Source organism: Mangifera indica, chromosome 5, assembly GCF_011075055.1.
Source record: "Mangifera indica cultivar Alphonso chromosome 5, CATAS_Mindica_2.1, whole genome shotgun sequence".
In the NCBI taxonomy this organism is placed as follows: domain Eukaryota; kingdom Viridiplantae; phylum Streptophyta; class Magnoliopsida; order Sapindales; family Anacardiaceae; genus Mangifera; species Mangifera indica.
The window spans coordinates 375,228-585,391 of NC_058141.1; the positions used below are offsets into that span (position 1 = coordinate 375,228).

The following is a 210,164-nucleotide window of genomic DNA, read 5'->3' on the forward strand; positions in this document are numbered from 1 at the left end:
ACTAAGTTTTCAAATTATACAAGGGATCAAAAGGAAGACAACAATAAAGAAGCATCCAAGTTTTACTAACATGAAGAATGAAGAAATGACATCCCCTTATATCAGGAAAACTAAGCTACTTGTCATAAAGCATAACACAATGCTCACCTGAACTTCCTCATTGTGGAAGTGCTTCTGTATGCTGGCCATTATCAGATCAGCCTGTGAGCACAATTTTGCATAGAATTCAGCAGAAGATGAGTTGGATCCAGTACTCTGAATACTTTCTATCAGGCACCTCAGATTGTCAAAGTGAATTTCTTCTTCTGCATGCTCATGAGCAAACGAGAGTTCTGCATCTACAGCAGGGAATATAACTTTGTCCTCAGCAATACTGCAGTCGGAGAACAAAAAAGTTCAATTCATAAAATCTAAGCGGTTAAAAGGTAGCAACAAGGAATTATTACATATGCTCTCTTATACTAAAATGCAATCTTAATTATCCTTTTCATTCTAATTAATAAGTTATTTAAAGCCATTATAAGAGGGAGAAGTAAAATAGAGGACAAATCCAACAAAGTTTGAAAGGTTTAAGAAACTGGAGGAACATTTACTCAAGCCTTCCATACTGCAGAGTTTTAAATGACTAATTTCCATTCCTAGCTTGAAGAGTCATTCCACAGTTGGTAGACCTTGTTTGTGAGAAAATTAATTTGATATGCCACTTCTGAACATTAAACTCAATGCAATTGACAATGTGAGCACAATCATAGAGGAGCCAAAAACAAACCTATGAAATATACAGACTTCTGCAATAAACTGCAGCCTCTTGTTGACGGCAGACAAGTCAGAAAAATCTCCAGAAAGTTGAATATTCCTAGCGGCCTTAGCAATATCCTTTAACTCACTTTTTATAGCATTATGCCAAAGCAAAATTTCATCTATAGGACAGGACAAAGAAGAATTGGTAACATCACAACTCAGCTCCACATATTTCCTTTTACCACTTTTGGTAGATTCACAAGTACAAGGTCCCCTGTCAGTTTCACAGACCAATGCACCAGACCCAGTAGTTTGACTTCCAGCTTGCAAATTATCTTCACAATGACTATGAGATACTTTTCCTCTCATCCAGGCAAATATAACCTGCTGAAGAAGTTTCTCTTTTGGGATTATCTTGCGCAAGCACTTGTCCATATCCTGATGTTCATCGGATGATATAGAGGAGGAAAGCCACGGAAGAAACTCAGCCATCATATTAACAGGAATACTGCATAGAAACTGCCAAACTAATGATGCCTGCTCTTCAAATGAAAATTTCTCGATAAGCAAGGGAAAGACCTGCAAAATTCAATAAAGCACTTCAAGAGGTTGAGTACAAAACCAAACAGAAGAATTTTACGCATATAAATTCCTCAATGTTGCAATTAGGATAATAGACAGAATGTTCTGCAAAATTATTGGCAAAAGGCACAGAGTCAAAGAGAGAGAGAGAGAGATAACAAAGCAAAGTTAACCCTGCATAAAATAAATAGATACCTGTTCCTCTTCCTTGGACATATGCTGGCTAATGGATGTCTGAAGGGCGCCCGTACAAGAGGCTAACTCCCTCCGATAACCTTCCTCGTTTTGCATACTAGAATTCAGCAACTGAAATAATTGATCAAAAAGAACACTCTCCCCCTCATGTTCAAGGGAATATGTCCGTGCCACATTCTTCACCCGTATATCAAGAGCTGGAAAGATAACCTACAATTTTAAAGTAGCACGTAGTGATGACTTTTATTATTTTAAGAAAAGAATAAGGAGAATAAAATTTCTAATGTCAAATTTTAAGGATGTAATATGATAGATATACATCTTGCTTTTCATATTCCATCTACATATTGCTGCTAGCCAAACCTTTAATGTTCCATAGAATGATCATTTCGATTTTGTTATCCTTTTATGAACCACACCAGAATAACCTAACATATCCTGAATAGGAAAAACTGCCAGCAGAGCAAGAGCATAACAACAGTACATCCTTGTTTTGAAAATTATTTAATACATTTCTCAAAATTTATCCATTCAAATAGGTACAAAAAGCACTCAAAAATGAAAATATCTGTCCCATGATTTGTTGGTCCAACACAGAAGGTACAAAAGTGAACCAGCACACACTTTTAAGGCACTTTATTTGAGCATAGGGAATGAAGAGTCAAAATGTGAAATAATCAATAATTCCACCAATTGTTTAAATGAATCGAAAAGAACCATCTAAAATGCATTACTGCTAGAGTAAAGTGGAAACTTTAGAAGGCATTGCTATTCTATTTAATCTAATCCATCTGAATTTGACCGAGGCCATGGCATTAATTGTTTTCCCAAAAGAAAAAAACTTTACAATGGAAGAAGACTCTACAAAGCAATGAAAAGCTGTCCACAATACCTATAATACGTGTATGGATTAGAACATAAGGAGAAACAAAAAGAGTTCATACTTTTCAAAGTTTATTTAACCAAAAAAACAAAACAAAACCATGGTTTGGCATCAGTAGGGGAGTGTTCCGCCACAGGGGGAAGCACACACACAAGCGGCGGTGGACGGAGCCGAAGTAAGAATGTCGGCTTGAGTAATGCAATCATTGGTGAGAATCCAATGCCTTGAAATCTCAAAGGTGGAAATTCACCATATTAAATGGATGGTGTACTTTCTAACAAAAAAAAGTATTTATCTTTTTTTTTTATTTTGAATTAATCATAGATTGCCTTGAACTATAATGAAATAATCATACACAATCATGGTGCTGCTAACAGCCCTAGGGATCAGTGATTCCATTTATATACCCTTTCTGTTCATCATTACAAATTTCATAACGTCCAATATTTTTCCTACTTATCTGCTAACTTTCTTTATCAATAACCTAATTTGAAACATAGATTGATACCAATTATAAAGCAAAATATAGTGTTATATGGCAATTGAAATGAAATCATTGAAAAAGAAACCATTTTAGTCAGACAATTTATCTAGATGCCAGATTGTATACCACGTATGCCAATTCCGTTAACTATCCAACAAACCATAATTTTTGAGATTCATATTTATGGCCACTTAAAGATGTTCAAAATGACATGCAGTAAAAAATCCAAAAACCATAAATTACAGCACCCAGTAGCTCACGTCCGTCCAAACTGCTCGAGACACACTAAGTTAAGGTTTTGCCTATCCAAAAGCACCATCAATCAAAAGAAAACACAAATGCAAATCCAAGACAAAGCATAATGGTATAAGACCATCTCCACCAAGTTCAAAGGAACAATGTACTGCCACTTCAGAGTTTGTAAGTTCAAATAATTATCAAAAGCCATCCAATCCAATACATGGTTTCTAATTCTAGCTTTGTATCCTCCATTATTCTCCAACTTCTTATTCAGCAACTGGAGATTTTTACTCGGTTTTAGAAAATTAACAAGCAGATACAATTAATCAACTAATCAATTCAAATTAGCAACCTTAAACAGGAGAAAAAAAATGAATTTTTACAATTAGAAATGAAAATTTCAAAGCTATAACACAAAAACAAAAACCTACGACGCATTACCTCGTCCTCTGCATTGCAGTGGTGCTTATAAATAGCCCGAAGGAAGTGATAACGGTCCAACAAGCTACTAATATCACCACCGGCGTCTAAATTCGTGGCGAAGGCCATGGCGGCTCGGTGAAGTCCATCGAGCTCGGACTTAATCGCCTTGTGGAAAAACAAGAAGATAAGAATCGGCGATTTCAACGCCGAGTTCTTTAAACACGTTTTGGATTGAGTAGAAGCGTCGATTGGATTCACCGTACCTGCCATTACAGCCACCCCTCCTTCTCCTCTGCCACCTCCGTCCACAAAAGGCGTCGCCATTTGAGGAAGTCAGTTGAATTGAAGATCTGTTGATTCCGGACCTCCGGTTCACAAGTTCAGGTCCTCCTAGTCCCTCGAAGCTCTGATTTTCATTACCTTCTGGACTATAATTTTTCCTTTTTTAAAAATTGTTTTCGTTTTTTGTGTTTCTTGTTGAATCGAATTCAGTTTGTTCTTCCTATTTGTCTCGCTAGAAAAGGAGACCGCCGAAGTAGGATTAAGAAGAAAGAGCGCAGGCAAAAGTACAAACTTAAAAAAGAGGGATCAATATGGGCAGATAAGTATATAAATACATGTCGTTGTCTAGTGGTCCACGTGGCAGAAACCATAGTTGTACAAGTAGGAAAATTTTTTGTCTATTCAAAGGAATTCATATTTTACGCTCCATAGATAATATATATATTTTTTAGTCCATACAAATAAACTCATATTCTACTGGCTTCCTCAAATATATATATATATATATATATATATATATATATATATATATATATATATATATATATATATATATATATATATATATATATATATATATATATATATATATATATATATATAATATATTATATTTATATATTTTAAATATATAAATAATATATATGATTAAATATTATTTTATTTTTAATTAAAAATTATTTAATTATATAATGATATATTATTTATATATAAAATATATAAGCATAAATTTATTATTTTTTATCTGATAAATAAAATTTTTAATTTTTTTATTAAGTATTAAACATAATTATTTTTTTGTTTTATTTTATTTTAAAAGCAAATAATTAATTAATTTGATATATTTAATATAAAATAATAAAAATTTAGTTTATTTAATAAAAAATTTTAAAAGTTCAATTATTTTAATAAAAGAAATAAAATTTATTTTTCTTAATAAGCAAGTATGGAACATTGAGGAGGCTGTACAATTGGGAAGAGAAGCTATCGTATAGACAAATGAGCTAGCGATGAAGCCTCCAACACGTGTTGCGAAGGCCGTAAAGCATCCATCGATTGTGAATAGGTTAGATTCAGGGTGGTAATGTGTGTAGGAACAAAACAAATTTAAATAAAACTATAATGAGCAACATGAATATGAGGTCATTTTTGTCATTTCAAATGGTTAAATCTAGACAAAATACAAAAAAATGTTTTCATTCAAATAAAAAAGGAAGAATAATAAATGAATTGGATTTTACTAATTTCTATAAAAAGCAACATATCATCCTACTAGTTTAATTTAACTAGAGTTAATTTTATAATTATTTTTATTTAGACAAATGGTCAAGGATAAATAGACTTCATTCAGATCTAACAAAAAAAAATTTATATTTAAGATCAATAAAATAATATTTAAATTTGAATTGAAAAAAATTTATTTTAAAATTAAAATCAAGTTGAATTTGATTTATTTATAAAATCAAATTTAATATTTTAGTCAAATCTATACAACCAAAAAAGAAAGCACGTGAGAGGAACATCGAAGGTGCGCAAATCGTTAGGTGGCATGTGGCATGCACGTGGCGTCACAAGTTCAATTTCTCTCCGTGAGCTTTGGAGATCTCGTTAGTCATTACAAGTGATGGGACCAAAGGAACCGTGTGATCTTGACATTGACATTGTTGTTATGGCTGTTTCAGTGGAGAAAGAATCCGCTTCCGCTTTATTAGATGCAACATGAAAACGGTGAGTTTTTTTGTCATAATTCTAACAAATCCCGTGCCGCCGCCCGCTTCCCACAAACTTAGCAGGAGATTGTAAATGCCTTATTCATGATGCTCATAAATTAAATAATTTTCCATTTTTTTTATTTCATCTCATTTGGTCTGATGTTTAAGTGTTGAACTTTCGGATAAATTCAATTAAATAGTTTGAGTCCCTACCAATTGCAAGGGTTGATCAAGTTGGAGGGCAAATTTTAAAAAATTTCTTACAATATAACGATCCATTCAAGAAACCTCTCATCAAAGAAATTTGTCTGAGCACATATGACCGGGGGTGTTCAAAACAGAAGTAAATTTTTGGTTTGCAAAAAATCATAAACTGAAACTGAATCGATTTAAAGATTAACTAATTTTTAGTCAAGTCAAATTTTTAATTAATCAGTTTTTGAACCAAATTTTAAAAAATTATTATATTTTATTATTTTTAAAATATATTCAATATTTTATTAATTTTTTATTTAACTTTTTAAAATCTGATTTGATCTAGTTAATTAATTTTGAAAATTAGACAAATCGATAATTAAATTAAAAAATCAATTTTTTTATATTTGTGAATTGATATTTGAATCTACTTTTCAAATAATCTATTGTTTAATTTAGTTTTTGATTTAAAAATTAGTTTAATTTGGTTATTAAAGAATTTTGAACACCCATAGGAACCAATTGTAAAACCAATAATTGAAGGAATAGTAGGAACAAGGATAGACTTTCCGATCCAAGGCAACAAGAAGATTCCACTTGGCAAAATCTACCAATAAGATTTTTCTGTTCTCACAATAAGAAAAAGCGGTCTCTTTTTTCCAATTGGATTTTTCTACCATTGTAAATATTTCTTTTCAGTTCAACTATAACAAGAATAAACTGTAGACATGAGCTTCTTCCCTGATTAAAGCCTGAATTTATTGTTAGTTTAAATGCTAATGTTGAACAAATGAGTAAACGAAAATAATATAGAAATATTTATGAAATTCGTATATCTATCAACAATTGATTACATGTAGACTTAATTATTTTTTTAATCACTCTAAGGCAGGCAGGTGTTTGAAATCGAAAATATGAGAAATTAAAATCATTTATATAGAATAAGACAAATTTACGTCAACTAATCATATCAATAGGACTCCCGCAAGAGGCTTTGCCCTCAATTGTGGAACTATGTTCTGCAATGGCTTCGGAGCAATCCTGTAAATATAACTTTTTACAAATTAAGATATGATTAAGAAACTAATCCACGAGTAAAAGAGTCTACTTTAAGTGGGTGAACGTGCAATTAAGATTAAACTAGTGGGTGAGTGTGTTATCCATACGATTGTCACACATTCTTTAATAAAAGAAAAAACTTAAAAATAAGCTAGTGGAGCATCCACCATGGATTACAAGTTAATTGCCACTAACTTTGTTCATGTGTCACTTTCTTTGTTTTTTGTTTGACCACACATTATCCTATAATAATTATTGTTTTGAAATTCGGACTAATTGGTTAAATCAATTTGCTCAAGACTTAGTGTTTAATCTGATTTGGATAGTTTTACAAAAATTTGTAATTATTATATAGAGATGGTTAAACTACTATTCTATTTGATTGAATATTATTTAAACTATTTATCAATCCAATTATCAATGACAGTTGTCACGATCTCTTAATTATATCAATATTTGGTTTGGGTGTAAAAACAATATTGATAATTGTATATGAAGTATTAATCATCATTGGTTTTGATTTAAACATCCCTTGATTTTATTACAATTTATAGTTATTTTGTCTTTATATAATTTTAAATTTATAAAACAAAAAACAAAGGTTAAGTGTGATTATTATTATACAGTGAAAAACTTTATTTTATATGTCATCAAAAGAGGAGATTAGTGATTAGGGCTTCATACTGGCCCACAGGTGAAGACAAGACCAACCAAATGGACGGTCGAATTCTTTGTCCAGTTGGAGGTTGAAGTAATTCAGGTACAGGTGGCATTCACAATGGATCATGCCCATCAGCTGACACGACACATCTCGTGCAAATAAAAAAAGAATTAAAAACTTAAAAATTTAAAAAATTACACTTTTAACAAACCGACCAACCAGAAAAAACATTGACGCACGGCCCACAATGTTGTTGGCTGTGCTTTGACCTTTGAAAGTTTGCAGTCCATAGCCCAGCGGACCATTAACAATTTGGACACGGCTCGTCCGCAGTTCTAAATTCACTAATTCTGGTCCAGGTCGCGTTAGTTTCAATGCTTCTGTTGTCCAGCTCGATTTCTGTTCACTCGGAGGCCAAACCTTGTGTTCGCATTTCTTGGTCGCTCGCTGGTCCTCATGTCGCCGATCGCAGCTCCACATTCCAGTTGGCAGCCGCTAATTCTCATCCAGTTTTTCCCAACAAGCACTGACTACGGTGTACTCTTACAAAATTTAAGTTACAATGTATGTATATGATCGAAAATCAATGAAATTCCAAATTTTAAAAAATTGTATAATTCAGATCGAAATTTTGAAGGAAAATGGGGAATACTACTCATCACAAAGGTTTAAAGTTACACGATTATCATCTCCCCTTTTGCAAATATTTTCTGAAGAAACTTTTCTAAAGTCAAACTTATGGATATAACGTCATAAAAGCTATCAACAGCATGATCACTGTCCAACCATGTCAATACGTAATTTACTGGACGGTCGAATAGAAGACCTTAAATGTGAAAAGAGTGAAACTCGAAATCCGATCCACGCATGGTTATTTATTTATATAAATCCTAATTATAACAACTCTATCTAATAGTTTACGAGAGATATACTGGTTGGCTGATGAGTGTTGGGATTGCTCTGAATGAGCCAAGAACAACTCAAATTTGAGCTAAAAATTTATAAAGAAACCCTAGATCTATCTATGTACACTATAAGAAGAAAGAGAGAGATGAAGAAAAAAAAATTTGTTGATATGGAGTGATTTTGTTACAAAGTTGGATTTAAGCCAAGAAACTGCTGAGTGGGTCGAAAACATGGACTACATCAAAGTAAGGAGTGAGACAAACACAAATGAAGCAGACCCATCCAAAAACTACCCAATGAAAGCAGATATCCAACCCAAAAGGGGGAGTTAGAAGAATATAAAATGTAGCAGCAGTTGAACACAACAAAAAACTAGGGAAGCAGTTGAACTAGCACCAAAATTGAAGTGAATTTCATGAAGCCATTTTGAGAGTTGATAGGAAGCTTGTACTGTTTCTAATTTTTGTTGATTTATTCAAATGACAGGTGTTGGATTAAGTATAAACATAGCAGAATATGTAATTTTATGAGCATGAAATTAAAAAAAAATCTCTTTTGTCTTTGTCTTTCTCTCTTCTCCTCTCAATCTCTTCTTCAAGAGCAAATGCTGGCTCGAACAACTCCCTCGATAGAACAAGTTGAATGCAGCTTTGTTGTATCATATTTCATTACTTTCTATAAAAATGAATTACATGATTTTCGTCTGTATTTATACATAATAGACATAAACAGAAAACGTTAGTTTGAACGATTCTGAAGGTTTCCCATCACTTGTTTAGGGAAATGACACTTTAACAACTCACTTTTAAATTCTTTACAAACACAGCCTTATGAAATTGCAAATCACTCCTATATACTCTAATGCCAGTTGATGTACGATGGGGAGATTGTAGAGTTATCTCACATTGAAAGTGGAAGGAGTTGGGTATTAATTTTTAAGTGTTAGAGAATGAGAATGTCTCATTTTTTCAGTTAGCTTTCAGATAAGATAGACCTAATAACATTATCTTTCCGCTAAAATGGGCCTAAGATCATTTCCCAACTTGGGCCTAACAAAAAAAATATAGTTACTAATTTATCTAAATGTTTGACCTAGAAATAAAACTTAGGAATTAAGAAACATAAAAATAAAATATGAGTAGTTATCCTAATATTTTACATACAGAAAAACTAAGAAATTTTTAATATAATGCAATTTCCAATTGAATCGCATTGAATTACTATGATTTTGGCAAGGACTGCATCATTCTAGTGCGATCAAAGGATTGTTAGAGGTGGATATTTGCTGACGAAATTTTATAAATTGGGGTATAGAAAGTGTTTAATAAAGTTTTTTTAAGGGGAAAGAACTACTTAATTTTAATAAATATTTAAAGTAATAAAGAGTAGTTTTAGTGGATGCTATCACACATATAGTCATATTCAATTTGATGGAATTGTTTGATTTTAAAAGAGATCTTTTATAATTTAACAGGTGAGGGGTTATTCTTGGTTTCGTCCCATCATTAATAACTTGATTATTTTTAGATAATAGTAGATCAAAACAACGTTTGTAAAGAGTCCTATTGAAACCAATAAATATAGGCTTGCTTGCTATCCATATTTAAGTACAATAATATCTTTTATTTTTTAATTATATTTAACCAAATACGATAATTATTTATTCATATTAATTTTTATCACATATAATAATAATAATAATTTATATTTAAAAATCTTCTAGGTAATATGTCTTTGTAGTAATATTTTATTTTTGTCAATAAAAAATTACCCATATCAAACACATAATAAAGTGTATGATATGATGAATGTATTGTATGGTATGATACATATTATCAATAAGGACCGACACATATTTTTAAGAGAAGTGATGATGTGGTAAGATGTATTTGGTAAACTTTAGAATTTCAAGAATATTTATGATGATTTTCAAAATGATAATGTGATAATCATTATTTTAATATTATTTATAAAATGAAATATACAATATAAAAAATAAAGTTTTTGACAACGATACGATAGATGATTTAATTACTATAGTTGTAGATTCTTGGGTATACATATTTGTTGTCAATTGATATCTTTTATCACCAAAGAAAAGAAGTCTTCATCCTCCCCCCTTTTTCATGTATAGAATCATTGTTCCATTTTTTTAAAAAGCTTTCCGAATTGAAATACGAAATGAAAATTATATTTCTATGTATTTTAAATGTGTAAGAGGTAGCATACATTTGATAACATATAATACAAAAAAAAAAAGAAAAAAGAAAAAACAACTATGAAGGCAGAACAACCATACAATAATCATACAAATAATGTTTACACCGCCACAAAGTCGAAGTGGTAACATTAAACTGGCTTGGGCAATTATGTCCGATGCATATTTTGACATTCTAAAAGGTAAACCTTAACCAACTTTCACTAAGAATCTTTACTCGAAAAACTTCCTGAAATGGACATAAAAGTCTTACTTTGAAGCTTTTGAGAAGAATGCACCATCCAAAGAAAGTATTGGAGGTGTTGAAGACTTTCTTGTGCATATTAGAATTTATCAAAACGCATGGTTTGAACAATTTTTTTATAAACATTTTGAGAAAAAGCGAAAAGTGATCTAAACTATTTAAAACAATACTACGAAACGTGTTAACTATCCAACTATAAACACAAGACATAACCTACTTAATATCACAAGATTCTAAATTGACTCAATAAGTACATAATTCATACATGCAACACAATAAATGTTTGGTACCTATGACTATATTTGCTGTTGTAGAATCATGATTATTTATATGGTGTTCATTTGTGTATAAGAGGCGAAAAGTTTTTGTAGCACCAATCGCACTCTAGAAAACAAGGGCATTGTTACATGGTTGAAATTTTTCTCAATTAAACTCATGGGTGTGACTTCCTAGTGGTGATTAGTAACTAATAGACAATCATCACTCTAGCCCATTAAGAGAAGCCTCTAGTAGGACATAATTTCCTCCAGAAGCCATTAAACATGAAATAAGAACCAAATCCACCATAACTTTCGTAATCCATCAAACATTAAATAATTATTTCCTATGGTAAGAGAGTCACCACCTATTGTTTGTATGGTGTTTTTTCATATTTTTCTATCAGAGTTCACTTGGATTTAGCATATTTCAAGTCGGTGCAAATTTTGACTCCAATGGAAAAAAATTCATAATAGAGAGGAGTCCAATAACATACCACATTAGACTAACCATCTAAGGTAAGATGTTCTAGGATGGTAACTTACCATAATCTAACAAATAATGGTAACAATTTTAGTGCAGAAGAAAAAAATACTATACTCCTGAATCAAATATAAAGGCTTAAACTAAAAGTCCAAAACTTTGTCTCCAATATGATGAAGAACCAACAGAGCAAATCCCAAAAGGCCATGTTTGGCTCATTCACAAATCTCTTCAATGCAGAGTTTCAAATTCTCCATCTCCTTTCTCTTTTTCTCTTCTTTGGGTGCGGCGTCATTTTTGGAATCATTCTTGGTTTTTCTCTTAAAGACTTTTCTTTTAATCTTAAAATCACACAACTCTCTCAGCCTCCTTCTTCTTCTTCTTCTCCTTCTCCATCTTTGCCGCCTGGTTTTAGTCGCGTGTGGCTGAGAGAGTACTTAAAGGTTCCGAATATAAAGCATGACATGGAAGAAGAGGAGCTTTTATGGAGAGCTTCACTGAGTCCAAAGATTCACGAGTATCCATTTGAGAGAGTTCCCAGGGTTGCATTTTTGTTCTTGGTGAAAGGTCCTGTGTTATTGGCTCCGTTATGGGAAAAATTCTTCGAAGGGTATGAAGATCTGTATTCAATTTACGTGCATTCAAGTCCATCTTTCAATGAAGCACAAGGAGAGCCTCCAGGTTCCGTGTTTTACGGCAGAAGAATTCCCCGCAAGGTCAGTTCATTTGTTGATTTGATTAATTTGTAATATATATGAAAAAAAATTATTGATAATAGATTCCATCCAAACTGACTCTAAAAAATACAGTTCGACACCAGGACCCCTCTTAGCTTTAAAAAATAAAATTATTTTAATATATATAAAATATCAATATAATCCTTCAAACTAATAATTTTTTATAAATTTCTTATTAAGCAAGATTCTCTTTTTGATTTGGGATTTAACTTTAACAAAATTGTGAAAGAATTTTAACTGACATTGATATATAACAGTCGGGTCAGATTTATCTCAGTATGTTTTTACTTAATTGATAGTGAAGGCAAACTATTGCAGTTGTTTCAACACCAAAACTTAATTGATGCACTTGTTTCTGGATTCAAAAGAGTCACATATATCAGATTAATTGTATGCAGAGAAGAGAACTAGGTTATTGTTGTTACGATTAAGCCTTTTTTAAGTTTTACGTATTTCTATTTCATCTTGTCTGATTTAAGAATTGTTAATTCCAGAACTTTATTTTATTAGAAATGTTAAGTTCTTCTCCCTCAGCTTTTAGCCATGGAATCAAGTTAGAGTTTGTGAAGCTCATAATATATTAGCTGTTATACTACCTAAATTATAGTTCAAGAACATGATAATCTTTAAGCATGAGAATTTTTCCCTGACTCATTAAATGTAAATAGGATATTCAAAGGATTTAGCAACGGTGTTTGACTTATTTTCTTTTTAATTTTAATTTTTTGTGGGTGGACCTACGGGTTTTGTTTTAGCAATGTAAAACTTTATGTGTGATTGTTTCTTTTTAATTTTGATTTTTTGCACGGGAGCACTCAACCCTCCTGTGAAAATTGCATTTACTAATGTAGGAAGTTCAATGGGGAGACGTGAACATGATTGAAGCTGAGCGTCGCCTCTTAGCCAATGCACTTTTGGATTTCTCAAATAAGCGTTTTGTTCTCCTCTCAGAATCCTGTATTCCACTCTTCAACTTCACCACCATATACTCTTACCTCATGAACTCGGCTCAAAACTTCGTGGAGGTCAAGGACGTTGAAGGTTCAGTTGGCCGTGGCCGATACATTCGTAAAATGGGTTCAAAAATCACCCTCAATCAATGGAGAAAAGGCTCACAATGGTTCCAGACTGACAGGGAACTTGCCTTTGAAATGGTCTCGGACAAAACTTACTTTCCACTGTTTCAGAAGTATTGTAAGGGAAGATGCTATTCGGATGAACATTACTTGCCAACATTTGTGCACATTAAATTTCCGGAGAAGAGTGCCAACAGGACGTTAACTTGGGTTGACTGGTCTTATGGCGGCGCTCACCCTAGAAAATTTATCAGAACGGGCGTCACAGTTGAGCTTCTGCGGGATTTGAGAGGTGGATACACTTGTCAATACAATGGAAATTCAACCAACGTTTGTTACTTGTTTGCAAGAAAGTTCATGCCTAACACTGTGGACAGACTGTTGAGATATGCAGCAAAAGAATTGCACATCAGATAACACTGAATAAAGTTTTCACCAAGAGGGGAAAAGATCATCATTCTTTATTTACTTGAAAATTTTTTCGGATAGAATTCTATATATTTTTTCATTGTAATGGTTTGAAGAATGGAAGGAGGAGGTTCGGGGCAATGGCTGCCACTCTGTTGTTTCATGTATGCCCGCACGGCCACCCCAACATGTACCTAAGATCAGCTTTGCTTTGATAAGAGTTGTCTTAATGCAAATCAGACTGTAAGTGGCTCTGCGAGGAAGGGTTTCAGAATTTAGAGCTGGAAAGTGGAAACTCACGTCACATGGGTTAACTAAAGTCAGAATTCAATACTTTGGCAAAAACCAATAAATTATGGTCAAAAGCCTGTCACATATGAAACCTTTTCCGGCTGTCCTGATTGTTCAAAACTTTAGCTAAAAAGTTTAGATCTAAAACGCAATCTTTAATCTCGAATTGCTAAATTCCAAGCAAAACAGACAGAAAAAACAGATTAATTTGATTTTATCAAACATTCTATAATGAGTTTGCTTTGCTTTCCGAGGAATGATTGATGAAATCAAGTTTAAGTTAATTATCGTATTTGTTTTCATAAAGTAAACCAAAAGAATCATCTCCAGTTCTCTGTAAAAACTGTTTCCGGTACTAACACATTACTTCCACTAACCATCCATTTCCATATCCATAGACTGTTTAAAAGTAAACAAAATACAAGGAAGGAAACCCCATTAATTACAATAATAACAACTGTTCTATTCTATTCTATTCAACCAAACTCAACTCCCTCACTGACTCACTCCCCCCATCGTCTCCTCAGACAAACAAGGTGAGTCAGATACCGACTCAAAGTTCTCATGACACGGCGACACCTCCACTCCGCGTATCTCCTCTATCATCTTCGCCACCTGTCCCATGATCGGCCGTTGATCAGGGGACGCCGCCGTACAAGACATTGCAACTTGCAGCAATCCCACCATCTCCTCCTCTATGTCCTTGTATCTCATCAACTCCAAATCGAATACCTCCGCTGTCCATTCCTCCCTCACCACCGACTGCACCCACCGTGGCAGGTCCACCACGCCTCCGTACCCCACCCCGGCTCCGCTGCCTCCGTCAATCGCAGACGGGCACTTGCCCGTCAGTATCTCCAGCAAGAGTACTCCAAACGAGTAGACATCCGATTTCTGGGACTGTCTCCGACCGTCCGATGATGTAAGTTCAGGCGCACGGTAGCCGTTGGATCTTTGGACAGTGTTCGGAGAAGCAAAGATTGAGAGACCAAAGTCACAGACACGTGCGTTGCCTGTCCTGTCCAGGAGGACGTTCGTAGACTTGATGTTACCGTGGATAATTTTAAGTGATTTGCATGTGTTGTGAATGAATGCCAGTCCACGCGCCGCCCCCGCCGCAATTTTCAGTCTGGTTGTCCAGTCCAGCGGCATGCGCCCTGGTCCTCGATTACCTGTCGGAAATTAAGTGCAGTAAATTACTGTATGACCCTTTTGATTAATACAGAATAATACTATGTGAAGGACTGGATACCACAGGGCTCAAATCTGAAGGGGGTTCAAACTCGAATTTAAATTTATTTGATATAGTTAAAGATATTATTAAAAATTTGTAATAAAATAAATAATATCATAAAAAATAAATTTAAATCATATTATTAAATTATAATTATAATCCAAATTCATCTTAAATTGAATTAAAATAGTTTGATTCCACCCAACCTTAGTTTTGTCTGAATCAAAGACAAGGGATGGCAATGACTTTAACTTTAGATGGTGGTCTCAACTCAAATCAAAACAATAAAATAAAATAATGAGACGAATATTGCGTAGACCCCATGAAGTTTGATGAAGTATCAATGTCACCCCAGAAAAAGCCAAAAATAAAAATGCACGAAAAAGAACAAAAAGGAAAAGCTGATAAAGATTAAAGAAGACAATTATCTGCTGAACATAGCAGAGCTGCAAACAGCACAACAGTAACCCCTGTTCCGCCACTGTGTTGTAGCCTTTTTCAGTAAATTGATTAATAGATGGATAAAAGATACCCCATAGGCCGAGGATTGGTGTAGCCATGCCATGCCATGCCATGCATGTTACACAACAAAACACAACTCAGGTGAATAGAGGGCTTACCGATTTCAGTTTGACTTTGACCTAAAACTCGAGTTCATCACCTCTCCTTTAATCAGTTTAAATTCAGCTTAGACAGAAGATTTAAATTTTTAGTCCTATTAGGATTGAAATTTTTTAAATTCATAAGTTCAACAAATCAAATCAAACCCTTTTAATCAATCTCGAATTTAAGCTTAAACTTAATAATATAAAACTTTTAATCTCAAAGTTGTTTGAATTAAAGTTGTTTTAGATTTGTTAGAATTGAATTGACAAACAAATTCAAACAAACTCAATTCGAACTCAATCTTATTAAGATGTGATGACAATTCTAAGCTACAATCGAGATACAACTCACAAATTACTTGTAGCTTGGTGCACCCAATTTGATAAATTCTATAAATACCTAATGTTATATGTACTCGGTTTTCATAATATAATTTTTACTGAAACCTTCAAATATTATTATCTTTTATATTAATAAACTCTTAGATCTTTGAAATCTTGGACTTACATCCCCTAAAACTTATTTAACCTACAAAATTTTTATATGTTAACTATAACAAATTTCATCTGACTCTCTCATCTTTTAAAATTTACATGTACAACCTCCTGTCAAACTTTAATCTTTAAATATAAGTTAAGGCTGGCTTAACTATAATTTCTAGCAATTGTTATTTCAGCTTGCAACCCCAAAGTCCTACGTCTATCCTATAAACCTAATTGAATCCAACAGAACCTGGCTAGGGTCATTGCAGCCTGGTGCGGCGACCAGCTTTCCAATGCAAACACTTTATTTCATGCAAAACATTTTGACAAAAAATATAGAAAAACAAAAACACATTTTTCAACACAAAAACGAAGCCAAGCAAAAAAATATGATAATGGATCATCATTCATCAACCGCCTCCCTGAACCCGATGGGCCGCCACGGCACCGTCGCATCTCCCCCGCAAACAACCGCAAAGCCATTGCCATTATACTTCTACTAATCGTAATTAAAACAAGAAATTAAAGTAAAGCTTATTGTAAATAAATGACTTGTAAACTTACCATGGAGCAGCCAAAACAAGCTTCCGTTGGGCATGAAATCAGAAACAAGCAATTTCTCTTCTCTGGCAAAATAATAAGCCTTCAAACCAACCAAATTGGGATGCCTTAATCTCCCCAGAACCTCCATGTGTTGTTCAAACTCTTTCTTCCCACCAACACTCGCGTCTTTTAGCCTTTTTACAGCCACCACACTTCCGTCATCGAGCACGGCCTTGTACGCCGTCCCAAACCCGCCTTTACCAAGCATTTCCGCCGAGGCTCTAAGCAAGTCTTCCAGCTCAAACCTTTTCACTCCCTCGAAAAACACCATGCTCCCCCGCTCGTTATACGCCGACTGAGCCGGATACGGGCTGGAAGAGTAAACGATTTTTTCACCCTCCATCAGCTTTGACCTCTTTCTGTCACGCACGTAATTTCTCCAGAAGTAATAGTAGAGTAAGAGAGAAATGATTGCAAGAACTACGAAGTCTCCGACGATTATGGCTATTACGGCGATAGAGCTTACTTTGGCATGTGTTTTGTGAGGGTTTTGTGGTGTGTTTGGGTTCGTGGTCGTGGGAATGGAGCTTGGTGACGAAGTTACTACACTTGATGGCTTGTTTCCTGGGTTGAGTGGCGAAGCAATGGCGCCATCGGATCCGGGTTTTTTGGGGTCAGATACGTCTGCTTTGCAATCTTGCAATGGGGATCCACAAAGCGCTGCGTTTTGAGAGAATGAAGACAAAGGGAAGCTTGACAAAGAGTCTGGGATTTTACCCGAAAGCTTGTTACCCGAAACGTTGAAGTCTTGCAGATTCTGCAGATTCAGGTCCGTGATTTGACCGGAGAACCCGTTCTCTTCAAGTCGAAGAGTCAAAAGATGTGTCAAATGGTTGACCGTCGCCGGAATCCACCCAGTGAAATTGTTATACGACAGATCAAGACGGTAGAGTCTAGACAGCGACTGAACCGACGCCGGAAAGTCGCCGGAAAATTCATTGTGGGAGAGAAACAGAAGCTTCAACGCTGTGAAGTTAGAAAGGTCCGGGACGGAACCTGTGAAGCGGTTGTTTTTAAGGCTCAAAACACGGAGCTGAGTCAAAAAAGTGAGTGACTGAAACGAACCGCTGAGTTCGAGGTTCTCCAGGACGAGTCGTGAAACCCTGTTTTGAAGACAAGAGACTCCAGTCCAACCGCTACATGGGTCCGACGTGTCGTTCCAAGTGGTGAGCCTGTCAGCTTCGTCGGAAGAAGCTTTGAAGTCTAGAAGCGGTTTCAAATCTGGGTTTGTTGCGGCTTCAAGGAGAAAGTAATGGAGGGCTAAGAGACAGACAGTGAAACGCAGCGTTTTGTGTACCGACATTGTTGCGAAGAGAGAGAAGTGAAGAATATGTCTGTGTAAGGGAGAATGGAAGAGGAGTGAGACAGTGTGGGCTAGTATAGGAGACAAGTGAGGAAGAGGATATCAATGTAATTAATGAGAAGGTGGAGGGGCTTTGGGGAATAAATGAGAGATGATGGAAATGGTCAAAATACTCTCAACCTGTAGATTTTGATAGTGTATAGAAACATTCATTTGACATGGATCCCCTCTGCTAGGTCTAATTGAAAGTTAATTTTTTATCCAAATAAAGTTAAATCGATGATACTAAATATAAACAAAATTTAAATTTAATGATTAATTTTATAAATAAATTAAAAGTTTAATAATGATATATCATCATCAAATTTTAAACTCGTATTCTTTTTTTTAAGTATCTCTATTTTTATCATTTAAATTATTATTTAAAGATTAAATATATATTTTATGTATTATTGCTTTAAATCAAATGAATTTAAACTCAAATATTCAAATTGATTCGAATTTGATTTTGTATGAAAATGAATTTAATTTATCTCAAATGCTACCCGTCTAATCTTAATTGCGATTTAAGTTCAAATAGCTTTAATCAAATAAGACTCCTAAAGCATGGAATAATGAATATTTATGAATAATCAACTTTTGCTTTTGGCTTTTGCTTTTTCATCCTTTTGAATGGAAACCCATCAATTGTTTGCTTTATAAGAGGAAGAATTAGTATTGTAATTGCTGTCCTACATAGTAAGTTATCAATCTAGGAGATGTTCATTCATCCAATTATTTTGGCTTGTGTGAATGAGGCATCTTCATATGTTAACAAAACTTATAATTAGTATTAAAGTTTGCTCGTAATTATTACAATATAACCAGTGATGGAAGTAAGATTTTTGTCAAGATTTAGGGCTCAAATAAATAATATATACATTATTTTAAATATCTAAATTACAATTATATCTTTTAAGTTTTAGGGGCTATATGCCCTTTGCCCAATAATGGCACCGTTGTGTGACAATCTTATGAAAATTTGAAATTTATGACATCATTTAGAATTCAAGTTTCTTATTGAATTTATTACATTCACCTGAATAATAATATCAATAACTCTTTTAAGTTAGAGCAAATATGCACGGTATGATGTATGAAATCAATAAAATAAACCATTATACTCATACCAATATAAATAGTAAAAAGAAAAAAGATACAAACTTATCATTCAAAATAAGATTACGTTTAATAAATAATATTATTTTAATATCTCATAATCTTTTTGTGTTGCAATGATTATAATTGCTAATGAATTATTCTATACTTATATAAAAAAATAATCTGTTTATATATTAAGATTGTTATCTCAAAATTAATAAGATTGTTATTATTAAGAGAAATTCCATTGTTAAACCTAAACAACTTATAGGGTTAGGGCACTATCCTTTGTCCCTCTTATACCCACATATCAAGCAACAAGACCGAATATGCATTGCCCATTATCAGCTAAGGGGTTATCAATTCTACCAATATAAATGTGATATAAATTGGGTATCTTTTCAAGATGATATGAAGCTATAAAAAGGCCAAAGGAATTTTTCTCGACTCAGGATTGCTGATTCCCCAAATTCTCACCCCTTAACTTTGAAAATTCTATTTATCCACCTATGAATTATTAAGTTTATTAATTTTAAGAGTAAAATCATCATTTTATATGTAATATTAAAAATAAACTAAAATTTTATCCTTTTCCCCCTCTAAATATTAAAAACTAACAATTTTCCTCCCTAAGCATAGTTTTAAAAAAAAAATCAAATTCTCCCCTAACGGTTCCTCTTCCTCTGATGGTTTGCCTCAATGAAACCCTACCCTTCTGGTGCTTTGCGATGCTCGTTTGGGAAGATAAATCATCTTTTCAAAAGACAAGATCTCATCTTCATCTGGGAAGACAAGATCTCATCTTCATCTGGCAAGACAATCATCTTCCTAGAGGAAGGTGAATCATCTTCTTCTTCCCAAATGAGTATCATCGAACACCAGAGGGGTTAGAATTTCGTTGTGGTAGACTGTCGGAGGAACAGAAACTGTCAGGAGAGACAACCGGTAATGGTGCTAGAGAGAGTAGTTGGATATTGATGATAAACCCTGAAGGAGAAATATGATTTTTGGCTTAGAAAAAAATAGTTAGTTTTTAGGGTTTATGGGAGGAGAAATGAGATAAAATTTTAAAGAGTTATAGTTTCGTTAAATTTAACTATCTATGAGTAGATAAATGAGATTTTCAAAAATTAAAATGTGAGAATTTGAAAAATTAGCAATCTTTGGGTGAGAATAAGTCCTTTGACCTTATAAAAAAGCCAAAAGACTCAAATAGACATTTGACTACGTATTTTAGGCTTATATCGACAACCTTTTTATTTTCTCCGGGAAATTGGATGTGAAGTTGGATCGAATACATATAAAAAACGAGTAAGAAAATAACATGGTGCAGTTGGGAAATGACTTTATTTTTAGTGTCTTCAACGTGGGGGTAATAACGAAAGACAAAGAGGATTCTTGAACGGGTTTCATTAAACAATAAATCATGGGAGACATCATGATAGGAGCCTTCCAAATTTATTAAGATTTAAAGCCCCAAAAGCTCTCAAATTTCATCCCGAGGACTAATAAAAAGTTTCAGTTTTTGTTTTTTTTTTTTGTAGAATTGACAAGTTGGTCCCCTCCTCCCTAAATGAGGAAGAATTTTTTCTGATAAAACCAAATTACGATGAGGGCGAAGATAACTAAAATTCTTGTAGTTAGAAACGTGAATAGATATGTTCTCGATCTATCCCCTTTTTGGTGTTTCTCCTTCTTGATGTATCCCATTTCATACATATATTCTAAATTTTTAAATATTACATTATTCTAAAAAAATTTAAATTATTATAAATATGTCTAATACATATTAAATATATGAAAATTTTTCTTTATAGAAATGAAGAGAGAAGGTAAGAGAAATTTTCTCTGTGAGAACTCATCTCGATTTTTCAGGGACAAGACAAGAATGGAAAAGGTTTCCCTTATAGGACGGGGATGAGATTAGGGTATTTGAGCCCTTCCTATCTTGTTGCCATCCCTACATGTTTGAGTTATATTTTGGACAAGAAACGCATTATTGCTATTCAACCAACCTCACTATATTTAGCACCCCTTATTTATTGATAGAGTATTTTATCCCAAACCAGTCCAGTAGGTATTATTCATTTTAATCTTAATATATTCCTTTCTATCTAGAATTTGTCAGGGTTGTAAATACCCTGGTGTTGGTCGGGCTTGCCCAAGTTAGCCTGGATTGCCTTTGAAATATACAAGCCCGTGTCAGGAGGAAAATTGGGTTTTTAATACAGAGACTGGTCCTAAACTACCCCTTTCATTGAAATTAGGTGTGGGTTCAAATCAAATTAAACTTAAAAAAAGGGCAAACTTGAGCTTGAATCCAGAATGGTCAAGTCGAATAAGGATGCACATTACCCAAGCATGTTCTTGCCTAATGAAAGAGAGCAGTGAAGATGCAGAGGCTTGTTAATAGAGATATTAAATTTTGATCCATTTGTGACAGTTAAGACCGAAGGATCAAACTGGTGATTATTGCATAGTCTTTGCACAGTAGGAGAGAAGATTGTTTATGAAGAAGATCCCCAAATGGGCCCTGCAAATCTATCATAAAGTTATTAAAGCTGCTCAACTATTTAAGATATTTAAGAGTAATAGAATATTTTAGGGTTTAAAAGATATATAATAGAAAATACTAATAATATATTATTAGTGAGGATGTTAGGCTTGGAGGGTGAATGGGACACCCTCACATAAATCTTCGTGTATTCTCCTAAAAGTATGTATTGAAGGGGTGAACATAACACTTTAAATAAATCTCACATTAATCTCTACACCTTAAGCAAATCTCATGCATGTTGATTACCATGACGGGTTGAAATCTTAAAAACAATACTTGGTATTTAATATTAACAATAGAACTATACATCTCCAATTAATTATAGAATAATTTTAGATTTTGATAAAATAATCCAATTATGGGATACTCAAAATTGAACTGAGGAATTGAGCTTAAATGGGGACTTTATTATGGGTGAGGATCCTATCCGGTCTTACATAAAATAAGGCTACGTGTAAACTGTTGGCAAGTAAATTGATTCTTTTAATTTGATTCAGTTTTTATCTCTTCTAACAAAATTTCCCCAAAATCCCTATAATTCTGTGACGTGCACATCAAGTCACCGAATTTTGGTGATCCAGGGTTTGTGCAATCTTTAGTTCAAAGAGCTCTCTCCTTCACCTTGTGATCTTCTCTTTATCTACTGCCAGTGGTTTTTTCCGTATTGGGTTTTCGTGTTCTTGTTGTTTGATATCCGGGTTTCATAACAGTTTCCACTAAACTTTGTCATATCAACAGAAGAGGAGAGGACGAGCTCGCTACCGCCGTGAGTTTTTCCCTGGACATGTTAACTTTTATTGAGAAAGTGAAAAGGGAGTTGGATCCTTACGATTATAAGTACAATTTTCTGCAACATCTGGATGATTTTTGCATTGGAAAGATTGATAGAACTACAATGGAGGAAGAGGTTTTTCACACGATTGGTCAATATCCTCATCGTCTGAACATGTTTGGGGACATCCTGAAGCTGTATGAAGAGGAAGGTCCTGGATTCTTGTCCACGAAGGAACAAGACAATTCTTCGGAAGAATATATGTAAGTGGTGGTGTGTGAGTGGCAGCTCCTTGTCGTTCTTTTTTTATTCCAGTTGTTTCTTTTGTTGTCAATTTGATGGATGATATATTGGCTTGTAGTTTGTAGACTTGAAATCTTGATGACGTTTTATGTGTTGAAATTTAATTCCAAAGCATTAAAATTTTTTAGCTAATTTCTTTTGGTCTTATGTGATTTCTGTTATGAATGTAATGCTTTGGTTAAGTTTCTTAGGCATTGATCTAAATTGGGTTGATCTCGGTTGATGTTGCCTTGATATGAACATCACACTTAAAGCCATGTGATATTGTCCGCTTAGGACTTTGTTAGCCTCATTGTTTTGCTCTTAAACTGCCTCTTGAAAGAGGGAGTCAATGAGTTTACATTGACCAAAGCCCTCTGCTCCAATTAGATATGAGAATTTTGACATTAATTATCTCTTTAATTTATATTAAAAAGGGACATTTCAACAAGCCTCTCAGGTAAGTAGAGGCAATGCATCAAGTCTCTCATGTGTAATCCCCCTTACATTATTTATTTAGAGCCCGAAGAAGCTGCTCAAATTAGCCATAGCTTACTTAGCTCCAATCTCAAATTTCATATCCAGATGGCATATCCACTAAAGATCCCGGGCGCACACCTTTATATATGTTCTTTTTCAAAATTTTAACATTGTGAGCTGTATGTTCTTTTCTTGCTGTGATTCCTGAAACTTACATTGTGGCCCTGCTGAGACTATCCGGGAGTTAAGATTCCTTGCCATAAAAAAACTGATTTCTTCGCAGAGTGTAGTTTCTATCAGTCTGTCATATTCTAAAACCTGGAGAAAGTTCAACTGAAACAACAATTAGCATGTCAAGGGGCTCATTCAAAAGTTCTCATCGAGAATGTCACAAGACTTTATGTCAATGTAAAAACCATGTGGTTTGAAAAAGATTTGAATAGATTAGCTTCAGATTGACTGCTTTTTGCTTTCCGTCCGAGTGTAAATCTAAGCACTGTTTATTATTATTTTTTTTGTGAGAGATGGATCATATAGGCTTGTTCATGTAAACTTCATCGACAAATTATGTTAAATGTTGATTTACATTTGGTTTGTTTGATGGTTTGTGAAAATTTGAAATTCTGAGTTGTTTTGTTGCTATCACTACTGATGCAGCAGACAATTCTGCGGAAAGGTTAGTTTGAAACTTCCTTTTCAGAAGATATTAATTCCACTGCATAATCAATATCTAAAAAAACAAGAACTTTGTTACATAGTCGTGATCCGAATTCTTTCATGAGTTATCCAAATTCAGGAATTTTTAGTTCGAAATGTGGTTTTTCAAAGAAATCTGTGATGGTAGTAGACACCGGTCAACTAATATTCACTTCATTACCGTGGATCACTGTTTGTGCAGCCTACTTACTGTTTGTCGCTATGCATTAATATAAATTTGTGATGAGTAAAGTAAGTCGTTGAATTTGTTTTTGGATTTGGGGCTTCCCACAATTTCTTTATCTATTGTCTGTGGGTTTTTCCTGTTTTGTATTTTTTTTTTTTATAACTAGGATTTTGTCTGTATTTATTAAACTAGTAAACTCGAGGCATAAGTGATTAAACTCATAATTACTATATCAGATAAATTAAAGTTTTATAAGTATGACGGACGTTTAAACTCAAACTTTTATCTTGAAAGTTTTAATACTCCACCAGTTTTATTAACTTTTGAGATTTACTGTTTTGTATTTCATTGTAGTTCGATTAACATAATTCATGTTTAGCCAATAGGCTGATGACTTTTCTCATAATTTTTCTATATTTCTTCCAAAATTCCTAAACATTTTAACGGCAACTTCAAGAGGCACTACAAGTATCTTTCAATAGGCAATTCAATTTGCACAAAGAGGTAAGTGATTTGGGAAATCAAGAGTACTGTATTTGTGGATCAAGAAATTTCCTCTTTTATGCAACGGATAAAGTCTTATCTGCAATGGATGTATACTAGAACCTATTAACAGAAATAATATAATTGACCCTAAATTTCTCTATTTCAAACTTGTAACATTCCAATCCCGTAGTGTCAAAAAAATTGTTCAATTTGAATTCTATCACTGTTTTGTTATTGGGCTTGGAAACCCAAAATGCATCTAATGTAATACTATTAATCCAATCTTGTGTTTAATGTAATATTTTTAGTCCAATCTTACATTAAAAAAATACTAGAGAAATGTTAAATATGGATGAACTTTTTTTATTGAAAGTCCAAAAGCAACCTTTACATTTTACTAGACTATCAAAGCTTTTCATAACTAAATTTGCTCCTTGTCAAGCATTGATTGTCATCCTTAACTTCAGACGGCAATATTATTAAACCAAGCAAATTACATCACTTCTGAAATAAAAAATAAAATAAATAAATAAAAACAAACAGATTGACGAAATTTACAGGTGCCAGGCCTCGTCATTTGGTTCTTATTAATATTTTAAGCACGCGAGTTTCTTGTGTTAGCTGATGGATATGTAAACAAATCTTTGTCGTAACTGATAATTTCAACTGCAACATAATAAATTAGATTTAATCGAATTGTACAACCCAACAAATCAAAGTCTTTGTTGTTTTTCGGTTGGAATATGCACATGGTGTCTTATAGGCTCTGGAGACGTTGGCAGGAGTCTTGTGAAGAGTTATCTTTTTGTTTAATGGCTGTCCATCATCGAAAGGGCTTAGCCGGAGGTAGTGTTCAACGGTTGAAAGAGTACTGCATGTTATGTGGTGTTCATTGCACTCCCGCGGCCTTTGAAAATCCGGAGGACTGAGTGCTTTCAATGCCCAATTATAAATAAACTCTAGTTAGTGGATTAATGTAGCCAAGAGCACTAGGCAAAATGGTTTGTAACTTTGGAAGAGGGATTGGCTCTAGCGGTTGTTCATGTCATGGGGTTCTAATCCTGAATCCATCAGTTGTCAGTGGACTTGACAAGAGAGATAAGGAGACAATAAAATAATATTAACTCTGTTGTATGCAGTATTATTTTGAGTAAATCAAAATAAATCAGGTATTCTTTTTCTTTACTGTTGATATTGATTTGTGTGTAATGGTATGATTTATTGATTTCATATACTGTCTGGTTCATTCATTCTCCTCTTTCAGTTTTCCTTTAAGGAAATTGTTCTAATTCAAGGAGGGTCTATCTGCTATTACTAAACCTGGCGTCAGATTACAACCCCTCTACAATTAATCTCTGCTAATTTTTTTTAATCATTTTCCATAGAGATAACAATATTTTGAGATACGAAACTATTATATTTTTTTCATTGAAAAAACTAAACTCTTAGATTTTTCTAGTAAAAATATTTACTTTTAAATATTTCTATTAAAACGGGTAAATTTTCAGTATTTTTATTAAAGATATTAAATAAACATAATTAATATTATTTATTTTGTTTTATTTTGAAATCAAAGTGATTAGGTTGGTACTTGCAATAGTAAATAGTGAAAATTTTCAGTACTAGTTTTTTTGATTAGAAAAAAATTTATAATTTGATATATATAAATATTGTTTTTTAAAGCTCGCTCCAGAAAACATGCCTATAATTCTCCATCCCATAGATCTTCGACTGACTTAAAAGGACCATTTTCCGATACAAGTGCTTCAATAACGTTCACTCTTTGCTGAGGAATTTGCTCAATCTTGTGAAGCTCTTCTGGACAAAGCTTCCAGTCAAATATCTCCAGATTTTGTTTCATTCTTTCTTTGTTAAAGCTCTTCACAACTAAACTCACCCCTTGCTCGTAAACCCATCTGAGGCAAATCTGAGCAACTGTCTTCCCTTGGCTGCTTGCAATCTCTTTCAGCACTTCATTTTCCAGGACTTGGTTACTTCCCCAAAGTGTTCCATGGCCTCCTAATGGCGAGTAAGCTGTTATGTGGATGCTCTTCTCATCACAGAACTGTCTCAGCTTCTTCTGCTGCCAAATTGGGTGCATTTCCACCTTACCCGGAAAAAAAAGTAAAACATAAATATATCTGAAGTAGCAGTTTTCAGATTAATTTCAGTAAGAATGAAATGATATTATACAATTCAAATTCAATAGTACATATAATATGCATCATTTATATCCGGACGTCTAATTAGAAAATTACTTGGAGTGGTAGATTCGAATTGAGCCAAACCCAAAGGGCTAGCTTGAAACCAAAACGACCCATTGGGATTGAGCTCAACTCGATCTGTTGGTGAATAGTAACACCAAGAAAGAATATGATGAGTTGACAAAAATGAAGAAGAATCACCGAACAAGAAAAAGAGTCATCAAAGAAGTAAAAAAAAAAATTACTGGACAAAAAAAAGAGTTATCAAAAAAGAAAAAAATTATCGATGAGATGAGCTATGGTGCAGTGATGTAGGCAAGCCCTCGAACTCAAGTTGAACTTATGGGTCAACTAGAACTAAGCTAGGTTGGATTGAAATTGGCGTCTCAATTTGATTCAAAGTTTCAGTTTGATAACTCAACTCAAATTCGGCTTGCATTCTCCTCCAATAATATTGTTTATCCTACCTTTGACGCTATTTATCCCCACCAAAAACATTATTTATCTCATTAACAATACTGTTTATCTTATTGATAACCTTCTGATGATGTATTCAACTAGCTTGAATTTAGATCAAGTTTACCATAATGGATTTAAGTTAAACTTAAGTTTAGTCCAAATCAAATCCACCCTAGCGAAGCTAGACTTTCAGCCCAAGTTCAATACATTTGAGCCCAACATGGATTTAAATGCAAGCTGAATCGATTCGACTTCACCCTAAGATTTAGCAAAATTTTTCAACATATCTATTGTTAAGAAGATGGGAAACTAACTTGGTTAACAGCAGGAGGGATTTTTGCAATGGAGAGTAACTTCTCAAGCTTCTTGGAGGAAAAGTTGCTGACACCTATGGATTTTGTGAAACCAAGCTTTTGACAATCCTCCATGGCCTCCCAAACGGATTCCAAGTCCATCGGCACGATATCTTCTGTTTTACATGGAAACGCTGTTCCTGGTTTCAAGCTTGCAGGAAAATGAATCAGATAGAGATCAAGATACTCCAACCCAAGATTCCTGCATTGAAGCAAAATATTAATAAAAAAATAACATAAAAGTACAGTCTCTTAATCAACGTTTAACCTGACAACGTACTTCAGAGTTTTTTTTATTGCAGGGAGGACAAGTTCATGGTGTGCATCGCTGATCCAAAGTTTTGAGGTGACGAAAAGCTCACGGCGTGATTTTATGAAGCCAAGTTTTAAAGCTTCGGCTATGGCTTCCCCAAGAGATTGCTCGCTCTGGTACAGTGCAGCCGTGTCAAAATGTCTGTAGCCGAGTTGAATTGCGTGGAGGGCAGCTTCTTTTACAGACTCAGTTGAGTTGAAAGGAAATTCAGCGGTGCCAAAGCCTACCAGAGGAATGGTTTTGCCTGTTAAGGCTAAGGGTGCCTCTGGAATCGTCGCCATTCTCTCGGGAGACTCTGATCAATTAAGCAAGTTCTTGGTTATTATATATATGCATGCGTCGGCCGGGGTGAAGATGTGTACAAAACAATTAGTGCTCTATGTAGCTTCAAATAAGGGTGGATTGCAGTCTCAATTTGCCAATTTGACTCAAATTTGGTTTATTTTTCTTTATAATGATATTATTTATTTTATTAATAATATTATTTATTTAATTAATAATTTTTAAAGAAATTATATATTAGCTTGAGCTTGAATTTAAATTTAAGTTAAATGTTAAAGATTTGAACTGAGATTGAATTGACTCTTGTTTGGATTCGATTTAGCTCAAATATATCATAGGAGTGGAAATAATTTAGAAAGATAATTAGAAGATCAGCCGGCTTATTAATCAAAGAACAAAATATCAAACCGGCTAAAATTATTCAATAGAACTAAACAATAGCTAAAACACAAATGCAAGAGCCTTATTGGTTGCAAGCTGAGACAATAAAAATCAAAATTAAAGAAGATAGAACCTCTTGTACATTTTATTTATGACTAATGCTTCATCTACACTTAACTGATATTAATGGTTACACATAAATTAAATGATTTAGTTGTTTAATTTTTCCCTAATTTAAAATTATTAATTATTTAATGATATATTTATCTATTATTACCCACTTTATATATGTAAAATATTATTTATTATTAATTTTTAAAATATATGCAATGTAGAGACCTAAAATTAGACTTATAATTCTGATCCATTTGAGCTAGACTGGGATTAGAGTTGTGGGCTTGTATGAGCTGAGTTCAAATTGAAAAAATTTTAGCTCATTGATCTCATGATCGATGTGTCACTAGCATTGTTGCATTGGAACTTGCTCTGTCGATTATTCATTTTTTTAGTCCATTCTTCTTCTTCTTACTCTTTGATGACTTTTCTTTTCTATCATGATTGATCACCAATTGAGCGAACTGAACTCAACCTCAAGTTGGCCATTCTAGATTTGAGTCAAAGCTGAGTTAAACCTTATTCAGATTTAGTTCGGTTGGAATCCACTTTTGATTAATCCATTTCTTATAAAAATTTGAACATGGAAGGGTAAAATAATTTTCCATATGTCATGCTGTGTCATGTAAAATTAATTTATATGACCATATCTGATACTAGAATGTAGTTTATGATTGTAAAATCAAACAAAATCTTTGTCGCCATGGCCATCAAGTTTATGATTTATTAAGTGTATTAGTTGAAGACGGTCCAACAACACAATATTTTAAGTAAAAAGGGCCAAAAAAGGGCGGCACAGAGACGGCTGGCCATTTTCTAGAGAATTTGTCGTATTTTAAAGGTGCTACTTGGTTTTTTTGATATAGTTCTGATAAGAAATAATCATTTTTCCACAAAAATAATTATATTTAATTCTTTAATGTTTTTAGTTTGCTCTATTTTTTGCACCTGTTGTGCATGCAAGTCGACAGATCCCATGTGAGGTGTGAGTAGAATATTTCTCAGCTACAACCACATACTTCCTTGAAAAACCACATCTCGAAACTGCACTTTTTATCCAGCTAAATTCCAACATCACCATTTTCACAAAAGAATTCTGAGAATCAATTAAGCATATTCTTAATTTGTTCGTATAAATATTTAGGGGGTGTTTTATTTGGATAATATTTTATTATCAAAATAAAAAGATTATCTTGAAGATAGATTACTTAGAAAATTATTGGGTATAAATGATTACTATATTTGATAAAATTTGATAGGTATAAATAATTATTGTGTTTGATTAAAGGTAATAAAAGATTACAAATAAATTATTTTACTTAAATGTCCTTGAATATAATTATTTTTAAATATTTTTTATATTATTTATCATATTAATTAAAAATAAATTTATTTTTATCTTAAAAAATTAATAAATAATAATATAATTATAATAAAATTAAGATTACCTTGGTAATCTTTAAATACCTATGAGAAAGGTGATAATCAGATTACCATCTATATTACTTGTCACATCAGTATTGGTAATAGAAGATTACTATAATATTTTATTACTGATAAATCAAGTAAGAAAATAAAAGATAGATTACTAAGATAATCTTTAAAAACTTGAACCAAACGTTCCTTTATATGTGTGCACAGAGGGCGAAAATTCCGGCAGAAATTAATTAACATTGAGCTGTAACTTCCTAGATAGCTCCAATAAGAGAAGAGTAAAATAATTAACAAGAGGAATTTAAAAGAGCAGCCAGCAACCTGCAGCCGGCAGATATAATTGCTTAAGGAACAATATTAAATATACATATGTTAATTATATAAAATAGCTATATAAATAATATGTTAATCATATAAAAATAAAATAATATCAATTATATAATGATATATCATATTTATATCTATTTTATATATTTAAAAAATATATATAATTTATTATTACTTAAAACGACAATAAATAACAGTAGTATGTGCGCATTAGGCTAGACCTTTGCTTTCTTCTTGATAATTTTTAACCACAATTAGCCACAAGCACATTAGGTACCTGCACTTGTCTGTCCTTAATTTGAATTTAATGTTTTTATCAAAGTGTTGGTCCACAGGTTTACTGTTCCAACCGGTGGGGTGGACCAATGACTTTAGCATGACATAATTAAAATTTTAAAATATTAAATATATTTATTGGATAATATTGAACATAAATGTTTTCAGCCTAGCAGTGCATGTGCCCAATGGATAACTACCAGTAGTTTTCAAGCCCTTTCTTTCACCATCCATCCTTTTATGGGCAGGGGTAAATGATTTGATCGGGTACCAAGCTAAATTGGTTTAACAAAGATATTTAAAATAAATCAACGTCTAACAAGTTTATTCAAATAATTAAATATTAATAATGCTCAACAATTTATTAAAAACATGTAACATAAATATCATACATAAAGTAAATAAAGTAAGGAAAGAAAATGTTCAATAATTTATAGTAGTTTGTAGCTTTATATTTTAAGCCTCTTATATTCACTTTTTCAAGCAACTTGTTTAAAGTTTCGTTTGTAAATATAGTGTATCTTTAAAATAGTTTTTTGGAATATTGTCCATATACATTAGTTCTCTAGGATTGTATTTACCATAATAGTTTATTTGAGATTCCACCCATGATTATTTGAATACAAAACAATGAATGTAAAATGCCTTAACAAGGCTTATACAAAGAGTTTTGCACAAAAGGTATCTCTCAAGAATATGAATTTGAGCTAGTGAGAGAAATTAAAGAAGATAATGAGTATACGATTTTACATATATATGATCTCTAACCTATTTTCCATCAAATAGTTTTTAATTTATAGTCTTGGATGGTTAGAATGACTCGTGTAACCATTGGTTGGGATAATATATCCGTTGAGCTTCGAAATCAACACTTTCTTCATGAATAGTAAGACACATAGTTGTGTGTCAGTTAAAATTTCACTTTGTTTCGCTTGGTCAATCTTTGGTTAGAGCTTCCAATGGTTGGATTTTCTTCTCTAAAAATGCATGCATAGGCTTTTTATGATGAAGCATGGTTGTTCCATCCTTTTCTCCCAAAATTCCATAAACTTGAACGGGGAATCGAATGAAAATGCAAATGACAAAATTTTTCCTATACATGGCCATGTATCTAGTTTGGCTTCTTTGACTTTGCTCAAAATAGCACACGGAGGCTATACGGTCACTTCTCTTTGTGTTTGGCTTAACACATGAGTGTGTAGGCATGATGCACGGGCATGCATGCTTTGTTTCTATATTTTTTAAATTTTTGTCCATTTGGTAATATTTTTCACACATTCCTTAGATAATGTTAAACATTCAACTTTGTGTTTTTAACATCATCAAAATACCTAAGGATATAATAGTAGTTATAGTACATGAGACCTAGAGACCTAATCATGTGATAATCATTGACACTATTTGAGCCTTTTGTTACACCGTCCACCCCTCTTGGATAAAGGTATCTTATGTGATTGGGTATCAATGAAATCTATGCCTAAATGGTACCAAACTAGAGAAATCATGAAAACCCTAGTTTTTGGGGATTTATTTATGGGCTATAGCACACAATTTTTTATGGGATAACCATCAATAGTTTTTGAGTCGTTTTTTGCATTATCCCTTTTTGGCTAGAGGTAGACTATGTAATCGGTCACTTGTAGAATTTGTACCTAAATCGATCCTAAAATAAAGATATCCTTCAAACCAACTTTTGTGATTTTTTGTGTGCTATAGCACACAATATTTTTATAAGATAACCACTGGTAGCTTTCAAGTCATTTTTTCACCATCCAATCCCTTTTATCAAAATTTGGATGACATGGCTGGTCATTTACAAAATTTGTGCCTAAATTGGTCTCAAAAGAAGAGAAATCACAAAAACTCCAATTTTAGTGGTTTTTTGCAAGCTATAACATGTGGTTTTTTGTAGGATACTCAATAGTAGTATTTGAGTTGTTTTTTTTTGGACCGCCTATACCCTCATAAATAGAGGTAGATGACATGATTAGTTACCAACTACATTTATGCCTTAATTAGTCCCCAAACAGAGAAATCCCCAAAACCCTAATTTTTGCAATTTTTTGTGGGCTATAGCACATGACCCTATTGTGGGATAACCACGATAGTTTTTTATCCTTTTTTTTAGCACTGTCTATCCCTTTTTAGCTAGAGTTAGATGATGTGATCAATTACCTACTAAATGTGTGCTCAAAATCCTAGTTTGGATTTTTTATGGGCGTACGATTTTTTTATGAGATAACCATTGGTTGTTTTAAAGAAGTTTTTTACACCGTCCAACCACTCTTGGCCAAAGTTTGATATTGTGATCAGTCATCTATGAAATCTATACTTATATCAGTCCCAAAATGATTATGGGTTATCACATGGTTTTTTTTGTGGGATAACCACTGGTAATTTTTGAGCCATTTTTTGCACCATCCATCCTCTCTTAACAAGAGGAGGATCATATGATTAGTCATGTGTGAAATATGTGCCTAAATTGTTAAAACAAAGAAATCCCAAGAACCCCAATTTTGTGATCCTTGCAATAGGACTAGATTTGAATCAAGCTTGTTTAAACTCGAGCTCGATTTGAATGAGCACAAAACGAGCTAGGTTTTAAGGAAGCTTGAGCTTAAGCCTGATAATTTAATATTTTCAAGCTTGAGCTTTAAAAGTATTTGACTTGTAAAGCTCGTGAGCTTGAAAAATTCGATATAAATGGATTAAAACAATGTTATTTTGACCAATACGCATTAAAACAATGTTATTTTAATATCAAATTGAGCTAAAAACCCAAACTTGAGTCGAACTCAAGGTTGACTCCTGTCAAATGAATTAAACTCAAGCTCAATTCAACTCAAATCATACCTTATTTTGTAAGCTATAGTTCGTAATTTTTTTAGTAAAATAACCATCAATAGTTTTCATGCCATTTTTTGTACCATCCATCCTCACAGAGCCAAAGGTATATAAAATGATTGGTCACTTATGATATTTGTACCTAAATTAGTCTCAAAATGGAAAAATTCGAAAAACCTCAGTTTTGGTATTTTTTTTTATGGCTATAGCACACATTTTTTGGAATAATCGGCTATGGTTGTTGAGTTTTTTTTTTTTTGCACCTTCCATCCTCTCTTGGCCAAAGGTAGAAGACATGATGCTTAAATAGGTCCAAAAATGGAGAAATCCCCAAAAACCTAATTTTTGAGGTTCTTTTATGGGTTATTGCACATGGGTTATGATTGTGGGATAACCACAGGTAGTTTTTTAACCATTTTTTGCACCATCCATCTCTTCTTGGTAAGGGGTAGATGATGTGATCGGTCACTTACAAAGTTTGTGCCTAAATTGGTCCCAAAATGGTGAAATCCCAAAAATTCTAGTTTATGTTGTTTTTTGGGCTATGGCACATGGTTTTTTTTATGGGAGCCATTTTGTACACATTCATCTCCTCTTTGTCACAGTAGATAACGTGATCATATTGGAATTTCTTATGTGGGCACACATTGATTATGCTTTTATTTGATTATAACACAACCAAGTAAATGTATAGTTCATAATAAGCTTATTGAACATTATGTGGTTATATTGTAAAAGCTGAGTATACTTTATATTGAGCCTTTTGATTTGAGTGATAAGTATGAATTGTTGTGATTTATTGGGCTTTTGATGGGAAAACCCAACAACATATTATATAAAAAGCTAGGTCTCCTTCCCAAAACATACATAAGCAATATACATACATATCCAAGTTATCACATTTTGGTTTTGAGTGTTATTGGGTAAGAAGGCTAGCTTCACATATTGATAATCGATCAAATTTAGAGTTAGATCGATATCAACTATGACATATCAGATTTGTCTGTATTCTCAAATCTTTTAATTATTGTATTCTATAGCCTATATATATATGGAGTTGGATAACTGTGTTGATATTTGATTGATTAATTGCATGGATATAAAGTTAAAATTTGTGTAATTAATCCTATTAATTGGTCACCTACAAAATATATGTCTAAATCGTTCCCAAAATAAAAAACTCCTAAAAACCTTATTTTTGCGATTTGAGTGTTAATACACATTTTTTAAGCAAGATAACCATCGGTATTTATTTTTGTGTCTTTTTTAGCTCCATCCATCCCTTTTTGGCTAAAGGTAACTAATATAATCAGTCACTCACATAATATGTGCCTAAGTCAAACCTAAAATGGAAAAATCTCAAAACCCTAATCATTACGAATTTTTTTATAGGCCATCCATGAATTTTTTGTGGGATAACCATCAATTATTTTTAAGGTGCTTTTTGCACCATCCATCTCCTCTTGGTAGAAGGTGGATGACATGATCTCTTAGTAAGATAACCATCAATAGTTTACAAGCCTTTTTTTGAACAATCCATGTCATCATAGCAAAAGGTAGATGATGTGATTGGTCATCTACAATAATTGTGCTTTAATCGGTCCCAAAACAGAGAAATCCTAAAAACTTTAGTTTTTTGGTGTTTTTTTTTTTTTTTTTGTGGGTTATAGCACATGAACCTTGATTGTGGGATAACCATTGGTATTTTTTTATCCTTTTTTTGCACTATTCATCCTCTCTTGGCCAAAGGTAGATGATGTGATAAATCACCTGCAAAATTTGTCCCTAATTCATTTCCAAAATAGGGAAATCCCAAAAATCCTAGTTTTTGTGGTTTTTTATGGGATAGAGCACATGATTTTTCTTGTAAAATAACCATCAATAATTCTTGAGTTGTATTTTGCATCATCCATCGACTCTTGGCTAGAGATAGATATTGTGATTAGTCACCTATGATATTTGTGCTTATATTAGTCTTGAAATAAACAAATACAAAAACCCCAATTTTCACAATTTTTTTTTGTAAACTATAACACACATTGTTTTTGTGGGATAACCATAGGTAGTTTTTGAGCCATTTATTGCACCATCCATCCTCTCTTTGCCAGAGTTAGATGATGTGATCAGTCAACTATACCTAAATTGGTCCCAAAATAGAGAAATCCCAAAAACTCTAAGCAATGTGAGATGCCTATATATACCAAATATCTTTCATGTTTTACTAATGTAAGATTTGCTCAAAAGTGTTATATATGTTGAGGTTTGCACCGTTGCTTAAAAGGACACATGAGTGGCTTGGACATCATTTGTAATATTCTAGTCCAATAGTCAAAACTACTATAAAGATATTATTCATTTTGTATGCATAATTTATCACAGTTTTGTTTTTAAATTTTATAACCCAAAATGTATCTTGACAACTTAAGAGCTTACAGACTATTTAAATAGTCTTATCCCATAGTGTTTTAAAGACACAAGATTTGTCTAAGGGTGTTACATGAAAAGTACCGGTAAATTGTGATTTCTCAAAGATCTTTTGTATAACCATTCATCCCATTTCAATTGATCACAAAGCACAATGAATAATTTTGAATGACCATGAAAGGAAATTAATTTGAATTGCTTATTCGATGTTTATTTCTTAAACGACTATTAGCTGGAGGGAGCTTTCATGACATTAATAGTAGGATAATGAGCTTAAATTTCTCCATCCCAGAACGCCTGGATTGATTTATATGGGCCTTGCTCTGATACTGTAAACTCAGCAGGATTTCCTCGGCTTTGTGGAATTTGTTCTATCTTGTCCAGCTCTTCTTGATTTAATTTCCAATCAAATATATCTAGATTCTCTTTCATTCTCTCTTGGTTAAAGCTCTTCACAAGAACACTTACTCCCTGCTCGTAAACCCATCGAAGACAAACCTTCACATGCACCAAATTAAAATAGTTAATTAATAAGCTACTGTAAATGTTCTCACACACACACACGCAGATATATATATATGTGTGTGTGTGTGTGTGTATAATCCCATTGACAATCCCTAAAACTTTCGGGTAAAGCTGGCTAAAACCCCAATTTTTGCAAATTTTATAGGTTATGACACATGGACCTTGAGTTTCGGGATAAAGCTAGGCCAATATTATGCTGTTTTTCACCCTATCTACCCTCTCATAAGTAAATATAGATAACTTAATTGAGAATTCCCAAAACCTGTGAACACAATTGGCCAAAATCTACGATTTTGCAAAACCCCCTATTTTTGTGGTTTTTATGGGTTTTAACACATGGACCCCAGGGTGGGATAGCTTTAAACTGTTTTTTAGGCCCTTTTTGCCCTACCTATCCTCTCAAGGGACGATTTTATCCACATTGATTGAAAATTAAGTTGAATGTAGGTATATAAGTGTGAGGAATAATATCACCCTTTGAGTTAGTTTTTTGGGTAGGAGACCTAACACTTTAGCGGAGTCAACAAGGTATTGCCTTCTCTACTCTCGATTGGTTAGGGAGTTACCAGTTTGGAGGCCTAATTAGGGGAAGGTTTCGCCTTCTTTCCTGCTGATTAGCTGGGGAAATACTGGTCTGGAGGCCCATTTGAGGGAATGTTTCGTCTTCTTTAATTCGGTTGCTTGGTTAAGGGGAGGTTTTGTTATAAGTGGTGATCACTCAAGTCACCCGTTGAACTAGCTTTTTGGGTGGGAAAGACACTTATGAAGGCCTTAAAAAATATATACCCATACGAAGGACTCATGGAGGCCATAACAATATATATGCAACCCATGTGAAGAACTCATGGATAAGGTGTCAGTTTGAATTGGCAGAGACTTCGAGACATGGGATCAAGATTCTCCGGACTAAATTACAAATATTCAGGAACAAGTTGTCATTTTTTAATTATTTCATAAAGACTTGGAGATTCGTGATCAATTTTCCTTGCTCTATTTTACAACTTTTTAGTGGACTGCTTTCATGAGGCTTTCACGTGCATGGAGTCTTGTGCACAATTTAAGTCATCTACGTTTATAAGTAGGAGAGAAATTTTCACCCTTTGAGTTAGTCTTTGGGTTGGGAGAGACCAATAACACCTAACTCTATTATCAAACCATGATTGTAACAATTTTATCCAAAAGTCGTTATAAGTGACTGATTTATGTGGAACTTCAACCAGTAACTAGTTATCCCTGATATAGTTAGTTATGAGGAGTATTGAATCGATAATCTAATGTGTGCGTAAAAGAGGTTGTTGGGTTATCCCAACTTGGGCGAGACTTAAAATAAATTCAATCATGTACCTGAGCGACTGACTTCCCTTTGGCACTTGCAATCTCTTTGAGCACTTCAGATTCCATGACTCGGTTAGTTCCCCAAAGTGCTCCTTTGGCTCCTAATGGCGAGTAAGCCGTTATATGAATGCCCTTTTCCTCACAAAACTTCCTAAGCTTTTTCTGTTGCCAAACTGGGTTCAACTCCACCTTTCATAGAAACAAAAACATACAGGGATAAACAACTCAACTTTGAGGGTTTTTTTTTTTTTTTTAAAACCAAAATTATTATTATTATTATTTTTTGTTTTAGAAGTAAGCGGAGGGAAAGTGAAAGTTTAATCCTCTCTGCAGGAAATCTGAAAGTTTGGTAGCTCCAAGTGTTAACATCCCAATATTAAAATCTGTTAAAGAATTGACAAACTTGATTGACAGCAGGAGGGATCTTCGCAATTGCAAGCAACTCCTCGAGCTTCTTGCAGGAAAAGTTGCTGACTCCTATGGATTTTGTAAGACCAAGCTTTTGGCATTCCTCCATGGCTCCCCAAACAGACTCAAAGTCCATTTTGATGATATCCTCTTTCTTCATTGAAAGGCTTGAATCTGAACCAGGCCTCAAGCTTAAGGGATAATGAATAAGATAGAGATCAAGGTACTCCAATCCGAGATTCCTGTATTCAACAAAATATTGATTACAAATCGGGTTTTCTATCGAAGGGATAGAAATTTAAGAAATGATCACCAAATGAATCAAACTTTCAGATTTTCGAACAAAACTTTCACTATTGAAAGTTAGATGCTTTTTATAGAAAAGAAATAAAGTTGGGTCGTTTAATGGCTACGTTACTTGAGAGTGGTTTGCAGTGCGGGGACGACAAGGTGACCATGGGCATTGTTCAGCCACAGCTTGGAAGTGATGAAAAGCTCATCGCGAGACTTTATAAGGCCAAGGCGTAAAGCTTCGGCTATGGCTTCACCAAGAGGCTGCTCGCAGAGGTAAAGTGCAGCTGTATCAAAATGTCTGTAGCCGAGTTTAATAGCATAGAGAGTTGATTCTTTTACCGAGTTGGTTGAGTTGAATGGATATTCAGCTGTGCCGAAGCCTAAAAGAGGAAGGGCTTTGCCATTGGAGGGCAAGGTTATGACTGGAACGCTCACCATTTTCTCAGGCTATTTCAGTCACTAATATTATTACTTTTATGGTGTAGTGTGGCTTCTACTCGGGAGTGTGATGGTTTTATAAGTGAAGGGTAGGGCCAAGGAAAAGTCTATCCTCTATTAAAAGTAGATACGATCTGAACTAATTTAACTCAAATTATTGAATCTATCAATCGATTTAAATGAGTTGAACTCGAATTAGTGCTTTAAATTAATAACTTGGTATCTTATTGACAACTTTTTGATGATATTATAAAGTAGTTTAAACGAGCTTAAACTGACCTTTAGTTTAGCTCGACTCGGCTTGGATCTTAATCCACCTCAACCCATCACTTTTCCGTTATATGATTTATTTATTTTTTAGTAATGTGAATCTCTTACTTGAGTTGGATTACTCATTTTAGGTCTAATCAAGTTTCACATTTTGTTGAGAGTGACATTTTCAACCTAGTCAACTTGAGCTGACCACGACGAGTAGGGGAGAGTCTCAGATCTAATGAACATTTATACACCTACTTTAATAAATAAATTAAAAGTTTAATCTTAATATACCTCATTTTAATAATTAGGTCAAAAGTTTGTTTTTGTAGGTCTTTTCCTAATTTCAAATTCATGTGCTCTTGTTGCTTGAGTCCCACCTATGCTTACTCAAACTACCCTGGGGGTAAACAAAAATCTTTTGCATGAGTTGTTCCTGATTCTAAGTTATTAAATTATCGATCTACTCATGGTATTCAATATACATGTGGAAATCATAATCTAAGGACTTCCCACATGGAATATCTATTATTCAAAGATTTTTGGTGGATACAAGAATATCAAATGATCTTTGGTATTAGTTGTTCCTGAATTTAAGTTGATAAATTAAGTTTTGATTTTAAAAAAGGCCAAATGATATTTTCCATCAAAGGTTCGATGAAATAACATATTCTCATCTTTTATTTGAAAAAAAAAATGTTTTATCCGTTTGTTAAAATCAATTGCTAGTTTTAACGCTCAAAGTATATTTATATTATTTTATCCAAATATCATTATATTGGGTGTAAATGTCATTTTTCAAAACTTATTAGGGTCAAATGGACATTACCTCCTATTTTGTTTAATAAATTATTATATTCACTTTATATATTTTCATAAGATATTTATAGTTTTAATATGTCATTTGCACCCGTACTTTATTACATTTCATTCATTTCTTTTGGATTGTAATTATAATTTTTGAAACTACTAAAGAATATATTAAAAATTTAAAAATTTTGAAGACACTCCAAACTTTTTATAATTTTAAAACATCTCTAAAATTTTAGTAAATTACAATTTAGCATAAATATATAATTATATATTATTGACACCTCAATTTATATTTGTATTAGAAATTTTTTATTTTTAATTAAAATTAATATAAATTATGGACATAAAAGTTATTTAATAAACTTTTGGGGTATAATGTTATTTAGCTAGCCCTTTTTTTTCAATATTTTTATTAAAAAAAATTTAAAGTCATTTCGCCTTTAAACAAGTCTCAATATTGATGTGAAAAAGGAATGCTTTTGGAGATGGGAAATTGAAATTTTTACCCTCTTTTTTAAATGTGTATACAAATATATCACACATCTCAAACCTTAAACAAAAATATCACAACAGTAATTTATTTCCTTAAATTACAGACTATAAAATTATTCGGTTAAATTATGTAAAATCAAATATTTAATAATTATTAATAAAATAAATTATAGATTATAATTATAAATTTTTTTCATAAATAACTTACATGTGTGTGTATATATATATATATATATTGCAATCAAATTGCATTAATATAAATATATATACATATATATTATTTTGTTTTGAGGGGAATAAAGCATATATAATAATTTAATATTTTAATATATATTTTACAATAAATTAAAATCTTGGATGAGAGTATATATATAATAATTTAATATATATTTTATAATAAATTAGAATTCAAATGTAAACACATCTGGAAGAAAGGATGCATTGACAGAACGATTTAATGATTTAATATATATTTTATAATAAATTAAATTTTTTGAGAATAAAATAGGCACATGGGAGTATATATATAATAATTTAATATATATTTTATAATAAAAAAAATCTTGGAAAATCTTGAAAAACTGGCACACCTTGGAAGAAGCATGCATTGACAGAATGATTTAATGTATATTTTATAATAAATTAAAATATTTGAGAATAAAATAGGCATACGGGAGTATATATATAATAATTTAATATATATTTTATAATAAAATAAAAATCTTGGAAAACTGACACCCTTGGAAGAATCATGCATTGACAGAATGATTTAATGTATATTTTATAATAAATTAAAATTTTTGAGAATAAAATAGGCATATGGGAGTATATATATAATAATTTAATATACATTTTATAATAAAATAAAAATCTTGGCAAAATCCTGAAAACTGACACACCAAGCAGAAACATGCATTGACAGAGAATTATTCATTAATTAAAGTCTTGAGAATTGAGTATATATAATAAATTAATATATATTTTCCAAAAAAAAAATTAACCTTGGAAGTAGAGATGCGTTAGAACCGTATAAAATAATTTGTATCATAAAAGACAAAAAAAACGCACACTTGTTTGTATAGTTTATATGAGTTTTCTTTCTTTCAATTTATGTGAATTAATAAGAGGGAGAAAGAAAAGTTAATACAAACCCAATTAGCCATTGTTGGGAGAAGAAGAAGATGTCTAGTAGATTGACAACAAAAAAGAGAAGATAATAGGTTAGAGTCATTCACTTTCAGAATAAAAAGGAGCGGATTTGTTCCTCTTTTATGTATAGGAAACTGTTTATGTTAAAGAAACGTGTTTCCCTTTTATTTAAAATTACCAAAATGACCCCAAAAAGTTTTATACCAGTTTCACGTCTTTCCAAAAATCAAAACGTTTCAAATTCATGGAAACGCACACTCCTGTGTGTTTCCATGCTTCTTAGGCAACAGGGGGCACAAGGCCAAGAGAAGAGGGGGCAGCATCAAAAGTGGAGGGTAGGAAAGCATATCAGAACCAACCCAAAACTCGTCTTGAGAGTTTAAGTAGCTTAACGATCAAATCCTCCTAAGGGGGTATTTGGTTTAGGTAATATTTTATTACTAAAACAAGAAGATTACTTTGGAGATAAATTACTGATAAAATTATTAGGTATAAATGATTATTACGTTTGATAAAATTTGATAAAAATAAATGGTATAAATAATTAATATGTTTGGTTAACAGTAATAAAAGAATACTAATAAATTATTTTACTTAAATACCCTTGAATATAATTATTTTTAAATATTTTAAAATTATTTGTTATATTAATTAAAAATAAATTTATTTTTTTAAATTAATAAATAATAATATAATTATAACAAATCAAGATTACCTTAGTAATCTTTTACTACTTAAGATGAATGTGGTAATCAAATTACTATATATATTATTTGTCACATCAGCATTGGTAATAAAAGATTACTGTAATATTTTATTATTAACAAACCAAACAAGGTAATATAAATAATAAAATATAGATTACCAAGGTAATCTTTAAAATATCTCAACCAAACGCCCCATAAGGGTATTACATATATCCTTTTTATGGGATTCGGACTTAGCGTTTTCGCTGAAGTTTGTCCCATCATTGTTTAAGAGGATATGTAGACCCACTTTGATACCATTTTTTTAACATCCCTCGTCCATCAAATCCTCCTAAGTACACCCCTTTATGGAACTCAGACTCAATGTCTTCGCTTAAGTTTGCCTCATCATCGTTTAAGAGAACACACAGACCCATTCTGATACTATTTTTGTAATATCTTGGTCCAATAACCTCAGTCATTATTAAAATATTATTTACTTTGGATACATAATTTATCATGGTTTAACTTTTTAACTTTATAACCAAAAACATATTTTGACAGTTTTAAGAGTTCATAAATTATTTATTTAGTCAAATTCTTCCACTTTTAATTGATGTGAAATACATAGGCAAAATATAGATATACTCAATATCTCTATCTTGATTTGTTGACGTAGGATTAGACTAAAGTTAGAAAGAAGAACAGAATGCAACATAGGGAGAGGACAGTGCCACATTACATGTAGGGCTGGATTCGAGCCGAGCCGAGCCGAGTTTGGCTCGACTCGAGTTCAGCTCGACTCATTTTTCATATCAAAACGACATCGTTTTGTATATATATATAGAGATCAAAACGACGTCGTTTTGTATAAAAAATTTTTAAAAAAAATATACCGAGCCAATCTGAGCCAGCTTGAGCTCGATCGAACCGAGCAGAGCCCGGCTCGTTTCGGTTTGAACCGAGTCGAGTCGAGCTTGAGCTCGAGTTAACTTGGCTCGAGTCCAACCCTAACTACATGCGCCACGCGGAGGAACGAGACCAGTAGTACAGGAGAGAAGCTCAGAAAAAAATTAAAAAGAAGCCCAAACAACAACACACCAGCCCGGCCCATAACCACACACCCACTGCTCAGGAGAGAACACACCACACACGCCAAGAAAGACCGAAGGGAAAGGGACCTCGGCCCTCCAACCACCCGAAATACAAGCCCACTGGCACAAGGACCAGCTCGGCAGAGAAAGACTAATGAGGGTACGCCAGCACAACACCTTTAAAACACAGAAGAAACCCGCGCAAAGCAGAGAGGAAGCGCCAGGCACAGACACCTAGTCCCGACACACGCTGCCTAGCAGATCGGAAAAGGCTGCCCGAACCTGCAGCCGAGGAAGAAGGAAAGGACCAACCCAGCAGAACAGACCAGCAACACAGGCCCAACCACCGAGAAAGACCAAAGCTCCACCAAAAGTAGCCCCCAACGAGCAACTAAAGAACCAACACACAGTCAAGGGAGGCCCCAACGGTGCCACGAGACAAACACCAGACAACCAAGCAGAGAGAACACACAGATCAGGACCAAACGGGAGGAGGCACAGCGAAGCATCAGGGACACAACCAAGCAGAGAAGAGGACAAAAGCAAAAGTTAACAAAACAAGCAAGCCGAAGCCTAACTGAAACGCCTTACCCGACTGACGAGACGACAACCCATACAGTTACATTGCGCCAAAAGTAGTCAGCAGAAACTTTGGAAAAGTTCTTCTAAATCAGCCCCCCAAGAGATTTTTCATCTGCACTTCCAAGCGAAATAGGTCAGCACGTATTAATCAATGTTCTTAAATAGTTTGACGGGCTAGCTTGATGGTTAACGGTTTGACCAAGTTAATCAGTTTAATTGATTAATTTTAATTTAAACTATTATAATTGAATAAACTAATATTTTTACAACATTATATAATTATTTTATTAATTAATAAGAATATTATTTATTAAACATTTTCAAATTTATCATATATTTAAATATGATTATTTATAATGATAATATAATATATAATATTAAAATACAAATAATTTATATAAATTTCATTTGGTCCATAATAAATTTTTAACTCCAAATTTTAATAATATAAATTCTTCTATATTTAGAATCAAGTATGAATAAAAATTCTTATATACTGAAATTTTATATTATTCATATAACAAATTTATATAAATTATACCAAGCTTGTTTTTACCAAATTATTTAACTAAATTAATTCAAAATTATACCTAATACCAAGCCTACCTTCTGCCAGTGTAAAACATTAATAAAGTTGTTACGTTTGAAACTTGAGATTTGAAGTTTGATGGAGCCATCCATGTGAGAGGTTTTCTGGTTTTGACTTTTATAATGATACCTAATACATAGCATACCTTTTGCATCATACCTAGCTTCACTTCTACATATATATGGTTAATAAAGAAGATGTTGGGGAGTGCCCCTGCAAGGTTTAAATCATTTAAAAATGTATTAATATTTTATTTAAACTAAAACATGAGTTTGTGAATTCACCGAATCAATCAACATCAATTTTGGGTTTGAATCAAGAGCTGAATTCAACAACTCAAACTTGAAAATCTAGTTGAGCCACAAGTTAATCACAAATGACTCAACTATCATAGTGATACTTTAACCTCAACTTGTTTGTAACCCTAAGTTGGCTTCATACAAAAAAAACATTCAAGTGAAATTGGACATCTAAGAAGCATAGAAACAGAGAAAGAAACACGAATACATGGAAACAAGCCTATTAAAATGATTTTTTTTAAATATTAAAAATATAAGAATTTGATGTGACCAGATTTATTTAGAACTAAGAAATGAAAAGGAAGAGAAGTTGATGTCTAATATATAAAGGTTTGATTTGATATAAGGAAGAGATGAAGCTTGATTTGAAAAGTTAGACCTAAGGTGTCAATTAGGGCGAGTTAGCCCACAACTCTGTCCAAAGCCTCGAAAAATAGCTTAGTTTGAAAGGGTCAACTCATTATTGTAGTATATTGAGCCCAACCCATGAGCCTACGCATTAAGCCTATGAGTCGGTCTAACTTAGCTTGTTATTGTTGCAGCATTTGAAAAAAAAATTAAATGAAAACGGTTGGCTTTTGCTTGTGTAGAAGTGGTTCAAATAGCTATTGGCTTCTCTCTCCCTCTAGTCTTTCTTGTCCTAGTTCCCTATCTCCCCTGCCATTGGGAATTGGTTGTTTCACTAAACCTTGGGTGAGAAATAGTCTTTTGGCCTTTCTTTGCAGGTAGACTTTGTCTAGTTGTGTCAAGTAAGTCTAAGTAGACATGCTGTAGCTGTCATCATACATCAAAAGTCGTTGTTGTATAAGAGTCTATGAGTAAGTTTTTCCAATCAGAAGAATGTGGAAATGTTTTATGAATCGTTGGTAGCACATAGTTGTTATTTACTACACATGTTATACTTACGCATAGTTTTTATTTTCTGAACTAACTCTTTTCCTTATTGCAACTTTTGTCGGAGGACGTGGAACATTAAGATTGAAGCAAGGCATAAGGAATACACCTTCTTTAACCAAAGTTCTCGGTTGCATATGCTTCTTTGCAACCTTAACTGAAAAATATTTCTGGTTTTCCACCCCTCCTTGAAATCGATGCTGGAAGTGGATGGTGTAATGTAAAACTTCACAATCTCATATTATTGACTGAAAATAGAAAAATCATTGAATCTTTCTATTTGAATTGAATCTCTCCGTGTTCAATAATAAGAAAAGAAATAACAAGTTAGTTGTGTTTAAAATCACCTGGTTATATATAACCTTACAAATATTCAAACTTGAAATAACCAAAGCCAAAGTTCAAGCAATTGATCTAGGTAGGAGTAATCAAACCATAATTAAGAAGTAACTGCAATTAAATGAAAAGTAACAGTAATTACATATCAGCAGCAACAATAGCAAAATATCAGCAGTAAACAGCAGCAAGATATTCTTCATACAGCCACAGATATAAAACCCACGAATTCAATGAATTTATTCAATGAAACACCCGTCCTAAGATTTTAAACCGCGGTTGTTCAAACTGGATCGAAACCACTCCTCAATTTGTTCAACATTCTGCCATAATTTGGAGATTCATTCTTCTACACTTCTACTATTGGAACGCGTAATCTGCACTTGGAATGTCTGCTCCAGAATTCGAGTCCCTATCCGATACTCAACAGGCATTATGAATTTCCAATTAAGGAGGCAAGATATTTCACTTTTCTTTGTCATTAATCTAAACAATTTTAGCAAGCAGCAGGCAAGACAACTTGAAAGCCATCAGAAATATCTTTTTCAGGATAGTCAATCAGTCAAGTCTTTTGACACTACTAATTAATAATAGAGAAGAAAATGAGAAGTTCACGTTTGACTTTGGATAACCTAGATTCCAGCCACACTGAGTACCAAGATGAGTTGGCTTTCGTTCAGCTTAAATTTATTATAGTAAATTTGAGTTTAATTCAAATTGATTGGAGTTATCATTAAAAGTTATCGTAAGATAAATAGTATTATTAATAAGATAAATAATACTATTGAAAAGATAAATAACGTCGTTGCTGAGACTATGTTAGGATCTCAAGTGTAAAATATGAAATTTGAATCTCACATTGAAAAGTATGAGATTCTAATATAAGGTTTATATAACCTTAGGCTTTTCAATCTTAATAACTAATTTTTGAATTGTGATTTTTTTAAGATTCATATCATTTGATAAAACCTAAGACCCTTAGGTTTTATCAAAGAAAATTGAAAAGAAAAATAGAAATTTGATCACTTTGAGGGGATCAACCTCCCTATTTTTCTTTTTAATTCTTTTTCAATTTTCTTTGATAAAACCCTAGGGTTTTATCAGTTGGTATTAAAGATGTTCTCTTAGGGTTTCTCAATCTTACTCAATGGCTATTGATAACTCCATGAAATCACAACAAGAAGCTGTTAAGGCAGAAGTTGATAGTATATTTAATTATTTAAGGAAGAGTTTGCACAACGAGATTAGTGATTTCAAGAAAAATTTGCTTGAAAATAGATGGAATTTTGATTTTGCTAGCAAACAACCAAAGCAATATGAAGTTGCAGGTAAAGGCTACCAAGAGTATGATAATAGCTACACCTGCATGAAAGAAGAGTTCATTGAAGGAGAAAATGAAACAAGTGAAAAACGTTATCAAGATGCCAAATCCAATCCAAAACATAACCCAACCCAATTCACTTCTTCAAATTACATCATTTGTCCAAACTTAATCTATAACTCAAACACTTATAATCCAATTCCAGGCCTAACTTATCATATCAACTCAAACCAATACCAACCTAGTGTAATCTCTTTACTACTAAAACCAAGCCCAATCATTAGACTTGACCCAAATCCAATCCCTTTAAAACTAAAACCAAGTCCAATCATTTGACTTGACCCAAAACCTAATTGATTGCACCTAAATACAGCTCTCCAAAATTTATTACTAGTCAACCTTGAGGACAAGGTTGTATTGAAGAGGCGCAGACTATTAAGATACCTTCTTTTTAGGGATTTGAATCCTAATTGTCTAATTTGGTTTTTCCTAATTATAGTAGTACTAATATATTATCCTAATTATAATATAAATATTATATTATATTTGATTTCCTTATTAGAATTTCCTAGTTGACTAAGAATTAGAAATACTATATATATGTAATGCCTTTTGGCTATTTTAAATCAATCAATAAGCAATAACAATATTATTCAAGCCTTTGGCTATTTGGAGGTTGATTCCCACCCAAGGTTTGGTGTAAACCCAAACTCACACTCACTAATTTTTGAAAACCTAAATATTCATCTATCTGTTACATTTTACTATTACTATCAGAGGAAAAAATGTCATTTAAAAATTTTATTTAAAGAAAGAATATTTTATACCCATTTCCCACCTTATTTTTTAAAATTAACAATTTTCCTCAACTTAAGTTAAAAAATTACTTTTTCACCCCATCATCTAGGTTTTCTAGGATTTGCATATTTTAAGGTTTTCAATTGCCTCCCTCAAATTTCAAAACATTACACTTATACCCCCAAAAAATCATTTCCTCTTTCCAGTGGTTCACTCTGACATAGAAACCACCAAAAATTTTCATGTATAGGTTTTTACAAGTTTGCATAGATTTGTGTGATGTCGTTTGACTAATCTAAGTGTTAGCCAATGCATAGATTATGACATCAATTTTTGATGATTTTCGTATCGAAAAACCATCGGGGATGGAGGGGAGATGTCATTGGAGTAAATCATCAAGAAGAACGGTCACTAGAAAGATAGAATGAAGTTTTAGGGGTGTAAGTATAATGATTCAAACTTTGAGGGGGTGGTGTTAATTCTAAAATATAAAACCCTAGAAACCCCAAATGATGGGGGTGAAAATGTAACTTTTTAAAATTAAGTTTAGGGGAAAATAGTTAATTTTCAAAACTAATGTGGGAAAAAGAAATAAAGTTTTCTTTGTTTAAATAAAATTTCTAAATGACAATTTTACCCCTAACTATAACAACCAAAATTAACAGATAAATGAGTATTTAAATTTTCAAAAATTAGTGAGTGTGAGTTTAGGTTTACACCAAATCTTGGGTGGGAATAAGTCTTTTGGCCAAATAATAATGGCATTGTTCCTAAGAATTCTAATTTTTTGCAATATATATATATATATGTATGTATGTATGTATGTATGTATGTATGTATATGGATTTTAAATTAATTGCCCAAAATTATAGGGACTTAAGAAAAATGTCCCAATTTCAAGGATTTTAGTTTTTAAATACCAAGAATAACTTTCATCACTTTTATAAAAACTCTCACCCTCTTCCATTCTTCACACCATTCATATTTTAAATTTCACTCAATATCTCACATTGCGGGCTTATTTGGAAGGAAGAAAATTTATGTTTCTAAGTTCAAATCGAAAAAAATTGATTCATGATAATAGTGTATTTATATGAATCTTAACCAAAAACCTAATTTATTTGTTAAATTATACTTACATAGAATTGTGCTATGAAATGATTCTTAGAAAAATATATGAGACATTTTGATATTAAACAATGTATAAAGGTGTTAAATAAAATGTTAAAAAAAAAATAGAGACATCTTGATATTAGACAATATATAAGAATGTTAAATGAAATGTTAAAAAATAGGGGCATGTAATATTAGAATAATATAAGGGGAATTTTGATATAAGACAATATTTGAGGCTGTTAAATGAACTGTTAAGAAAATATAAAAGACATTTTGACATTAGACAATGTATGAGGGTGTTATATGAAATGTTAAAAAAATATAGAGAACATTTTAATATTAGAAAATGTATCAAAATGTTAAATAAAAATTGTCAAAATAAGTAACAATGTGGGGTTAAATGAAATTTGCCAATATATATGGTGTATATGGAACTTTTTTTTGAATTTTGGAAACTAAATTGATATTTGGCCAAGTTACGCATAAATTGATATTGATATTTAAATATGGAGTTATTATAAAACGCTTTTGGGGTAAATTAATAACATAATTCTTGTCAAATTGATCATGAAAATCAAGTTGATTATATTGGAAAAGTTTAATGTGAATTTTTGTAATAAATATTATTTTTACCAATATTGGATTAAGTATTGAAATGATAGGTTATGTTGTTGTTCATTATGAAGGAGAATGGATTTAAAGTAATCAGAACATAATGAAATACGTTACAAGTCATCAAAAAGTGGTTAAAATTCGATTTGAAATAACACTTGAAGGATTTATCTAGTTATTGAGTGAAAAAAGTGGTATTGATTCGATCGGAAACAAGATTTAGCTATGCCAAATGTCTCGACCTAGACTACCCTATAAAAATAAAAAATGATGAAGATGTTAAAGGTCTAATTGATATGTCTAAATACTTTGAAGGATGTATTCCAATTTTTGTTGCATGTACCCTCATTGAAGTACAAGAAAAAAAAAGAAAGCAGTGGAAATGATGATAGTGAATTGAAACAAGAATCTGATAGGGAAAACTTTATAGATTTTTGTAATGATGCATTGTATACTATTGAAGAACGGGTTCATGGAGACAAAGAGAGCATTCTAAATGAGGGTGACTTTGATGTGAATGAGATGATTTATGTTTCTCTTGATGAGTCAAACTTTAAGGAGACATCACATGTTAACTATGATATTAGTAGTCTCTAACTTGCAAATCCTTTTCGAGGTGGCAGAAATTATGCTAGACCATTTTTTGATAATATCTCCACTAATCCATTTAAATGGCTACTTAATTTTTCTCTGCAATTTTCAACATCAAGTGATGCAAGATCGGTGCAAGAGGGGAACGTTGTAAAAATTAGTGACCTATTTGATAATAAAAAACACTTGATAGATGCAATAGCTCAATTTGTATTGGAGAAAGGATTCCATTATAGAGTGGTCAAGTTAGACATGGGGAGATGGATAATTAAGTGCAATAATCAGCAATGCGAATGGTATGCAATCAGAAGAAGATTAAAACCCAGTAACTTATTCCAAATCCGTTTTATGAATCCTATGCACATATGTTCAAGTGATCAGATAAAGCCATATCATAGGCAAACCGGGGCTTGAGCTTTAAACCAATTAATGAAATCAAAGTTTGTGTTGGTTAATCATATTTATCGGCATAAGGAGATCATTATCGATATCATTAACAGGTATAAAGTTGATATATCATATTCATAGGCTTGGTGGGCAAAAATTGGGCATTACAATAATTGATAGGCTTACCCAAAGAGTTATTTATGTTCTTACTAGATTATTGTTACAATTTAAAACCTGCTAATCTAGGTACCATGACACATATACAAATAGACAATGAGCATCTCTTTTAGTACTTTTTCATGGCATTAGATTGTTGAATTTGTGCATTTCAATAACAAATTTGATCGATTATTTACATTAATGCTACTTTCTTAAAAGGTCGATATTTGAGATATTTATTTGTTGTCGAGGCCATGGATGTTAATAATTAGATCTACCTAATAGTTTTTGGTGAGGGAAAAAAGGAAGATCATCCAATGTGATCTTGGTTTTTGACAAAGCTTAAAGATTACATCAGTGAAGTAATAGAGTTGGTAATAATCTCATATCGACATCACACCATCTACTCTATTATGCTTGAGGTCTTTTCAAATATATACCATGGATGTTATTATTATCACCTTTTTTGTAACATGAAATCGAAGTAGAAGCGTAACTCAAAAGTCGATTGTTTATAATGGAAAACAGCTAAGGCCTATATATAGAGGTCTATTTTGAGGTCTTAATAAAAGCAATTGATGAGATACAACTTGAAATGAGCATTTATCTACGTGAGGTAAGGTATCATCGATGCAACAAAGCACGTTTTCAAGTCGTAGGTATAACATAATGACAACCACATCGTAGAGTTATTCAATGCACTTGTCAAATATGTGCAGGGTTTGCTCATCATGATATTAGTCAAGTTAATTCAGGACACCTTACAACAATAGTTTTACAAGAAGAGAAACCATGCAAGTATATATAGTTTTAATACTAAATATTTAATTGACCATGTTTTTCCACGCTTATGCTTATTTACTAATAGATATGTTGATGTTTTTAATATTGCAGCTGAATACACACACAAGGTTACACCATAGATAAAGGAGAAGCTTGGATGTCATGTGTTAAAGTCTATGAACTTAGAGGTGTGTCTAATTACAAATGTTTGGTATTAGGCTATAGGTTATGGATACATCTAGGGATGACAATTTGGACTCGACTTTAGAGGCCCCGACCCTAACGGGGAGGAGATTCCCCAATAAAAATAGGAAAAAATGTGAGGATGGGGACGAAAAAATCCCCGTAATCGGGGACGGGTCGGGGATGGGTCGGGGACGGGGATACATATGTCCCCGCCCCGCCCCATCCCTACCCCGTCTCGCCCCATCCCCTCCCCACCCCCTAAATCTAATATATTAATATAATAATTTCTAAAATATTAAGTTCTAGAAATTTTTTTATTATAATTTATTAAAACTATAACTTTAATTTTACTAATTTTTGAATTTTCAATTATCAGCTTTTACTAATTTTTAAACTATTAATCTAATATATTAAAAAAACCCTATAATCTCATTATCATAAAATGCAAATGTACTAAATTAATTCTATTTCAACTTCAAAACTTAATTAGAATTAAAATTTTGGGAGAATATGATTTATTTTATTTATTAAAATACATAAAGGAATTAAAATTTATATTTACGAGTATGGGGAGGGGATTTTTCCCCGCGGGGATGGGGAGGGGATTTTTTCCCACGAGGACGGGATGGGGATGGGGAGAAGATTTTTCCCTGCAGGGACGGGGAGGGGATAGGGAGGGGATTTTCCTTCACGAGGAAGGGACGGGGATTATTTTTTATCCCCGTAACGGGGACGGGACGGGGATGGGACAGGGACGGGGATTGATATCCCCTCCCCGCCCCTCCCCATTGCCATCCCTAGATACATCAACCTCGTGGGCTATTAGACCTCTAGATATTTTGATTATGCCAAAACTAAGTTTAAAGTTGTTAGTTAATATTTAATAAGCTAATTAAGTTTGGGATAAAATTCTTATGACTAAAATATGAGTGAAATTTATGTTTTCAATTTTTCATATATGAAACACCCGTCCTCAAATATGGGATGTTTGTCCCTTATGGGATACTGGTTACTCTGATCTTCTCATGCCCATCCTTGCAAGTTTGGAGCTCTCGAGAATTTTCTTTAAATAGATAAAGACGTTTGTCCAAGCTTAGAAGATGACCATGTGATGTTTGCCCTTCTCGAATGCATTTGAAAACTAATTTGGGATGGTCAAGAAAGTTAACATGGTAAGATGCTCGTTCTGGAAAAAGGGACATTGGTCCCTTGAGTGATGCATTTCAAAAAATTCAACCATTGGATGTCTAATTCAAAGCCATCAAAGTCAAAATATGTAAAAGGATGCCCATCCTTCAATAGAGGATGCCCATCCCATAATGTTTTCAAGGCCAAAACATTATTGTTGAAGCTTAGCAGATGCAGTATCTCAACCAATGATCATTTGAGACATTTTAGCCATCAAAGACTATAAATTGAAGGCCCTTTGATAGGGAATAGGTTAGAGATTACTAAAGTAAAATCTTATACTCTTCTCTTCTCCAAAAGCTTATAACTCATCATTGAGAGACACCTTGCACTTGTTCTTTATATCAACCTTATAGAGGTATTTTACGGTCAATCTTTTTATATTTGAACAAACTTGAGCAAAATCTTGAATAACTATTGTGGTGGGTGAAATCCTAAATAACTATTGAGTTAGATGCAATCTCACATCAACTAGTGAACGTGGGCAAAATCCTAAAGAACTATTTTAAAGAGATGTTATTTTCACGAGTGAAACTTCAAGCGGGTTATTCGAAGAAATAGATGTAAGAGACTTAGAAGAGAAAACTCTAAACCACTATAAATTATTAAGCATTTCATTTCCCTACTCTCTTTACTTTATACATTATATTTATGTTAGATTTTTTGATAAATTGTTGAATATTATCTATGTTTGATTGCTTGAGTTAACTTGTTGAACATTGATTTAGTTTGAATATCTTTGTTGAAATTGTTTGTGAAGTTGTGATTGATTAGAAAGTTGTTCAAGATTGTTATTTGATTAAAAATTTTTAAATAATCCTATTCACCCCCCTTAAAGATTATTAGCATTTGGGGTTTTTCATGGACTTTCATGAGCAAGTATGTGTGTGCATAAAGTTTTAACTTTCATATATTCCATACAAGCAAATTGTTGTTGCTACAAGACATATAAGGCTCACCAATGTCTATCTATGGGTTCATCCTTCTACAACACCAAATTGTACCATACAGTGTATGTAGAAGTTGCCAATCCACTTACGGATCAATCAGAATGGCTATCTGCCAAGGAGTAGAGTTATCTGGCTACTCTTTATCGATTATCGCTGATCAAATCATCCTTCAAATGGAAACTAATGTCCTTTGCAATGTGAGGTCATTATACTAAAGGTTTGCAATTGATGTAATCAACCTAGACATGTACAAACAAACTACAAGAACCTAACACCAATGCCAAGCTCTATTCCATTAGGTTTACTTAGAAGAGATAAAGGCAAGAGATTTTCACAATCTCGACCTTTTGTTTAGTGTTATTTATGTTTAACTTGTTGATATGCTTGTTTAAATTAGATATAATCCCTGAAATATTATGTTAGTATTATTTATGTTTCAAGCATTCCTTGATTTCTATTTATCAATTATTATATTTCATGCATTGCTTCAGTTTTGGTTCATACTTATTGAGTAAATTGTTATTACTAACATCAATCGTAATTTTGTTATAAAACATATATAACATGAAATCTTATGCATAACCAATAAATATTGTAAATAAAACATATACAAAATAAATAAAATCATAAATAAACATACATGTAACCAATATACAAAGTCATGGCCACATCTATAATGTATGATCTACTTAATGCAATAGAAATATAACTCTATAGCCAAACGTCTACGCATCGATTTAGAGAACTCACGGGGGAAATTTAAACTCTGCCCAACTATTATACACTCTATGAAGCGTAACATAAATATATCGTAATTGTTAGAGCCAAAGTCTTGTTGGGGGACATCTTTCTCTCGGCATGCTACTAAGTCATCATATTGTGGTATCCTCTATGCGGTGGTCCAAAAACTTATAGCCTATAGTAATGTTGATATGTAGCTAGTATATGGTCTCATCTGACGTACAAGCTCATTGAGGTTGTCTGTAAAACTCGTATACGAATCATATATCATGATCGTCCATAATTAAAAATCAAGGACCCTAACAACCTAGTGAGCGTAGTCAAAGTTTACACGTATGAAGATCCACAAACATAGGAAAATTATAATGGAGACATGTTAATTATATAAATAACTAATGATAACCCATATGCATATACAATAGCTGATCGACCGTCCCCTATGGTCTATAAAATAATCTCGATATGTAATTTGTCTCTACCATCTTCATAAACAACTCAAGCCACATGTACTCACCTATTAGGGTGGCATGCCACTTATTGTTCTCATTGTCAATGAGCCCAACGAAGAATGTGTGGGTTGTCATCCAATTCAATCAGACAATAGCCTACTACTTATGCTAGTGTTAACATAGAAGTGTCATCAACAAATCTACATATTGGTAATTGACATGAAAGCAACAATTGTTATGTATACATGAAACATTTATATAAAGTCACTGGATAAAAGCCACTTATATCAATGGTTAACCACTAGCCCAACTCGTCAACCGTGTGCCAAAAGGTTGTTTTGGTCTTTGTTTCGATGATGTATACCTCTTGCTCATCAGATAATTTTGCTCCCTCGTACTACTTCGTGAATGCTTCTTTACGCTTAGTGATCGTAGTTAGAACCATGCGAATCACTTATCCAACCTTCGATTTCAGTGGATTTGTGTACGAAGTGCAAACAAACGAACCTTTCTTGACAACTGGACCATGAGCAGTCCTCACCACCTTCACAAATAAAGAAATTTGTTAAATATATAATAAATCTTAATTTACACACCTGCTGGAATGAGTAATGTTACTTTATGTAGGTAAGTATAAGGTTTAGCTAGAAATCCTCTTATGCTGTTAAATCAACCATTTGTACCTTCGTGATTACCTAGAGAAGGAACATAATGTTTATAAATAACCTTCAATTTTTTTGTTTGGCAAACATATATAAATAAATCTACATCTTATTTATGTGTGTACCTCATAAGGATCACCTTATGATGAGAGATCAACCAACTCATCCCCCTATAAGACAATGTCATTCACTCTTTTCCTAGCATTGGGGGGTAGCTCTACAAGGAAGAACAAACATTTATCCTAAAAAGATAGAATAAAAAATTATTAATCACCCTTTTAAACTGAATTGCATTCAGTTGACTTAAGAATAATATTGTACTTACCTCTATGATTAGGGATAGTGTACGTAGAGAACTCTTAACCGATGATCTCTCATGTCTAATATCTTGTTCAAAATTAATAATAAATGGTTAATTATTACAATCCAATATACATAGGTTGTAACAAATTATTATGAACCTCGACTAAGGAGAGGAGATGTTATAACATGACCCACGGGCAAAGACCTATCATCACCTTCATGAGAAGGTTATACCAAGATATACGGTCTGAAGGATTTTGGCAAGAAAATTAAAATTTTTAATTTATGTTCACATCATATGTAACAATGGTAATATAAAATTTACATATTGTTTCAAGAAATAAAACATAGAAACATGTAAACTACCTTGTACCTTGTAATTTGATTTGAAGTTTCGAAGCTTGAATCACTAAAATAAGTGATCTCTTGACTTGCACCCTTCAAGGAAGAAAAAATGAAGAAAGGAGAAGCTTTTCCCAGCAAAGAAGAAGAAGAAAAGAAAAATGTATATATTTTTTCATTTTTGCCTCACATTTATTACATTAAAACTTGATATTTATCAAGTTACAATATGTGCTTAATTCTTATTAGTTGATAATTAAGAGAAATTGGAATTTGACACATGTTAAATAATTTGTACCCAAAATTATTCATTTTAACTTTCTAAACAATTTAAAAGGTGTAAAATGATAATTTTGCCCCTTTTTCAAATCTTATTCGAAAAGCATAATTTTTATCCTCGGAAAGTGCTAGCCAACCATGGATAAATATTTTCAACTTTATAACACCATTTTCTTCTTTGAAATATAGGTGTGTCTTCAAGGTTTATAGTGACGTAGCCGTGGGCCCCATATCAGACGATATGTTTCATTATATCACTATATAACCTAAAACTGTTGTTAATCGATATACTTCATTTTCCACTACAAAACGAAGCTCCCACTGATTATGTGGTATCATCTAACAATGTCCCATAACCCCTACATCACAATGAAGTACAAGCTTCACATAATGTCAAATAAACCTTTCTTACTCACACTTACCATATAGTTCAATCCCTCCGTCATTACATCCCAATTAAACTTGGATTCATAAAATGTCAAAATCCAATATTTAATCTTTTTTAATATCAAGTAATACATCATAACGTGCCACATCAAAACTCTTTTCATGTGGTCTTTTATCTACACTGTCCAGTGTCTTAGATTTTCATGTTTCTCAATATTCGTATGGGAACTCGAGAGCAGTCGAGCTGACGGATCCCTATTGATCATCACTTATCCTCTCACTCAAGCAACATATGATCAAAATGGCTTCTGAATGAGACATGATTAGCCTCGTGGTATACACCGTATGAACCGTACGTTCCGAAACGAAGCACAACTATGATATCTCAAGTCAAAGGACCTATACACTAGTATGATTCATGATGTATCATTGACTACATATTAATGCCTATGTGATTATCGTTCAACGGTCACGTTTGATAAACAATATAATAGAATAACCTTTGATTAGTTCTCTGACTATCAAATGGTTCCATTGTTTACCCATGTGTATATCCATCATGTCTAATATCATCCATTGATATACTGTGGTGATATAGCACACACCCACTATGCAATACTATTGCCCAAACAGATTGCTTATATAGGAAACAATTTGATGACGTTTATTAAAACTCATCGAGACCTTTCACATATTGTGCGCATGTAGCTAATATGGATGTAATATACAACTACAACATAGATATAAAAGTAACGTAGAAAACATTTGAAGTATGACATAACTCTTCTTTTATTAATAATGTATATGCAAGATATACAACCCTTAAAACCAATTAAAGCGATTGGTTTTTAGGGCATATTCTAACAAGAACTCCCACTTGCACTAAAGCCAATCGCTGTAATACCTAATGCCCATCCTTTCTAGATGCTGGTCCAATAGTCTTTGCGTCAGTGCTTTAGTTAGTGGATTTGCAAGATTGTCTATCGAAGCAATCTTTTGAATGATAATATCTCCAACTCCAACAAATTCTCTTAAGATGTGATATTTTTATTGAACATGTTTTGACTTTTGATACGCTCTTGGTTTATTTGTCTGTGCAATGGCACCAATATTGTCACAGAATAGAATTACTGGTTGACTCATCTAAGGAACCACACCCAACTCTGTGGCAAATTTACGTATCCAAACAGCCTCTTTTACAGCTTCTAAAGCAGTAATATACTTAGCTTCTGTAATAGAGTCTGTAGTAGTCGATTGTTTGGCACTTTTCCAACTGACTACACCTCCATTACAAACAAAAATAAATGCAGACGTAGACTCTCTATCGTCTACATCTGACTGAAAATCAGAATCTGAGTATCTTTTGAGCGTCAACTCTAAACCCCTATAACCTAGTATCAACTCTTTGGTCCTTCTTAAATACTTTAGGATGGCTTTTACTGTTGTCTAGTGTCTTTCTCCAGGATTTGACTGATATTTGGTTACTGTACTAACTACAAAAATAATGTCTAGTCGTATACATAACATGACATACATGAGACTACCTACTGTCGAAGCATATGACACCTCACACATTCGTTGTCATTTCTCATCAGTCTTTGGACACATATCTTTTGATAGATGTGTTCCATGAGGAAACGGTAGTAGACCTCTCTTAGAGTCTTACATGTGAAAGCATTTCAACACTTTCTCTATGTACAACTTTTAAGATAAACCTATTAATCCTTTCGCTCTATCTCTATAGATGCGAATACCTCGAATACAGATTGCTTCTCCAAGATCCTTCATGGAAAAAGATTTCGTTAGTCATAGCTTAATGTCAATCATAGTGCCAATATCGTTTCCAATTAATAATATGTCATCTACATACAAGACTAGGAAAACGATAATTTTATCCCTATCCAATTTGTAAACACATAGCTCATCCGAATTTTTAATAAAACCGAATACTCGAATTGTTTCATCAAATCGGATATTCCAATTTCTTGAAGCTTGTTTCAATCTATATATAGATCGATATAGTTTGCACATTTTATGCCTTTCGGTAACGGATATAAAATCGATTAGCTGTTTCATATAGATATTTTCCTCAATATACCCATTGAGAAAAGCAGTTTTAACATCCATCTGACATATCTCATAATTATAGTATGCTAGATGGCTAGTAGGATTCTGATGGATTTAAGCATGGCGACTGGTGAAAAGGTCTCCTCATAATCCAACCCTTGTTTTTGAGTATAACCTTTAGCTACCAATCAAGCTTTATAAGTTTCAACTTTTTCATCCTTGCCAATTTTCCACTTGAAGATCCATTTACATCTTATTGGAACTATTCTATCAAGTGGATCAATGAGTGTCTATACTTGATTGGCATTCATAGATTCAATTTTCGAATTCATTGCCTCTAGTCATCTGCTGGAGTCAATATCCAATATTACCTCTTGGTAAGTTTTTGGATCCTCAAGATGCTCAGTTTCTCCCATTAGAGGAGATTCAAAATCTCCTTCTGTCAGAAATCCATATCTCTTAGGAGGTCGAGACACTGTAATGGACTTCCTTATTTGAGCCATTGTAGTTGGTATAGGTGATTATATCCCTAGAGGATTTACCTGAACAGGCTCGGTTATAGGCTCTCTAGACTCCTCTTCGAGCACAATTTTTCTTCCTGCACCACCTTCCTCTAAGAACTCTTTCTCAAGAAAATGTGCATTTCTACTGACCATAATTCTTTGATCAGAGTGAAAGTAGAAATAATATCTTAAACTTTCTTTTGGATACCCGATAAATCGACCTTTTTCTGCTCGGGACTCCAATTTATCAGTTCTAACCACTTTGACAAATACAGGATATCCCCAGATTTTCAGGTAGTTTATACTTGGAAGTCTGTCATACCATAATTCGTATGATGTCTTTCGAATGGACTTTAATGGTGCTTTATTCAACACATGTAATGCTGTCTGAAGAACATATCCCCATAAATAAACTGATAAATCAGTAAAACTCATCATAGATCGTACCATATCTAATAAAGTATGATTTCTCCATTCAGACACACCATTATGCTGTGGTGTGAATGACGGAGTCAACTGAGATAGTACTCCTTTGTCTCTTAGGAACTCCTAGAATTCTGTACTTAAGTATTCATCTTCACGATCTGAATGTAAAGCTTTAATATTCTTTCCAGTCTGATTTTCTACTTCCTTTTGAAACTCTCTGAACTTTTCAAAAGCTTCAGATTTGTATTTCATTAAATACAAATACTCATATCGAGAATAATCATCGATAAAAGTAATGAAGTATGAAAAATCTCCTGGGGGCATTTCATTAAAGGGGCCACACACATCAGTGTGTATCAACTCTAATATATTTTTGGCTCGCTTATCTTTATTCTTAAACGGAAGCTTGATCATTTTTCCTCGAAGACAAGATTCACAAGTAGGATAGGGTTCTGAACCCAATGAACCTAAAAGTCCACTTTCTCTTAATTGTCAAATCTGATCCTCTCCAATATGACCAAATCTGTGATGCTATAGAACTATTGGATTTATATGTTCCCTAGTTCTTTTAGATGATTTTAAATACATAGTGTTATGTAAATCAAGCTCTACCATATACAAACCATTTGTATTGATAGCATTTCCTATTAATCTATTCCCAAAATAAATTAGACATTCATTCCTATTAAAGGTAAATTGATAACCATTTTTACACAAAACTGGAATAAAGATGATATTCCTGGTGGCATTAGCAAAATATAAAGTTTTATACAAAGTTATTACATGCCCAATAGGTAACTGTACACTACATACACCTACAGCCTCTACAGAAACTCGTGTCCCATCGGCCAATCTCAGTGTGATCTCATCACGTCTCAAGGCAGAATTATTCTGCAGATGCTGTAAACAAGCACAAACATGTGAAGTTGCAGCAGAATCTAATATCCAAGAATCAATGTTTGAATTAACATTTAATTCAAATTCAATTACATAACATTGATATGTACCTACTTTGCTTTTTCTCAAATCATCAAGGTATATAGGGCAATTCCTCTTCCAATGCCAATCTTGGTTGCAATAAAAACAATTGCTCTTCTCCTGCTTCTTTTCTTTCTGTGAAACAGATGGTCGTGGAGGCTGAGAACGTGATGCCCCGATGCCAAAACCTTTCATCCTAGAAGGTCTGGTAGTAGTTTTCTTAAAACCTTTTCTTTGTACTTTTGGTCCACCAGATCCCATCTGTGAACCTCTCCACTAAGGCTTTTGAGCTTGCCTCTTTTTGCCTCTCGTGGCAAAGGTAGCTAGCAACTCAACTGGTGTTTTCCCTTTCTTCTCATTATTGTAAAATTCTTGAATATCATTGAGAAGATCAGGGAGAGTGCGTTTAATCCTATTGAGATTATAATTTGTAATAAACGGCTTAAAAGTTGGAGGGAGTGAATGGAGAATCAAATTCACCCAAACATTATGCGGCAAATTTGTGCCCATAATTTGTAACTCCCCACTCTTGTTAATCATTTTAATAACATGATCATCTGGGGAAATACCCTCCTTAAGTCGCATGTTGAATAGTGAAGTCATCAAATTATATTCCTTCACTCGAGCATTTTCACTATATAATTGTCTTAAAGTAGTGATAATTTCATACGCACTCTTCACGTTCTCAAACCGAGTTTGAAGTTCAGAGTTCATTGATGCCAGCATATAACTACGAACTCGTAAGTCAGCATCTACCCATTCAGCATAAGCCCTTTGCTCTGCCTTAGGGGCATTAGGGTCCACTGTTGTTAGTAAAGGTGCCTCCAAGACATAAGCTGACTTTTCAAGATTGAGAATAATGGTTAGATTTCTCAGCCAATCTTTAAAATTTAGACCAATAAGCACATGCGAGTCCATCAATTTCAGGAGTATATTGTTTGTCGTTGACATTTTAAGATTCTAGATCACAAAAAAGAATATTGCAAGAAATAACAAATTCATTAGAAATTACCAATAAACCTAATCTTATTAGCTCCCACTATTTTATTCAAATCTTATACTTCCCCGATTGAAGATTCGGAAAGTTCATTGGATCACTTTCTAGTGGGGAATCAAGTTCTTATCAAACTTGACAAACCGCACATAATAGATCTAAGTCCGTCAAGCTCAATAAGTAGGAATTGATTTCCTTTTACATTCTAAATGCAAGCTATGATTCATGTGAGCCTCTAGCTTTGAGCACCACATATAATAGATCTAAGCACTTTAAACTAGTCAAATTCAACCCATCGTGCTTTCCAGATATAATACCCCATCACTCCCGCACACAATAGAATTTAGGGAATGACAGAAATAGTACTCTAGACACCAATCGACTAATTTTACGTCATATGACATAGTATTCGTCACATAATAGAAATCTAAGATTTCTAGCCTTATGACGTAACTCTAATCAACCCACAATGGAAGGCTCGAATTTGATATTGAAAATTTAGGGAAGATTTTATTATTATTATTAATAAGAGTCATTTTATATCTTGGTAGTCTAGTATATATCTTTGGATACGTATTTGTCACCTAAGACATATTACTAAACCATATTCTTACAATTTATGCTATTGAAAACTTTTGTAATATCCTAAATGGTATTGTAAGAATATTTCATGCCTAAAAGTTTTAATTCTCTAAAACACAAAACTATGTGTTATATGCCATAAATAAATTACATGATAACATAAAACATAAAACTTAGGCATGCTATTGAACACATATCAACTATATTATTCAATAATCAAAAGAAATCATATTTTCATACAACTTAGCATATCACATATCTAAAATGTACATTAGGTTGATCTTGCATATAAGACATCTAATATCTTATAATTTAATCCTAGATTAGCAAACTTGAGTTTTTATTTATGTATCTAAGACAACAAACACATCCAATATGTTAAGTCCATTTTAATCTAGCATACATAATATTAAGCATTTAGAAGCATAATGTTTACCATGTCACAATGTGTGATACCCTCAGGTATGTTCCAGGGGTATTTATGTCTTTTGATTCTATTTAGAGATATTTCCTATTTTAAGTATATATATTTGTTTTACATGTATATGTGTGTTTATATATATATATATATATATATATATATATATATATATATATATATATATATATATATATATACCTAAAGAAAAAGAAAAAAAAAAAAAAAGAAAAGGAAAAAGACAAAGAGAAAAAGAGAAAGAGATAAGGCTTAGATATAAAGAGAAAGAGAAGACTTTTCCATCATTTTTACATCTTCTCCCGTAAAGCTCCAGCAGCCAGCCTCCCTTCATGTTCTTTTCTTTTGTTTTGTGAAGCCAAAGGAAGAAATTGAAGAGATATTGGAAGATAAAATAAAAAGAAAAAAAGAGAAGCACCTTGGAAGCTTTGGTAACCAAAGATCTCCTTCCTTCTCCTTTCATCTATGTTTATATGCATGTTATGTGAATATGTTAGTGTGTTTTGGTATTGATTTAAAGTGATCTTGATGATAAAGGAAGCAAAACAAAGTGGAGGAAGCCAACTTACAAAGATTTGGCTTGAAACAAGGTAAGGGGTATCCTCCTTGATATGTGACATGTTTTAGGCTTTTGGTTCCTTAGATCTATGTTATAAATGTTGATTTTGATGTTGAGGAATGTTGTTTTGCCATTTGGGATGTCTATGTATGTGATTTTGTTCATGGCAGAAAGTTGCAGAATATTTACAGTTTTTGCCACTGAGTTCGTCCCATGTTTTGGCTGCCTTATTTGATGAATTATGAGTGCTATTATATCTTGTTGGAAATCTCTTTGAATCCTATTTCCAATGATATATAGCTTGTATGAATTAGAGATCATTTGGGCTGTTAAAGATTGTATAAACCGAAAGGACTGCTTTATCAAATAAACAGGGGAGGCAGTTTTTGCTAGTGACTTTATCTGCTGTTTTGACTGCCTGATTGAACGAATTATGAGTTCTATTATAGCTTGTTGGAAAGATCTTTGAATCCTCTTTTCAACGATATATAGCTTGTATGAATTAGAAACCGTTTTGGATGTTAAATTGTATGAAAAAGAAGGCTGCCCTGTTAAATGACTGTTCTGTGAACAGTGTTTCATAATTCTGGGCAAGGAAAAAAGAAGGAAAGAAAGAAAGAAAGAAAGAAAGAAAAGGAAGAAGAAAGGAAAGAAAGGAAGGGAAAGGAAAGGAAAGAAAATAAAAAAAGAAAAGAAAAAGAAAGAAAAACAAGAAAAAGAATTTGGGGCTCAAGATTTAGGGGTTGTCCCAAGAGTAATGTCTGGTGTGTTATGAATAAATTTAAATGGAAGCAAAATTAGTAAGATATAAGCCCCGCATGTATGCTATAAACTATGAGGGGGCACTTTACACTACACCGCCCGCAGTAGGGCACGTCCACAGTAGGACACGTCCGTAGTAGGACATAGACCTCTAGTAGGGTTCGCTCGCAGTAGAGCATGCTCGTAGTAGAGCTCCATTCAGATTCAGAAATAGTGTAGTGAAAGAAAAAGAGCTTGAGCTTAGAAAAGTGTCAAATCCCTATAGTTAGCTTCCAGAAAGTATTAAATAGACACCAGATGGGACAAAATATGACCCAAATAGTAAAGAGTGAACTAAATTATCCCCTCAATCTCTTATAGAGGTTAGGATGTGAGGTTGAGTCCCAAAAGTGAGTTAGAACAAAAAAAAAAAAGAAGGGATAGTTTACTTGATTCTTTCCCCTTACTGAGTGTTCTTATCACTCACTCCCTTTTCTTTTCTGATTGCAGGTACAGGTGATCGAGGTAGCTGCGAGGCAGGGTCGGGTCAGCGTAGGTAGATCCGGCTGGAGTAGGTTATCTCTGGTTCCTATTACATGCATACAGTGGCATGTTCTTATCGACTTTTGACGTTTTGATATTATGGTACAGTTACATATGATTACTCCCTGTTTTCAGATACTTTCATATGAGTATATACATCTTTTGTTCGTTCCAGATTTTCAGTTTTCTTGGAATACTTCCTAAACACTTTTAATGAGACGTTTATTTTAAAGTATTTTTAAAAAAGAAAAAAATAGACGCTATGAATATTAATTCGTAACATTTCTCCTTCGATGGGTAGTACTTCTAGGGAGGGATGTTACACAATGTCTCATATATATAGCATACACATGTCACACATTAATACTATCATATATACCTTTAATGATATGACATTTTGGGCATCATATTAATATTTGTAACACTATAGTCAAATATTCAAATATAGAAATTAAATTTATAATTTGGTAAACTTAACAAATAATTTACCATATTTCATGCTTTTTATTCAAGTTTGCTAAAATACAAACACATTCAATGTTTGGTGTCTACAAGATCAAACTATAACAAGTAAACAAAGTAATTTAAACCAAAATTCTATATTACATTTTTCTTGAAACCAACCATGAAACCCTAACTCTTGATGTTTCCAAAACACATACCAAGATCACCAAAATCTCACTAACCATGTTTCAATTCATACTTAAATATAAATAGATTTTAGAATGATAAATTGTAATATAAATACATAACACATGTCTAATATGAGCCAAATTCACAAGTGTCATGCATTTCACCAAATCATGACATATATGAATCATTCATCACTCAAACATAATCCATCTCACCATATAATAATTATTCAAGCATGAATATGGGTACTCATAAAGTAATTTATCTAATCCAAGCTATTAAGAATTCAATTCTCAATCAAACCAAGTCAAGCACTAGTTTAAGGAATTAATAACAATTCAATCGACATTGAATGTTATTTTCATCAACCAAACACATAGAAATCATGTCAACTTGTTCATGCCCTTCACCAAGTCTCACAAACTAAGTTTCTTAAAAAACACATTCCCATGTAAATTCAAAATTAAAATTCATATGTATATCATGACAATCATGTATAAATCATGATTAAACCATTAATTTAAAAATCACCCAAATTTCTAAAATTAGGGTTTTTTGTTTTTTTTATTTTTTTATTTTAATTATTTCAAAAGTTATCCAACACAATTTCAACAATTTAAAGTTTCTCCAATGCTATTAAGACATTCCTAATAACATATGTACACTTGGTTTGAACCATTCACACATAACAAAAATTATAGCTTAGGTTTTGATCACTAACACTTCCAAACACCTAAAATTATGGCATGTTCTTGTCATTCAAGGATCAAACTCTTGCTCTGATACCATTTGAAGGATTTTGACAAGAAAATTAAAATTTTTAATTTATGTTCACATCATATATAACAATGGTAATATAAAATTTACATATTGTTTCAAGAAATAAAATATAGAAACATGTAAACTACCTTGTACCTTGTAATTTGATTTGAAGTATGGAAGCTTGAATCACTAAAATAAGTGATCTCTTAACTTGCACCCTTCAAGGAAGAAAAATGAAAGAAATGAGAAGCTTTTCCCGGCAAAGAAGAAGAAGAAAAGAAAAATGTATATATTTCTTCATTTTTGCCTCACATTTATTACATTAAAACTTGATATTTATCAAGTTACAACATGTGTTTAATTCTCATTGGTTGATAATTAAGAGAAATTGGAATTTAACACATGTTAAATAATTTGTGCCCAAAATTATTCATTTTAACTTTCTAAACAATTTAAAAGGTGTAAAATGATAATTTTGCCCCTTTTCAAATCTTATTCGAAAAGCATAATTTTTATCCTCGGAAAGTGCTAGCCAACCATGGATAAATATTTTCATCTTCATAACACCATTTTCTTCCTTGAAATATGGGTGTGCTTCAAGGTTCATAGTGACGTAGTCGTGGGTCTCATATCAGACGATACGTTTCATTATATCACTATATAACCTAAAACTGTCGTTAACCGATATACTTCATTTTCCGCTACAAAACGAAGCTCCCACTGATCATGTGGTGTCATCTAGCAATGTCTCATGACCCCTATATCACAATGAAGTACAAGCTTCACATAATGTCAAATAAACCTTTTTTACTCACACTTACCATGTAATTCAATCCCTCTGTCATTACATCCCAATTAAACTTGGATTCATGAAATGTCAAAATCCAATATTTAATCTTTTCGAATATCAAGTAATACATCATAACGTGCCACATCGAAACTATTTTCATGTGGTCTTTTATCTACACTGGTCAGTGTCTTAGATTTTCATGTTTCTCGATATTCGTATGAGAACTCGAGAGCAGTCGAGCTAACGGATCCCTGTATGATCATCACTTGTCCTCTCGCTCAAGCAACATATGATCAAAACGGCTTCTGAACGAGACATGATTAGTCTTGTGGTATACACCGTATGAACCATACGATCCGGAATGAAGCACAACTGTGATATCTCAAGTCAAAGGATCTATACACTAGTATGATTCACGATGTATCATTGACTACATATTAATGTCCATGTGATCATCGTTCAGCGGTCACGTTCGATAAACAATATAATAGAATAACCTTTGATCAGTTCTCTAACCATCAAATGGTTTCATTGTTTACCCATGTGTATATCTACCATGTCTAATATCATCCATTGATATACTGTGGTGATATAACACACACCCACTATACAATACTATTGCCCAAACATATTGTCTATGTAAGGAACGATTTGATGACGTTTATTAAAACTCATCGAGACCTTTCACATGTCGTATGCATATAGCTAATATGGATGCAATATATAACTACAACATAAATATGAAAGTAACGTAGAAAACATGTGAAATATGACAGAACTCTTCTTTTATTAATAATGTATATGCAAGATATACAACCCTTAAAACCAATTAAAACGATTGATTTTTAGAACATATTCTAACACGGTCAGTATACAGAGCCACATTCCTTGAGCTGCCCCATGATTGAATAGCTAGAGATTAGTTAGAAATGAAATTAATATAAAGTAATACTGCATTTACAAACAGTGAATATCAAAAGCGCACAACGAACTCATTTCCCTTGAGAAATCCGAAAATTCAATTAGTGTTATCCTCAATTAACTCTTCTTTAACCAGTAAAACTTATTTTACATTATTTTGTATATTACATATAGAACTGATGTAGTAAGATTCAATAAATTGACTATCCTAGAGGGATTTGGGTACAAAAAATTAGAATGCAGGGAGAAAGAATAAGGGAGTTAAAAAAAAAATAAAAAAGGAAATTATGACACTTTAATTCCGCTAGGACGTTTTCCTTCCATGGCATCCTTCTTATTACGACAATCAGCACAAAGAAAAGGTCCTTGCCAGGGTTTTGAGCTGGTGGAGAAAATGGAACCAGCATGAACTGAGATGCCTTCACTTGGTGCAAGGTCAACTTGGCATACGGCACACATGAAAAGACCGGACGTTGATTGTGTGGTAGGTTCATCGTTTCCCAGTCTACAAGATATTGAAAAGCAATGAGTTCAATGTTGATAAACATACAGATCACAAGCTTATCACAAAATAAATATTCAGTTGACAAGAATCGAAGTATTGGAAAATTTTTAGATTAGGCAACAAAAGATGCATGATAGTTACAAAGCGCAAATACTTTCTGAAGTTTCAGCAGAGGCATTTGACGCATGCACAACTTTTTCAGAATGGCTATCATATAAAGCAAAACCAGTCTTGTTCTCTCAAATTAATTCCATGATTCCACTTCAAAAACTATGCACTTAGGAACTAACTTGTGCATCCATATTGTAATACCTTTAGGCAAATTCCATATGACAAAACATGGAAGAAATCTTAGGTATATATAGACATCCCAAGTCGCTTGAGGATGATTACAGAATATTGGTTAAACAATTTGTGAACTCCCAAACTGTTAAGACACTTTCTAAGTTGTAATGTTCAAAAACAAAACCGTTATAGAATGTGTCAAAAACGAACAATGTTTTGATAGTTTGTTGGACCAAAATTTACACAAACCCCTCATTGACTAAGAAGTCCTATGATATATATACCGGTAAGATTCAAATTTAAGGCTAATGTCCTTTACAGTGGTTGGGAGAACCTATTATCAATCCTGGAAATGACAAAATTTTGCACATTCAAAAAGATGTCGCAAACATGACTTTTAGTAGGACATTGGCCTTATCTACTGCTTTTCTTTTCATGTCTCTCATCAATTCCAATTGAAATCCTAAACTAAAGAGTAATACAATAGGTGCAAACAGTGGATATTAATGGATACAAACAAACCAATATGTCGTCATATAATTAGATAATTTGATTATTTACTTTATATCACATGATAACACGACAATTTGTTTATATCCGTTAGTACCCAACCGTTTATACATGTATTATTGTAGACTAGATAACCCTAATTTAAATTTAGAACAAGCAAGAACCACAGATGGAAAACCAGATTAGAAATCAATGCACAGTCATAAGCCTCTACAATCAATCACAAAACAAAAATTCAGAAAAGCAGAGGAACTACCAACCTTTCATCTAGCATTGCTGACCCTTCTTCAAACAGTTCTTCAACTATTCCTACAGCTGAAAGTTTCTTAGAGAGTTTATTTGCAGAATCATTGGACTTCTTTCTAAAAAGAAGTGCCCTAAACTTGTTCTGCTTTTTGGGTGGAGTCAAAGGCGGTACTGAATTGTCTGGAGGAATTATGTCAACAACTATGCAAGTCGTGTCATCTTTTAGGCCCCTTGTCCGTAAGGCTTCCTGAACAAATAATTGATCAAATGGAATAAGAAACTGGGTTGAAAATCAGTTAAAACAAAAGTTAAGCACCTAACTATATACAGAGCTAGCACTGCAAAATTTTAAAGCATCAAATTCTTAATTCACCTTCACAACTTGTCTAGCAGCAAGTTCAGCTGGCAATCCGCGGCAAGATTGTGCAGCCATTTCTGAGGATAGGGCATCCCAGATTCCATCAGAAGCAATAATGAGCCTCCCCCCCGCATTAGATAGCTTTTATAAAAATGAACAATGTTAGAATTCATTCTAAAGACTGGTGTAGTATTTTCAATCTCAAACGCAGAGGATTCATAGACAAAGAAAAGAAATCAATGCTTCACAAGTTTACAACATAAAATTAAATGGATACCTTCACTTGTTTGACATATGGTATCGGTACTATAAACTCTCCAACATCCATATCTCCAATTGACCTCGAAAGGCATAAACCACCAGGCCAACAACGTAGTGGACCAATCTGTACAGGTTAAGCAAATATTATAACACCGCAAAGGATAATAATATGAAAAGGGAAGAAAGAAATCATGTTGTTTAACATTAATGAAAGAAACTTTGGTAAATGAGGAATATGTGAAAGCATCTCACCTCAGCACCACCAACAATGCTAAGCCTCCCAACTTCACCCCCGCTTGCAGTTACGTGTTCTCTCCTGCAGTCACAGAATAACCAATTATTATTTCCATCCAGATTACAGGAAGAAACTAAGCTTTGAGGTAGATACACACTCTTCCACATTCTCTTCAAGTCTATGGTCAACCGTTAAGGTGGTAATGACACCACCTTGGGCATCTAATATGCAACGAGAGTCTCCTACAGATGCAACCGTCACAGTCCATCTGTCAACTATGACAAATGTAGCTGTGGTTCCAGACGTTTCTCCTGAAGATCATTAAGCAATTATAGATAGTATTAGTTAGTTTTCCTTAAACTCATGACAAGGAAGTTCAAATATAAATAATAAAAAATAGGCCAATTCCATGCCTCTGCTCTGAAATTCCTTGTCTGCCTTCACAAATCCCGCAACTAAAGCCCGAGGTAAAGCCTGAAGCCACTCATCCCACCCAAGCCCATGAGGAATGGCGCCCAACACATGATTCAACAAATGTTCTCTTGTATAAATTGCTGCAGCATTCCCATTGTGCCCATCAAAGATCTGAAATTAGCAGTAAACAGTAAATCATACCGGACAATAAAGATTAATACAGCTGAAGAAGGATGAAATCTAAAACTCTACATCCCGGAAAAATGAAGCACATCTATCGGATCCATAAATCTAAATAAGGTTTACTGTAATTCAATCAACAAGTTAGATAATTGGCTAGAATATTTAAATTAAGTGAAGGTAAGCTAGAAAGATAACATAAAATTTATGACTCTAGGCATCAACAAAACAAGATAACATGGCAGTCAATACATAAAAACTAAGATCTCCACGAGAAAAGGGCCAAGAGTTACCGCAAAGACAGAGAAAGTAGATGACGAATTCCCAGGTACTCTTTGACAATCTGTCTTAATCAAGAAATAATCCTCTCCTTTCCTAGATTGAGCTGCATGCCCATATCTAATAGTCGGCTTCTCCATCTTCTCACTCATCATCTCTCTGCTGATCAAAGCAGCAAGAGGCACAAGATCATGATGATGATGATGATGATGACGCTTCCCTTCTCTAGATGCCATATTTACCACTTCAATGTCTTTGGTTGCAGCACAATACCTCAAATTCACCAAACCCTTACCCTCACAAGCGTATTATGTCTCAACAACTTGAGATCAAACTCGCTCCTACTCAATCAAAATCCAAATTCTTTCTACTAAAAAATTCACTATCTTGACCCAAAACTTCAAACTATAACAAAATCACTTCTTGAAATTCAACACTAATTAAATTCCCCACTTGATCTGCATCATCAGCCACAAAACCAGAAACAAATATAAGCTTACCCAGATAACAAAACAAATCATACCATCAAAACAAAGAAAAATCACAAAAACTTCACTCAGAACAATAAATCAGTGAACCTAAAACCACCACATTGCTCTAATATATTTATTAAATTAAAATCAGTCAAACAAAAAACTTAAAACTATACCATAAATAACAACTAAAGATGCCAACTTGAAACAAAAGATTTATAAAGTCTCAAAACTTTTTGCCTCATTTTTCTCAACAAGCAAACAAAGAACAAACTTCCAAAGGCATTACCAACGAGAATGTCAAAGTGGCCTTTGGACCAAAGCCAAAATGCAGATCTGCTAACAACAACAAAAGCAGCAGTATCCACGTTGCAGCCAAACAAAAGAAAGAAGAAGAGGAAGATATCAACACGGAAACGCAACGCGTTTTGGTGACAAGATATGAACTGTAAAGCCCACTAACTTAAAAAATGTTTATATTCAAAATGAAAAAAAAAAAATCAGTTCACAGAACGAACAAAGATTGAATCTTTGCATACAAGAACGAGGATCCCCTAAAGAAATGCTTGGTTGCTTCAAAAGACAGCTCCTTTTATTATTATTATTATTATTATTATTATTTGGCTCTGAGTCATGGCTTACAGTGAAAGGGGGTCCGAAAGTAAGGCTTTGCTGAAATTATAAAGTTGATCTGGCAACAAATCCACATTCAATTTCTGTCGAAGTTGTTTTTATTTTTTGTTTTTTATGTTTTCACAAATTATTTAAAAAACTACCCTTTTTTCATTTTTTTTGTAAAAATATTTTAAATAATAAAAAAATGTATAAAATGATGTGCCATAGGTAAAATCAAGTGCATGTGATAAAAACTTTGCACTTCAGTATTCCACAAAAATATTACCAAAATAATATTATTATCGTTTCAAACAATTTAAGGGGGGGGTTTTGTTTACTGTATATAAAGAGTATTTTGATAATTTATATTTTATTATAAAGATTATTTTATTTAATTTATCAATAATAAAAAATTTTAATAATTTTTTATTAAAAATAGTAACGTGACAGGTAATCTTGAAGTTACTCTTATTATCATCTCTATTTTAGGTATTTAAAGATTACTTTGATAATTTTAATTTTGTTATTACTTATTAAATTTTTAGGATAAAAATACCTTTATTTTTAATTAATATAATAAATAATATGAAGTATATTTTATAATAATTATAAGTATTTAATTAAAATAATATATCAGTATTCTTTTATTATTTTTAATTAAAGATAATAATTATATATATTTATTAATTTTTATCAAAATTTATAAAATATAATAATAATTTATACTTAGTAATCTTTTAAATAATCCATCTTCAAAATAGTTACCAAAAATATATATATCATCAAAATAATTTTTCAATTTTAGTAATAAAACATTATTTAAACTAGATGCACCATCAGAGGTCAAGTATGATTAATTAAAGTTAAAATTTATTTTAAATAGACTGAATTGACTGTGAATCAACGGTCAGTATGATTGATCAAAGTTAAAACTTATTTTAATTAGAGCAATGTTATGTGTTTATATTTTGGGTATATAATTTAGGTACACAGATGATGTGTTATTATATGTTAAATGTTATTTTATCTTTAATTTAAAATCATCTAATTATGTAATAATATATTATTTATATACTCAAATTTTGTACTAAAAGTATATAAGTATAATTTTATTATTTTAACTATCATATCGGATTATTTGATTCAATTATAAGGTTCAAATCTGGTGAGATTGTCTTTTTTTTTTTTTTCAATTGAGGATGAAAACAGTCAAACTTGCGCTTGAGGTAAGATAGTTCAAGATATGGTTTAGGCCGAAGGACTATTTCCTATTTAAGTTTTAATGTACTGTCAAAATCATATATATAAAGTTTGAAAAACTCAAAATTCTACTCATTGGTCAATTGTAATAGAAATTTTCTGTTAGAGACATGGGTGAAATTGTTATTTTATTAATAATATTAAAAAATAATAAAATTATTACACTTTCCTCTTTAAGTTTTAAAAACTAACAACTTCACCTTTACGTAAAATTTTTTAACTTTGAAAAATCACATTCCCACCCCTCCCTTCCCCCCCCCCCCCCCCAAAACCTAAGATTTTATTCTTTACCCTTCCGGCTACCATCTTCAACGTTAACGACCTCCTCTCTCAACTCTAAACTGTTGTCGGCTCTATCTTTTCATATCTTCGGTAGGATCCACTCGTCGATGACACCAAATTTCATAAAGTCTAGATGCGTCAATGGCACCAGATTTCATCAAATCTGGATGAGTCAACGATGCCAAATTTTGTCAAATCTAGATGCGTCGATGGCTCCAAACAAATCATTTAGTGTCATCGACATATCCAGACGAATCATCATCTAGACGATGATTCGTTTGAATTTGACAAAATCTTGCACCATTAAGGAGTGGATCTGATTGGAGAAGAGACAAAGCTAGAAACAATTTAAGGTGGAGAGGGGAGGTCATCGACCTTAGATATGGTGGTTGGAGGGTTGAAGAAACAAACCTTAGGTTTTGGGGGAGGGGAGGGGGGATGTTACTTTTCAAAATAAGAAAACTTTAGATAAGAGTGAAATTGCTGGTTTTTAAAACTTAGAGGAGAAAATATAATATATTTTATAATTTTTAATATTATTAGTAAAATAACGATTTAACCTTACTTCTAATAGAAAATTCTAATGACAGTTGACCAACAGATGAGATTTTAGATTTTTCAAACCCCATAAATGTGTATTTGTCTTGGCATTAAAATTTGGGTGGGAAATAGTCCTCTGGCGTATGGTTTAAGTCTAAAGTTTTAGGGATGTAATTTTGTCAATTAACTTCATCTTCTGGTCTCATGAATGAAGGATTATGGAGAGGTAGTGAAGTTGTAAAACCTAGGGGTATATATAATTCAACTCAAAGTATATAATCAAACTAAACCACTTAAATATTATGGTTTGGATTGGTTTGGGTTTAAATTTTCCAAACCTTTTTTTTTTTTAGTTGGGATTACGATTTGTATGATTTTCAAACCAAACCAAACCGTAAACCGTATTTTTTAAATATATATATAATTATATTTGACAGAATTTTCTAATAAGCAATTAGGTGTACAATTTATTTTTATATTTATTTTGTCATTTTCTTTATATGTATATTGTATATATATTTTATTTTTATTTTATATGTATATATTATGTTTTAGAAAATTATAATTTTATTAATTGATATATATATTTAAAAATGAATGATTTCAAAATATTATACCAAAAATTTAAATTATCATATTGTGTATCATATCATATGATATGCCTTTTAAAAATTAAAATAATAAAAACTAATAAAATATTAAATTGACACGTCATCCATTAAAAAATATTATAAACATCCTTAATATTTAAAAATTTTTCATGTACACTCCTCATGCACCTTATAATAAGTATTACTTTTCATCTGTATTGTATCGTATCATATGATATAATATGTATCGTGCATCATAAAATACAATAATTATGATTCAAATCGTAATCTAAACTAAATCAAACTATATTTTTTAATTTAGTTTGATTTAGTTTAAAATTTAAAATATTTTAGTTTGGTTTAATAATTTTTTAAACTATTTATTTAATTTGGGTTAAAAAACTTTTAAACCATATTAAACCGACCATATACACACCTAAAAAAAACCCTGATGAGGGCTCTTTCATATGATTTACAATTTGTCTACTACATTTTGGGCAAAAGAGTAAATTACATAATAGTGGACCCATGCTACCGAGCAATGAGTCAGGTTACTTTAAAAAACACTACTTTATTTCTTCTGTTGATTGCATACAATTACACATTTATTTCCACACACTTATTATCCTGTAGTAACATCACGCCTCTGTCTTCTATACTCATCATTTGTACAAAATTTCACATCAACAGTCACATATTTTGTATAATAAAGATAATAACATTTCAAAATGTCAAATTGCCACATTATTTTTTTGAATTGTTATAATTTCTTTTTTTTTTTTTTGAACTTTTAAAATTTTCTATTAAATAAACTAATTTTCTAATTTTTTATTAAATAATTAAACTTTCACAATATCTAATTTAAATTATCAAATTAATCATTTGACTTTAAAAAAAATTCTAATTATGTTTATTTAGTATTTTTTAATAAGAAAATTAAAAGTTTGGTTATTTGTATAGAAAATATGAAAGTTCATAAAAGTTTAATTTTTTAATAAGAAAATCTAATCAATAAAATTATATATATTTATTTTAAATATATAAATAATTATATATTTGATATATGTCATTATATGAGTGAATCATTTTAAATTAAAGATAAAATAATAATCATATATTTAATAATATATATAAGTATATATTTTTTAATATACTTAAAATAAATATATATAATATTATTTAACTTTAATTATCTAATTTTTTAATTAAAAAATTTAATCTATTTAGTAAAAAATTAAATTACTTTTTAATTTAAAAAAAAAAAAAAACAGAAAAGGAGAGTGGAAGAGTAGTGACCGCTTCTGCTGTGGACGTGTAAAAAAGGTGACACGCGAGTAAAGGGTCTGCATGTGGTGGCAAATGATGTGTACTTTACTCTGACTTGCATAATCATTTTTGTACGGTGATTACTTTATTTTTGTTGGTCTTCACCTACACCTTACCACACTAGATTGTATTTTAAGATTCCGATTCCACGGGAAGATTATTTTACGGTCAAAATCACAAATTTGACACGAGGAGGTGGGGTGGCTAGTCTTGCCAACTTGTGGGATGATTTAACGGTGCTTACAAGAAATTTGTACTTTGTAATCTCTTCCACCAGTGTTTTTAAAATTAAATTGATAATCAAAATAAGTGATTGCACTTCCTTGCAATTTAACCAATTCAGTCCAATAATCAACCAGTTTAATCTATTATTAAATTATTATATTTTTATATAATAATATTAAATATTTATTATATTTTTAAAACATATAAAATATATAAAAGATAACTTTAAATATATTAATTAAATAGTTAACATTTCATTATACCGATAAATAAAAAATTAATTATAAATTCGGTTTAAGTTTGGAGGCATTGATGATTCTTTAACATATCTATTCTTTTTCAACGATTCTTCTCTTTTTTCGACTTTTTCTCCGATAATGATTTTTCTTCTTTTTTTTTTTTTAACAATTTGTCATCTTCTCTAATGTTAGTATTCATCATTTGAATCGATTCAAATTTATCGTTTTAGATTTAAGTCAAACTCAAGCACGACTTAGTTTAAATCCACCCCTACTTATCTACTTAGAGTAATAGAGATCAAACATTTGCATCATAGAAATGATACCATATCTCCTGTTTTGTGATGAATTTAATATTTATGGGGCCACTAAAAACCTGAGGGTTAGGTTAGTTTCACAAATTTTGTTCCTCGGAAAAGCGTCATTTTTCATCATTAAATATATGTAACCACGTTTAGATTCTGTGGTTTCAGTCCGGCAAGTGCATGAATGTCCACAGCAAGAAAAGTCACGAACCCTGACAATAATGCTAAAAATATATCACAAAAATCTCTCACAAGATTATGCCAATAAATTTGGTATCCAATTATTCTCCTTGATATCAAGTTCATTTATTTTGTTTAGGGTGATCTTCTAGAGTTGCAATCAACGGATTTGGATTGTTTATGTAGAAAGAAAGCAGAGAGAAAACAATAGAAGTTGTTTTTTTTTGGGATTAATAGTACATGTTCTAACCATTAATATTAACAAGTATTTAAAACTAACTTGTTATCTTATAATTCAGATATTTAATTATTTAATTTATTTTTAATTCAAAATCATTCATCATAAAATAAAACATCAACCAGTTAGTACTTATTAATACTCATCATTAATATATTAATTATTACTCATTTTTTATAGTTGAAGGGAAACTTTTGAAAATCCAAAAAACAAGTGCTAATTTTACCTGTCTGTTTGATATGTATTGATAAGATTTTTTACAAACAATTAACGTAGACAATTTACAATCTTTCACAAGATAAATTACAATACCAATGGTAAAGATCAATGAATCAATCATGCCATTCACTACAATCATATAAACAACCGGTTGTGCGAAATTATGCTAATGTATTTGCGGGCTTCATTAAGCTAGCAAATTGGGAATAATTTTTGAAGAAGCATTCAATCAGTATAAGCTTGGGGCAGTTAGATAATAAATTGCAGAAAGTAATGTTGGTTGGGAGATAAAAATCACTTCAGCTTTTTAATGAAAATAACTTGAGATTGTTCTCCAAAAACAACTCAACATTTGTGCTATTCTATCTTGCAACAATTTGCCTATTCCTGTGGCTCAGATTACTTAAAACATCACAACTCTTAATTAATTTCGTACCAACTATAGGATTTAAAACAGGAAGGATGTCTTGTCCTCGAAATTCATTTCTTTGGTTTAATATGGGTTTTAAAACCTAGACCAGATTGACTAGTTGAGCTGGTTTGATTGTATACTTGATTCATGATGTTATGTTGACACGTGTAGTCTTTTTAATTTTGCATCAGAACAATTACGTGTCTCAACAATTATAAGTAAAGTTGGATTCAAACTGAATTAATTCGAGTTCATATTTAATTTGATTTGAATTAAATTTAAGTTAGAGTTTCAATTTGATAACTCAGTTCGAATTCTCCTCCAACAACACTATTTGTTAGATTGGTTATACTATTCATCCCGCCTGCCCATTGACAACCATTAGTCAACTTCTCCGACCAACTTGAGCTTAAGCTGGCCATTAGAAACTTGAGTCAACCTGTGTTCAAGCTCCTTTTGTCTCAAATCCATCTCTAATTACACAAAATATGCACTGTATCATTATATCATAATTCTATTTGGTTATACATTGTTTTAATTTTTGTCGGACCAATATCATTTGACCAGGTCTATGCCCAGTCTAGAAATGAAGACATTGTTTTGAATTGTTGAACTTTTTTCTATTCCATAGTGTCAAGAGATAAGTGAAAAAAAAATTGACAAGTATCGTGATTCTGTGAACCTATGTTCAACAATTTTTCTTTTTTTCTTTTTACCATGAAAAAACAAGTTTTGTATATAAATTTCCGGAAACCATTTATTAAAAGAAAGCCAAGGCAGAGTTGTACTGGATAATCTAACTTAAAAATGTCTCAATCAAACTTTTTCCTGCTGGATTCTTATTTGGATCAACAAGAATTCTCAGATTTGCAATGGGTAATGTGAATATTCTTTTATTTTTTTCCTATTTACATAACCTCATCTCTACGCTATTATGCGATATAATTCCAAACAATGTGAAAAAAAAAAAAAAAGCAATTCAATTTGGGGGTGGTCCTAAACGAAGCTCAACTTGAATAGACTCAAAGAAAAGAAAAAGAAACTAACTCAAGATAGACTCTGTAATTGATATGATTCGATTTAAACTTAAATATTTAACTGATTTGGACTTGACTTATTTTGTGAAAATAAAACTAATTCTTGGCTAGAACTCAACTCATTCATTTTAAGCCGAGCTCAAGCTCAAATAGTTCAGATCAAATATAATCCTATTAAAATTGAAATCATCTATTTTCTGGGAGATTGCAAGTGGAAATCAATATGATAAAAAGGCAGCATGGATCCCAATTTTCACTGATTAAGAAACCTTCACCAACCTGAGTTTTTTTGCCCCCCTTAGAATCTCAAAGTGAGCAGGTACCTTGGATCTTTCAATTTCGAAACCTTTCTCCTCTTTCCATGCTTTGAACTCAAGTGAGATGTATTGGCAACTAGAATATGTGAAAACTGACCTTTCAGGGCCCTACTTGCCTGCCCATTTTGCTACAGAAAAAAATTAATGAAAATCAACTTGGGGTTGAGGTTATCAATCAGATATTAACCTTATGAGTGAATTTGTAGTTGGAATTGAAACTTTGTGCACACTGCACTTTGTATGGACATTTCTCATCTTGTTGCACTTTCCAAATCTTGTAAAAAACTGACAGTGGTTCCGCCTTCTAGCTAACTGCAATCTGGCAGTGTGCAAACTCCAACGTACTTCCTCACTTGCCAGAACAAGAGTTCATTTCGTTAGATCACTAATAAGCTGGTTGCCATTGCAATTCAAACGTATCTACAAAAATGGGACACCCTGGTCACCTCCCTCATCACATAAGCTAATCGAAAGGTTTAGTCCCTTTCCTTATTACATAAGCTAATTGAAACTTTTGTCAAAACCATCATAGCATGGCCTCTACCATGGGTACATATATGATGCATTCTGCTGACCACATGAGAAAATATCTGAAAAACCACAATTTCTTACCATACACACCTAAATTAAACTAAGTGGCTATGTGCCTTGATGTCATGTACAAAATACATCATATCTAATCCTATTGCTTTCACGTATCTTGTCAGTACTTCATATAGTTGGTGGCTATCTAGATGTGAACCACTTTCCTCAACTTTTTGGATTTTTGACCTGGATTTGACTCAATCAGGGTCTTGTGTTGTCTTCTACATAGTCGGATATTTTTTCTAGTTCTATCTGGCTTGTCTTACTTATTAAAGTCTTTTATTCTTTCCTTTTTCTTCTTCTTCCCCTTAATTATGCTCGAACTAGGGGTAAAACAGTCTTTTAACTTACTACACGAATGTGTGCCTAAAGTACACCCTTGTGTGCCTCTTCTTAAGTGTGGCATCCACTTTTGGAAAGTCACACCGGCGTGTGTCCCATACACATGGTCGTATATGACTTTCCTCAAAACGAGTGCATGAAATTGTGAAACTACTTAATTTAAACTAAGGATATACGGGCGTGTGAGAGGTCATATATGGTCATGTGTCGTGATTTGGAGATAGCAACGTCTACAGTTTCTGCATTGTCTAGCTAATTTTTCTGGCAACCCAACATGTGTACAAGCATACAACATATTTCTAAGCACCCTAGATCAATTTCCTGCATCCAAAATTACATAAACGCAATCAAACATTAACCAATAATCATTAACATCCACATTAGCATTATATGTATATATATATGTATGTATATATATATATATATATGTATGTATATATATGTATGTATATATGTACATGTATATGTATAGGCGAGTTCATCAATTTACATGAATCCTAAATGAAATCAACATCTCAACACATATAATCATCAAAATGACTAGTATAACATCACTACTAAATGGAAACATCATACTTCATGATTAGAATTCGCAAAACTATCAAAAATCATGCTCAACTTAACCAAAGGGTGCCAACTTACTTGTCTTTTTAGGTACAAGCAATTCTGCATATGGCTATAGTGATTTCCGATGACCAATGACTCCAATCCAGTGATTGCGAGACTTTCCACTCACTGCTCTCTCGTTTGGGTGTGGCTGGGGTGAGAAAATAATGAGAGAATTAGATTAAATGCATTTTTATTTTTGTCTATTGGATGCAATACATGGGCGTGCATGGACTCTACGCGAGCGTGCATCGTATCACACCCCTAGGAAATCCTCCCATTTCACTGTGATCATGATCTTATCTGATAAATTCAAATTTGCTTACGATACACAACCATGTATACCCCTATAAACAGGTGTGCATCACTCTGGAAAATATTAATTAACTCAATTTTAAAACAAAGGAAAAGATTAAAATGCTTTTAGGTTTACTTGTAGGTATTATAAATTTAGAGACATATTTTCTTGGGATATTAATTAAAATAAGCAAAAAATTTTCTACCTTAACCTTTCTAGGCGAACTTTGGCAAATATTTACTTTTATAAGCAAACCTATATTTATTTCCAATAATACCCTTTCCATTTACTTTACTTCTTTTAACCATTATTACTTCTCAAAATACCCAATGACAACACACGCCAATAGTGATTTTTCTGCTACAACATCATCACATTTCAAGTAAGTTTGTATCTTATATTATTATAAATCGAAAGTTTCATTCAAAACTTGTTGTGAAAACTTTCATGGATAAAGTTAAAGCTTTGAATGCTGATTTACGAAAGAGGTTGATGTTTTTATTTTGTTTGTGGGTAGTTACCAATTATTATATTACTTGTAGACAATCAATATCTATTGTATTAGTCAAAGAAGAACAAGTTTTTATGTCCAGATCGGGAAAGCAAAACTAGAAACACGATTTCTAGGAAATTGGAAAGTGTTGGTGCATGCATTTGAGCTTTGCGCAATTGTAGGCATATTTATTTATATAATTTTTTTGCTTTTTTTTAAGTTTTTAGTTTTTTGGTTAATTGTAATATATGTAGATTGATAGAATTTTTTTATTCAGCAAAATGGTTGAGGTAATAGATATGCTTGGATATGGTGGGGCAATGGGTTGATAGAGGCAATAACACTTCGAAATACACAATAGATTTGTAGAAGCAATGTACTCTCATTTGAGCATTGATCGAAGTTGCAACGATGTAAAAATTTATATGTCAAATCCAACGAGTTGTAGAAGTAATGTCCCCCCTACTAACTTGTTAGAATGGTACATAATGCACGAGAGTCGAGTTATGTCCATGTACTTCAAGATCCAAGTATTATCCAAAATAGCTTTGCTTGAACATTTTCTTCTGAGTTTGACTTAGCTAGGTCTTGATGTGCTTAATCATGTCCTTGTGACTGCGAACATTTATTGAAACCTTAAAACTATGAGCTGGTATCACCTCTCCCCAGTCTACTAATTAATTGGAATTCTCTACAAAAACGAACTTAGGAATGTTAATTAATTAATAAAAATTCAAATTGCGCGTAAAAAATCCAAAACAACATTCTGTCAACAGTGCATTTTGCGTGTAACAGTGCAGTTTGCACATTTTGCATGCGCTTGCGTTGACGTTTGCGAATGCACACGCTTTTGTGAATTTGCACTTTGGTGTTTGACTTTTTTCTCCATCAATGACAATACATTAAGGTAAAATCTGACCGAACCACGAGTATTGTATAACTAAATATGTAAAATAAATCATTACAATACCAACTCCGACGTTTTACCTAAAAAATACTAACCAAACTGAGACTATATCGACCTTCTTACATAAACCCTAACAGCTGTCAAAATTGCCACAACTGACCTTATTTTCATCTAACCCTAGTTCATACAAAATACTATTGTTATCAGCAACATCATACCAAGTCGGGGGTTATTGGATAGATGACAAAAATCAAATAAACCCATTTCAACCAACCCTTAAAAAGCACAAAAACAATCCAACTTACCTCAGAATCCATTTACGAAGGGTAATGTGATTGTCAGATGTTTGAATTGCAAGAATGGAGTCAACAATCATGACTTTCCGATTTGCTGTCTTTGGCCACTGATTGTATTTACGGTTTTGCATTTGATTAGAAAAGAAAATTTGTTTGTTTTTGTTTTGCTTATTTAACATAAGGGCAAAAGTGGTACACGGGGGCTTTAGTTTGCATAGAAAAGTTACTCCTCTCTGTTTTGGTCTAAAAAATTTAGGCAAAAATTGTTTCACCTATTTTAATTAATATCCCTATTTTCTTCAAAGTTAATAATAGAACAGTGATGCCGTGGAGGCAACCAGCCTTTGTCTGGTTGCGTCAAGTTAAGTCTGATTAGCTAAGTCTTATCTTTTCTTTGCAGGTAGAATTTATCAAGTTGTGTCAAGTGAGTTTTAGTAGACATGTTGTAGCTGTCATCATAAATTGGATGTCGTTGTTGTGACAGAGTCTCTGAGTAATTTTTCCAATCAGAAGAATGTGGAAATGTTTTATGAATTATTGGTACCACAGTCTGTTTCTGCGAGACTTCCAAGAAAATTTCCAAGTCAACTAACGTGTTATAAGCAGCTGAAAAACAAGACTCAAACAAGAGTTAAATATTTTACTTGCACATAGTCTTATGTTCTGAACTAACTCTTTTCCTTTTTGCAACTTCTGTCGGAGGACATGGAACATTAAGATTGAAGCAAGGCCTAAGGAATATATCGCATATGCTTCATTGCAACCTTAAATGAAAATTATTTTCTGGTTTTCCACCCCTCCTCGAAATTGGAGGTGAAAGTGGATGGTGTGATTCTAAAATTTTAGAGTCTCACATTGATAGAAAATAGAAAAACACGTAATCTCTCTATTTAGATGGAATCTCTCCGAATTGAATAATTTAAAAAAATAACTTAATTTTATTTAACATTACCTACCTATATATAGTCTTACTGATAGTCAAACCTGAAATAACCAAAACTAAAGTTTAAACAATTAATCTAGGAGTAATTAAACAGTAATTAAGAAATAACTGCAATTAAAACCCTAGTCTCTCTTGTAAGCCTCCCAAAACCTACACAAAACCCATGAATAAAACGAATTTACATCCGCAACAGAACAGTCGTTCTATTCGATGAAATACCCATTCTAGGATTTTAAACCATGGTCATTCAAACAGGTACAAAACCGTTCCTCAAGTTGTTCGACATGCTGCCATGATTTGGAGATTCGTTGCTCTCCATTTTTATTACTGAAACGTGTCATCTATACCTGGAATGCCTGTTCCACAATTCGGGTACCTATACTCAACAGGAATTATGAATTTCCAATTAAAAAACCAAGATCTTTCATTTTTCTTTGTATTGAACTAAACACTTTTATCAAGCACCAGGCTAGACAACTTGAAAGCCATCAGAACGGTCTTTTCAGAGTAGTCACTAGTCAGTGCTAATTAATAACACAGATGAAGCTGAGAAGGTTAATAGCCCAAATTGCACTCGTTGATTTCCCAAGTCTTCTCTATGTAATTTCCAAGTCAACTGCCGTGTTGGGATGGATAAGGCATTTTAATTTCCACATTGAGAAAGAAGTGAGTGCAAAAGACTTCGGAAAGTAGCCATAGTTTGAGCTTGTTGTTACTTCTGTTGCTTACTGGAGATGGCTCATATCTCTTACGTTCTGGCTTTTCTTTTATCAGTTCTTTTCCTTTTACTGCTTTGCTTGGCTCAAGAGGACAGGAGGCTGAATATTCCGAGATGTCCACGTTTTAGCTGTGGTTTTCTCGGCAACATAGGCTTCCCCTTCTCCAATCGAACGCATCAGGAATGTGGGTTGCTGGTTGTAGATAACTGCACTGAACCAGTTCCGAGTATTCAGCTGGGGAAGCAGAGGCAATGGTTCAATATCAAAGGCATCTCTCAGGATAATACATTAGAGCTTAAAGACAAAAATTCTGAAGAAGAGTTTCACAATTGTAGCAGAAAATCCTTAAAAAACTTAACTCTTCCAATCTCTCCTTTTCTCTCATTTAATGTGCCCGATAAATTAGCAGGGTTCCAATGCCCCCTCAATTACACTCCCCCGAAAAACTTCAATCATCTCTGTAATAATTCCCAAAACTCCTATATCCTTTACTGGGGCCCATTTAATGTTTTTCCACGCCCTCCTAATTGTTCACGGATTAATTTGCAAGTGAACAAAACTGAAACAAGTATTGAATACTCTTATTTGTATACCGGCTCCTTTTCTGTGGAAGTGAATGTGACTGATGAATGTTATGATTGCTTTTCGGCGGGAGGACAATGCAAAACTGATAGCAATGGAAACTTTAATTGTTCTGTGACAGGAAGAACAAACTTCTCAGGTATCACTACTTATGGTGAAGTTCTAGGACTGATTCCTGGCTGCTACATATCTTGCTTTCCGTGTTTTACATTTTGGTTTTTATCTTAACTTATTAGTAGCTTTCACAGATCTATATATGTTGCGCAAATTTTATTCCCATAACAAATCCAAGCCTGATAGATCAATTCTATAACAAACAATCACTCAAAGAACCAGTAACATTTTGTTTCTAACTTGCTACAGGGAATGGGAAATTGCGATTGAAGCTGGGCATAGGAGTTGGTAATACACTTCTTTAACCAAATATCTTTTCTTCTACTCCTATTTTTTCAGGGAACTTGAAATCTAGAGAATTGTTTCAATGCACTGTAACACTTTAGACAAATCTTATATTAACAAAACATAAGAGACATGTTGGGTAAGTTTAGATGTCTCATATTACTTGTGAACGATAAAATAAGACTAGTTAAATACCCTACGAATTCTTAAGCTGTTAGATACACATAATGAACTGTGTGTCCAAAGCCAACAACATCTTGACTGTGGTGATGTTATAAATGGTTTTATGTCTCACAGATAGTAGGGCAAACCCCATCCAGGATGCTACATCCCTCGCTTAGTGTCCTCGTTTTGAGACAATAGATGGACCACTATCTTGACAATGCTCTAAGCTATAGGATCAAGGATGTTATATACATCAAAATTTCTTTAGTATTATGGTCCTATATTCATATAAAAGAACTTATCCAAAGGCTGCAACCAGTAATATATGGTCATCAAGTTCTAGAAATGAGATTTTATATTTATATGTACAAATATTGGTGGCATTAATGTCTTTCTAACCATTAAAATTTGTCAATATAATTTTCCATCGGGATGCTCTAAAGACTCATTTTCTTAAATTAATTGCAGTTATATCAGTCACCGTATCTGGAATGTTGATAGCTGTAGCCTTTTGCATCTACAAATCGTCACCATATACTTCAATGGTGTTCTGCAACAAGAAAACTATGGGTCACCAAAACATCAAGGAATTTTTAAGGAAGCATGGATCACTTGTACCTAATAGATACAGTTATTCTAATGTTAAAATTATTACCAATTCATTTAGACATAAATTGGGCCAAGGAGGATATGGAAGTGTTTACAAAGGTAGGCTACATGATGGTCGTAATGTCGCAGTGAAGGTCTTGACTGAGTCTAAAGGTAATGGTGAAGAATTTATCAATGAGGTTGCCAGTATCAGTAGGACTGCCCATGTCAACATAGTCACTCTTTTAGGCTATTGTTTTGAAGGTCATAGGAGAGCTCTCATCTATGAGTTTATGTCGAATGGATCTCTAGAGAAGTTCATAGATAAAAAGAATCCATTGAAGTCGGAAACATTGTACCAAATTGCAATAGGCATAGCTCTAGGGCTAGAGTATTTACACCGCGGTTGTAGCACAAGAATTTTGCACTTTGACATAAAGCCCTCGAACATTCTCCTTGATGAAGATTTTTGTCCAAAGATCTCTGATTTTGGTTTGGCCAAAATTTGCCCCAACAAAGAGAGTATCGTATCAATGACAACTGCACGAGGGACTATTGGTTACATTGCTCCTGAAGTATTTTTAAGAAACTTTGGAGAGGTCTCTCACAAGTCAGATGTTTATAGCTATGGAATGATGGTTTTAGAAATGACTGGAGGAAGACAGAATAGAAATGTTGAAGTTCAAAATACCAGTGAAATATACTTTCCACAGTGGATTTACAAATGTCTTGAAGAAGGTGAAGAGCTTGGATTGGATGGTATTTCAAATGAAGAGGATAAAAATTGTAGAAGAAAGATGATAATAGTGAGCTTATGGTGCATACAGACTAACCCCTCAGACAGGCCTACAATGAGCAGAGTGGTAGATATGTTGGAAGGCAACCTTGATTTGTTGCAAATCCCACCAAGGCCTTTCTTATCTTCCTTCCAAGATCGCAAGTAGATTCTTCAGCACAGTTGTTAAAAGTAATATTGTTGTACTATCATGTAACAAATTGCTCCAACAAAGAGAGTATTGTATCAAGAAAACTTGAATTCATCAACATAAATGGATGTCAAAGTTTAAACTATCAAAGACTCAACTATTTTCAGTGATAGAATGTAGGTTGTTAAGAATTGTTATTGAATGCAGGTTGTTTTTTGAGTGTTTGCCTTCGATCCACTGCAAGGGGAATTGCCCCCCTGACCACCTTCCATTGATTGAGCAATTGGACCCTTTGACCGTCTTTTGTGTGGCTCTACCCCACAATGACTCTTGGCTAACCCTATAGAGATATTCTTTAAACATGATCAAACTCTACACTAACACTAAATATATCCCACATGAGGAACTATTGTGGCTATATTGCACCAAAATTATTCAGTTGAGACATTGGAGAAGCTTCTTACAAATCTGATGTTTGTAACCATAGAATAGTGGTTATAGAAATGGTTGGAAAAAGAAAGACTTTTAAAGTTCTAGTTGATTGTACCAGTGATATATAATTTCTACACTAGATTTACAATTGCCTCAAAATCAATGAAGAACTTGGCTAGCAAAGGATAAAAAAATGTGCGAGGCAAATGGTAATTATGTGTAACATCCAATCAATATCAAAATATTGTCAACTTTAAATATAGGACATCACGATTTACCAATCTTCTTTTATCACTCCCAAAGGGTACTCAACATTTTTCTTATGTTTAATCGGTGTAGAATTTATCTAAGTGTGCATACAAACTATCCCTATAAACAGACCGACAATGGGCATAGTGTTGGCTATGTTTAAAGGGAGCCTTGGTTGTTTGAAAATTCCCCCAAGCCTTTGTTATCTTCTCCAAGATCAAGACCAAAGATGAAGATATTTCCGCCAAGAAAAGTGAACTTCATAAAGTAAATCAAATTCTTCAGTTAAGATTTTTACAAAAAATGATGTAAAGTAATAAGTTGATGAATGTTCTCAATTATTTCATTGTTTTTGTCTTAGTTTAAGCTTTGAGTGGTGGATTTGACATCCACCTTGTATTCCTTGAGCTGCCCCATGATTGAATGTCCAACGATCAGTTAGAAATGAAATTAGTATAAAGTAATACTACATGTATAAATGGTGAATATTAAAAGGACATATCAGACTCATTTCACTAGGGAAATCCAAAAAATCGATGAGTATTATCCTCAACTAACTCTTCTTTCACCACTAAAACTTATTTTACATTATTTTGTATATTACAATATTTCATAGACAATTGATGTAGTAAGATTCAATAAATTGACTATCCTGGAGGTTTTTGGGTACAAAAAATTAGAATGCATGGAGAAAGAATAATGAGAGCTACAAAAAAGAACTTATGTCACCTTAATTCCACAAGGGCGTTTTCCTTCCATGGCATCCTTCTTATTTTGACAATTGTCACAAAGAAAAGGTCCTTGCCAGGGTTTTGAGCTGGTGGAGAAGATGGAACCAGCATGAACTGAGATGCCCTCGCTTGGTGCAAGGTCAACTTGGCATACAACACACATGAAAAGACTGGATGTTGATTGTGTGGTAGGTTCATCGTTTCCCAGTCTGCAAGATGTTGAAAAGCAATGAGTTCAATGTTGATAAACATACAGATCACAAACTTATCACAAAATAAAAATTTGGTTGACAAGAATCGAAGCATCAGAAAATTTTTAGATAAGGCAACGAAAGATGCATAATAGTTACAAAGCGCAAATAAGATTCTGTTGTTTCTGAAGTTTCAGCAGAGGCATTTGATGCACGCACAACCTTTTTCAGAATGGCTATCATATAAAGAAAAAGCAGTCTTGTTCTCTCAAATTAATCCCACAATTCCACTTCAAAATCTATGCACTTAGGAACATAACATGTGCGCCCATACTGTAATACCTCTAGGCATATTCCACATTGACAAAACACGGAAGAGATATAAAGTATGTATAAACATACCCCGTCGCTTGGGGATAATCTCAGAATAATTGGTTAAACAGTCTGTAAACTCTGAATCTATCAAGACGATTTCTAAATTGCAAAGAACAAAACCGTTATAGAATGTGTCTAAAGCGAACAATATTTTGATAGTTTGTTGGACCAAATGTTACACAAACACTTCACTGACTAAGAAGTCCTGTGATATATATACCAGTAAGATTCAAATTTAAGAGTAATGTCTTTTACAGTAGCTGGAAGAACCTATTATCAATCCAGGAAATGACAAAATTAAGTCCAAGGAAAAGGTTAAAAATTTTGCATGTTCAAAAAAGATGGGGAGAACATGACTTTTAGTAGGACATTGGTCTCATCTACTGCCTTTCTTTTCACATCTCTCTTCAATTCCAATTAAATTCCTAAACTAAAAACTAATACAACATGTGCAAACGGTGGGTATTAATAGATATAAATAAATCGACTTGTCATCATGTGATTAGATGGTCTAATTGTTTATTTTATATCACATGATAACACGTCAGTTTATTTATATCCGTTAGTATCCAACCGATTGTACATGTATTACTGTAGACTAAATACCCCTAATTTGAATTTATAACAAGCAGCATTCTGACAAGCAAGAACCACAGATGGAAAACCAGATTAGAAATCAATGCATAGTCATGAGCCTCTGCAATCAATCACAAGATAAAAATTCAGAAAGGCTGAGGAACTACAAACCTTTCAGCTAGCATTGCTGACACTTCTTCAAACAAAAGTTTCTTAGCTAGCTTATTTGCAGAATCATGGGAATTCTTCCTAAATAGAAGTGCCCAAAACTTCTGCTTTTTGGGTGGAGTCGAAGGCAGTACTGAATTGTCTGGAGGAATTATGTCAACAACCATGCAAGTTGTGTCATCTTTTAGTCCCCTTTTCCGTAAGGCTTCCTGAACAAATAATTGATCAAATGGAATAAGAAACTGCACTGAAAATCAGTTAAAACAAAAGTTAAGCACCGAACAATATACAGGGCTAGCACCGCAAAATTTTAAAGCATCAAATTCTTAATTCACCTTCACAACTTGTCTAGCAGCAAGTTCAGCTGGCAATCCACAACAAGATTGTGCAGCCGTTTCTGAGGATAGGGCATCCCAGATTCCATCAGAAGCAATAATGAGCCTCCCACCTGCATTAGATAGCTTTTATAAAAATGAACAATGTTAGAATTCATTCTGAAGACGGGTAGTATTTTCAATCTCAAATGCAGAGGATTCATAGACAAAGATGCACAGAACAGACAACTAAGAAAAAACAACAATGCTTCACAAGTTTATAACATAACATTAAATGGATACCTTCACTTGTTTGACATATGGTATTGGTACAATGAACTCTCCAAAATCCATATCTCCAATTGACCTCAAAAGGCATAAACCACCAGGCCAACAACGTAGTGGACCAATCTGTACAGGCTAAGCAAATATCATAACACCACGAAGGATAATAATATGAAAAGAGAAGAAAGAAATCATGTTGTTTAACGTTCATGAAAGAAAGTTTGGTAAATGAGTAATATGTGAAAGCACCTCACCTCAGCACCACCAATGATGCTAAGCCTCCCAACTTCACCTCCACTAGCAGTTATGCGTTCTCTCCTGCAGTCACAGAATAACCAATTATTATTTCCATCCAGATTACTGAAGAACCAACTTTGAGATAGACACACACTCTTCCACATTCTCTTCAAGCCTATGGTCAACTGCTAAGGTGGCAATGACACCACCTTGGGTGTCTAATATGCAACGAGATCTCCTACAGATGCAACCGTCACAGTCCATCTGTCAACTATGACAGATGTTGCTGTGGTTCCAGATGTTTTCCTGCAGATGATTAAACAAGTATAGATAGTATGAGTTAGTTTTCCTTAAACTCGTGACAAGGAAGTTCAAATATAAATAACCAGAAAAAAAGGCCAATTCCATGCCTCTGCTCTGAAATTCCTTGTCTGTCTTCACAAATACTGCAACTAAAGCTCGAGGTAGAGCCTGAAGCCACTCATCCCGCCCAAGCCCACAAGAAATAGCACCCAACACATGATTCAACAAATGTTCTCTTTTATAAATTGCTGCAGCAATCCCATTGTGCCCATCAAAGATCTGAAATTAGCATTAAACAGTAAATCATACTGAATAATAAAGATAAATACAGCTGAAGAAGGATGAAATCTAAAACTCTACATCCTGGCAAAATGAAGCACATTTATTGGATCCATAAATCTAAATAAGGTTCACTGTAACTCATTCAACAAGTTTGACAATTGCCAATAATATTTATATTAAGTGAAGGTAAGGTTGAAAGATAACATAAAATTTATGACCCTAGGCTTCAACAAAACAAGATAACGTGGCAGTCAATACATAAAAACTAAGATCTCCACTAGAAAAGGGCCAAGAGTTACCGCAAAGACAGGGAAAGTAGATGAAGAATTCCCAGGTACTCTTTGACAATCTGTCTTAATCAAGAAATAATCCTCTCCTTTTTCCCAGATTGAACCGCATGCCCATATCTAATAGTCGGCTTCTCCATCTTCTCACTCATCATCTCTCTGCTGATCAAAACAGCAAGAGGCACAAGATGATGACGATGACGCTTCCCTTCTCTAGATGCCATATTTACCACTTCAATGTCTTTGGCTGCAGCCCAAGACCTCAAATTCACCAAAACCTTACCCTCACAAGCATATTATGTCTCAACAACTTGAGATCAAACTCACTCCTACTGAATCAAAATCCAAATTTGTTCTACTTAAAAAATCACTAACTTGATCCAAAACTTCAAACTATAACACAATCACTTTCCTGAAATTCAACACTAATTAAGTTCCCCACTTGATCTGCATCATCAGCCACAAAAGCAGAAACAAATATAAGCTTACCCCGATAACAAAACAAATCATACCATCAAAACAAAGAAAGTTCACAAAAACTTCACTCAGAACAACAAATCAGTGAACATAAAACCACCACATTGCTCTGATGTATTTAGTAAACTAAAATCAGTCAAACAGAAAACTTTAAACTATACCATAAATAACAACCAAAGATGCCAACTTGAAACAAAAGATTTATGAAGTCTCACACTTTTTGCCTCATTTTTCTCAACAAGCAAACAAAGAACAAACTTCCAGAGGCATTACCAACGAGAATATCAGAGTGGCGTTTGGACCAAACCCAAAATGTAGATCTGCTAAAAACAACAAAAGCAGCAGTATCCTCGTTGCAGCTAAACAAAAGAAAGAAGAAGAGGAAGATATCATCACGGAAACGCAACGCGTTTTTGTGACAAGATATGAACAGTAAAACCCATTAACCTGAAAAAAGTTTATATTGAATACATAATAAAATGAAATAAAACCCAGTTCACAGAATGAACAAAGATTGAATCTTTGCATTCAAGAAGGAGGATCCCAGAAAGAAATGTTTGGTTTCTTCAAAAGACAGCCCCTTTTTTATTATTATTATTTTTTTTTTTGGCCCTGGTTTTGGTTTACAATGAAAGGGAGTCTGAAAGTAAGGCTTTGGTGACATTTTAACGAGATCTGGCAACAAATCCACATTCTATTTCTGTCAAAGTTGTTTTTGGTTTTTATGTTGGCCAAATGACTATGCCCCACCCAAGCTATGTTGCATTTTCAAGTTTTCCTCCTTTAATTTTGATAATCTCAAATACTCATTTATGAATAATTAAAATTAACAATAATAAAAGTAAAATCATTATTTTCTTTATAATATTAAAAATAAACTAAAATATAATCTCTTTTTATCTCCCTAAACTTTAAAAACTAAGAGTTTTTTCTAACCTAAATTTTTAAAAATGACAGTTTTTTCTAGGGTTTCATTTCAAGATCTCCGATGCCATTGTCGATGATCTCTCCTTCCCAAAACTTACTCTCCCTCCGACAATCTCTTTCCTCTCATTTGGATACCCGATTTACGTTAGAAGATCCATAGAAGACGAAGAGCTTCGTTTAGGAAGACAAAGAGCTTCGTCTAGGAAGACAAAGCTCTTTGTCTTCCCAAACAGAGACGAAGTCGTCATCTTTGTCTAGGAAGATGGTCATCTTCCCAAAGGTCTTCTTTTGGGAAGATAATTGTCTTCCCAAACGAAGATGAGAGCTTCATCTTCGTCTTCCCCGACGAAGTTTTACATTTTCTACAGCTCCTTTGATATTTTTTTAATATCTATAATAAAAAAATCAATAAAATTATGTGTATAATTTTTATATATAAACATTAATACATTATTATATGATTGAATATTGTTTTATTTTCATATTTTAATTATTTAATTATATTATAACATATTATTATTTATACACAAAATTGTGTATATATTACTGTTAAAAAATATTGAAAGTTTGGTTATTTGTTTTAAAAAATATGAAATTTTAATTCCTATAATAGAAAATTTTGAAATTTCAACCTCTTCCATAAGAAAATTTAATTAATAAAATTATATACACTTATTTTTGAATATATAAATAAATATATATTTAATTAAATAATTTTAAATTAAAAATAAAATAACACTTATATTTTTAATATTATGTATAAGTGTATTCAAATCTAATACTCCACACTTTTTAATTTAAAAAAATAAAAGAATTTAATCAGTTTAATGAAAAAATAAATTATATAACTTACTTTTTAATTTAAAAAAAAAAAAAACTCAAAAGTAGATCGAAAGAGTAGTGACCGCTTGTGGTGTGGGCGTGGAAAAAAGCTGGCACGCGAGTAAAGGGTGTGCATGTGTTTCTGTGTGTGATGGGAAATGATGAGCACTCTATTCTGATTTGCATAATCATTTTTGTACGGTATCACTTTATTTATGTGGTCCCATTGATCTCCAGCTACACCTTGCCACACTTGATTGTACGTTAAGGTTTGGATTCCGTTGGAAGGTTATTATGCAATCACAATTCTTTCATCAATCAAAATGGTCCGAGATGACAATTTAAATCTGATTTTAAGAGTTTCAATTTTCTTTAACTTTAATTAAGAGAAGATTTCATAATAAAAATTAAAAAAAAACAAAAATAGAGATGAAGAGGAGATTTTTTCTTACAAATATGAAAAAGAGATTTCTTTTTACAAAGATAAAAATAAGATTTTTCTTTATAGAGAGAGAAAAAAAAAATCATTTTCATTCTCATAATAAGAACAGGCCAAAGACGAGAACTGCTATCCTTATAAAGACAAAAACGGAGATTTAGATTACCTCCTAACCTTTTTTTTTTTGCCACCTATAAAAATGGCTAATCTTGTCAACTTGTTCAAACATGGAATAATAGTCTCTTAACTAATAACATAAAACCACTTCCAATTATTTCAAAAGTTATAATTAAATTACAATTATTGTTTTACCATGACGACGAGAGCACACATTATCTATGAAGAATCGTGTAATTGCATTTTACATATTTAGTTATATATATTATCACAAACTCTTTCCTTGTAAATTTCAAGTTGTACAAAAGCTTAGAAGATAGAATAAGTATACATAGCTTTTATAGCACTCACTGTAATTCTACTTTTACTTTCTATCAAAATAGCCGCAGATATATACATTTGATTTACTTGTCAAACCAAGTTTAAAAAATCTCACGCTGTTCACTTTTTCTTGGACTAAATCTAATCTTTGTTTAATTTACTCCTCGTTAATGCAAATATGAAAGGAAAAGAATTTAGTATTGGATATTGATTTAAGAGGTCTCTAAAGCAAAAAATTTTATTTGAATTTTTATATTAGCTAACTATTAGTTCTTGTTGATGATCTATTAAAGTTCAAAATTAGTCTGTTTTATCAAAATTATAAGTCGAGCTTGAGCTAACTCAAATAACACCCAATCCAACCCTAATTCAAACTATCATGGTAACTTTTGAACAGATACTAGCAAGGAAGCAAAGTAATGAATTTATCATAAACTACTACTTATCTATAAAAGTAGATTTGAGTTAAGTCAACTCAAGTTCAAATTCACATTCGGCCCAAATGAGTTAAACTCAAATTGAAACTTTAACTTTGGTAGTTTGGTTTGAGTTCAAAGGCTCATCAACAATTTTTTAACAAATCTATTCTTTTTCAACAATTTTTCTCTTTCTTTAACTTTTTCTTTGACAATGATTTTTTTTTCTTCTTCTTTTCCTTTTTTTGACAATTTGTTATCTTCTCCCATGTTAGTATTCATCATTTGAACCGATTCAAGTTTGAAATCAAATTTGTCATTTTGAATTTGGGTTGAGTTCGTGCTCAGTTCAATTTAAAACCACCCCTACTTATCTAATAGGGTAATAGAGATCAAACATTAGCATCACAGAATTGAAACCATTTCACATGTTTCCTGATGAATCTAATATTTATGGAGCCACTTAAAACCTTAGGAGTAGGTTTCTTTCACAAATTCTGTACCCTGGTAAGCTTCATTTCTCATTAAATATACGTAACCACATTTAAATTCTCCGGCTTCAGTATAGCAAGTGCATGAATGTGCATTGCATGAAAAGCCAAGAACCCTAACAATAATGCTAAAAATATATAACAAAAATCTCTCACAAGATCATGCCAGTAAGTTTGGCATCCAATTATTCGACCTGATATCAAGTTTTTTTTTTTTAGGGTGATCTTCTAGAGTTGTAATTCATGGATTTGAATTGTTTATATTGAAAGAAAGTAGAAAGAAAACAATAGAAATTGTCTTAGTTTTGAATTTTATACAGAGGGAATTAGATGTCTCAAAAATAAACTAGATGATTGCTAGGTAGATATGATAAAGGGTGTAATCAAGTTAAGTTGAGTAGAGTATTGCTGGGCCCGATTGGATTTTAGGGAGGTTTGAGCTCAAATTCGATAATCACGGGCTGTACAAGCTGAAGCTTGGGATAGGAATTGTTGGGTTGAGATCACCCTAGAAAATTATAGTGAAATCTTATAATTTACACACTTATCAATTACCCAGTACATTCAAAGTGTTAAATGTAATTTTTTAAATTTTTAATGGCTTATTAATATTATACTTGAGTTGCGCTGCAAGCTCATCGAATTGAGAAACAATAATCAAATCAAGTTTGACTTGTTTAATTGTAACCCTAAACATGTCCTCTTTTTAATAAGATTAATATTACAGGCTTTAACGAATGAGTATTAATGAGTATTTGAAACTAACTTGTTATCTTGTAGTTTAGTGATTTAATTGTTTAATTTATCTCAAATTTAAAATCATTCATCACAGGATAAAATAACAATTTATTAGTATTTATTAGTACTCGTTGTTAATTTATTAAATATTACTAATTTTTATAGTTACGAGCCTTGAAGGGAAGCTTTAAAAAATGCAAAAAGTAAATGCTAATTCTGCTTGTCTCTTTGATATGTGTCCATAAAATTTCTCACCACTAATTAATATATACAATTTAAAGTCATTTAGAAGATAAATTACAAACCAATGGTAAAGATCGATGGATCAATCATATTATCCACTACAATCATATAAACAACCCGTTGTGCAAAATTATGCTAATGTATCAGTGGGCTCCATTAAGAATTTTGCTTGTTCCTGTGGCCCAGATTACTTAAAACATCACAACTCTTAATTAATTTTGCACCAACTACAGGATTTTAAACAGGAAAAATGTCTTGTCCTCGAAATGCATTTCTTTGGTTTAATATGAGTTTTAAAATCTAAACCAGACTTACTAGTTAAACCGGTTTGATTGTATACTTAATTTATGAGGTTATGTTGACATATGTAGTTTTTTTAAATATTGCATTGGAACAATTATGTGTCTCAACAATTATAAGTAAGGTTAGATTCGAACTAAACTAATTCGAGTTCATATTTAATTTGATTTGAGTCGAATTTAAACTAGAGTTTCAATTTGGTAACTTGATTCGAATTCTCCTCCAACGACACTTCTTGTCCTATTGGTTATACTACTATTGGTTATACTATTCATCCCACCATCCAATTGATAACCATTCAACAAATTCTCCAACTAACTTGACCTTAAGTTGGCTATTATGAAATTAAGTTAACCCATGTTCAAGCTCGTTTATGCTCAAATCCATCTCTAATTACACAATATATGCACTGTATCATCATACCATAATTCAATTTGGTTATATATTGTTCTAATTTTGTCAAACTAAGATCAATTGACCTAGTCTATGCCCAGTCTAGAATTGAAAACATTGTTTTGAATTGTTAAACTTTTTCTATTTAATAGTGTCAAGAGACAAGTCAAAAAAATTAACCAGAAGTATCGTGATTCCTGAACCTATGTCTAACAGTTTTTTTTTTTTTTTTTTAAACCATGAATAAACAAGTTTTGTATATAAATTTCCGGAAACCAATTAGAAAAGAAAAGCCAAGGCATAGTTGTACTGGATAATCTAACTTAAGAATGTCTCAGTCAAACTTTTTCCTGCTGGATTCTTATTTGGATCAACAAGAATTCTCAGATTCGCAATGGGTAATGTGAATGTTCTTTTATTTTTTCCTATTTACATAACCTCATCTCTACTCTATTTTGTGGTATAATTCCAAACAATATGGCAAAAAATAAAAAATAAAAACAATTCAATTTGCGGTGATCCTATACAAAGCTCAATTTGAAATCAACTCAAAGAAAGGCTTAAAAAAAAGAACTCAAGATTGACTCTAAATTGATGAGCTAAGACTCCAAAAAAATTTACTTTGTAATTGATGTGATTCGATTTAAACTTAAATATTTGACTCAATTTGAATTTGATTTATTTTATGAAAATAAAACCAATTATTGGCTTGAACTCAATTAATTCGTTCTAAGCTTGAGTTCGATAGTTCAGATCAAATATAATCCAATTATAATTGAAATCATTTATTTTCTTAGAGATTCCAAGTGGAAATCAATATGATAAAAAGATAGCATGGATCCCAATTTTCATTGATTAAGAAACCTTCACCAACCCGAGTTTTTTCCCCCCCTTAAAATCTCAAAGTGAGCAGGTACCTTGGATCTTTCAATATTCAAAACCTTTCGCCTCTTTCCATTCTTTGAACTCAAGTGAAATGCATTGGCAACTAGAAATATGTGAAAATGGACCTTTCAGGGCCCTACTTGCCTGCCCATTTTGCCACAGGAAAAAATCTAATGAAAATCAACTTGTGGTTGAGGTTATCAATCAGATATTAACCTTATGAGTGAATTTGTAGTTGGAATTGAAACATAAACCATTCAGAAACTTTGTGCACACTGCATTTTGTATGGACATTTCTCATCTTGTTGCATTTTCCAAATCTTGTAAAAAACTGACGGTGCTTCCGCTTTCTAGCTAAGTGCAATCTGGCAGTGTGCAAACTCCAACGTACTTTCTTACTTGCCAGAACAAGAGTTCATTTCGTTGGATCGCTAATAAGCTGGTTGCCATTGCCAATTTAAACATCTCTGCAGAAATGGGATGTATTGCCAATTACTTAAGTGCAGCAGATAAACAAAACTTCGCAATCTACAATCATATTTTGTCAACATGATCAACAAAAACACACAGTAATCAGCATTAACTGCACAAAGTTCCTTGCACAGGTAGAGAAAAAGTATACTATCAGCAATTGAAGGGATTAATTAAAAAGTAGATAAACATGCTCATCATTGCCAATAACTAATCTCCTTGGAATTTAAGAGTTCTTGGTATTTTTTTTCCAAATTGAGAGAAGCTGAGCCTGTTGATTCATCATCTGCAAAGAAAACATGTCATAATGATGGTTTAAGACAGAAGCAGCCTAACATAATTATGTTTTCGATACATGATATGATATATAATTCAATTACTATTATTAAAACGCATCAAAACGATGTTGTTTTTGACCAATTGTAGGCAATAATATGGACATCTAAATGATGACATTTTAGTACTATAATCAAACTCGAGCTTGGTTTAAGGTGAGTTTTTCTTGCTTGAATCTAGATTTGAGCTCTACTTCAGGTGGAGCCAAACTTGAGTTCAACCGGAATCCAACCTTAATGAAGATGCCTTAGCACTGGCTCAAGCAAGGTTCATTTTTTTATCAAGCAGGTGAAACCTCATGTCCAGTGAAGAGATTTAAACCTATGCTCTTATGATTGAAATCTTACTCGTTTTGTCACTCAAATTAACTCTTGGAGGCTAAGCTATGAATAATGCACTTTAAATATACAAATAGATATAAACTTATATATGTCATCACATTATTGAGCGTTATTTTATCTTTAATTCAAAATCCCAAAATCACATGATGACACACATAAGTGTGTACCCTTTTGTATACCAAAAATTGGTATACTTAGTTTTATTGATATTTTATTAGATTCAAATGTGTTGGAATTGAAATGGAGTGGATTAAATTTGTTACTACATTGGCATTCCCATTTGTGGGAAGTAGAACAGAAAGGGAGTGAGCCCATTATATACAAAACAAGCAAGTTTGCACTGTGAAACGAGCATTCAATTGATGGAAAGTTCATTTTATTGAGCAAGACTAAATATTTTAAGTTAGGGTAAAATTGCAGGAAAATCTAATTAATACAATGTAAGATTTTGTAACACCCCTTCCTAAATACATATCTCTATCTAGAATATGACTTGAAGAGATGTGTATAACTGGACTTCTTAGTTTGAAACCACATCATTTAATGTATGATCATAAATACTCAAGCGTGCAAAAATGTGTGATAAGAATAAATATTGAATTACCTCATTTATTGAATTTCATAGACAAATTGTCTGAAATCAATGTGCATAATAACTCATAAAATATACTAAAATAGCAAAATACATAGATGGAATAAAATCTATAAAAAGACAATTTTGCCTCTCGCTCTTACACAACTGCTCACTGAATCATTGGCTCCCTTACATGCTCTGCTACTCACATTTACCTATAAAAAAAAATGTGTGAGTGAAAACACTCAGTAAGTTGATGACCTCTCAACACCTCGAAAATACATATAAATTGGTAAACCTGGTGTTTCATTTGTGAATCTGCATGTGGTCACAACTCTGTAGTTTCATGCCCTGACATAGGCTATACACCAAGGTTTCTAAGGCCTAAGTTGAAATTGACATATTTGATGCCCTCGTGAAAGCACAAGACACCTTTCATGTCACTATCTATTGTCTCTTACGCCTATGTCATACAACTTATTGACCTAGCTAACTAGGACACCTTGGTCACATAAGGAAAAATCTAGTCTCTTCCCTTATCACATAAACTAATCAGAACTGTTGTCAAAACCATCATAGGATGACCCTTACTGTAGGTTTATATGTAATGCATTCCATTGACCACATGAGGAAATATTTGAAAAGCCACAGTTCCTTATCATGCACACCTGAACTAAACTGAGTGGTTATACACCTTGGCGTTAAGTACATAATACATCTCATGGATATCCAGCCTTATTGCTTTCATGCATCTTGCCATTTCTACGTATAGTTGGTTGTTATCTAGATATGAACTACTTTCCTTAAATTTTCTAATTTTTTACTAGGATTTAGCTCGATCGGGGCCTCGTGTCATCTTCCACATAGTTAGACATTCTTTTTAGTTCTATCTAGCTTGTCTTACTTATTAAAGTCTTTTATTCTTTCCTTTTTCTTCTTTTCACCCTTCATTATGCTTGAACTAGGGGTTAAACAATCTTTTATTTGACTACACGAATGTGTATCTATAGTGCAACCCTGTGTGCCTTTTCTTAAGTATGGCATCCACTTTTGAAAAGTCACACACGGGTGCATGTCCCATACACATAACCGTATATGGTTTTCCTTAGAACGAGCTCACAAAATCGTGAAACTACCTAATTTAAATTAAGGACATACGGGTGTGTATGAGGTTATACATGGTCATGTGTCATGATATGGAGATCGCAACATCTATAATTTCTGCATTGTCCAACTAATTTTTCTAGCAACCCAACATATGTACAAGCATACAACATATTTCTAAGCACCCTAGATCAGTTTTTCGCATCCAAAAGTACATAAACGCAATCAAACATTAACCAATAATCATTAACATCCACATTAGCATAATATATATGCATATAGGCGAGTTCATCAATTTACACGATTCTTAAACAAAATTAACACCTTAACACATATAATCATCAAAATAACCAGTATAACATCAATATTATACGGAAACAACATACTTCATCATCAGAATTCACAAAACTATCAACAATCATGCTCAACTTAACCAAAAAGTGCCAACCTACTTGGCTTTCAATGTACAAGCAATTTTTCACATGGCTATAGTGATTTCCAGTGACCAATGACTCCGCTCCAGTGTCTACAAGACTTTCCACTCACTACTTTCTCATTTGGGTATGGCTAGGGTGAGAAAATAATGAGAGAATTGGGTTAAATGCGTTTTTATTTTTGTCTGTTGGACACAACACATGGGAGTGAATGGACTCTACACGAGTGTGTGTTGAATCACACCACTAAAGAAATCCTCTGATTTCACTGTGATTATGATTTTATCTGATAAATTTAAATTTGCTAATGATACACAACCATGTATACCTCTATACATAGGCGTTTATCACTCTAGAAAATATTAATTAACTCAATTTTAAAACCAAGGAAAAGATTAAAATGCTTTTAGGCTTACCTGTGGATATTATAAATTTAGAGACATATTTTCTTAGGATATTAATTAAAACAGGCAAAAAATTTTCCGCCTAAATCTTTTTAGGCCAACTTTGGCAAGCATTTACTTTTATAAGCAAACCTATATTTATTTCCAATAATTCCCTTTCCATTTACTTTACTTTTCTTAACCATTATTGCTTCTCAGCATACCCAATGACAACACACACTAACAGTGGTCTTTCTCCTACAACGTTATCACATTCCAACTAAGTTTGTAACTTATATTATTATAATCAAAACTTTCATTTAAAACTTGATCCGAAAACATTCATGAATAAAGTTAAAGCTTTGAATGTTGATTTATGAAAGTGGCTGATGTTTTTATTTTGTTTGTGGGTAGTTACCAATTATTACATTACTCGTAAACAGTCAATACCTATTGTATTAGTCAAAGTAAACCAAGCTTTTATGTCTAGATCGAGAAAAAAAAAACTAGAAACGTGATTTTCAGGAAATTGAAAAGCGTTGGTGTATGTGTTTGAGCTTTGCGCTTGCATTAACGTTTGCGAATGCATGCGCTTTTGTGAATTTGCACTTTGGCGTTTGACTTTCTTCTCTATCAACGACAATACATTCAGGCAAAATCCGACCAAATCACAAATATTGTATAACTAAATAAGCAAAATGAATCATCACAATACCAATTCCAACATTTTACCTAAAAATACTAACCAAACTAAGACAAAATCGGCCTTCTTACATAAACCCTAACAGCTGCCAAAACTTCCACAACCGGCCTTCTTTTCATCTAACCCTAGTTCATACAAAAAACTATTGTTATCAACAATGTCATACCAAATCAGGGGTTACCGGACAAATGACAAAAATCAAATAAACTCATTTCAGCCAACCCTTAAAAGGCACATAAACAATCCAACTTACCTCAAAGTCTATTTGTGAAGGATAGTGTGATTGTTGGACATTCGAATTGCAAGAATGGAGTTGGTAGTTCTAACTTTCCAATTTGCTATCTTTGGCCACTGATTGTGTTTACGGTTTTCCGTTTGCTTAAAAAAGAAAATTTGTTTGCTTTTGTTTTGCTTATTTAACATAAGGGCAAAATTGGTACACAGGCTTTAATTTGCATAGAAAAGTTACTCCTCACTGTTTTGGTCTAAAAAAATTTAGGCAAAAATTGTTTTGCCTATTTTAATTAATAGCCCTATTTTCTTCAAAGTTAATGATAGAACAGTGACGCCGGGGAGGTAGCCAGCCTTTTTCTAGTTTTGTTAAGTCAAGTCTCATTATCTACGTCTGATCTTTTCTTTGCAGGTAGAATTTATCAAGTTGTGTCAAGTGAGTCTAAGTAGACATGTTGTAGTTGTTGTTAGTCAGAAAGAAAATCAAACTGGACACAGATATTTTGAGAAAATAACTCTAATCTCTTATTTATTAAATGAGTGACAGAGTACCCTAAAAATTTACTAACAAGCCATTATATAGACTTGTGACGTTGGAAAATAGCCACAAAATAAAATATTAACTTATCTCAATTATTTTCTCCTAAAAACAAGGACAACTCATAAGACTAGAACTAATGAGCAACAAACTTGCAAAATAAGTCTAAAAAAGACACGTAATAAACTAAGTTGTTGAACTAGTCAACAGTAGTTGTCATCACAAATTGGATGTCGTTGTTGTGAAAGAGTCTCTGAGTAATTTTTCCAATCAGAAGCATGTGGAAATGTTTTATGAATTATTGGCACCGCAGTCGAAGATTCAATGGCTCTTCTTTAAAGTCTGTTTCTGCAGGACTTCCAAGAAATTTCCAAGTCAATTGAGGTATTATAAGCAGCTGAAAAACAATACTCAAACAAGAGTTAATTATTTTACTTGCACATGGTTTTATTTTCTGAACTGCCTCTTTTTCTTTTTGCAACTGTTGGAGGACATGGAACATTAAGATTGAACCAAGGCCTGTGAATATATTGCATATGCTTCTTTGCAACCTTAAATGAAAATTATTTGCTGGTTTTCCACCCCTCCTCAAAATTGGAGGTGAAAGTGGATGGTGTGACGTAAAACTTCAAAGTCACACATTGATTGAAACTAGAAAAATCACGTAATCTTTCTGTTTAAATAGAATCTCTCCATATTGAATAATTAAAAGAAAAACAACTTAATTATATTTAATATCACCTACCTATATGTAGTTTTATTGATAGTCAAACTTGAAATAACCAAAACTAAAGTTTAAGCAATTAATCTAGGAGTAATTAAACAGTAATTAAGAAATAACTGCAATTAAAACCTATACAAAACCCATGAATAAAACAAATTTACATCCGCAACGAAACAGTCGTTCTATTCGATGAAATACCCATTCTAGGATTTTAAATCATGGTTGTTCAAACAGGTACAAAAACATTCCTCAAGTTGTTCTTCGACATTCTGCCATGATTTGGAGATTCATTGCTCTACACTTTTAATACTGAAACGTGTAATCTACACCTCGAATGCCTGCTCCACAATTTGGGTATCTATACACAACAGGCATTATGAATTTCCAATTAAAAAACCAAGATCTTTCATTTTTCTTTGTCAGTGAACTAAACATTTTTATCAAGCACCAGGCTAGACAACTTGAAAGCCATCAGAAAGGTCGTTCAGACTAGTCACTAGTCAGTGCTAATTAATAACACAGATGAAGTTGAGTTTACATTTGTCTTTGGCTAACCTTGACGAATAGCCCAAATTGCACTCGTTGATTTCCCAAGTCTTCTCTATGTAATTTCCAAGTCAACTGCCGTGTTGGGATGGATAAGGCATTTCAAGTTCCATATTGAGATAGAAGTGAGTGCAAAAGACTTCTGAAGTAGCCATAGTTTGAGCTTGTTGTTACTTCTGTTGCTGACTGGAGATGGCTCATATCTCTTACGTTCTGGCTTTTCTTTTATCAGTTCTTTTCCTTTTACTGCTTTGCTTGGCTCAAGAGGACAGGAGGCCGAATTTTCCGAGATGTCCACGTTTTAGCTGTGGTTTTCTCGGCAACATAGGCTTCCCCTGCTCCAACCGAACGCATCCGGAATGTGGGTTGCTGGTTGTGGATAACTGCACTGACCCAGTTCAGAGGATTCAGCTGGGGAAGGAGGGGCCATGGTTCAATATCACAGGCATCACTCAGGATAATACATTACAGCTTCATGACAACAATTCTGAAGAAGAGTTGCATAAATGTAGCGCAAAATCCTTAAAAAACTTAACTCTTCCAATCTCTCCTTTTCTCTCATTTAATGTGTTCCATCAACAAGCAGCGTTCGCATGCCCCCTCAATTACACTATCCCGAAAAATTTCACTTCTCTCTGCAATAATTCCCAACACTCCGTTATCCTTTACAGGGAGCCAACAAATTGTTTTCCAGGCTCTCTTCCTGGTTGTTCACAGGTTATGTTCCAAGTGAAAAATACTAAAACAAGTATTGAATATTCTAATTTGTTTACGGGCATCTTTTTGGTGGAAGTGAATGTGACTGATGCATGTTATGATTGCTTTTTGGCGGGAGGACAATGCAAAACTGATAGCAATGGAAACTTTATTTGTTCTGCGACAGGAAGAACAAACTCCTCAAGTATCACTACTTATGGTGAAGTTCTAGGACTGATTCCTGGTTGCTACATATCTTGCTTTCCATTACGTATCTTGTTTTCCGTGTTTTCCATTCTGGTTTTTCATCTAACTTATTAGTAGCTTTTACAGATCTATATATGTTGCGCAAATTTTATTCCCATAACAAATCCAAGCCCGATAGATCAATTCTATAACAAACAATCACTCAAAGAACTACTAACATTTTGTTTCTAACTTGCTACAGGGAATGGGAAATTGCGATTGAAGCTGGGCATAGGAGTTGGTAATACACTTCTTTAACCAAATATCTTTTCTTCTACTCCTATTTTTCCAGGGAACTAGAAATCTAGAGAATTGTTTCAATACACTGTAACACTTTAGACAAATCTCATATTAACAAAACATAAAAGACATGTTGGGTAAGTTTAAATGTCTTATATTGCTTGTGAACGATAATAAGACTAGTTAAATAGTCTACGAATTCTTAAGCTATTAGATACGCATAATGAATTGTGTGTCCAAAGCTAACAACATCTTGACTGTGGTGATGTTATAAATGGTTTTATGTCTTACAGATAGTAAGGCAAACCCCATCCAGGATGCTAAGTCCCTCGCTTAGTGTCCTTGTTTTGAGACAATAGATGGACCACTATCATGACAATGCTCTAAGCTATAGGATCAAGGATGTTACATACATCAAAATTTCTTTAGTATTATGGTCCTATATTCATGTAAAAGAACTTGTCCAAAGGCTGCAGCCGGTAATAAATGGCCATCAAGTTCTAGAAATGAGATTTTATATTTATATGTACAAATATTGGTGGCAATAATGTCTTTCTAACCATTAAAATTTGTCAATATAATTTTCTGTCGTGATGCTCTAAAGACTCATTTTCTTCAATTAATTGCAGCTATATCAGTCACTATATCTGGAATGTTGATAGTTGTAGCCTTTTGCATCTACAAATCGTTACCATATACTTCAATGGTGTTCTGCAACAAGAAAAGCAAGAGTCACCAAAACATCAAGGAATTTTTAAGGAAGCATGGATCACTTGCACCTAATAGATATAGTTATTCTGATGTTAAAATTATGACCAATTCATTTAGACATAAATTGGGTCAAGGAGGGTATGGAAGTGTTTACAAAGGTAGGCTACATGATGGTTGTAATGTCGCAGTGAAGGTCTTGACTGACTCTAAAGGTAATGGTGAAGAATTTATCAATGAGGTTGCTAGTGTTAGTAGGACTGCCCATGTCAACATAGTCACTCTTTTAGGCTATTGTTTTGAAGGTCATAGGAGAGCTCTCATCTACGAGTTTATGTCGAATGGATCTCTAGAGAAATTCATAGATAAAAAGAGTCCATTGAAGTCGGAAACATTGTACCAAATTGCAATAGGCATAGCTCGAGGGCTAGAGTATTTACACCGCGGTTGTAGCACAAGAATTTTGCACTTTGACATAAAGCCTTCGAACATTCTCCTTGATGAAGATTTTTGTCCAAAGATCTCTGATTTTGGTTTGGCCAAAATTTGCCCTAACAAAGAGAGTATCGTATCAATGGCAACTGCACGAGGTACTATTGGTTACATTGCTCCTGAAATATTTTTAAGAAATTTTGGAGAGGTCTCTCACAAGTCAGATGTTTATAGTTATGGAATGATGGTTTTAGAAATGACTGGAGGAAGACAGAATAGAAATGTTGAAGTTCAAAATACTAGTGAAATATACTTTCCACAGTGGATTTACAAATGTCTTGAAGAAGGTGAAGAGCTTGGATTGGATGGTATTTCAAATGAAGAGGATAAAAGTTGTATAAGAAAGATGATAATAGTGAGTTTGTGGTGCATACAGACTAACCCCTCAGACAGGCCAACAATGAGCGGAGTGGTAGATATGTTGGAAGGCAACCTTGATTTGTTACAAATCCCACCAAGGCCTTTCTTATCTTCCCTCTAAGATTGCAAGTAAATTCTTCAGCACGGTTGTTAAAAGTAATATTGTTATACTATCATGTAACAAATTGCTCCAACAAAGAGAGTATTGTATCAAGAAAAGTTGAATTCATCAACATAAATGGATGTCATAGTTTAAACTATCAAAGACTAAACTATTTTCAATGATAGAATGCAGATTGTTAAGAATTGTTATTGAATGCAAGTTGTTTTTTGAGTGTTTGCCTTTGATCCGCTACAAGGGAAATTGCCCCCTTGACCACCTTCCATTGACCGAGCAATTGGACCCTTTGACCTTCTTTTGTGTGGCTCTATCCCACAATGACTCTCAGCTAACCCTATAGAGATATTATTTAAACATGATCAAACTCCACACTAACACTAAATATATCCCACATGAGGAACTATTGTGGCTATATTGCACCAAAATTATTTAGTTGAGACATTGGAGAAGCTTCTTACAAATCTGATGTTTGTAACCATCGAATGATGGTTATAGAAATGGTTGGAAAAAGAAAGAATTTTAAAGTTGTAGTTGATTGTACCAGTGATACATATTTTCTACACTAGATTTACAATCGCCTCAAAATCAATGAAGAACTTGGCTAGCAAAGGACTAAAAAATGTGTGAGGAAAATGGTAATTATATGTAACATCCAATCAATATCAAAATATTGTCCACTTTAAATATAGTAGATCACGATTTACCAATCTTCTTTTATCATTCCCAAAGGGTACTCAACATTTTTCCTATGTTTAATCAATGTAGAGTTTATCTAAGTGTGCATATAAACTATCCCTATAAACAGACCCACAATGGGCATAGTGTTGGCTATGTTTGAAGGGAGCCTTGGTTGTTTGCAAATTCCACCCAAGCCTTTGTTATCTTCTCCAAGATCAAGACCAAAGATGAAGATATTTCCGCCAAGAAAAGTGAACTTCATAAAGTAAATCAAATTCTTCAGTTAAGATTTTTACAAAAAATGATGTAAAGTAATAAGTTGATGAATGTTCTCAATTATTTCAATGTTTTTGTCTTAGTTTAAGCTTTGAGTGGTGGATTTGACATCCACCTTGTATTCCTTGAGCTGCCCTACGATTGAATGGCCAACGATCAGTTAAAAATGAAATTAGTATAAAGTAATACTACATGTATAAACGGTGAATATTAAAAGGGCATAATGGACTCATTTCACTAGGGAAATCCAAAAAATCGATGAGTATTATCCTCAATTAACTCATCTTTCACCACTAAAACTTATTTATGTATATTACAATATTTCATAGACAATTGATGTAGTAAGATTCAATAAATTGACTATTCTGGAGGTTTTTGGGTACAAAAAATTAGAATGCATGGAGAAAGACTAATGAGAGCTACAAAAAAGAGATTATGTCACCTTAATTCCACAAGGGCGTTTTCCTTCCATGGCATCCTTCTTATTTTGACAATCAGCACAAAGAAAGGGTCCTTGCCAGGGTTTTGAGCTGGTGGAGAAGATGGAACCAGCATGAACTGAGATGCCCTCGCTTGGTGCAAGGTCAGCTTGGCATACAACACACACGAAAAGACTGGACGTTGATTGTGTGGTAGGTTCATCGTTTCCCAGTCTGCAAGATGTTGAAAAGCTATGAGTTCAATGTTGATAAACATACAGATCACAAACTTATCACGAAATAAAAATTTGGTTGACAAGAATCAAAGCATCGGAAAATTTTTAGATAAGGCAACGAAAGATGCATAATAGTTACAAAACGCAAATAAGATTCTGTTTTTTCTGAAGTTTCGGCAGAGGCATTTGATGCATGCACAACCTTTTTCAGAATGGCTATCATATAAAGCAAAAGCAGTCTTGTTCTCTCAAATTAATCCCACAATTCCACTTCAAAATCTATGCACTTAGGAACATAACATGTGCGCCCATACTATAATACCTCTAAGCATATTCCACATTGACAAAACATAGAAGAGATATAAAGTATGTATAAACATACCACGTTGCTTGGGGATAATTTCAAAATAATTGATTAAACAGTTTGTGAACTCTCAATTTGTCAAGACAATTTCTAAGTTGCAAAGAACAAAACCGTTATAGAATGTGTCCAAAGCGAATAACATTTTGATAGTTTGTTGGACCAAATGTTACACAAACACTTCACTGACTAAGAAGTCCTGTGATTAGATCTCTCTTCACATTATTTGATATAAAGTAATGTCTTTTACTGTAGTTGGAAGAACCTATTATCAATCCAGGACATGACAAAATTAAGTCCAAGGAAAAGGTTAAAAATTTTGCATGTTCAAAAAAGATGCCGAGAACATGACTTTTAGTAGGACATTGGTCTTATCTACTGCCTTTCTTTTCACATCTCTCTTCAATTCCAATTGAATTCCTAAACTAAAAGCTAATAAAACATGTGCAAACGGTGGGTATTAATAGATATAAATAAATAAATTTATCATTATGTGATTAGTTAATCTATTTGTTTACTTTATATTACATGATAACACGTCAATTTGTTTATGTTTATTAGTACCCAACCGATTGTACATATATTATTATAGACTAAATACCCCTAATTTAAATTTATAACAAGCAGCATTCTGACAAGCAAGAACCACAGATGGAAAACCAGATTAGAAATCAATGCATAGTCATGAGCCTCTGCAATCAATCACAAAATAAAAATTCAGAAAAGCTGAGGGACTACAAACCTTTCAGCTAGCATTGCTGACCCTTCTTCAAACAGTTCTTCAACTATTCCTACAGCTCCCAATTTTCATTGATTGAGAAATTTTCACCAACCTGAATATTTTTGCCCCCTTAGAATCTAAAAGTGAGCAGGTGCCTTGGATCTTGCATAATTCAAAAACCTTTTGCCTCTTTCCATGCTGTGAACTCAAGTGAAATGTATTGGCAACTAGAAACCTGTGAAAATGGGCCTTTCAGGGCGTACTTGCCCGCCCATTTTGCCACGGAAAAAATTTTTATTGAAAATCAACTACCACCAAACTCTCATAGACCGCCATGAAAATTCGTGGGCCTTGAGGTTAATGATTAAGATTAGATTTAAATTAAGCTAGTTTAAGTTTAATTGTTAGCTTGCTTTTAATTGAGTTGCTATTAGGTGAGGTCAAGCTTAAGTATGGGGGTTCTCAGCTTGCCAAACTCTTGTGTTTAAGAGAGCTTGATTTTAAAACGGTTAAAATAATGTTATTTTGATCAATATATATCAAAATAATATTGTTTTAACAAATTGTAATCGATAATATAAACATTAAAATAATATTGTTTTAATTTTGTAATCCAACTCGAGCTTTGTTTGAAAAGAGTTTATTAAGCCCAAGTCTAATAGTACCTAACTTGAGCAATCCAGTTGGCTCAGGTTCTAATTCGACTCAAAACCAACCCTAATATAGATCTCAGCACCGGCTCATGCTGGTTACATCTCACGGGTTTTGCTTGCTTAGAATACTAACTAGCTAGATTTTATAGCCTTCAAATCAGAACCCACCAAACATTGAGGCAATATAAAGCCATCCTGAAATTCAGAACAGGAATCAATCACCAAGAATCAAAATTTTGCAGGATGAGATGTTATTTGCACAGAAAAAAGGTTGGATTGAGGAATTTTTTTATAAAAAAAGATTGATGTGCATTAAGTGTTGGTGATTCAAATCAATTTAACATTGTTTGCCCTCCTTAATAATAGAAGTTGAAAATCCTAGACATCTTTAATTGATTTTCGTAGTTTTGAATTTGAAGTGCTTTGAAAGGTATTTAATTACCAGGAAACAAAGGAAAATACCAGAAAATGTTACACGGTATTCTCCGGCTTGTAAGATGTCTTCCTGAGAAGCATCTTTTTGAGAAAACCTATCCAAGTAACTGCATTCAATGACCAATTGTAAGATTAGTGATAAAAATACATCATTTTGCCAAAAAATAAACAATAAAACTATGTGTATTTATTTTTAGTACATAATTTATGTACACAGATGAGGTGTTATCATATGATTAGATATTTCTTTATTATATGGTGACACATATTTTAAAATCACTTAATTACATGATGACACATCACTGTATATATAAATTATGTACCAAAAATAGGTATACATAGCATAACTCAAAAATAAAAGACACAGTAAACTTTTTAATCTGAGACAACGAGAAGACTTCCGCTTAATAATGCATCAACTCTGAATCTTTTACAAAGATTTTTTTATTTTCTTCTATGACAATAAGAAAAGCTAATAAACTATTTTCACCTTCCCAAATGGAGATATTTTTAATATTGCAAACCATCCTTTTGAGCTCAATTAAATGAGAAATAAATCCATGTAATCCAGTTTGAATTATGAATCTCTCTATTATCATAATTTGATTGTGCATTCTCCTCGTTAGTCCTAGGACCACTAAGGAGAACAAAGAGACATTTTCACATGTACACACAGTCACATAAGTACACATATTATCTATTTTATTCATCTTTCTCAGGAGTAGCCAATAACTATACCATGAACATGGACATTTCTATTATCAGGCTAAACCACATTAAAATCTGCCTCCTTTACTTGTTTTTTGTTTTATTTGCATCTCATCGTAACAGACATAAGAGTCTCATAAGATATGCACTATTTTTATTGTAACCTAACTTCTACAAAGCTCCAAATTACATATTTAAGTTGTGACAAGAAATTTCATCATCAGAAAAGGTTTATAGAAACTTATAAAAATGCAAGTAGCTGTTGACAGATCAACAGCTCAAGGAAATTGATAGTATCCCACTTTTTTCCAGTAAATATACATCAAAACTTTGTTCAATATTTATGATCCAATCTTCCTTTTATGTTATGGACAAATAAAAAAAGGATAGGGTTTTTGAGAACAAGTTGCAAATTTGGAGAGTTGAAAATCAACAAGAATGAGTTCAAAGTCAAGAAGGACCACCACAAATTGAAGTAAAGGAATTATTATGATATTGATGGAAGAGGAAGAATAAACTAAGGGTAGTATTAAAATAGAAAGAATTTTTCATTTTAAACTTTAAAAGTTTTGAATATTGCAATTAACCCCCTAAATCTTCTCATCTATTGCTGGCTATATGGGGGTACTTGATGAGTAAATAAGTGATAAGGTTCAACTAATATTTTTAAAAATAAATGGCATTAAATTTAATTTTTTGAACCCAACTTGTGTCTAGCTTGTGTCATTCCTTAACTGACTTGAGATTGATTAAGAACTTTTCAATTTGGTGAGTTCAAGCATTGCATTTATGTCATCAAACCAGGCACTTCTTGGTTTGATTTGATTGTGCCTCCACTAATGAATATTCATGGTTGATATATCATCGTATGATTGAATAATTTTAAAACAAAAATAAAATAAATAATTATCAATTAAATTATGTATACTTATAATGACAACTAAATTGAATAACAATGATAAAGTGTTATAATATGATTGAATAATTTTAAATTAAAGATAAAATCAAATCAAATTATATGATAAAATATCATCACTTATACCCATTAGTATTGATTATAAATGTATATAACATTATTAAACAATTAAAATCACATAATTATATAATTGTATATAACTACTAATTACTCTTAAAATATATTTTATTTTAAATTTAAAATTTACTAATCATATAATAACATATTACTATTAAAGTTTATTATTTATACGTAGTTTTATTTATAACAAAATAAGTGATAAAACTTACAACTTAAGAATTGAGCTTTCTCAGCCCAAGAAGGGCTTGTAAATGACAACCACCAAGCCCAATTTTAAGCTTGTATAAGCTGATAGCTTCTGAATACTAAAAAATGAATATATATATATATATATATATATATATATATATAAAACATTTTTCTTTTATCATTTTGTGAAAACTATTTTATGCATAAAGTTACAAATGTCATTGTTTGTATGTATTAAAGATTTTTTCAAGAAAAACAGAAAAAATTAAAAACGAAAATAATACTCCTTATGATTGGACCAGGTTGGCTTTGATTAACTTCCCTTGGGCCGAATTATTTGGGCCTATGAAGCCCAACTTACCCTTAACATAATGCCGTACAGGATTGCTTGGGTTTTAGTGATGTTGGACTGTGAGCATGGGCTAAGTCAGCCCCAACAGTAATTGCGTTTGCCACTAGTTGGTATTTCTATAAATATAGACCTTCCACCACTCCAGGGTTAAAATTTTTCATGGGTTGAACTCAAGTAAGCATCTATTTAAAATTGGTTTAAATTCAAAAATTTTGGTTTTGGTTTGAGATTGATGAGAAGAGACTCAAACTATGTTAAAATATAATTTATTTTAGATTCAATTTAAACCCCTTCAAACTTAGCTCATTTATAAAAATATATATAATCTTTAATGTAAAATCGATTAATTCGATTTAAGTTTGAATTTGAATTTAAATAACTCAAAATGAATCTCTCCTTACACTAAATTATCATTTATCGATATAATGTTATCTATATTACCTCATGAACACATCAACAACAAAAGCAAGAATGAATTATTCATCTTTTAAAGAAAAATTTTCAATCTTAATTCGATATTTTATATTCTATTGTTAAAAGAGTCACATTAAACTTGAATAAACTCTTACTCTCTCCTCAAATCTATCAAGGGGCTATATAAAATATCATGTTACTTGATAGTTTGTATGTTTATACATGTCAGTTTGAGTTTTTGATTAAATATTTTCAATCATAATTTAATATGAATTAGAATCGTATCGAAATATTTTAATCTTAACTTGATTTAAATTATATTTAAGTTAACTAGACATAACTCAAACTGACTTAAAATTATTCATTATTTTTACTTTTCTGTGTGTCTTTAGCATTTCAATTTTTCTCTGAGTTACACCAATCAACTATTAACATAACACTTTGCCTTATTTAAAAATGACACCAAAAATTATATTTCATTAACTTTGAAAATATGTTAATAATCTTAGCATCTAAATTTAATTCTTACTATTCAAAAATAAAGTAAAAATCAACAAATTGTAACTGATACTTGTTCTTTAACATCTCTTCAATAAGTTCTTAACATATGGTGACATTTTTATGGACATTCATGTTAGTTTGGATTGATTTTCTATCAATTTTAATATAATATGGTTTAGTTTCAAATTATGTTGTGCTAACCTGCACTAAATTTTGTATAAAGAAAAACTCAATATTGTCTATATTTTTTATCATCTTGTATTGTTTAAAATTAACGGAGATCTTTTTTCTGAACCCGATTATAAAAAATGAGTAATAATACCACATGCAGAATGACTAACTTATTATCGTGAAATTGAACGATATAATTGTTTAAATTATCTCGGCTAGACTGGGCTAATATTAAAATTTGGCACTTTGAATGTCCTAAAGGTGGCAGTGGACTGTGCCTTGTTGGCTTTGGTGTTGCCCATTGTGTCAACGGCCGTGTCAGACCAATGTCTACATAATAGTGAGCCTTGTGGGTAAGATTGGCTTGTTAATTTTATATATATTATTATTATTATTTTTTGTTACGTTTTTTGGACTTCTCAAACTAATTTTTTGGTTTTTTTCATAATATTAATAATTAATAAATTTAGATTCTCTACGTTAATCTTTTGCCTTTCCCATAATATTAATAATAATTTATTATAATTCTCCATAATATTAATAAATATTTTTAGATTTTTCATACTAATTATTTGGATTCTCTATGCACTAATAAAAAATTATTAAATTTTTTTAAATAATTAATAAAATTTTTAAAAAATTGTGAGACCAGGTCAATCCGCTAGCCGACTTCACAGCTCAGGACATAGCCTGCAACAGTGCACTCCGTGCCTCCGTGGTTCGGGCAAAAAGGGAGCTTGGGTCAAGCTGTCCCCTTGACACTTTTATAAATATCTTGTTCCATTTACAACGTGTCGTATGGAACAAGAATGCTCGAAAAGATTTTGAAACAACCCAAATTTTGCAGACCTCACAAAGAATACGTTTAACTTAAATGGTAGCTTTTTCAAGTTTTTATTTTTTAATTTTAAAAATTTGTTTACTCACGTATAAGTTGTTAAAATTAATCAAATCTATTAGGTTTAAAATTTTATATATTTTTTTTAAACCCTAAAAACTAATAATTTCTCTTCTATACCAAATTTTAAAAAATAATATTTCTCTTTTAAAATTTACTCTTCAATTTTTTACCACTTCTCTAGCAATTTTTTCCTTCCAATACTTTCTCTCCCTCCGATAGTTGTCTTTCTCTCCTCATCTCTCCCTCCAACAATCCATCCAAGCTAAGAAGACAATAATATCATCTTTGTCTAGGCTCTTTGTCTTCTTGACTTGGATAGGTTATTGGAGAGAGAGCTGAGGAGAGAGAGACTGTTGTTGACGGGAGAGAAAATGTTGAAAGGGAGAGATTGCAAGAGGTGGCATTAGATGAGCAATTAGAAATTGAAGAGTAAAACCTTAGAGAAAAAATGTTTTTTTTGAAACTTTTTTTTAAAGAGAAATTATGAGTTTTTAGGGTTTAGAGAAGAGACAAGAGACAAAATTTTAGTTTATTTTTAAAAATTATAAACAAAATAATAATTTCACCTTTAAAATTAATAGACTTAATAATTTATGGGTAAGTAAAAGGATTTTTTAAAGTGAAAGGGTAGAAATTGAAATGCAACAACATTTGGGTGGGAACAAAAGAGTCAAGGCCAAAGAGTTTCCTAAGCTGTGCCCACTTGTCTTTCAAGTCCTTCAAACAAGCTAACGCTATTCTCTTCTCATTCAATGTAAGTTGAACAAGTCAAATGTAACCCAGATCCCGCTTAAATTTCAAGCACAGACGCACTTTTTTTTTTTTTTTTCAAATACAAACAATATAAATATTTTCTGCATATATACATATATATATGATGCAAGCGTATATATAGTTATATGCGTTATAGATAGATATAGCTCTGCTTTGCTTTAGAATTGTTGAAGATGAGTGGAGCTGGGGAATCGTTTCATTCTCCAACGACTAGGGACCTTTTGGCCGACGCTGTTGCTGGAGCTTCAGCTGGTTTGTATTGTTAATTTTTTGTTTTTTACTGGTTTCTTGGGGGTGTGGTTAGGTTTGAATTTTGTGCAAAAGTTTGAGAATTTGGTGTTCAATTTGAGGGTTACCAAGGGTTTTCTTGATTCTTTATTGTTGTTGTTCTTTTAGGTGCAATTGCAGCGATTTTTGTGTGCCCTTTGGATGTGATCAAGACGAGATTACAAGTACATGGTCTCCCTCAAGGTTCACAGACCAATCGTAGAGGTTAATTCTTTAAAGCCTTTTGGATATTTCTTTGGTGCTAGTTGTTGTGCTGTATTTTTTGGCTTTAATTTAGTTCAAGTAGAATAGGAAGTTCGAAATTTGGGGTTAAGGGTTTTGTAGTTTTTAACGAAAATAAGTCGAGTGAAATTAGGAAACTTGTTCTGCTTGCTAGTTGGGTTCTGAAGAGGAAGAAATGATGTTTGTAAATGATTTGGATTCTTGATATATTGGTCATGGAGTTTGAAATGAATCAGTTCCTCAAAATCTAGAAATGTGGACATGGTGATGTTTGTGCATTTAGTAGGATCAATAAGATGAGTGCAGGTTTCTTCATATTTTGGGTGATTGAATGACCGTCCATTTGAGTTTTTCCAGACGGAAAATGTTATAATAGTAAGCTGGTGACAGTTAACTGGGAACCATGCAGGTCTAGCCACTGGGCATGGGCCTAGTTTTCAGTGTGCTTCTGTCTATGACATAGTATTTCTATCAATGCTACATGTGGTGCTTTTTCCTTCTGAAGAAATATGCATTGTTGATACTTTGGATGCAAATTTTTGTTCCTGATTTTAGGTGCTATCAGCAATTTCTATTCTTATTGGCGCTCTTTTTTTTTTTTTCCTCATTGCTCAGGTAGTGTCATTATTACAAGTCTACAGCACATATTAAAGAATGAAGGCTTCAAGGGAATGTATCATGGCCTCTCGCCAACGATACTGGCATTACTTCCAAATTGGGCTGTGAGTGCTACTTTCGGTGATTTGTTTGCTGAAGAAAAAATAGTACTTGAAACCCCTTCTGCATTGTTGAAAGAAAAACCTTATTAAAATGATTAGATTGTTATGCTAATTTTTTGTCTATTTAATCCATGCCAAGGTTCTTTTTTAATCACTAGGGGCCAAGAATGTGACCATTTCCATGATGTGTGACTAACTGTGTTTACCTAAATCTATCTTACCTTACTCTTTCTTCTTATATCAAATATTTTAGAGCAATGCTTTCTTAAAGAAATCTGGTTTATTTCCTTAGTAATTAGTTAAGAAGGACATTCAAGTGTTTAGATACCTATTTATATCTATCAGTTAAAGCTGCAAGTTCCGAAAAGATATTTAATAACCCTCCCTTTTTCTCCATCAAAAGCAGGCTTTCAACCAATTTTTTCAACAATTTGTAAGAGGGGTTGTGGCTGTTTAGAATCAAGATTGCCTTTCCTAGTCTTTGGAAATGTTTTTATTAGGTTGTTTACAGATAACTCCCAAGTAACCACTGTGTAAGCCAACTTTCATTTGAAAAATTTTGGAATTTCATTGGCATGTTCCATTCCATGTTACTTGGGGAATTGGTTACAGATCCAGGCATCAGCTTTATAGACTATTTAATTTAACCTCTCATGTAATATACACACACAGAGACACATACATGCGTGTTATACACACACACACACCAAGATTTGAAATATTATTATGCATCTTAGAATTTTGCCAAGTTACAGCAGTGATCGTTTTATATGTAGGTATACTTCACAGTTTACGAGCAACTTAAAGGCCTACTCCATTCACATGGTCGGTTATTATTATTTTTTTTTACTTGGCAAAATATGTTTTTCTTTATTTGAATTCTTAAAGAAATGTTATTTTGTTGTTTGGATCAAGTTATCTCTGAGCTAAGTTGATTGTTGAGCATTGTTAAATTTGATTCCATTGACCTGTTATAAGGGGATAGCAATAATCAACTCACACTAGGAAACAATATGATAGCTGCTGCTGGTGCTGGGGCTGCCACAGCCATCACGACAAATCCATTGTGGGTCGTTAAGACCAGACTTCAAGTAAGTGCATTCTCATTTGTTTGCAATATCATTATTTATATAAAGGTATGACATCAGTTCTTGAGTTTATAATGAACTATTTTGCATGTAAGATTTTTAATATTTAATTCTAAGGTTTGGTATAGCTGTGTATAAGATTTTTTAAGAAGATTACCACTTGGTTATTGTTATTGGAGTATGTTTCTTCGTTTGAACAGAACATTCTTCTCATTGTTGCTGTCTTTCTGCACATTTGAACCCAAGATTTTTAAATTGCAAAGGTAGGGCTTCGGATGATCAAACTCTGTATTAATGATTTTACAGATTTAGTTTAAGAGGCATTCATTTTGGACCATATTATATATTCTTCCTTGAAGCAAATATGAAGAGAGATTAGATGCAGTCAGAAAAAATAATTTAAACTTTTTTATACATTTCTATTCATGTTATAGATTTTCTCTCTGTGTTATACCTCCTATCTGTTTTCAATCTTAAAATTAGAAATCTATTACACACAAATTAACATACATGAATGGATAATCAACTTGGGTAATAACATTGTATCACCGAATAATGTTCGAATCAATGTTTTCAGAGCCTGACCAGAACCGGTTAGTTTTATAAAAATAATATTCAAAATAATTTTGTATAATTTATTATTAAATATATAATCTAAATTATTTTTTTATTAAAATAAACTTAGTTTGATGATATATGCAATCAAAATTGATTGATGATGTCTTAGGTTCAAGTTTTAATAATAAATTTAAAAAAAAAAAAAAGTGATTTTTTATGCTAACCCGGTCAAACCCGGGTTTTTAACTAGTTTAATCCGGTCTAACTCCAAAATGGGTTATCAGAACTGATTTTGCTGATGGTTGATGGCCCAACATCCAGTTTTTAGAACCATGTTTGAATAACCTTTAAAAACTCAGCAATTCTCAAACTACCTAGAAAATGCTTCAGTATACTAGAACCTAGTTCTAAATAACGTAGCTTTTGACACATCAAAGTTTCATTTTCTTTTTTGCCATCTTTTTATTTTTACAGGAGATACAGTGTGTTTCTTGGAATTATATCATGCTATAAACTTCAACTGTTTTTTTTCCTGCTTGTGTTGTATGGAATATTTCACATTTATACAACTATTGTTGTCCCAGCTTAGGCATTCATGCACTTGCATCTCTTCTAGACTCAGGGAACGAGGCCGGATATAGTTCCATACAAAAGCATACTTTCTGCTTTGAGAAGGATTACACATGAAGAAGGGATTTGTGGTTTGTATAGGTCAGTATTTTAGTCTCTAATTGCAAAGCCCAGAAAAATTTCCTCCTCTGGATCTAACCTGGCAAAGCATTGAGATAAGAAATTGGTTATTGCTTCAGTTCACTGGTCATTCTCTCTTGGAAACTTTGCTATTACAATTCTAGTTTGACATAATTATTTGGGATAATAACATTTGAAGGTAGCAAACTATCATATTTTTTCTATTGAATGGACCAAACTTTGTTTTTTCTTTTATTGAAGGTATTGACTTAGCTTTTCTTATGGAAGCAACCGAATTTTCAAATTTTCCTATAGAGGGACCAAACTTTTAGTTTTTTTTATTGAAGACAGTAAACACAACTAGGATTATTTGTTTTGTTTTGGAAGCAAAGTGATTAGTTTAGTATTTTCAATAAAAAATAGTGAATGTTTGGTCCCTTCAATAGAAAATCTAAAGTTTAGTTCATTTAATTTTAAAAAAAAAAAAGTTTGGCTCTTCAATTGAAAAAGGTGATAGTTCGATACTTTCATATGTTCTTATCTCTACTTATTTTCTTTTATCATCCCCTGTCCTCTTTCAATACTTTTGGTTTCTTGATGTTATTTTAATGGTCTGAAACAGTGGTATTCTGCCTTCATTGGCTGGGATTAGTCATGTTGCTATTCAGTTTCCCGCATATGAGAGAATCAAGTTGTTCATGGCAGAAAAAAGTAATATGATCTTTATCTTCTCATTAGTTCTCGTCTGGGTTGAAGATTTTGAATATTTCCTTGATGTGTTATATTTAGTTTTTGCTAATCATTTTAATTTTGGAGTCATCAGATGATACAGAGATTGATAAGCCAAGTCCTGGGCGTGTAGCAATTGCCTCCTCAGTTTCCAAAGTACTTGCTTCTGTGATGACTTATCCACATGAGGCATGTTTGGCTAGGCTCTTTTCACTAATTCACTGGCAGTGGATGGCCAATGGCCTGTCTCCCAAGAATATCTCCTGATCAAGTATATAAATATTCATTATATTTTCTTTTTCCTGCTTATAATATCTGAATTTCAAATCATCCAGGTTGTCCGTTCAAGGCTGCAGGAGCAAGGGCAGAACAGAAAGGTTGGGATGCAATATGCAGGAGTTGTTGATTGCATCAAGAAGGTTTTCCAAAAGGAGGGTCTTCTGGGTTTTTACCGAGGCTGTGCGACAAACCTATTAAGAACAACTCCATCCACTGTTATTACATTTACCAGTTACGAGATGATAAAAAGGTTCTTGCATCAAGCTCTGCCCCTGGATAAAGAGCATTTGCAAAAGCATGCTAAACCTGATGGGAACATCGAGCCTCAGCAGAAAAACATGAGCTGGGGACATAGAAAATGATGCCACTTTGTGACAATCACAAATCCAATCAAATAAGATTACTCCCTCTATTCCTCTGGGAAACAAGGATCAGCTAACAGCAAGACACTGATTCATTTTGTTGAAGAAATCTTCCATTAAAAAAAGTTGAACGGCATAAATCAACTTTAAGGTAAATAAAATGTTTTTTCTTCTTTTTCATTTTACTTTATTGATCAGCGTCAGAATCTCCTCTTTGTGCTGTTGTACGATTTATGTTCTTTATGGATGTTCTATATAATTTTAAATCATTCGATGTGCAACCAAAATTCATTTTCTCCGAATATTTTCCCTCTTTTGTCATTAGAATATTTCATTTCAATCTGGGGACATAGGAATCTTATGTGTGGAGATGCATTTTTCACTTTTTTTTGCTGGTTGTACAAAGCACTTGAGAAGGACATGTCCAATAGCCACAATTTCATTGTTAAGATATTGTTTACTATATAAATATGGGTAGTTATGATGGGCTTTGCAATAACACAGTATCGCTAGTTTGTCATGGTGGGTTTGCAATAATATAACATCGTTCACACATGGAGTAACTTTAATACGATTTTTAATATTTTGATCTAATACTCTGATTCACTATTAAGATACTATCTATTTTAGATATAACTAAGCAAGGTTTTGTTTTTTGGGATTTGTAATTTAAAACGTGTTTAAATAATTTAGAAGTTCATAGATTATTTAATTAGTTTTTGTCTTAGTATTTTCAAGCAATAAAAGATATTTATATATACTCAATATCTCTTTCATATTTTGTTGATATGAGATTTGTTTAGATATGTTACAATCTTCTTGAAAACAATCACAAAAACTACTGCTGTTTGGCTTTGAAAACAAGATGAAGCTGATGAAAAGCTGATTTCTATGGGATAAATGCTGATTTTTTATGCTCAGAAAGAGGGATATCTGCATAAATTTTGTGGCTCATCAAGCACTAGATGGCCTAGAATAATGATGGTTTTTGCTTTTCATTCAAATGCCAAAGCAAGCTGATATTTGAATGCTTTTTTCATCCTCGACTTTTTCATGAATCATGTGTTTGGTTGGTCCCGTAGGATAACCCAAGTCCCAGTCCAAAGCACTCTTAGAAAATTTTCCACTACAAGCAAAGCACCCGGCGTCACAATCCCTTGTGCCAACATCTTCCATTTCCATATCAACCCAATTTCCTCCATTCAATGACTTGATTTCACAGGGAAAGATAGGTAAACTTAAATCACCTTACTCAAATTGTGTAAAGGGTTGTTTGAATTGAAGATGGTATCTGATTTTTCAAAGAAATATGTGATGGGTCTAATCCTGTAACTCTTGTGTTATGTACCTTTCTAAATACAATTAAATAAAGGCCAAATGACTATTTGACACCCAGTTTAAGCTAGTTCAAAAAAATACACCCAAAATGTTTGGAAGCCCTAAATACTCATTTATAAGTTAACTTATGTTATATTTTTTAGTTAGAAGCTAAGATAAAACTATCATTTTACCTTTTATAGTAGAAAAGAAATAATTTTATCTCTTTTTTTTTTTTTTATAATGAAAAGTTACAATTCAACCCAACCTTAATTTTGAAAAAGTGACATTTTACTCTCAAATTCTTAGAGTTTAATTCTCACTGGCAACAAGGACAATGACGGTAACAACCATGACCACCATTCTCCTTTCTTTTTTCTACCACTACCAACGATGTCCCACACTTGATGAAAAAGCACCAATGTGACAAATCAAAGAAAATCGGCGCAACCATTCTCCATGAACCAACAACAAAGTTTGGCATGTTTTTCATTGAATCAGCTCTAGAGAAAGCTTTAGTAGTGCAATTCGTCTTCAATTGAAGTCAAATTGATGGAAAACGAAGTTGGTGATGGAGAAGTTGACAAAAACCTCATCGTTGCTGGAAAAGCCAAACTCATTTTCTTCAATTTGTTGCGTCGATGCTTTTTCATCTGTTGCGGGACATCGTCGGCTGTGGCAGAGAGAGAAGTGAGGAGAATTGTGGTCATCTCTAGAGAGAATAAAACCCTAAAGATTTAGGGATAAAATGTCACTTTTTTAAAGTTTTAAGTTGAGTTGAAATGTAAATTTTTAATAACTAGAAGAAAAAATAAGATAAAATTATATATTTTTAATATGAAATATAAAATAATAATTTTACTTTTATCTTTAATAAAAGTTAGTTTATGAATGAATGTTTGAATTTTTTAAATATCATAAGGGTACTTTTGGGAATGCACTAAAATTTGGGTCGAAACTAATCCTTTGGCCTTAAATAAATGTAATCGTGGAAACTCTACCGGTTAATTGTCTAATCCAACAGTGTCGTTGTGACAAGTCCACGTAGAGAACAAAAAATCTCTACTTCATCTTATAATATTCTCCTGTCATATTGAAATTTTTGTTCATCATTTGCATGAGATTTTTCCGTACTGGTTTTCCACTTCTTTGTTGCTTTATTTTGTCTTTGGGTTTCATATAACAAAGTATAATACAGATAAGAAGCAAAATATATAAAAATTTCACTCAGGGTTAAGATATATCACGAAAAAGCCATGAAAAAATAAAAACAAAATTGATAGATTACTCAGGAATAGAAGCAAGCATTGGCCTCCAAGCTTTCTTAAGCAATCTATGTCTAGACCCAACCCAAACTGGTCTAGACAAACCCAGTTCACCTCCCAAACCACCCTGCAACTTCCTCATCAACAAAACTTCACTCTTCTCTCTAATCCTCCCATCATCATCATCATCATCACCAGCCTTGTCGTTGTAATCTTCAAAAGAAGACACAAACAGATCCTTCAAAGTGTTGCTCTGACTCTTCTTCTTCTTCTTCTCTTGCAACATGTCACTTTCAAGATCAACCACAACTTCTTGTTGACTTGTTAGTAGTTTTTGTGAGTGGCGGCTGGTGGTGGTCTTGGTAAGTAACATACGTAGGGTTGTCTTCTTGCGTGGCATCTGCACCAGTGGGCTCGTTCTGGGGCTCCTAGTGGGGCTTTGCACAACCCCACATTGTGTTGCCAGGATCTTGAACTTCTGCAAAGCTGCCATTGAGCGTTGCAAGTTGTGGTGCTGGGTTTCCAGGGAAATCCTGAAGGAGGGTTTTGGAGTTTTGAATCTGTTAAATGAAGATGAAGGGGTTTATAAAGAGCTTTAATTTTTGCTTGCAAAAGAAATAAAGGATCTAAATAGGATTTGCGTGTTGTTTTCTTTTGAGAATTCAAAAGTTAGTGCTTGCTTTGAATGGAGTTGGAAAAGGAAAAGCGAGAGAGGAAGAGAGTGAGAATAGTGATACATTTTCCAAGAAAATTTTAGTTTCTACAATTTAAATGACTAAATCAAATGAAAGAGAATCTGATTGAGAATGAGTCTTCATTCTTGTCTTGGTTTTGGTGCAAAGAAAATTCCACATTTACCTTTATTTGTTCAAAGAATCAAAGAAAGGAATTATAAGCGGGGCTAACTGGGCTGGGCCAGGACAGGAAGGCTCATATTTTGATCGTAAAATCAAATTAAACTAAATTAAATCGAATTTAAATAATAATTAATCCAAATTAGACTAGATTAAGGTAATTATTTTGAGTTTAAGTTTGATTTATTTGAGTTGATGACTAATAATATTAGTGAAAATGAAAATTTGTTTAAAAAAAATAAAAATCATAAGAAGCAAACATTTGCCAACAAGACAAATTACAACAACATCGAGGTGATATCATCTTGAACTTAATAAATTAATTCCATTTTAGTTTGTATTTAGCTTGATTAAACTAAGCAAGAGTATGAGTTAAAGGCTTCTTAGCTCAAATTCATCCCCAAAGTTAGCTATGACACTTTTTTTTTTCTCACCTCTCGAAAATAAACACCATGTCAACATGATGATTTGGCACATTTGAGCAATTAAATGTTTAATGTTATATGTTACAAGGATGTATTGATTTCAAAATTTTTGGCAGGCATATATATAAAAAGGGGAATTCAATTAATTTCAAAGCTTAAAGTACAAGGCTTTTTGAAATTCAATTGAATGGCCCACATTGAAATGGATAGGCCTTGCTGTAGCGTTTAGCAAAATGGAATAAATATGAGAGATAGCATCAAGGTCATATCTCGGATAATCATCAGAATGCAAAGAATGTCTTATCCCAAGTCACTCCCACCAACAGATTCTGAGAATGTAACCAAAAAAAAAAAAAAAAAAAAAAAACAATTGCAAGGGCTTATATCTTAGTAAATAATTCAACAAAAGATACCACATACAGATGTCTACTTCTCCACCGGGCAAATACTAATTTGTATTCATATCTCACTTGTAATTAAGGTCGAACTTGAAACGAGCTTTTTCAAATTTGAAACAAACCTAAATCGAATCGACCCTAAATGAACATGAGTTGGGGTTTTAAGCGAAAAATAATTATGAGTTCGAACCTAAACATTGGCTAAGCAAGCCAAGCTCGACTTACTTAAATGAAAAAAAAAATTTAAATAAGTTACATATGATACAAATCATTATATATTTGAATAATCTAGAATTTGAAATGAGTTTGAAATAAAGCTTGAAGCGAATGTGAAATATAAGCGTGAAGTGAGCTCGAAGCTAAGCTTGATAATTGAGCTGGGACAAATATCTTTTGTGAACCTGAGTTAATACAAATTGATCACAAACAATAAAATTATCAAACGAGTCAAATACGGACACATGATTAAGTAAGCTTGACTAGTACAGAATAAACAAAAAATGAGTCGAGCCCTGTTTAGGCTTAGCTCGGCTTTAAACTCAATTTCAACAATACAGCTAAAACAGTTTCTACAAACTTTCAGTCTAGTCCCAACTATAAAAAATGGAGTGCAAGGTGCCTAGAAATCACATTTAGCCATCACAACCAAATGGTGCCCCTTCTTGGCCAACATTTAAAGTCTCAGCCCCTTTCAATTAGACAACTAAATAAAAACCGGAAAAATACAATCTACTACTACAACTAAAACAAAGAGAAACCTTCTTGCAGCTGAAGCTTGTGTGCACTTTAAACGACATTTATTTCCCAACAATACTGTTTACAATAAACATTAGAGACAAAATGACATTTAATTACAACTCATGATAATATTTAAATAAAATAATATAAATATTGTTTAACTGTTAAAACTAATTATTGATTTTGACAAATATATATAAAGATATTTTTTTTCAAACTTAACAACTGAGAATCTATTGTTTTATCAAACCTTGGGTGGAAAAAAATAATTTTCCCTACCAAAGATAATTTTAAAAAACACATAATAAAACAATATAATTATAATTAATGTTTAAAAGAAGTTTAGGGTATTTTCATAATTTTAGTAAAACATAAGAACAAAGTAGCTATTTTTATTTGTATTAAGCACTAAGGGTAGTTTTGTAAATTAGACTAAAATAAATAAACTAATAATTTATAATAAATCCAAATGGTTTACACTGGTCGAATTAATTATTAAGTGGAAAAATGGACTTTTCAAACTAAAAAAGATCGAAAATTGTTGTTTCATCCAAGTTTGTATGGGAAATAGTCATCTAACCTAAGTTAGTAAGTTGTATATAGCAATCTTTCTAAAAATCTACCATAATTATTTGTAATATTTTATTATTTGTAATAAAAAAATTACATGAAGCAAACAAAACTTTGGGGTATTATCAATTAACCAAGTCTTGAGTTTTCATACACCTCACAAGTATTATAATTCTTATGACCACTCTCACAAAAAATTGTAGATTTGGTTGGTTTATCCACAAGTATCGAGTGTTCTTAATCAAGTTGTTTACCTTCACTTATGAGACGGAATATTAAGAAAATATTGAATAATAACTAAAAACCATTCAACGTTATCACACAAGAGTCCCATGTAATATAACTTACAAAAACCATAAAACTTGGAGGTTCCACAAAAATCTTGGATTTCAACCAATTTTATAAACAAGTTTTGATGATTCCCAATAAGGTAATCTACCATTACTTATGAGAGGGTAGATGGGGCAAAAAATTGTCTCATAAAATTGTCCATCATTATCCCACACCAAAGGCCTATGTGCTATAATCCACCCAAATTGCAAAAATCTAAGAGTTTTGTAAGTTCGAAGATTCTCAATCTATGCATTTGCATTTACTAATGAAAGGGTAAATGAGATGAAGTTGCCTAAAAAATTGTTCAATGTTATCCCACATTCTGAAGCCCATGTGCTACCCATAAATACTAGGGGTTTTGCAAAAACCGTGGATTTTGATATATTTTATCCATAGGTTTTGGGGATTCTTTATCAGGTTATTTACCATAACTCGTGAGGGGATAGATGGGTGAAAATGCCTAAAAGATCATCAAGCGTTATCTCATATTCAGGACCAATGTGTTATAACCCATAAAAAATGCGAAATTGGGGGGTTTTGCAAAAAAGGAAAAAAGATGTTGATTGGTTTTATCCATATATTTCAAGGATTCTCAATTATGTTATCTACTTTTACTCACAAGAGGTGGATAGCGTGAAGAACTGCTCAAAAACCATCCAAAGTTATTCCATACTAAAGGCCCATGTGTTATATAACCCACAACAATTGTAAAAATTGAAGGTTATGCAAATAATAATAATAATAATAATAATAATAATAATAATAATAAATAAGGATTTTAACCTGTTTTATCAATAGGTTTTGGTGATATTTAATCAAATTATTTACCTTTACTTATGAGAAGGTAAATGAGAGAAATAACACTATAAAAATCGTATATTGTTGTCCTAGACTCGGGCACTATGTGTTATAACCCACAAAAATTGTAAAACTAATAGTTTTGCAAAACATTAGCTTTCAATCGGTTTTATCCACAAGTTTTGAGGATTCTTAATCAGGGTATATCCCTTTACTCATTTAAGGGTAGATAAGCTCGCTCAACTTCAATCAAACCAAGCCACAAGATGATGTTATTCAGCTTAGTGAGCTTATGACCTGACTCAAGGAAATTATCAATATACTCCTAATAGTTTCAAATATTATATTTACACCTCTAAAGTCTTGTTTCTTGACTCTGAATATAAATGAGTAATTAATAAATATATAAATTATACGATTTAAAGAATATTTTAGAAATTAAAAGGTTTGAATATAATTTTTCGAATTGAGTTTAAGTCAAAATAAGCTCATCCCACAAGCTTGACCTAACCCTTAGGGGACATTTGGTTTAGGGTAATATTTGATTAATCCGATGATCTATTTATTATTATTATTATTAACTTGTTTGATTTATAAGTATTAAAAAATTCTTGTCTGATTTAAATTTTCTATTACTAATGGTGATGTGGTAGATAATATAAAAAATAGTTTAATTATTAATTTTGCCTTAAGTATTAAAATATTACTAAGGTAATATTAATTTTGTTACTATTTATTTTTACTTATTAAAATGTTAGGACAAAATACCTTCAATTTTTAATTAAATTAACAAGTATTTGTAGCATCTCTGATTCAATAGTCAAACCTATTGTTAAAATATTATCCATTTTGGATATACAGTTCATTATGGTTTTGCTTTTGGGTTTTAGAACTCAAAACACATTTTGACAGCTTAAGGAGCTTATAGGCAATTTAACTAGTTTCATCTTCTTATTCCTAAGCGATGTGAGATGGACACACATGTCTAACATTTCTCTCGTGATTTTCTAATGTGGGATTAGCATAAGGGTCTCACAATCATCCTCCCTTACGAGACTTAATGTCCTCACTAAGGTTTGCCCCACCATCGTTCAAGAGGATAGTGGAAAGGTTATGATACAATTTATAATATTTATGATCCAATAGACAAACCCATTGTTAAGACATTGTTTACTTTGGACATGCAATCTATCATGGTTTTGTTTTTGAGTTTTATAACCCAAAACGTATCTTGACAATTAAAAGAGCTAACAGACTATTTAACCAATCATCATCTTAGCAACCCAAGCAATGTGAGATGCATAAACTAACCCAATATCTTTTTCATACTTTGTCAATGTGAGATTTGTCTAAGGATGTCATATTTACCCATCTTGCCAATGTGAGATTTGTCTAAAGTTGTCACATTTACCCCTTTACGGGACTTAGCATCCTTGTTGAGGTTTGTCTCACCACTGTTCAAAAGGACACTCGAAACAACTTTGATACCATTCCTAACATCCCTAGTTTAATAGTTTGACCCATTGTTAAGATATTGTCTGCTTTGGATACATAGTCCATCCTTGGTTCAATAGTTCGACCAATTGTTAAGATATTGTCAATTTTAAGCTGATGTGAGATTTGCCTAAGGGTGTCACATTTACCCCCCTTTATGAGCCATCACTTAAGAGGACGCACGGAACAGTTCTGATACTATTTGTAATATCCCTAGTTCAATAGTCTAACTCACTATCAAAATATTGTTCACTTTAGACATAAAATCCATCATAATTTTGTTTTTGAGTTTTGTAACCCAAAACTCTTTTTGATAGTTTAAAGAGCTCACAAGCTATTTAACTAGTTTCATCTTTTTATAGCTAAGTGATTTAGGATGTGCACACATACCTAACTTCAGTCTCATGCTTTAGCAATGTAAGATTCACCTAAGGGTTTCTCAGTAATATAGAAAATATTGTTTAATAAATATATTGATAATAAGATTAAAACTAACAAAATAATTTAATATATTCATATCATAATTTGCTAATTTGAAAAAATAATTCTAATGTATTATTAACATGAAGAATATTTTAGAAAATACACAAAACAAATATTTTAACATGAAACATGTTAGTTTAACTAAACACAATACTAATTTATATCCAATAACTTTTTAATTTAAGTAAAATAATATCTTAATATTTTTATATTAATTTCAATAAAATATAATAATTATTTATTTATACCAATTTTTTTAAATATAGTAATAATTTATATCTAATAATCTTTTAAATAATATATCTTTATGATAGTTTGTCATTTTTAGTAATAAAAAATTACATTAATCAAACACAGATAAAAGAGCCAAGCTTGAGCTAAGCATTACTTAGTTCAATTACACCCCAAGTTCTAGTCTGATTATTTGGTTTGGGGTCGACCTGTTTGTTCCTCTTATGAAACTATTTATGATAGTATTCACCAGCCCTCAAATTTAGAATCTGCTGATGGCTTTTTGATGGTACCGTACAATAGTTCAAATGAACTTGAACTGGAGATGAATATTAAAGATTCAAGCTGAGATCGAGTTGGGCCCAACTCAATTCCACCTGTAATGATAAGTAGGCCATGATCGGAACACTTACAGATTATGAATACTAGTATAGCAATTACAGAACCTCTAGAAAGAAGAACAAGAAACAATGTACCTTTCAACTTCCTTTAACGAGCACATATACATACAAATTCCAAGAACACAAAAATGATAGCAGATGTGCTCAAATTCCAGCTGCAGAAAGAAGAAATCTTAGTAACTAACACTTAGTCTAGTGTTACTATTAACCCATTTTGGAGCGACAGAAATGGGTGAGGACGGCACCCTCTTGTCCTTCAACAGTGCAAGATTGTCACAATCTGGTGGTGTCTGCATACTATTGAGCACATCATTGTTATCTTTTTCTTCTTTTACATCTTCCAGTATCCAGTTTCCACTTTCAATTCTCTTCAGTTCCTCCAAAACGACATCCATGGGAGGTCTCATTTCCTTGTTCTGTTGCAGACAAAGAAATGCCAACTCTGCAACTGAAGTTATCATTCTTCTAACTCGTTCATCTGATTGGGATCCAAGGCTTGTGTCCACCAGCTCTTCGATCAAGCATTTTTCGATCCTGTTTATCGCAAAGTTACCCAAATTGATCTCATGTCTTTGCCTTTTTTTGTCAAAAGCACGCATTGATGAAATAAGCTCAATCAGGACAACTCCAAAGCTATATACATCACTCCTATCTGTTAGCTGATAACAATGATAATACTCAGGATCAACATAGCCTGGAGACCCTTGTGGAGCTGTTGAGACATGAGTAACATCAGCTGGGAAAAACCTGGAAAGCCCAAAATCAGCAACTTTTACACAAAAATTGTTGTCAAGAAGAATGTTTTTAGTCTTCACATCCCGGTGTATGATATCAGAAGCATGGAGATATGCCAATGCACTGGCTGTTTCTATTGCAATCTTCAAACGGATAGGCCAGGCTAATGAACCAATCTTTGCTGGATCACCGCGGAGATGATCTGCAACAGTTCCATTGGGAACATATTCATACACAAGAAGGAGACCTTGCTGACTGTGCTGAGAAGTGCAGCCATAAAGGGATACAAGATTTCTATGGCGCAGACGTGTGAGGATTTCAACTTCAGTCATAAACTGCTTAACTCGTCTGTGATTGTACTCATTTAGACGCTTTACTGCAACTTCCCTTCCATCTCGAAGTTTTGCTGATTTAAAAGGATCATCAAATAGGCCTATTAGAAATTTGTGGATTGTTTCAATTTGAGAAACAATATGCACAAATACCGAAATATTTCTTTTCTATCGAAGAGATTAAATTTTATTTTTCTATTGAAAAGATTGAACTTTTTTTTTATAATTAAAGAGATTGAACTTTTTTCCTATTGAAGGAATAGCTTTTCTTATAAAAATGATAGCATTTTTAAGAGTTTTTATTGAAGGTATAAAAAAAACACAATTATTGTTTTGTTTTGTTTTGAAAATAAGATTGTTAATTTAACAACTTCGATAAAAAATAGTAAAAATTTAGACTATTTAACAGGAAAATCTATAAGTTTGGTCTTTTTAATTGAAAAATCTTAGAGTTTAGTCTCTTTAACCGAAAAAAGAGTAATTTGGTTTAGAAAGAATGATAGTTAGACTCATCTAAGTGGTATTATGCCGTTCCAAACTTTCTTCCTACCTTCATTTAGCAAAAGGTATCTAAAAGTAAATCTTCTTACCATAGTATACTGTTGCAAAGCCTCCATTTCCAAGTACTTTCTCATCACTAAAATTGTTGGTGGCTTTTGCAAGTTCAGAGTAGGAGAATATGGGGACCCCAAAGTAGACAACACCCATTTCCATCTCTGATCTTGAAGAGGGATCAGAAAAAACATTTCTGGAATTGAAGCCTGTGGAAGTGTCTTTTTGTTTCTTGCATCGCCAAATAATGAAAATCAACAGAGCCACAATCGGAGATCCTCCAACTCCAAGACCTAATGAGCAGAAGGAAACCACAAAATACTAATCAAATGCTTATCATTGAAAGTTTCCAAAACCATTCAATAGGCGTATTACCTATTCCTAGGCGTAGCTTCAATATCTTTTTTCCATTTCCTGCAATAAAAGTTACTGGAGAATAAACATTGTTAGAAAACGGACCAGAGATTGAGTACGAGATTAAAAAAGCAAATAGTCACATGGTAAGAAGAAAAGACTTGCGCAATCTATAAACCGGGTTACATCCTATAGAATCAATATTAGACAATTTTTTTCTATCTCTCCAATTGTTATCACACTCATACAAGAAAATCATATGTTTATATATATTAAGATTATCATTTCTAAATCAAAACTAAGCCCGAGTAGGATTCTTAATCCTCAGAAAAATCATAAAATGTCACTTCATGAGAGAAATTCAAACTGCATCTAGCGAATCCACTATTTAATAAGAAGCAGGTAGTGGATGGTTAAACTCCGCTTGTAAGCTCGGAGGCACTGCCCTCTTCACCTTGTCCGCTTAACGGAGAGAGGGACCTCAGCCTACTGATCGACAACAGGACCTCATATGCGTTAGCATAGGCCCTTGTAGACAATTTCAACATAAAAGACTGTAAAAATCAGTTGGCGAGAGGAAGAATTTTGTTTTTCCAAGAAGGGTATTAAAATTAATGCACCTCATTCAAATCTATGAAATTTACCAAGTAAAATATAACAACAAAGAAATCAATATGTAAAAATAGAAAGCAAGAAATGTAGCAACCAGGAATCAGTCCTAGAACTTCACCATAACTAGTGATACCTGGTCTTGGAGTGTCAGATACTGAGGAGTTTGTTCTTCCTGTCACAGAACAATTAAAGTTTCCATTGCTATCAGTTTTGCATTGTCCTCCCGCCAAAAAGCAATCATAACATTCATCAGTCACATTCACTTCCACCCTAAAGAAGCCCGTAAACAAATAAGAATATTCAATACTTGTTTTAGTATTGTGCACTCGGAAATTAGGCTGTGAACAACCAGGAAGAGAGCCTGGAAAACAATTTGTTGGGCCCCCGTAAAGGATAACGGAGTGTTGGGAATTATTGCAGAAAGAAACGAAATTTTTCGGGATGGCGTAATTGAGGGGGCATTCGAACGCTGCTACTTGATGGGGCACATTAAATGAGAGAAAAGGAGAGATTGGAAGAGTTAAGTTTTTTAAGGATTTTCTGCTACATTTTTGTACCTCTTCTTCAGAATTTTTGTCATGAAGCTCTAATGTATTATCCTGAGAGATGCCTGTGATATTGAACCATTGCCCCTCCTTCCCCAGCTGAATCCTCGGAAATGGTTCAGTGCAGCTATCTACAACCAGCAACCCACATTCCGGATGCGTTCGATTGGAGAAGGGGAAGCCTATGTTGCCGATAACACCACAGCGAAAACGTGGACATCTCGGAATATTCAACCTCCTGTCCTCTTGAGCCAGGCAAAGCAGTAAAAGGAAAAGAACTGATAAAAGAAAAGTCAGAACGTAAGAGATATGAGCCATCTCCAGTCAGCAACAGAAGTAACAACAAGCTCGAACTATGGCTACTTTCCGAAGTCTTTTGCACTCACTTCTTTCTCAAAATGGAACTGGAAGTGCCTTTTCTATCCCAACACGGCAGTTGACTTAGAAATTACATAGAGAAGACTTAGAAAATCAGAAGGAAACGAGTGCAACTTGAGCTATTCCTTAAGGGGGGCCGGAATTGAGCCGGCTCAACTTGGTGTTAGGCTCAATTCAAGCTGGAGCTTAAGTTTGATAGCTTAATTTAAGTTTGACTCAAACCTACTCCAATAACATTATTCATTTGTTAACAATACTATTTATCCTAGCAATGAGAATATTTTTCCCGCCAATGACTTAGATGACATTTCCAACTAGTTTGAACTTAAACTAACCATTTAAGATTCGAGCTAAACTTGAACTAATCCATTTGGGTTGAATATCTCGTTAAGAGTAGATTCAAACCAAGTTAGCATGACTCAAATTGATATTCAATATGATTAGAATCAAATTCAAGCAAAAGTTTTAGTTTAGTATCTCGACACTAATTCGACTTTAATCTTCCTTTGGTGATACTTTTATGTCATCGGTAATACTATTAATCCTGTTGACAATATTTTTTATCATTTTTAGTAGTATTATTCATTCTATCGATAATACTGATTAATCTGTCCAAAACTTTTCTATGATATATAACTCCAATCAATTTGAATTCAATTCGAATCTATTATAATAAATTCAAATCAAACTCAAGGCAACTTATTTTCAAGCTTAGCTCGCTTTGAATCCGGGTTTATCCGGAGACAAATGTGAAACTTCTCATTTTCTTCTCTATTATTAAATTGGTACTGTCAAAAGACTTGACTAATTGACTAGTCTGAAAAAGACCCTTCTGATGGCTTTCAAGTTCTCTTGCGTGCCGCTTGCTTAACGCGTTTAAATTAATGACGGGGAGAAATGAAAGATCCTGGCTCCATGATTGGAGAACTTCATAAAATAATGGCCATTAATTGGTTCCCCATCTTATTCATTACAAAACAAATGGGAAACTACGCTAAATGGTCCACAAGCTTTAGAGAAGTTTTGGTGGTTCTTTTGAAAATTCAAGAGAAAGGTGTGAAAAGGGAAAAGCGATTTTACACCAAGTATCAATCTGATGCTAACTTATGCTAAATGATTGGTCATGTGTCCTTACGGGGGAATTGGGAGTGTGACCTTCTCTGGTAAACCCTTGAGAGGACAAAGCTTGGATTCTCGTTTCTAATCTTGATTCTTCTTCCTGCATATCGTGTGTATACTGAAATTCACACTTACCGAAGAAGAAATTTGTTTATTGAATTGAATCAACGCTATAATAAAATTGACTCCTAATCCTAAATGAAAAACTAAGCCCCACTTCTAATCCCATTTTAAGGCTACAGAAATCTCCAATAGCTGGAGTTGATTGAGGATTCATTCCTTAATCAAATGAAAGAAGGTCAAAATCCGCTTAAACAAATGCAACCGATGATAAAAAATTACAGAATTTGACACGGTCAAAATTTGGATCTGAACTCACAAAACTCGGATCACCCCCATATAACATAAATATATCAACATATTCAACGCTTGTTTCGGTATTTTTCACTCGGAAATTAATAGTAGTGCATCAGTATGGAGAGGGCTGCAAATTATTACTAGGGTTACTATAGTAGATATAGGAATGCTGGGAATTACTGCAGGCCAAGCTGAAATTTTTGGGGATCATGTAATTGACAGGGCATTTGAACAGGGATTGATCGTAGGGCTGATAGACCTCCCGTTACCTGGGTGTACCATGTTGTCAAGAATAAGAATAAAAGAAGATCAGGAGTATTAAAATGCTGAACAAATGATCAAGTGACAGATTAAAAGAGTTACGCCTGAACAGAGTTGTAAAATGAAGAAAAAACTTGAAAAACAGAGGAAGATTTTGAGGGAATTTTTACTGTATTTTTCTGCTACTTTTAATTCATAATACTAGGCCTTTTAACATCACAAAAACAATGAAGCCATGCTTACATTAAATGCAAACCATACTTGATTGAGCAAAAGTACCAAAAATTATGGATCATCACACATTCTAAAGTTCAACTGCCTTGAATAAGTAAAAGACAAAAATAACCTCAATAGTTAACACTCCTCCGTTGAGGTTATTGTAGTAACACCAAGCTTAGTTCCTAAATACTCAAGTTGTGGCTTATGCAAGGCTTTGTTGAATATATCTGCAACTTGATCTTTGGAGGAGCAGTGAGTAATTTTAATGTCTCCAGATTTAACAGCCTCTCTGATTGCATGAAACTTAACACTGATATGTTTTGTTCGGCCATGGTAAACTGGATTTTGAGTGATGGCTATGGCAGCATTGTTGTCAATATGAAGCACAATCCCATTGTTCTGCATTTGTCCAAGGTCAGTGAGTAACTTCTTTAGCCAAATAGCTTGGTTTGAGGCATTTGAAGCTGTTATGTATTCAGCTTCAGCTGAAGATTGGGCAACTACAGCTTGTTTCTTTGAATTCCAACAAAAGACAACACTTCCAAGTGAAAAACAATAACCTGAAGTGCTCTTTGAATCTGAAATACTTCCAGCCCAGTCACTGTCCAAGTAACCAATAACATCACAACTTTGAGATTTCGAAAACCATAGTCCAAACTCTGCTGTCCCTCTAATGTATCTCAAGACTTTTTTAGCAGCCCTTATGTGAATTAACTTAGGTGATTGCATGAATCTTGATAGCAAAGAGGTAGAGAACATTATGTTAGGTCTAGTGGATGACAAATACAAAAGACTTCCAATTAAGCTTCTGTAACTAGTGACATTTACAAAATCACTAGATTCCTTGTCCTTAAACTTTTCATTGGCAACTAGAGGAATGGTCACAGTCTTGCAATTCTACATATTAAACTTCTTAAGCAAATCAGAAGCATATTTGCTTTGAGAAATAAAAATGTCATCCTCAAATTGATTAAACTCTATTCCCAGAAAATATGTCATCTCACCTAAGTCTGCCATTTCAAATTCACACTGTATATTCTCTTTAAATTTTGAAATGAGGCTTAATTCTCCTCCTGTCACTAGCAAGTCATCCACATACAGGGACACAACCATTTTTACTTTACCTTTTCCATACTTGACATATAGAGTGGATTCATTTAGGCTGCAAAAAAAACCTTGACTGAGTAGATAATTATGAATTCGGGTATACCAAGTTTTTGGAGCTTGCTTGAGGCCATAAAGTGCCTTATGTAATTTATACACTCCATCTTCTTTACCTTTCACAACATAGCCCACTGGTTGTTCAACATAAATGGTTTCATCAAGAACACCATTAAGGAAAGCCGATTTTACATCAAGGTGGTAAATTTTCCAATCTAAATTAACAGCTAAAGCAGTCAAAAGTCTGATGGTATCATACCTTGCCACTGGAGCGAAGGTATCAGTGAAATTAATTCCAAATTGTTATTGATATCCCTTCACCACTAATCTAGCCTTGTGCTTATTAATTGACCCATCTGGATTGTACTTGGTCTTGTAAATCCACTTTACTCCAAGCACTTTGTGATCTTGAGGCCTTTCTACCAAAGTCTAAGTTGAGTTTTTATTTATCATTTGAAGTTCATCATCCATAGCAGTCTTCCACTCATCACTTTGGACAACTTCTTCATAAGAGCTTGGTTTAACTAGTGCCATATTACAACTATTGTAAATGTCTTCGAGAGATCTCATTCTAGTTGCAGGAACATTCTCATCATCACTGGAATAAGATTCATCTTCAGACCTTTTATTAAGGTTGGGTCTAATTCCAGAAGGTTGTTCTGTCTCTTCATCAGCTTCCCAATTCCAAGCTGCAAGCTCACTGAATTTTACATCTCTGTTTATCATAACCTTTTTTTTTTTAGGATTATAAATTTGAAATCCTTTAGTAAGGCTGTTGTAACCAATAAAAATTCCTACTTCAGCCTTTTCATCTAGTTTTGTTCTTTTTTCCTTTGGTACATGCACATAACATAGACAACCAAACACCTTCAAGTGATCCATCTCTGGTTTGTTTCCATACCATAACTCATGAGGAGTTCTATAATTTAAAGCCTTGGTAGGAAGTAGATTTAACAAATATGCTGATATGTTTGAAGCTTCAGCCCAAAACTCCTTAAGGAGTTTTTTCTCAAACATGAGACACCTGGCCATTTCCAAGATGGATCTGTTCTTTCTCTTAGAAACTCCATTCTGCTGTGGAGTATAAGGGGTAGTAAACTGATGCACCACTTCTTCAGCACAACAGAAATCAGCAAACTCTTTAGAGGAATACTCACCTCCATTGTCAGTTCTTAATACTTTCAACTTGAAACTGGATTGCTTCTCCACTTCTGCTTTAAATTTCTTAAACAAATTCAGAACTTCAGTCTTTTGTTTCATAAAATAAATCCAGCAGAACCTTGAATAGTCATCAATAAATAACAAGAAGTATTTGCTTCCATTTAAGGAAGGAATGCTCATAGGTCCACACATATCTGAGTGCACTAAATTCAGTCTTTCAGAAGCTCTAGAGTTGCTGCTTGCAAAAGGAGATCTAACTTGTTTACCCAACTAACAAGTTTCACACACATCTTCAATCTCATCAACTGTTGGCATATTTAAAACTATTTGCTTGACATGCATTTGTTTCAAAGTTGAGTAACTGAAATGGCCAAATCTTTTCTACCATAATTGTGAATTAAACTCAACATGATGTAAAACATTGTCACACAATTGCATCCAACTTATTTCAAAATTTTTATTATGCATTTCAACTATCATCAATTCATTTCCTGCTTGATCTTTAATTGAGCATGATTTCTTTGCAAAATGCAAAAAATAACCCTTATCAACCATTTGACCAACACTCAGTAAGTTATGATTTATTCCAAGAACATAAAGAACATCATTAATGATTTTAGTACTTGTTTGAGTTGGAATATAAACAACACATTTTCCTTTAACTTCCAATAATTCTCCATTACCAATCTTCACTTTAGATGAATAGGAAGTATCCAAGTCCTGCAAAATTGATGCATTAAAGGTCATATGGTTCGAGCAACCACTATCTATCAACCATACTGACTTGTCATCTTGTTTTGCATAGCTAGAGGCAACAAACAGGTTCTCTCCTTCATTATCCTGCTTTTCTGCATTTTGAGCATGCTGCACTAGATGATTTCTAGCTTTGTTTTTTTGTAACATTCCTCCCTAGAAGTACTATCCATCGAAGGAGAAATGTTATGAATTAATATTTGTAGCATCTATTTTTTTTTCTTTTTTTTTAAAATACTTTAAAATAAATGCATCATTAAAAGTGTTTAGAAAGTATTCCAAGAAAACTGAAAATCTGGAAGCGAACAAAAGATGTATATACTCATATGAAAACTCATCTGAAAGCATCTGAAAACAAGGAGTAATCATATGCAACTGTACCATAATCTCAAAAAGTCAAAAGTCGATAAAAACATGCCACTGTATACATGTAATATAAACCAGAGATAACCTGCTCCAGCCGGATCTACCTACGCTGACCTGAACCTGCCTCACAGCTACCTCGATCACTTGTACCTGCAATCAGGAAAGAAAAGGGAGTGAGTGATAAGAACACTCAGTAAGGGGAAAAATTAAGTAAACTATCCCTTTTTCCTGTTCTAACTCACTTTTGGGACTCAACCTCACATCCTAACTTCTATAAGAGATTGAGGGGATAATTTAGTTCACTCTTTACTATTTGGGTCATACTTTGTCCCATCTGGTGTCTATTTAATACTTTCTGGAAGCTAACTATAGGGATTTAGCACTTTTCTAAGCTCAAGCTCTTTTTCTTTCACTACACTATTTCTGAATCTGAATTGAGCTCTATTGCGAGCATGCTCTACTGCGAGCGGACCCTACTAGGGGTCTATGTCCTACTACGGACGTGTCCTACTGTGGACGTGCCCTACTACGGGCGGTGTAGTGTAAAGTGCCCCCTCATAGTTTATAACATGCATGCGAGTCTTATATCTTACTAATTTCGCTTCCATTTAAATTTATTCATAACTCACCAGACATTACTCTTGGGACGACCCTTGAATCTTGAGTCCCAACCTTTTCTTACTTTTATTTCTTTTCTTTTTCTCTTCTTTCTTTTTTTTTCCTTTCCTTTCTTTTCTTTTCCTTTCCTTTCTTTTCTTTCTTTTTTTCCTTTCCAAACTGTGAAATACTGTTCACAGCCCTGTTCATTTGACAGGGCAGCCTTCTTTTTCATACAATTTCACAGTCCAAACGGTTCCTAATTCATACAAGCTATATATCGTTGAAAAGAGGATTCAAATTGCTTTCTAACAAGCTATAATAGCACTCATAATTCATTCAATCAGGCAGTCAAAACAGCAGATAAATTCAGTGGCAAAAACTGCCTCCCCTGTTTATTTGATAAAGCAGTCCTTGTGTTTCATGCAATATTTAACAATTCACATGATCCCCAATTCATACAAGCTATATATCATTGGAAAGAGGATTCAAAGAGCTTTCCAACGAGATATAATAGCACTCATAATTCCATATATAAGGCAGTAAAAACGTGAGATAAACTCAGTGACAAAACTGCCTCCTCTGTTTATTTAGTAAAACAGTCCTTTCGGTTTATACAATCTTTAACAATCCAAATGATCTCTAATTCATACAAGCTATATATCATTGGAAAGAGGATTCAAAGAGATTTCCAAAAAGATATAATAGCACTCATAATTCATCAGATAAGGCAGCCAAAACATGGGACGAACTCAGTGGCAAAAACTGTAAATATTATGCAACTTTCTGCCATAAACAAAATCACATACATAGACATCCCAAATGGCAAAACAATATTCCTCAACATCAAAATCAACATTTATAACCTAGATCTAAGGAACCAAAAGCTTAAAACATGTCACATATCAAAGATGATATCCCTTACCTTGTTTCAAGTCAAATCTTTGTAAGTTGGTTTCCTTCTCCTTGTTTTGTTTCCTTTATCACCAAGATCACTTTAAATCAATACCAAAACACACTAACACATTCACATAACATGCATATAAACATAGATGAAAGGAGAAGGAAGGAGATCTTTGGTTACCAAAGTTTCCAAGTGCTTCCTTTTCTTTTCTTTTCTTTCTTCTCTTCCAAACTCCTTCCAATCCTTCCTTATTTTCTTCAAGAAAACAAAGAAAAGTATGAAGAATGGTGGCTGCTGGAGGCTGCTGGAATATGGATGAAAATGATGAAAAGTCTTCTCTATAAAGCCTTATCTCTTTCTCTTTTTCTCTTTGTCTTTTTCCTTTTCTTTTCTTTTCTTTTTTTTTTTCTTTTTCTTTAGGTATATATATATATATATATGTATATAAAAAAACACACTCATACATATATATATTTAAAATGAGAAAAATCTCAAAACAAGGTCAAAAGACATAATTGCCCCTGAAATATACCTGAGGGTATTACATTTTTGCACACACGATCAATATGACCAAGCTGTCCACATAATCTGCATTTTACATTTGGCCGAAACCAACACTGATTTGGAAAATGCCCTTTTCTTTTGCAATGAGGACAAAGGTTGTATTTTCCTTTTTTCTCTTCACTTTTTGAAACTTCGCTGCTGTGTTTACCCTTTTCTCCTCCTTTCTCAAAGTAATTTTTCTTACTGGAATTATATCCAGATTTCTTCTCATACAACTTGGCATTAAAAGACAACATCTGTAACAGCTTGGTGTATCACAGACAAAGCTCTAGGTGCTTTGGCCACTTCATCCTCATGCATCCTCAACTGATTCAGAGTAGGATTCGGTCCTAAAAGAGGTGGTTCCCTTTCCTCCTCAACATATTGCCACAAGCCAACACCTCTCAAGTAAGCTTTCATCTTAACAGCCCAAATATGGTAGTTTTCTCCATTATAAACTAGAGGTGACATGGAAGAAGAAGATGTTGAAGCCATCAATTTCTAGAAAAAACACAGTTCAAGGAATTATTATTTTTTTGAGCCTTCAACCACGCAGCCCTTTAAGAACAATATCGCTCTGATACCATGTTGTCAAGAATAAGAATAAAAGAAGATCAGGAGCATTAAAATACTGAACAAATGATCAAGTGACAGATTAAGAGAGTTACGCTTGAGCAGAGTTGTAAAGTGAAGAAAAAACTTGAAAAATAGAGGAAGATTTTGAGGGAATTTTTACTGTATTTTTTTGCTACTTTTTATTCATAATACTAGGCTTTTTAACATCACAAAAACAATGAAGCCATGCTTACATTAAATGCAAACCATACTTGACTGAGCAAAAGTACCAAAAATTATGGATCATCACACATTCTAAAGTTCAACTGCCTTGAATAAGTAAAAGACAAAAATAACCTCAATATTTAACATACCAGAGGAGAGGTAAGAAGAGGAATTCATCACAAGCTAAGTACAAATAATGCAGTTATGTCCAGGTGTTGCACATAGATTTGAATATCAAGATAATGGCAAGATAACATGTTTTGAATATGGCAGCAAGATAATAGCAGATAGGCAGAAAAGTTCTAAATTGAATGAAGCTGAGAAGCAGGAGGATAATGCAATTTGAAGGTAGCTGCTGGAGTTATAAATAGAGAAGTGTTGGTTGTGTTTTCCATTAAGCAGAAACACAAAAACTAAAGAGGTTATTTGGGGGCTTAGGCCTAGGGGGAGGCTGAAAGGTTTTAGTCAGCATCCATTTGGTTTATTCTGGGTTCGGTTATTGCCTTTCAATTAGGTTCTGTCCTTTGGTTTATTTCACAATAAATTACAGAACACTTGGGGCTGTAATCTTGCTTATTGCATTCAACAAAAGTGATTTACATTCCTTTGGTTTGCATTTCATCGTGTGTCTCAAATACAAACAGTTTCCTCTGTTACATCAAGCCAAAACACAATCAATTATTTACAGCAAATTCCAGCAGGCCAATACAAAACAAACACAACAGCTTCCTGCATCAAGAGTTGGACACAGAGAAGCAATCTGAAGAGCAGAGAGCAGCAGACCAGGGAATCTACAAACCTGCAGCAGTCCAGGTATCCATCAAGGGCACATTAAGAGATAGAGAAGGGGAGATGGGAAGACTCAAAATTTTTAAGGATTTGCTGCAGCTACAGTACTCGTGTCACCACCCGCCAGTTTCATGCTTGGCAGAGGGCTGTCCCAACACAGAGACAGACACCTTGGATTCAACCTGTTTTCTTCTTGAGCCAAGCAAAGAAGTAGAAACAAAAGAAAAGAGAAAACAAAATACAGAATGTAGATGAACCATTAGAATGAAAGTACCAATAGGATCAACTATTGCAACTTCCAAGTCTTTGCAATCACTTTTATTTTTTTTTTTCAGATTAGAAGTTGAATGCCTGCACTCATTGCTTTCTCCATATAGAACTTGAGTTGCTTTATCCATCCAAACGCCCCAGTTGACTTGGAAATTGCGTACAGAAGACTTAGAGAACCAGCAGGAAATGAGATTTTACAGTATATCAAACTTTGGAGATGTTTTTGGTGGTCCTTTTGAAAATTCAAGAATAAGGGGTTGAAAAAAGTGTCAATCTGTTATAATCTTAAATGAAAAGTATGAGAGTTGAATCCTTAAGCAAAAAGTATATATTCTGATATGGAGTTAACCTTAGACTTTTTAATATTAATAGTTGACTTTTAAAGTATGATTCTCTTAAGATTTGTATTACGATCAAAGGAATTTAAAAAAAAAAAATACTCAACTATATCATTAAAAGGATAACCATGATTGGAATATTTGCAAAATATGAACACTGGTATGGCCATTTCAGAGCTCTCTTGCAAAATTTGAAGTTGCTCCATTCACCATTAGTTTACATATGTACATGCTCTCTTGCTTGAGCCTACAGATATTGCATATTACTTCTATAAACAGCAAAAAAATATGAGCTGATGTGCGTTGATGACATATTTTCACCATTCAACCCAAAAATCCAGAAACAAGAAACCAAAAATCTTAGCCACTGACATTAGGTGTGGTATTATTACTAACCCATTTGGCAGTCACAGAAATGGGTGAAGATGGCAATCTGATATGCTTCAACAAAGCAAGATTATCGCAATCAGATGGTGATGGTGGTGGGTGCATATTCTTTGGCATTTCATTATCACCTTTCTCGTCTCTGACATCCTCCAATTTCCATTCTCTATTTTGAATTCTCTTCAGTTCTTCCAAAATCACATCCATGGGCGGTCTCATTTCCTTGTTCTGTTGTAAACATAGATATGCCAACTCTGCAACTGAAGTTAACATCCTCTGAACTTCTTCATCAGATTGGTATCCTAGTAATGGATCGAACAGCTCTTCTATTGCGTGTTTCCGGATCCGGTTTATTGCTAAGTTTGCCAAATTAATCTCATGTCTGTGCCTGTTTATATCTACAGCAGGCATTGATGATATGAGCTCAACGAGAACAACTCCAAAGCTATATACATCACTCCTATCTGTTAGCTGATAACATTGATGATACTCAGGGTCAACATAGCCTGGAGATCCTTGTGGAGCAGTTGAGACATGAGTAACATCAGTTGGGAACAATCTGGAAAGCCCGAAATCCGCAACTTTTACACAAAAATTGCTATCAAGAAGAATGTTGTTAGTTTTCACATCACGGTGTATGATATCAGAAGCATGGAGGTATGCCAATGCACTAGCTGTTTCTATTGCAATCTTCATACGAATAGGCCATGTTAATGAACCTGGCTTCTCTAGATTACCATGGAGATGATCTGCAACAGTACCATTGGGAACATATTCATACACAAGAAGGAGACCCTGTTGACTGAACCGTGAAGTGCAGCCATAAAGGGATACAAGATTTTTGTGACGCAGACGTGTGAGTATTTCAACTTCATTCATGAACTGCTCAACCCTTCTGTAATTGTGCTCATATAAGCGCTTTACTGCAACCTCCCGCCCATCTCGAAGTTTCGCTGATTGAAAAGAATCAAATAGGCCATTCAGCAACCTGTCAACTGTCCCAAATTTTCTTTTCTACTTTCATTAAGCAAATTTATCTAATTGGTTCCAATAGCTTACCATAGTATACTGTTCCAAAGCCTCCATCTCCAAGTTCTTTCTCATGACTAAAATTGTTAGTGGCTTTTGCAAGTTCAGAGTAGGAGAATATGGGGACCCCAAAATAGGCACCACCCACTTCCAGCTCCGACCTTGAGGAGGGGTCAGAAGAACAGTCCCTTGAATTGAAGATTGTGGGATTACACCTTTGTTTCTTGCGACGCCAAATAATAAAAGACAGAACCGCAATTAGACCAGACCCTCCAACTCCAACACCTAATGATAAAAAAAGGGTAAACTTTTTTATCGGCACACTGTTTTTGTGGAAAACCATAAAAATACTAACCAAATATTTTTAATAGAAGCATATGCAGCCGAGAACTGTGGTTGAAGAGGTGTATTACCTAGTCCGAGGCCTAGCTTCATTGCCAAGTTTCCCTTTCCTACGACAAAAGTTAAAATATAAACAAAATAATGGTGTTAGTTCTGATAATAAAAACCATATGTGAGTATATTTATTTCATCCAAATCCTAGATATGATTGCACTAAGGAAAGTCAGAACTTCCCAAATGAGACTACTTTAGCTCTGAATCAGGGGTGGATTTGATCCAAGCTAGGGGTAGGCTTGAGTTCGGATTGAAGGCATAATGCCCCACTCAAGCTTGAGATCATTTGAGCTGGTGAACAGAGTCATTGGAGGGCTGCCGACAGTGTAAACAGTGTCATCGGAGCTCCAACAACTAGTCCAAGACATGAATTTGATCCAGTCCACCCCTACTCTTAATCCTGTTAAGGAATCGATCAAAATCCAGAGCGCAATTTAAGTAGAAACTAGAAAAGAGTTTGTATGGTTGCATGATATTAAAACTAAAGCAACTTAGTTAAATCTACTGTAAATTGGCAAGTAACCAAACAACATGAAAAGCAGCACAAACAGTAACCAGGAACCAGCCTGAGTACTGCACCATAATTTACGATACCTCTTCTTTCTGCCCCAGAACAATCAAAATTTCCCATTCTATCAGTTTGGCATCGCCCTCCAGCCAAAAAACAATCAAAGCATTCATTTGTTACATCCACTTGAACAGAGAATAAACTCGTAAACAAATCAGAATATTCAACACTTTTTGGTGTCTTATTCACTTGGAAGTTAATAAGTGAGCACTGAGGTGGAGCATTTTGAACATTATCAATTGGGTTTGTGTAATAGATATAAGAGTGCTGGGAGTTGTTGCAGGCACGACTGAAATTTTTTGGGATATTGTAATTGAGGGGGCATTCGTACAGGGATTGAATGAAGGGCACACGAAAAGAGAGAAAAGGATAGATGGGAAGAGTCAAATTTTTCAAGTAGTTGCGGCCGCAATTTTTCTCGAGGATTCCAAAAAGATACGGGTCCTTAATATTAATCATATTATCCTGTGAGATTGCTGAAACACTAAACCAATGTCCCTCCTTCCCAATCTGAATCTTTGGAAATTGTTCAGAGCAGTTATCTACAATCACCAATCCACAATCCGGATGCGACCGATTGGAGAAGGGGAAGCTGATATTGCCCAAGAAACCACAACGGAAACTTGGACATCTTGAATTTACCCTCTTCTCTTCTTCAGCAGAGCAAAAATGTAGAAGGAAAGAGAGAACAAAGAAAGTTATGGAAGAGAAGCGAGCCATTGGAGAATAGACTATGGGCATGCACTAACTTCGTTCATGATATAGAAATTTTTGTTCCTGCGTTCACTTTCTTTCCCGAAGAAAAGTTTGCCAGTCCTCCCAGACACGCCAGTTGACTTGGAAATTGCACCGGGATGACTTGAGAAAAAGAACGAAACAAGTGCAATTAAGGTCTGACAAAGACTACTTCTGTTAGAACTTTTCCACAATAAAAGCCTTGACAGTTGGCTACTGTACAGAAACTCATTAATGGGCTCCATGTTGGATTGCCCAATGTTTTAGAACTCTGAACGTCATTGAATTAGTTATCTCAGTGGTTTTTAATTCAATCAGTTTAATTAATCGATTTAATTTATTATTTAGTTATAATAAATTTTTTAAAAATAATATTTAAATAAATGACAAATTTTGCATTTTAATAGAAGAATTAAAACATCTCAATAAAATAATTAAATGAAAAAATGTCTTAATTTCATTATACAAAAATAAAAAAAACATTATCCTTCCAACCATTACCTACAGAAGAAATTTACCTTTTTACAGATTATCTAATACTACAATCATATGATATTTCAAAACTTTGAAGTTAACTTATTTTGTTATGAAATGTTAAAACAGAAGTTATTTCACATTTCATTAAGTAGTTATTTAAATGGATATGAAATGTCATTTTTTCCTTTTTTTAACTTTATTTTTTGTATTATATTTTTTTATAGGCCTTTGGAAATTGATTCAATTTAATTTAAAATAATCAAATTTTTTAAAAATAATCAAACTTTGATCAAACTTGATTCTATCAAGTTTAACTAGTTTATCAGGCTTATCGATTCTAATCAAATTTGATTGACTCAAAACTTAAATTAAGTTTCAACATAAATTAGATCAAGGTTAAAGTCAATTTCTAATTTAATCGGTTGAATTAATTGATCTGGTCAAGTTTTCGAAGCCTTGGAATTGAGACACGTATAGACAAGGGCCCAGAGAAGAAAAATCTTGAATGGCATTAACAAAACAAAATGGAACTTTTACTAAATAATTCACCGACTTTGGAGAAGTTTGTGGTGGACATCTGAAAAACGGTCAGAAAATGTTGTGAAAAAGAGGAAAGGGATTTGACGTACAGAAAAAAAAAAATCTGAACGTTGTTACCAAAGACAGATAAAAACAAATTACAAAGACTCAAATACAGGAACACAAGTTTATAGAAAGAAAACTCAATACGGAAAACCCACGTACATTGGAGAAAATTCCAAGACAAAATAAAAATGTTACAGGGTGATTAAGAGATTTCTTTGTTCTCTTTTGCTTCAACTCAAATTCTTTGCTCACTCGTTTACATATACTCTAACACAGTTTTTATAAACAACTTTAGCCGCCAGATACTTAGCACACACGCATTTCTATAATAAGTCATTTCTGAATTATAATAGGTCATTCCAATCCATCAGTTACACCAGATATGTTCGACTAGATGAGCAAATGGATAGATATCCAACCACTACATTTACTTAAAATGTATTTGAAAAAGATCCATACTATGAGATAAATGGTGGGCTACAAGACAACCTAATCTCTCTGATATCACCATATATCTCATTAAAAGTTCACTTTTCAAATCCCTACTTTCTAAATTCAAGTAACACCTTACAGAATTCAAATAGCTACTATGCAACAAACATGGTGGTGTCAGGGAGAAAGACCAATGTGAGCTCTCCAAAAAATGGGGGAAAAACAGAATATATCTTGAAAGAAAGGGAATTACAAGTTGGGGAATTGTCAATTCTTGAATTCAATAGACGGTATTGGAACACTGCAATTGAGGAGCAGACTTTCTGTTTTGAAAAGTCATTGAATGTGAAGTAGGGAATAGGGCAGAGAAAAGAAGTATGTAGAAGAAAATCTACTGATATTTCAGGAATCTTTCTATGCATTTTGAAGAGGCTCTTTGATGAAGTAATTATGAATCTTTCTTCAGTTTGAAACAGGTTCTCTTCTTTATCCATGTTTCATTTAGCAGAGGATTTAAATTCAAGAGGTGTTGAAACACCACAAGTTGTCATTATGATAAGACTATTAATTGAGGATAAAACAGACAAAGAGGTTGAATTCAAGGCTGGGCACACATTCGTACAAAACAGACAAAGAGGTTTCTGCACTAGCAAGCAAAACAATACCGCACCACAGAATCCATGCAATTCATACAAACAGACAGAGAGGTTTCTGCAGTAGCAAGCAATACAGTACCACACCACATAATCCTGTCTTACACAGCGATTTTACCTGCCAACTATCTGGAAACTGGTAAGGCTCCATTTTAAGATATCTCTCAGCCTGGGGATGTTTTGTGTTCTGCTGTCATTTTTAGCTACCTGTTCTAGAGGAGTTCAATAAACATGTGGAAAGCATGCATTCTTTATTTGTCATGCTAAGCTTGTGCAGGAGCTATGTGCTTATCCTTACAAACCCACATCCTCTAATTGAACAGGTGCAGCAACTAAATATTTACATGCAATTTTACTCGAATTTACATCCTTATCCTCAGGAACTGTTGAGTATCACTCATTGGGTGGTAATTAAGTTGTGTGGGTATGTAAGTCTCACCCCTTGAGTTAGCTTTTGGATGGGAAAAACCCAATAGTACTTTTGTGGTAGCCCAATCATGTGTATTAAAGCCTAATGTTTGCAACAATTCCATCCAAATCCATTGTAGTACAGGTCCATGTGAAGTTCCAACCTGATAACCTAAAGGCACAGTAGAGGGGAGGTTGCACCTTACTCCCCAGTTGGCCTGGTTTAGGAGGCTTAAATGAAGGGGTTCTAACCTGGTAACCTAAGGGCCTAGTAGAGGGGATGTTGTGCCTTACTCCCCGCTTGGCCTTTGCTCAAGAGAATTGGATGAAGGAGAGGTTTTATCAGGAGAGGTTTTATCAATCTTACTCACCTAATTCAAGAGAATCTTATTGTTGGTTGCATTTGAAGCAAAAGTAGCCTCAGATTTTTGTGTGAGTGAGAAAACAAGTCATTGAAGCTATGACGGAAGATGATAACAGGCTGATAGACCCTTCCCTCGTCCGCTCTCTACTGGGGTTTTATAGATTTAACGGCATATGTGTACATTAAGAAATACGTGTGGTTTAACATTTGTTCTCATTTTTTGCCATTCTTATTAACCATATATCAATAACAATCATGCTGGCAAGATAGCTAAATGCAGTTCCTATAAATGCAGGAAATATAGCTAGTAAAGAAACAAAAGTAAAACATGGAAAGAAAGAGTAGAAGTACCAGGAATAAGTCCTTCTAATTCACTGTAATACCTGTTCTTGCTGTCACTGAGCAATTAAACTTTCCCTCGCCATCAGTCTGGCATTGCCCTCCCTCCTTATAACAACTAAGACATTCTTTTGTCACATTTACTCCCAAGGCGAATGCATAAGTTGACAAATTGACATATTCAACACTTTGCCGCGTCTTATTCACACTGAAGGGAATATGTAAACACTGAGGCAGAAGATCTGGCAATTTAGCAGTAGGAAGATAGTAGAGAAATAAGTGTTTGGAGTCATTGCAAGCCCAACCGAAATCTTTGGGCTTATTATAAGTGAGAGGACATTGGAAAACGTTTTGGTTGTAAGGGATTTCAAAAGAGAGAAAAGGGGAGATGGGAATAGACAACCTTTTTAAAGATCCGCAGTCATGGCCGTCCAACTGATTTGGGTGTTCCTGGTCACGAAGGGTGACCATGTTATCCTGAGAGATGCTTAAAACATAAAACTGTGGCCCATGATTCCACAGTTGAATCTTCTGAAAAGTTTTGTCACAGTCATCTACTATGCATAAGCCACACTCGGGATGCGTTCGATTGGAGAAAGGGAAGCCGATCTCACCCAGTAAACCACAGGAGAAAGGTGGACATTTTGGGTTGATTTTCCTTTCATCTTGAGCCAAACAAAGAAGAAAAAGATAAAAGATGACGAAGAACACAACAGAAAACACAAGACGAGTCAGAGCCATTTCAAACTTTCTCTATATCATAATGTTTCTTCACTGTTCTTCTTCTCAATATAGAACCCGAGTTGCTTCTCCTTCAAAAGCAGAACGCGCCTGTTGACTTGAAAATTGCAGGGGGAGACTAGAGTTGGGAAACCCATTTTCATTGGTTAGCTAGAGACGAAAGTAAACCTTTGCAGCTGCCACTACAGTGTAAATTGATAAAAACAGATTGACTTTTCGGCAGCTTATTTGACTTTGACAGCCTTCAGATGAACGACAGCCAAGAAAATTCACAGTTTAATTGCCATAAAACGATTGCCCATCTTTCTCATTTTCACAGACTTCGAAGAATTTTTGGAGCTCCTGTGAGAAAAGTTTAGAAGATGGTGTGAAGAGGGAAAAGGGGTCTAACATGTATGAGAAAAATCTGATCCTGTATGAGAATAATTTTACCTTTATATGCTAAGGCTTCGGGTTGAAAAGTCTAACCACTGATTCGAGTAACCCATGCGAGACTTTGAGTCACCGCTATACAACAAGGTTAAATGTTCTCCTCCTAGGAAAAATCGAATGATCAAATAGCCTGTAACTGTACAGATGTTCTCTGCACGAAAGTAGTTAATTGTTCGTAAATCCTATTGAAAGAATACAAGAGAATGAACTAGAAATTTTGGGCTGAATAAAAAATAGTGAAGATTTAGCCTACCATCTTTGCAGTTCTGAATCTCACTTGGTGAATTACCTTTCTGGCGACACTGTTTATTCCGTCACCAACTTGAACGGGCTTAAGTTCAAACGGGCTTGAATCTACTCCATGATTAGATAGTAAATACTCTCAGGCAGTTTTACTCTAATTCACTTATCTCGAGAGAATAATGCAACAGTAGTTTTCTGGGTTGCATTTGCAGCACAAGAAACCTCGATCTTTCTGTAATTGGTCAGAAACAAGACCTTGCAGTGATGAAGAAAGACTGGATCGCATGGTAAATGAGAAAATAAGACCTGGAACTATGCAAGAGTCATTAGCTTATGTTTGGGCCTGTACAGCAATTTCCAGGCCCACAAGCTTCATATTTTGATTCAACTTATGAAAGTATCAACTCTATTAACATTACTGCAGTAAAGATAATGATCCCAACACTACAGACCGATGTGAAAATTGAACAAGCTGCGTATCCCAGATGGGAGCACATTGATGAAAATCTATCTTTGGAGGATTTAATTTGAAGGCCGCCTAACTATTTACTACATTTTTCTTTTTCGTTTTCATTAATCTTCTCTCCCACTAGGTGTCGGGCTTGTGCTGCCAAAAAAATAATTAAAAAAAATTTGTATTCAGTCCTACAAAGGTCAGTTGTAATTTAATTATATTCCCCAGTTGAATCTTCCAAGAGAATAAGTAATTTAACAAGAGGTTTATTTGTAATTACGTTGCACTAAATTCTTATATAAATATATTCCTTGCATTATTAGCTGGACCGCTTAGTATGCCTTTCTTTTGTGTAACTGTTTTTTATCTCCAGTTTGTTTTCACCCTATGACAGTTCTTAACAACCTACATTCTATCACTGAAAAAAGCACTTGAAACTATCCATTTATGATGATGAATTCAAGTTTTCATGACACAAGTCTCTCTTTGTTGGGACAATTTGGTACATCATAGTATTACAATATTACTTTAACAACTATGTTGAAGAATCTAGAAGTAATCTTGGAGGAGAAGATAAGAAAGGCCTTGGTGGGATTTGCAACAAATCAAGGCTGCTTTCCAACATATCCACCACTCTGCTCATTGTTGGCCTGTCTGAGGGGTTAGTTTGTATGCACCACAAGCTTACTATTATCATCTTTCTTATGCACTTTTTATCATCTTCATTTGAAATAGCATCCAATCCAAGCTCTTCATCTTCTTCAAGACATTTGTAAATCCAACTTGGGAAGTATATTTCACTACTATTATCACCTTCAACATTTTTATTCTGTCTTCTTCCTGTCATTTCTAAAATCATCATTCTATAGTTATAAACATCTGACTTGTGAGAGATCTCTTCAAAGTTTCTTGAAAATACTTCAGGAGCAATATAACCGATAGTCCCTCGTGTAGCTGCCATTGATACGATACTCTCTTTGTTGGGGTAAATTTTAGCCAAACCAAAATCAGATATCTTTAAACAAAAATCTTCATCGAGGAGAATGTTATGAGGCTTTATGTCTAAGTGCAAAATTCTTGTGTTGCAACCACGATGTAAATACTCCAACCCTTGAGTTATGCCTACTGCAATTTGGAACAATGTTTCCCACTTCAGCGGATTTTTTATGAACTTATCTAGAGATCCATTCAACATAAACTCATAGATGAGAGCTCTTCTATGACCTTCAAAGCAATAGCCTAAAAGAGTTACCATGTTGACATGGGCAGTCTTACTGATGCTTGCAATCTCATTAATAAATTCTTCACCATTACCTTTAAATTCAGTCAAGACCTTCACTGCTACATTATGACCATCATGCAACCTGCCTTTGTAAACAGCTCCATATCCTCCTTGGCGTACTTTATGTTTGAATGAATTGGTTATAATCTTAACATCAAAATAACTGTATCTTTTAAGCACAAGTGATCCATGGTTCCTTAAAAATTCCTTGATGTTTTGGTGACTCTTAGTTTTCTTGTTCTAGAAAACCATTGAAGTATATGGTGATGATTTGTAGATGCAAAAGGCTACAACTATCAACATTCCAGATATAGTGACTGATATAGTTGCAACTTATTGAAGAAAAGGAGTAGTTAGAACATACAGATGGGAAATTGTTATGACAAATTTAAATGGTTTAGAGGTGATAATTCAAACTTTTGTATAGATTTTAGCCTCTGCATCATATCTTAGACTGTTTGAGTTAAAGGTTGTGAGAGCCTTTGAAAAATTAATTCCATAGATGATATCAAGCTTCCTAGAAAACTAGAGTAAAAGCAAAGAATAAGAAATGTTTGACCCAAGCCCTTACAATTACTAAAATAAGAAATGGTAAAGTTAGCATGCCCATTGATTCACTGTTGAACCGTGACTCCACGTGCTTCAGTCAATTTAATTACGGATAAATTTGGTCCACTGACCAATATCTCACTTTAAAAGTAGACCCAAATCAAACCAATTATAGGTGAAACTTAACTCAAACCAAATTAAATTTGAGTTCGACTCAATTTGAGTTTACTTACAATTTTGAGCTAAACGTAAATTCAGCTTAACTCGACATTATAGATCATTAAAATGATATTATTTTGATGTATCTTAATTAAAATAATATCGTTTTAATTATTTTAGATCGAGCTTTCCCAAGTTCACTAGCCTGGAGAGCAAAACACCTATAAGTTTGAGCTCAAACTTGATAATACTACAACCCCTTGGTTCCAGCTCGCTTAAAGGGAGCGCGTTTCAAGTTGAGTTGGTGATCAAGTTCGAGTTCATTTGGCTCAAATCCAACCTGAGCCACAGGTCTCGGTTAGACGGGGTAAATTGGCTGGCTGGGGCGTTAAAACCATGAGAATAAGAAAAAAAATCAATACAATATTCGTTTAAAAAGGTATATTACCAATTCCAATGTGGAGCTTAAATCTCAATTTCCCATCCCCTGCAACAAGTTAATGGTTACATGGAATATAGATTAGTAAAAAGGTACGGATAAGAATAAGATAGAGCAAAACAATTATGTAAAATCTAGAAACCATTATAGATTTAGCATATGTACATTAAGGAATATGTTTTTGTTTTTAGTCTTCTCCATTTTTATAAACCATATATCAATCACAATCACGTTGGCAAGATAAAGATTAAGCTAAATGCAGTTGCAGGAAAAATGGATAGAAAAGAAAACAAAGTAAAACATGGAAAGTAAAACTAGTAGTATCAGGAAAGAGTCCTTCTACTTCACTGTAATACCTGTTCTTACTGTCACTGAACAATTAAACTTTCCCTCGCTGTCAGTCTAGCATTGCCCTCCTTCCTTATAACAATTAGGACATTCTTGTGTCACATTTACTCCCAAGGTGAATTCATAAGTCGACAAATTGATATATTCAACACTTTGCCGTGTCATATCTGTACTTTCGAAATTCGAGTAACCTCTAAATCGTCACTATGCAACAAACATGGTGGTGTCAGGGAGAAGGACCAAAGTGTGAACTCTCCAGAAATTTGAGGAAAAACAGAATAAATCTTTAAAAGAGAGGAATGTGCAAGTTGGGGCATTCTCAACTCTTGAATTCAAGAGACGGTGTTGTATGACAAAGAAAAGGCAGGAATCGATTTATGGAGAACTATATTTGGAGAATATGTTAATTTTAGAGAGGACAAGAAAGAATTCACTTCATTTCCAATATACACGTACCTATTTATACAAAAGTAGAGCTACAATTATGGACCTAAATTTATAAGTTTACTAACAGAATCTCATAACAATTGGGATATATACAGTAAATAGGAATAAATCACTTCCTAAATCTCTCAAACTGATTATTACAGGTCATGCCAACACTCCGCCTCAAGTTGGTGCGAAAATGTCTTTGATGCCCAACTTGTCAAGTGAGCTATGGAAGTTCCTACTCGAGACTGTCTTTGTAAGTATATTAGCAAGTTGATTTTCTGATCTGACAAATGGGAATTCAATTATTCCTTCCTCAAAGTTTTGTTTGATGAAATGTCGATCTACCTCAATATGCTTAGTGCCCTCATGCTGAACCGGGTTATGAGAAATCTCGATAGTAGCTTTATTATCACAATATAAGTTTATCGCTAAGTTTGGACCAAAACCCAATTCTACTAATAATCTTTTAAGCCACAGGAGTTCACACACGCCTTTTGCTATTCCTCGAAACTCAGCCTCGACACTCAATAATGCAACCACCTTTTGCTTTTTGCTTCTCCAGGTAACGAAGTTACCTCTGACAAATGTGAAGTACCCAGAAGTAGATTTCCTATCAGATACACTACCTGCCCAATCCGCGTCTGTATAGCCCTCAACTTGCAAACGACCATTTTTGGAGAACATGAGTCCTCTCCCTGGTGCTAACTTTAAGTAACAAATTATTCGAATTACAACATTCATATGCTCTTCAGTTGGATTATGCATGAACTAACTGACTTTACTGATAACATATGAAATATCGAGGCGAGTATGTGATAGATAAATCAATTTTCCCACTAAACGCTGGTACATCTCTTTATTTGTTGGTGCTTGGTGTGAGCATTCTCCCAGTGTTTAATTTTGAACTATTGGTGTGTCGGCTGGTTTGCAATCAAGCATCCCTATCTCAGTTAACATGTCCAATAAGTACTTCCTCTGTGAGAGAAATATGCCTTGTTTTGATCTAGCCACCTCAATTCCTAGGAAGTACTTGAAACCTCCTAAATTTTTCATTTCGAATTCGACAGCAAGATGTTTTTGCAACTTCCAAATTTCCTTAATATCATCCCCTGTAATTATCATGTCATCTACATAAATTATTAAGGCAGTCACTTTTCCCTGTTGTTGTTTTAGGAAAAGAGTATGATCCGAGTTGCTTTGTTGGAACCCATATTTTTTCATAGCCATACTGAAACGGCCAAACCATGCACATGGTGACTATTTTAGTCCATACAAAGCTCTTTGTAACTTGCACACTATCCTAGTATCTGATGAGGCATAACCTGGTAGGATGTCCATGTACACTTCCTCTTTAAGATCTCTATGGAGAAAGGCATTCTTTACATCAAGCTGATGAAGTGGCCAATCCAAATTTACAACCAAAGATAGCAATACCTGTACAATATTCAATTTTGCCACTGAAGAGAATGTCTCTTGATAGTCAACATCATAGGTTTAGGTGTACCCTTTAGCCACTAATCTCGCCTTATATCGCTCAATAGATCCGTCTGCTTTGTGTTTGATGGAGAAGACCCACTTACACCTAATAGTTTTCTTTCCTTCTGGCAGTAGAACAAGGTCCCATGTGTTGTTCTTCTGTAAAGCTTCCATCTCTTCTTCAATTGCCTGGAGCCATTTTGGATCCCTTAAAGCCTTATGGATTCCAGTTGGAATCATACAAGAAGACAAATCATCATTCAATTTCTTGAGTGGTTCAGGCAGCCTTCGAGTGGTTACATGATTAGATATTGGATACTTTGACTACTTTCCTTTAATGTCAGGTGAGTATCAAACTGGGGGCTTGCCTCTATTATGCCTGAAAGGTAAGTGATAACAAGTCATGGATGTATCCAAAACATGACTAGAGGATGAAGCAGGAGAAGTTACCTCAAGGATATTCTCATTAGAAGAATCATCATTGTCTGGTACATTGAGTAGAAGGGTTTCTTTATTGGTCGAATCATGAGGAATGTGGCATGTATTTATGGGCGTTCCTTCTTCAACTGTGGCAATATTTGTTACTGTACCTGGTCCGTTTTCATGCACCTCCACTCTGTTTTCATTCACCTCCGCTACATCACCTAAACCCACAATGTCCATATTTGGAATAGTCTCTGCATTAACCGGTGAAATATTTTCACATTCCCACCACTTTTGCTCTTCTACCCATATCTCCCCCCGAAGAGGAGAAGTTAATGTTGATAGTGAGTAGAAGTTTTCTGATTCTAAGAAAGTAACATCCATGGTTATGTAGGTTCGGTTAGTGGAAGGATGGTAGCAGCAATATCCCTTCTTATCTATACCATACCCCAAGAAAATACAATGAATAACACAAGGATCCAATTTGGTTCGTTGAGTTTTGTGGAGATGCACAAATGCAACACAACCAAATACCCGTGGAGAAATAAAGAGGATAGATGATAGTGTAACATGTTCTGATAAAACTTGTAAGGGAGTTTTAAACCCCAACACCTTAGAAGGCATGCGATTCATGAGGTGAACCGCGGTTACAACTACACTATCCCAGTGTCGGTTAGGCACTGTTGCTCCAATTAACAAAGCACGGGTTGTTTCCAAGATATGACTATTCTTTCGTTCTGCCACGCCATTCTACTATGGGGTTTTACTACAAGAATATTCACGTAGGAGACCATGTTGTTGAAAATACCTTCTAAAATCTTGATTTGCATATTCCCCTCCATTATCAGATCGTAGAATTCTGAGTTTGGTTGAGAATTGATTCTAAATCATAGCATGGAATGCATAAAACACCTTGAACACCTCGTCTTTGTTCTTCATCAAGTATAACCATGTCATTTTGGTACAATCATCTATAAAGGTTACAAACCATCGTACACCATGAACAGTTGTAATGGGAGATGGACCCCAAACATCCTAATGAATTAGAGCAAAAGAAATATTACTTTTATTATGACTAATAGGAAAAGGTACACGATGACTTTTCACTCAAATATAAGTTCCACATTTGAAAACTGAACAATCTTTATTGAGGAACAATTTCGGAAATAAATGCTTCATATAACTAAATGATGGATGTCCCAAGCGAAGATGTCATAACCAGATTTGTTTTTCTGTTGTATCAGTCACGCGGTTCATATGGTTGGTTTTGCCAGAGCTGAAATCATCTATATAATATAACCTCTCTCTTTTAGTACCACACCCAATGATCTTCTTCATGAGAATATCTTGAAACAAGCAAAATTTTGGAAACATTAGTGCCACACAATTCAATTCTTCAGTGATTTGTCCTACTGAGAATAATTTATTTGAAAAAGATGGTACTAAAAGAGTGTTGGATAAGGATATTAAGGGTGATAGCTTCACTGTTCCAGCACTCGTGACTGGGTACATGACTCCATTAGCATTAGAGATACTTGTCTTTTGTGGTTCTGTGTTTGTGACAAAATCATTTGGACAAAATGTCATATGGTCCGTTGCACCGAAGTCCACAATCCAGTCATCTTGTTTCTATTCATTCGAAACTAGTAAAGCAAAACTGTTACCTGAATCCTTGAAGTTAGTTGTTTGTTCAAGTTCAGATTCCACAGTTTAAGCTAATGATAATTGCGATCCAGTACAAGCCATTGCTACCCGTGCAGTTCCTTCATTGGATTCCTTCAATTCCCTTTGTTTTCGAGCCTTAAGTTCATGCCACCAGTAGGGATAGCCATGCAACTTAAAACAGGTTTCTCGAGTATGTTTCGAGTTTCCACAATGAGAACAACCACTTCCTCCATTCTCAATTTGGCCTCTAGCCTTATCTGGAGTATTTAATTTTCCACTGCCAGATACAGAGGACCTCTGTTTCATTACTCGGAGTTGAGGAACAATTTTAGCACCTCTAGAAACCATAGCAGTAGTAGTAATATTATTATTGTGTGAGAGCATGACTGATTGTCTGATATCTTCTCGTCAGACATAGGCATAGGCTTGTTCTACTATGGGAAAGGGTTGGAGTTGCAGGACATCACTCCTGATCTTGTCTAGTCTATCATCTAATCCATCAAGGAAAGCATAAACCCGATCTTCTTGAATGATAGTATTATACTTCTGTATGTCACCTACACATTCCATGGGATTTGGGCAATGAAAGTCAATCTCCCTCCATAGACCTTGAAGGTCATTGTAGTACATTTCAATGGGTTCTCCATTTTGTCTCATTCGTGATACTTTTCTCTTCAAGTTATAAACTTGGGATTTGTCATTCCCATCAAAGTATGTTGTAGCAATAGAGTCCCATACTTGTTTGGCTGCTGGGAATCAGATGAAATTGCTTATCAATGAGGGGTCCATCGAATTGATCAACCATCCTTTCACCACAGGGTTTTCTGTTCTCCACTTTCTGAACATAGGATCATGTGGTTTTGGTTGAGGTAAGTCACCATTGATATATCCTAGCTTGTCTTTGCTTGAGATATACATCTCGACAACTTGGGACCAAAACGCATAATTCGTTCTGTCAAGTTCGATCCCAATCTGTGTAGCTGCTGGATCGCTTGTCGCTGCTAGAGTTTGGATCTGGTTCTGAGTCAAGACTTGAGTCATTCTTGTAGTCAGATCTTCTAGGGGAGCAGCAGTACTTTGCTGTCCCTATTCTATCAGATCAGTTGGGTCCGTCATCTTCTACAATCTAATGGTTGCTTATTATTGCAATAATAAGATCTTAATTTGTTAACAAGCCAAGAGATTCCAAGGATCTCCGCTCTGATACCATGTTAATTTTAGAGAGGACAAGAAAGAATTCACTTCATTTCCAATATACACGTACCTATTTATATTAGAGAAGAGCTACAATTATGGACCTAAATTTATAAGTTTACTAATAGAATCCCATAACAATCGGGATATATACAGTAAATAGGAATAAATCACTTCCTAAAATCTCTCAAACTGATTGTTACAGCTCATGCCAACAGAATAAACTACTAATTTTTTTTTTCTTCCTTTGTCCTCTCTGATCTTTCCTTTAATCTTTTTGTTGTCATAAATATCGGTTCTTGCCTCTCGTTTCCCTGAGCTGAAAACACTAAGAAATTGTGATCTGCTGCCTTCCAGTTGGATCTCTGCAGCCTGGTTTTGTTGTTTAACTTAATTTATGCCCCCTACCTCTATTATTCTCTTTTGTTTACATTATAAACTAGTGGTATTGACAAAATATTTTTAGGTATCCAATCTACAGAATACCAACAGGACCAACATTGAAAGATCTGGATGCATGCTTTTTGACATATCATTCTCTTCATACTCCAGTAGGAGGTAAATGTAATGCTTCATTGTTTTTCCCATCTATTTTAATGTACTTTTCCATGATTTTTGTATTATGAGAATACAGTGGATCTTTATGTCCACTGTTGTACGCTTTGGTATTCTGTGTGTTAATTTATCTAGATGGAGAAGTTGTTCGTGTCAAGGCTAATGTTTGAAGCCAAAGATTGTTACTGGCCTTCTCATTAAATTTAATAATGCATGTGTGCGTTGCTGTTGTTATTTTAATCTTATGTTTTGAAATACAGCTATGGACTCAAAGCCATTTAGTATGGAACATTTTCTTTCCTAATCTTCTAGTATTAGAAAGGGTGAAAAAGTGTCGTAGTTGGGGTTGAATAAGAAGCTTTTCTGTATTTAAGGCATGCATTTAAACTATTTCGCTGCTATTTTGTCTGTTCTCTGTTTAGTATTATGATTTATTCCTGAGATATTACTGCCAAATGAAGATTTTTCGAAATTTTGATGGTTCTGATTTATCATATCTTACTTTCGCAGTTCCACAAAGTGAACAAGCTCCAGCTGTGATATATCCCAACGAGATTAATGGTGTCACTATGATGTCTGTACCTGTTTTTGGTCTTGCATCAAACAAGTTTAAGGGATGGCTATGAACCCCTACTGGGGGATGTGAGCGACAATTAGTGAACTCCCTCTTGCAGGCTGCTGATGATTGGTTGAGACTGCTTCAAGTTGATCACCCAGATATCATATTTTTCTGCCGCAGATGATGCTGGATTACAACTGCAATTGTAATGCTGCAACCATTCCAGAAACCACCATCCAAGCATATCTTGTTTGTGAAGAGGTGACTGTGAGTTGAAGTCACCTTAATTTGTGAAAATTTAAGATCACAAGTTGAGTTTGGGTTGATTATGGTGTTTGATATCCTGTTATTCATAAATTACTAATTACTTGAAAAGAAAATGAGGTAAAAAGAAAAGATGAAGAAGAGAATGCATGTAACAGTATGAACACTTCGAAATGGAAAGAGATCAACCGTAATAAGGCTTGAATTAATAGTTTAGAGAAGCTGCTGAAGTTCTGAGCTAGTAAACGAGGCGAAGATGTGGTCTGGCTTGCTGTATCAGTGTAAGCAAGTTTCTTTTTGTTCTTTTTTGTACGGATATCAATATCTATATCTATATCCATCTCCAAGCCCATATCTCTGAATGTTAAGTTTAGAAACCAGGCTCTTTTTATGCCCCGATGATTAGGATACGATAATTTACTTAACGACATTTTAAGGGGATTTTGACTTTGATAGGGAGGTTATGTAAGTCTCCAGTTTGAGCAACCCCAGAATTGTACTAATTTTTTTTTTTGTTTACTCAAGAACCCTTGCGGAAAAACCCTAAGGACTCACAGTCAACTAAATCTATAACTACAAACCTGACAAATTAAAGGTAAAATTTATTATGGTACATGATGCTAGGGTCATTCGAACCCTAAATGTTTGCAAATGACCTTTGACCCTTTGCCATTTAGGACAACCCCTAGAGTCCATAATTGTAATAGTTACTAGCTCTGAAAACCATTATTTCTATCAATTGATGATTAGGTTAGCTTCATGACTCCTTTGGTGCTTGAAGTTATATATTTCAAATGCACATGTTTCTATTTGAAGAGTATGTATCTGATTTTGAGTAAGACTCAATTTGATTCAACCTAGTCCAAACAAGGTCTAGTCTAAGATTGGCTTGAATATAAGAGTAAGAGTCAGCTTGAGATTGGTTTGAGATCAACAAAATGAGGTTAAATTTGGTTCAAAAACAATTTTATTTTTAGATTTGAATCGAATTGATTTGAACTCAAATGTTTTGATCAGTTTGACTTTGGATTATTTTATGAAAACGAGTTCAATTTTTTGTTCTAACTTGATTCATTTGATTTGAATTTGAATTCAAGTAACATTGAATGAATCTAGTCCTAATTGTGACCTTCATGCAAATATTTTGTTTTTGCCTTTTGTAGAGAACTTAAGGATATGTTTGTTTCTCCCTTTTGCGGAGAATTTATCTAGGTCAGGCTAACCAAAGATATCGTAGTCTGATAGTCTAGCTATTTAGGTGTAACACCCTTCCCCAGAAGTACTACCCACCAAAGGAGAAATGTTATGAATTAATATCCGGAACATCTATATATATATATATATATATATATATATATATATATATATATATTAAATAAACGCATCACTAAAAGTGTTTAGAAATTATTCTAAGAAAACTGAGAGTCTGGAAGCAACAAAAGATGTATATACTTGCATGAAAACTCATCTGAAAACGTGGAGTAATCATATACAATTGTACTATCATCTCAAAAAGGTCCAAAAGTAACAAGAACATGCAGATGTATGCATATAATATAAACCAAAGATAACCTGCTCCAGTTAGATCTACCTACGCTGACTTGACCCTGCCTCACAGCTACCTCGATCACCTGTACCTGCAATCAGGAAAGAAAAGAGAGTGAGTGTAGAACACTCGGTAAGAGGAAAAAATCAAGTAAACTATCTCTTTTCCTATTCTAACTCACTTTCGGGACTCAACCTCACATCCTAACCTCTATAAAAGATTGAGGGGGTAATCTAGTTCATTCTTTACTATTTGGGTCATACTTTGTCCCATCTGACGTCTATTTGATACTTTCTGGAAGCTAACTATAGGGATTTGACACTTTTCTAAGCTTGAGCTCTTTTCCCTTCTCTGACTATACCAATTGTAATCTGAATTATGCTTTACTACGAGCATATTCTACTTCGAGCAGACCCTACTGTGGGTCTATGTCCTATTACGGACGTGCCCTACTACGGGCGGTGTAGTGTAAAGTGCCCCCTTATAGTTTATAGCATGCATGTGGGTCTTATATCTTATTAATTTTGCTTCTATCTAAATTTATTCATAACTCACCAGACATTACTCTTGGGATGACCCCTAAATCTTGAGCCCCGGATTCCTTTTCTTGCTTTTCTTCTTTTCTTTCATTTCCTTTCCTTTCTTTCCTTTCCTTTCTTTTCTTTCATTTCCTTTCCTTTCTTTCCTTTCCTTTCTTTTCTTTCATCTTCCTTTCCTTTTTTTTTTCTCCTCCTTTTCTTTCTTTCTTTCTTGCCCAAAACTACAAAATACTGTTCACATAACAGTCATTTAGCAGGGTAGCCTTTTTTTTCATACAATTTAACAACCCAAACGGTTTCTAATTCATACAAGCTATATATCGTTGAAAAGAGGATTCAAAGATATTTACAACAAGCTATAATAGCACTCATAATTCAATAGACTAGACAATCAAAACGTAAGCTAAAGTCAGTGGCAAAAACTGCCTCATCTGTTTATTTGGTAAAACAGTCCTTGTGGTTTATGCAATATTTAACAATCCAAATGATCTCTAATTCATACAAGCTATATATCATTGGAAAGAGATTCAAAAAGCTTTCCAACAAGATATAATAGCACTCATAATTCATCAGATAAGACAGCTAAAACATGGGACAAACTCAGTGGCAAAAACTGAAAATATCATGTAACTTTCTGCCATGAACAAAATAACACACATAGACATCCCAAATGGCAAAACAACATTCCTCAACTTCAAAATCATCATTTATAACATAGATCCAAGGAACCAAAAACCTAAAACATGTAACATATTAAGGATGATTCCCCTTACCTTGTTTCAAGTTAAATCTTTACAAGTTGACTTCCTTCTCTTTGTTTTACTTCTTTTATCACCAAAATCACCTTAAATCAACACCAAAACATACTAATATATTCATATAACATACATCCAATATATATATAAACATAGGAAAAGGAAAAAGAAAAAGATCTTTTGGTTACCAAGCTTCAAAAGTGCTTACTCTTCTTTTCCTTCCTTATCTATCTTTCAAAACCCTTCCAAATTACTTACTTTCCTTCAAAAACACAGCAAAGAAAGGAAGAAACTGCCTCCTCTGGAAGGGACAGGAAAATGATGGAAAAAGCAAAAGGTAAAGTTTCTTTTATTTCTTTTCTTTTCAAACCTATATATTGACTTTTCTTTCTTTATTGACGTTGCTCTCCAAACATTTTTGTTTTTTTTTTCTTTTATATATATCTATATATACTACAAACACATACATATAATTGGAAATATCTCCAAACATGATCAAAAGATGTAATTGCCCCTGGAACATACCTGAAGGTGTTACATTTAGGTAGACCCACTTGTCAATAATTCCAACTATTTTGGGTTCTACTTCGGTCAAAGAATATGCTTAGTTGCTTACAAGTTTATTCTTATACTTATAAAGATAGTTTAAGTGACAAATGAGAAAATAATAAGATTTTAATCATGAAAGTAAGAGTTTAAATAATCTCCAACGATATTTTAAAATTAAACTTTTAACTTATTTAGTGTAATAATTACAATATTAGTCATTAAAGTCAAAGTTTTACCCATTTAATTTGACTAATTCCCTTCAAAAAGGGGATCCAAATTTAACTAAAATTTCATCATTATTGAAAAAAATTCCCTTTGATATATAGGTTGCTTTAATTTTTTATTATAAAAAAATGCAATATTTTAATAAAATTATATTATTTTAAAAGATTTTTAATATAGAGAACCACCATGTTTGATAAAATTACCATAAATAAAAAATAAATAATTATTATATTTAATTAATAAAAATAATATTGATTTAATATATTATTTTATTTAAAAATCTTTAAAAGATTTCATTATATATTTTTTTAAATATTCTTCATATTAATAATATATTAGATTTTTTTATATTATCAAATTATGAATTTAATTAATGAAATTATTTTTTAGGTTGTCATCGGTAAATTTTGAATAATACTATATATGTATATTTTTTAGGATATGAATAGATATACATATATCATCATGTGATTGCATATTATTTTATTCTTAATTCAAAATTATTTAATTACGTGGTGATATATTATATGTGTACTCACTTGTTTTTCACACCTAACCATATATGGTCATAATTTAAGAGATGACAACATCAACAAGCATCAAATTATTATATTTTTTTATTGAAAGAACCAAAATTTAGTTTTTTAATTCAATAGATTAAATTTTCAAATTTTCCTAATAAAGAAACCAAACTTCTAAATTATTTTATTAAAAAAACTAAACTTTTATTAATTACTAAAGATATCAAATTTACTTTAAAAATAAAACAAAACAAATAATTTTAATTATGTTTATTCAATATTTTAATAAAATATATTAAAAGTTTTATTATTCTATAAAAAAATTGAAAATTCGATTTTATTAATAAAAAAATTTTAAAATTTCTACCTTTTCAATAAAAAAATTGAAATATTTAATAAAAATAAAATAATAGTTTAATACATCCATGAGTTGTTGTCGCATAATTTTAATGATTTATTATTTAGAATTAAAAGAAAAAACCATAGAGGTATAGTGGTCACTGACACACCAAATCTAAACCTCCACAAATATCAAATTAAGACAATAATTAAAAGTCCGATCCAAATCCCGTTCAAACGGAAACAAATATCTGCAGAGCAGGATTCGTAAAAAGCTGTCTCAACAAATAACAAAAAATGAAAGAATTCATGGGTATGTCAGTCTCCATTTTAGCTGTAGTTACTTTTCTTCATCTCTTAGCCTTCGTCTTCGCCGTCGGAGCGGAACGACGTCGCAGCACTGTAGTATCTCCTACATTTTTTTTTCCTTTTTTTAACGTTTTCCGAAAATAACATTTAAGTGATTATTCTTTTTGTTTTTGTAATCACTTAAATGTCATTTTCGATTACGACCTTCACTGCTACATTACGACCATCCTGCAACTTGCCTTTGTAAACATGTCCATATCCTCTTTGGCCTACTTTACGTTTGAATGAATTGGTTATAATTTTAATATCAAAATAACTATATCTTTTAAGTACAAGTGATCCATGGTTCCTTAAAAATTTCTTGATGTTTTGGTGACGATTTGCAAATACAAAAGGCTACAACTATCAACATTCCAAATATAGTGACTGATATAGCTGCAGCTTATTGAAGAAAAGGAATAGTTAGAACATACAGATGGGAAATTGTTATGACAAATTTTAATGGTTTAGAGGTGATAATTCAAACTTTTGTATAGATTTTAGCCTCTACATCTTATCTTAGACTGTTGAGTTGAAGATTGTGAGAGCCTCTGAAAAATTAATTCGATAGATGATATCAAGCTTCCTAGAAAACTAGAGTAAAAGCAAAGAATAAGAAATGTTTGACCCAAGTCTGTACAATTACTAAAATATTTACAAAACTAACGGTAAAGTTAGCATGCCCATTCACTTGATTGTTGAACCGTGACTCCACGTGCTTCATTCGATTTAATTAGGCCAAAGGACTATTTCACCCCCAAGTTTTAATGCATTCTTAAAGTCACACTCACGGAGTTTGAAAAACTCGAAGTCCCACCCATGAACTAAGTTCTGTCAAAAGAAGTAAGGATAAAATCATTATTTTATTAATTATATTAAAAATAAAATAAAATTCATTATGTTTCCCCCTACAGTTTTAAAAACTAACAAATTTATCTCTGTCTAAAGTTTTTAATTTTCAAAAATAATATTCCCCCCCCCCCCCCCCCAAAAAAAAACCTAGGGTTTATTCTATAAAGGCTCTCCAGCCACCAGAGAAAGAGCTTCAACCCACCATCTCACTAACCATCTCTGAAGCTTCCAAATGACCCACTGGAGACTCACCTTCGTCGATTCTAGATGAATCGACAAAGATAAGGGTCTTCATCGATTTGTCTGGAATCGATGAAGATTTCGTCAACTCAAACAAATCGGCGTGTCTTCATCGCCTCTTCTTCCACTGAAGAGTGAAGATTTGGTGGCCGACGAGTAGTGGGTTGAAGTGTTGTCGCCAGTTGCCAGAGATGGTGGTTGGAGAACATAAATAATCCCTGGGTTTGGGGGGGGGGGGGGGGGCAGGGGAAAATGTTACTTTTAAAAGTTAGAAAACTTTTAAGCAAGGGTGAAGTTGTTAGTTTTTAAAATTGTGGGAAGAAAATTTAATGAATTTTATATTTTTTTAATCTAATTGATGAAATGATAATTTTACCTTTACTTTTTTTAATGAAAGTTAACTGATGGGTGGGACTTTGGGTTTTATTGTCTTGGAAGTTGACAAGTGAACTTGTTATATTCGATTGAATGAGTTTATTTACTTGTTTTGATATCAACTGCTTTGTAATTTATAAATTGGTTGACAATATATTCATGAATGTCTGATACCAATATCAATGTAAATGTGTTGTTGAATTGTTGAGTGATACACTTTCAAAATCTGTTAATTTTAAACGTTAAATCATTATTTTATCAATAATATTAAAAATAAGTTAAAATTTTATCTATTTTTCCCCCTAAACCCTAAAAACTAACAATTTTCCCCTTAGGCCAAGTTTTAGAAAATAACATTTTTTCCCTAAGATTTAGTTTTCCATCTCCAACAGTCGATCCCTCCATACGCTTCCTTTTTGTCCGGCAGTTTCTCTCTCCCCATCTCTCCCTTCGATTGGCCACCCAAGCCAGTCTCTTCTGTGGTAAATTCTAGGTAATAATTATGTTTTTGGCATCAATTATACTGGGGCTATTTTTTTACAGCTTAAGTTGCCTGTTTACAGTACATGTTAGTATAAGGGTGTAACTGTAAGATGGTCAAACCTGAGGTACTAAGAGGTGAGCTCCAGAAATGAAGAGGACTTAACTGTTATGTGTAAACAATTGAGGCGTTGATTGCTATTTTAGCCACACGCATATAAAAGGCGGTGGTAATTGTAAATACAATTAACGATTTGCAGTTAAATAAAAATAAAACCCTATCTCTCTCTCATTTCTAAAACATTCCAGAGAGTTCCTTACTCTCTTCGTCTTCTATTCGCTCACTTTACTTGCAAATCTAGGGTTAGATCCTGATAAAAGAATCCTCGTTTGACTTATCTCGCATATCCTTTCATGGTATCAGAGCCAAAGACTCGCGTCTTCAGATCTGGACCTGTGCGTGGAAAAGGCTGAGGTATCAACAAACGATTACTGTGATAATGATTTTTTGTTGTATATTTTTGTTTTTTTTTATACTTTGTTTTTGGTTTTTTTTGGTTTGTTCCTTTCTTGGTCATGAGATGACGAATGATTTGGTCTCTGTAAGATTTTCATGTTAGCCAGTTCGTTGTTTGATTGTTGATATCGAATGAGTCGTTCTCTGCTATATTTACATGTTATTCATTTTTTTTTTTGTTAACAATGATTGATTTGTTCTCTGCAAGATTTACATGTTATTCAGTTCCTTTTACTAGATCTGTTTGACTCCAAGATATTTGAACTTGAGTTGGTTTGCATGTTAGCCAGTTTGTTGTTTGATTGTTAATAACGAATGATTTGTTCTCTGCTAGATTTGCATGCTATTTAGGTTTTCTGTTTGTTTGTTAATAACGAATGATTTGTCCTCTGCAAGATTTACACGTTATTCAGTTCCTTTTACTAAATCTGATTGATTCCAAGATATTTGAACTTGATTTGGTTCTTTGTTTTAACATGTAAAGTATCAGATCTGATTTAGTACTACCTGGTCTGCATGTTTTTTTTACCTTTTTTTTTGTAATATACTGGATTTTTTTTTCTGCATATATAAAAGGTTATCTTGATGTCCTCTTCAATCTGTGTGCATCTGATATACTGCCTGTATGCAAAATTTTTTTTTCAGTTAGTTCAACGTGTTAAGCTATTATCTCAGTGCTGAAGTTCCCTATTAGGTCCTTTCCTTTAAATAGGCTGACTCCTTTTTCTGGATGTGATTGTTTAAATCTGGTTTTCTGAGATTTTTTAAAAAAAAATAGCTTTGATTCCTTTAAAATAGATCTGGTTTTGGATGTTATATCTCTGGTGTGCATTGCTTGTCTCTTGATAATATAATCAGTGTGTAATCTGCCTCCTAGTTACATGAACTAGCAACCCGAGGGTGCAGTGCTACTAGCACGAAAGAGGAGGTTTATTTAAAACCTCGTCCCTCTAGTATAACAAGGTTCTGTAACTCTGATGCAGGCTATAACAATGGTTATAACATCTATAATTGCCACTTTATACTGTTAGTTGAAATGTTGTAAAATAATACAAGTAATATTACTATTTTTTTGGTGGTGTACTGTAGTGTGATCCTAGTGTATCCTGTTGTGGTTCTCTTAAATCTGTTAAGCCCTTACAAATCTACCCTATCCCGGTGTGGTCTTTTTGAATCCTATGGAAAATTCAGCCAGTTCTGTTGCAGAAGGTATCTCCACTAGTGGGGGAACCTCTAGTTGCTCATCTCACCTACAATCCATTAGTCCCAAACTTGATAAGTCTAACTTCAATTTTTGGAGATCCCAAGTCCTATTTACTGTTGGTGCTCATGGTCTAGATAATCACCTTCTAGGCTTCTCAAACTGCCCTCCTCCTTACATACAAATTCAAACTGAAGATCAGTTAATCTTAAAAAAGCCAAATCTTAAGTACTCACTTTGGCAAAAGACTGATAAACAGCTAATGAGTTGGCTTCTGTCTTCAATCTCTACATGCATGTTTAGGGTAATATCCAAGTGTCAACATGCTCATGATCTCTGGGTCACACTTGAAAATGAATTCTTATCTGAGTCTAAGTCTCAACTGTTGCATATGAAAAACTTGATGCAAACTACAAAAAAGAACAATATGAGCATTACTGAATATTTTGAAAAAATGAAAGAGTATACTGAGATTCTTATGTCTAGGGGACACAATATTACTGATGATGAGGTCTTAAACCATATTTTGGATGGATTAGAATCTGACTATGACTCAGTTGTAATCACCCTTAACTCTAGAATGAAGTCGAAATATGACAAACCCACCCTTTAAAATGCCCAATATCTATTACAAAAACATGAACTTACACTTTCCAAAGCCCAACAATCTCCACATCTAATGTGTCTTTGGAATTTCATGGTGCCCACTCTGTCAATTTGGTTAAACCTTTGGATAAATCCTCTGAACCTACAATAAATAGTCACAAACCTTCTGCTACTCACACTGAAGGGAACAAACATTCATACACTGAAAATTGTGTTCCTCCTGGGTCCTTGAATTATGGTCAACACATTTACAATCAGACTCTACCACCATACTATAATCAAACATATTTCCCTGGTCCTCCTAACTATAGACATTCTGGTCAGAACAATTTCCCTTACCAGTCTTACAATAGCTTAGCTAGGGGTAGAGGAAGAAGTGGAGGAAGAGGTTGTGTCATCTGTCAACTGTGTAATAAACCAGGACATTCTGCCATACAATGCTACCATAGGTATAATCATAACTACAGTAATCAAAATGTCATGCCCCAATTCTACCCTAGTTCTGTTCCACCAACTCAATCGCATTACTCTTAACCCATATACCTATCACACAATACCTATCATCAGTCAGAACAATACCAACCAATGTCAGTTCCCCACACTCCTCAGTATAATACAAATTTTCTAGCAACCCATCTCACGAATTTTGGCACTACACAAACATCTCCTAATGCTTACCAAACATATCTTACCCAGAATTACTTTTAGCCCAATGTTACTCCTCATAACACTATCAAAACCCTTTCCAATAATGCTTCAGGTGTTATCAATACACCTATAGCCAGTCCTACTACCCTGCAAGATGGTGCTTGGTTTATGGACTCAGAAGCTACTGATCATGTCACAGCCTCTCCCTCTCAGCTTGCAACAGCCTCCACCTATCAAGGCACTGATCAACTCCAAGTGGGAAATGGTGAGAATCTTCTTATCTCTCATACTAGTCAGTTAGTCTTACCAAGTTTTATCCACAACAAAGCTGTTCACTTGAAGAGTGTACTTTGTATTCCCCACATTACTAGGAATCTCTTCAGTATATCTAGAATCACCAAAGACAATAATGTTCTAGTTGAATTTTCAGTTGACAAATGTGTGATTAAAGATAGACTGAGTAATGTTGTCTTATTGCAGGGAACCCTTAGAGATGGCCTCTATATGTTGTCTCTGCCCAAACCATCTGGTTCTCAAACTCAAAACAAGACTAAAAATAATATTGGCTCAAAGGGTCTCATACTGTCCTGTCAGCATCTTAAACAAAGTGATTGCATTAACAAACCAGTCTGTCCTGTGACTCACAAGAATAATGACTATCATGTTGTTACTGTTGAAAATAAACAACTCTTGAATGATAATGTTGGCAATTTTAAAAACAAAGGTGATTGTACTTCTGTTTTTACAACAAATTGTGTTGATTGTACTTCTGTTTTTACAACAAATAAGGTTGATTGCAATTCTATTCATGTCACTTCTAATGACAAATTTCTTAAGAATCAAACAGACAAAGGTACAACTTGTGAAGCCACTATTAAATCTTCCAAGTCTGAATCAACTCAAGCTCTCTGGCACTCTAGACTAAGTCATCCTAGTTCCAAAATTGTTACCACAGTTCTCAAATCTGTTTGTCCCTTGCAGAGACACTCTAGCAAGAATTTCTTCTACAATGCATGCCAATTTGGTGAACTAAAGCAGTCTAGTTTTCCTATGTCTCAGTCTAGAGCCTCCAAACCTCTTAAACTCATACATACTGATCTTTGGGGACTTTCCCCAACTGTGTCACCTGAGGGATATAGGTACTACATCCATTTTATTGATGACTATAGTCGGTTCACGTGGATTTTTCCACTAAAACTCAAGTCTGAAACTAAGACCACCTTCATGACATTTCATAGGCTAGTTGAAAGACAGTTCAATAGTAGAATTATGTGTGTTCAATCTGATTGGGGAGGAGAATATAGATCCTTAGCTCCATACTTAGCTAGTCTAGGAATTGCATTTAGGCATCCTTGTCCTCATACTCATCAGCAAAATGGAAGAGCTGAAAGAAAGCATAGGTAAATAGTTGAAACTGGTCTCACTCTGTTAGCCCATTATGGTATGCCACTTAAATACTGGTGGCTTGCATTTCAAACAGCTGTGTATCTTAGTAATAGGTTACCCTCTCCTGTTCTTAACTTTCAATCATCTTTTCAATTACTGTTCCATAAAAGTCCAAATTATCTTGCCCTCAAAGTGTTTGGGTGTGCTGCATTTCCTTATATAAGACCTTATCAGTCACATAAATTTAGCTTTCACACAGAAAAATATGTCTTTGTTGGGTACAACCTAACTCACAAAGGGTATAGATATCTGTCCTCCCCAGGAAAAATTTACATCACTCAAAGTGTTAAATTCAATGAAACTGTCTTTCCTTTCCTACATGATCTAGATTTTAAACAAACTGAGTTCTCTTCAAAGATGAGTTTTCTTAAACCAGAAGATAGGTGTACTACAACTTATAAATTTCCTCCTCCACAAATGAGTAAGTCATGTGGTCTTAGTTCTTAAACAAACTGTTCTCTAGAGTTAAACAGATCAAACTCTCGTATTTTTGGTGCTGAATTATCTACTTGTGCACCTAATGATGTTCAACAACTCTCTGAGAACTACATTACATTCCCTGTTACATTAGCATCTCCTCTGGGTCAGTCTGAACCAGCTACTTCCATGTCTCAACCAGGCTCATCCAACCCTAACCTACCATAACCTTGTTCAAATACTACCCAATTCAGGTTACCAAGTCCTACTACCACCAGTCAAAGTAACCAATATGAAACCTCTGTTATCAGCACACATCCTATGTTAACTAGAATGAAAACAGGAAAACTTCCAAAACCAAAATAATGCATTTCCTCTAGTGCCACAAGATGCTCTGCACATATGTCTGTCACTTCCTCTGTTGCCAAAATTGAACCTCAAACAGTTACAGAAGCTTTACTTAATTCAAACTGGAAACAAGCTATGCAAGATGAATATAATGCCTTGGTGGCTAACAACACCTGGACATTAGTTCCTTTGTCTAATGATATGCACGTAGTTGGGTGTAAATGGGTTTTTAAAGTTAAACATAAACCTGATGGGTTTGTTCAGAGGTATAAAGCTAGGTTAGTTGCCAAAGGTTTTTAACAAACACCTGAGATTGACTATTTTGAAACCTTCAGTCCTGTTGTTAAATCTGCCACTATTAGAATAATCTTGAGTGTTGCTGTGAGTTACAATTGGGAAATTAAACAAATTGATGTGAATAATGCTTTCTTAAATGGTGATCTCACTGAGACTGTGTTTATGAGCCAACCAAAAGGATTTTCTGAATGGTCTGAGAGTGGTAAGCAGGTGTGCAAGTTAAATAAAGCCCTATATGGGCTAAAACAAGCTCCAAGAGCTTGGTTTGAGAAGCTGAGAAATGCACTAATAATATGGGGTTTTACTTCATCAATCTCAGATACAAGTCTGTTCATCTATAAGTCTAGTCATGTAATTATGTATGTGGATGACATTTTGTTAACTGGCAATGATAGTTCTGTGATCACTCAAGTCATTACTCAATTAAATCAAGAATTTGCATTAAAAGATTTGGGCACATTACATTTCTTCTTGAGCTTTGAAGTGCTGCGAAACCATACTGGTCTACATTTGAGTCAAACTAAGTATGCAAAAGATCTTCTATCAAAAACAAATATGCTTGAGTCCAAACCATGTACTACTCCTTTTTCAACAGAAACCAAACTGTATCTAGAAGACAGTGAAAAATTTGAACATCCATCATTATATAGGAGTCTGATATGAGGTCTACAGTATTTAACCTTTACTAGACCAGATATTACATACTCTGTAAACAAACTCAGTCAGTTTATGCAAGCTCCCACTAAATTACAATGGAAAGCTTGTAAAAGGGTATTGAGATACATCAAGGGAACACTCGACTATGGTCTCTTATTTCATAATGCATCTAATCTTCAGTTGAAGTGTTATTCTGACTCTGATTGGGCTAGCAGTTTGCATGATAGAAGGTCCACAACTGGTTACTGTGTTTTTCTTGGAAAAAATCTGGTTCAATGGAGTTCAAAGAAACAGAAAGTGATTGCCTTATCCTCCACAGAAGCTGAGTATCGTGCTCTCACACACACAACAACTAAAATTGCCTGGTTAAAATCTTTGTTCAGTGAATTGCATTTAGAGTGTTTCAAACCACCTGTTATTTGGTGTGACAACCAAAGTGCTAATGCACTCTGTGCAAATCCTGTTTTTCATGCTCGCACAAAACATATTGAAATTGATGCTCACTATATAAGAGACCAAGTCACTGCCAAAAATGTTGTGGTTCAATATGTGCCTACTGAATACCAAAAGGCAGACATTTTTACCAAAGCCTTGCCTGCTGTTAAATTTGAGAATATACGGAATTCGTTAAATGTGTGCAGTATGAGTTGTTTGGAAACTCTAGGAATGGTGACTGATCATGTCTTGGATTGAAATTTATGTGTGTTGACATTAATATCTGCATTGAGCTGTATTAGTGCCTGAACTATTTTGTCTGAACTGTGGTTTATTGAAATTGTGTGTGCTGACTTTAATATCTGCATTGAGCTGTATTAGTGCCTGAATTGTTTTGTCTAAACTGTTTATAAGTTTTTCTCACTGTTTTGTCTGAACTGTTTATAAGTTTTTCTTTGTAATCATATTGTGAACATGAAGACTGTGAAGTTTGCATTGATCTATATTAGCATCTGAATTGGGCTCAAAGCAATTGATTGAGTAATCATTCTGTAACATGAATCTGTGAGGTCTAAATTGTCTAATATTGGTATCCAATTTGTACACAATTTGTTGTGGTGGTTGTAAGTTTCTGGTGTGCTCTGGTCTGTTAACTCTGGTTGATCTGGGGTGTGAATAAGTTGAGTGGTGAAACTTGAGGCACCACTTTACTTGGTGAAAAAGAATGACATTGTGTCCAAGAATTGGAAAAATCTGAAAACACTGCTAATCAAGAAGAAATCAAAAGCGCTGACAAATTTGCAAATTGGAAGGTATGCAAGGTAGTATCCCTGGTACTCTCAATTCAATTATAACTTGTGGTTTTTTTTGCTAATGGAAAAAAAGGAAACCGAGAGGAAAGGAACATGAATAATTTGCCAGATAGAAGGGAGAAATCTGCCAATCAGAAGGTATACAAAGGTAATTTTCTTTTCTGGAAAAAGGAGGATGAGAGAATTGAAAAAAAAAAAAAAGAGGACGAAAAAAAAGAGAGAAAAGAATTGAAAAAAAAAAGGAAAGGAAAGAATTGAAAAAAAAAAGAGAGGATAGAACTGAAATTGAAAAAAAAAAAAGAGAGGAAAGAATTGGAATTGAAAAAAAAGAGAGGAAAGAATTGGAATTGAAAAAAAAAAGGAGAGGAAAGAATTGAAATTGAAAAAAAAAAAAGAGGAAAGAATTGGAATTGAAAAAAAAAAAGAGAAGAAAGAGAGGAAGGGTCTAAGTCTATCCCCATTCAGTATCCTATACTAGTTTGGAAGCTATACTTGAAATTACTGTAGCAGTATTGGTTTCTTATGAACGTGCTATGTTCTACAAGTTGTAATGATTTGCTCAACCAAGACACAATAACTGTTCTCGCGAGGTTACAATGTGTCTACAGGCATAACGCTTGGTCTCTAACTCACAATCAGCTTGTGACTCAAGGCATAACACCTGGTCTCTTATAGCTTTGTTCCAGTTTTCGAACTGAGGTGCACTCTGGAATGGAGAAAGAGTGCTAGTGAAAGATGGACCTACAGAGAGGGTCAAGCTTAAGGGGGGATGTTAGTATAAGGTTGTAATTGTAAGATGGTCAAACCTGAGGTACTAAGAGGTGAGCTCCAGAAATGAAGAGGACTTAACTGTTATGTGTAAACAATTGAGGCGTTGATTGCTATTTTAGCCACACGCATATAAAAGGCGGTGGTAATTATAAATACAATTAACGATTTGCAGTTAAATAAAAATAAAACCCTATCTCTCTCTCCTTTCTAAAACATTCCAGAGAGTTCCTCACTCTCTTCGTCTTCTATTCGCTCACTTTACTTGCAAATCTAGGGTTAGATCCTAATAAAAGAATCCTCGTTTGACTTATCTCGCATATCCTTTCAGTACAGATATGAACTGAGTTGATTGCCACTGAATAGACCGGATGGGCCAGTTAGATTATAAACTTCGATGTCATTTCAGAGATTGGGTTTGACAAGGAATAAGCTCTTGTGATTGGGGAAATGTAGTTTGGGGTGGGGGCGGAGGATTGTATACTTGGAGTTGTAGGAGTTTGTATAAATGTCAATTTGGTGTTGGTATTATGTTCTAGAGAATGATATCAAACCATCTAAAGTTATTTTAAATGTAGATTGAAAGAATAGGGTTATCTGTTATCGGCTTTTACCTTCGGAGGTTAGTAAAGTAAATCCTGATATGGGAGCAATTCGGGACTTAACAGGTGACAGCGTCTTGAATGAATAAGGGATAATGGGTCTATGGGGTACAGTTGGAGGTTGCGATACTGGACTGTTGGCTGACTTGTTCAAGACCAACTACGGTGTCCATAATTTCCTGTGGAGGTTGGTTCAGCTTACACTGAGCTCTACCGGCTCAAGTGCAACTTAAGGCAACTTTTCAGTTGTTGATATTCCTGAGAAATTTTTATTTGTTTATTGCTTTGCTACTGATTCTCCGACGGCAGTTGATTCTAATATTACCATGCAAGGATAGATGCTCTCGTTTTGCTTTAATATCCCCTTATGTGACAGGCGAATAGGTGAGGATAAAAATTTAGGATAACATCCCTTTTGTGACTACAGATCGATGTGAAAATTGAACAAGCTGCGTATCCCAGATGGGAGCACATTGATGAAAACCAATCTTTGGAGAATTTAATTTGAAGGCCGCCTAACTTTTTGCTACATAATTGTTTTCCCTTTTCAGTCATTTACCCTCCCACTGGTTGTCCGGATTGTGCAGCCAAAAATATAATTAAAAAAAAATTTTATTCAATCCTTCAATGATAATCAGTTGTAATTTAATTATATTCCCCAGTTGAATCTTCCAAGAGAATAAGTAATTTAACAAGGGATTTATTTGTAATTACATTATCCTGAATTCTTATATAAATACATTTCTTGTATTAATAGCTTGTTTGCTTAATATGTCTTTGTTTTGTGTAATTGATTTTTATTTCGTTTCCTAACATTTAGTCATACTTTCATTGCACTCTATGACAGTTCTCAACAACCTGCATTTTATCATCGAAAATAGTTGATTCTTCCACACTTTAAACTATGGCATCTATTTATGATGATGAATTCAAGTTTTCTTGATACAATAATCTCTTTGTTGGGGCAATCTGGTACATCATAGAATTACAATATTACTTTAATCACAGTGTCGAAGAATCTAGTTGCGATCTTGAAGGAGAAGTTAAGAAAGGCCTTGGTGGGATTTGCAACATGTCAAGATTGCTTTCCAACATATCTATCACTCTGCTCATTGTTGGCCTATCTGAGGGCTTAGTCTGTATGCACCACAAGCTCGCTATCATCATCTTTCTTATATAATTTTTATCCTCTTCATTTGAAATGCCATCCAATCCAAGCTCTTCATCTTCTTCAAGGCGTTTGTAAATCCAATGTGGAAAGTATATTTCACTGCTATTATCAACTTGAACATTTTTATTTTGTCTTCCTCCAGTCATTTCTAAAACCATCATTCCATAGCTATAAACATCTGACTTGTGAGAAACCTCTCCAAAGTTTCTTGAAAATACTTCAGGAGCAATATAACCGATAGTCCCCCGTGCAATTGTCATCGATACGATACTCTCTTTGTTGGGGCAAATTTTAGCTAGACCAAAATCGGAGATCTTCGGACAAAAATCTTCATCAAGAAGAATGTTATGAGGCTTTATGTCAAAGTGCAAAATTCTTGTGTTGCAACCACGATGTAAATACTCTAGCCCTCGAGCTATTCCCATTACAATTTGGTACAATAGTTCCCAATTTAATGGATTCTTTTCATATATGAACTTCTCTAGAGATCCATTCAACATAAACTCGTAAATAAGAGCTCTCCTATGACCTTCAAAACAATAGCCTAAAAGAGTGACTATGTTGACATGAGCAGTCTTACTAATGCTAGCAACCTCATTGATAAATTCTTCACCATTACTTTTAGACTCAGTCAAGACCTTCACTGCAACATAACGACCATCATGTAGTGTGCCTTTGTAAACACCTCCATATCCTCCTTGGCCTAGTTTATGTTTGAATGAATTGGTCATAATCTTAACATTAGAATAACTATATCTTTTAGGCGCAAGTGATCCATGCTTCCTTAAAAATTGCTCAATGTTCTGGTGACTCTTACTTTTCTTGTTCCATAACATGATTGAAGTGCATGGTAACGATCTGTAGATGCAAAAGGCGACAGCTATCAACATTCCAGATATAACGATTGATATAGCTGCAATTAATTAAAGAAAAGGAGTCATTAGAACATATAGATCTGAATTTGTTATGACAAATTTTAATGATTCAGAGATGATAATTCAATTTTTTGTATAGATTTTAGCATCTGCATCATATCTTAAACTATTGAGTTGAAGACAATGAGTGCCCCTGGAAAATTAATTCTCCAGATGAAGTCATGCTTCCTGGAAAACTAGAGTAGAGGCAAAGAGTAAGAAATGTTTTGGACTGGGCTTATATTTATATATGACAATGGATTTGTAGCCTGCATGCTTTGTAATTTTTGGGATTGGGATTTATCAGCATGCCCATTGCTAGGCTGGATTCGAGCGAGTCGAGCTCTAGCTTGCTTGAGCTCGAGCTGCGCTTGATTTGTATATAACAAAGCTCGAGTTCGAGTTCGAGCTCATTGAGCTTGTGGAAGCCAAGCTTGAATTTGACTCAAATTCGGCTCGACTTGTTTTAAACTCGAGTTTTTAACTATTTCGTTATTAAAACAACATTGTTTAATACATATTAGTCAAAATGACATCGTTTTGTATTAAAATTTTTAATTGAAAAATTTAACGAGCAGCTCGAGTTTGATCGAGCTTATATAGGGTTGACTCGCTTTGCGCTCATTCGAGTCAAGCTCGAATAGGCTCGGTTCGAATCTAACCCTACCCATTGCCCTGTCGGTTGAACGATAACTCCATGTGATTTACTCAATTTAATAATAGATAAATTTGGTCCACTAAACCCCGTCACAACTAAGGCTAGACTCAAGCCAAGTTAAGTTTGAATTTGGCTCGGCTTGAGTTTGGCGACAACTCCAAACTAAGCTCAGACTTGACTTAACTCAATATTGTAGACCCCTAAAACAATGTAGTTTTGATATATATTAATCAAAATAATATTATGTTGACCATTTTGATTCGAGGTCTTCCAAGGTCGTGAGTCTAACGAGTTAAACACCTATAAGCTTGAGCTCAAGCTTGACAGTACAATACTCTCTTAGCTTGAGTTTGAGTTCAAACTCATCTAAAGGGAGTTTGTTTCGAGCTAAATTAGCAATTAAACTTGAGCTAACTTAGCTCAAATCTAACCCTAACCACAAGTCCTATTGGACTGGTTAAATTGGTTAGTTAGGGTTTTAAAACCATGAGAATAAGCCAAAAATTAAAAAAAAATTAAAAAAAACAATACAATATTTGCTTAAAAAGGGATATTACCAATTCCAGTGCCAAGCATAAATCTCAATTTCCCATCCCCTGCAACAAGTTAATTGTTATATAGAATATAGATCAGTAAAAAGCTACAGATAAAATTGAGAACAAACCATTTTGTAAAAAGCTGTAACTTACGGTTGCCTGTTCTTTTTGTCCCAGAACAATAAAAATTTCCCATTCTATCAGTTTGGCATTGCCCTCCAGCAAAAAAACAATCAAAGCATTCATTTGTTACATCCACTTGAACAGAGAGTAAACGCGTAAACAAATCAGAATATTCAACACTTGTTGGTGTCTTATTCACTTGGAAGTTAATAGGTGAGCACAGAGGTGGAGCATTTTGAACATTATCAATTGGGTTTGTGTAATAGATATAAGAGTGCAGGGTGTTGTCGCAGACACGACTGAAATTTTTTGGGATATTGTAATTGAGGGGGCATTCATACAGGGATTGAATGAAGGGCACACGAAAAGAGAGAAAAGGAGAGATGGGAAGGGTCAAATTTTTCAAGTAGTCGCGGCTGCAATATTTCATGAGGTTTCGAACAAGATATGGGTCCCTAATATTAATCATATTATCCTGTGAGATTGCTGAAACACTAAACCAATGTCCCTCCTTCCCAATCTGAATATTTGGAACTTGTTCAGAGCAATTATCTACAATCATCAACCCACAATCCGGACGCGACCGAATGCAGAAGGGGAAGCTGATATTGCCCAAGAAACCACAACGGAAACTTGGACATCTTGAATTCACCCTCTTCTCATATTCGGCAGAGCAAAAATGTAGAAGGAAAGAGAGAACAAACAAAGTTATGTAAGAGAAGCGAGCCATTGCAGAATAAACTATAGCTATGCACTAACTTGGTTGATAATATACAAGCTTGAGTTCCTGCAGTCACTTTCTTCCTGAAGAAAAGTTGCCAGTCTTTCCAGATACGCCAGTTGACTTGGAAATTGCATAGGGAAGACTTGAGAAAAAGAAGGAAACCAGCGCAATTAATGCCGAACAAAGACTACTTCCGTAAAATGGGCTCCAAGTTGGATTGAGACGCACTTAGACAAGGACCAGAGAGAAAAACAAATTACAAATACTCAAATACAGGGAAAACAGGTATTTACAAAGAACACTCGATACAGAAAACCCACATGTAGAGGATTGGAGAAAATTCCAAGATGAATAAAAAGATTACATGACCAAGAAGAGATTCTCTTTCTGTGTCTTAACTCTTAATATTAGCTCACTTTTTCTTTTTTTGGCAAACACTCACGCACTCACGCTTATTCAACATATACTCTAATACAACTTTTATTTACAAACTATAATTGAAAGATGTTTAATAAAGAGCAATTTTATGTATATACACTTTTGTTACATAAATATTTACTCACATAAATATATTCATGGAGACAACTATATTTGGAGAATAAACTACTTTTTTTTTTTTCTCTTTGTCCTCTCTGACCTTTCCTTTAATCTTTTTGTTGTCACGGATATCGTTTATTGCATCTCGTTTCCCCGGGCTGAAAACACCAAGAAATTGTGATCTGCTGCCTTCCAGTTGGATCTCTGTAGCCTGGTATTGTTGTTTAACTTAATTTATGCCCTCTGCCTCTATTCTTCTCTTTTGTTTACATTATAAACTAATGGTATTGACAAAAAATTTTTAGGTATCCAATCTACAGAATGCCAACAGTACCAACATTAAAAGATCTGGATGCATGTTTTTGACATATCATTATCTCCATACTCCAGCAGGAGGTAAATGTAATGCTTCATTGTTTTTCCCATCTATTTTAATTTACTTTTTCGTGATTTTTGTATTATGAGAATACAATGGATCTTTATGTCCACTGTTGTACGCTTTGGTATTCTGTGTGTTAATTTATTTAGATGGAGAAATTGTTTGAATCATTAAATTTAATAATGCATGTGTGCGTTTTTGTTGTTATTTTAATCTTACGTTTTGAAATATGGCTATGGACTATTTAGTATGGAACATATTTTTTCCTAGTTCTCTAGTATTAGAAAGGGTGAAAAAGTGTTGTAGTTGGGGTTGAAAAAGACGCTCTTGTGTATTTAGGGCATGCATTTAAACTATTTCACTGCTATTTTGTCTGTTCTCTGTTTAGTATTGCGATTTATTCCTGAGATATTACTGTCAAACGAAGATTTTTCGAAATTTTGATGGTTCTGATTTATCATATCCTACTTTCGCAGTTCCACAAAGTGAACAAGCTCCAGCTGTGATATATCCCAACGATATTAATGGTGTCAGTATGATGTCTGTACCTGTTTTTGGTCTTGCATCAAACAAGTTTAAGGGATCGCTATGGACCCCTACTGGGGGATGTGAGCGGCAATTAGTGAACTCCCTCCTGCAGGCTGCTGATGATTGGTTGAGACTGCTTCAAGTTGATCACCCAGATTTCATATTTTTCTGCCGCAGATGACGCTGGATTAAAGCTGCAATTGTAATGCTGCAACGATTCCAGAAACCACCATCCAAGCATATCTTGTTTGTGAAGAGGTGACTGTGAGTTGAAGTCACCTTAATTTGTGTAAATTTAAGATCACAAGTTGAGTTTGGGGTGATTACGGTGTTTGATATCCTGTTATTCATAAATTACTAATTACTTGAAATGAAAATGAGGTAAAAGGAAAAGATGAAGAAGAAAATGCATGTAACAGTATGAACACTTCGAAATGGAAGGAGATCAACCTCAGTAAGGCTTGAATTAATAGTTTAGAGAAGCTGCTGAAGTTCTGAGCTAGTAAACAAGGCGAAGATGTGGTCTGGCTTGCTGTATCAGTGTGAGCAAGTTTCTTTTTGTTCTTTTCTATATGGATATCTATATCTATATCCATCTCCAAGCCCATATCTCTGAATGTTAAATCTAGAAACCAGGCTCCCTTTATGCCCTGATGATTAGGATATGATAATTTACCTAACGACATTTTAAGGGGATTTTGATTTTGATAGGGAGGTCATGTAAGTCTCTAGTTTGAGCAACCCCAAAATTGTAATTATCTTTTTTTTTTGTTTACTTGGGAACCCTTGTGGGAAAACCGTAAGAGCCCGCAATTACCTAAATCTGCAACTGCAGACTTAACAAATTAGAGGTAAGCTTTATTGTGATATATAACACTAAGATCATTCGAATCCTAAATGTTTGCAAATGACCTTTGACCCTTTGCCACTTAGGACAACCCCTAGAGTCCATATTTGTACTAGTTACTAGCTCTGAAAACCATTATTTCTATCAATTGATGATTAGGTTAGCTCCATGGCTCCTTTGGTGCTTGAAGTTATATATTTCAAATGCACATGTTTCTACTTGAAGAGTATGTATCTGATTTTTAGTAAAGCTTAATTTGATTCAGCCTAGTTCAAACAAGGTCTAGTATGAGATTGGCTTGAATATAAGAGTAAGAGTCAGCTCGAGATTGGTTTGAGATCAACAAAATGAGGTTAAATTTGGTTCAAAAGCAATTTTATTTTTAAATTTGATTCGAGTTGATTCATGCAAATGTTTTGTTTTTGCCTTTTGTAGAGAATTTAAGGATATGTTTGTTTCTCCCTTTTGCGGAGAATTAATCTAGGTCAGGCTAACTAGAGATATTGTAGTCCGACAGTCCAACTATTCAGGCAGACCCAGTTGTCAATAATTCTAACTATTTTGGGTCCTACTTTGGTCAAAGAATATGATTAGTTACTTACAAGTCTATTCTTATATTTATAAAGATAGTTTAAATAACAAATGATAAAATAATAAGATTTTAAACATGAAGGTAAAAGTTTAAATAATCTCCAACGATATTTTAAAATTAAACTTTTGACTTATCTAGTGTAATAATTATAATATTAGTCATTAAACTCAAAGTTTTACCCATTTAATTTGACTGATTCCCTTCAAAGAGGGGATCCAATTTAACTAAAATTTTATCATTATTGAAAAAAATTCCCTTTGATATATAGCTTGCTTTAATATTTTGTTATAAAAAAATGCAATATTTTAATAAAATTATATTATTTTAAAAGATTTTTAATATAGAGTACTACCATGTTTGATAAAATTACTATAAATAAAAAATAAATAATTATTATATTTAATTAATAAAAATAATATTGATTTAATATATTATTTTATTTAAATATTTTTAAAAGATTTTATTATATATTTTTTAAAATATTCTTCATATTAATAATATATTAGATTTTTTTTATATTATCAAATTATGAATTTAATTAATTAAATTATTTTTTAGGTTGTCACCAATAAATTTGAAATAATACTATATATACATATTTTTTATTATACAAATAGATATACATATATCATAATATGATTGTATATTATTTTACCCCTAATTTAAAATTATTTAATCACATAATGATACATTATATGTATACTCATTTGTTTTCCACCCCTAATAATATATAGTCATAATTTAAGAGATGACAACATCAACAAATATTGAATTATTATATTTTTTTATTAAAAGAACCAAAATTTAGTTTTTCCATTCAATAGATTAAATTTTCAAATTTTCCTAATGACAAAACCAAACTTCTAAATTATCCTATCAAATTTACTTTAAAAACAAATAATTCTAATTATATTTGTTTAATATTTTAATAAAATCTACTAAAAGTTTTATTATTTTATAAAAAAATTGAAAATTTGATTTTATTAATAAAAAAATTTTAAAAATTCTACATTTTCAATAAAAAATTGAAACATTTAATAAAAATAAAATAACAGTTTAATACATCCATGAGCTGTTGTCGCATAATTTTAATGATTTATTATTTAGAATTAAAAGAAAAAACCATAGAGGTATAGTGGTCACTGACACACCAAATCTAAACCTCCACAAATATCAAATTAAGACAATAATTAAAAGTCCGATCCAAATCCCGTTCAAACGGAAACAAATCTCTGCAGAGCAGGATTCGAAAAAGGCTGTCTCAAAAAATAACAAAAAATGAAAAAATTCATGGGTATGTCAGTCTCCATTTTAGCTGTAGTTACTTTTCTTCATCTCTTAGCCTTCGTCTTCGCCGTCGGAGCGGAACGACGTCGCAGCACTGTAGTATCTCTTACATCTTTTTTCCTTTTTTTTTTTTAACGTTTTCCGAAAATAACATTTAAGTGATTATTTTTTTTGTTTTTGTAATCACGTAAATGTTATTTTCGATTGCGACCTTCACTGCTACATTACGACCATCATGCAACCTGCCTTTGTAAACACATCCATATCCTCTTTGGCCTAGTCTACGTTTGAATGAATTGGTTATAATTTTAACGTCAGAATAACTGTATCTTTTAAGCACAAGTGATCCATGGTTCCTTAAAAATTCCTTGATGTTTTGGTGACTCTTCGTTTTCTTATTCCAAAAGACCATTGAAGTATATGGTGATGATTTGTAGATGCAAAAGGCTACAACTATCAACATTCCAGATATAGTGACTGATATAGCTGCAGCTTATTGAAGAGAAGGAGTAGTTAGAACATACAGATGGGAAATTGTTATGACAAATTTTAATGGTTTAGAGGTGATAATTCAAACTTTTGTATAGATTTTAGTCTCTGCATCATATCTTAGACTGTTGAGTTGAAGGTTGTGAGAGCCTCTGAAAAATTATTTCCATAGATGATATCAAGCTTCCTAGAAAACTAGATTAAAAGCAAAGAATAAGAAATGTTTGACCCAAGTACTCACAATTACTAAAATATGTACAAAACTCATGGTAAAGTTTGCATGCCCGTTGACTTGACTGTTGAACCGTGACTCCATGTGCTTCATTCGATTTAATTACGGATAAATTTGGTCCACTGACCAATATCTCACTTTAAAAGTTTACCCAAATCAAACTAATTATAGATAAAACTAGACTTAAACCAAGTTGAATTTGAATTCGATTCAATTTGAGTTTAATTACAACTTTGAGCCAAACCCAAACTCGGTTTATCTTAACATTAAAGACCACCAAAATAATGTCATTTTGATGTATATTAATTAAAATAATATTGTTTTAATCATTTTAAATTGAGCTTTCCCAAATCCACTAGTCTAGAGAGTTGAATGCGCATTAGTTCGAGCTCAAACTTGATAGTATTACAACTACTTGGTTCAACTCGTTTCAAGTTGAGTTGGTAATCAAATTCAAGTTAGTTTAGCTCAAATTCAATCCGAGCCACAAGTCCTGGTTATTCGGGCTAAACTGGTTGGTTGGGGTGTTAAAACCGCAAGAATAAGAAAAAAAAAATAAATACAATATTTGTTTAAAAAGGTATATTACCAATTCCAATGCGGAGCTTAAATCTCAATTTCCCATCCCCTGCAACAGGTTAATGGTTATATAGATTAGTAAAAAGGTACGGATAAGATTGAGCAAAACAATTCTGTAAAATCTAGAAACCATTATAGATTTAGCACGTGTACATTAAGGAATATGTGCGGTTTAACATTTGTTTTTAGTTTTCTCCATTTTTATAAACCATATATCAGTCACAATCACGTTGGCAAGATAAAGATTAAGCTAAATGCAGTTGCAGGAAAAATGGATAGTAAAGAAAACATGGAAAGTAAAACTAGTAGTATCAGGAAAGAGTCCTTCTACTTCACTGTAATATCTGTTCTTACTGTCACTGAACAATTAAACTTTCCCTCGCTGTCAGTCTGGCATTGCCCTCCTTCCTTATAACAACTAAGACATTCTTGTGTCACATTTACTCACTGTTCTTCTTCTCGATATAGAACCCGAGTTGCTTCTCCTTCAAAAGCAGAACGCGCCTGTTGACTTGAAAATTGCAGGGGCAGATTAGAGTTGGGAAACCCATTTTCATTGGTTAGCTAGAGACGAAGGTAAACCTTTTCAGCTCCCACTACACTGTAAATTAATTAATAAACACAGATTGACTTTTCAGCAGCTTATTTGACTTAGTCAAGTTTTGGACTGGAAAAGCAAAGAATAAGAAAAGTTTAGGACTGGGCCACTTGCACAGAGAAAACACCGGTAAACAAATCAGAGTATTCAACCCTTGTTGGAGTCTTATTCTCTTGGAAGTTGACAAATGAACTTGTTATATTCGTTTGCATGAGTTTATTTACTTGTTTTCATATCCAATGTTTTGTAATTTATAAATTGGTTTCATGCATGTCTGATGCCAATATCGATGTAAATGTGTTGTTGAATTGCTGAGCGATGCACTTTCAAATTTTTTTGTTGATATATATTGTGTGTGAAATTGATTTGGTTGCATACCATGATTTCATATAGGGGTATTCAAAATTGGTTAACTTAACGGTTTATCAATTTTTTGAATCCAATCGAATTTTTGGTTTAAAAAAATCATGAATAAAAATCAAACCAATTTAAAAATTAACCGATTTTGAATCAAATTGAATTTTTGTTAACCAGTTTTTAAACCCAATTTCAAAAAATAATCATATTTTATTACTTTTTTCTAATTTTTTGAAAGTATATACAATATTTGATTAAATTTTTATTCAACTTTTTAAAAATTGATTTGATTCAATTAATTGGTTTTGGAAATTAGACAAATCAGAAAATCGATTTTTCTATATTTTTGAACCAATATCCAAACCAATTTTTCAAATAACTTATTTTTTTATTTGATTTTTTATTCAAAAATCAATTCAATTCAATTATCAAATAATTTTAAACACCCCTTATTTCAAGTTGTCTCACAAAATTGTCTTCATTAAAAGTTGTTTGGCATACCCGGAAAAAATTTCAAATTTTCGTGATACAATTTTCTGGGATAATAATAAGATAGTCAAACAATCTCTCAAATATGATCGTACACGTGTCCTTCACATCTCCCCTGACATGACTGACATATCGTTCCTAACTGTTAATAACTAATCCACATTTCCCATTTTCCTCCGATCACAGCCCTATTTAGGCAAATCTAATAATCTATTTTTCAATCACGAATAATTATTAATTGATCCCCAAATATTTTAAATATATCAAATAACCCTATAATTGTAAAGTTTTCACACTACACCCTTTTTATTCATTATTGTTAATGTCTATAAAAGCTTTGTCATAACAAAAATAAAAGAAATTAGTGAGATAAATGATTTTTTGTTTCTGAAAAATAAAAGATAAATAAAATTTCATAGATCTCATTTGGTTAATATGTTCATAAATAGTTTCTGAATATTATTTTTGTAAGATTGTTTTTAAAGTGGTTCATTTTATTACTTGCAATTATATGTCACTCGTTAGAATATTAGTACTGACAACGTACATATGAAGAATGTTAAAAATTTCATCTTCTAACCAACGCACAATCCTGAATTTATAAAGCAGGAGATGAGTTATATGAATAATTATATAATTGAAATAATGGGTGTTAGAAATCTTAAGATTATGAAAAATAGAGGATCATGTGTTCCCTTTTAAATTGATTTCTTTTTAATTATAATTGTCGATATTATAGAAAATGATGTTATAATAATAGAAAATTATAATTTTATATCGAAAAGATCGTAGAGAATAATTGTAAGTGTGATTTGTAAAAAATGTCTTTCACCTGCATTGTACTATGTTTGAAGGGCGTACTTGTGGAGTTTAAGTTATAGGGTGTCTAATTGTCTATTACTTTTATCAAAACTCAAGCTTTCTTTCCTTCTTCTTCCTATCATTCATTTATTTAAAAGGTATTTGATTTGGAATAGATAAAGATTACTCTAATAATTTATTTTTATTACTTATATTATTATGTTTGATTTATAAGTGATAAAAGATTCTAATAATTTTATTAGCAATAGTGATGTAACACATAATATAACATAAAAAATACTCTTATTATTACCTTTATCTTAGATATTAAAATATTATCAAACTAATCTTGATTTTATTAAAATTATATTTTTATTTATTATTTATTGAAAAAAATAACGACATTTTTAATTAATATAATAAGTAATATGAAAATATATTTTAAAATAATGATATCTAAAGAAATTTAAATAAAGTAGTATATTAGTATTTTTTATTATCATAAACTAAACATAATAATAATTTATATTTATTAAATTTTATCAAATATAATAATCATTTATAATCAATAATTATTTATAGAGATGGCATTAGTTAAATTAGGAATTTAATTTTAGTTTAAGGACTTATTCTTACGCAAAGTTTACTATTTTTAGAAATTCTCACTCATTTTCTTCCAAAAGCCAAAACACTCATCCATAGGTTATTAAATTTGTTAATTTTAAACATTAAATTGTTATTTTACCAACAATATTAAAAAATAAACTAAAATTCTATTTTTTTTCCTCTTAAACTTTAAAAACTAATAATTTACCCCTTAGGCTAAATTTTAAAAAATAACATTTTTCCTCTAGAATTTAGTTTTCAATCTCCAACGATCGATCCCTCTAGAGGCTTCCTTTTTGTCCGGCAGTTTCTCTCTCCCCATCTCTCCCTTCGATTGGCCATCCAAGCGGGTCTCTTCTGTGGTAAATTCTAGGTAATAATTATGTTTTTGGCATCAATTATACTGGGGCTATTTTTTTACAGCTTAAGTTGCCTGTTTACAGTACAGATATGAACTGAGTTGATTGCCACTGAATAGTAGTACAGACCGGATGGGCCAGTTAGATTATAAACTTCAATGTCATTTCAGAGATTGGTTTTGACAAGGAATAAGCTCTTGTGATTGGGGAAATGTAGGAGTTTGTAAACTTGGAGTTGTAGGAGTTTGTATAAATGTCAATTTGGTGTTGGTATTATGTGCTGGGGAATGATATCAAACCATCTAAAGTTATTTTAAATGTAGATTGAAAGAACAGGGTTATCTGTTATCGGCTTTACCTTCGGAGGTTAGTAAAGTAAATCTTGACATGGGAGCAATTCGGGACTTGAAAGGTGACAGCGTCTTGAATGAATAAGGGATAATGTGTCTATGGGGTACAGTTGGAGGTTGCGATGCTGGACTGTTGGCTGACTTGTTCAAGACCAACTACGGTGTCCATAATTTCCTGTGGAGGTTGGTTCGGCTTACACTGAGCTCTAACGGCTCAAGTGCAACTTAAGGCAACTTTTCAGTTGTTGATATTCCTGAGAAATTTTTTATTTGTTTATTGCTTTGCTACTTTTTCTCCGACGGCAGTTGATTCTACTATTACCATGCAAGAATAGATGCTCTCGTTTTGCTATAACATCCCCTTCTGTGACAGGCGATTAGGTGAGGATAAGAATTTAGGATAACATCCCTTTTGTGACTACAGATCAATGTGAAAATTGAACAAGCTGCGTATCCCAGATGGGAGCACATTGATGAAAACCAATCTTTGGAGAATTTAATTTGAAGGCCGCCTAACTTTTTACTACATAATTGTTTTCCCTTTTCAGTCCTTTACCCTCCCACTGGTTGTCAGGATTGTGCAGCCAAAAATATAATTAAAAAAAATTTGTATTCAATCCTTCAATGGTGATCAGTTGTAATTTAATTATATTCCCCAGTTGAATCTCCACGAGAATAAGTAATTTAACGGGGGATTTATTTGTAATTACATTATCCTGAATTCTTATATAAATATATTTCTTGTATTAATAGCTTGTTTGCTTAATATGTCTTTGTTTTGTGTAACTGATTTTTATTTCGTTTCCTAAGATTTAGTTATACTTTCATTGCACTCTACGACAGTTATTAACAACCTGCATTTTATCATCGAAAATAGTTGAGTCTTCCACACTTTAAACTATGGCAGCTATTTATGATGATGAATTCAAGTTTTCTTGATACAATAATCTCTTTGTTGGGGCAATCTGGTACATCATAGAATTACAATATTACTTTAATGACAGTGTCGAAGAATCTAGTTGCAATCTTGAAGGAGAAGTTAAGAAAGGCCTTGGTGGGATTTGCAACATGTCAAGGTTGCTTTCCAACATATCTATCACTCTACTCATTGTTGGCCTATCTGAGGGCTTAGTTTGTATGCACCACAAGCTCACTATCATCATCTTTCTTATATAATTTTTATCCTCTTCATTTGAAATGCCATCCAATCCAAGCTCTTCATCTTCTTCAAGGCGTTTGTAAATCCAATGTGGAAAGTATATTTCACTGCTATTATCAACTTGAATATTTTTATTTTGTCTTCCTCCAATCATTTCTAAAACCATCATTCCATAGCTATAAACATCTGACTTGTGAGAGACCTCTCCAAAGTTTCTTGAAAATACTTCAGGAGCAATATAACCAATAGTCCCTCGTGCAACTCCCATCGATACAATACTCTCTTTGTTGGGGCAAATTTTAGCTAAACCAAAATCAGAGATCTTCGGACAAAAATCTTCATCAAGAAGAATGTTATGAGGCTTTATGTCAAAGTGCAAAATTCTTGTGTTGCAACCACGATGTAAATACTCTAACCCTCGAGCTATTCCCATTACAATTTGGTACAATAGTTCCCACTTTAATGGATTCTTTTCATATATGAACTTCTCTAGAGATCCATTCAACATAAACTCGTAAATAAGAGCTCTCCTATGACCTTCAAAACAATAGCCTAAAAGAGTGACTATGTTGACATGAGCAGTCTTACTAATGCTGGCAACCTCATTGATAAATTCTTCACCATTACCTCTAGACTCAGTCAAAACCTTCACTGCAACATGATGACCATCATGTAGTGTGCCTTTGTAAACACCTCCATATCCTCCTTGGCCTAGTTTATGTTTGAATGAATTGGTCATAATCTTAACATCAAAATAACTGTATCTTTTAGGCGCAAGTGGTCCATGCTTCCTTAAAAATTGCTCAATGCTCTGGTGACTCTTACTTTTCTTGTTCCATAACATCATTGAAGTGTATGGCGATGATCTGTAGATGCAAAAGGCGACAGCTATCAACATTCCAGATATAACGATTGATATAGCTGCAATTAATTAAAGAAAAGGAGTCATTAGAACATATAGATCTGAATTTGTTATGACAAATTTTAATGATTTAGAGATGATAATTCAACTTTTTGTATAGATTTTAGCATCTGCATCATATCTTAAACTATTGAGTTGAAGACAATGAGTGCCCCTGGAAAATTAATTCTCCAGATGAAGTCATGCTTCCTGGAAAACTAGAGTAGAGGCAAAGAGTAAGAAATGTTTTTGACTGGGCTTATATTTATATATAACAATGGATTTGTAGCCTGCATGCTTTGTAATTTTTGGGATTGGGATTGGGATTTATCAGCATGCCCATTGCTAGGCTGGATTCGAGCGAGTCGAGCTCCAGCTTACTTGAGCTCAAGCTGGGCTCGATTTGTATATAACAAAGCTTGAGTTCGAGTTCGAGTTCGAGCTCGTTGAGCTCGTGGAAGCCAAGCTTGAACTTGACTCCAATTCAGCTCGACTTGTTTTAAACTTGAATTTTTTACTATTTCGTTATTAAAATGACGTCGTTTTAATACATATTAGTCAAAATAACGTCGTTTTGTATTAAAATTTTTAATTGAAAATTTTGACGAGTAGCTTGAGCTCGACCGAGCTTATATAGGGTTGACTCGTTTCGGGCTCATTCGAACGGAGCTCGAATGGACTCGATTCAAATCCAACCCTATCCATTGCCCTACCGGTTGAACGATAGCTCGATGTGATTTACTCAATTTAATAATAGGTAAATTTGGTCCACTGAAACCGGTCACAACTAAGGCTAGACTCAAGCCAAGTTAAGTTTGAATTTGGCTCGGCTCCCCAAATCATAACTAAACTCTATATTTTTCTCGTTAATTTCTCATGTCTTTAACCGCAAAGTTTCTCAAAAATACATGGTGTGTATCCTTTACACATAGGGGTGTGTTTCCCTTCACACAAGAGTGTGTTAATTAATCCACACAACGAAAACTCTAAGTACACAAGTGTGTATATTTGGGGCAAGACACATAATCATGTGTCTTGTACCACACAGACGTGTGTCTATTCCCAAATTCACACTCTCATGGTATTACCCTAATATGAGAAGAAAATTTCCTCAAATATGCACGATCATGTGTCATATGACATAAAACACGTAACGTAAATTTCCAAAAATTTGTGTTCACTTGCATTGCAATTTCTAATAACTCAAACCCAGTTTAATGTACAAAAGATGTCTTTAAATCGCGACATACCTATTCTAGCATATTTCTAAATCACCATATCAATTAAATATATCACCAATCATCCGAATTGTAAAAGTGAAGTAAGGAGTTTTCATGGAGTTTGGCGGCAACTCCAAACTAAGCTCAGACTTAACTTAACTCGATATTGTAAACCCCCAAAACAATGTAGTTTTGATGTATATTGGTCAAAATAATGTTATGTTGACCGTTTTGATTCAAGGTCTTCCAAGGTCGTAAATCTAACGAGTTAAACACCTATAAGCTGGAGCTCAAGCTTGACAGTACAATACTCCCTTAGCTTGAGTTTGAGTTCAAACTCATCTAAAGGGAGTTTGTTTCGAACTAAATTAGCAATTAAACTTGAGCTAACTTGGCTCAAATCTAACCCTAGCCACAAGTCCTATTAGACTGGTTAAATTGGTTAGTTAGGGTTTTAAAACCATGAGAATAAGCAAAAAATTAAAAAAACAATACAATATTTGCTTAAAAAGGGATATTACCAATTCCAGTGCCAAGCATAAATCTCAATTTCCCATCCCCTGCAACAAGTTAATTGTTATATAGAATATAGATCAGTAAAAAGCTACAGATAAAATTGAGAACAAACCATTATGTAAAAAGCTGTAACTTACGGTTGCCTGTTCTTTTTGTCCCAGAACAATAAAAATTTCCCATTCTATCAGTTTGGCATCGCCCTCCAGCCAAAAAACAATCAAAGCATTCATTTGTTACATCCACTTGAACAGAGAATAAACTCGTAAACAAATCAGAATATTCAACACTTTTTGGTGTCTTATTCACTTGGAAGTTAATAAGTGAGCACTGAGGTGGAGCATTTTGAAGATTATCAATTGGGTTTGTGTAATAGATATAACAGTGCTGGGAGTTGTTGCAGCCACGACTGAAATTTTTTGGGATATTGTAATTGAGGGGGCATTCGTACAGGGATTGAATGAAGGGCACACGAAAAGAGAGAAAAGGATAGATGGGAAGAGTCAAATTTTTCAAGTAGTTGCGGCCGCAACTTTTCTTGAGGTTTCCAAAAAGATATGGGTCCTCAATTTTAATCATATTATCCTGTGAGATTGCTGAAACACTAAACCAATGTGCCTCCTTCCCAATCTGAATCTTTGGAAATTGTTCAGAGCAGTTATCTACAATCACCAACCCACAATCCGGATGCGACCGATTGGAGAAGGGGAAGCTGATATTGCCCAAGAAACCACAACGGAAACTTGGACATCTTGAATTTACCCTCTTCTCTTCTTCGGCAGAGCAAAAATGTAGAAGGAAAGAGAGAACAAAGAAAGTTATGTAAGAGAAGCGAGCCATTGGAGAATAAACTATGGCCATGCACTAACTTCGTTCATGATATAGAAATTTTTGTTCCTGCGTTCACTTTCTTTCCCGAAGAAAAGTTTGCCAGTCCTCCCAGACACGCCAGTTGACTTGGAAATTGCAGTCGGTTGACTTGAGAAAAAGAACGAAACAAGTGCAATTAAGGTCTGACAAAGACTACTTCTGTAGAACTTTTCCACAATAAAAGCCTTGACAGTTGGCTACTGTACAGAAACTCATTAATGGGCTCCATGTTGGATTGACCAACGTTTCAGAACTCTGGACGTCATTGAATTTGTTATCTCTGCGGTTTCTCATTCAGTCAGTTTAATTTATCGATTTAATTTATTATTTAGTTATAATAAATTTTTTAAAAATAATATTTAAATAATTGACAAATTTTGCACTTTAATAGAAGAATTAAAATATCTCAATGAAATAATTAAATGAAAAAATGTTTTAATTTTATAATACAAAAAAACATAATTATTCAAATTATTACCTATAAAAAACATTTATCTTTTTACAAATTATCTAATCCTACAATCATATAATATTTTAAAACTTTAAAAGTTAACTTATTATGTTACGAAATGTTAAAACCGATATTATTTCACATTTCATTAAATAGTTATTTAAATGGGTATGAAATGTCATTTTTTTTCTTTTTTTTTAATTTTACTTTTTGTATTATATTTTTTTATAGGCCTTTGAAATTGATTCAATTTAATTTAAAGTATTCAAATTTTTTAAAAATAATCAAATTTTGATCAAATTTGATTCCATCAAATTTATCGATTTTAATCAAATTTGAGTGACTCAAACTCTAAATTAAGTTTTAACATAAATTAGATTAAATTTAGAATTAATTTCTAATTTTATCGATTGAACTAACAGATGCAGTCATGGTTTCCAAACCTGGACTGAGACGCGTTTATACAATGACCCAGAGAAGAAAAATCTTGAATGGCATTAACAAACAAAATGGAACTTTTACTAAATGGTTCACGGACTCTGGAGAAGTTTATAGTGGACATCTGAAAAACCGTCGGAAAATGTTGTGAAAAAGAGGAAAGGGGTTTGACGTACAGAAAAAAAAAAAAAATCTGAACATTGTTACCAAACACAGATAAAAACAAATTACAAAGACTCAAATACAGGCACACAAGTTTATAGAAAGAAAACTCAATACGGAAAACCCACGTACATTGGAGAAAATTCTAAGATAAAATAAAAATGTAACAGGGTGAAGATTAACAGATTTCTTTGTTCTCTTTTGCCTCAACTCTAATTCTTTGCTCACTCGTTTACTTATACTCCTAACACAGTTTTTATAAATAACTTTAGCCGCCAGACAAAGAGCACACATTCGTACAAAACAGACAAAGAGGTTTCTGCACTAGCAAGCAAAACAATACCGCACCACAGAATCCATGCAATTCATACAAACAGACAGAGAGGTTTCTGCAGTAGCAAGCAATACAGTACCACACCACAGAATCCTGTCTTACACAGCGATTTTACCTGCCAATTATCTGGAAACTGGTAAGGCTCCATTTTAATATATCTCTCAGCCTGGGGATGCCTTGTGTTCTGCTGTCATTATTAGCTACTTGTTCTAGAGGAGTTCAATAAACATGTGGAAAGCATGCATTCTTTATTTGTCATGCTAAGCTTGTGCAGGAGCTATGTGCTAATCTTTACAAACCCACATCCTCTAATTGAACAGGTGCAGCAACTATATATTTGCATGCAGTTTTACTCCAATTTACATCCTTATCTCCAGGAACTGTCGAGTATCACTTATTGGGTGGTAATTAAGTTGTGGGTGGGTATGTAAGTCTCACCCCTTGAGTTAGCTTTTAGATGGGAAAAACCCAATAGTACTTTTGTGGTAGCCCAATCATGTGTATCAAAGCCTAATGTTTGCAACAATTCCATCCAAATTCATTGTAGTACAGGTCTATGTTAAGTTCCAACCTGATAACCTAGAGGCACAGTAGAGGGGAGGTTGTGCCTTACTTGCCAGTTGGCCTGGTTTAGGAGGCTTAAATGAGGGGGTTCTAACCTGGTAACCCCAGGGCCTAGTGGAGGGGATGTTGTGCCTTACTCCCCGCTTGGCCTTTGTTCAAGAGACTTAGATGAAGGAGAGGTTTTATCAATCTTACCTAATTCAACAGAATCTTATTGTTGGTTGCATTTGAAGCAGAAGTAGCCTCAGATTTTTGTGTGAGTGAGAAAACAAGTCATTGAAGCTATGACAGAAGATGATAACAGGATGATAGACCCTTCCTCGTCTGCCCTCTACTGGAGTTTTATAGATTTAATGGCATATGTGTACATTAAGAAATACGTGTGGTTTAACATTTGTTCTCATTTTTTGCCATTTTTATTAACCATATATCAATGACAATCATGCTGGCAAGATGATGATTAAACTAAAAACAGTTCCTATAAATGCAGGAAATATAGCTAGTAAAGAAACAAAAGTAAAACATGGAACGAAAGAATAGAAGTAACAGGAATGAGTCCTTCTAATTCACTGTAATACCTGTTCTTGCTGTCACTGAGCAATTAAACTTTCTCTCGCCATCAGTCTGGCATTGCCCTCCCTCCTTATAACAACTAAGACATTCTTTTGTCACATGTACTCCCAAGGCGAATACATAAGTCGACAAATTGATATATTCAACACTTTGCCGTGTCTTATTCACGCTGAAGGGAATATGTAAACACTGAGACGGAAGATCTGGCAATTTAGCAGTAGGAAGATAGTAGAGAAACAAGTGTTTGGAGTCATTGCAAGCCAAAATGGACTCTTTGGGATTATTATAAGTGAGAGGACATTGGAAAACGTTTTGGTTGTAAGGGATTTCAAAAGAGAGAAAAGGAGAGATGGGAATAGACAACCTTTTTAAAGATCCGCAGTTATGGCTCGACAGGTTTAGATGTTCCTGGTCACGAAGGGTGACCATGTTATCCTGAGAGATGCTTGAAACATAAAACTGTGGCCCGTGATTCCACAGTTGAATCTTCTGAAAAGTTTTGTCACAGTCATCTACTATGCATAAGCCACACTCGGGATGCGTTCGATTGGAGAAAGGGAAGCCGATCTCACCCAGTAAACCACAGGAGAAAGGTGGACATTTTGGATTGATTTTCCTTTCATCTTGAGCCAAACAAAGAAGAAAAAGATCAAAGATCACGAAGAACACGACAGAAAACACAAGATGAGTCAGAGCCATTTCAAACTTTCTCTGTATCATAATGTTTCTTCACTGTTCTTTTTCTCAATATAGAACCCGAGTTGCTTCTCCTTCAAAAGCAGAACGCGCCTGTTGACTTGAAAATTGCAGTGGCAGACTACAGTTGGGAAACCCATTTTCATTGGTTAGCTAGAGACGAAAGTTTTGGACTGGAAAAAGCAGCTTATTTGACGCGCCTGTTGACTCGAAAAAGCAGAACGCGCCTGTTGACTTGAAAAAGCAGCTTATTTGACTTAGGCAGGTTTTGGACTGGAAAAGCAAAGAATAAGAAAAGTTTAGGACTGGGCCTTGACTTAGTCAAGTGATTTAAGACAAATTTTAAAAAGAATATCTATAATTACAATTTTTTTTTAAGATTTGATGGTTTTTATGTTTTTAAATTTTCACTAGTTGATGACAAACAATGAGATCAAGCTAAGAAAGGATATTTTTGTTTAAAAAAAAAAAAAAAGTGGTGTGATTAATACTGTATTATTATTCAATTCAAAATTTAAATTTAAGTAGCTTTCCAAAACTGGTCATCCTCGTACCTGATTAACAATGGCCAACTCGCAATTATTGGCAAAAGATAAGGGCTAAAGTACCCATTTCCTGTCTTAAAATGCTAACTATCATATTCTTAAACCGAATTAATTTAAAAATTAATCAATTTTAAATCGAACTGAAAATACTAATTAATTAAACCAAATTTTAAAAAATTATTATATTTTTATTATTTTTTCTAATTTTTTAAAATATATTCATTATTTTATCAAATTTTTATTCAACTTTTTTAAAATCAGTTCGATTTGATTAACCAATTTTAAAAATTAAACAAACTAAAAACTGATTTTTCTATATTTTTAAATTAATATTCAAATCAATTTTTCAAATACCTATTTTTTAGTTATATTTTCAATTTAAAAATTAATTCAGTTTGTTTACTAACTAATTTTAAGCACCTCTAATTTCACGTTGTCCCACAAAATTGTCTTCATTATAAGTTGTTTCGCGTAGTGAAGGTTGGCGCACAGAAGCAACTCCTCTTACACGGAAAAAAAATTCAAATTTTTGTGATACAATTGTCTGGGATAATAATAAGATAGTCAAACAATCTCTCATATATGACCATACACATGCCTTTTATATATCCCTTTCACATGATGATATATTATTTATTATAGCCCTAACTAATCTATATATCCCATTTTCCTCTTATCACAGCCCTATTTAGGCAAATCTAGTAATCTATTTTTCAATCACAAATAATTCTTTATTTATCCCCAAATATTTTAAATATACCCAAATAACCGTATAATTGTAAAGTTTTCACACTACACCCTTTTTATCCATTATTGTTAATCTCTATAAAAGCTGTCATAAAAAAAATAAGAGAAACTAGAGAGATGATTTTTTAGTTCAGAAAAATAAAATTTCATGGATCTCATTTGGTTTATATATTCAAAAATAGTTTCTGAACATTATTTTTGTAAGATTGCTGATGCTGAAAGTCATACCAACAAGATGTAAATTGAATCACAAGTGAAATCAGGTACAAGGTGATTTGAAATAATAATAAACCTGTGAGACTACTTAGAAATTTATTGTTTTAAGGTGGTTTATTTAACATTCGGAAGTATACGTCTACCATTAGAAAGATAATAGTGTTTGAGTTTACCAATTGACAATGTACACATGAAGAATGTTAAAAATGTCATCTTCTAACCAATGTACAATCCTGAATTTATAAAGTAGGAGGTGAGTTATATGAGTAATTACATAATTGGAATATTGAATGTTAGAATCTTACAGTTTTAGAAAATGGAGGATCATGTGTTCTCAATTTGGTCTGAGTTGATTTTTTTCTAACCATGGTTGTATACATTATGGAAAATGATGTCATAATAATAGGAAATTATAGTTTTATGTTGAGGAGAGGATGGAGAATAATGATAGGAAATTCGATAACATAACATTATAGAAAGTGAAAGCATTGGGAAGGAGCGGCCATCAGTGAGGGAAATTATTTTTTTAAAATTTGACTTAGTGAGAAAAATTATTAGTTTTTAGAGTTTAAAAAAAAAAGATAAAATTTTCAAACTAACAGATTTAATTAATTTTACAAACCTATGAATAAGTATTTAAATTTTTAAAAGATAATAAATGCAAACTTGAGAAAAGAGTAATCTTTGAATGAAAATAAGTCCTTTATCCTTAATTTTAATATGTTATTGAAGAATTTGAAACTCAGACACTCTTAAATATACTTACCACCGCTAAAGTGGTTGTTTACCATTTTGGCCTTTACTATTTCCGACAGGGTTTTATTTGACCGAACTCTTCTTCTTTCCTTTTGATCTATTTCACCTAATACAAAATTTTCATTTAAAGACCGTAACCAAAAAACCGAATTAGTGGAGATGTTAGGGACAGGTTTGCCATTCATGCGCCATCATGTTGAGGATCGGTTAACAATCTGGCGAAGGCACGTAGAGCGCAACAGTATTCAATAAACGAGCAACTTCGTGGAGCAGTGACAGGATACCGAGTCAATTGTCAGTAAAAGAACTGCAAAAAATGGTGGTGGCAGTTAGAGAGCCAGAGAACTGAGCCGGTCCAAATGACATGCCCAAAATCATCGCAGAATCGACATTTGAACCGGTTTTGAGTAATTGGAACGGTTTTTGAGTCGATCACGTCGTCTGTATCGGCACAATATTTCTCCAAGGTTTGTTTTTCAATAGGATGACAGCACACTGCTCTGGTAACGTTACTTTTACCGCAACTATTGTTAATAGTGTTAAGATTCATTTCAGTAGCGCATTCAGATGTAGAACTTAGAGGATTAACGTTGCAATAATATATATATATATATATTAATAAAATATTTATTAACTAATATATTTACAATTATGTTCGATGTAATTTTATTTTTTGAAAGTATTATATAATAGCTTCATTATCAATATTATCAAATACATTTTTCTTTATATAAATAACTAAACTATCATTAAACTATTGATCACTCATTCTATTTCGCGAATGGTTTTTCACATAATTTATTATTAAAAATGTTTTTTTTATACTAATAGTGACAACCGATAAAATTAATTCTAATTTCATTAAAAAAAATAATTCAATTCAAACAACTAAGAAATAACTTATAATAGAAAAGTTTTTTTTGAAATAATCACTCTAAAAATAAACCAAACAGTTAAATAAACTTTATAAAAGTCTAAAAATTAAATTCAAATAAAACTTCAACAATTCAATATAACTCAAACTCTAATTAAATTCAATCCAATAGTCAAAATAACAAGAGAGGATGTAATTAATATTTGAAAGAATATTCAAATAACAACATGAAATGAAGTAGAAGAGAGTTGATAATCTTGTAAAGAAAAGGAATGAGTTGAGACAAAAAGAGAAGCAAAAGCAAGTTGTAGGGATGGATATTTTGGTTTAAAATTGTAAATAGTGATGGCAAGATTGTAAATACATGTATATATGTATATTTTTTTGGAAGTATATACATGCAAACACTTGAGAACTTTTTTTCAGTTAATGGCAAGATTGTAATTAATTGTTTATATGATTGCAAGATTGTAAATATATATATGTATTATTAATGGCATAATTGTAAATATATATAAACTTAAGGAAGTAAGGATAAACTTAAGCATTTAAGGGTTGAAGTGACCCCTTAGAAAACCAAAACCACTGTTGGGTTATTTTTTTACAGCTAAAGTTACCTGTTTACAGTACAAATAAGAACTGAGTTGATTACCATTGAATAGTAGAACATACCGGATGGGCCAGTTAGATTATAAACTTCAAGTTAGGGGTGATTGTGTACGGAAAAAGGTTTGTAACCTTAGACTCGGGAGGAAAAAGTGAGTTTTTAAACTTAAAAAATATGAAGTTAGCGACAAAAATAAAAATTTCAAAACTTAAGGATAATTTAAAATATGAGGTTAAATAAAATTTTTAAAAGACAAGTTTACCCCTGATAGTAACAGTCAAATTTAACTGATGGATAAATGTTTAGATTTTTGAAAGTTAACGGATATAAGCTTGAATTTGTACTAAATCTTGTGTGGGAATAAGTCTTATGGCCTATCTGTTATTGGCTCTTACCTTCGGAGGTTAGTAAAGTAAATCTTGACATGGGAGCAATTCGGGACTTAACAGGTGACAGCGTCTTGAATGAATAAGGGATAATGGACCTATGGGGTGTAGTTGGAGGTTGCGATGCTGGACTGTTGGCTGACTTGTTGCGTTGAGCTATTGTTCAAGAACAACTGTGGTGTCCATGATTTCCTGTGGAGGTTGGTTAAGCTTAAACTGAGCTCTACCGGCTTAAGTGTAACTTAAGGCAACTTTTCAGTTGTTGATATTCCTGAGAAATTTTTTATTTGTTTATAGCTTTGCTCCTTTTTCTCCGACGGCACTTGATTCTAATATTACTATGTAAGGATAGATACTATCGTTTTGCTTTAACATCCCCTTTTGTGACGGGCGATTCGGTGAGGATAAGAATTTAGGATAACATCCCCTTTTGTGACTACAGATCGATGTGAAAATTGAACAAGCTGCGTATCCCAGATGGGAACACTACATGTTTGTTTTCCCTTTTCAGTCCTTCACTCTCCCACTGGTTGTCAGGATTGTGCCGCCAAAAATATAATTAAAAAAATTTGTATTCAATCCTGCAAAGATGATCAATTGTAATTTAATTGTAATCCCCAGTTGAATCTTCCAAGAGAATAAGTAATTTAACAAGGGATTTATTTGTAATTACATTTAATTCTACTTTCATTGCACTCTATAACAGTTCTTAACAACCTGCATTCTATCACCAAAGATAGTTGAGTCTTCAACACTTTAAACTATGGCATCTATTTATGATGACGAATTTCAGTTTTCTTGATACAATAATCTCTCTGTTGGGGCAATTTGGTACATCATAGGATTACAATATTACTTTAACAACTATGTTGAAGAATCTATTTGCGATCTTGAAGGAGAAGTTAAGAAAGGCCTTGGTGGGATTTGCGACATGTCAAGGTTGCTTTCCAACATATCCACCACTCTGCTTATTATTGACTTATGTGAGGGCTTAGTCTGTATGCACCACAAGCTCACTATTATCATCTTTCTTATTGAAGCTTGAGTTCCTGCAATCACTTTCATTCTTGAAGAAAAAGTTGCCAGTCTTTCCAGACGCGCCAGTTGACTTGGAAATTGCACAGGGAAGACTTGAGAAAAAGGAGGAAACAACCGCAATTAAGGTCGGACAAAGACTGCTTCTGTAAAATGGGCTCCAAGTTGGATTGAGACGCATTTAGACAAGGACCAGAGAGAAAAACAAATTACAAATACTCAAATACAGGGAAAACAGGTATTTACAAAGATCGCTCGATACGGAAAACCCACATGTGGAGGATTGGAGAAAATTCCAAGACGAATAAAAAGATTAGATGATCAAAAAGAGATTTTTTTTCTGTGTCTTAACTCTTAATCTTAGCTAACTTTTTTTTTTTGGAAAACACTTAGACTTATTTCACATATATTTTGTTACGTAAATATTTATATACATAAATATGTCATCATGTGATTGAGTATTACTTCATTATTAATTTAAAATTACTCAATCATATTATAATAATTTTTATATAAAATATATATACAGATAATTTTACTATTTAACAAGTGTACTCACCGGTGGAATTACTACAAGTAGAACCCACATTAGAGTAGGTCACTCCAATCCACGTATTATAATGGTTATTTGATTAGAGTAACAGGCTAATCAGGTCTTAACCACCATATTTACTCAAGTATATTTGGAAAAGGTCCATAATATGGGTGTGAGGCCCTATCCCTCATATGAGATCAATGATGGGTTACGAGGTAACCTACCTAAACCCCATGCTATCATCACAAATCTCTTTAAAAATTCACCTTTCATATCTATCTCGAGTAACCTCTAAACCGTCACTATGCAACAAACATGGTGGTGTCAGGGAGGAGGATCAAAGTGTGAACTCTCCAGAAATTTGAGGAAAAACAGAATAAATCTTTGAAAGAGAGGGATGTGCTAGTTGGGGCATTCTCAACTCTTGAATTCAAGAGACGGTGTTGTATGACAAAGAAAGGGCAGGAATTGATTTATGGAGACAACTATACTTGGAGAATAAACTACTTCTTTTATTTCTTTCTCTTTGTCCTCTCTGACCTTTCCTTTAATCTTTTTGTTGTCACGGATATCGTTTATTGCATCTCGTTTCCCTGGGCTGAAGACACTAAGAAATTGTGATCTGCTGCCTTCCATTTGGATCTCTGTAGCCTGGTATTGTTGTTTAACTTCATTTATGCCCTCTACCTCTATTATTATCTTTTGTTTACATTATAAACTAATGGTATTGACAAAAAATTTTTAGGTATCCAATCTACAGAATACCAACAGTACCAACATTAAAAGATCTGGATGCATGCTTTTTGACATATCATTCTCTTCATACTCCAGTAGGAGGAAAATGTAATGCTTCATTGTTTTTCCCATCTATTTTAATTTACTTTTTTTCGTGATTTTTGTATTATGAGAATACAATGGATCTTTATGTCCACTGTTGTACGCTTTGGTATTCTGTGTGTTAATGTTTGAAGCCAAAGATTGTTACAGGCCTTCTCATTAAATTTAATAATGCATGTGTGCGGCGTTGTTGTTATTTTATATCTTATGTTTTGAAATGTAGCTATGGACTCAAATCCATTTAGTATGGAACATTCCCTTTCCTAGTCCTCTAGTATTAGAAAGGGTGAAAAAGTATTGTAGTTGGGGTTGAATAAGAAGCTCTTGTGTATTTAAGGCATGCATTTAAACTATTTCACTGCTATTTTGTCTGTTCTCTGTTTAGCATTATGATTTATTCCTGAGATATTACTGTCGAATGAAGATTTTTTGAAATTTTGATGGTTCTGAGTTATCATATCTTACTTTCGCAGTTCCACAAAGTGAACAAGCTCCAGCCGTGATATATCCCAACGATATTAATGGTGTCACTATGTTGTCTGTACCTGTTTTTGGTCTTGCATCAAACAAGATTAAGGGATCGCTATGGACCCCTACTGGGGGATGTGAGCGGCAATTAGTGAACTCCCTCTTGCAGGCTGCTAATGATTGGTTGAGACTGCTTCAAGTTTATCACCCAGATTTCATATTTTTCTGCCGCAGATGACGCTGGATTACAGCTGCAATTGTAATGCTGCAACGATTCCAGAAACCACCATCCAAGCATATCTTGTTTGTGAAGAGGTGACTGTGAGTTGAAGTCACCTTAATTTGTGTAAATTTAAGATCACAAGTTGAGTTTGGGGTGATTACGGTGTTTGATATCCTGTTATTCATAAATTACTAATTACTTGAAATGAAAATGAGGTAAAAAGAAAAGATGAAGAGGAGAATGCATGTAACAGTATGAACACTTCGAAATGGAAGGAGATCAACCTCAATAAGGCTTGAATTAATAGTTTAGAGAAGCTGCTGAAGTTCTGAACTAGTAAACGAGGCGAAGATGTGGTCTGGCTTGCTGTATCAGTGTGAGCAAGTTTCTTTTTGTTCTTTTCTATACGGATAGCAATATCTATATCTATATCCATCTCCAAGCCCATATCTCTGAATGTTAAGTCTAGAAACCAGGCTCTCTTTATGCCCTGATGATTGGGATATGATAATTTACCTAACGAAATTTTAAGGGGATTTTGATTTTGATAGGGAGGTTATGTAAGTCTCTAGTTTGAGCAACCCCAAAATTGTAATTATTATTATTTTTTGTTTACTTGGGATCTCTTGTGGGAAAACCGTAGGAGCCCGCAATCACCTAAATCTGCAACTGCAGACTTAACAAATTAGAGGTAAGCTTTATTGTGGTACTAAACACTAAGGTTATTCCAATCCTAAACGTTTGCAAATGACGTTTGATCCTTTGCCACTTAGGACAACCCCTAGAGCCCATATTTGTACTAATTACTAGCTCTGAAAACCATTATTTCTATCAATTGATGATTAGGTTAGCTCCATGGCTCCTTTGGTGCTTGAAGTTATATATTTCAAATGCACATGTTTCTACTTGAAGAGTATGTATCTGATTTTGACTAAGGCTTAATTTGATTCAGCCTAGTTCAAACAAAGTCTAGTTTGAGATTGGCTTGAATATAAGAGTAAGAGTCAGCTCGAGATTGGTTTGAGATCAACAAAATGAGGTTAAATTTGGTTCAAAAGCAATTTTATTTTTAGATTTGATTCGAGTTGATTTGAACTCAAATATTTTGATCGATTTGACTTTGAATTATTTTATGAAAACGAGTTCAATTTTTTGTTCTAACTTGATTTATTTGATTTAAATTTGAATTCAAGTAGCATTGAACGAATCCAGTCCTAATTGTGACCTTCATGCAAATGTTTTGTTTTTGCCTTTTGTAGAAAACTTAAGGATATGTTTGTTTCTCCCTTTTGTGGAGAATTTATCTAGGTCAGGCTAACTAGAGATATCGTAGTCAAACAGTCCAACTATTCCTGCAGACCCACTTGTCAATAATTCTAACTATTTTGGGTCCTACTTTGGTCAAAGAATATGATTAGTTACTTACAAGTCTATTATTATATTTATAAAGATAGTTTAAGTGACAAATGACAAAATAATAAGATTTTAAACATGAAGGTAAAAATTTAAATAATCTCTAACGATATTTTAAAATTAAATTTTTGACTTATTTAGTGTAATAATTATAATATTAGTCATTAAACTCAAAGTTCTATCCATTTAATTTGATTTATTCCCTTCAAAGAGGGGATTCATTTTAACTAAAATTTCATCATTATTGAAAAAAATTCCCTTTGATATATAGGTTATTTTAATTTTTTATTATAAAAAATGCAATATTTTAATAAAATTAATTAATTTAAAAGATTTTTAATATAGAGTATTACCATGTTTGATAAAATTACCATAAATAAAAAATAAATAATTATTATATTTAATTAATAAAAGTAATATTGATTTAATATATTATTTTATTTAAAAATCTTTAAAAGATTTTATTATATTTTTTTTAAAAATATTCTTCATATTAATAATATATTAGATTTTTTTATATTATCAAATTATGAATTTAATTGATGAAATTATTTTTTAGGTTGTCACCAATAAATTTTGAATAATACTGTATATGCATATTTAGTTTTTCAATTCAATAGATTAAATTTTCAAATTTTCCTAATGACGAAACCAAACTTCTAAATTATCCTATTAAAAAAACTAAACTTTTATTAATTACTAAAGATATCAAATTTACTTTAAAAAAAAAATAAAACAAATAATTCTAATTATATTTGTTTAATATTTAATAAAATATATTAAAAGTTTTATTATTCTATAAAAAAATTGAAATTTTGATTTTACTAATAAAAAATTTTAAAAATTCTACATTTTCAATAAAAAATTGAAACATTTAATAAAAATAAAATAATAGTTTAATACATCCATGAGTTGTTGTCGCATAATTTTAATGATTTATTATTTAGAATTAAAAGGAAAAACCATAGAGGTATAGTGTTCACTGACACACCAAATCTAAACCTCCACAAATATCAAATTAAGACAATAATTAAAAGTCCGACCCAAATCCCGTTCAAACGGAAACAAATATCTGCAGAGCCGGATTCGAAAAAGGCTGTCTCAAAAAATAACAACAAATGAAAAAATTCATGGGTATGTCAGTCTCCATTTTAGCTGTAGTTACTTTTCTTCATCTCTTAGCCTTCGTCTTCGCCGTCGGAGCGGAACGACGTCGCAGCACTGTAGTACCCATCTTTTTTCCTTTTTTTTTTTTTTAACGTTTTCCGAAAATAACATTTAAGTGATTATTTTTTTTGTTTTTGTAATCACGTAAATGTTATTTTCGATTGCGACCTTCACTGCTACATTACGACCATCATGCAACCTGCCTTTGTAAACACATCCATATCCTCTTTGGCCTAGTCTACGTTTGAATGAATTGGTTATAATTTTAACGTCAGAATAACTGTATCTTTTAAGCACAAGTGATCCATGGTTCCTTAAAAATTCCTTGATGTTTTGGTGACTCTTCGTTTTCTTATTCCAAAAGACCATTGAAGTATATGGTGATGATTTGTAGATGCAAAAGGCTACAACTATCAACATTCCAGATATAGTGACTGATATAGCTGCAGCTTATTGAAGAGAAGGAGTAGTTAGAACATACAGATGGGAAATTGTTATGACAAATTTTAATGGTTTAGAGGTGATAATTCAAACTTTTGTATAGATTTTAGTCTCTGCATCATATCTTAGACTGTTGAGTTGAAGGTTGTGAGAGCCTCTGAAAAATTATTTCCATAGATGATATCAAGCTTCCTAGAAAACTAGATTAAAAGCAAAGAATAAGAAATGTTTGACCCAAGTACTCACAATTACTAAAATATTTACAAAACTCATGGTAAAGTTAGCATGCCCATTCACTTGATTGTTGAACCGTGACTCCACGTGCTTCATTCGATTTAATTAGGCCAAAGGACTAGTTCACGCCCAAGTTTTAGTGCATTCTTAAGTCACACTTATGGAGTTTGAAAAACTCGAAGTCCCACCCATGAACTAAGTTCTATTAAAAGAAGTAAGGATAAAATCGTTATTTTATTAATTATATTAAAAAAATATAAAATTCATTATGTTTTTCTCCACAGTTTTAAAAACTAACAAATTTATCTTTGTCTAAAGTTTTTTAACTTTCAAAAATAATATCCCCCCCCAAAAAAAACCTAAGGTTTATTCTACAGAGGCTCTCCAACCACCAGAGAAAGAGCTCAACCCACCATCTCACTGATCACCTCTGAAGCTCCTAGATGACCCACTGGAGACTCATCTTCGTCAATTCTAGATGAATAGACAGAGACAAGGGTCTTCATTGATTCATCTGGAATCGATGAAGATTTCGTCGACTCAAATGAATCAGCGCGTCTTCGTCGATTCATCTGGAATCTACAAAGAGGTGTCTTCATCACCTCTTCTTCCACCAAAGAGTGAAGATTTGGTGGCCGACGAGTAGTAGGTTGAAGCGTTGTCGTCAGTTGCCGGAGATGATGGTTGGAGAACATCTGGAAAATAATCTCTAGGTTTTGGGGGGGGGGGGGGAATGTTATTTTTGAAAATTAGAAAACTTTAAGCAGTCCTAGTTTTTGGCATCAATTATACTGGGGCTATTTTTTTACAGCTTAAGTTACCTGTTTACAGTACAGATATGAACTGAGTTGATTACCACGGAATAGTAGTACAGACCGGATGGGCCAGTTAGATTATAAACTTCAATGTCATTTCAGAGATTGGTTTCGACAAGGAATAAGCTCTTGTGATTGGGGAAATGTAGTTTGGGGTGGGGGCGGAGGGTTGTAAACTTGGAGTTGTAGGAGTTTGTATAAATGT

At 33.2% G+C, this 210,164-nt stretch overlaps 15 protein-coding genes and 2 pseudogenes across 23 annotated transcripts in view; 5 read left to right on the forward strand and 12 right to left on the reverse strand.

The window, feature by feature from the left end:
* Positions 1–4,122, reverse strand: part of LOC123216677 (zinc finger protein BRUTUS-like) — an 8,193-nt gene extending 4,071 nt beyond the window's left edge. The window contains exons 1-5 of one of the 2 annotated variants that reach the window (XM_044637188.1): positions 3,812–4,122; positions 3,567–3,713; positions 1,519–1,728; positions 770–1,320; positions 148–373 (exon numbers count right to left, since the gene is read on the reverse strand). In XM_044637188.1, coding sequence (XP_044493123.1) covers positions 148–373; positions 770–1,320; positions 1,519–1,728; positions 3,567–3,674 — 1,095 coding nt within the window. In that variant the 5' untranslated portion in view covers positions 3,675–3,713; positions 3,812–4,122. Of the gene's footprint in view, positions 1–147; positions 374–769; positions 1,321–1,518; positions 1,729–3,566 lie in introns of both variants that reach the window. The other variant, XM_044637187.1, reaches the window with a different exon arrangement.
* Positions 4,123–11,739: 7,617 nt separating this feature from the next.
* LOC123217496 (glycosyltransferase BC10-like) lies at positions 11,740–13,813 on the forward strand. Its single transcript, XM_044638556.1, has 2 exons — positions 11,740–12,282; positions 13,155–13,813. Exons 1-2 carry the CDS (start codon positions 11,740–11,742, stop codon positions 13,794–13,796), a joined length of 1,185 nt encoding a protein of 394 aa, XP_044494491.1. The 3' UTR covers positions 13,797–13,813.
* Positions 13,814–14,428: 615 nt separating this feature from the next.
* LOC123215897 (probable leucine-rich repeat receptor-like protein kinase At1g68400) lies at positions 14,429–18,454 on the reverse strand. Of its 2 annotated transcripts, XM_044636180.1 has the most exons (3): positions 18,069–18,453; positions 16,965–17,999; positions 14,429–15,250 (listed from the first exon to the last, which is right to left on the reverse strand). In XM_044636180.1, the coding sequence occupies exons 1-3, from the start codon at positions 18,304–18,306 to the stop codon at positions 14,574–14,576; spliced, it is 1,950 nt and encodes a 649-aa protein (XP_044492115.1). In that variant the 5' UTR covers positions 18,307–18,453; the 3' UTR covers positions 14,429–14,573. The 2 variants fall into 2 exon arrangements, with proteins under 2 accessions (XP_044492115.1, XP_044492114.1); XM_044636179.1 differs by having other exon boundaries at positions 16,965–18,454.
* Positions 18,455–26,608: 8,154 nt separating this feature from the next.
* LOC123215292 lies at positions 26,609–31,828 on the reverse strand (annotated as a pseudogene).
* Positions 31,829–36,432: 4,604 nt separating this feature from the next.
* LOC123217693 (non-functional NADPH-dependent codeinone reductase 2-like) lies at positions 36,433–39,317 on the reverse strand. Its single transcript, XM_044638796.1, has 4 exons — positions 39,004–39,317; positions 38,581–38,827; positions 38,187–38,366; positions 36,433–36,815 (listed from the first exon to the last, which is right to left on the reverse strand). The coding sequence occupies exons 1-4, from the start codon at positions 39,315–39,317 to the stop codon at positions 36,591–36,593; spliced, it is 966 nt and encodes a 321-aa protein (XP_044494731.1). The 3' UTR covers positions 36,433–36,590.
* Positions 39,318–68,769: 29,452 nt separating this feature from the next.
* Positions 68,770–72,920, reverse strand: LOC123216619 (probable protein phosphatase 2C 15). Of its 3 annotated transcripts, none has more exons than XM_044637097.1 (9): positions 72,731–72,920; positions 71,983–72,426; positions 71,509–71,680; positions 71,253–71,406; positions 71,113–71,176; positions 70,877–70,984; positions 70,615–70,740; positions 70,256–70,488; positions 68,770–69,200 (listed from the first exon to the last, which is right to left on the reverse strand). In XM_044637097.1, exons 2-9 carry the CDS (start codon positions 72,202–72,204, stop codon positions 68,981–68,983), a joined length of 1,299 nt encoding a protein of 432 aa, XP_044493032.1. In that variant the 5' UTR covers positions 72,205–72,426; positions 72,731–72,920; the 3' UTR covers positions 68,770–68,980. The 3 variants fall into 3 exon arrangements, with proteins under 3 accessions (XP_044493032.1, XP_044493033.1, XP_044493030.1); XM_044637098.1 differs by having other exon boundaries at positions 72,618–72,920; XM_044637095.1 differs by having other exon boundaries at positions 71,983–72,920.
* A 12,510-nt stretch (positions 72,921–85,430) lies between these two features.
* Positions 85,431–86,416, forward strand: LOC123217507 (LEAF RUST 10 DISEASE-RESISTANCE LOCUS RECEPTOR-LIKE PROTEIN KINASE-like 1.1). Its single transcript, XM_044638570.1, has 2 exons — positions 85,431–86,136; positions 86,361–86,416. The coding sequence occupies exons 1-2, from the start codon at positions 85,431–85,433 to the stop codon at positions 86,414–86,416; spliced, it is 762 nt and encodes a 253-aa protein (XP_044494505.1).
* Positions 86,417–86,616: 200 nt separating this feature from the next.
* On the forward strand, positions 86,617–88,225 carry LOC123216620 (PR5-like receptor kinase). Its single transcript, XM_044637099.1, has one exon. The coding sequence runs from the start codon at positions 87,053–87,055 to the stop codon at positions 88,091–88,093; it is 1,041 nt and encodes a 346-aa protein (XP_044493034.1). The 5' UTR covers positions 86,617–87,052; the 3' UTR covers positions 88,094–88,225.
* Positions 88,164–111,085, reverse strand: LOC123216622 (probable protein phosphatase 2C 15). The gene is made up of 4 exons (XM_044637101.1): positions 111,035–111,085; positions 109,719–109,929; positions 109,134–109,256; positions 88,164–88,876 (listed from the first exon to the last, which is right to left on the reverse strand). Exons 1-4 carry the CDS (start codon positions 111,046–111,048, stop codon positions 88,871–88,873), a joined length of 354 nt encoding a protein of 117 aa, XP_044493036.1. The 5' UTR covers positions 111,049–111,085; the 3' UTR covers positions 88,164–88,870.
* LOC123216623 lies at positions 89,300–93,669 on the reverse strand (annotated as a pseudogene).
* On the forward strand, positions 107,246–108,408 carry LOC123216621 (PR5-like receptor kinase). The gene has a single exon (XM_044637100.1). The coding sequence runs from the start codon at positions 107,294–107,296 to the stop codon at positions 108,320–108,322; it is 1,029 nt and encodes a 342-aa protein (XP_044493035.1). The 5' UTR covers positions 107,246–107,293; the 3' UTR covers positions 108,323–108,408.
* Positions 111,086–117,106: 6,021 nt separating the features above from the next.
* LOC123215432 (nicotinamide adenine dinucleotide transporter 1, chloroplastic-like) lies at positions 117,107–122,363 on the forward strand. Its single transcript, XM_044635514.1, has 9 exons — positions 117,107–117,399; positions 117,544–117,639; positions 118,273–118,379; positions 119,153–119,201; positions 119,355–119,467; positions 120,639–120,733; positions 121,335–121,423; positions 121,536–121,630; positions 121,777–122,363. The coding sequence occupies exons 1-9, from the start codon at positions 117,321–117,323 to the stop codon at positions 122,080–122,082; spliced, it is 1,029 nt and encodes a 342-aa protein (XP_044491449.1). The 5' UTR covers positions 117,107–117,320; the 3' UTR covers positions 122,083–122,363.
* A 2,320-nt stretch (positions 122,364–124,683) lies between these two features.
* On the reverse strand, positions 124,684–125,157 carry LOC123217513. The gene has a single exon (XM_044638576.1). The coding sequence runs from the start codon at positions 125,155–125,157 to the stop codon at positions 124,684–124,686; it is 474 nt and encodes a 157-aa protein (XP_044494511.1).
* Positions 125,158–131,297: 6,140 nt separating this feature from the next.
* LOC123216263 (LEAF RUST 10 DISEASE-RESISTANCE LOCUS RECEPTOR-LIKE PROTEIN KINASE-like 1.1) lies at positions 131,298–134,898 on the reverse strand. Its single transcript, XM_044636665.1, has 4 exons — positions 134,108–134,898; positions 133,384–133,437; positions 133,047–133,301; positions 131,298–132,530 (listed from the first exon to the last, which is right to left on the reverse strand). Exons 1-4 carry the CDS (start codon positions 134,835–134,837, stop codon positions 131,563–131,565), a joined length of 2,007 nt encoding a protein of 668 aa, XP_044492600.1. The 5' UTR covers positions 134,838–134,898; the 3' UTR covers positions 131,298–131,562.
* A 9,795-nt stretch (positions 134,899–144,693) lies between these two features.
* Positions 144,694–198,615, reverse strand: LOC123216888 (LEAF RUST 10 DISEASE-RESISTANCE LOCUS RECEPTOR-LIKE PROTEIN KINASE-like 1.1). Of its 5 annotated transcripts, none has more exons than XM_044637535.1 (6): positions 152,348–152,559; positions 152,059–152,209; positions 150,930–151,968; positions 146,342–146,380; positions 145,959–146,213; positions 144,694–145,852 (listed from the first exon to the last, which is right to left on the reverse strand). In XM_044637535.1, the coding sequence occupies exons 3-6, from the start codon at positions 151,624–151,626 to the stop codon at positions 144,876–144,878; spliced, it is 1,968 nt and encodes a 655-aa protein (XP_044493470.1). In that variant the 5' UTR covers positions 151,627–151,968; positions 152,059–152,209; positions 152,348–152,559; the 3' UTR covers positions 144,694–144,875. The 5 variants fall into 5 exon arrangements, with proteins under 5 accessions (XP_044493470.1, XP_044493468.1, XP_044493469.1 ...); XM_044637533.1 differs by having other exon boundaries at positions 152,312–152,559; XM_044637534.1 differs by having other exon boundaries at positions 152,059–152,559.
* LOC123216892 (PR5-like receptor kinase) lies at positions 178,516–179,562 on the reverse strand. Its single transcript, XM_044637539.1, has one exon. The coding sequence runs from the start codon at positions 179,523–179,525 to the stop codon at positions 178,626–178,628; it is 900 nt and encodes a 299-aa protein (XP_044493474.1). The 5' UTR covers positions 179,526–179,562; the 3' UTR covers positions 178,516–178,625.
* Positions 191,676–192,677, reverse strand: LOC123216890 (PR5-like receptor kinase). The gene has a single exon (XM_044637538.1). The coding sequence runs from the start codon at positions 192,675–192,677 to the stop codon at positions 191,769–191,771; it is 909 nt and encodes a 302-aa protein (XP_044493473.1). The 3' UTR covers positions 191,676–191,768.
* Positions 198,616–210,164: the final 11,549 nt, after the last annotated feature.

Coding starts and splice junctions, on each gene's coding strand:
- LOC123217496 (XM_044638556.1), top strand. CDS start 11,740: ATGAAGAACCAACAGAGCAAATCCCAAAAGGCCATGTTTGGCTCATTC. Junction 12,283..13,154: donor GCAGAAGAATTCCCCGCAAG/GTCAGTTCATTT, acceptor TTACTAATGTAG/GAAGTTCAATGGGGAGACGT.
- LOC123215897 (XM_044636179.1), bottom strand. CDS start 18,306: ATGTCGGTACACAAAACGCTGCGTTTCACTGTCTGTCTCTTAGCCCTC. Junction 15,251..16,964: donor CTTGTTTTGGCTGCTCCATG/GTAAGTTTACAA, acceptor AATTTCCGACAG/GTAATCGAGGACCAGGGCGC.
- LOC123217693 (XM_044638796.1), bottom strand. CDS start 39,317: ATGGTGAGCGTTCCAGTCATAACCTTGCCCTCCAATGGCAAAGCCCTT. Junction 38,828..39,003: donor GCACTGCAAACCACTCTCAA/GTAACGTAGCCA, acceptor TGTTGAATACAG/GAATCTCGGATTGGAGTACC. Junction 36,816..38,186: donor AAGGGAAGTCAGTCGCTCAG/GTACATGATTGA, acceptor GTGCATGTGAAG/GTTTGTCTTCGATGGGTTTA.
- LOC123216619 (XM_044637097.1), bottom strand. CDS start 72,204: ATGGCATCTAGAGAAGGGAAGCGTCATCATCATCATCATCATCATGAT. Junction 70,741..70,876: donor CATATGTCAAACAAGTGAAG/GTATCCATTTAA, acceptor TTTTTATAAAAG/CTATCTAATGCGGGGGGGAG. Junction 70,489..70,614: donor CTGCTAGACAAGTTGTGAAG/GTGAATTAAGAA, acceptor TTATTTGTTCAG/GAAGCCTTACGGACAAGGGG.
- LOC123217507 (XM_044638570.1), top strand. CDS start 85,431: ATGGCTCATATCTCTTACGTTCTGGCTTTTCTTTTATCAGTTCTTTTC. Junction 86,137..86,360: donor AGGAAGAACAAACTTCTCAG/GTATCACTACTT, acceptor AACTTGCTACAG/GGAATGGGAAATTGCGATTG.
- LOC123216620 (XM_044637099.1), top strand. CDS start 87,053: ATGTTGATAGCTGTAGCCTTTTGCATCTACAAATCGTCACCATATACT.
- LOC123216621 (XM_044637100.1), top strand. CDS start 107,294: ATGTTGATAGTTGTAGCCTTTTGCATCTACAAATCGTTACCATATACT.
- LOC123216622 (XM_044637101.1), bottom strand. Junction 109,257..109,718: donor AACGCCCTTGTGGAATTAAG/GTGACATAATCT, acceptor TACTTTATGAAG/TTCACTTTTCTTGGCGGAAA.
- LOC123215432 (XM_044635514.1), top strand. CDS start 117,321: ATGAGTGGAGCTGGGGAATCGTTTCATTCTCCAACGACTAGGGACCTT. Junction 117,640..118,272: donor TTCACAGACCAATCGTAGAG/GTTAATTCTTTA, acceptor CTCATTGCTCAG/GTAGTGTCATTATTACAAGT. Junction 120,734..121,334: donor GGGATTTGTGGTTTGTATAG/GTCAGTATTTTA, acceptor GGTCTGAAACAG/TGGTATTCTGCCTTCATTGG.
- LOC123217513 (XM_044638576.1), bottom strand. CDS start 125,157: ATGGCAGCTTTGCAGAAGTTCAAGATCCTGGCAACACAATGTGGGGTT.
- LOC123216263 (XM_044636665.1), bottom strand. CDS start 134,837: ATGGCTCATATCTCTTACGTTCTGACTTTTCTTTTATCAGTTCTTTTC. Junction 133,302..133,383: donor GAAGCTACGCCTAGGAATAG/GTAATACGCCTA, acceptor TCTGCTCATTAG/GTCTTGGAGTTGGAGGATCT. Junction 132,531..133,046: donor CTTTGCAACAGTATACTATG/GTAAGAAGATTT, acceptor CTTTTAAATCAG/CAAAACTTCGAGATGGAAGG.
- LOC123216888 (XM_044637532.1), bottom strand. CDS start 147,633: ATGCCCATAGTCTATTCTCCAATGGCTCGCTTCTCTTCCATAACTTTC. Junction 146,381..146,918: donor TTCTGGGGCAGAAAGAAGAG/GTATCGTAAATT, acceptor CTTTTGTCGTAG/GAAAGGGAAACTTGGCAATG. Junction 146,214..146,341: donor GAAGCTAGGCCTCGGACTAG/GTAATACACCTC, acceptor TTTTATCATTAG/GTGTTGGAGTTGGAGGGTCT.
- LOC123216892 (XM_044637539.1), bottom strand. CDS start 179,525: ATGACCAATTCATTCAAACATAAACTAGGCCAAGGAGGATATGGAGGT.
- LOC123216890 (XM_044637538.1), bottom strand. CDS start 192,677: ATGACCAATTCATTCAAACATAAACTAGGCCAAGGAGGATATGGAGGT.